This window comes from Talpa occidentalis, unplaced genomic scaffold (assembly GCF_014898055.3).
Source record: "Talpa occidentalis isolate TD23 unplaced genomic scaffold, MPIMG_talOcc4v2.1 talOcc4.6, whole genome shotgun sequence".
Taxonomy (NCBI): Eukaryota; Metazoa; Chordata; class Mammalia; order Eulipotyphla; family Talpidae; genus Talpa; species Talpa occidentalis.
This window is the reverse complement of record NW_023604972.1, coordinates 56,226,209-56,512,924: the sequence shown is the minus strand read 5'-3', so window position 1 is coordinate 56,512,924 and position 286,716 is coordinate 56,226,209. Positions and strand designations below refer to the sequence as shown.

The 286,716-nt window shown below is 37.7% G+C and overlaps 1 protein-coding gene, 1 non-coding gene and 1 pseudogene across 9 annotated transcripts; 2 read left to right on the top strand and 1 right to left on the bottom strand.

Moving 5' to 3' along the window:
* The first annotated feature begins 51,521 nt into the window (after positions 1–51,521).
* LOC119230250 (U1 spliceosomal RNA) lies at positions 51,522–51,683 on the top strand. Its single transcript, XR_005121709.1, has one exon. It is a non-coding gene; the product is annotated as a U1 spliceosomal RNA (small nuclear RNA).
* A 35,872-nt stretch (positions 51,684–87,555) lies between these two features.
* SNCA (synuclein alpha) lies at positions 87,556–211,660 on the top strand. Of its 8 annotated transcripts, none has more exons than XM_037529562.2 (6): positions 87,556–87,608; positions 89,071–89,216; positions 104,300–104,341; positions 105,396–105,538; positions 207,534–207,617; positions 211,301–211,660. In XM_037529562.2, the coding sequence occupies exons 2-6, from the start codon at positions 89,096–89,098 to the stop codon at positions 211,331–211,333; spliced, it is 423 nt and encodes a 140-aa protein (XP_037385459.2). In that variant the 5' UTR covers positions 87,556–87,608; positions 89,071–89,095; the 3' UTR covers positions 211,334–211,660. The 8 variants fall into 8 exon arrangements, with proteins under 8 accessions (XP_037385459.2, XP_054543967.1, XP_054543969.1 ...); XM_054687992.1 differs by having other exon boundaries at positions 87,556–87,628; XM_037529564.2 differs by lacking the exon at positions 87,556–87,608 and adding an exon at positions 87,758–87,984.
* On the bottom strand, positions 177,410–177,585 carry LOC119230260 (U2 spliceosomal RNA; annotated as a pseudogene).
* Positions 211,661–286,716: the final 75,056 nt, after the last annotated feature.

The following is a 286,716-nucleotide window of genomic DNA, read 5'->3' as shown; positions in this document are numbered from 1 at the left end:
CTTTCAGAATTGGAAAACTGGAAATCTTGAGCTGGTTTGGTTATGTATTACTTTTGTTCCTAATTTTACACACAGAACACCAGGATTTGAAACAAGGCCTAATTTTTTCATGAATTCTAAACTACTTGTTCTTAACACTTCCATTGCTCTTAATATTTGCCATTCATTTAGAATGTACTAAATGAAAGCACATTGTTGAAATATTAGATGATATATAATATGAAGTCATTTAAAATGGCACACAATCAGCAGCAGCAACACCAATTGACTCTGATATGGAGTACAAAGCAGCTATTTCTCAGATATACCACAGAAAACTCTTACAGTAAAACAATGCATTAGCGAAAAAGTCAAAAGTTCCACCACAGACAATCCAGACATCAATTAGCTACTAAAATAAACAATGAAACTGCATATTTTTCTCAGAACAAGCACAGTTTTTAGTACCAAGATAAAGATATTACAGTTTCTTCATCTGGAAAAAGACAGAAGGATAGAATCAGCTTTGGCTTAGATGTGATCAGTAATTCAAAATGCAAGTGAATTTTCTAGTTAGTGAACAATTTTAAATCTAAGGAGTTAGACTTAAGGAAAGTGGGTGAACAGATTGTCCTCAAAGATATGGCCAGAATAACGGTACATATAGATTTTTTTTGCTGCTATAGTTTTCAGGATCAGTGAACTACAGTGGTAAGGGGTCACTCATTGGATCGATAAGTGATAACAAATGCCTCGCGACTGGTAATTAAAACTGAACTGAGACAAGCAATTCATTTTACCCTGAAAGGTATTGACCAATAACGATTTTTGGTTACCCCACCCTAGCTTACCTTGTAACCAAAAGGCTAGAGATTCTTTATCTCATTATCAATCCACTAAGCCATGTGATGCTGTGAATCCCCAGAGAACTCCCAGGCTGTTGCATTGTTTTATGTTTATGCATCATTCTTTAATTGGAGGCATAGAATATATTGGTACTTTAGAAACTGTCAGAGGCCTAACTTCAAATCCTGCTTTCTGGGAATCATGAATATTCATCAAAAAACAATTAAGAAAAATTATATTTCTGTAATTCCTGCCTGAAGAATACTGAATTCATTCTTCTAGACACCTTAAATGCTGTGCTTGGATTAAACTATACCATCAGAATTTTGTATACCTGAGCCCTATCATTCTGTTCTACGCCTATTGCTCATAGATTGTTTCTATTAAATTTTGCTCCACCCTGTTGTCATTTATTTACTTTGAATAATTTAACAAGAAACTACGAAGCTCATTACATTATGTACTATCTGGAGGTTTTAATGTGATTTTTCATTGTATCATCAGCATAGCATTGACAATACATTGCAAAATGATTTCTTTAGGTGATGGAATAATGAATATACTTTCCTTCTCTTTTTTCACTTATAGAATATATATGAATTAATTTTCTAATTACAAGAAAAAACCAAAAACTTTAAGTTTAAACAATATATAAATGAGTTAAAAGAAAATATTAGATTGAGGAACCCATTGTTTATAGACTGTGCTATTATCATTTAAAATTATTTCTAATGCTACCAAATATACTCTTTGTAAACTTGTACTTAATAAAATGTATTAGCAGATTTTCTTTTACACATGAGAAATTCTTATTTTCTTCAAATAATTTAAACATTTAAAAGTTTCATCATAAAACTTCTCTATAAATTGAAATCATCCAAAAATAATTGCAGAAAGCAAAGTTTTAAGCTGCACTTTTACATTGATTTAAAATTATTAAACCAGGGCCTTCCCGGTGGCGCAGAGGTTGAGCGCTGGGCTGAGAAGCTGCTCATAGCCTCCGTGGTGCCAGTTCAATCCCCGGACACCGGTGAGGGTCCCACATGGCGTGCAGACCTCTCCTGCCGCACCCGCTGCTCCCCTTAGTAGTGTACTTCATCAGACTGCCTGTTCTGCTCTCCCCTCTGGCTCTGGTGGGTTCTCTCACCCTCGCATGCTTCTGACTCTACCCAGTGCTTGTGTAAATAAATAAATAAATCTTTAAAAAAAAAAAACTATAAATAAAAAAAAAAAAATTATTAAACCCGGGCCTCCCCCATGGCGCAGCAATTGAGCGCTGGGCTGTGAAGCTGCCAGCAGCCTCTGCAGTACCGGTTCAATCCCCGGCCACCACCGGGTGAGGGTCCCACATGGTGCACCGACCTCTCCTGCCACCCGCTGCTCCCCTCAGCAGTGTACTTGGGTCCTTCTGCCTGTTCTGTTCCCTGCTCTGGCTCTGGTGAATTCTCTCACCCTCCCGTGCTTCTGACTGTACCCAGTGCTTGTATAAATAAATAAATAAATCTTTAAAAAATAGAATAATAAAAAATAAAATTATTAAACCTTCTTAAATTTGTATGTGGGCAAATGAAATTTATAATAATATAGTACATGAGTGGGGTAAGGAAAGTAACAGACTTAAGTGTGATTTTGATGAGCTGAAAAATGTGCTATATAAGGCAAATATGTCAAACATGCTACGTATTAAACTCTCAATTTTATTGATAAAAATTAAGCTTAATGAAATTACAACCCAACAAAAAGAAAACAAATCACTCAATCATAAAATGGACAGAAGAGCCAAATAGACACTTCTCCAAAGAATACATATAGATGACCAACAGGCACATGAAAAAATTCTCATCATCATTTTCATCAGGGAAATGCAAATCGATCACAATGAGATTCCACTCTACACCTGTGAGAATGGTCCATATCAGAAAAACCAGAAACAGCAAGTTGGTGAGAATTTGGGAAACAATGAACCCTCATACACTACTGGTGGGGATGTAGACTGTCCCGGCCCCTATGAAAACCAGTGTGGAGATTTCTAAAAATATTAAAAGTAGATCTACCATATAATCCAGCAATTCCACTCTTAGCTGTATACATGAAGAATGTAAAAACACTAAATGAAAGGAATATCTGAATTCCTATGTTAATTGCAGTACTATTTACAGCAGCCAAGCTATGGAAGGCGCCTAAGGACAGAGGAGCAATAAAGATACACAATGGCATCTGCTCGCCTATTAAAAAAAAAAAATTAGATCTTGCTATTTGCAACAACATGATTGACATTAACCAATATTACCCCAATAAAAAAGTAATACAATAAAAAAGAAATAAATAACTCGCTATGATAACAAACTGGTAATGCATAGAACATATTTAGCTCAATTCTGATTCTTTCCAAAATCTAATAATGTTTTTGCTCACCTCCTTTTCACCTCACCGGTGAGGAAATAATTCCCACACTCAAATGAGATAGGCAACAGTTTACATGTGCATATACAACTCTGTGGAGAACTCCAGGTACTACACAGGGCCACAAAGGGACTGCAGTTTGGCTTAGAGGAAAAACCAGGGGCTGTAGGAGACAGGTTTTGTAATATCTGGAATGTGGGGCCACCCCTGCTCCTAAAGAAGAATGTGATTGACTTGTTTAAATAATTCTACAGGCTGGCTGGGAACTGTAACCTACTACTCAGGAGTAAGCAAGAATTGTGTCTGGCTCCCTTGATAAAGAGGATTTCTTTTTAGGGTTCCTTATCCAGTGGAGCAGTGTGGGGAAGGCAACTTGTGGTTAGACCATCTGAGGTCCTCCAAGTTTCTCATGTCAAGGCAGCACATAATATTGCATCTTAAGTTTACCTCTTAAACCTCACAAACTGGTATTAGTGAAAAGATAGAAAATATAACATTGGAAAAAACAGTGAGTCCAGAAACCAATCCATACTGATTTTGGAGAAAAGCACTTAGTCAATTCAATGATTAAAAAAAAAAAATCTTATTGATAGAAGATACTGGAGCAAATAATTACATAAATGCAAAAGTGTGCCTTCCTTTCTGATACATCCCTAACACAAAATTAATTTATGATGGATCATAAGCTAAATATAAAAAGTAAAACCATAACCTTCAAGAAGCAAACATAAAGTATCTTTCTGATCTTAGTATAGAGAAATGTTTACTTGATAGTGAACAGAAAGGATGAACCATAACAAATTTGATACATCGAACCTCTCCAAAATTAAACATTTTAGTTCATCAAAGGGCAAACTTTAAAAAATGACTAACAAGTCACACTCTAGCAAAAAAAAGAAAAAAAAAAGATATTTGAACAAATTGTCCATTCCAAATGTAAAATGAATTCCTCTTAATAACTAATTAAAAATCCAATTAAATTGACAAAATACTTGGACAGACACATAACAAAATATATACAAATAACCTCTGTAAAATTTGTTTAAAAGCATGTTAGTCATCAGAGCAAAGAAAGAAACAAAACAAAAAAAACAAACAAACAAACAAAAAAAAAAAACATATAATTACATACCAATATCTTTATTGCATTTTTCTACCCTTCATTGTATGTTTTCATTCCATTAGCATTGCCCAGACTTTTGCCCTGAATTCCCCTCCGTCATAATCAACATTTCCACTGAGTCATAACTCCTTTCAAGGTTTTTTGTTTGTTTGTTTGGCATTTGTACTGTGTTGCTTTGCCTCTCTTTTTTAAATTTTGTGTATGTCTTAATAAGAATTAATTTTCAATTGTTGGTTTTGGTAGTCATTGGCATAGTCAGGCTGCTGGTATCAGCAAGGGGTAGTAGGTTTAAAAGAAGGCTGGGGCAAGAAGCATGAAAGGATCACCTCTGGTAGACTCAGGAGTTTGATACTCCTGTAAAGACTATCTTCTTCTGGGCTGGCAAGCATTTCGATGTCTCAGCCTGGGGTGGGGAGTGGCAGGTGCTTCAGGTATCTCTCAGCCTGGACTTCAGTAATAGTCTTTTCCGTAGCAAAGTTCTGAAGTATTGACCCAATTCAGACAATACCTGTTCTGTGTAAAGAGCCCCAAACTCAGCCCAGTGGTTCTCATTCTGTTTTCACCTATGGAAATCTCCCAGAGGGCAGACTCCATCTTGGGTGATTTTTCATGTGCCTCATTATCTAGTACAATGCTGTATTTTGGTACCCCCATACTGGTGTATGTCCCAGGCAATAGCTGCAGGGAGCTCTGCCCCACAGTCACTCCTCCCTCTGGTAGGTTGTACTGCCTTGTTATTATTTTAAACAAAGTTCACTTGAAGTTTTTCCTACCTCTTTCAGTAGGTCTGATGCTCCTACTGTGTAGATGATAAACAGTTTTTCTCTTGGGGGTTATTGTCTTTCTTTTGCATCAGTTTGTTCTGTGTGTCTGGAGGAGTGAGCCAGCCATCTTTGCTATACCCCCATCTTTTTGAACTGTCAGAAAATTTTAGATTAACTAGATACTAACATACACTCCAATAAAATTAAGAATTTGCCTTCATGTATAGTTACATTTTGTTTTTTATCTGACTGTATGGAAATCTGTGTATCATTGTTTCAATAAAGGGAATGATACACTCAAAACATTCCTATGAATACAGGCAAAAGAATTTTCTAGGATTGAAATGAAACAGCAAACAATACTCTTCTGTTTTTGGGTTTGGGAGTTCTTAGATATTTTGGGGTTTGGGAGTTGCTCAATTCTTGACTATTTCCATGAAAGAATTTAAAGACACATCCAAGCAAAGCAAAGGTTTTTGGGATAGGACACCTGGGAAGAGTTTCAGGCAGGCCGAATCCAGGGAAGAACACATGAGAGTGATGGTAGATGACTCCTGAGTTAGGGCCTCCCTGGTGGCGTAAGGTGTTAAGATGCAGCACTATGAAGCTATCCACAGCCACCCACATGGCACAGCAGACCTCTCCTGTCTTGCCGGCTGCTCCCCTCAGCAGTGTATTTTTTTTCAAAGATTTATTTATTTGTGCATACAAGAGCTGGGGTACAGGCCAGAGATGTGGGGAGAGAGAGGATTCACTAGAGACAGAGTGGGGAACAGAACAGGCAGATTGACTGAAGTACACTGCTGAGGGGAACAGCGGGCAAGTCAGGAAAGGTCTGCTGCGCCATGTGGGTTGGTCCCTGGCCGGCCAGGGATCGAACTCATGCTGCAGAGGCTGCAGATTGCTTCATAGTGCGGTGCTTAACCCCTTCCGCCACCAGGGAGGTCCAGCAGTGTATTTTAGCCAATCCACCTGTTCTGTTCCCCACTGTCTCTGGTCAATCCTCCCACCCCCCACCCCCTCACACACACACCTCTGGCCTGTATCCCAGTTCTTGTCTGAACAAATAAAAACAAATCTTTAAAAAAGCAAGACTCCTGACTTAAACTTGGTGAGGAGACTCACTCTTACTTTCTGGGATTCATAGCATAGGCCCTCAGTGGGTGTTGGTTTATGGGTTTGGTCAGGTGGTTAGCATCTGGAACTGCCTTCTCACCTCCAGGCATTTCCTGGCTCTCTCCTGGCTTCACTGAGCCTGGCAAAAGTTTCCAGGGGTTCTGGATACGTGCGCTGTTAATTTTCTTTAGTCATCACCCTCCGTATTCTTGATGGAGGATAAGAATAGAAAAGTTAGAAAGGAGGTATCACAAGACCAGAAAACTGGCTCATACAATGCTGGGCGCTGTAAGTGGGGAAAGAAGGGATTAACATAACCATTCACCCAACTACAGAAACTAAAAATCCCCATAGGCACCAAGGCACAGACCCAAGCAAAGCATCATGGGGCACAGACCAGAGAGGTAAAGATGTGGAGATTGAGGGCCATTGTAGAATCTCTGGTCCCTTTCAAATTCTACATAGTTATCCAAAATCAACAGCAAACAGGCCACTCCACAAAGCGATACCATAATTTGAGGTTTTCAGGCCTAGTCTCCCAGCCAGGAACGGACCCCACGCTGCAGGGGTAGCGCTGAGTCCCAGCCACTAGACCACCATGGGTTGGTCTCTCACGAAGCCGCAGCAGGAACTTCACAGACACTCAGATAAGCAAGTGAGAAGAAGCCAGATTTGTTTAGAGGAAGAAAAAGTTTATTGAGGAGAAAGGGAACAGAAATAAAGTGGGACTCCGAGGCCATGGAACCAGGCCAGGGAGGGGCAAGGAAGTGGAGTCATGTCTCAGGGAATATAGACCTTCTTTCCCTGATTATTCTAAAGCCCCACCAGTCTCTTTGTGTTTGGTTAGTTCTCAGTGGTCTCACTTACTGCCTAAATGTCTCTGTGCCCAGAACTAAGTCTCTGTGTCCCAGCCCTTATCTTTTTTCCTTCATTGTCCTCAATTTGCACTGTCCTGATGACCCTAAGATCATAAAGTAAGTCCTTAATGTCATAAGTCCTGGGGTGTTTGATTAGTCCCCTTTGGAATTTGTTGCCCCTATCTCTGGAGCCTTCCTTAACTCTCCTGAAGTCCCTGCACAGTCCTTGATGCTGCCTAATTATCCCTAACTTGCCCTAGGACTCAAAAGGAATGAACTTCCCCCCAAAACAAGACTATCAATGCAATCTCTGCACTGACTCTGGGCAGCATTCCTTCTGCCCACCTGTGACTATACAGAGGCTCCTCACTGCCAACTCTCCCTCCTCATGGCAGCAGCCTTCCAGCCAACCTGTAACCTGTACCATGCCTGGTCTTTTCTTCACTGACCTTACTCAGTGGAGGCAGCTCTCAAGGCCGCCCGCCTGCAAACATGCAGGCCTCTCTCTAAGCAAACCTGTCCCTTTCCAGGCAGCTCTTTCTGCTCGCTTGTGTCTATGCAAGTATCCTTTATTCTTCTCTCCCTTTTCATAATAAACCAGCTCTTTTGGATATAACTAATGTCTCTGTCATAGAGAAATTTGCCTGGGAAACTCACTGCGTGCCACTGCAAGGGAAGCGCTAGTGAAACCTTTCCCAGAGTGAGTTGAAGGACCCCTCTATCTGAATCCAACAGCTACATAAATGACTGGATTCTCACTGATTAACACACTTTCCTTTGCATTCACTAATGCTTTTGTTGTCATTTTTGGAGTCTGTGGGTTTGGTGTGGGGGTCCTTGGGTTCACTCTGGGAAAGGTTTCACCAGAGCTCCCCTTTCAGAGGCACTCAGCGAGTTTCTCCACGAGACAGAGATGGTAGTTATATTGAAAGGGCAGGTTTATCAGGAAAAGGGTCAGAAAAATAAAGGACACTTGCATAGACACAAGCGGGCAGGAAGAGCTGTCCCAGAAGCGACAGGTTTGCTGAGAGGCCTTCATGGTTGCAGGTGGGCAGGAGGCTGCTGCCCTGCAGAGAGAGAATTGGTAAAAAGAGGCAGTTGCACAGTCACAGGTGGGCAGTGGGAGTGCGGCCCTGAGCCTGTGCAGAGACTGCACTGATACGGTCTTCTGTTTGGGAGGGGCCACTCCTTGTGAGTCATCAGTTGGTTGCTAATTTTGAATAACTACGTAGAATCTGAAAGGAACCTGAGATTCCACAATGGGCTCAATCTCTATATCTTTCCCCTTGGGCCTGTGCTCTAGACAGCAGTCTGATAACTGCTTGGATGTTATCCTTCGTAATCTAGGCGTCCCCAATTCAGATACTACCAAGCCTCCTCCGGATACTAGTTTCTGCAACTATGTGGATTGTTATACTAATCTCTTCTGCCCCCACCTCCTTGTGTGAGCCAGGTTTCTGGTCTTGTGGTGCCTCCTTTTTTTTTTTTTTTTTTTTTTTCTATCCTTGTCCTCCATCACTTTCATTCCCAAACCCTAATAGGTAATGTTAGCTCTCCTGAATACATCTATATACTAATAAAGCACAAAGTTTTTCTTATATTTTTATGGGCCCCTTCCCTATTAACCCTATATTTCTTTTTTTAAAAAAAGATTTATTTTATTTATTTATGCATATAAGAACTGGGGTATAGACCAGAGATATGGGGCATGAAAGGATTCACCAGAGACTGAGTGGAGAACAGAACAGATGGATCCACTGAAATTCACTACTGAGGAGACAGGAGAGGTCTGCTGCAATGTGTGGGTAGCTCCCTGGCCAGGGATCAAACTCAGGCCTCAGTGGCTGATGATAGTTTTATAGCACTGAGACTTTAACCTCTGCACCACCAGGGAAGCCCTAACCCTTTATTTCTTTTAGAAGCAGGCAGCATATGTTGGAAGAAGGCAGTATGACAGATAGACTAGATTTGACCCAAAAATCACTTTCTCATCCATAGTCAGGCATATACTGTAAGTATGACTTTAGACATACCCCTTAGTTTCCCAAGCTTCCGTTTCCTATTCTATAGTCTTCTGAAGATTATGTGAGTCAACACATACAGAGTGGTTTATACATGTAAAGTAATATATTGTGAAATATGGTATATTATTATATAAAGAAAGTAGATCTATGTTTTATCAACCCTATGCTTAATTTCCATTGTATTTTCTCTTTTCTTGCCATCACTTGAACATGGACCTGCCTATCCCTGTGTTTCTTAAATCAGTAAGGCTGAGTTATTCTAAACATTGGAAAGTCTTCTGTGCAACTCACATGTTCTACAATCTCATTGGACATACAAATATCTGAATTGTCCCTTCTTACGCCAATAGGACAGATTAGTAATGACTTCCCTTCTCCTGATAATTCAAAATTTGTTGGCTCCTTATCTGCTGCTTCTGGGCTAAGCATTATATTAAAGGGCATATAACTTACTTTTTTATGTTAATTTTACTGAGGTAATATTGGTTTACAATACCGTATATTAATCTGATGTATAGGTTCACACCTTTTCAGATTATGTTACTAAAACATAGCCTCCATTAAGGCACAACTTTACTGTAGGGTAGGTAAAAGGTATCAGGCTTTTCTGCCCTCCCACGATTAGGATACATGAGGGAACCCTATGGTCCTGAATACATGCCTGATGGAGGGCACCTGAAGTGGGTACACCTGGGCTGAGAGACTGGACTTTTAAGGGCGGTGTCACGGGGATGCCAGCAGCAGCAGAAGCAGAGAGAAGAGAGAGAGAGTGAGAGAGAGAGAGAGAGAGAGAGAGAGAGAGAGAGAGAGAGAGAGAGAGAGAGAGAGAAGGCCGGAGAGCCCAGATAGAGTGAAGACTTGCTGGGGGCTGGGAGGCCTGCCAGCCTCCCGGCCCCCCAATATCCCTGCCTGCTGTGTACCTGGTAAACCCCAATAAAAGCCTGCAAAAAGCCACTGAGGGCTCTGACTCCTCCTTTACCTGGTCTGCTGGATCATACAAAACCTGCACTGTGGTATTCCTGACCCTACAATTATCTTATTATCTTATTTCAGTATATTATCTTATATACTATATTATCTATAGTATCTTATAGATACTATAAGATATATATATTATCTTATTTCAGTACACTAACAACACACAACATTGTGACTCATAATCTCCATTTTATCAAGATGTCAAGTAACTGCCCAAGTTATGGCAGCTGACACTGACAGAACTGTGATTTGAACCCAGATTCTTTAACTTTAGAACATAAATAAATCCTGTCCCCCAGAAGAAACAGACATCACACATTAGATTCTAAGTTTTTGTTGACATATGGACGTCTATATCTGATTATAGAAAACTGGGTTAAAAAAAATAGTAAACATCACAGAGCTTGGTTTCAAAAGAAAAGAAAGCAGTAGTGCTTGCAAGTGCACCAATTGTCGTCCTCCATAGTCAGCTATCCAGAGAGTTTTTTTTTTTAAAAGATTAAAATTAAAGCTGCGACTTCCAGCATCCGAAAGATAATAATTTCACAGTACATTTGCTGATTGAGTACATGAGGTAGTCTATCAACTAAAAGAATAAGTTATTGTGTAAAAGCCATTTTAAAAAATGCATCCCACAGGCTATTTTGACGTAATATTATTAAATTCTGACAAGAGTTTATCTCTACACACACTCTTACAGTATTATGAAAAATGCCATTTTAAAGGAAAATTAATATTTGAAAAAATTCATAGTATGTTACAAACAAATGTATACAACTAGTAATAGACTCACGATCTCGTTAGAAGCAACTTTAGCAAACTTTTATTCTTAAAAAAAAAAAAGTTTCTTTCAAGTAGAATGCTAATTAAAAAAAGAAATCAGTGCTAGTTTCTTACCTTAATATTCTTTGACTGTGTATGTAAACTAGATGCACATGTGGAAACCTGTTTTCCTCTTGCTGTAGGCTTTCTCCAAATTCTCACCAGCAGAGACCAGAAGCTTAAAAGAGGAGTGAGAGCCAAATTTCCCTTTCAATGGCCCTACTTTATTCTCACTAAAATGCCTAGCAACAGAAACCAAGAGGCCAAGAATCCAAGATGCCTGGGGCCACTTGCTCCCAGGCCGCCATTTGCCCTTCATGAGATCCTCAAGCTCTTACACAAAAGTGTTATCCAACTTGAGGTTTAGTCACCACAGTGAACAAAGGGCTCTGAATAATGTAAGGCAAAGAGTTTTCCCCAGAATCTTCATTGCAATATATTTTTTTATAATTAACATTATTTAAGCCAATTTTGAAAGCAGATACAATATACAAATCCTATACATTAAGATTTAGAATTAATTCTACCTGACTTAAAATAAGACAAAAATAGGCTAGGGCAATCTGCTCCATTTTTTTGCTTGTTTTGTTTTTATTTTTTGTTTGTTTGTTTACACATTGTTGAAACCTAGGTTGCATTCCTAAAAGTATTTCTCAGACCATGATAAAATTGATTCCAGTTCTTTGCTGAAACTTCCTAGTGTCTTACACCTCCTCTAAGTGTATGGAAAATGAGTTCTTAGGAATGTACGTCTCTGACAGAATTTTTCTAAAGCAGAAAGAAAATTCAGTGAGCTGAATCTTATTTCACTTTATTTCAGCATTTGTTCCATTTCTTTTATTGAGTAACTCGGTTGCCTCTGTAACCTAAAAGGAGGACCTGGGCTTTGCTATCAGTTGAGCACATTGTTCACTGTTGACAGTCTTCAAATTTTAACCATTCAGATCACCTCCTGAAACACCACTGAAAGATTAACTATATATGGGTGGGAGTGTCATTGCAACTAAAATTCAGTTCATTTTCTTTTTCAAAAAATGATTTATTGATTCATGCATACAAGAACTGGGGTGTAGACCAGAGGTGCAGAGAGGTGGGAGGATTCACCAGAGACAGAGTGGGGAACAGAACAGGCAGATCTAGTGAAGTACATGGCTGAAGGAAGCAGTGGGTAAGACAGGTGACCTGTGGGTGACCTCCCTGGCTGGGGATCAAACTCATGGCACAGCGGCTTCCAATAGCTTCATGGTACTGAGATGTAACCCCTTGCACTACCAGGGAGGCCCCTCAGTTCATTTCAATGGTCTGCAGTTCAAAGAAAAAATGTCATATTTAGGGAAAAAAGCAGCCAGGAAAAAAAAAATAATATATATATTCCATTTGTTATCCTGTTTTTATGAAATGGATAGAAACCATAACATATTAGCATCAATATTTTATTACAGGATGTGTTGCTGGACCAGCGAGAAGAACACTCACTGCCACAGCAACAACAGTGCCATCTTCTGCATCTTACTTCTACTGGGAGATATTTCAGATATCTCACTTCTCAACTGAAGTTGAGGGCTGCTGGAAAGGAGGAAGGAGTGAGTCTGCAACATGTGAGGAATGGAGGACAGGTAGGCAGGCTGCTCCTGGTCTTTGCTCTTGGCAGCCTCAGCAGTTGGGGGGGAGATGTGCTCTCTAGAGGCAATGGCAGCCATCATCTTGATCTCATGGATAATCCTGTTTGAATGGCACATTGTGAATTTCAGCCCCTCCCTGCTTTCTGAACCCATTCAAACACCTTGCTGGGCCCCCCTGCTGTTATATACCTGGGGTTCATTCCTGCAGCTTTGCTTTCAGGCTCAGCTCACCACCCTGGACACAACCTGTTTGGCTGGGTGTTTGCACAAGTGGTTGCATGATTTCAGAGTTGGACAAAAGTCTGTATTCTGAAGTCATTATCTCCCTCTGCTTCTTTTCTCTCTCTATTAAAGTCTTAAGCATACTAGTGTCAGATATTTTTGCCTTTATGCACACAGGTAGTATTGTTAGGGGGAAAAGGATGTCCCAAAGCTATTTCCATATAGGCTTTGTGGGCTCCACCCCCACCCCATGTCAAAGCCAAAGACACTGGGAACTCCAAATCCCATCACCACCAAAGGGAAGGTGGCTGGGACCTGAGGGTGGGGTTAAGCAGCCAGGTGGCTAGAAAAGGCAGACATGTGGGCTTTGGGGGACCCCATTTTGGGCTCTCCACCAGCTTGCAGCGTCCGGCCAGCTCTGAGAGTGACTTTGGGTTTCCAGGTCGTCGGATCGGGTAGGACGCATTGAAGACTTTATTTCCCTATTTTCTCCCTGAGTTGTACATTTTCCTTATTTCCTTTCCTCTTGTAAATAAACCTTTTATTAACCTTTTTGTGTGTGTCTGTAGTAGAGTATTCATAAGTCCCTTTAAAGCGCGTGGGTGAGGACCCACAGCCAGGAACCCATTTAATATCAGGGTTGCTCTATAACAGTATGACCTGTAGAATGGGCAATCTGTGTTTTCCCCTTAATGGTTGGGATTCCTGGACACCTCTCAGTTTTTCCTAGTATCACTTTCACATGAAATAACCTAAAATTCTATCACAGGATCCTATGAAAAGACACTGTATAAAAGTCTTAAGAGTATTGCATGGAGTTCTCTATGCTCCTCTAGCTTAGCCTTTTTAGTCAAGGTAGAGAAACTTCTGAACTGCCGTATAAATGTATTACCTGATCACAAACAGAATAAAATAATAAGTTACAGGTAAATAAAAAACTTTTACTTAAATACTAAAGTTTGACCTGAACATTACATTTTAAAATAAGAAATTATGCTTAGATACGTATATTTCACATGAAATTCATAAAAGGCAGATCTATATTAAAATTGTTTATTAAAATAAAAATATAAAATTGACTAATAGAAATGTTTAAAAACAGCAATGTGAACATCAGCAGAGACTATTATGTGAGTATGATGCACAGTATTGAGATTATACCGCAAAGGCCATTCTAGATATGTTAGTATCATTTTTCAAATATTTTTAGACATGAAAACATCTAATATAAATGTATTACTTTGTATAAATTACATATTATTTCTGTAATATTATATATGCTTTATAGTGTACATGTATACTGTGCACACACATACATATTTATCACAAGATACATGAATAACATTGTGCATAGACTATATGCATAATTTTGTTTGTATAATGGGTATATGTACATTGACATATAACAAATAACTGGTACGTAGTAAATGAATAAACATTTTAAAAAGCAAAAAATAAGTAAATAGCTATGTGAATTATTCAGAGGTTACCTTTCATTTATTTATTTGTATGTCTGTGTGTTGTGTGTGCATGTGTGTGTTGTGTGTGTGCATGTGTGTGTTGTGTGTGTGTGCATGTGTAGATAAAGAGATAATTTCCTCATGGAAAATTAAGCTTCCTGACTCAAAAAATTTTGTCTTTTTCTGTCATAATAGTATCTCTAGAATGTGGTACATTTATGTGATTATTAAATAATTGTTGAAAATAGTTCTCAAGAGTCATATCAACTTTTTTGAAGCTTTTTCAATTCTCAAATATCAATTTTCTACTGCAACCAGAGGTAATTTATGTAAAATGGTAACTGGATTATGTATTTTTCTCTGTGTGTTAAATCATTGTCTTCCCCATTGCCCTTACAACACAAACCAAATTCTTGGGTACTGAATGATCTTACCCCTCCCAATTATTTCATATTGATGAAGGACAAGAATAGAAAAACTGGAAAGGAATCCTCACAAGACTAAATCCTGACTCACACAAGGAGGTGGGGGTTGAGGGGAATAACATGACCATTGTCCCAGCTGTAGAGGTCATGACCCTCAGGCACCAGTACCCTATCACAAGGCAGGAGACCCAAGCAGGATCAGACTGCTATAGGGAGTGGAGCACAGACCTGAGGGTAAAGATATAGCGATTAGGCCCACCCTGGAATCTCTGATTCCTTCCTGGTTTTGCCTAGTTATCCCAAACCAGCAACGAACAAGCCACTCCACAGAGGAGTGGCCCCTCCCAAACAGAAGGGCACTATATCAGTGCAGTCTCTGCACAGGCTCCAGGCAGCACTCCCACTGCCAGCCTGTGACTATGCAGGTGCCTCTTTTCACCAACTCTCTCCCTCTACAGGGCAGCAGCCTCCCTGCCCACTAGTGTCGATGCAAGTGTCTATCCCTTTTCTAATAAACCTGACTTTTGAAATCATTAACGTATCTGCCTCATGGAGAAACTTGCCTGGGAAACTCGCTGCATGCCACTGAAACAGGAACTCTGGTGAATCCTTTCCCAGGGTGAACCCAAGGACCCCGCAACTCCACAAAACCCCAACAATATTAGTCTCTTTTTTGCTTACAATGTCCTTGTTACACAATGGTGTTCTCCCAGTTTTCAAATTAGTCACTCTATCATTGAATATTTTGTGCCCATGTCTAGAAATGTTGTAGAGCAACCCCGATACAAAACGGGGTGCCTGACTGTGGGTCCTCACCCGCGCGCTTAAAAGGACTTATCAATGCTCTACTGCAGGCACACGTGAAAGGTTAATAAAAGGTTTATTTACAAGGGAAAGGGAAATGAGGAAATGTACAGCTCTGGGAGAAAAAGTGGGAGACAAAGTTTTAAATGAGTCCTACCCGATCCGCCGATCAGGAATCCCAAAATGGCACTCTCAGAGTTGGCCGCCAGCCAGGAGTGGTGAAGCCAGGAGGCGAGCAATCGCGAGCCAGAGAGGAAGCAAGGCCCACGTGTCTGGTTTTTATATCCAACCTGGCTGCCCAACTCCACCCTCAGGTCCCAGCCACCCTCCCCTTGGTGGTGATGGGATTTGTCTTTCCCAATGTCCTGATGGCTTTAGTCTGGAGTGGGGGTGGAGTCCACAAAGCCTGTATGAGATTATCTCAGGACATCCTTTCCCCCTAACAATTCCCCCCTTTCACTTTTTGCCACCATTTCCATGGTGATGAAGATCAAACATATGGATGCTGGGATACAGTCTCAGATGAAAATTTTCCAGGGTTCCAGTCTGAAAGAAAACGAATCCCTCCAGGTAGTGTCCATTGTGGAAAGCAAAAGTCCTCCATTCCTGGAAAAACAGTTCATCAGTCCCAGCCGAAAGAAAACATCTGGAGGCATTAGCCAGAACAAGACAGCAGATATGTCAAAAATCACAGGAAAAAAAAAAATCTTAAAATGGTTCAACTTATGTAAAGACAAATTCTCTCAACCTTGATCCCAAATTTTTTTAAACAGCATAGCAAAAGTTTGCAAACCAAATCTACTTTTAAACCATATTGCCTATTTTTGCATAAAATCACAGGGCAGAATAACTAAGCAGCAATTTTTAGCTGGCTCCGTTGGAATACTCCATATAGGATTCAGAGCGAACTGTTGACATCCGGTCCGTGTAGGCTTCTGGAAGAAGTTGGTCTCATCAGACTCCACCTGGGCTTTCCTCTTCTCGAGGGTACCAGGGACTTTTCGTTGGCCGGGTTGTCCAGTCCTGCCAATGGAGGCAAGCTTCCTCACCTTCTTTGGAGGTCTCTGGAACCCTACAAACAAGGCAAACAGGTTCTCCTCTTCTTGGTTCAGCTGTTTCAACTTTCTGGAAGAGCTCCACACAAAGCCACACAATGAAACTTATGTCCAATTTTTTCAGTTTAAACAAAATCCCTATGGAAGTTATGCAAAAACAGACTCTGAGATAAGTAGTAAAAGATTACTACCACTATTTTTATGCCATGTTGGTATCAAGGGGAGAGAAAATGCAAACACAAGTTAGCTTTGTTGGAAAAAAATTACAACCTTGCTGCAGATCCTGGTCACCAAAACAAGAAAACTTTGTGGATTTAGAGCAAAATGCAAAAAAATCATCAGTATTATTATGTCAAGGAAAACTTAGTAAATATGAGGTGTATTTCCAAGTCTATTCAGTCCTTAGTAGAAAAGTTTTACTCTCAACAGTTCCATCAACAGGAATCTGTTGAGACCTTTTCTCCCTATATTTTCAGAAACAATTTCTGTAGATGTGAAACAATTGAATTATATAATATTACAAGGTGACAATCACCATTGACAATGTACATACATACCAGATACTACTGTTAACATTTTGTACATACCAAAGTTTTACCATTTTCCCAAGTGACAATGCTTCCCTTCCAGTTTTACTTCATTAGGTAAAATCCAAATAGAACAAATTCATCTAATGCCTTTCCCAGGAGGAAAGGGAGAAACTTTGTGGAGTGTCTCAGGAGCTCTACTGAGGTTCCACAAAATTTCCTTGCATCAGCCAAATGACAGGCTACCAAATTTGTACTTGAATTTAGATTTCTGGGAAGCTTTGCCATAAATATCAGAAAAATAACAGAAACAACAATGTTCAATCTCTATGAAGGCACCGGCTTAGTTCAGTAGCACAATGTTGACAATCAAACCATAACCTTTAGTTTTTCTCATAACTGGAGACTCTTTTTTTTTTTTTCAACGTCTATGGGCACCATGTATACCAATTTGTCAATCACTTGAGGTCAAGACAAGGACACAAGGAAAGGACATACAGACATACAACATATAGACACAAAGAGCTCATTAGTTACCATTTATCACGCGTGGGATATCTCATGCAACTGCAGTTTCACTCATTGGCCAAAGTAACAAAAAGAAAGCAGAGAAAAAAAATCTCAAAGGTAAAAAAAAAAGCAGAAAGTTAAAAAAAAATAACAAAATCAAAATCAAGATTGAAAACCTTTCTGTGTAAAAAAAATAGTGGCACCATATGCATGATCCTAGATGTTATTTCACGTCTCCTAAACTTTGAAAAGAAGAAGATTGGTTAGAGCATGTTAGTTTTCTCAGGGTTTCTTCAGGAAAAAAAAATGAGTCCTTGGGTATCCTGCAACAATAACTGGAAAAGAAGTCAGTAACATTCAAGTTTTTGTCTGTTTCTTAAACAAATATCTCAAGTCCTCAATGGGTTCACAAGACCAATGGGACTTCGTCTCTGGGTCAGTTCCTCCTGGGGCTTTCTTAACTCTGGAATGATGTACCCAGGGTTTTATGCCTGCAAGTTTCAGAGAAGTATGTGTGCTCAACAAGACATCATAGGGACCAGTCCATTTTTCTGACAGCTGGTTTTGAGCATCCCCGCTCTGCCAAGTCTTCAGTAAGACCTGATCTCCAGGTTTGAAGGGATGCAATGGTTGATCAGGAGGCATAGAGATCCTTGAGGTTGCAAAGTTATGAATCACTGCCAGAACCTCCTGGATGTGTTTCACATATTGCGTGATCCGGCAATCTTGTGTTATTTCCTGACTGGCTTTCAGAACTGAGGCCTGAAAAGGTCTTCCAAACACAATCTCAAAGGGGCTTAATTGTAGCCCACTTCTAGGTGCCACTCTTATGCGGAGGAGGGCAAGGGATAGTACCTGGTCCCAACGAAGTTGTGTTTCTTGGCACAGTTTTGCCAAGGTTTTCTTCAAGGTGTGGTTCATCTTTTCTGTTTGCCCGGAAGACTGCGGTCTCCAAGCAGCATGCAATTTCCAGTTTATCTGTAACACACTGCTTACTGCACGGGTGACGTCAGAGACAAATGCCGGCCCATTATCACTCTGGATAGAGTCCGGCAACCCAAAGCGAGGGATTATCTCTTTCAGTAGCTGTTTGGCAACCTCGGAAGCTTTTTCCGTCTTTGTGGGAAATGCTTCCACCCATCCCGAAAACGTGTCGACAAAAACCAAGAGATATTTGAAATTGCCTGTTGTTCTAGGCATTTGTGTGAAGTCCACCTGCCAGTCCTCAAAAGGACACTTGCCCCGATATTGAACCCCAATGGCTTTAGGGTGGGAGTCAGTCTTGGGGTTATTCCTGGCACATAATTCACAACCTCTGGTGATCCGTTGTGCTATTTTGTGTAAATACGGGCCCTTCAAATATGGGCGCACTGTTTCTAATAAGGCATCTCTCCCATAGTGAGATCCCTCGTGAAGATGTTTTAGCACCGGATATACCAGGGCCTCCGGGAGGAGTATCATCCCATGAGAGTTTACTCTCCAAGTAGAGCTGGGATCAAACTCAGTAAATCCCCATGCACGAGCTCTCTCCTCATCCCGCTCGGTGTATTCAGGAGCATACTGAGTCAGGTCCACAAGAGGGATGAGTGCACCCTGGAGGGCAGAATGGGCAGAACGGGCAGCGACCTTAGCCACCCGATCGGCTGCCTTGTTGCCCTTTGCCATGTCAGACCCACCCTTTTGGTGGCCAGGACAATGCATCACGGCAACAGCTGATGGTAAAGCTACTGCCTTTAACAGGGCCAGGATTTCTAATGGATGTTTGACGTCCTTGTTACTGGCAGTAAGAAGTCCCCGCTCCTTCCAAATGGCCCCATGCATGTGGAGAATCATAAAAGAGTACTTGGAGTCGGTAAATATATTGACTCTTTTACCTTTCGAGAGTTCCAATGCACGGGTCAGGGCTATTAATTCGGCTTTCTGTGCTGATGTACCTGCCGGAAGAGCCTTGGCCTCCACGGTGTTCTGGAGCGTCACCACTGCATATCCAGCACATCGACGGCCTTGGTCCATGAAGCTGCTGCCATCTGTAAATAGCTCCCACTCTGGGTCTGGCAGAGGCTGGTCAGTTAGATCTGGTCGGCTGGCATACACTGTGTCTATGGTTTCTAAACAATTGTGGATTAAAGTGTCATCCTCAGGTCCATCTGCATTGCTTGGAAGCAGTGTGGCGGGATTCAGGGAGTTAGAAACCTGCAGCTTCACATTAGGATTGTCTAACAGAGCTGCTTGATATTTTCCCATTCGCCCGGAGTCAACCAAAGTCCACCCTTCTGCTCCAGCAATGTCAAGACCTGATGTGGCACACACACAGTGATGGGCTGACCCAATGTAAACTTCTCTGCCTCATGTAGGAGGTCACAAGTGGCAGCCACAGCACGCAAACATGGAGGCCATCCCTTAGTGGTGTGGTCCAATTGTTTGGACAGATATGCAACGGGCTGCATTTCTGGTCCCAACAATTGGATTAGTACTCCAAGGCCAACACCCTGTCTCTCATGTACATAAAGTTTGAATGGCTTCCTAAGATCTGGAAGCCCTAATGCTGGTGCTGAAATCAACTTTACTTTTATTTCTTCAAAGGCCTTTTGACATTCTGAGGTCCAAGACAAAGGTTCAGAGTCCAGGCCTTTGAGAGCATCGTACAAGGGTTTTGCTATTAATCCAAAGTTAGGAATCCAAATCCTGCAAAACCCAGCCATACCCAAAAATCCACGCAACTGTCGCCGGTTGCTGGGGACTTTAAGGGCTGAAATTACTTGTTTCCTTTCTGTCATCAAGCTCCGTCTGCCTTTCCTAATTTCAAACCCCAAATACGTCACCGTTTGTTTACAGATCTGTGCCTTTTGGGGTGACACCTTATAGCCACATTCTGCCAGGTGGTTCAGTACCACTATGGTATTTTCCAGACAAGATTTGTAGTCTGGACTTGCAATCAATAAATCATCTACGTATTGCAACAAGACGCCCTGGTTTAATTGAACCTTCCTGAGATCCCTGGCCAGTATTTCCCCAAAAATAGTTGGGGAGTTCTTAAACCCCTGTGGAAGCACAGTCCAGCAATACTGGAGAGTGCTCTTGGACTTAGGGTCTTGCCACTCGAAGGCAAAAAGCGGTTGATCCTGGACATCTATTGGGATACAGAAAAAGGCATCCTTCAGGTCTAATACCGAAAACCACCCAAAATCACCAGGTATGGCAGTTAATAAGGTGTAGGGATTAGGCACAGTGGGATGTAAATCCCGAACAATGTCATTAATGGCCCTTAAATCTTGGACAAAACGGTACTCGCCTGTATGGGGTTTCTTCACTGGCAGAATCGGAGTATTATACGGTGAGCGACAGGGCCGAATGAGTCCAGATTGAAGGAACCTTTTCAATACTGGCTCAATTCCCCTCAAGGCTTCCTCTTTTAAGGGGTATTGCTTCTTCCTCGGGGTTCTGCTCCCCTCTATCACTTCTATTTTTACAGGCTCCGCATTTTTCGCACGTCCTGGGGTTCCATCAGCCCATACCCATTTACTCACTCTTTCAACAATTTCTGGAGGTAAAATTTCACCTTTCGGTGGAACATCTTGAGTAAGTAACATCTGGAACCGCAGAGCATGCTCTGGAGACACCTGTAGGTGAAGCCTCTGATGTTTTGGTGAGAATATAATTTGTGCGTTGAGCTTACTTAAAAGGTCACGACCAAGGAGAGGGATTGGACACTCTTCCATGTATAGGAAGCTGTGCTGGAGCTGTGTGGTGCCTAGCCGGCACTCCAAAGGTTGCAGGAAGGGTGTCTGTTGTGACTTCCCTGTAACCCCAATGACTGCTGAAGTCTTTTTGCTCATTTTAGTTAATTTCGAATTCAAAACTGAGTATGTTGCTCCAGTGTCCACCAAGAAATCAATCAGACGATCCCCCACAGCGAGGGTTACCCGGGGCTCTGAGGGGGTTATTCTAATGGGCTTCTCTAGATCTAGTGGAGCCCCCGGGCACCCCTATTCTGCATCTGAACTTTCTCCATGAACTATCATCTGTCTCCTCTCCTCTGCACTTGGTTCTAGATTCCTTCTACTCTGTCTGTATTCCCTCCTATCTTCACCTGAGGCTCTACCCTGTGCTGTCATTTGTCTCCTGTCCTCTGTACTGGGCTCTCGATTCCTTCTCTGTCTGTATTCCCTGTGATCATCTGAGCCTCCACTCTGTGCTAACATTTGTCTTCTTTCCTCTCTCCTTGGTTCCTGGTTCTGTGTGCTCCTTCTATATTCCCTCCTGTAACCCCTACGTGAATCATCATGTCTTGGGGTTCTCTGTCTTCTATCCTGCCTTCTATAATTATTGCGTCTGCCGCTTCCCTGTAACCTGGGACAACTGTACTTCCAATGTCCCTCTTCCCTACAGAAAGCACACTGATTTCTTCCTAGGGGTTCACGTCTCTGTCCATTATTGTTTCCCTGAAACCCTGTTCTGTGTTCTCTTTGTAAAAAAACAGTCGCAGGTTTCGGTCTCCTGTGCTCTCTATTATTATAAACCCTGAATGCCAGGTCCACTACCTGGGACGGACTCATCTCAGTGACGCCGTCCACCTTAGCTAACTTTTTCTTTATGTCTGGGGCACTATGGGTAATGAAAGCCGTAGTGATCAGACGAGCATTTTCTGGGGCATCTGGGTTTATGTCCGTGTGGTTAGTGTAAGTTTGAATAATCCTCTCAAGGAACTCTGACGGATCCTCATTAGCTCCTTGCTCGAGTTGCAATATTTTGTTAAAGTTTTTTTGTTTGGGGATCCCCTGCTTCAGTCCTACCAATAAGCATTTTTTATAGAGATCCAACATCGCCGTTCCTCCATTGTTAGGGTCCCATCCAGGATCTCTCTCTGGGACAACAACCTCCGGCTCTGGGGACTGCCTATCCTGTTGGTGGAGACGGTCAGCCTCCTCCCTGGCTTTCCTGAATACCATCCTCTGCTCATCCAGCGTTAATAAAGTATGCAACATGGACTGTATATCTGCCCAGTTAGGGCGGTGGGAGACAAAGATAGAGGCAAACAAGTTCACCATCCTCTGAGGAGCCTGCCGGTACGAGGGAACAGAGCTCCTCCAATTTAGGAGGTCCGCAGTACTGAACGGATGGTGCGACCAAAAGTACCCAGCAGGTCTCCCATGTTCATTTAAGCCACCCATTGGCATCTGGCGAAGGGGAAACTGCCCTGCCTCAGGTTGATCCTTCCTGCCAAAATGGGTGCCGAGTCTAGTGTGGGGAGGGGACGCCATTTTAGTGTCCTCCCCAGAGGGCAGTGGAGGCTGTGCAGCCTCAGGGGTCTGCACGGGAGGGGCTTTGTCACGTGGAAGAGGATTTTGTCCTCGTGTAAAGTATTTAAAATATGATGCTCCTCCTCTTCTAACTCTGCTCGCTGGCTGTCCTCATGGAAAGGGGAAGGTCTATCCTTTCTCTGCACCATTAGCCTAGCCTTCGCCTCCGCCATATCTAATTTATGGAGGGCGGCCTGCATCTGGTCCTGCATACCTTTAAAAGCTGACTCAAAAGTCCGATTTTGTTGTTGCACTTGATACAGCATGCTTTGATAAGCTGACTCAAAAACGTTACGATTTTCATCCCTTATACTCTTAATAGTTAAATCAAAAACCTGATTTAGTTGTTGTATGGCCACGTTAAAAGCCTGAATTTGTTGTTGCACATTCTCAGTATGTGAAGTAGAACTTCCACCTCTCACAGAAACAAGAATGTAGCAAACTGCGCTTACACATATTACCAAAAAACCACCCAGAAGCACAGTCTGTAAAGGGATGACTTGTAAACCACCCATGTATGTATACAATAGTAAAATCACATGCCATACACCAGGCTTCATCAAATTATTTATATTAATGAAACTGGTGGTGATATTTAATGGAAGAAGGCTGCTCAAATTCAAGGCCGGAAGGAAACTGAAAGAACTCAGGCTAGGGATGAAACTGTATAGGCTCATGGTTGAGGCCATATTTGAGTCAAAACACACCCACAAGGGCTGTACGCACAGGGAAAAAAACAGACTTTTCAGGACTAGAGACAAATATTATACTGCTAGTCCTGCAGTACTAGTGCGCTTATGGTGACCAACGCAAGGAATGTTACTTTGGGCTGGTCAACCGCGGGTGTAACTTGGAAACCACGCTGGGCGCCAAACTGTTGTAGAGCAACCCCGATACAAAACGGGGTGCCTGACTGTGGGTCCTCACCCGCGCGCTTAAAAGGACTTATCAATGCTCTACTGCAGGCACACGTGAAAGGTTAATAAAAGGTTTATTTACAAGGGAAAGGGAAATGAGGAAATGTACAGCTCTGGGAGAAAAAGTGGGAGACAAAGTTTTAAATGAGTCCTACCCGATCCGCCGATCAGGAATCCCAAAATGGCGCTCTCAGAGTTGGCCGCCAGCCAGGAGCGGTGAAGCCAGGAGGCGAGCAATCGCGAGCCAGAGAGGGAGCAAGGCCCACGTGTCTGGTTTTTATATCCAACCTGGCTGCCCAACTCCACCCTCAGGTCCCAGCCACCCTCCCCTTGGTGGTGATGGGATTTGTCTTTCCCAATGTCCTGATGGCTTTAGTCTGGAGTGGGGGTGGAGTCCACAAAGCCTGTATGAGATTATCTCAGGACATCCTTTCCCCCTAACAGAAATATCTCTTCCCATACCTGTTGCCCTCTCATTAATTCTTGTTTATTTAGCTCCCTCTTCTGCATGAATATGTCTTTCAAATATGAATTTCACAATTATTCATTCATTGCAGTTTACTTTCTTCCTGTCACATATCACAATTGGATGGTAAATCATTTATTTACTTGTTTTAAACCATTCTCCCAAATGAGTTGCTAAATTCCATTATGGCGAAGGAGCTTGCCCATCACATTTATCTATCTTATTGCCTAAAATGATTGCTAACATATAGTGGATGCTTATCTATCATCTACCTGGCTGTCTGTCTGTAAACCTGGCTCACACAATGCCAAGAGCTGGAAGTGGGGTGGAAGGGATTAGCATAGCCATTGACCCAGCTATGGAAACCAAGATCCTTAGGTGCCAATGCTAGATTACAAAGCATAAGATTCAAGCAGGTATCAGACTGCTGTAGGGAGTGTCTAGAGCACAGGCCCAAAGGTAAAGATATGGAGATTGAGCCCATTGTGGAATCTCTGGTCCCTTTCAGATTCTACATAGTTATCCAAAATCAGCAACTAACTGAAGGCTTACAAGGAGTGATCCCTCCCAAACAGAAGACTATCAGTGCAGTCTGCACAGGCTCGGGATAGCACTCTTTCTGCCCACCTGTGACTATGCAGGTGCTTCTTTTCACCAACTCTCTCCCTCTGCAGGGCAGCAACCTCCTGCCTGGCCATGACTGGCACCATGCCTGACCTGTACCATGCTGGGACTTCTCTTTACTGTCTTCCCTCAGCAGAGGCAGCTCTCCTCAAGGCCACCCGCCTGCAACCATGCAGGCCTCTCAGCAAATCTGTCCCTTTCCGGGCAGCTATTCCTGCCCACTTGTGTCTTTTACTCACTTGTCCCTTTCCTTAATAAGCCTGCCCTTTAAGTATAACTAACATCTCTGCCTCGTGGAGAAACTCGCTTGGGAAACTTGTCACATGTCGCTAAAATGGGTGCTTTGGTGAAACCTTTCTCAGAGTGAACCTAAAGACCCTGCTCTCCAAACCCACAGACTCCGAAAACAACAACATACCTACCTATCCATATATATAGATATATAGATATATATATCTATATATCTATAGATATATAGATATATATATCTGGCATCTATCTATTTTTCAGATACAAGTTGCTAATCGTTAATTTTTATATTTTAAACTTTTTTGAAGTAATGAAACAATCAATCAACATAGTGTTCAAACAGTATTAAGTGACCTAGACCTAGACAGGGCACAATCACTATCAGTAAGTTCTCACTCATGCACGAAATTGCAAGACCAGTCAGGTTCAGGGTTCAACCAGAGTTCATTCAGTAAACAAGAGATTAGGAAAAGGAAAATATTCCTAAGGATGCAAGTGATGAGCTGTCTCATCCCAGATAGTGCACTTGGTGTCCAGAAGGCCCAAATACTTCCACTCGGGTCCTTTGTGCAATACTCTTTAAAGTCACCATTCTGATTGAGGTGCAGCGATCCTTCCTCACTGGTTCATTTTTTTTTTCAAGATTTATATTTATTTGTACAAGAACCGGGGTCCAGGCCAGATGTGCGGGAGGGTGAGAGAATTCACCAGAGACAGAGCAGGGAACAGAACAGGCAGACTGACTGAAATACACTGCTGAGGGGAGCAGCGAGACAAGACAGGAGAGGTCTGCCGCGCCATGAGGGTTTCTCCACGGCTGGTGGGGATTGCACCAGCACTGCAGAGGCTGTGGACAGCTTCACAGCGCTGTGCTTAACCACCTGCACCACCAGGTAGGCCCCACTGGTCCTTGATTGACCTCATTTTGCATCTTTTATATCCTAAATCCCTGTTATTTGCTTAAAGTTTCATTTTATACCTTTTCATAATTCTAGTTTTGAGCTCATTCATTTGTTTTCTCAATTTTTTGTATGGCTGATTAAATTTTCAAAGTTCTCTTCTATCACTTTGACTTGCTTTCTGGTTGTCCTTCTATTTGAATTTCTTTATTGTAGCATTTTTGATATTTCTAGAGGTGATATTGTAACAGGGTGGTCCCCAGGAAAGGGGGAAGTTCCAGGTTCCCTGCCCCACCCAAGGGAGGGTGGAGCTGAGCAGGGAGAGAAGCTCGAGAAGAGACTGAGAAAGGAAGGAGCAGGATGGAGCCAGGAGACCTGGAGGAGGCGCATGGAGCCTAGAGACACGTGAAGAAACTGCGCTTGTCTTTTGGTCGTGGACTTGTTATAGGACAGGGAGAGGAGCAGCCCAAACCCCGCAAACCTGCCTATTCTAAATGGGTTCTGCCATCCGCCGCATCAACACAAAACATATGAGACTTTAATGGGAAGGAACTTTAATAAAACTAGGAAACAATACAGTAAGGCAAAGAGTCTAGTTTCTAAGTGAAGCACCCAAAGTTACCCGTCCCCTCGTGGGTAAAAGTCCATCCATATGGGAATGGCCCAGAGCAAGGCCCCAAGGCCTGCCATGAGTCTAAAGCACCTTCCAGTGGGGACCCACAGCAAAGGGTCAGAAACAATCAGACAAGCCCAGAAGGAAAAGAGCAAAATCAACATCAAGATAAAAGCTGCCATTGTCACCTCCCCACTGGTCTCACCCACATCTGTGTCACCCAGTCCACGACCAAAAGACAAGCGCAGTTTCTTCACATGTCTCTAGGCTCCATGCGCCTCCTCCAGGTCTCCTGGCTCCATCCTGCTTCCTTCCTCAGTCTCTTCTGCAGCTTCTCCTCTTCCTGCTCAGCTCCACCCTCCCTTGGGTGGGGCAGGGAACCTCCCCCTTTCCTGGGGACCACCCTGGTGAGCGATTGCGAGCCAGAGAGAGCCCAAGGCCCACGTGTTTGGTTTTTTATATCCAACCTGGCTGCCCAACTCCACCCTCAGGTCCCAGCCATCCTCCCTTGGTGGTGATGGGATTTGTCTTTCCCAGAGTCTTGATGGCTTTAGTCTGGAGTGGGGGTGGAGTCCACAAAGTTAATCCTGTATGGGATTAACTCAGGGCATCACTTCCCCCTAACAGACTGGGTGACACAGATGTGGGTGAGACCCATGGGGAGGTGACAATGGCAGCTTTTATTTTGATGTTGATTTTGCTCTTTTCCTTCCGGGCTTGTCTGGTTGTTTCTGACCCTTTTCTGTGGGTCCCCACTGGAAGATGCTTTAGACTTGTGGCAGGCTTTGGGGCCTTGTTCTGGGCCGATCCCATATGGATGGACTTTTACCCACGAGGGGACGGGTGACTTTGGGTGCTTCATTTAGAAACTAGACTCTTTGCCTTACCTGTATTGTTTCCTAGTTTTATTAAAGTTCCTTCCCATTAAAGTCTCATATGTTTTGTGTTGATGCGACGGATGGCAGAACCCATTTAGAATAGGTAGGTTTGCGGGGTTTGGGCTGCCCCTCTCCCTACTCTATAACAATATAATCTTCCATGTCTTTGTGATTAAAATCTGGACAGTCACCTTATTTAGATTATTGATCTTTTTGTACAGTATATTATCTGCCACAAATCCCATCCAGTGTATTTTCAATTTTAGACATTGTTTATTTGGGTCTCACATTTTATGTCATTCATATATACACTTGTGGATTCCCCAGTCCCCCTTGTTCTCAGGATATTGCCTTGGCACCCAGAGTTCCTGCTGATCAAGCTAAAATGTGGAGTCAGGCAGGGGCCTCTCACCAGGACAAGAGTCTGGGTAAGAAGCTAGACCATCTTGTCAGAAAGTTAAATGTAAACAGGAAATAGAGATAGGATGTTTTGATCAGCAACAATGGAGGACCCCAGGCAACAGCCCCTATTCATTACCCCCAGCTTGTGCCAGTCTCTTAAGTATCCCCAATCTACATCCCCTCACACTCCTCCACACAGTCCTCCACATACTTGCCCACCTTCCCTAAACCTAATCCCCAATAAATGTGAGACAGCCCTGGAAATAGACAAATAGGCATTGCACTCCCTGAAGCCCCTCTAGGTCTCTGTCTATATATATCTCCTTGGACTTTGAATTGTCTTTTCTCGATCCTGTGTGGCTCCCAACCCTGCTGCCCCATGAGACAAAAAATTCTTGTCATTCCTAATATTACCTTGAGTTTACTAAACATGGATTAAAATTTAATCTGTTCACAATATTTGTCTGTTAAACTTATCCTGTGTCATTCTATGATAATTATTACTTGATTCAATTTTTTTCTCATTTTGCATGTCCTTTCTTTTTCATGTCTGGCAAATTTCAACAGCATTCAACTATTCATAGTGAATTGTTTCTTGTCTGAATGCTGGATATTTTTGTATTACATTAAATATTCTTAAGAGTTGTTAAGGAGTATGATTAGCTTACCTGTGAGCAGTATGCTCATTTCCTTTCTTGCTTTTAATCTTGTTAAGCAGAACAGAGAAGCATTTGGTAAGGGCTAATTTTTCTTGATTATTGAAGAAAGACAATTTCTGGTATTATGATAGATTGTAAAAAAAAAAGTAGTTTACCACCACTGGAATTATGAATAGACACAATTCCAGGACCTATGTGTTCTTAGAAATCTGTTCCTTTTAAATCTTCTGCATAATTATTTCCTTCCTTATGAATATGCTAAACATAATTTAACTAAATACTTGAGATTGGCACACTGCAGAATTTATAATTTTCTCTCTGTGCAACAGTTTTTTCTCCATACTATCCTCCAAACTCCATTCACATTTGCTGTCTCAGTTTCCCAATTCTACCTGCTAAACTCAAAGACAACCCTCAATTCAACTTAGATACCCCCTTCTCAACCAAGGCTTGCATATCTTCTCCAGTGTAGGCAAACATAATACTCACCTTATATGTTAGCAATCAATGTCGTTTGATGTTCAGTGTCAAAAAAGCATTTGTTCATATATTTTTCCTTTTTTTTTTTTTTTTTTTTCAGTTCTAGAGGCAAAGGAATAAAGCCAATCTATGATACTACACCTGGATAGAAGCGTCAGTCTGATTGAACAATTTCCTTTGCAGTTCATATCTATTTGACAGTTAAAACTGAAGATTTGCTTGAACAGGCTAACATTTAAATAGTCTAAAATCAATTCATTAGTGTAAGTTATTATTAATGAGTCTCTTATGGAGTTAAACATAAAAGAACAAATCTTGCATTATATATACTATCAGTAGTTACGAGGAGATGAGTGTGTTTCTTCATTCTGGAAAAAAAAATTGGAACTTTCTATATTTATCAGTTGAAAGCACTCAAAATAAATACAGAGATGAATCTAATTCAAGAAATTAGTTTTACTATTCCACTTGCAAATGTAATACCATTAGAAAAAAATTCTGCCTCGAGCTAAATGAAATGACCTACCATGAAATGTTAAACTATCTTTGTGAACAAGAATATGTGATTTGAAATGTAACTCAACGAATGATCTTTTTGTAATATCACAAACTTAAATTGTTCAGCACTTTCCTGAATTTCCTTTTATCTGTTAGTATATTAACAAATTTATTATACTGACAAGTCTTTTTGACAAATTATAAAGAAGTGACAGAGATGAAACAATAAATTATATATAAAAGAAAATGAAGTAGCTTAACACATTTCTTTGGAATTTTGATTTTTTAACCAAAATATTGAATTTGTTCTAGAAATGTTCTATATTTAATGTATTGAAATAAACTCTTAGAATACCATGTAATAAATACAGACAATAATCATAAGTAATTTTAATTATCTTTGTCCCCTTAAATAACACCATTTATTTAATAACTTGATTTTGTTATTTTAAATATTTAAGATCTTTGGACAAAGTGTAATAATTCAATGTAGTTCAATAGAAATATTTTTCTTGTATCACCCAAATAAAAAAGGATATACTTATGTATATTTGTAAAAAAAAAAGTTCAAAACAATTTTTTTTATTTTATATATTTTTTACATAATTTTTCATTTTTGTACAATGCATGCATTTTCATCTTGGTTATAGTCCCCATAAAATCCTACTTCCTTCTCCCCCCAACCCCCGTAGTATGTCTCTGGTTTATAGTTGCCTGTTGATTTTGATTTTTACTTTATTTTAATTAGTCTTTTTCCTGATCCATTATTTAGATTTTCTAAATCCCTGTTATGAGTGAGATCATCCGGTATTTTTCTTTTTCTATCTGGCCTATTTCACTGAGAATCATCCTTTCCAACTCCATCCAAGTTACTGCAAATGGCATGAGTTTATTTTTTTTTTGATAGTTGAGTAATATTCCATTGTGTATATGTATCACATCGTCTTGATCCAGTCATCTATTTTTGGGCATTTGGGTTGTTTCCATAGCTTACCTATTGTAAATAGTGCTGCTATAAACATAAGGGTGCAGGTGTCCTTTGAATTAATGTTTTTGTGTCCTTTGGGTAAATACCTAGGAGTGGTATTGCTGGATCATATAGAAGCTCCATTTTTAGTAGACTGAGGAATCTCAAACAGCTTTCCATCATGGTTGAACCAGTTTGCACTCCCACCAGCAGTGCAACAGAGTTCCTTTTTTCCCACATCCTCACCAACATTTATTGTTGCTAGTTTTTTTTAATATGTGTCATTCTCACTGGTGTAAGATGGTATTGCATTGTAGTTTTTATTTGTATTTCCCTGGTTAAAAGTGATGTTGAATATTTTTTCATATGCCTGTCAGCCAATTGCATTTCCTCCCAAACAAATATTTTTAATAAATCATTAAATGTTTCTTTCATTTTTGTCTGTAACGCTAATGCTAAGTACATAAATATTTGAGAATTTCTAAGGTCATTGATTGAAACAAATAGGAGAACATATAATTCACATTACTAAACAAGTTGAATGTTTAAAAAACTAATTCTATTCTTCCAACTCTTAGGTATGTATTTATATTTTTTCACAGTAACAAATTCATTCATAGTCTTCACTGTTCAGAACCAGAAGACAATCTTATCTTTAGCATTCTAAATAAGGTCATTTCAATAGTGGAAGTATTTTTATCTCGCATAACTTATATTTTACTTTTTATTTTAATATAATCTGAGGGCTTCCCTGGTGGCACAGTGGGTTGAACTCCATACTATGAAGCTGTCTGCAGCCTCTGCAGTGCGGGTTTGATGCCGGCTGGCTGGCAGGAATCCCACATGGAGCGGCAGACCGCTCCTGTGGCATCCACTGCTACCTTCAGCAGTGTATTTCTATCGTCTTCCTGTTCTGCTCCCCACTCTGCCTCTGGTGAATCCTCTCACCCTCCCTGTCTCTGGCCTGTACCCCAGCTCTTGTGTAAAAATAAATAAATCTTTAAAAAATATATAATCTGAAATAAACATTTCAGGAGTTGCTAACTTTTTTTTATTTTTAAAGATTTATTTATTTATACAAGCACTGGGGTACAGTCAGAAGCGTGGGAGGGTGAGAGAATTCACCAGAGCCAGAGTGGAGAGCAGAACAGGCAGACTGACGAAATACACTGCTGAGGGGAGCAGTGGGTGGCAGGAGAGGTCTGCGCGCCATGTGGGACCCTCGCCTGGCGGTTGGGGATCAAACCAGCGCTGCAAGAGGCTGCGGGCAGCTTCGCAACCCAGCGTTCAACTGCTGCGCCACGGGGGAGGCCCAGTTGCTAACTTTTAAGTAAATACTTATACAATATCTATAATTGTAACAATTTCAAAGCTATATATAATTTATGCAATATTTATAATACAACATATGCTATTGAATACAAATTTAGAACAGCATGAGTGGAGTACCATATTTTTCTCTCTTTAAAATGTATTGATAACCTGGGCTAAATTAATTTATACGACTTTTTGCCTAAAAATGACTACAGAAAGGACTTCTAGCTTTAAAACCCAGGCAATTTTATTTCTGAGCAATAGATGGCAGTATAAAATTCTAAATTCACTTTCATTTTCTTTTCTGTGATTCCCTTTTTTTCTTAATCTATTTTTACATTCACAGTGACTGCTGTAGCCTCAGAAATCCAATTAGCTTTAATTCAGGAAATGTGGTTTTTTTTGACATTCAGTTTTGAAGAGAAATGTTTACATTATCTTGAACAAAATACTGTTTTTTCACAATTAGTATCTGACAGCACTTGAAAAAAAGATTGAAAATTTTAGAGACATTTACATCAAAGCAAATGAAACAAAGCTCATAATCCAATTGATTTACACTAATAGAGCTAGAAAGCTCCACTTGAAAACGAGGATAATCGCCTCCACACATTAGTAGAAATTAGAATGACCTATGGGAGAAAAGTTCTTAGAACTAAATCGCCACAGGGAAGCCAAATGCCTGGCAGTCTAATTGCTTTTAAAAGATAATAATAAAATGTGTCAAATTAACCAATTTTTAAATAGCCATTCTTAATTTTATTTTACTTTTTTACATTTTATTTATTTATTTTTTAATCGAGGCATGGTGGCTTAAACTGTTGCTTTTATTTTAGGAGTTGCATGCCCACGTTCATAGCTACATTATTTACAATAGGCACGATGTGGAAATATGTCCCCTCACATGAGGGGAACAAATTGGCTTTTTCTTTCCTTCCAGAAGGCAGTGTGTTACAATATTTTGGAAAATGACTGAAGGGGGAAGATGAGAGGGAGAAAAGTCATTGTCAAAGGAGAGATAAAACTGGCTGGCGTACAGAGAACTGGTTCATTTTTCACAGAATTTTCGATGAACATGAGTTTTTGGGAGGACAGTTTAGAGTCAGCAACTTTGCCTAATTGACTCTTCTGTTATGGTTCACCCTGGAGCTGCCAGCTGTGTCAGAAAGTAGATTTACCTACTTTAAGGGCTTATCTATTTATGCTCTATTTTCAGCAGTCCTGCTTATGGCATTCTATTGTGCTAAGTGTTTTCTGAAAATGTTATAGGACAGGGAGAAGGGCAGCCCAAACCCCGCAAACCTGCCTATTCTAAATGGGTTCTGCCATCCGCCGCAGCAACACAAAACATATGAGACTTTAATGGGAAGGAACTTTAATTCAACTAGGAAACAAAACAGGTAAGGCAAAGAGTCTAGTTTCTAAATGAAGCACCCAAAGTTACCCATCCCCTCGTGGGTAAAACTCTATCCATATGGGATCGGCCCAGAACAAGGCCCCAAACCCTGCCACAAGTCTAAAGCATCTTCCAGTGGGGACCCACAGGAAAGAGTCAGAAACAACCAGACAAGCCCGGAAGGAAAAGAGCAAAATCAACATCAAGACAAAAGCTGCCATTGTCACCTCCCCACAGGTCTCACCCACATCTGTGTCACCCAGTCCACAACCAAAAGACAAGCGCAGTTTCTTCACGTGTCTCTAGGCTCCATGCGCCTCCTCCAGGTCTCCTGGCTCCATCCTGCTTCCTTCCTCAGTCTCTTCTGCAGCTTCTCCTCTTCCTGCTCAGCTCCACCCTCCCTTGGGTGGGGCAGGGAACCTCCCCCTTTCCTGGGGACCACCCTGTTACAAAAACATTTTGGAAACTTAAATTAAAATATTCTCTTGACCTATCATTATCCCATTTTTCTTGTTTATATACTTTTTCTTCAAAAAACATAATTTTTCTCTCTTCTGATATAGCATTCAAAATGATATATATCACTTAGCAAAATATTTACAATATATTCTTTTCCATTTTCTCTACCTCGTTCTTTTCAAATTCTTATTATAATTGACAAAATAGATTTTAAATTTACTAAACTATTTTAGTCCCATTTAATATAGTTTCATAATATCTCTGCATGTATAGAAGAGACTACCTTCACTGCAGTTTATCCATTTTTTTTTTTAAGATTTATTTATTTATTTATGTAAGCACTGGGTACAGTCAGAAGTGCAGGAAGGTGAGAGAATTCACCAAAGCCAGAGCGGGGAACAGAACAGGCAGACTGACAAAATACACTGCTGAGGGGAGCAGCTGGCACTGCAGGAGAGGCCTGCTGTACCGTGTGGGTAGCTCCCCAGCCAGCCGGGGATAGAACTCACGATACAGAGGCTGCGGACAGCTTCATAATGCTGTGTTCAACCAACTGCGCCCCCAGGGAGTCCCTCAACACTACCCTATAAAGAGTGCACATTTACTCTGCTTATTTAGTAGCATGAAAATTAAGTTTTTAACTCTATTTATTTTACAGGGATTGAAAAACAAAAAAGTAAATAAATCATGCTAAATCACTTCCCACTTCTGATTGTGTAAAATTTCAGAGTGTTATATGGGGATTGTCACAATGTTTTCAACAGACAAACAAACAAACCAAGACAAAACTCAATAGGTCTACCGGAATGAGTGCTCTGATGGGAATTCAGGCCAGAGTGGGGCTGATAATGCTGACCCAGGGGCTGGCAGCCAGTGAGTACTTAGAACCACCAAGAGAAAAGAGCTACCGCAGGAGTAGCAAGTCAAAGTGTTCACAGGTGGCTGAATGAAGGAAGGTCAATTTTTCTTGAAAAGTGTAGAGATCTAGTGCCTCTTCTTTTAGCCACAATTTTCATAGAGATGCAGTAAGTTGGGTTTATTTTCAGGTGTACACAACAGAAAAATGTAAAATGACAATGACTTAAATGAAATAGAAATTCAAACACAGTAAAAGGTTGAAATAGCAAGTTTGGGGCCTCCCCGGTGGCGCAGCACTTGAGCACTGGGTTGCAAAGCTGCCCGCGGCCTCTGCGGCGTCTGTTCGATTCCCAGCTGCTCCCGACCACCGGAGGAGGGTCCCACATGGCGCACAGACCTCTCCTGCCGCCCGCTGCTCCCCTCAGCAGTGTACTTCGGTCCTTCTGCCTGCTCTGCTCCCCGCTCTGGCTCTGGTGAATTCTCTCACCCTCCCGCGCTTCTGACTGTACCCAGTGCTGGAAGGAAGGAAGGGAGGAAGGAAGGAGAAATAGCAGCTCTGTTCCAGAAACTTCTCAAGGATCAAAAGTGCAACTAATCCTCTGCTCTGCCATCTCCAGTATATGACTCAAGACCTTGGTTTCCAAAATGGCAGGAAGAGCTCTCCCCAACATATTTGTGTTTTAAAAGTGAAATAAAGAAAAATATAAAGTGGAAAAAGAGGCAAAGAGTTGTGCAGGCACTGTCTTTTAAGGAAGATTCCAGAAGATTTCATATGGTAGTTATGCTAATATTTAATTGGCCAAAGTTAATCATGTATAACATTAAACAGTAAGAGACTATTGAAAATGTATTTTTTACCACTCTATCTGTACATTACTCCAGAGTATTTATCAATATAGTGACCTGTATAACAGAGTCAAAAAAGTCAGAGTGGACAGAAGCACTGAATTTTATTTTTGATCAGATATGCAAATGCAGTTTTAATTATCTCTCTTTTGGTTTTTGTAATCAAACCGATGGAAACTAAATTAAAGAAAAAATGTTATACCCTGTTGTTATGGTAACTGGATTGGTTGAAATGCATGCATTATTTTCATCAAATAAATGATACATTTCTAGCCATGCATTTTGAAAAAATGCTGCTGGATTTGTTTACTAATCAGAGTATTAACAAATGCTTATTTCTCAGTCAGAAAAAGAAAAAAAAAACAGTTTTGACAAATTTTAGCAACTCTGTGATTTATTTGATTTAATTAAATTTCCTTGTTGTTTTCAATATGAGTAATTAGAAATTAAATACAAAGACGTATACAGGAGAAATTGAAATGTGAATTTATGTATTGAAATGCCTATAATTTTCTTTTGCATTTTATAGAATGGATAAGTCTTGTCTCTGGATAGGAATGATCTGAAAAAGAACAAGGTAAATTGCAATGTCATCAGGCATTTTAAGTAACTTATAGATCAAGGTTATGTTCTTATTATGCACAAAATATTACAGTTCATGTATTGGAAAATGCCATGTTTAGGGTGTGCATGTAGAAGATGTGCATTTGGGTAAACCCACTTAAAATTGTAACATATGAGGCAACTTTAAAAAGTTTGATCATAGTTAAAAGTTTCACTTTCCAGAAAAATGTTTAAAATATTTGCTTTTTCCTGATAAATGTACCATGTTTACATAAGACCTTAATATCAAGGGAAAGAGACTGAAAGAGTATGGGACCTCTCCATATATCACATTATAGTGTACATTTTCATAATATTACAAAGTTTTCAATTTTTAGTCTCAAGATATATTAGAAATATTTATTCAAAGTTTATTGATGTTATAACTAATTAACGGCATTACATAAATAAAGACAGAACTGTGAAAATAGATTGAATATTACGATTGTTTTAATTCCATCTTACCAACTTTATCTCTGTTTGGTGCAAATCACTTCCCAGCATACACAGTTATATTCAGTATTTAAAGTAAATATCAGGAGCACCGAGACTTTGTCACTACGACAAAGTTCCACAAACTCTTAGCATCTGTGCCAGGCTGTTTTAAAGAAAGCGATCCTACACATAAGATGTGATCTATGGCCTCAAAAGTCAAGTATAGAAGGAAACATTCATCTCAATTCATTAAAATATTGAAAAAGAAAAATTGTGAGCTTTCTATATAATTCAAGATTTTTCTTATTTTCTTTTTCACAACTAAAGTTCCCATCATTATCACAGATGTCCAAGAGAAAAAACTGACTCAGAAATGTATGATTTTTGTTGCCCAGATACAGGTTTGTTTATATTCAACTCCTCCTTCCATCATACGCTCCAATTCAGCTTGCTTTCCATCTGGAATATTTGGCGTTTATTCTGCATCATCTCTACCTCTTACTGTTACTCACACAATTCTTTGCATAGAAAGCTATCAGCTTTTTTAAGTCATATCAATATCTCAGAGATTCTTTGATGCATGTTCACGCATACACACATATCACACACAAACATGCACACAAAAATGTGTACATACATACAAACATCCACATACATGAATACACAGTTACATACACACAGGTGCATATGTTTGTACACACACCTATTCATATATACATGCACAACAATTCACATAACACATTCATACATACACACATACACATGTACTCACATACACATATACAGACACACACAACACATTTACACACACAAAATCACACAAATGCATTTAAGGATTTTAAGGCTCAATAGTAAACTCCTGTATTCAGTTCTATGTGATTCAAGTGAATAAAAGCACTGAACACTTTTCATTATAAAAAATCCAGGCTAAATCCATGTAATTGATGGAAAAAGTAGGGGAATTGATCATCTAATATTAAACTCTTTCCTATTACCCAAATTATTCTATTTTAGTAAGAATGTACTATGACTTCTCTCTAGATCTTCTCTATAAACAGCTCCATTTTCCTTAAAGTATCTACCCCTATTCCATTATTTTCTCTCCAGTTATCCATAAAGAACAAAGATTTGAAAAATCTCTATAGTAAATTTTCCCAAAAATCCTATGATATTTCCTTTTTAAAGAAAGTTTATTTACTCAATTAGAAATCTTATTAACTCCCAAGATCCAAGCAACATTTAAAGAATGAACACATCTAATTATAAAGCAAGTTTAACAATAAATCAAAGATTCTAAATAAATTTCTTAACAGTACATTTGGAATTATTTCAATATGCAGAAAATCATTCCCAATACATGCTTAGCACATCCTACTCAATATTACAATCATGCTTGTATGTGCTTCACCCTCTACAGTTTATATGTTTATTGAAGGCAAGGCCATCCTTTAATTTTTTGTTCTAATACATCCCATGTATACTCCATAGAGCCATATGGTAAATCTTGTTTATTGAGTGCATCATAATTTTTTAAAGATTTATTTATTTACGTATATAAAAACTGGGGTACAGGCCAGAGAGAAGAGGTGAGGGAATTCACAAGAGGCAGAGTGGGGAACAGAAAAGGCAGATTTACTGAAATACACTGCTATGGGGAGCAGCATGCCAAACAGAAGAGGTCGGCTGCACCATGTGTGTCAACTCCCAGGGCAGGGACCAAACACATGCTGCAGTTGCTGTGGATAGCTTTATAGTGCTGTGACTTAATCTCTTGCGCACCAGGGAGGCCCCCCATCATAATTTAATTATCAATCCCAATAATAAAATTAAGATGGGCTGCATGTTAAAAGACAGGTCTGGGCCTCCATGGTGGCACAGTGGTTGAGCTCTGGGCTGTGAAGCTGCCCACAGCCTCTGCAACACCACATGGTACGCAGTCCTCTCCTGCCACACCCACTGCTCCCGTCAGCAGTGTATTTCGTCAGTCTGCTTGTTCTGCTCCCTGCTCTGGCTCTGGTGAATTCTCTCACCCTTCCGCGCTTCTGACTATACCCAGTGCTTGTATAAATAAATAAATAAATAAATATTTAAACAAATAAAATAAAAGACAGGTCTTCATAGTTCTCTTACCATTTCTGGATTCAATGTAGATGATTTTTCAGGAGTATATTTTCAGGAAGTTTTTTTAAGGTTTATTTATTTATGCGTACAAGAACTGAGGTACAGGCCAGAGGTGTGGGAGATGAGAGGATTCATCAGAGACAGAGTGGGGAACTCAACAGTTGGATCTGCTGAAATACACTGCTAAGGGGAGCAGCGGGCGAGGTAGGAGAAGTCTGCTGCGCCATGTGGGTAGCTCTCTTGCTGGAAACTCATGCAGCAGACACTCGTGTTGCAGAGGCTGCAGATAGCATCAACATGCACTGCTTAAACTCTTGCACCACCAGGGAGGCTCCTTCAGGAGTATTTGTTTTGGAAATGGTCCTTGAAAATGGTGATGTGTCTCCTTCCAGAGCAGAGGGAAGGTTTTATTTATAGCATTTGAAGATTGCCATAGTGTCTTATTCAAGGGCAAAGGGCATATTTGTATATTCTTCATTAGAGAGGATTTGTGATCCTTAATATAAGGATTCCTCTCCTGTATTAAACCTTTAAATGCAAGGCAATATTGTGCCATCCAGTTATATTATCTTGAAGAGTGGGAGCAAATGTTGATATGGTAGCCCTTGCCATTATTGTGAATATGAAGCTATCTTTCCATTCAGACCAAGGGATATTGTGTGTTTCATCAGCATTCATGCTAACTTGCTAGCATGCAAGTAGTATAAAATCTCAGACCCTTCACTGCTCTTTTTTTTTTTTTTAAGAATTATTTCTTTATTGTATGATTTTTTTAAAATTTATTTTTGCATAGAAGAACTGGGTTGTAGATCAGAAGTCTGGCTGGTAGGAGGATTTACCAGAGACAGAGTGAGGAGCAGAATAGGCAGATCTACTGAAATACACTTCTGAAGGGAGCAGCAGTTGAGACAGGAAAGGTCTGCTGTGCCCCACCTTCTATGTGGGTTAGCTCCTTGGCCAGGGATGGAACACAGGCTGCAGTGGTGGGCCATGGATGTGGTAGCGTTGAGACTTAACCCTTAGACCACCAAGGAGGCTGCTTCAAAGTTCTTGACTCAGCATTTTGATAAGCAAATATATTTGGACTTATGAGGACAAAGGTACACATTGGAGCACATTTTTCAGAATAAGTAAGTCAAAAATGACAAAAATAACAATTATTGACAATTCTCATATACTGCTGGCAGGAGTGCACATTGATATCATTACTTTGATAAACTAGCAATATCTATTAAAATCTGAATATATGGATATCTTATAGTCGGAAATTCCATTCCAGAAGAAAGGTTTCCTAGGGACATTTACTTTCTAAGCCATGGGACATGGAAATATGTTACCTTGTATGACAAAGGGAATTCATGTGTGTGGTTAAAATTAAAGACCTTGAGATAGGGAGATTATGTATGATTTTATTTGGGTTATCTGGATGGGTACAACCTAATCATGAGTTCGTAATAATGTAAAGCTTTTTGTAATTGGAATGAGGAGATGTAGCTATATGAAATAACGATCCAAATGATACATATTTCTAAGTTTGAATCTGGAGGAAGGGGGCAATAAACCAAAGACTTCAAGTGGCCATTAAGATGATAGAAGATTCTCCTCTAGGGCCTTCAGAACGAAATGAGTTTAGTTGATCCAATTTTAGCCCAGTGAGATCTGTCTCAGAATTCTCACCTGCAGAACTATAACATAAATTTATTTTGGTAGAATTTACTAAATTTGCAGTAATTTGTTACATCAGTAATAGAATGCACAAAGTAAATATGTATGAATATATATAGGTGTGTATGTGACTAAATGTATATAGAATTGAAAATGATAAAAGGTATCTATTCTCTTGGAAGGTAAGAAAGTGGTTACCTCTGGGGCTGATTACTAAGAGAACACATGGAGGGATTTAAGGTCATGATAACTATCTCTTAGTCTGGGTACATGGATGTGTTAGGTTTGTGAAGATAGAACAGATGATACATTTAGTGTATAGGCATTGCTTCTATGTTTGTATTGTGCTTCAAATAAAATCTTTAAATTTCAGCAATGCACAAAATAATGCTGAATTCCTTGCATTAACTAAGGTAATTTGAACAAACCACTTCACCTTTTCATCTTTTGAGACTCAGTTCCTCTAAATATGAAAAGATGATAAAAATAATAAATACAACACTGCATTGGATTGATAGTGCTCCCCCATTCATATCTTGCTAAAAACCTGAGAATATAACCTTTTTTTGTAAATAGGGTTTTTATAATCAAGTTAAAGTGAGTTCATCTTGAATTACAGAGGAACCTAAATCCAAAAATCAATATCTTTTAAAAAAGAAAGAACAGGAGATTTGGATTTAAAGACACTGCTATACACAGAGGGAAAACAACCTGTGAGAACAGAAGTAGAAACTGAAGTAATGGAGTGCCAAGGATTTCTGGCAGTCACAACAAACTAGAAGAACACAGAAGATTTTTTTTGCCCTTGCATCTTTCAAGGGAGCATGACCTTGTGGACACCATAATCTCAGATTTCTAGCCTCCAAAAATGCAAGATAATAAATTTATTTTGCTTTGATCCACCTATTTTGACATGCTTTGTTATGGAAGCCCTACCAGACTAATAAAAACTCTTAGATTTTTGAAATAGGTATGAATCTGAGGTAAAATTACCCTTAGACTCTTAGATTACACAAAACTTGCCTGATTCTCCCTCCTTTGAGAGTTGTTTTCATAGACATAGCAAAGTCGAACATTTATCCTTACATGATTCAATAAAAGGATGTACAAAAGTGATTTACCATGAGCTAACACCCAAGTCTTCAGAAACAGAAACTGCTTAAGCAGAAACAAAATTCACAGAAGAGAAGGCATCTAGAGGAGAAGAGACTATCAAGTCTATCAATAAGACACCTAAAATTCCAGTTATCTGAAAAAGCTTCTTTACAATTCTCCTAAATGGATCACTTTATGACTAACCAGCCAAACTTTATCAAGTCTCAGAGCTCTGGCTATGCCAAGCGATTGAGGCAGTGTCGAAGTTTTCCTCCTGTGTTCTTAGTTAGTCTTTCAATAAAACTCTTTATTTTCTCAAAAGTCAGTGTCTTGATATTGCCATCTATATGCATTGAGTTCACTGTTTGTGACAGGCAGAGGAGATGATATGACATTTCATAAAACATACTATGCATTGTTTCATCTCTACATCCTCAGTCTTGAGGTAAAACATATCTTTCTAAACCACATATCTAAATAAAAGATTAATTTTTTTCCTTTTGAGGTATAAAAAAGAATAGATGAGATAGAGGCAAAGAACATGGAAATATATTTAAAAATTCAATTAATTGGAAAGCTTTTGTATTTATTTGGTCTTCATAAATTTTTTAAAATTATTATTGTATAAATGAAAATATTGCACATCATGGTAGGTCCAACAAACATAGTAAGATTTTGCTATCTAAAGCTGGAAACAATTGGGAGTATGGGAAAAAAGAAGATCTTAGACAGGAAATAAAAATATGATCTATATTAATAATTAAAGCTAAGTTAGAAATTGGATATTAACAAAGAGGTTACTAATTGAATTGCAGACTGGTATTCAAACAATATGGAACATCTGGCCACAGCAGTTCCCTAATACCATTTATTTAATGTTTTTACAGAATTGTTCTTGAAACAATCTCATCTGCCATGATTTCTGTGAATACTAACTTCTAAAAATTCACAGAGGGCAATAATGTGTTGGTTGATAAGGACCATAACATAACAAGCAAAATCTTAAAGTATGCAAGAAACAGTGTGCAATTGTTTTCCCCATCATGTCAAATTAACTGTTTGGGATTTTATATTGTAAATGTAGAATAATACATTTTTCAGTCATGTTTTATTTTGAATTATTTAGCAATTTATTCAATTGCTTTATGCATTGACCCTTAAATAATTCAGGATACCGGGTACCAACCACTGCAGTCAAATTCATGTATAACTTTTGACCCTCCTCAAATTACCTAATAATATTGGCTGTTGACTGGACACCTTATCAATTACATTTGCTTACATTTCCCTTGGCAGCAATGCACTATGTACTATGTTTGTGTATACATCTTGTTAACTTAAATTTATGTAATAGATTTACATATATATGTACGTTACGGTAGTAAATTATAAACTAGATAATTTTCTACATATATTTTTTGCATTCATAACATACCTAATTTTTTTTCTTTTTTTTTTTGAATTTTGTATGGTATGTTGTTCACCTGCAAGTTTTTTACAATTGTCACAAATCTTCAAAAATTGTCCCAATATATTGATTTTTTTAATCCAAATATAGATGGACCTGCACTGTTAAAACCATGTTGTTTAGGGGTCAGATATCATCACCGAATTTCCAGAGTGAGGGCCCCTTTAATGTTAACACACTCTCCCTTTCACACATCTCCTCTAGTGGGGAGGAGGAGGGAGGTACCAGTGATGGAATGGGAATAGAAGTAACATTTCAACAAAATATATACTTCAGGGGTCTCTCTGCTGGCACAGGGGTTAAAGAGAATGCTATCAAGTTGTTGCCTGCCAGTGCAGCATGAGTTTGATCCCCGGCCAGGGAGCTGACCCACATGGCACAGCAGACCTCTCCTGTCTTGCCCACTGCTCCTCTCAGCAGTGTATTTCAGTCAATCCACCTATTCTGCTCCCCACTCTCTCTGGTGAATCCTCTCATCCCCCACACCTCTAGCTTATACCCCAGTTCTAGTATGCATAATTACATAAATCATATATATATATAGAGAGAGAGAGAGAAAGAGAGAGAGAGAGAGAGAGAGAAAGAGAGAGAGCGAGAGAGAGAGAGAGCCTCCCTGGTGGCACAGGCCATTGAAAGCCACACTGTGGAGCTGTTTGCAGCCTTTGCAGCATGGGTTCCACCCCAGCGGGCTGGGGAGAAGCCCACATGGCATGGCAGACCTCTTCCGTCTCGCCTACTGCTCCCCTCAGCAGTGTATTTCAGTCAGTCTGCCTGTTCTGTTCCCCACTGTCTCTGGTGAATCCTCTCACCCTCCCGCACATCAGGCCTGTACCCCAGTTCTTGTATCAATAAATAAATCTTAAAAACAATTATATATATATTTATTTCCCATTTCCAGCATGGTTTATATCTCTTTCCCAGTTATGAGAATACAACTTTCACACATTGAGGAGATGCAAGAGAGGTCATAGATCAGAAGGGCTCATAGATTATGATGGACTTCTCTTCAAAGTCCACAAAGGAGAGAGCTGCACTTACTCCTGAAGGTTTTCCTGGAAAGTGGCACAGACCCCACAGAGTGAGCAGCACCAGGGCACAGTGGCTATGGGGTACACAGGGCAAAGAGTGCTTTCCACCACTTGTGCCTCTTGCACTGCTGTGTGCCAGAGGTGGGGCTCTGAACAAAACAGGAGCTGGCATGATTACATGCAGGAGCCCCAAGTGTGGGAAATAGCTCAAAGCTATTCTGGGGACCTGAACTACATCCAACATGAGTGTATCACCTTTAATAGATATAGCATCATCATAATTCTGACTCCTCAATCCTGTAGACTCATTGAAGAAATAGTTTTCCAATTAGTGGATTGTGAATCACTGTCCAGCCCTCCCTCTTAGACCCCACTGCATCTCAGAAGGAATCTATAGACATTAGCTCTGGTGTTCTTTGGGGTATATAGTTAATTTTACGTGGAATGGGGTGAGAAGAGTTGAAGGTAGAAACTGGAAAGGAAAAAAATACTGGCCTGTGGAACCCTGATCTAGATTAGAAGTATCCATTCTGGAAAGCTTTGCTGAACTGGCAGATTCCAACCCTGGAGGTAGGAGATTTTGAGAATTTCGAGGAAAGTATTACAAAGTGTGGCCAGATCAGGTGTAAAGATTTCATTTATCAAGAAACAGAAAGCTAACAGCATTTTTCCAAGTGGTAACAAGAAGTTAAGCCAAGCATAAGAGTGTGTTCTTCTCAGTTTTACTCATTGTTTAAATTGCTTTATCTCCCCTGGGCAGAATAAATTTGGGGAAAGAATTCAGAATAAGTTAGGGAAAATCCCTACTTATGGAAACCAAAGAACTATTGGGAAAATGTCAGCAATAGTTAGCTACATTTTCCTTCAGTCACTAAAATGAAATTTAGAAAGTTCATACCCTTCTACTCTCACCTAACACCTTGACCCTTAATGTCCTTAGAGCATATATTTGATTTTTTTAAAAAGATTTATTTATTTATTTATGCATACAAGAATTGGGGTACAGGGCCTCCCCAGTGGCGCAGCGGTTGAGCGCTGTGTTGCGAAGCTGCCGGCAGCCTCTGCAACTCCAGTTCGATCCCAGGCCAGCAGGTGAGGGGTCCACATGGCACGCAGACCTCTCCTGATGCCCGCTGCTCCCCTCAGCAGTGTACTTCATCAGTCTGCCTGTTCTGCTCCCCACTCTGGCTCTGGTGAATTCTCTCACCCTCCCGCGCTTCTGACTGTACCCAGTGCTTGTATAAATAAATAAACAAATCTTTAAAAAAAAAAGAACTGGGGTACAGGCCAGAGGTATGGGGGGTGAGAATATTCACCAGAGACAAAGTGGGGAGCCGAACAGGCAGATCTACTAAAAATCACTGCTGAGGAGAGCAGCGGGTGTGACAGGAGAGGTCTGCTGCACCATATGGGTAGCTACCTGGCTGGGGTATAGAACTGGAGCTGCAGTGGCTGTGGCTTAACCTCTTGCACCACCCGAAGAGTATTTCTTTCATCCTCTCTGCTTTTCAATCCTTGTTGTCTTCTGATCATTTTATAAATACTGCCTAAGAAAATGGTTTATTTAAATTATATTGTTAGCTTTTTCACTACCTCTTTGAAGGTACTAAAGCCTAATTGTCCATGTTCACTTCTGATATCAGCAAAATATGGTGCCTGTGAAAATGTACTTAATAAAAAAAAAAACGTGGAAAAAGCTAAATCCTTCTCTCTTTTAAGTGAGCTTTGTTTTATATTGATTTCAGGCACAAAGGGAGCTTGAATTTTAACAGTAGCATTCAAACTGAAGTTTGGAATATTGCCATATATCCCTGAGTACAGCTCCCCTCTCCCTGTTTGGGATCTGTCCCACAGAATTCAAACACAAGGATTTTCACAGGCTTTATTATTGTCTAGGGAACAAACTGTGGATCATAAATGTGAAATGCCCAGTGTAGTGTGTGAGCATATATATATATATACACACACACACACACACATACACACAGCACTCCAATGTGCTTTTCAGTGGATTAACACCATGTGGCTATACTATGATGCTAACCAAAAGGACCTGGTATTCAAAACAGGAAACATTTGTGCTGGAAAAAAAAGAGAAGCAGTAGCTGTAGGTTTTGTCAGATCCTTTTGTGAATATGTTGTCTGCTTCATTGCCTAAAGGGGAGCAACAGGGCATGTTGAAAATAAAAATTCTGGATCAATGCAACCTGGGTCCTCAGTCCCAGGCTAGGACATCTGTGATTCTGCCTCTTTATTGGTAAAGTAAATGTCATTGTTTATAGCCAACACAACTTAAAGCACTATGTCAGAGGCCAAGCCATAATTGGCTATTCATAAATACTTATTGGTGTTAACAATCTTATGTTTATTTGGGTGTTAACAATCTTATTTTTATTTGGGTGGTATAATGATAGTATATTTATAACTGACACAGCATTGGTATAAGAAAACTATTTTTCATAAAATATTCTTAAGGTGCTAAAAGAAATGGGAATTTAAGTAGTGAAATTCTAATTTACTTCAACTTTTGTTAATTTGACACCAGCTGCATGGATATTACAGTCTGTTCAGTGCAGTGATTTTCCAAGTATGATTCCTGGGACAGTAACATGGGTATCCCCTAGGGAAGGAGTTAGAAATGTAGATTCTTAGGTTCCATCCCAGATAAAGATGTATCTTTTTTTTTTTTTTACAATGTATTACCTGTATTGTGTGGTATGTTTAGGGAAATGTTCATCCCCTATACCCAGGGTCAGTTTGTTTTCTACATACATGTGTCTTTCTCAACCCAGTCTCCCTGGACCTGTAGTGTCCTCTTCTGGCCTCACAGAAAATTCTTTCCTGGAGCCCTTCGCTCACCCTGCTTTACCCTTCCATCCAAATATGCTCACTAATACAGTTCTCTTTTCTTCCCCAATACAAATAGCTGGAGCCTGCTTGCTAGGAGGGAAAATTTTACTACCATTATCCTAAAGACAAAAATTGTAAGGAATGAAAGATTCTCTATCTTTCTATCTTCTTAATCTGGTAGCAGCAGTGACTTGGGGTTCGTGCTCTCCCTCCTGCCTAGAACAGTATTTCTTTCTATTTTCACCCTCACTCCACCTCTTTAGCAGAATCTGGTTAATATAACCTTCTCAGGAATAGTTCTTTGACCACTCCGTCAAAAATGGCCATTTCCCTCCCTCCGGAAATTTACTTTCTCATTCATCTCCTTTATTTAATTTTAAATCAATTACCTCTACCTTGATTATATAATGTTGTTATTGACTGCCTCTGCCAACAGATAGTAAGCAGGTTTTTGCTCTCAAACTATGCATGGCACACAACCAGCAGAAAATGAACACCAGTATTCCAACCTTAAACTTAGAAATATTTTTTTTTCTACAAAAATATTGAATAGGGCCTTCCCAGCGGCTCAGTGGGTTGAGCGCAGCACTGTGAAGCTGACCACAGCCTCTGCAGTGCGGGTTGGATTAACAGCTGAACAGGGAGATTCTCACATGGCGTGGCAGACCTCTCCTGTCGCACCCCTGCTCCCCTCAGCAGTGTATGTCGGTCATCTGCCGGTTCTGCTCCCCCTCTGTCTCTGGTGAATCTTCTCATCCTCCCCCCAGCTCTTGTATAAAAATAAATAAATCTTAAATTTAAAAAAAATTGAATAGATGGTACTTACTTTAGTTCAGAAATATTGAATGCCTAGTGTCTTCTTTGACAAAGCTCTAGGAAGAAAGAATAATAGGATATTCTCCCTGCACTAGAAGAGTGTGCATCCAAATTGAGAAGTCTTGTATAAACTAATTATTTGCACATGATGTCATAGGTACAGTAACAGAAGACTATACACATTGGTATGTAAATGTGAAGGCTGATTTCACTTATTTATAAGGTTTATAAGAGGAGTGATGAACAGCTGACTATTTTTAAGCTGCTAAATATGTTTTCATAAGGCAATAAACATTCCCATGTTCCATAAATATTATAAATAGAATATTTTATTCAAATGAGTTCATATCATGTTTTCAACAACGAGCTATATTTTCAACAACAAGCTCTATTTGTCTCATTATTCTTTTAAGTTAAATGTTCATTATATTAAAGATATTACAAAATATGCATTTGACTCATCTTACTGGATTTCCTTAATATCCTCGGGTACTTCCCACACAGAAGTCAGAAAGCCATTTGACATTTTCATTATTAGTTTAATCTCTGTAATTTCAGATACAAAATTTTCACTCATTATATGAGTCCTGCTTTTAAGATTGGCAAGATTTATCTCCCACCCTGATTCCCAAGCTGTAAAGCCTGAGTGCATTATAATCATGAAAATTATCTTAGACATATTTGTACCTCTATTATTAAACACCATGTCTGTTTTTTTTTAAGATTTATTTATTTATGCATACAAGAACTGAGGTACAGGCCAGAGGTGGTGTGTGAGGGGGTGAGAGGATTCACCAGAGACAGAGCCCAGAATGGGCAGATCGACTGAAGTACACTGCTGAGGGGAGCAGTGAGTGAGTCAGGAGAGGTCTGCTGCACCATGTGGATATCTCCCTGGCAGGCCAGGGATTGAACTTGTGCTGCAGAGGCTGCAGACAACTTCACAGGCTGAGTCTTTTTTTTTTTTTTTTATAGAGGCATGTTTATTTTATTTATTTATCTGTTTGTTTTGTTTTTGGTTATACATGCACTGGGTACAGTCAGAAGCGCGGGAGGGCGAGAGAATTCACCAGAGCCAGAGCGGGGAGCAGAGCAGGCAGAAGGACCGAAGTACACTGCTGAGGGGAGCAGCGGGAGGCAGGAGAGGTCTGCGCACCATGCGGGACCCTCCTCTGGTGGCGGGGAGCAGCCGGGGATCGAACCGGCGCCGCAGAGGCCACGGGCAGGTTCGCAACCCAGCGCTCAACCGCTGCGCCACCGGGGAGGCCCCACAGGCTGAGTCTTAACCCCTTGCACCACCAGAGAGGCCCCCCCCCATGTCTGGTTTTGAATAGATATTTTAATAATGGTTATAAAATTTTGAAAAGTTGCATTCAAAATTAAATCTTTTGTTTTTACTGATATTCTGTAAATTCTCCTTAGATAATTGGATATAGCCTTATAATCTTGACATTCTCTTTAAGATGTTCCATTGATCTTTCAACAAAATATTGTTGACTGTCTGTTTTTCTAGTTTAAAATTACCTGGTGATGCTTGGAACCAGAAAAACTGAGGAAAAATAAAACCAGAAAAAACTTGAAGCTGCGTAAGGACACAAGTGTTACAAGACACTGTAATGAGTTTCTAGGTACTGTTAAGGCACAGAGAGGAAGGGATCAAGACTCAGGGAAGGAGGAGAAAGAATATTGTTATGAAAGAAATAATTCCTGAGCTGAGTCCTGGAAGTGAATGGTTGTTTTTCTGACAATTTGAGACAAGGAGGTTATTCTAGGCTTTGGCATGAAGACATGAAATAGTTATGATGGGACCTCCTTGGTGGTGTAAGGGGTTATCTCAGTGCTATCATGCTTTCTCTGCTGTGGCCTGAGTTCAATCCCCCAGCCAGGGAGCTGACACACATGGCACAGCAGATCTATCCTGTCTCACTCACTGCTCCCCTTAGCAGTGCATTTCAATAGATCTGCCTGTTCTGCTACTCACTCTTTCTCTCGTGAATCCTCTCACCCCCAACACCTCTGGCCTACACCTCAGTTCTTCTATGCATTAATAAATAAATCTTAAAAAAATGAAATAGTTATGATGTTCAAGAAAGTCCAACTGTTCAGTGGACCATAATTAGTACATATGAGAAGTCATAGATTCAGCTGGATAGGAACATAAATGCCATTGCCTGGAGAAGATTATTGGCTAGCCCTTGTAAACAGTCTCTGATGGATGTCAGATGAGGGAAGGGTCTGAAAATTATAGAAATTCACAAAGATCAGCCTGGTTGCTGTTGGCAGACACACTGAAGGAGGGAGCTAACTTGCCCTCAAGGAGCAAAGATTATTTCAGATATGCAGAAAAGTGAACTAGTGTCAATTGAGATTCCACTATGGAAAATAAAATATTAAATTATGGGAAAAATATTAAGGGAGTTAATTTGAAAAAGTTACTAATTGGATAAAAATGGTGAAGAAATAGATGACCTCAGAATCAATGGCAGGTTTTACTGATGGGAAGTGAGTGTTTGTTGCTGCCATTCACCAAAATGAGAATATTGGATGAGCAATAAGTTCTAGAAGAGTAACAAATAATCAGGGAAGAGGAAAGGTAGGGCAGATTATGAAGAAACAGAGACAGGAAAAGAATCAGAAAAGAACCATGCTATAGAAATTTTGGTTTGGGAGATTTCAAACCTTAAAGGACTATCAACAGTAAAAACTGCTACAGATTAATCTAAGATTGTAAGGACTGAAAAGACTGGGAATATTAGATACAAGCATCTGAATTCAACAATGCCTTTGGAAAATCATTGCATAATGTGTAAGTTTACTTAGTTACAACCCACATTTATTGGAGTCAGTTTTTTTTAAGTTTTAGGTTCTGGGACAGGAACTGCAGAAACTGGGATGAATAGAACCATGGCTGATGCAGGACCCATGGTCCACAAAGTCAGATAAGACCTGCAGGAAAGTGTGGTCATCTTACCAAGCAGTCTCACCTTGATTGAAAACAAAAGTGAAGATTTTAAAGATTTTGTCTTTAGGGCCTCCCTGGTGGCTCAAGGGGTTAAGTCTCAGTACTATCAAGCTACCACCAGCCACTGCAACATGAGTTTGATCCTGCCAGGGAGGTAACCCACATGGCGAAGCAGATCTCTGTCTCGCCCACTGCCCCCCTCAGCAGTGTATTTCAGTAGATACACCTGTTTTGCTCCCCACTCTTGCTAGTGAATCCTCTCATCCCCATACGTCTGGCCTACACCCCAGTTCTTGTATGCATAAATAAAAATAAATCTTTAAAAAAAAAGATTTTTATCTTTAAGCATGCTGTGTTCACTTTCTCTTTTCGATTCTCTGCAGTAAAATATAAATTTATAAACATTAGCATTTTAGTGCCTGTAAGAATTTTGTGACAACTACAGTTGAATTTAACTGTATTACACCAGTGTAGGTATCCTAAGAATGTGTCTGTTTCTGTTGCCTGAAGTATAAGGCCTTCCAGTATTGTGTAAATTTTGAAGGAATATACTGGTCTGATTTAGTCCTAATCCTAAGAGCATAATATACTGGAGAGTGAATCAATTGAATGTGGTGCTTGGGGAAAAATATGTTTGGAGGTGGGTGAAGAGATACTTCATAACCTTAGATGATAACATCAACGTGAAGATGTGGAGTCAGGATGCCTAAGTCGTTTGACATGAAGCTATTTATTTGGGGAAAAAATACCTATTTCAAACACTTGAAATGTTATTCTTTCTTGCAAATAGTCTATTTTTATGAGATAGCTTGTGGAAGTAGCTCTTTATCATTTTGGTCACCTAATATCTAGCTTTAATCCCAACATTGTGAGTTCAATACTTTTGCTGTTAATTCCTCTGAATCTAACAGACTCTGGACAGAAACTGCCTGGCACACTGTCTTGTGGGAATTCATCAGATTTTAAGTAAACACTGAGTGTTAGAGCATATCAAATCTCCTGTCATTTTGAGATTTTTAACAACTTATAGTTTTGAAAGTTCAAAGAAACATAAGATTTAAATATTAATATAAATGACTGTTTTTGAAAAGGGCATGAATTAAAACTTTTCCCAACATTTTTACCCAGTAAGGGAGACATCATAATCATAAAGGTGGTTTTCCCAGGTTGGGGCTCAAACATGATACTCAGGATGTGCTGACCTCTGCAACATCTCTGAATGTGAGGAACTTGACTGCCTAATGTGTGGTAGCAGGGACTGCATTAGCACTTTCCCCTGGGTGAAAATTTCAGCACAAATACACAATTAGCAAAATGCTTGTTCAAATACAAATAAGAATTTTATTGACATTCTTAATTAAAATCATGTACTTTAATTTAAGCCTATGCCAATAAAAAATAAAATGGATTTCCTGTCAAAGTGGCCATTTTACAAATTAAGTCATGAAAATTATGGTTCTTGTTATGAATTCCTACTGAATCCTGAGTTGCCCACACACATGCATATATACATGTGCATAGTGCTGTGTGCTACACAAGTTCAAAAAGTATAACTATGCAATCATGAGGAAGAAACTCTTCAACTTTTCACTGATTTTGAGGGCATACATCTGCGATACGAATGAAGAGAAGCTCCAATTCCTCCAATAAGGAACTGGAGATGGAGAAGGAGAGGATATAGAGGTCTGAGATAAGACAAACACCTTGCATTAAAGAGTATGATTATTTGGCACATCCTGAAAAAAATATGTGACAGAATTGACTCAGGTTAAAAATTAGACATTTGATTCATTCATTCATGTAGTAATTGTAGTAAGTACTAACTGAACCAAGAATGGTTTAATAGAAAAAGCAGGGCTTGGAGACATGATGAGATCTTTTGCAAATCCTGGATCAACACTCAAAGTTCTTCAAGAACTCAATTTCCTCATGTTCCAAGTAAAAGGAGGAAAATGACTAATGATTCATACCTCAAAAATTAAAATAATTAAGTGCTATAAGACGCCATGAGCATACTGATTGCTAGGAGATAGTACTCAAGAAATATATCCTTTTATTCCCCTATAGGATATGATTCTTTTATTTTTTAAAATAAATTTTATTTTTATATTCCCCATACAATTGCAACCCCCTTATTTTGACCCCAATCCCTCCCCTCCCCCCCCCCCCCCCCCCTCATAGAGTGTCTATGGTTCATAGTTTTTTGTTGATTTTGATTTTCACTTTCTTATAGTTATTCATTTTCCTGGTCCCTTATTTAAGTTTTCTAGATTCCTGCTATGAGTGAGACCATCCGGTATTTTTCTTTTTCTTTCTGGCTTATTTCACTGAGCATGATCTCTTCCGGCACCATCCATGTTGCTGCAAATTGCATGTGTTTATCTTTTTTGAATGCTGAGTAATATTCCATGGTGTATATGTATCACAACTTCTTGATCCAGTCATCTATTTTTGGGCATTTGGGTTGTTTCCAAAGCTTAGCTATTGTAAATAGTGCTGTTATAAACATAGGGGTGCAGGTGCTCTTTGGAATTGATGTTTCTGTGTCCTTTGGGTAAATACCTAGGAGTGGAATTGCTGGATCATATGGAAGCTCTATGTTTAGTAGTTCAAGAAATCTCCACAAGGCTCTCCGTAGTGGTTGGACCAGTTTGCACTCCCACCAACACTGCAGGGGAGTTCCTTTTTCTCCACAACCTCGCCAACGTTTGTTGTTGCTAGTTTTTTTTTTTTTTTAATATGTGCCATTCTCACTGGTGTAAGATGGTATCTCATGGTAGTTTTGCTTTGCATTTCCCTGATTACAAGTGATGTTGAACATTTTTTCATATGCCTGTGGCCATTTGCATTTCCTCTTCAGAGAAGTTTCTTTTTAGCTCTTCTGCCCATTTTTTGACTGGATTATTTTCTTTGTTGTTGTTGAGTCTCATCAGCTCTTTGCAGATTTTTGTGATCAGTCCTTTATCATTAGTGTTGTATGCAAAAATGTTCTCCCAGTCGGTGGGGTTTCTCTTTGTTTTTGTTATTGTCGTTTTTGCTGTGCAGAAGCTCTTCAATTTGATGTAGTCCCAGCTGTTTATCTTTGCCTTCACTATCACTGCTTTGGGTGATGTGTCTGTAAAGATGTCTTTGATGTGTATATCACGTAGTGTTTCACCTGTTTCCTTCTATGTATTTTATGGTTTCAGGTCTTATGTCTAGTTCTTTAATCCATTTTGAGTTGATTTTTGTGTATGGTGTGAGGTAGTGGTCAAGCTTCATTCTTTTGCATGTAGCGACCCAGTTTTCCCAGCACCATTTACTGAACAAACTTTCTTTGCTCCAATGCATAGTATTTGCTCCTTTGTCAAAGATTAGTTGACCATAAATCTGTGGGTTTATTTCTGGATTTTCTATTTGATTCCATTGGTCTGTGTGTCTGTTCTTGTTCCAATACCATGCCATCTTGATGATTATGGCTTTGTAGTATAGTTTGAAGTCTGGGAGTGTGATGCCTCCATTCCCTTCTTTTTATTTTTTCAGGAGAGCTTTGGCTATTTGGGGTTTTTGGTGATTCCATATGAATTTCATCAATAATTGCTTTATTTCTTTGAAGAATGACATTGAAATTTTTATTGGAATAGCATTGAATCTGTATATAGCTTTTGGTAGGATGGCCATTTTAATAATGTTTATTCTTCTAATCTATGAGCAGGGGATGTCTTTCCATTTCTTTGTGTCTTCTTCTATTTCTTTTAACAGTGTTTTATAGTTTTCTTTGTATAGGCCCTTGACCTATTTTGTTAGATTTATTCCCAAGTATTTGATTTTTTTTTTTGTTTTGATAATAAAAGGGATGGTTTTTTTGATTTCTTCTTCTTCAGATTTATTGTTTGTGTATAGGAAGGCTACTGACTTTTTCATGTTGATTTTGTATCCTGCCACTTTACTGAACTGATTGATGAGTTGAATTAGTTTTTCTGTGGAGTTTTTGGGGTTCTCTATGTATATTATCATATCATCTGCAAATAGTGATAGTTTGACTTCTTCTTTTCCTATTTGGATTCCTTGTATGTCTTTCTCTTGTTTTATTGCTCTGGCTAGGACTTCTAGTATTATATTGAAAAGCAGTGGTGAGAGTGGACATCCTTGTCATGTTCCAGATCCTAATGGAGATGATTTCACCTTTTCACCATTGAGAATGATACTGGCTGTTGGCTTGTCATAGATGGCCTTTATGATGTTGAGTTATGTTTCTTCTAGCCCAAGAATTTCAAGGCTTTTATCATGAATGGGTGTTGCACTTTGTCGAAAGCTTTCTCAGCATCTATTGATATTATCATATGGTGTTTATATTTCTTTTTGTTGATGTGTTGGATAACATTGATGATTTTTGGATGTTGAACCATCTTTGTGTCCCTGGAATGAATCCTACTTGGTTGTGGTGAATTATCTTATGGATACATTGTTGGATTCTGGTAGCTAAAATTTTATTGAGGATTTTTGAATCAGTGTTCATTAGGGAGATTGGCCTGTAGTTTTCCTTTTTTATGTTGTCCTTATTCGGTTTTGGTATTAGTGTAATGTTGGCTTCATAGAACATGTTTGGTATTGTCCCTTCCTTCTCAATTTTTTGGAAGAGTTTGTGAAGGATTGGCACTAATTCGTCTCTGAATCTTTGGTAGAATTCATTTGTAAATACATCAGGTCCTGGGCTTTTGTTTTTGGGGAGGTTTTTGATTACCATTTCAATTTCGCTGCTTGTAATTGGTCTGTTTAGGTATTCTATTTCTTCTTTATCTAGCTTTGGGTGATTGTAGAGTTGTAGGAATTTGTCCATCTCCTCTAAATTGTTGAACTTGTTTCCATATAACTGTTCATAGTAGTTTCTGATTATTCTTTTGATTTCTGCTGTGTCCATTGTGATTTCTCCTCTTTCATTGATGATCCTGTTTATTTGTGCTTTCTCCCTTTTTCCTTTGTGAGCCTGGCTAGGGGTTTGTCTATTTTATTTATTTTTACAAAGAACCAGCTCTTGCTTTCATTGATCTTTTGGATTGTTTTTTTAGTTTCAATTTCATTTATTTCTGCTTTGGTTTTATTTCTTTTTTTCTACTGGCTTTGGGGTATTTTGTGGTTCTTTTTCTAGATCTTTGTGCTTTGAGATTAGGTTGTTTCTTTGAGTTCTTTCTTGTTTCTTGATGTGAGCATCTATTGCTATATATTTTCCTCTTATTACTGCTTTTGCTGCATCCCATACATTTAGGAAATTGGTTTCCTCATTGTCATTCAATTCAAAGAATTTTTTAATTTCTTCTTTGATCTCCTCATTAGTCCAGTGGTCTTTCAGTAGTGTGGTTTTCAATCTCCATGAGGTAGGAGAGTTCCTTGCCTTCTTTTTATAGTTTATTTCTAGTTTGATGCCTTCATGGTCAGAAAAGATGGTTGGTATGATTTTGATTTTGGTGTATCTGTTGATGTTTGTCTTGTGTCCCAATATGTGATCTATCCTGGAGAATGATCCGTGTGCACTTTGGAAAAATGTGTACTCTGTTTTTTTTGGGTTTAGTGTTCTATAGATGTCTGTTAAGCCCAAGAGCTCTAGATCCTTATTTAGAGCTTTAGTGTCTACTTATTTTTTGTCTCGTTGATCTATCCATTGTTAATAGTGGTGTGTTGAAATCTCCCACTACGTATGTGTTTTCTCTGATGTCTGTTCTCAGAGATGACAATAGTTGTCTGATATATTTTGGTGCTCCTTCGTTTGGTGAATAAATGTTAATGAGTATTATTTCTTCTTGAAGTATTGTCCCCTTGATCATAATGTAGTGACCGTTGGGGTCTCTTTTTATCTTTTTTGAGCTTGAAATCTGTTTTATCTGATATAAGTATAGCTGTTCCTGCATTCTTTTTTGGTCCATTTGCTTGTAGGATTGTTTTCCATCCTTTAACTATGAGTCTATTTTTATCTTTTGTAGCTAAATGTGTTTCCTGGAGACAGCAAAAGGTTGGGTTTTGTTTCTTAATCCAGCCTGCAACTCTGTGTCTTTTTATTGAAGAGTTTAGTCCATTTACATTTAGAGTTAATATTGATATGTTACCATCTGTATTTGCCATTTTGTTGTCTTTCCTTTGATTTATTTATTTATTTATTTATTTATTTATTTATTTATTTATTCTTTTAACAACTTTTTTTTTTGGCCTTCTTTCATTGTTATTCATCCCTCTGACGTTCTGGCTTTAGGACTCCTTGTAGTAATTTTTGGAGTGGGGGTTTAGTCGTAATGAAATTCCAGAGTTTCTGTTTGTCTGGGAAGGTCCTTATTCTTTCTTCATAGAGGAAGGAGAGCTTTGCGGGATAGAGTATATTTGGTTGGCATCTGTTTTCTTGGAGTCTATTGACTATGTCCCTCCACTCTCTTCTTGCCCGTAGTGTTTCTTCGGAGAAGTCTGATGTCAGCCTGATTGGTTTTCCTTTGAATGTTATCTGTTTCTTCCCTCTTGTCAGCTTCATTATTTTTTCCTTGTCTTGGATTCTTGGGAGCTTTACTATTATGTGTCTTGCTGCATTTTTCCTTTTGTCGTGGAAGTTTGGTGGTCTTCTTGCTTTTGTATATCAATTTTCAGCTCCTTCTTCAAGTTTGGGAAGTGCTCTTCAACTATCTCCTTGAATATTTTCTCTGCTCCTACATCTCTCTCCTCTCCTTCTGTTATTCCTGTAACTCTTACATTTCCTTTCATCATGGAGTCAGATAGTTCCCGAAGTCTTTCTTCGGTGTTTTTCCTTCGTACTTCTCTTTCCTTTTCTGTTTTGGTTCTTTTTATTTCTGTGTCTTCAAGAGTACTTATTCGTTCTTCCATTTCATCTATTCTGCTTTCATTGCTTTCCCCAGATTTCTTTAGTGCCTCCATTAATTCTTTGATCTCCTGCATTTCTTTACTTCCCTCTTCAGGGACTCAATTTCATTCTTCTGATCGTTGATTATTTTCCCTTATCATTGTTTTCCTTTATGACTTCTGTCATTTTTTTAATCATGGCAATTTTAAATTCTCTTTCTGGAAGGCTCAGAATTTCTTCCAAGTTACTGTCACTGCAATCTGTGGGGTGGTTTTCTTTTTGTGGTGTGCTTTTTTCCTGAGGAGTTGCTAGGTTGCGTGTGGTTCTTCTACTCCCTACTGTCTGTTTTCTAATTTGCCATATGCATTGGGACACTGTATTGCTAGGACTGGCCAACATCTTGGGTGAACTTCTCCACTCCCCTCTGGCTCCTCAGGGAGCCATCTGTAGTTTTCAAGCATTCTTTACTGAAGAAAGGTCCCTATTTTAAAATGTCGATGGGGGGACACGCTCCCCTGCGTACCCGGTCTGCCCTGGCGGTGGGTTCCCCCTCCCCCTCTGGGCTTTGACTGCAGGCCAGAAGGGGCCTGGCCTGGGCGAACTTCCCAGCTCACCTCTGGCTCCTCAGGGAGCCTTCTTCTGGTTTTAGAAAGTCTTTACTGAAGAAATGTCCCCGTTCTAAAATGGCGATGTGGGACGCTCTCCCTGCGCGCCCGGTCTGCCTGTTTTTCTGCTGTGCAGGACACACGGACTGGGTCCTCCAGACTATGAGAATGATGTCTCTGCAGACTGTGGGGCCTTTAGCTGTTGTGATCAGGGAAGGTTTTGCTCAGGGATATGGATAGAAGATAATGCAAGGCAGTAGCTCTTCCTTATTGGAGACCTGTCTTCTAAGACTGGAAACATCATTTTAATGAAAGATGATTTTCATAATGCTGGAAATCTTTTGGCCTAAGTTCCATGTCATCTTCCAGGAAAAGGGACAAACAAGTAAGCCAAGTTACTTCTCCTCATGTCACCGTAAGAGCTCTAGGATATGATTCTTAATCTTTGGTTTAGTTAAGCTTAAGAATCTTAAGTAAAGTTAAGAAAATTAACTTTTTTTCATTAAGACATTATCTTCAGTATTTTAAATCTGGGATTTGGATAAAACAGAGTTTTAATCAAATTATCCTTATCCATTAACCTTTTTATACTACATAATAAGAATATTAGCAAACTTGGGTGAAGCCATAGTTCAATAGAATTCTATACACTTACAAATCTGAGAAGAATTACCACTGCAGAAGTCTAAAAGAATTAAAGTTTTGGAAAAATTGGTATATTTTCCTAAGTCAAAGTTTTAAATCAATTCCTGAGTAAGAGGCTAAAATTTACTTTGCCTTACTAAAATATCCACAAAAATAACACTGACAGAAAATGTTGGAAGAATTATTGTACATTCAATTATTGAATATGTATTTATAATCATTTTGGGTATCAAAATAAGTCTAATCACCTAAAAATTTGTTCATTAAATGCTCTTTTTTCCTATCTACTTCTGTGTTCATAAGGTAAACTTTTTGTAAACTATTGAATAATTTTTCTTTCAATAGCTCAGAACGTTCTTAAGTATCTTTTATCCAAATCACAATATCATTTTTGTCAGGAAAATAGAAAAATAACTTTAAAACAGGGTTGATTTAATATAAGAACTGGGGCCTCCCCGGTGGCGCAGCAGCTGAGCGCTGGGTTGCGAAGCTGCCCACAGCCTCTGCAGCGCAGGTTCGATCCCCGGCTGCTCCTGGAGGAGGGTCCCACATGGCGCGCAGACCTCTCCTGTCGCCCGCTGCTCCCCTCAGCAGTGTACTTCGGTCCTTCTGCCTGCTCTGCTCCCTGCTCTGGCTCTGGTGAATTCTCTCACCCTCCCGCGCTTCTGACTGTACCCAGTGCTTGTATAAATAATAAATGAATAAATCTTTAAAAAAAATTAAGAAAATAATTTAAAAAAATATAAGAACTGGATAAATATAGTGATGGACTGAAAATTATACATAATAGGATAACACAAAGATAATAAGTGCATGAAACAGGTATTATCCCTCATGTTGGATCAACAAAGGCAAAAACTTGGACTTTTCAGAGCTAAGTCCTCTGTAGGAAAGTTTATGACAGGCTCCGTGGATACCTGGGCAGCTCAGGACTGACCAGACCACAAAGATGCCCACTGCCTGGGAGATGGGTGCTGTGAGCTCAGCTAACCCAGATGAAGGCTCTCATGTGGCTGGACCTCAGACATCTAAGGAGAGGATGTTGCCCTTCTGGTCCTGGAAATCTGTTTTTTTTTTTTTAATTAATAATGACACATAAACCAGCATGTTATTAAGAATTTTAGAGCAATAACCATTTTCCACAGCACTAGAAATATCAAATATTTTATTCATAAAATTGTATATTCAAAAAAAGTATACTGTGGTTTCTTAATCTGTAAAATTAATAGTCTACAGGGTAAAGGATAGAAGGCATGGTATCTAAAATCACTTTTCAGGATTTGTCTGTGTTTTAATAAACACTGCAAACTTTCAAATGAGAGTAATATACAAAACAACACTTGATCCCAAACACACAAGTCATGTCTTTCAAATTAATTGTTACTCATATAAAAAGCAATTATAGTCTGATTCTGGAAATTTAAGGGCAGCAAGGAAATTGTTTCTGGAAATGTAGAAAGAATCTAGGGACTGTAAACAATTGCCTATGCTTAACTGAGGGAAGATGGCTGCATTCGGGTGACACTGACAATCCCAGGCATCAAATAAAAGGATCAAGTCCTTCTCCCTTTGTCTTCCACTGCGCCTCTAACAAAATGTCAGCTGGCAAAGGAATGTGGTCTGTAAATCCGAGTTCCAATACCAGAGAAAACGGGGAGGAAAAATTGACTCGGACTTAAGAGCAGTAACTTTATGACTGGCACAGTGATGGTTTTTAAGTTTAGAAAAATCTTTCTTTTTAAAAAAAAAAAAAAAAGATTTATTTTATTTATACAAGAGCTGGGGTACAGGCCAGATGTGTGGAAGGGTGAGAGGATTCACCAGAGACAGAGCAGGGAACAAAACAGGCAGGCTGATGAAATACACTGCTAGGGGGAGCAGCGGGCGAGACAGGAGAGGTTTGCAGTGCCATGTGGGATTCTCGCCAGCTGACTCGGATCGAACCCGCACTGCAGAGGCTGTGGACAGCTTCACAGTGTAACACTCAACTGCCTGTGCCACCAGGGAGGCCCTAGAAAAATCATTATCATCAGTTTTGTTCAGCTAATTGACTTATTCAGATACTCAGTGTAAGTTATTTTGTGATAACCCAGCAACAAAGAAATGAGTGTCTAACATTCATGGAAATTAAATTAATATCTTAGCTTAATTTTCAACTCAATGTCTTCATTTAAATGCAATCACAGAACAACTGAATTCTCATTATTTGTTTAGTTCATTACCCAAATATGAGTTATTAATTTTAAAACTAGCATTAATTCTAGTAAATCATTCATTTTAATCAAAGCTTTGCATGGTCATTAATAAGATTTAGTTTCTAGATTATAACTGTAAAATAAATAACAAATGGATGATGATGATGATGATTAACATAACTACTACTCCTATCTACTATACAAATGCCCCACTGTGGTACTTATTCATACAGCAGTGTCTTGTATCCTGAATCTGTCCAATGTTGATGTAAAGCTCCTCTATCTATTGGGTTCAGTGGTAGAAAATGTGACAGATTTGACTGGGCACACAAGTATTTTTAGTATACAAAACATACTAATCCTTCATCTTACTAAAATTTTGCCTGCTTGCATAATGATCTCTATTCCTGGTGCTTCTTTTCAGCACCTTTGAAGCTGCCTATTTTTTTTTAAGAGTGCAACCACTTGAACATAATTTTGTCACTGAGCACACACTGCAGGACACAAAACACATTACACTGCAGTTGGAAGAGCAGGAAATTTGAAGAATATAGGATAAAACTAACATGATACTGAAATGTTTCCCAGAGGATCCATGAACTTACACCATACTGCACCACAGCTCTCAAGTTTTCATGTTCTTTACAGAGTCTATAATGGTCTGTCATTGAAAAATATTTCTGCCAGGACTGATGGTTTTAGATCTGAGTCTGGGAAGTAAGCGATCCAACATTCGCCCAGGTAAAAACAATGTAGACGATGAGTTCTTCAAAGTTCCTTTTATTCTGATAAGCTTTTTCACATTACTAAAATAAATAATTCTGGATTTATTTTGATTTATTTTAATAAAGTCTGGATAAACTTGTTTCTTTACTCGGAGAATACGAATAATAAAGTTAGCAAAAGTAGAAATTATAGGTTAAGGGTTAGAATTACAATGCCTGAAGTAGTACTGTTCTAATGAAAATACCCAATGTCAGACTATAATAATACAACATATTTTTATTATTTATTTATTTATTTATTTATTTTTAAAGATTTATTTATCTATTTATTTATATAAGCACTGGGTACAGTCAGAAGCGCAGGAGGGTGAGAGAATTCACCAGAGCCAGAGCGGGAGCAGAGCAGGCAGAAGGACTGAAGTACACTGCTGAGGGGAGCAGCGGGTGGCAGGAGAGGTCTGCGCGCCATGCGGGACCCTCCTCCAGTGGCCGGGGAGCAGCTGGGGATCGAACTGGTGCCGCAGAGGCTGCCGGCAGGCAGCTTCACAACCCAGCGCTCGACCACTGCACCACTGGGGAGGCCCTACAATATATTTTTATATATATATATATATATATATATATATATATTTTTTTTTTTTTTTAAAGAGGCATGTATTTTTATTTATGTATTTATTTATTTATTTGTTTGTTTGTTTGATTATACATGCACTGGGTACAGTCAGAAGCGCGGGAGGGTGAGAGAATTCACCAGAGCCAGAGCGGGGAGCAGAGCAGGCAGAAGGACCGAAGTACACTGCTGAGGGGAGCAGCGGGCGGCAGGAGAGGTCTGCGCGCCATGTGGGACCCTCCTCTGGTGGCCGGGGAGCAGCCGGGGATTGAACCGGCGCTGCAGAGGCCGCGGGCAGCTTCGCAACCCAGCGCTCAACCGCTGCGCCACCGGGGAGGCCCTACAATATATTTTTTAAAGATATATTTTTTTTAAAAGAATTTATTTTTGCTTTTTTTTTTTTCGGAAGATTTATTTATTTATTTATACAAGCACTGGTACAGTCAGAAACGTGGGAGGGCGAGAGAATTCACCAGAGCCAGAGTGGGGAGCAGAACAGGCAGAAGGACCGAACTACACTGCTGAGGGGAGCAGTGGGCGTGGCAGGAGAGGTCTGTGCACCATGTGGGACCCTCACCTGGCAGCCAGGGATCAAACGGGAGCTGCAGAGGCTGCTTGCAGCTTCACAGCCCAGCGCTCCACCGCTGCGCCACCGGGGGAGGCCCTAAAGATTTATTTTTATGCATATACTAACTGGGGTACAGGCCAGAGTGGGGGGTGAGAGGATTCACCAGAGACAGAGTGGGGAACAGAACAGGCAGATTGACTGAAATACACTGCTGAGGGGAGCAGCGGGCGAGTCATGAGAAGTCTTCTGTTCCATGTGGGTAGCTGCCTGGCTGGGGATCAAACTCATGCTGCAGTGGCTGTGGATAGATTCATAGTGCTGAAACTAACCCCTTGTGTCACGAGGGAGGCCCCATTACAATATTTTAAATAACACTTTGAATCAAAATCAAAATACCATTTGAATCTTATCATGCATACATCAGTTTGCTTTAGGATGCTTTAAATGTTTCCCAGGTCCTAAAGATGAGAATAAAAGGAAAAGACTGGAAACAATTTTAAAAAAGGATAAGGTGAAAGAGGGAAGGAAAAATCCTGGTGCAATTAGAGGCCTCCAAACTGTGAGAAACTTCTAAAACTATCCTTTGTATTCAGAGAGATTGCTGTATTACTCTTTCCTTTCATTAAAGGTGTCAATATGTCAACAGAATATAGAATTCATATATGAACAATGTCCGCATAATGACTTGCCTAAGTTGTAGAAAAAAATAATTTGCATATTTGGCAAGTGTACAAAAGCTCAACCCTATTCCAACACCAACAGAACAATTCAAAAGGATTTTAGACAAGCTCTGTCATATTATTGTTTCTAATTAGCACTGTAAAAGGTAGAATCTTGTTTCTAAGTAATCAAGTTCTACTTGGAAAATTATTAAATTCATTTTTTCCCATTAGGGGTGTAGAGTCCAGGAACAGGGCAGGTTTTCTGATCCAGCAGACCGGGTAAAGGAGGAGTCAGAGTCCTCAGTGGTTTTTTTGCAGTTCTTTTATTGGGACTTAGTGGGTACACAGCAGGCAGGAGTGCTGGGGGGCCGGGAGGCTGGCAGTCCTCCCAGCCCCCAGCAAATCTTGACTCTGTCTGGGCTCTCTGACGTTCTCTTCCTCTTTTGGCTTTCGTTCCTGACTTCTTCTGGCGTCCCGTGATGCCGCCCTTAAAAGCCCAGTCTCAGCCCAGGTGAATCCCATCTACCTATGCCCACACCCTACTCCAGGTGCCCGCCATCAGGCATGCATTCAGGACCACAAGGATCCATCATCTATCCTGATGGCGGGAGGGCAGAAAAGCCTGACATTTTTCCTTACCCTACAAGGGGATAACAGAAAGATGTGGAAGAAATCTTGAGAAGTAAGATTAAAGTGATCATGAGGATATTTCAATAATCAATTGAAAAAGAGGCAAATATTATGTAAAATAATTTCATGAATGTGCTAATATAAGCAAGAATTAATAAGAACACTTGATCTGCATGTTCTTTTGTTTGGGTAGGAATTAAAGATTATGGCCCCTTTTCTGATAGAGAAAGAAACATCCAGACATGACTTCTCCAAGTGCAGTCTCTGTGATGCCGACACTTGCCCTTTAAGGGAAGCATGCCCACATTTTTACCACTTTTGTCAATCGGCAGATTAATTTTAGGCCCTGGTAATACAAGACGTTTGTGAGTATCAGATTTGACTAAATATACATCTCTGTGAGATGCATCCTCAGCTTTGTGATAAAGATAGGGGAGCCTTATCACTTGGAATACTCTCACTCAAGTTTCAAAACTTTTTCAAGGAAACATATTGTAGAGCCTCATACTCATATGTGTGCCATCCCATCCTTGTCCCCAAGTGTCGGGCCTCAGCTATAAGCTTGCCTGGTTCTCGATGGCAGCAGACAAGGAAGCAGGTCAAGAAGCCCATACGTGGGGAACAGGACAAGTTTTTATTGCAGCAACAGGCGATACACAGTTAGCAACAGCACCATCTGGCTGGCCTGGTGGGAACAGCCCTGCCCACTGGCTCGGCAGCAGACCTGTGCTGGCCCAGTCATGGCAGATTCCTCAGACACTCTTGATCCCCCTTGGACAGAATTAGGCTCATGTGGGCCCTGAGCTCCTTTCCATCCCAGCCCCCGACTTGGGCCTATTGGCTCTGGCAGCAGTGGCAGCAGCAGTGGTGGCAGCAGCAGTAGCAACACTGGCAGCATCTAGCGGTTGCGGTGCCCCTGGGTTCTGGCAGCATCTGTGACCCCGATCCATGTGACTGGCCAGTGAGAGTCCCCCTAACCCCAGAAGTCCTATTAGCTTTTATATGATTTGATAGAATCAGCACAAGGCCAGGTTTGTTAAGGAAAATTGTATATATGAAGACTATATGGCAGAAAACCCTGAGGAGCTGGACTGTAGGGTAAGGAAAATTGTCAGGCTTTTCTGCCCTCCCGCCATCAGGATAGATAATGGATCCTTGCGGTCCTGAATGCATGCCTGATGGCGGGCACCTAGAGTAGGGTGTGGGCATAGGTAGATGGGATTCACCTGGGCTGAGACTGTGCTTTGAAGGGCGGCATCGCGGGTACACCAATAGAAGCCTAGAAGCCTAGAAGCTTCTGCAGAAGCCAAGAGAGAAGCAAGAGAAGCAGAAACTGAGAGAAGGCCAGAGAACCCAGACAGAGTGAAGACTTCCTGGGGGCTGGGAGGCCTGCCAGCCTCCTGGCCCCCCAGCACCCCTGCCTGCTATGTACCGGGTAAATCCCAATTAAAAAAAGACCTGCAAAAAGCCACTAAGGACTCTGACTCCTCCTTTACCTGGTCTGCGGGATCATAGAAAACCTGCACCGTGTCCGTTCCTGACCTTTCAATTGGCGTAAGTTGGCAAGATGATCCATGCAGACGGGTATTGGAGCCCTTTGAAGACCTGGAGGGACTAAGGAGTAACAGACTGTTTACCTGTGACAATGCTGTAGGCGCCATGACAGCACAGAATGGATACGGTCCGGGAGCTGCGGGATGAGGCCTCGCATGGAGGAGACGCCTGAGAGGACCAGCCAACGACACTTGAAAGGACCAGCCAACGACCCCTGAGGCAGCAGAATTGTCGGGGAGGAGAGGACCACGATTCGTAGCTTGCCAGTGCTGATTCAGGGAGAGGCAAACGGACTTGGACTGATGGACTTGGACTGATGGAGATGGACTGACAATACCACCAGAAGGCAGAGGACTTTGCAGGTTGATGTTTTGGGACCCTGGGGGTGGAACAGTTTTGTTTGTAAACCCCAGGAGATGGGAATCTGGGGGTAGCCAGTGGGCCTTGATGGACAAAAGCAGCCTGTGTATGCCCAGCAGCTAGGCGGAGGAGAAAAGCCAACTGAGAAGGCAAAAGCTGGTACTGATGCTAAGTTTGGGAAGCCTTGAGCGGCTGTTAAGCAGCTTAAGTAAGCTGAAGGCCAATGAGTCTCGTAAAATCACCTGTGGGTGATGCCCTGCTCATTCTCGAGTGAGGGTGAGGAGCTGAGGAACCCGTCCTTGGGGGACGGGTGGGGAACGTGGCTTGGGGTGGAGCCCAAGCCTAAGAGGTGACCCGAGAGAGGCCTCATGTAGAGTTTGGATGCCCGACCCATGTGCTTGTGCAGTGGGTTGGCCTGAGTGCAGGGGTCTGCGAGTCGCATTGGTGGCTATGAAAGCCAAATGTTGGAGCGACTGCAGACAGAAACCCTGAGGGTTGCCGATTACCCACAACAGAATAGAATCGCCAATCCCAGAGTGAGTGCATCCTGGGGGTGGATGCGGTGTGTGGCTTGTAGCTGAGACTACAGCCAGAGAAGGCCAGGAAGCCTGACGGCTCCTGGTGTGTTACAGTAGATGCCATGAGTAGTTCCCCTCCCTTGTATGAGCAGTGCCTTCGGCAGCAGATGTGGTGGCTCATCTGCTGGTACCAATAATTGTCTTTTGCCACTAGGTTGGGGCCCTGCCTGGACTTATTTGTGTTCTGTTGTATTTTGTTGTTATATTGTGATGTATTTGCTTTTGTGGGCCATGGCTGCATTGTGTATGTTTGTTAAGGAAAATTGTATATATGAAGACTATATGGCAGAAAACCCTGAGGAGGTGGACTGTAGGGTAAGGAAAAATGTCAGGCTTTTCTGCCCTCCCGCCATCAGGATAGATGATGGATCCTTGTCCTGAATGCATGCCTGATGGCGGGCACCTGGAATAGGGTGTGGGCCTATGCCCAGGTAAATGAGATTCACCTGGGCTGAGACTGGGCTTTTAAGGGCGGCGTCACGGGGTTACCAATAGAAGCCAAGAAGCCAAGAACGAGCAGAAGCCGAGAGAGAAGCAGAAGCTGAGAGAAGGCCGGAGAACCCAGATAGAGTGAAGACTTGCTGGGGGCCTGGGAGGCCTGCCAGCCTCCCGGCCCCCCAGCACCCCTGCCTGCTGTGTACCGGGTAAATCCCAATTAAAAAAAAGACCTGCAAAAAAGCCACTAAGGACTCTGACTCCTCCTTTACCCGGTCTGCGGGATCATAGAATACCTGCTCCGTGACCATTCCTGCCTTTACACTACAGAAGTATGTTTTGCACATGCCAACTATACATTGAGGTAACATGTTATTAACTGCTCTCCGCACATGTGGACTGATTCTCAAGGCTACATGTTATCTACTAGACCATCTGTGCTAGAAGGTTGTAGAGGGCAGGACCGGACACGGTGCAGGTTTTCTGATCCCATGCAGACCAGGTAAAGGAGTCAGTCCTCAGTAGTTTTGCAGGTTTTTTATTTGGGGTTCACCAGGCATATGGCAGGCAAGGGTGCTGGCTGGGGGGCTGGGAGGCTGGTAGGCCTCCCAGCCCCCAGCAAGTCTTCACTCTATCTGGGCTCTCTAGCGTTCGTTCTGCTGCTTCTCGGCTTTGGCTTCTACTGCTGCTGCTGCTGCTGCTGCTGCTTCTGCTGCTGGCGTCCCCCCGTGACGCCGCCCTTAAAAGCACAGTCTCAGCTCAGCTGAATCCCATCTACCTATGCCCATACCCTATTCCAGGTGTGGAATAGGGTGCCCGCCATCAGGCATGCATTCATGACAAGGATCCATCATCTATCCTGATGGCGGAAGGGCAGAAAAGCCTGATATTTTCTTTACCCTACAGTCCACCCCCTCAGGGTTTTCTGCCATACAGTCTATATATATACAATTTTCTTATCAAACAGACAATGCAGCCATGGCCCACAAAAGCAAATATATCACAACAAAATACAACAGAACACAAATAAGTCCAAGCAGGGCACCAACCTAGTGCAAAAGACAATTATTGGTACCAGCAGATAAGCCACCAAATCTGCTGCCGAAGGCACTGCTCATACAAGGGAGGGGAATCACTCACTCACGGCATCTACTATATCACACCAGGAGCCGTCAGGCTTCCTGGCCTTTTCTGGCTGTAGTCTCGGCTACAAGCCACACACCGCATCCACCCCCAGGATGCACTAGCTCTGGGATTGCCAATTTTATTCTGTTGGGGGTAATCGCCAACCCTCAGGGTTTCTGTCTGCAGTCGCTCCAACACTCGGCCTTCATGGCCACCCATGCGACTCACAGACCCCTGCACTCAGGCCAGCCCACTGCACAATCACATGGGTCGGGGATCCAAACTCTGCATTCGGCTTGGGCTCCACCCCAAGCCACGTTCCCCACCCGTCCCCCAAGGACAGGTTCCTCAGCTCCTCACCCTCACTCAAGAATGAGCAGGGCATCACCCACAGGTGATTTTACGAGACTCACAGGGCTTCAGCATACCCAGGCTGCTTAACAGCCACTCAGGGCTTCTCAACTTAGCATCAGTACCAGCTTTTGCCTTCTTATTTGGCTTTTCTCCTCCACCTGGCTGCTGGGCATACACAGGCTGCTTTTGTCCATCAAGGCCCACTGGCAACCCCCAGATTCCCATCTCCTGGGGTTTACAAACAAAACTGTTCCACCCCCAGGGTCCCAAAACATATCAACCTGCAAGTCCTTCCGCCTTCTGGCGGGATTGTCAGTCCTAGTCCATCAGTCCAAGTCCATTGGCCTCTCCCTGCGTCAGCAACGGCCTGCTGCCTCAGGGGTCATTGGCTGGTCCTTTCCGGAGTTGGTGGCTGGTCCTTTTGGGCGTTTCCTTCACGCCAGGTCTCGTCCTGTAGCTCGTGGACGTATCCATCTTCTATACTGCCATGGTGTCTCCAGCATCATCACAGGCAGTCTTTTACTCCTTAGTCCCTCCAGGTCTTCGGAGGGCTCCAATACCCGTCTGCATGGATCTTGCCGACTTACACCAATTGTAAGAGGCCGGACTGACCCCAGTGCAGGTTTTCTGATCCCATGCAGACCGGGTAAAGGAGTCAGAGTCCTCAGTAGTTTTGCAGGTTTTTTATTTGGGGTTCACCAGGCATATGGCAGGCAAGGGTCCTGGCCTACCAGCCTCCCAGCCCCCAGCAAGTCTTCACTCTATCTGGGTTCTCTAGCGTTCGTTCTGCTGCTTCTCGGCTTTGGCTTCTACTGCTGCTGCTGCTTCTGCTGCTGGCGTCCCCCCGTGACGCCGCCCTTAAAAAGCACAGTCTCAGCTCAGCTGAATCCCATCTACCTATGCCCACACCCTATTCCAGGTGCCCGCCATCAGGCATGCATTCATGACAAGGATCCATCATCTATCCTGATGGCGGAAGGGCAGAAAAGCCTGATATTTTCTTTACCCTACAAAGGTCATGGGGAAAAACACTGAAAAACTCCGAGAAACCTGTTTTTCCACAGGTGCTACGCATGTATTTTAAACACACTTACTCTAAATAACTCTTTCAGTGACATAAATTTATGATTGTAAATATTAAGTAACAGCAGAAACTTCAACTATCAGTGATGACTCCCAAGAGGCATTTGGCAGTACTAATGCAACAATAGATTGTTTTGTAGGTTTGCTGATCGAGCCCTCTTTAATGACAGACCAAAAGAGATTTCCTTAGAAAATTTTTAGCATATTTTTTAGAGAATTTTTAATGTTCTCAAATATGTCTCTATTAAACTTTTAATCTCTCTAACCTGTTTCAAAATTTCACACTTGCTTAGATTTCTAGTTTAAAATATGATGGTGTATACTGTATGTTCCAAATTGATGACGACTCCTGCAGCTTCACATTCTGATGCCAATCACTTCTTAAGGTGTAATTCTGCAGAAAATAAAATAGAATGTTTTTATGCATATTGCCTGGATAAATTAGCAATAAATACAGGGCACTCTTGGGTCAATTTTTCTTTGCTTGTAAATAGAATCTTTCTGATACTTGACTTTCATGTTGGTGGTATTCTGCCTAACTGAAAAAGTTTTTATAAACTTATTTTCTTTTCATCTAGGTAGTAGCTCTCCCATGAACAGAACTATATCACCATTTGCTTCAGAAAACATTGTTTCTTGAAAAGATCAGTAAGATGATTCTTGTTTTTTTTCCCCCTAAAATATTATTTATAAGCCAAGAAAGATCAGATCTTTCACATACCATCAAGATATTTATTGCATTAGCTCAGTCAATTTTTACACATTTAGGAGGTGGATATAGCTAACTTTTACCTCTTAAAGAGAAGAGAGCAATTGAAAATAAAGGTCAACTTCATGTATCTAGAGCTATATTGTATGCTGCTTAGGAAAGACTCTCGTAGGGTAAGTAAAGTATCAGGCTTTTCCGCCCTCCTGCCATTAGATTAAATGCATACCTGATGGCGGACACCTGAGTAGGGTGTGGGCGTGCCTAGATGGGATACACCTTTTAAGAGGGGGCTTAGAAGAGTGTAATCACAGGATGCCAGCAGAGGGAAAGAGAACAAAAGAAAGATAGAATGAGAGCAGCACCAGCAGAGAAGCAGAGGCCATGAGAGAACACCGGAGAGCCCAGAAAGAGTGAAGACTTGCTGGGGGCCAGGAGGCCTGCCAGCCTCCACTGCCCTCCCACCCCACACCCTTGCCTGCTGTGTACCTGATAAACCCAATAAAAGCCTGCAAAAGCCACCCAGGGCTCCGGGGACTCACCTGTCTTCTGGAATCATAGAGATCCTGCCCTGTCACTTTCCTGCCTATGCAATAACATACACTATGCAATAACATAGCTCATCATTTACTAGTGATGTCACTTGTCACATGAAGTGTCCGAGATAAATTCATAATAAGAAATTTAAATTGGACAATAGCCTTGAGAAAAATTTATAATGAAAAATGCAGGAACATTCTTACAATTATAATTTTTCCCTTTGTAACAGCATAAAACACATTTGTTTGGAAATACATTATTTTCTTAGATAATTTTCTAAAAGTGGAATTGCACATTCAAAAGTTATGGGCATGTTGAATAACATTGTTATTCATATTTTTAAATCTTTAGAAAAGCATTTTGGATAGGACCGTTAATAGTTGGTCTCATGTTGCTGAACATGCTGATATTTTATTTCCCCCCTTTCTTTGTCTTTTTTTTTTTAATATTTATTTATTTATTTATACAATGTAAGGGCCAGGAATGGGCCACTGAGCAGGTTTTCTGATCCAGCAGACCGGGCAATGGAGGAGTCAGAATCCTCAGTAGCTTTGCAGGTTTTTATTGGGGTTTACCCGGTACACAGCAGGCAGGGGTGCCTACCAGCCTCCCAGCCAGTCTTCACTCTATGTGGGCTCTCAGGCATTCTGCTTCTCTCTCAGCCTCTCTTTCAATTCTGCTGGCGCCCCCGTGACGCCGCCATTTAAAGCCCAGTCTCAGCCCAGGTGAATCCCATCTATCTATGCCCACACCCTATTTCAGGTGCCCGCCATCAGGCATGCATTCAGGACAAGGATCCATCATCTATCCTGATGGCAGGAAGGCAGAAAAGCCTGACATTTTTCCTTACCCTACAGTCCACCTCCTCAGGGTTTTCTGCCATATAGTCTTCACATATACAATTTTCTTAGCAAACGTAAACAATGCAGCCATGGCCCACAAAAGCAAATACATCACAATATAACAACAAAATACAACAGAACACAAATAAGTCCAGGCAGGGCCCCAACCTAGTGGCAAAAGACAATTATTGGTACCAGCAGATGAGCCACCACATCTGCTGCCGAAGGCACTGCTCATACGAGGGAGAGGAACCACTCATGGCATCTACTGTAACACACCAGGAGCCATCAGGCTTCCTGGCCTTCTCTGGCTGTAGTCTCGGCTACAAGCCACACACAGCATCCACCCCCAGGATGCACTCACTCTGGGATTGGCGATTCTATTCTGTTGTGGGTAATCACCAACCCTCAGGGTTTCTGTCTGCAGTCGCTCCAACACTCGGCCTTCATAGCCACCAACGCGACTCGCAGACCCCTGCACTCAGGCCAACCCACTGCACAAGCACATGGGTCGGGGATCCAAACTCTGCATTCGGCTTGGGCTCCACCCCAAGCCACGTTCCCCACCCATCCCCCAAGGATGGGTTCCTCAGCTCCTCACCCTCACTCGAGAATGAGCAGGGCATCACCCACAGGTGATTTTATGAGACTCACTGGACTTCAGCATACTCAGGCTGCTTAACAGCTGCTCAGGGCTTCTCAACTTAGCATCAGCACCAGCTTTTGCCTTCTCAGTTGGCTTTTCTCCTCTGCCTTGCTTCTGGGCATACACAGGCTGCTTTTGGCAATCCCACCGGCCACCCCCAGATTCTCAAAAAACATAACCTGCCAAGGTCCTTCACCTTCTGGCGGGATTGTCAGTCCAAGTCCATTAGTCCAAGTCCGTTAGCCTCTCCCTGCATCAGCACTGGCGAGCTCTGAATCGTGGCCCTCTCTTCCCGACGATTCTGCTGGCTGGTCCTCTCTGGTGTCTCCTCCACCAGCTGAGGTCTTGTGCCGCAGATCCTGGACAGTGTCCACCTTTTGTGCTGCCATAGCACCTCCAGCGTCATCACAGGCAAACACAGTCTGTTACTCCTTATCCCTCCAGGTCTTCAGAGGGCTCCATACCCGTCTCATGGATCATCCTGCCGACTATGCCAATTGTAAGGGCCAAGAATGGGCCACTGAGCAGGTTTTCTGATCCAGCAGACCGGGCAAAGGAGGAGTCAGAATCCTCAGTGGCTTTGCAGGTTTTTATTCGGGTTTACCCAGGACACAGCAGGCAGGGTATTGGGGGGCCAGGAAGCTGGCAGGCCTCCCAGCCCCCAGCAAGTCTTCACTCTATGTGGGCTTTCCGGCGTTCTGCTTCTCTCTAGGCTTCTGCTGCATCTCTCAGCTTCTCTTTCGGCTTCTGCTGGCGTTCCTGTGACACCGCCCTTAAAAGCCCAGTCTCAGCCCAGGTGAATCCCATCTACCTATGCCCACACCCTACTCCAGGTGCCCGCCATCAGGCATGCATTCAGGACCGCAAGGATCCATCATCTATCCTGATGGCGGGAGGGCAGAAAAGCCTGACATTTTTCCTTACCCTACATACAAGCGCTGGGTACAGTCAGAAGCGCGGGAGGGTGAGAGAATTCACCAGAGCCAAAGCAGGGAACAGAACATGCAGACCAAGGAAACACACTGCTGAGGGGAGCAGTTGGCGAGACAGGAGAGGTCTGCACGCAATGTGGGACCCTCACCAGTGCTGGGATCAAACCGGCGCTACAGAGGCTGTGGGCAGCTTCGCAGCCCAACACTCAACTACTGCACCACCAGGGGAGGCCCTCTTTATCTTTTTTTTTAAAGATTTATTTATGCATACAAGAATTGGAGTACAAGACAGAGGTGCTAAGGGTGACAGCATTCACCAGAGATAGAGTGGAGAATGGGACAGACTGACTGAAATAAACTGCTGAGGGGAACAACAGGTAAGACAGGAGAGGTCTGCTTCTCTAGGTGGGTTAGCTCCCTGACCCAGGATTGAACTCATGCTGCAGTGGCTGTGATAGCTTCACAGTGCTGTGCTTAACCCCTTGCACCACCAGGGAGGCCCTCCTCTTTTTCTTATATGCTTTTATTTGCTTCTCTTTAGAGAGCATATGCTATTTGCGCGACAACAAAAGATAAAAGAGGATTATATTAATCGAATGTCTGCATTTTTTCAGGATCCCTGGTACCTAAACCTGGTTTATTTTATTTGGTGAACCTGGTTCTTGTTTGTTACCCACCCATTGCTGAAAATTAATCAACTGGGATGAATTTCCCCATGTAGTTGTGGTGGTGGAGATAAACATGAGACCAGATAAAACACCTGTGGGTAATGATCCTTAAACCCTATTGTGTAAAAAAGGACTCTTAATGAAATATATTATTAGCACTTTTAAAATTTGTGTGAAATTAATTGGAAATAGCCAACATTTCATATAAAGTAATAATTTCTGTCTGTTCTGACATGGAAATACACTCTGATTGTTATCATATCTTGAAAGTATTATTGTAACTATTTAAATATTCCCAACAGATTAAGACTATAATCTGAGATGATTATAGAGATTGAATTCTATATCAGAGGAACAAGCAACAGCAAGTGTTGGCGAGGAAGTAGTGGAGGAGGAACTCTCCTACATTGCTAGTGGGTGTGCAGACTGGTCCAACCACTATAAAAGGCTGTCTGGAGATTTCTCAGTCTACTAAAAATGGAGCTGCCATATGACCTCGCAATTCCACTACGAGGATCTACCCAAAGGACAGAGATATACTAAGCCAATAAACACAGATTTCTTTTGCATTTGAAATATTTGAAAAATTCATTGCATTACAATTCTTTCTTTATTGTACAGAATATTATGTAGGAACAGGAGATTTTTATACTGAAGCATATCTACTTCTGTACTTTAAAATTTGATAATATACTTTTGAATCAATGTTTTTGTGTCCTTTAGGTAAATCCCTAATAGTGGAACTGCCGAGTTGTATGGCAGCTCCATTTTTAGTAGACTGAGGAACCTCCAGAAGCCTTCTATAGTGGTTGGACCAAGCCTGCACTCCCACCAGCAATGTAGGAGAGTTCCTCCCCCACCACCTCTTTGCCAACACTTGCTGTTGCTTTTTCCTCCAATATGTGCCATTCCCACTGATGTAAGGTGGTATCTGTCTTCAATTTGCATTTCCCTGATTACAAGGGAAGTTGAACATTTTTTCTTATGCCTGTTGGCTATTTGCATTTCCTCCCTTGAGAAATGTCTCTTAAGTTCTTCTGCCCATTTCCCGACTGGATTGTTTGTTTTGTTCTTGTTGAGTTGTGTGAGTTCTTTGTATATCTTCATGATCAGTCCCCCATCAGTTGACTAGAGTGCAAAGATTTTTTCCCAATCAATGGAGTGTCTCTCTGCAGCACTATTTACAATAGGTAAAACCTGGAAACAACCCAAATGCCCAAAAATAGATGACTGGATCAAGAAGATGTGGTACATGTACACAATGGATTATTACTCAGCAATCAAAAAAGATAAACTCATGCCATTCACAGCAATGTGGATGGAGCTAGAAGCAATTATGCTCAGTGAAATAAGCCAGAAGGAGAAAGAAAACCATTGCATGGTTTCACTTATAGCAGGAATACAGGGGAACCAAATAAGACATCAGTGTAAAAAAATAATAACAGTACAAAACACAACAAAGCAGAAACAGACAATTATAAATCAGAGTCATACTGCAGGGGAGGGGGGAGGAAGATGGATCAGAGGGAGGGGAGGGAGGGAGGGAGGAGCACAGGGGACTGAGGTGATGGTGCACGGGTGCATTGGTGAAGGAAACTCTATGGGGACTACACCTGAGGGGGTGGGGGGAAGCAAATATTGTTTAAAAATGAACAATGATGTAAAAAAATAAAAAATATATAAAAATAAAAATAAATAAAAATGAATAATGATGTAAAAATAAAAAATAAAACACATCAATAAAAAATAAAATTTGATAATATGAAAGTCCACAAATTTACTTTTTAACCATTCTGAAATATTTAGTAGTCACAACTATTACATTATCCTTCTTTGTAGTTAATCTATTTGAGTTTCTATTTATCTAAATAAAACAAACAAATAAAGCAGCTTTAATTCAATTTTTAATGAGGGCAATTAACAAAAATTTAAATGGAAATGGATTGAAAAATAATCAGTGAGACAAAAAAAACCATTGTTTACCATAAAGAAGTGAATTTTAAAGGAACTCATTAACAATACTTAAGCAGAAGAAAATAAGAGATTACAGATCCAGTATCCTTGAGTCATTGCTTCCTTCAGGGACTCCAGAGATAGGCTTCTGCAGGGAGCAGCCACTCTAGAAAGGATCTAGGGACAAGAGTCATAGCTAGGAGAAGAGCCAGAAACCATGGGAAAGGGTAGGAAAGCATGAAAAACAAAATGTCAGAATGGTGCCATGTTTTCCCCCTCCAGTTCTGTGCGCACTCCCTGGATCTGGCTGAAGAGTACATGCATCTGAGTGCCAGCATAGCCTCTTTGACTGTTCAATGAAGGGCACACACACACGGCTACTGACTAGTTTCCACAGTGAGATGAGCCATTCATCTGTCGCCTGCATAGTTTCTGGGCATTCAGGATTATCTCTGCCCACCCTGGGGAATCGGGGAGGCCAGTCAACCTTTCCCTCCTGTGCAACCACTGGCCTATGCCTTGAGTACATAAAAAGTGGCTACAATGAGCTCAGCCTGCCCTATGGGTTTTTTTTTGTGTCTGCCTTAGGGAGTCAACCAAAGTGCAAGTTTGGGCACCTGCTTCACCACTGAGTGAGAGAATGAATGCAGCACCCCTGAGCACAGAGCAGGAAGCCTTTTCAGCCGGGGAGTCCTACACCAGGGGCCTCAAAAAGCCTGTTCATACCCACCATTCTCCCTAGGTCACCCCTGGCCCAGGTCTAGAGTGCATAGAAAGAATCTGTGAATAGCCACCATGAACTCAGTCTGCTCAGTTAGGTTTTTTGTGCCTGCCTTTTTGTGCCTGCCTTAGAGAGTTAAAAAAAAATACATATGGGGCCATCCTTGTGATGCAAGGGGTTAAGACACAGCACTATGAAGCTACCCATAGCCTCTGTAGCAAGAGTTCAATCCCCATTCAGGGAGGTGTCACACATGGTGCAGCAGACCTCTCCTGACTCACCCGTTGCTCCCCTCAGCAGTGTATTTCAGTCAATCTGCCTGTTCTGTTCCCCACTCTGTCTCTGGTGAACCCTCTAACCACCTGTACTTCTGGCCTGTACCCCAGCTCTTGTATGCATTAATAAATAAATCTTAAAAAAGAAAAGCACAAACCTGTAACTGGCAGGATTTCTGGTACCTGCTTCCCAGTGCAGTGGGAGATTACAGGTCCTCCAGGCATATCACTTATAGGCCCATCTGCAGGGGATGACTGGACAGGTTTCGGAAGACCAAGTAATTCATCATCCCCTCCCCATTGTGTGAACTCTGGATCTGCCCCAAGTGTGTAGTCTGAATGAGTAAACACAGCCTGTGAATAATGGCCTGTGTGGGGAGTCAGCTGGTGGCCTGTGTGGGGAGTCAGTACTGTAAACCAAGGTTATCGCAATAAAAAAGTAAATAAGGAAAAAATGCAAAGAAAATGAATCATGATTAGTTCTTTAAACATAACAAAGGAAACTTTAGCCCTGGAGGTTTAGCGCTAAATAACATTGCTATGCTAAGTAACTAAGATGTAAAACAACATGAAGCAAAAGGCCATTTGTTGTCATTGCTGCTACTAAGATGTTATTCATATTGAAAGACTCAGTGTTGTGTCAGGATGGGCACAGAGCAGGTTTTCTTTTTTTTTAATATTTTATTATATATATATATTTTATATATATATATAATTCTTACATCATTTTTCATTTTTGCACAATGTATGCATTTTCATTTTGGTTATATTCCCCATACAATTGCATCCCCCCCTTATTTTGACCCTAATCCTTCTTCTTCCCCCACCCCGCCGCAGTGCGTCTCTGGCCTATAGTTGCTTGTTGATTTTGATTTTTACTTTGCATTAATTGGTCTTTTTCCTGGTCCCTTATTTAGTTTTTCTAAATTCCTGCTATGAGTGAGCCCATCCGGTATTTTTCTTTTTCTTTCTGACTTATTTTGCTGAGCATGATCCCTTCTAGCTCCATCCATGTTGCTGCAAACTGCATGTGTTTATCTTTTTTGATTGCTGAGTAATATTCCATTGTGTATATGTACCACATTTTCTTGATCCAGTCATGGATTTTTGGGCATTTGGGTTGTTTCCATAGCTTAGCTATTGTAAATAGTGCTGCAATTTACAGATTCAATGCTATTACAATAAAAATTTGAATGACATTCTTCAAAGAAATAGAACAATTATTGATGAAATTCATATGGAATCACCAAAAACCCCAAATAGCCAAAGCTCTCCTGAAAAAAAAAAAGAAGGGAAAGGAGGTATCACACTTCCAGACTTCAAACTATACTACAAAGCTGTAATCATCAAAACTGCATGGTATTGGAACAAGAACAGACACACAGACCAATGGAACCAAATAGAAAACCTAGAAATAAACCCACAGATTTATGGTCAACTAATCTTTGACAAAGGAGCAAAGATTATGCACTGGAACAAAGAAAGTGTGTTCAACAAATGGTGCTGGGAAAACTGGGAAAGTTTTGACTTGACTACTACCTCACATCATGCACAAAAACCAACTCATAATGGATTAAAGAACTAGGCATAAGACCTGAAACCATAAAATATATAGAAGGAAATATAAGCAAAACACTACTGAGCAGGTTTTCTATGATCTGAGCAGACCAGACCAAGTAAAGGAGGAGTCCTGGAGCCCTCGGTGGCTTTCTCAGGCTTTTATCTGAGTTTTACATGCATTGCAGCAACCAGGTATTAGGTAGGCAGGGACACTGGCCTACAGGCCCCCAGCAAGTCTTCACTCTGGGCTTTTCTGGCTTTCTTTCTCCCCTCTCTCCTGCCTCTCTCCTGCTTCTGCTTCTCTTGGTGACTAACTCAATACTCCTCTCATGGCCCACAGAAGTAAACAAGACAGCTTACAACAATGGAACAACTGCAGGTGCCTCATCAGGCAGGGCAATCCCAATCGTGGGAGGGCTGAAAAGCCTGAAAACCATTTACCCTACACTCAGTATCAATAATAGAAAGAAATGTCTTCAGTACTGAACTCTGGTCTCTGACACAACTGAATTTTTGCAACTAAAATAACATGGGAGAGAAATAACAGAGCAAGACTCTACCATGGGACTGTTAAAGAACAAATTATAAATGTGAGAAATTGAAGCTCATAGGCATAGGATTTTGTGATTTACAATCATGATGATTGATAATATACTTCTGATATCTGTCACTATGGTTTTCAATATTGGCAGTCCAATTTCATCAGTTGAGTGAGTTCAAGAAACACTTTTTCTTCTTATCTTTCTTGTATAGTCTATATCAAATGCACTTTTTTTTTTAAGATTTATTTGTTTATTTATTTATACAAGCACTGGGTCCAGTCAGAAGCACGGGAGGGTGAGAGAATTCACCAGAGCTAGAGCAGGGAGCAGAGCAGGCAGAAGGACCGAAGTACACTGCTGAGGGGAGCAGCGGGTGGCAGGAGAGGTCTGAGCACCATGTGGGACCCTCCTCCGGTGGCCGGGGAGCTTCCGGGGATCGAACCAGCGCCGCAGAGGCTGTGGGCAGCTTTGCAACCCAGCGCTCAACTGCTGCGCCACCGGGGAGGCCCTCTAATGCACTTTTATTGAGCATCTAGGATCCACAGGTGAGACTTATGTTAACTCTAGAATTAATGGATGCTCAAGTCATCATCATGTGGCTGCTAAATAATATTGCCCATGAGAGTGTTTTATTATTCTGAACAGCTGTGGGCTCTGGGTCTTTTGGAACAGTGATGGTACTTCTCATGTGCTATATATTTCTTTTTTTTTTAAAGATTTATTTATTTATGTATATAAGAACTGGGGTACAGACTAGAGGTGTGGGGGTTAGAGGACTCACAAGAGACAGAGTGGGGAACAGAACAGGCAGATTGATGGAAATACACTGCTGAGGTGAGCACCGGGTGAGACAGGAGAGGTCTGTTGCATCATGTGGGTAGCTCCTTGGCCAGGGATCAAACTAGTGCCACAGTGGCTGTGGATAGCTTCAGTGGCTGTGGATAGCTTCATGGGTTGTGTCTTGGCCACATGCTCCACGAGGAAGGCTCTCATGTGCTATATATTTCTTTCTTTCTTTCTTTCTTTTTTTTTTTTTTTTTTTTGTGGGACCCTCGCCAGTGGCCAGGAACGATCAGGCGCAGCAGAGGCTGCAGGCAGCCTCGCAGCCGAGCGCTCAACCATTGCGCCACCAGGGGAGGCCCATGTGGTATATATTTCTATGGTCAACAAATTTGTACCTTTCTTAGTACATCTTAAGTAAAGTTTGCATTATTTTGAGAAGACAGAGGAAACATCATCCTTGAAAAAATGTTTCTAACTATTAAAAAAATGTAAGTTTAAATGAGGAATTATAAGAGACTATATTAACAAGGTCTTGCCTACTATTAAAAGATTAAAGAAGAGGAACTGAACTAAACGATCTTTATAAAAATTAAAAGTAAAAATGAAATAAAAATGGACGATTAAATGCATGGCAGAGTAACACTCGAAAGTCAAAATGACATCATAAATTTGTATAGATTGACATGGATTTTTTTAATATTAGAGTATTTATCAAGTAACCATTAAGATGTATTTTTTCTGTGAATAATTTCCTTTTCTTAATCTTTTAATATTATAAATCAATAGCCATATGTGGTGTTGTAAACTTTCAAAATATTAACTATGTGATTTAGATACAGTGTTAAAGAAAAATCTTTAAATTCTCTCGTTATCAACAGAGGAAAATATACTTGGTGCCTGGATGATTTTAATGTTACAAGAAATAGGGGCCTCCTTGGTGGTGCAGGGATTAAGCGTTAGCACTGTGAAGCAGTCTGCAGCTACTGCAGTATGATTTCGATCCCCTGCCAGGGAGGTGACCCACGTGGCACAGCAGACCTCTCCTGTCTCACCCATGTTCCCCGCAGCAGTGTATTTCAGTCAATCTGCCTGTTTTCTCTCCACTGTGTCTCCGGTGACTCCTCTCACTCCTCTCCCCGATCCCTGCACCTCTGACCCACACCCCAGTTCTTGTATGCATAAATAAATCTTTAAAAATCTTACAAGAAATATGCTCATTTTATTAATTTACTGTAATTTTTCTGTTTACAAAGGTATTATAACTTTAGTTCAAACTACTACTCAAAACATGCAATTTTCTTGAAATGCTTTTTTATTTTTAAAGATTTACTCATTTTTATACAAGAACCTGGCACAGGCCAGGTGCGCGGGAGGGTGAGAGGATTCACGGGAGACAGAGCAGGAACAGAACAGGCATACTGATGAAATACACTGCTGAGGGGAGCAGCGGGCGAGACAGGAGACGTCTGCTTTGCCATGTGGGATTCTTGCCCGCCGGCCCGCGCTACAGAGGCTGAGGACATCTTCACGGTGAGGCGCTCAATCGCCTGTGCCACCAGGGAGGCCCCAAAATGCTTTTTTATTCCATTTGTATTCTCCCTTTATGAACACAAATGTGAAAAGTACAAATAGATCTGTCACTGTCTCATCGGCTTGTCCATTCTTTACTGAACTGGAACATTAGAAACTGAGTTGACCTCTGAATTGGGGAAAGTCATTCTGAAGCATTCCACAGCCACTAAATGAGGCTGGGAAACTTGGATACCATTTGGTGTATCAGTAATTTTTCCCACTTGGCTAATCAACATAATTAATACGGACCTCTGCCAATGATTCTTTCAAGAAAACAGTTTCCAGGAATTCAAATATATCAATAAAGTTAGCAATTGTTAATTCCATTTTTAAATTTCTTCAGAATGCAAATGTAAATTGACAATATTGCTATTGTATTTCACACATTAGGGAGAGCAAAGAAATATTTGATAGATTTTTAATTAATGACTCCTATCAATGCTCCTTAACTGCCCTACTCTATTCTATACCCAAAATTGTATTTGCCACAGTAAGCCAGAGTTAATTATGGGGAGCATCAGATCCTGAGCTATGTTGCAGATGGGATGGGAAGTTTGGGAGGACGGGAAATAAATTTGAAAACAACTACAATGAAAAAGTGTTCTCTAGATTACCCTGATAATGGCTAAGTTTAATAAAAAAATCCCACTGTGCTTGGTTCTTTGCTAAAAACCTTGTTATTTGTACCTTAAAAACAATCACACATGACAACCAAATATCATCCTCATTTTGTAGATAAGAAACACAGATATTGAAGCAATTTGATACTAGTTCTGAGTCACCACTATCAAATACTATAGCCTTGATATGTCTCTGTTTAAATCGTTCTCAGATCTCTACTCAGAAGTCTACCATGCCCACCAGGGTCAAGTGCATTTCTTTTGCTCACAAATATGTGTTTTTCTTTCTAATGCAAACTCACTTGAAATTTTTAGATCCTAAGCATTGAAATATTTACTCTAATAACTTTAAAGTCTAATGTTAGAATCTTGCCTATATTCATATTCTTAGTACCACAAAACTACAGAGATATTTAAGTGATATCCAATTATATTTTACATATTTCATGTCACTTTCTTGTCATCATAATTTTAATCATTCCACATTCTACAGTATTAAAAATATAATCAATTTTATTTTGTTGGAAGAAATGTGCATTATTTTTTGCTTGTATGGCACTGTAGAAAGAACATTAAGTTGTTCATGAGGTCAAATAAGAGGATCTTCTTTGGACACCATAATGCCTTTTCAATTGTCTTCATATGTCTTTGGAGTAAATTTCTTGTCCTGTGTCAAGTGCAACCCCTTTCCAAAATCAGACACAAATGTCATACAAATTGTATGCATTAGACTTGTCCTTCTGTACCTACTATGGAATTAGAAGAGAAACCTACTAAGATTTTACCTATGGCTGTCATGCACTTGCTGATGAAAGTATAGATGCAGAAAAAGAAACAAGTGACCCAAGAATCAATAAGCCTTTCCCACTGCTCCAGTTTTACAGCATATATGGAATATTATTCACAGAGTGAAATTGTTTTCCTAACTTCAAACTATTCAATCAATTCTTACTCTCCTTAATACTTGATTATGGGCATCTTCCTTATTTTTCCTATCATTCCACTCTATAGCATAAGCTTATCCATGGCCCAACTAAAATAACAAATCAAAATTGTTTTATGGGGAAGACAAAGAATATAAGTTAACCATCCATTACATAGAATGTTAATTTATAGTTGTTACTATATATTTCTCAGATAAAACAATCCTATTATATAGTAGAAATTATTCAGATTTCATTTATCAATAAGAAAGCAACATGTATGTAGTAATTAATACAAGTTGCACATCAGTAATGCTTCCATTATTCTTCTGTAATACATGTGTGTTACAGGCCCTTTTATTAGTTTAAATTTTAAAGTTATATTCAGAGAATTAAAAAGTTTACTTAAGGCTATGCTGTCAATGAAAGGAAAAAAATCATTATTAACTTACAATTCTCTGCTTTGTTCTAGCAGTTTCTACCCTTAAGAATACAGAGCTAATAGACAACAGGAAACGTATAAGAAATGTTACTATTGACAATACCACTAATCGAAAAAAAAATGAATATTTACTGTGTTCAAGACACTTTGAGGGGTATAAAAGAGGAGTAAAATATAAGAGTTACAATTTGAAAGGACAAAAATATTGTACAATTTTTCTTTCCTTTTTTGTGGTTGGTGAGAATTCTCTCCTCTTACTGAGAATTAACATTATATAAAAAGCAAAATGTCAAAATTGAATGCTCTGTTTTATAACATAAATGTCCCCCAATTTCCATTGTTGCATTCAAATTCAATGGCTAACACAACTAAGTCTCACTTTTTCTCTTCCATCATCCACTACACCCAATCTGAAGTTTCCAGAAAGTAACACTCAATTCACGGGAGAACTGCCTTTTAGAACAGTCCCTGACAGATTATCTCAGCTCTGCCACTTAAAAGCTAGAAAATCTTGGTCTGTTAACTGAATTTTTTTTTCCCTCACTCAGTTTCCCTGGCTACAAATGGTACGTACATAATAAAACTTAAAATATGTTATGATTAAATGGTGCAGAATATAAATCACCAAACATAATGTAGCACATAAAAATGTGGAATCATGCTCTGTCCTAAGAGGCAGCAAAAGTAACAACCTCTCCAAAATAATCCTCTCATTATTTTGCAGTTGAGTCAAAAATATCTGTTACTTTATTCACCCCTGTGATATAAGTAGGAGATTAAACTATTAAACATATATATATATATCACATGTTAATCTATATATGAAATAATATATCTAATACATATAATAGTATATCAGGGTATCTATCTATGTGATTGGTCATAGTGGGGCATTAATTATTGACAGTAATAAAAATAAACAATTAAAAGTAATTAAAAGAAACAAAGTACTGTTACATGAAACAACATGAGTGAACTCCAGAAATATGGTGATTGAAAGAAGCCAGATAAATACATAAAAAAGCTCATAACATATGATTCCATTTTTATGAAAATCTAGAATAACTAAGATGGCACAAGAGAACTTTCTGGGGTAATGAAATGTTCTCTCTTCAAAATGATATGGATTACACTAATGCTTGCATTGTTTAAAATTGATTTAAAGGAAAATATAAGATCTTAGCATTCCGTTGTATGTAAATTATATTTCAATTTATAAAAGAGTATCTAAATGTTACTATGAGTTTTTAGCATAAATAAAACAATCAGATATTGGCTTCAGCAATGTCTTTGGAGGCTGTGCTCCTATGGGCAAGGGAAACAAAAGCAAGAGTAAACATCAAACCAAAAAGTTTCTTCACAGAAAAAGAACTATCATTAAAATAAAAGATACACTTCCAAATGGGAGAAAATATCTGCTCATCATAATCCTACAAGTGGCTAATATACAAGATTTACAAAGAACTCAGACAACTCAACAGAAGAAAACCCAGTCAAAACATGGGCTGAAAAGCTAAATAGTCACTTCTTCAAAGAAGATATAAGATGATGGCCAACAAGCACATGAAAAAATGCTCATTACCACATATCATCAGGGAATATAAATTAAAACCACAATGAAATACAACCTCACAGTCTCATAATGGCCCCTATCAAAAAGATCAGAAACTACAAGTGTTGGTGAGGACTACAGAAAAAAGAACCTTCATACAAGTCATTCCCTATGGAAAATTAAAAGGAGGCTTCCCAAAATATTACAACCAGCAATTTCACTCCTAGATATATCTAAATAATTAAAAATCCCACATTTGAAGGGCTGTATGCTCTCCTATGTTCATTACAGTACTACTTAAAATAACAAAATCATAGAAACAATTTGCCCAAGGACAGAGGTGTGGATTAACATATGGTATATATACACAGTGGACTCCTATGCAGCTATAAAAACAATGAGCTCTTGTCGATGCCAGACAATGTGAATAGAACTGGAGAGTATGCTAAGTGAAATAAGTCAGAAGAAGAAGGACAAATACTGAATGGTGTCACTTACATGTGGAATATGGAGAAAAACATGGAATATGGAGAAAAAAAAAAAAACCAAAAGATCAGATAAAATCAAAACAGTACTAAAGCCTAGATATAGGACTATAGAATGGAGACAACCAGAAAGGGAGGTGGAAGGTGGAGAACAAAAGTGTGGAGGGAATTGATGGACTATTAATGGAGGATTGTGAGTTCCTCTGTTGTGTGTATAGTGTGTGATGTATATGGTGTGTGATGTATGTATTGTGATAATCTGAAGCGGTGTGAACCTTTCATTCATGGTTAAAACCAATGTTATCTCAAAAAATATAATGCAAAAAAATAAAGACCATTAATGACATCCTCTTCTCAAACAACATAGTGGGTTTAAAACAGTTCTTATGTGTAGTTTATAGATACATATTGAAATATGTACAGATAAAAGAATATATAATTCTTGGAATTTAATAAAAATATAGTAGTGATAAAAATCGGGAATGTACAGGCATATAGATGAAATATAATTAATTTTTCATTGAAAAATGGTGAAGGGCCTCCCTGGTGGTACAGGAGTTTAAGCACTGCACTATGAAGCAATCTGCAGCCTCTGCAGCATGAGTTCCATGCTGGGCCGGCAAGGGAGATACCCACACCGCGCAGCAGACCTCTCCTGTCTCTCCCGCTGCTCCCCTCAGCAGTGTATTTCCATCAATCTGCCTGTTCTGTTCCCCACTCTGTCTCTGATGGATCCCCTCAGCCCCCTGCATCTCTGGCCTATACCCCAGCACTTAGACGCATAAATAAATAAATATTAAAAAAAAGAAAAATGGTGAAATCTTTTTTCTCATGACGTTTGTATACATTTGAATATTTTCTGTAATGAAAAGATGAAAATAAGAGTTTTTTTTTTCCCAATAGAAAACTAGACATAATTTGTTCAAGGTCTCAAAGCCAGACAGCAAACCAGTTCCCAAGTTTAGTCTTTTCTGATTCCAAGTAAATAAAATAAAGGCTGTTGGAAGTCTGCTTTCAAGAAGAGCAGACCTGAAGTGTAAAGGTTTGTTTAAACACACACACACACACACACACACACACACACACGCACACACACACACTTGCTCCTTGTTTATAATGGTTGCTTTTTGTTAAATTGAATTTCATTTAAGTTTCAGAACCAAAAGTGAGGGTGGGAGATCACTAAAAACATTTTTTTTTCTTACAAAAAGTGGAAACAAAGCAAAGCTAAAAAGCATACAGCAAAGACTTGTTTTTTTCCCCCTCCAGAGCTATAACAATCCTCCTAACCCAGGCAAAGAAAGCAAAGGCATTCTGTTAGAGGGAGGAGCTTGTTTCTCCATTTCAGTGTGATCCTGGAACAGCTGTTTTCCCTCCAGCTCTGAAAGAAGTGAAAATGTTAAGTAATGCAAAAATTGTCTTGAAGGCTGTGATCCTGCCTATCCGTGTGTCTGTGAAAGCCATGGGGTGGGGTGTCAGCTCAGAGGGTAACGTAAATCAGAAGTCAGAAAGGTGAGTGGTGTTTAGAATGTACCTATCAGAGTTGCTAAAGAACAAATTGGATATGATGGTTCAGGAGCACAAAGTACGTTGGAATTGTCTCTTCTACCCAGGCTATTGAGTCTAGAAAGTAAATTCCATTTCGTGATCAAAAAAGCCTTATTACAGCTGGTTTAGACGGCTGGGGAATATTTATTTCTTGCTTGCAGATCTGAAAACTGGCGTCTGGCAGCCGCTGATTGGTGGAAAAGAAAATGGTGATAGTGGGGTGGGAAGAGGATTTGACCAGCCTCCTCCAGCCTCCTTAACCTGTAACTCTTATTTACTGGTCTCCTCTCCTCGCGCGGAACCTTTTAGGCTCATCCAAGGTTAGGAGCAAAGGAAAATCTGGTTGCTGTTTGAACAAAAGCTCCCTCAACATTGTGTCCTACGACCATAAATCACATTTCAGTGATCCGCGGAAAAACGTGCTCTCAGGGTCCCAGGGAGCCCCCTTCTGAGCCACCGCTCTCTTTCAGCGGCTCCTAAAGAGATCGGCTCTATCTTGGGCGGCCGATTCCCTTGGATCCCCAGTTTCTAGGTTGGCCTTGGCATGGGGGGCCCTGCGAAAAACCAGAGGGTACGGCAGAGACTGCGAGGCTGGGGGATGGGAAAGAGGAAGAGACATCAATCGGCCCCATCCTAACCACTCCCGATGGCCACAACAGCCCCTTCGCCCAGAACTTGAGGGCGAAGTGCAGAACACCTCCACCTCCCCGCCTCCGGGACCAGGCGGGGGGCAGGAAATAGCGGGTACAGCCTCCCCCTCCCCCAAGCGCATCCAAGAAGAGGAGTGAAGTGCACGCGGCGGGGAGAGCCGCGCGCGCCAGGAGAGGGGCGGGGAGAGGCGCTGACAAATCAGCTGCGGGGGTGGCCCGGGGGGAGCAGGCGGGGAAGAGCAGGAGGAGGAAGACCACGGAGGCGAGAAGGGCACCCGGCGAGGGGCGAACGACCAGGTGCGGCGGCGCGGGTTAAGGTGTGTGCGGGCTCTACCCCCCCGGGGCTGTCGCGCCTTTGGCATCCTTTGCCGTCTCTCCCTTCTCTTCCGAAGCTCTGTCTCTTTTTCTCGCATCTTCTTGTGAGGGGGACGGGGAGCGGCAATTCTACCACAGGTTCGTGGGTTTGCCTCCCACGCCCCCAGCTTCCCCTCGCCGCGCTGTGCTGACGGCAGCCCCCTCGGGGTACTATCCTCTCCCGGTGTCGCCTCCGCCCTTCCTGTGCGCTCCTGCCATTCCTCTTACCATTTGGAATATTTGGGAATTGTTTCAAAAAAAAAAAAAAAAATCTAAAGGGGGAGAAGGGATCGGAGTTCTGGAGACACAGGGGAACTCGGTAAGTACCTGCGGATCCCAATGTGCGGCTTTGGAAATCCTGGAGAAAACCTGGTCGGAGAGGGGTCGTGGACACCTGGGAGGGGGTGACGCTGCAGGGAGGACCCGGTGTCCAGTCTCTCGGAGGTGGTTACTTACTCCCGCGGAGAGCTTGAGTTAAGTAAGTTGTCCTTGCTTTTCCCTGCTTCCGACAATGCCCTCTTCTCTTCCCTAAGGCCAAGCGGCCAGATTGCTTCTCGGATACGCTTCTCCTTTGGGAAACGCGAGGGTGCTCCGTGGAGCGTGAACATCCAACTTTTATTACTCTCTCACCTTAAATTTCCCCCAGTCGGCCCTCTCGGTTTTCTCTGCAAAGTAAGCAGACTGCGTTTGGCAAGTAATTAAGTGGAAGTGCGGAGAGGGCAAGTCAACAGGTGGGAAGGGGTTAACAGGTGCGGCGCGAGAGCCCGGAGCGCGTCTGCTCCCCGGGAGAACGCCCCCTTGGGGCGACCTCGAGTCTGCAGACAGCACGCGGAGAGTGGGAACCCGGGCCTGCTGGGGCAGATAGCTGAAGGCTGAGGTAGATTGGGAGGTGCGAATGAGGGTGGGCTTGCCTACAGCAAGCCTTACAGTTCAGTCACACCCGGAGAGAGCAGCTCTCTCTCCTTCTCTCTCATAGAGCAACCTGTTAGCTCTCCTCTGGGATTCCTATGCAAGAGTGCCCCTGACCCCAGGCCTCCAGCTCCTTTCTTTTCTTGTGATCTTTCTTCTAAAGTAAGCTGTCACCATTTGGACCCTGGGAAGTTAAAAGAGGAGGTCCATCTTTCATGTAACTCCACTTCTTAATGTGATAAGAACAGCTCAGCTAATTCGTCCGAATCCATGTGTAGGAGGCTGGGCTTTACTGGTCAGGGTGATGGAGAATGCTAAGTTTTTAATGCAAAAGCTGAGCAAAAGTCTGCTTTGTTCAGTGGTTGCAATGAGGGTATACTTAAAAGAACCTCACGCTTTGGGGGGGGTTCTACTGATCTTTCAGTCGTTTTAACTTAGGTGTTACTAATTTTGTTTTACCTCTGAGTTCTCATTCAAAGTATTTTGTGCTCTCCAGTGTGCTGTAAAGGAGTTCATTAGCCATGGATGTATTCATGAAAGGACTTTCCAAGGCTAAGGAGGGAGTCGTGGCTGCTGCTGAAAAAACCAAACAGGGTGTGGCAGAAGCAGCAGGAAAGACAAAAGAGGGTGTTCTCTATGTAGGTAGGTAAACCCCCAAATGTCATTTTGATATTTATATATGACTTACTGGTTAGGATGATTGATACTCTAAATGCTGGCATTTCTCACTTGATTCAATTTTACATCATCACTTGCCATGAGGATGGACTGAGTCAGAGGCTTGTGTGTGTAGGTGAATGTGTATGTTTGAGCTAATAGTAAAAGTGGAACTAATCTTTTGCTTTTTCAGATTATTTAATTTTGCAAAAATGCTAAAGACATTTTGTTCTTTTAGAAATAAAAATTTCTGTGCATAAGTGACTATTTCAGAGAACAATTTTTAAAAGTTTCAAGGATGAACAAGGATATTTTTAAGGATCAAATCATTCATGGTCCTTTGGCTTCTTTTATTATATAGAATAACAGTTGCTAGCTTTTTTATATGCTGATTTAAAATAAGACTTGGCTATTACCCTGGAATAGAAGTAAAAATAGGCCTTCTCTAGCTCTAAAAGGAAAAGGACAGAAAAACCTTTTGTGAAGTTATCTTATTGTGACTACTTGGTAAGCTGTGGTGAGCTCTCAGGAAAGTATTTGAATACTCATACGAACATCTCAAAGACATTTATATAGTTCATTCATCAAATGGTCCACATAATAAGACTATTGATAGTTTTCACTTCTGCTTGTTCCTAAATTCCCACCTTGGAGTATTCATCCTACCTCTGACTCTTTTACCTTAACTTGTGCGGTTTGTTTGGGTATTATTTTACAAACTGCCTCAAATTCTTTTTGGGGGAGGAACAGGTGCATGCTCATCCACAGGGACATACAAATGCATGTACACCTACCCATCCCTGCCCACTCTGCCGCTCCCCTTTTCCTCTGCTGCTTGGAGTTCTTCCACTTTTGCTGGTGCCTCCACAAGATGGGCAGCAAAGTGAAGGATGACAAAGTAGGTGACAAAGACTATGCTTTTGTGTTGGGGGCCGGGGGAGTGAAAGAAAGCTACACTACTGTCTCTCCAACACAGATAAGCTGGGGAAGTGTATTATTTGGAATGATTTTTATGAATGCTTCTCATCAAAGTTTACATCATATATACGTGTATATTTTTCTTATTCTTCATAGACTTAAGTTACCACAGAGATCTTTCCACAAATCTTCAGCTCAATTACTCTTTATCCTAAAACACATTTGTAGAAAATCTAGAATTAAGAGTGTTACAAGAGGGGAAAAAAATGATGTGTTTGATATTGACCTTTGATATTTCAAAGGTCTTTTTTGTGAATTATATCTTTTGAGATGGAATTTGGAATACTGAATCAGTGACATGCAGATATTGTCTCTTTATGTTTGTCCTCAGTTTTCCAAATTTTGCAAGTGTGTACTTGAAGTGACTCTTCAAGCAAAATCAAACAAAATGATTTCATTTTTCAGAAATTATGTTATTGCTCTAAGATTGTATAAAATGGTAATTTGTTTACAGGCCACATTAAAAATGTATCTTCATTGTCTATGATGGTGTTTATCATGAAGTAATTTCTATAAGTTATTTATTGATTATGTTCTGAAGTCTAATTAAAAGTTGAACTCAAAGGAAGAACTTAAGATGAAAAGTGACCATATAAAGACATATTTGTATAGTTCAGGGGCTGTTATCTATAAGTCTCTAAGATACCAGCAAATGTTTTCTATAAAAGGTTAGATAGTAAATGTTTTAGGCCCTATGTCTCTGTCTCCACCACTTAACTCTGTGGTAGTATGATAGTGTCATAGACAATAATTCATGTAACTGTGTTCCAGTAAAAGTTAATTCACAAAAACATGGATGAGATGATTTGACTGATAAACTGTGGCTTAGTGAGTCCTAGTAAAGTAGAAAGAATGTAGATGTGATATCCTCAGACAGATTAGAGTGTGGAGTAGATCATTTATTACCTGTAAGATTCTGGGGAGATAATTTAACACTTCTGAGCAACACTAGTTTATAAAAATATGATTTAGATAATTGCAAATACCTTGCTGTTTATGCGAGAATGCCATAATAAAGTAATACATTGGTATCAAGTACACTTTTTTAAATTGAAGATTGTTTTATGTTTTTAAATTTTTTAAAATATTTATTTATGCTATAAGAGCTGGGGCATAGGCCAGAGGTGTGCGGGGTGAGAGGATTCACCAGAGAAAGAGTGGGAAACAGAACAAGCAGACTGACTGAAATCCACTGCTGAGGGGAACAGCGTGCGAGACAGGAGAGGTCTGCTGTGCCATGTAGGTAGTTCCCTGGCCTTACCCCTTGCGCCACCGGGGAGGCCCGGAGATTTGGTTTAGAAAGACAAATCCTGGTTTCAAAATTGAGGAAGTACAGAGCTTTTAAATGTACTCCTTGCTGCAATACATGCAAACTATTCCCCATTATCTACCCCCCCCCCCGCCACCAGAGTGGTACATCTGTTAAAATCAGTGAACTTACATTGTCAAGTCATATGTCCAAACTCCTTACTTTACATCCGGTCCAATCTTGCTGTTGTACGTTCTCTGAAGTTGGGCGAATCATAACACTTAAGTGTTACAGGGTACTTTCAGTCTCCCCAAAATCCTCTGTAATCCAAGTACTTATCCCCTCAGACCCTAGAAACCACTGAAACTTTTACTATTTCCATAGTTTTGTCTTCCAGAATATCATCTTTGGAATTATATAGTAGTTAATCTCTTTAGATTGGCTCCATTCACTAAGTAATATCATTTAAGGTTTCTCCAAGTTCTTTACATGACTTGACAGTTCATTCTCTTTAGTATTGATGGATATTCCATCATTTGGAGAAACCACCGTATGCTTATGTATTTACCTACTGAATGACACCTTACTTGCTTCTAAGTTATGGTAGTTGTAAATAAAACTAATATAAACATCTGTGTGCAGATTTTTGTGTGGACATAAGATTTCAACTCCTTTGGCTAAATAACAAGGAACATTGCTGGGTTGTATGTAAGAATATGTGTAGATTTTTATTTCATTGAAATAACATTTGTTTAACAGTCTTATGATTCAGAGCTGTCGGTTTATATCATTTCAAATATGTGTTAGCACAGCACAGCCTCGACTGTAGTCCACTGGGCTCCTCCTTGCGGTCTTCTCTCTCGTGCTCTTTCCCATCTAGCAGCCTCAATTCTAGTTATATATTTTTTTAAGATTTATTTATGCATACAAGAATTGGGGTACAGACCAAAGGGGTGAGGGGATTCACCAGAGGCAGAGTGGGGAGCAGAATAGGCAGACTGACTGAAACACACTGCTGAGGGAAGCAACGGGCAAATCAGGAGAGGTCTGCTGCACCATGTGGGTAGCTTCCTGGCCAGTCAGGGGGATTGAACTCATACTGCAGAGGCTGTGGATAGCTTCAAAGTGCTGTGTTTAACCCCTTGCACCACCAGGGTGGCCCCTACAGTTACATTTTTAGGGTTTGTTACTGGTTTTGTTTTGTCTAACCCTTTGTTTTGTTTCCATCATCATTCCAGTATTTGTCTTTCTTCTTCTGACTTGTTTCACTTAGCATTATCAGCTCCATTTCTGTTTATGTTGCTGTGCAATTGGCAAGAGTTCTTTTTTTTTTTTTTTTTTTTAATAGCTGCACAGGAGTCCATTGTGTATACATGCCATATCTTCTTAATCCACTCATCTCTCCTTGGACACTTAGGTTGTTTCTATAATTGGTATTGTAAATAGTACTTCAGTGAATATAAGTGTGTATTTATCCCTTCAAATGAGTGTTTTTTTCAGTTCCTCAGCTAGATGTGTAGGAGTGGAATTACTAGATCATATGGTAGATATATTTTTAATATTTTGAGAAACTTCCTTATTGTTTTCCATAGGACTGGATAAGCCCACATTCCACAGTGTATGAGGGTTCCTTTTCTTCCACATCCTCACCAACACATGTAATCTCTGGTCTTTGTTTTATGAACCATTCTCACAGGGTCAGTGGTATCTCTGTGATTTTGGCTTGCATTTCCCTGATGATAAGTGATAATGAACATTTTTGGCCATCTGTGTATTTGTGTATCTGCTGTGGAGAAGTGTCTATTTCACTCTTTGATCCGCTTTTTGATTGGATTGCTTGTTTTTAGTTTTGAATTGAGATTTTTTTAAATTGTGGATATTAGTCACTTAAGGGGTTTGGATGTGCAGATATATTCTCCCATTTGGATGGGGGTCTTTTCATTTTAAGGATAGTTTCTTTTCCTGTGCAGTAGTTTTATAGTCCCAGTTTGTTTAGATAACATTTGTTTGTTCCAATTGTTTATTTTTGTTTTACCCCCCCTTGATTTGAATCCCTAAAGATATCACTGGAAACACTTTTCTGGAGTATTTTGCTTAAGTTTTCCCCAATATATGTTATGGTTTCAGAACTTAATGTCCATGTCTTTTAATCTATTTAAAATTAATTTTTGTATAATGGCCAAGGTGGTCATCTAGTTTCATCCTTTTGTCTATGGTGTCCAGTTTTCCCAGTACCATTTGTTGAAGAGACTCTCCTTTCTCTATTGTATACTCTTGTGTTCTTTGTCATAGACTAACTATCCATATAAGTTTGGGTTTATTACTGGGCTCTCAATTCTATTCCATTGGTCTGTGTTTGTTTTTCTTCTAGACCTGTACTGTTTTTATCACTATAACATTGTAGTATAGCTTGAAATCTGGGGGTGTGATACTCCCTTTTTTCCTTTTGTTTGTTTTGTCAGGATTGGTTTGGCTATGTGGGTTCCATAAGAATTTCTGTAATGCATGTTCTATTTCTTTGAAGAATGACTTTCTTTAAAGAATGGCCTTGATAGGTATGGTGTTGAATGTTTATATTTCTTTGAATGAAAATTCTTCCAATCCACGAGCAAGATATATCTGTCCATTTGTGTCTTCTATTTCTTTTAACAGTGTCTTGTGCAATAGTTTTCATGTTCCTCTTTGGTGGTCTGCTCTTAGGCATTTAATCCTATTAGATGTGGTGATGGGATTATTTTCTTGATTTCTTTTTCTAATTTATTGTTTATATTAAGAAGCACAACTGATTTTTTGTAAATGATTTTGCAACCTACCACTTTATTGATTTATTGTTTCTATTCATATTTTAGTTGAAAACTTTAGGGTTTTCTAAGTATACTATCATGTCATCTGCAAATAGTGACAGTTATACCTCTTTCTCAATTTGGATTCCTTTTTATATCTTTCTTTTGTCTAATTGAACTAGCTAGGACTTAACAATTCTATGTTAAATAGTGATGAAAGTGAATATCCTTATATTTTACCTGATAAAGGAGGAAAGTCTTCAGTTTTTTCACCATTGAGTATGTTATCTTTGGATTTGTCATTTGTGTCATATGTTCGGGTATTATCCATTAATTTGTCCACATTTTGTGAGTGTTTTTTAAATTACATATGGGTAATAAATCTTATCAAATGATATTTCTGTATTAATTCATATGATTATATGACTATCTTTCCTTCGGTTGATGTGGTTTAATTTATTAATATTGATGGATGTTCAGATGCTGAACTATTGTTGTGACCCTGGAATAAATCCCATTTGGTTATGATGTATGATACTTTTAGTGCTTTGTTGAATTAAGTTTGCTTTGTAAAGAACTGCTGAACTGTTTTCCAAAGGGACCGTGCCATTTTGCATTCCACAAACAATGCATGACAACTCTTATTGCCTGTCAGATTTGGTTTTTGGTCAGTCCAGTAGTGTAAAATAATATTTCATTATTATATTAATCTGCATTTCTCTGATGAGATATGATGTAGAGCATCTTTACATATGTTTATTTTCTATTTGCATATAAGATTTAGATTCCCTGCTAAGGTATTTGACACATTTTAAATAGATTGTCTTCTTTTTGTTGGGTCTTAAGTTATTTGTATATTTTGATTAACAGTCAATTTTCAGTGATTCCTTTCAAATATAGGTGTTTTGTTTTAATGGGGTAAGTAACTAAATTTCCAAAGTTATGTGAGTCCATATGAGTCAATATCTTGCAGACATGTAATTGTTGATCTTGCCAATTCTGAGTTATTCAAGGCTTTTATTAAGTGTTTAATGATAAGTTTGCTCCCCACACCATTCTTATACAATTTTGAAATGCTTTTGATGTTTTAATTGCTTGATTTTATTTATTTTATTAAAATAACAGTGCATTACAACATTATATAAGTTTCAGGTACACATCTGGTGATCAACATGTGTGTATATTACATTAATTTCACCATTAAAAGTTCAATGATACCTTTTGCTGTATTGTCCATTTTCTTTTTTTTACAAATTTACCCACCACCTCCTCCTTCCCATCTGGTAACTAGTAATTGACAAACTCAGCCTTTTTTTCTTTTCTTTTTTTTTTCTGGGGATTTATTTCTTCCTTAAATCTGAAAGAGTTTTACAAGATATAGTATTTTTGGCTGGCAGAACATACACTTTGAATATACTATTCCATTCTCTTCTGTCTGGGAGCATTTCTGCTGAGAATTCTGATGAAAGTCTGATGAGAGAAAATTGTAAGGTACATGCTTTTTCCACCTAAGTGCTTCAATAGTTTGTCTTGGTATTTAACCTTTGATAATTCCACTCCTATGTATCTTGGTATATATTGCTTTGCATTTATATATATATAACCAGTTCTATTTACTTTGTTTACATGGAAATTCAGTCCTTTTTTTAGGTGTGGCAGGTTTTCAACTGTTATTATTATTTCCATAGTTTTGTCTTCCAGAATATCATCTTTGGAATTATATAGTAGTTAATCTCTTTAGATTGGCTCCATTCACTAAGTAATATCATTTAAGGTTTCTCCAAGTTCTTTACATGACTTGACAGTTCATTCTCTTTAGTATTGATGGATATTCCATCATTTGGAGAAACCACCGTATGCTTATGTATTTACCTACTGAATGACACCTTACTTGCTTCTAAGTTATGGTAGTTGTAAATAAAACTAATATAAACATCTGTGTGCAGATTTTTGTGTGGACATAAGATTTCAACTCCTTTGGCTAAATAACAAGGAACATTGCTGGGTTGTATGTAAGAATATGTGTAGATTTTTATTTCATTGAAATAACATTTGTTTAACAGTCTTATGATTCAGAGCTGTCGGTTTATATCATTTCAAATATGTGTTAGCACAGCACAGCCTCGACTGTTATTTCATTGAATTCATTCTCTGTTCATTTCTCTTTGTTCTACCTCTCTGAGATATCCATAACCCTATTTTAACCTATGCTAACAAATGGATCTCATAATTTCTTCATTTTGTTTTTTTTTAACATCTTACAGCTGTCTTCTTCCATCTGACTCATTGTATAATACTATCTTTTTTAAATGTTTTTATTCTGACTTTCTTCTTTGACACTCTGTTTTATTATGCCTTGTTCTTTTTTTTCTTCCCTAAAATTTATTTTTATTGATTTATGCAAACAAGAACTAGGGAGTAGGCCAAAGACAGATTGGGGAGCAGAACAGGCAGACTGGCTGAAATACACTGCTGAGGGGAGCAGCAGGGGAGACAGGAGAGGGGTCGGCTGTGCCATGTGGGCATCTCCCTGCTGGGGACAGAACTTGTGCTGCAGTGGCTGATGATGGCTTGATAGTACTGAGACTTAACCCCTTGTGACACCAGGAAGGCCCAGTTTTCTGTATCATTTTGATTTCCTTTATTGTGAAGTTATATTATATTTGCACTTAAAACTGCATTCTACCTTGTGACCTTTTATTTTGTTTCTGAGTTCATGAATTTGTTTTTCTGAGTTTCGTATCTCATTAGCTCTTCTGAGTTCCCTTACATCACTTTGACTTGACATTTTGAGTTTACTTCCACTTCTGAGTTTCTTTAGTATACCATTTTTGAAATCTCTATCTAATAGGAAGATATAATGTTCCCTGTCTTTTTGGTTGCAATCTGTAGCATTGTTCTTTTGATGCAGTACTCCTTCGAAGCCTCAAGTCATCACGCGTTATTTTTTTTTTTTTTTTTGGTCCATTTCGCTACTTTATATGTTGCTGGTTTTAATTTTGTTTTTAAATCTGGATTGGTAATTTAGAGAATCAATCTGCTTATCTTTTACTTTTCTAACAAGTGGTACAGACTATACTTTTTAAAATATTTTTTTAATTTCTGCTGGTTTCTGTACTTCGGTTGGTAATTGCAGTCGTGGCAGCAATATTATTTAACTTACAGGTTAGTAGGTATAGGTAGATTTCAAGTGAATCTCCAATCTGTTACTATTTTCTCTAATATATTTTAATTAAATAATTGGTATGAATAATACTGAAAAATAGATTAGACAGTTTATGGTAACACTGCTTTCCAATGTTGTTTTGTAAACATCTTAATAAATATTTCTACATAAGCTTAGTATTTGTTAAGATTTGGGGTGAATTCCTCTCTTGCCTCTTTGAAGCTAGCATTAGTATTACTTGACTGATATAATACTGCATTCTTTCTTGATATTTACCTGACATAATGGAAATAGTACGGACTTAAAGGTATAAAGACATTAATTTGAATGAGCGTGTTGACAAGTTATTATCTATGTAACTTTAAGCAAATCATGTAACTTTGATTTGCATTTTCTCTAATATGAAATGGGCATAATATACCAATACTTAATTAATGTTACAAAAATCAAATGAGATGAAATGACTTTCAACATTTCAGTGAAATTATCTGGTGAATGTCTTTTATTTTCTGATTTGTAGCACTCATCATTATCACTTCACTTCATGATGGATCCTGTGAAGGGCACAGGGCAGGTTTCCTATGATCTGAGCAGACCAGGCTAAGGAGGAGTCCTGGAGCCCTGGAGGTGGGGGAGCAGGAGGCTGGCTGGCCTCCAAACCCTGGTTAAGTCTTCACTCTGGGCTTCTCTGGTGTTCTTTCTCCCCTTCTCTCTTCTGCCTCTTCTGCTGCTTCTCTGAGTGACTATCTCAATACTCCTCCCCTGGCCCGCAGAAGTAAATAAGACACTTTGCAACACTGTAACAACTGCAGGTGCCCCATCAGGCAGGGCAATCCCAATGGTGGGAGGGCAGAAAAGCTTGAAAACCTTTTACCCTACAATCCATTTGGTACTAAACAGCTTTTTTAAATTGTTGTATGGTATTCCAATGAGTATATATTCCACAATTACTTTATACATTTGTCAGTTGAATGGCATGTAGTTTGGTTCCATGACTTGACTGAAGTGAAAAATGCTGCTATGAGCATAGAAGTCCATATATCATTTTGTATTATGGTTTTCATATTTTTTTGGTAAATATCTGAAAGTGGCATTGCTAGTCGTAATGGTATATTTATTTTCATTTTTTGAGCAATCTCTATACCATTTTCCATAGCGTTTATACCAAATTACATTTCCACCAACAGTGGTTGAGTGTTCCCATTTCTTCATGCAGTCACCAATATCGTTGTTTACAGGCTTTTTGATATATGTCTTTCTCAGTTGTGAGAAGTTATATATCTCATTGTGGTTTTGATTAGCATTCCCTTGTAAAAAGTGATGGAAATTGTTTCATGTACCTGTGGGCCTTATGAACATCTTGCTTGGAGAAAGGTCTGTTTAGGATTTCTGTCCATTATGTATTTTTTCTATTAAATTGTATAATTTTTAAAAATGTATTATTGAAATGAACCCCTTGTTGGACACAATTACATGTAAATATCTTCTCCAGTCCAGTCTGTTTTTTTGTAGTTTCATTTGTGGTATAAAAACTTTTTATTTGATATAACTCCATTTGTTAGTTATTTTGGTATTGTTTTTCTTTCTCCTGCTATTGGAGTTAAATCCTTAAGGACACCTCAGAGGTTAATTCTAGAACTGTTATCATCTGTGTTTTCTTTGATGTATTTTATGATTTCAGCTCTTATATACAAGTCCTTAATCCTCTTGAATTCAATTTTGTACATGAAATGTAAGTAATAATCTGATTTCTCCTCTACTCCACCTTCTCCTCCTTAGCTTCGTCATCCTCCTACAGCCTTTCATTTTTACATGTAGCTTTCCAAGTTTGCTAGCATCACATGTTAAAGACATTTTCTTTATTCTGTTGGTATAGCATATAATCTGTAAATTGCTTTAGATAATATGACCATTCTAGCAATATTTATCCTTACAATAAAATAACACTGGATATCTTTTTTTAATGTTTTCTTTCATTTACTCTAGCAATATCTTATAATTTTCAGTATATATATGCTTCCCCACCTTTGTTAAATTTACTCCCATTTAAATCATCCTTTTGTGGGCCTCCCCGGTGGCGCTGGGTTGCGCTGGGTTGCGAAGATGCCCGCGGCCTCTGCGGCACCGGTTCGATCCCCAGCTGCTCCCCGGCCACCGAAGGAGGGTCCCACATGGCGCGCAGACCTCTCCTGCCGCCCGCTGCTCCCCTCAGCAGTGTACTTCGGTCCTTCTGCCTGCTCTGCTCCCTGCTCTGGCTCTGGTGAATTCTCTCACCCTCCCGCGCTTCTGACTGTACCCAGTGCATGTATAAAACAAAACAACAAACAAACAAATAAATAAATAAAACATGCCTCTAATAAAAAAAAAAAAAAAATCATCCTTTTGTGGTTGTAAATGGGGTTATTTTCTTAATTTCTTTCTCTTCTAGTTATTGTTTACATGTAGAAACAATAGAATTTTGTATATTGATTTTGTATCCTGCCACTTAATTGAATTCATTTAGTATTTCTAGTAGTTTTATGTTAGTCTTTCAGATTTTTCTCTTGGTATCATCATTTCTTATGAAAATAGTGATAGTTTTATTTTTTCTTTTCCAGTTTGGATTATTTTTTGTCTTTCACTTCCCTAATTGCATGGCTAGGAATTTCAATACTGTGTTGAATAGTGGAGCTGCAGATGGACATTCTTACCTTGTTTCTGATCTTAGGAGAAATGTTTTAAGCTTTTCACCATTTAGTATGATGTTTGCTGTGGATTTGCTCTTTTCGCTATATGTTATGTTGATATAGGTTCCATTTATTGCTATGTTATTAACTTTTTTTGATCACAAATGTGTGTTGAATTTTGGCAAATACTTTTTCAGCTTTTGTTGAAATGATCATGGAATATTTATAAATATATATATATATATATATTTGTTGATATGATGAGTGGCATCAGTTGATTTTTGCATGTAGAATTATCCTTGCATCTCTGGGATGACTCCAACTTGGTCATGATGGGTGGTTTTCTTTTCTTTTCTTTTCTTTTTTAAAGATTTATTTATTTATATATACAAGCACTGGGTACAGTCAGAAGGGTGGGTGGGTGAGAGAATTCACCAGAGCCAGAGCGGGGAACAGAACAGGCAGACTGATGAAGTACACTGCTGAGGGGAGTAGCGGACGTGGCAGGTGAGGTCTGCGCGCCATATGGGACCCTCGCCCGGTGGCTGGGGATCGAATGGGTGCTGCAGAGGCAGTGGACAGCTTTGCAGCCCAGCGCTCAACCACTGCCCCACCGGGGAAGCACCGTGATGGGTGCTTTTCTTAAAGCACTGTTAAATCAGCATGTCAAAATTTTGTTGATTTTTTTCATTTTTTTGTATATAGGCATTGATACTATTCATTAATGATCTTTTTAATTTATTAATTATCTTTGTAATTTTGCCTCTTTCATTTCTGATTCTTTTTATTTGGATTTTTTCTCTTCTGTTCTTTGTTAACATGTTTATCAACTTTGTTTATCCTTGAATAGAAACAGTTCTTGGTTTTGTTGATCTTTTCGCTAATATTTCTGGTTTCTATTTAAGTAATTTCACTCTGTTTTTTAAAATTTCCTTCCTTCTACTGATTTCCGGTTTTGTTTCTCCTTTTTCTATACCTTTCAGATAGATGTAAAATTAGATTGTTTGCTTGAGATTTATCTTGTTTCTTGTATTGTTACATATTTCTTTCTTAATACTGCTTTTAGTGCATTCTACTAGTTCTATTGGATTTTATCATTTTCTTTAGATTCTAGATAACTTTTAATTTTTTCTCTGATTTCTTAATTGACCAAGTAGTTACTTGAAGGCATTTTTTAGTCTTCACATATCTGTATCTCTATATTTATTTTGTGGTTACCATGGGGGTTGTATCAAATGTCCTATATATAAAATAGTATTTTTTATGTGTTTGTAGCAACTCATTATAATTTGATTATACAGATTCTGAACTTTTCTTCTTTCCCTTAACATTTTGTTTTTGTCTCATATTATTCATGTGTGTACTTCTGATTTCATATTACTATTTATCACCTTGCTCAATATTTTATTATTTTCACGTGTAAGAACAATTTTCAACATTTATTTTAGGTCTGGGAGTGGAAAACTCTATTAGCTTGTATTTGTATAAGAAAGTTTTTTTCTTATTCATCTCTGAATGATAACTTTTGAAGAATAGAGTAGTCTTGTCTGGCAGTTTTTTGTTTTAGAATTATATATGTCATTCCACTTTTTTCTAGTCAAATGTATCTTTTGAGAAATCTGAGAAAAGTTTGATTTGAAGTGCTTTTGTATGCTGCACTCTTTTGTTCCTAGTAGTAAATAATATTTTTCTTTTCTTTTTTCTTTTTTTAATTATTTTTATTTATTTATGCGTACAAGTTGTGGGGTATGGGCCAGAGGTTGTGGGTGGGAGGTGGGGGGCGGAGAGAGGATTCACCAGAGACAGAGTGGGGAACAGAACAGGCAGATTGACTGAAACACACTTCTGAGGGGAGCAGTGGGGGAGTCAGGAGAGGTCTGCTGTGCCATGTGGGTTAGCTCCCTGGCTAGGGAGTGAATTGGTGCTGCAGTGGCTGCCAATAGCTTCGTAGCCCTGAGACTTTAACCCCTGCACCACCAGGAAGGCTCTTCTTTTATTTTTGACTTTTGATAAGGCAATATGTCTTGGTGAAGTTTGCTTTACATTTAGAAATCTGGGTATTCTTTTGTGTTGCTAGACACTGATGTTTAATTCTTTTCTTAGATTTAGGAAGTTCTCTAATTTATTTGTTTATATTTTGAATAAGTCTCAGCTCCCTTCTCTTCCTCACCTTTTGGAAGAATACCCATCATCTTTATGTTTTCTCCTCTTACAAATAATTCTTGCAGTTTCTTTGTGGTTTTTTTTGCTCTAAATCCTATTACTTTCACTTCTTCCACTTGAGTCATTTGTATATTTGTATTTTTCAATTAATGAAATTCTCTCTGAGATTAAGTAGACTTAATATGTTTTCCATTTTTGTTCTAATTCCATTCATTGTCTATTTTGTGTCTTTTTATTATCTTCAGTTTAGAGAACTATTTTTTGTTCCTGGATCTGTTTTCTTGGGTCTTGAACCTTCCTTTCTATGTTTGATTGTTCTTCTATGACTTATTTTAATTTTTTTTTAAGATTTATTTATTTATACAAGCACTGGGTGCAGTCAGAAACGCGGGAGGGTGAGAGAATTTGCCAGAGCCAGAGTGAGGAACAGAGCAGGCAGACAGACAAAGTACACTGCTGAAGGGAGCAGCAGGCAGCAAGAGAGGTCTGCGCGCCATATGGGACCCTCGCCCAGCGGCCGAGGATCAAACAGGTGCTGCAGAGGCTGTGGGCAGCTTTGCAACCCAGCGCTCAACCACTGCGCTACCAGGGGAGGCCCGACTTATTTTAATTTTTATGATTATGCTAAAATCTTTGTTAGACCCTTAAATTCTCTTTCCTTAATATAGTTTCAGACTTCTAGCACTGTCTTAAAGCTTTTCCATCTTGTGATCAGCTATTCCTTACTTTCTAGGTATGCATGTTGCCTTCTTTGCTTCTTTTTGGATTTGGGTGCTATCTCGTTAGTTTTGTTTGTCTCTTTGTTTAACTGGGCAGCGTGTGAGGGAGGAATGGGAAGTTGAAATCTATATGTTTGTTCTTAGTCTTGAAGGAAAGAAAAATGTATTCTATAGAGAGAGATTCACACTGCCTCTTCTTTCTTCAGAGAAAACTCTGTTCGCTTCTTCACAGAACCCATATTCCAGGGCCTAGCAAGTTCTCTCTGTGGTGTGCAAACTCCCTCTGTCTTTCTCTCCTCCCCTCCATCCAATCTCTCTCTCCCATTACCCATCAGAAAGATGGGAAGGGGCTCAGCCAACACGCTGCCAGTAACTGGATTATCCATGACTGGAAGAACATCTCAGGAGGGAATGTACATGTAGATCTTCACTCTGACCCCACTAAAAGGATTTATTGCATTTAGTCCATGTACCACACTGTATCTTGTTCCCACCTTGTTCAGTTGAGTGTAATCACTACCACCTTGGCCATGACTGTGTCTCTACCAAACTGGGGGAAATATATTTGGTTTAGTCCCCCTTATCCTCAATGACCTGATGAAATTTCCTGTTAGCAAAACTTAATTTTTCTTACTTACACTTATGAGAGAGGTTTGTGCAAACCTACCTAGCCACCATCTTGTGTTTGTACTCTGATAAAATTTCTATTGTTTTGAAACTGAAATTATCTTCCTATTCCACACCAATGTTATCTCAGCAATTTCCCCCCATATTTATGTTGCTATTTAAAGTGGAACACAAAAGGGTAAAATTGTATGATTAAATCTGAATTATAGAGAAACACCTGTTACTTTTGTTTCTTTTTCCTATTTGTTATAGTGATTACTATACTTCCATGGTTTATGTTGTTCACCTATGAGCATATTTTTTTTTTTTTTTTTTTTTTAAAGATTTATTTATTTATTTATTTATACATGCACTGGGTACAGTCAGAAGCGCGGGAGGGTGAGAGAATTCACCAGAGCCAGAACGGGGAGCAGAGCAGGCAGAAGGACCGAAGTACACTGCTGAGGGGAGCAGCGGGCGGCAGGAGAGGTCTGCGCGCCATGTGGGACCCTCCTTCGGTGGCCGGGGAGCAGCCGGGGATCGAACCGGCGCTGCAGAGGCCGCGGGCAGCTTCGCAACCCAGTGCTCCACCGCTGCGCCACCGGGGAGGCCCATATGAGCATATTTTTATATATAGGCTCAATGAATATTTTTTTTGATTCATTGTGTTAAAAATAACTATTTAGAAACATTAGGTCAATTTTGAGACTTATGTTTTCATTTTGTTTGTTTTTATAGGCTCAAAAACAAAGGAAGGAGTGGTTCATGGTGTGACAACAGGTAAGCTACATGGTGCTTCTATTCGGGGCTGACATTGAAAACAGCTGGTATTCATGAATAGTGCTCAGCACTATTCATTCAGAATGTAATTGTAAACAACCATTGCACCAGTTGAGGAGCTTCCAAATATGCCAAGGGAACATCAGCTTTGTTTAATTTTAATTATTTATAAAATAATTTCAATTTGGTGTTTACTGTAATTAAATAAAACACAATGTATTCAGCTATCCAAAATGATGACTCTGAATTGACTAGCCATGTTTAGTTTATGGTGCTATAGCATTTAAGTATTGTGACCAACTTAATAGTTTGTATAGAATACAATAAAATATTCTGACATTAAATTACAATGACTATTCCATATCTTTGATGATTCAGGGGACATTTTAAGAAACACTTGGGATAATCAGTAAATAGTTTATTGTATTTATTTCATTTGGCCAATTTTAACCAAGAATTTCAATAGTTAATTAAGAAGATTGCAGTAAATAAATAATAACATGATGAAAATTATGGTGGTAATGATGACTATGAGGAGGATAATAGTGATAGAAGTAGTAAAAGAAAATGAGAACCAAAATATAGCAATATTGTGAGCATATTATCTGTAGTTGAGTTTCATATTGTATGTGTTCCAATCTTTCTGACAGGTGCTGTAAAACAAGAGATGTAATCAGAAGTATAATTCATATGATTAGAAAGCAGGAATTATAATATGTCTTAGAAAAACAACATGTTCCTATTACTAAACTCTAACATAAAATGGGAAAAATCAAATGGAAGTATTAATACAGTATCAGGGTTAAGAGTATAAACAATGGAGTCAGACATGTTTCAAATTTCTGCTTACCCCTTACTGGCTTTGTGATTTTCTTGTAGATTCACAGCCTCAATATGATTTACTTTCCTATGTAGTTTTTATTTCTTTCCACCATTCCATTAACTGTGGTATGTGTAAGTATAGGTCTTTAGAAGTTGATGATTAATGGAAATGATATTAAAGCACTGTCCATCCACTGTCTTTTAATCTGTTGTTGTGTTTGTTTTATCCTAGTGGCTGAGAAGACCAAAGAACAAGTGACAAATGTTGGGGAGGCTGTGGTGACAGGGGTGACAGCAGTTGCACAAAAGACAGTGGAGGGAGCAGGAAGCATTGCAGCTGCCACTGGCTTTGGCAAAAAAGATCAATTTGGCAAGGTAGGTTACATTCAATTTACATTATGTTTGTAAACTTGTGAGATCACAGTGCTTTTTCATGCATGGTAAACAGAGATATGATGCTAACTTGCAGGAGGGCCAACTAACTCACTTCATACAAAAAGTACTACATTAATATGTGTATATTTTTTGAGAATTAACCCAGATAAATATCATGCAAATATCATGTTTCATTTTTCTGGAAGGAAGTTGACAAAATGAACCTTGTGATAAATTCCAAGAGGAAAAGGGACATTTCAGAAAGAAAGGGTGTTTTCAGGTTAGCTATTATGAGTCTTAGGATTTTTCTTCCTTGGTATATAACAAATCTCTTTAGTATTCTATCTTTTAATTTTCAAAGTGAATATCTTGCACTTGATTTCTGTCTAGTGACGTTGCCTATTAAATGGCATATTTGCTTGTCACATAACCATTTATTGCCAAATACATGTTTGTGAGAAATGAGTCTTAAAATGCTATCGTAACAACATGTGAGGGGTGAGGGGAACTTCTGCTCCAAATTACAATGTAAAACAACATTACCTCAATAAAAATTAAAAAAAAAAATGGATACCAACCAGAACCCATAGCTTTGGGGTGATTTTGGAATTCTCAGAATAATGTTGACTTTATATTTCTTTATGAGTGTGAGATGCTAGTAGGTTTATAGAAAGTATATTGTGACTATCATATAACATAGCAAAGTAATACAAAATGGAAGATGAAGTTTTAAAAATTCCATGACTACAGAAACAGAATGATGATTTTGTGCCCTGGACTCTTTTGATAATGTAATAAAAACTATGGAAACTTTTACCAGAAAAATATATTCTCTCAGACATATATTGAAGTACTTAGTGAGATCTTTAAAGTCTGTCGACAGATAGAATTCATGATTTAGACCAATACCCTGTTTGTGCAGGTGAGGAAAGTGAAATCTATAAATAGTATCTATAAATAAATAAATAGATTTATAATAGATTTATTGTATCTATAAATAAATAGTACAGTCATACAGCTCAATGTAGCAGGTTGGATAGTAGTAGCAGTTAAAGTAGTACTTAAAGTGTTTTTCAACCATAATATAATTTCTCTAACTACTTTCTCAAAATTTAATTTGTTAGGGGTTTTTAGAAGTTTAATTATGCAAAGATGTATTTAGATGGAGAAATATTGGGAAACCAAGAAAATATGTACCATCCCCATTTTGCCCCATTAAGGCATACAGTGTAAATTACAAATAAATCTTAAAAGTTCATTTCTTTAAAAAATGCTTTTTACCCTTCTAAAATATTACTATTTATTTTAATATTTTACAGTTGAAATTTATATTATATGACAAAATTAGTCATTTGGAGATACTTCTCTTATGGGTAAAGTTTCCTACAAATTTTTAAAATGAGAATAAAGCTATAAAACCTAGAAATTGCAGCTTTATTATAGAAGTAATGCATTGATCTGGGAGTTAGAATGGCTTATTTTCATCCCTGCTCTATCTCTGGCTGACTGGATGACTTTTTGTATATCTCTTGACTCTCCTAAAATGAGGGAATTATCCTGGAAAATTGTTAAAGACCAAAATAGCAATAAAGTTCTGAGTTTCTACAGTAACTCATGAAGAATAGTAAACATTCATGGTGGCCACATTTATGTATGGAATGCCAAAAATTTAAGAAACTTTAAATAAAATAATTGAATTTCTTCATTATAAAATTTGAAATTAATTACATCATTCAGACTGATAAAAATGATTATGGTGAATGTAAACTATTTTGGCTTTATCTGCTTTTCTAATAGAGATACTCATTCATCACTTAAAAAGGGATAATGTCTCATAGTGTGCCAGAAATTGCTAAAATACTGAAGTTAAGGTGATGAACAAATCTTACACTGTTTTTCACTTCATTGAGCTTGTTGTTACTAATTATAAAGTGTGGTAAATGCTATGGCATACATAAGCTAAGAATGTGTAAAAGGTGACTTGACCCATCTATTATGGGTAGGGGTAAGGGAAAGTATCGCAAACGCTCCTGTGAAGAAATGACTATTAGTAAGAACTTGGAGGTGAACAAAACACATACCAAGTAGAGGATATCTCATGACAAATCAGGAGAAAATGACTGACTGGAGCCAGAGAAAAAAGGAGAAAGATGCTGGAGTAGAATGCAGGATCCATGAAGTAGTTGGCTATGTTAAGAACATTAATTTTTATAATTCCCAAAGAAGGCAATGGAAAAAAATCCAAAAAATACATGGAAAATGTTTATCATCAATTTTGATAATGGAGATGGAAGTTATAACCACAATGAGATGTCACCTCCAACCAAAATAATGGTATATATTTAAAAAAAGTCCCAACAAGAAGTGCTGGAAGGTATGTGGGGAAAGTACCCTATTACACTGTTGGTGGGAATTTAAACTGGTGTGGGAATTTTGGAAAATGATCTGGATTCAACTTGAAAGACAAAAAATGCAAATACCATTTGACCTAGTAACCTCACTCTTGGGCAGCTAGGACATGGAAACCACCTAAATACTCACTGATAGAGAACTGGATCAAAAAGATGTGGTATATCCACACAACGGAATACTATTCAACCATAAAGAAAAAAAATAAAATGTCCTTTACAGCAAGCTGTAAGGTAATTAAGTGTAGTAGAACAAGTCAAAATGAAAAAGAAAACTATTGGATGTTTGCATAGACATAGACATGATTCAACAAAGCAAAATACTTATAAAACTAGTGAACACTAACAAATGAAGTGACACGTCTGAGAGGAGGGAGAAAGTTTCAAAGGGGTGTAACTGATGGTGGAAGGAAAAAAGAGTGTTAATTATTCTAATACAGAATTCTTTTAAAGCTTTTTCAGCAAAATGTCAGGTCATACATTTTTGTATTGAAAAGATGTTATGGCTCGAGTAGTGGGAAATATAAAAGTACTGAAGAGAGGAAACCAGCGACCAGCTAGTGATCTGTGATGGAAAGAATGTATGACTGTGTATACCAAGGTGTTGGTGGGGAAAGAGGAAATAAATGGGTTAATTCAAAGACTTTTAGGAGAAAATATCAATAAGATTTGGTAGTGTATTTCATAAGCATAGAGGATTGGTGGGGGAGGGATTAAAAAAAAAGCTACCAGCTCTTAGTTCATAGAAGTAGATGAATAGTGTCTTCTCTTTCTGGTTAGTGGCTCTCATGAAGGTCAGGAGTGCTTCAAGAGGAGTTACAGTGTTGGTTTTCAACCCCCAGAGTCCATTTGAGGGAATTTGACCCATCACTCCATGATTGATGAGAAGGCAGACCTCACTCCTCCCTCACTCCCTCCCTTCCTCCCCAACTGTTGTGTTTTCTTCTTTAAACCAAGAGTTCTAGTATCATATTTTTACTTTTTTCTTATTTGGTAAATTTATCCTTGGGACATGCTTTCTTTGCTATACTCTCTCTTGCCTATTGATGTTAAAAGAAAGATAGGACCAAAATTCCTAAGTATTTTTCGATTATATGAATGAAGTCATACTTAGTAATAACTTCTAGTTATAAGGCATTAAAGGACAAATAGGTTAAATTAAATTGTTTTACTAAATATTAGTGTATCTATTTAACACATCAGACTCATATATCTCCTGATCTGTATTTTTACTTGTGTGTTCACAAGAGGTTATGAGACATGCAATTCATTACCCAAAGATTATTAATTTGCTTGGCACAGTTGAAACAGGTTACAGATGCATTAACAGAGGTATTCCAGATTTAGCTTCACAATAGTTATATTGTTCAGATATAAGTTATGTTTCCCACTTCTATTGAGCACACATGATTTGCTGGTACCTATAATACTGTATAAAGAAATTAGTTTTAGTAAAATTTTCAGTAGAGCCACTATGGTTACAATGTACAGCCAGGCAGGTAGCAACTAGAAATTTGCTCTGTACCAGTGCTCAACAGCTCTTGCTTGTGGTTAATGCTCAAATAAATCCTTGCCGAACAAGCGAGCATCTCTCTAATGCTATGAATTCCATAAAAGTGTTGTATCTGTGGTGTCCCTGAGGTCTGTATTTTTAGTTTTCTGGATTTTATAGAAAGGGAAAGTCCTGAGTAAATTATGAAACTATTGCATGGTAATTAGTCCAGCAGTCAGCTTCATTACCACATCCCATTTAGATACTGATCTACATGGAGATTAATATTTTGTACAAGAAGTAAGCTTGAAATATTCATAGCCTCACATGCTTAAAATATTCGGTTCTTCTAATTTCTTTTATTTTTCCTTCAGAATATGAGTAAATTTCCTAAACATTGGCATTTTGGAAAAATTATATCATATTGTAAACAGTTTTTACTGTCCCCATCACAGCTATCCAGAAAATGCTTATATACAAAAGAAAGTATACTCAACAGTCCTTCCTTATTTCATGAAATAATAGGTGACCCCAGTGTGTACAAGATGAATAAAACTAAGCAGGAATGAAGTGTCAGGTTTGATATTATGATCTATAACATTTAAGCATCCTTCTACTTATTTCCTTCAATTTACCAGAGTTATCATGATTGGCTTGATGCAAATTAATTTTAAATACTTTTGATTGCTAATGGTCCTTCTGACTATAATTCATTAATCAGTTAACTCTAATATTGATTTCAGAAATAAGTCAAAAGTCATAGAGCAGTGACCTTTCAAATTTTTTTGAAGACAGATGCATGGACTGTAATCATAATATTGTTTTTCAGAGGATAATGATAAGGAATGTCAAGACTGAAATAATTTACAGCAAACTTTATTCTTAAATGTTTAAACACTGCATTTATATAATAATAATACTTGCAAGTTTGATTCTTGCTGTCATGCTTGGCCTCAGAAATAGCTAAACTAACTCTTAGTTATATTTAAAAATAAACTAAAAGCTTGGTGGCCTAATGAATTACTGGATTTGTATTTGTGGTAGAGGCAGCATAAAGTACTAATGGCATTGTAATCTTAGATAAAACCATAACATGGTAATAAAAAATGAATTGACTTATCTGACTTGTTTAAAAATATATATAATCTAACAGTTTGTAATTTGATATTTAAAAATCAATATTTTGTTCTGAGATGAGAGGCTGGTAATATGACATAAACTGTCTCCTCTTAGGAACAATTCTGTGCTGGTGAGCTTTGTACTGAACAATAAGTTCACTGGATTTGTGGTCAGTGAATCATGAATCCTAAAGACCATTTGTCTTGGAAAGTTGTAAAAGAGAAAGCATGCAGTTATTACATAGAGAATTACAAGAAACATAGACTTATGGTTGGTTATGTTTTCATTAAAATTCAATAGTCCAGTCATTAAATGCGTACTTTTATATGCTGACTCAGCTGGACATTAACAGGAATACCAGCTAAAGAACATATGTATGTCTCTTGCTTCAAGAAATATGAGGTACAGATGGGGTGACTGACATATTAACCTTGAGAAAAGGAAGCATCTCTGGATTATGAGAACGTGTATATATTTGTAACATATATTCATCATAGGAAACAAATGGATTTTGCTAGAAAGGAGGGAGATCTATCCTTTCAGTAAATATTATATTTTAAATTGTGCCCACATACTGTGAAATTACCTCACCCACATAAAGAATAGCTGTAATATATTAGCTGGTTAGACACAGAAACATAAAAAATACTTCTACCCGATTCCTAAGACCAGTGGTTAATAATCTGTAAGCTGTACAACCTCTCAATATGTACGTGACCACAAATCCAATTTCACTATTCCAAGAATGGATTGGGATGCTAATTTTGTTTGCTAGGGAAATGCATTATGAATGTGATAGGACTGCTTCAAGGCACAGCAGCAAACAGTTTTAAATCATATTGTGTAATTGACTTATACTTTAAAAAAATACTTAACAAAAATCTGCAGATACAGTTAAGGAACAATGACCATACTTTCACAAGCCCATATTCATTCTCATTGTGTTAAAATCTATTGTTAATATCCCTTGACATGCAAAGATAACATTTTTGATAATGGTCTCATTAGTCAGATACTACTCTATGTAGGATGTTTTAAGACTTAGGTGGTGTGTGTGTGTGTGTTTTTTAATCTCTATTACTATCTGAGCCAAATTTCCAATTTGTAATTCAGCAAATTACAGGAAAAACTGGAAAAATAATATACTTATGTGATAGACATAAAAGATATCTGGTGCATTTGTATATTATGACATACTCTAGTCTCACTCTGAAGTTTAAGTGATAATCAACTTATCTCTAAAAAGTAAGAAATTATTTGATTTTTATTTCTTCACATATAGACTTTTAGTTCTCCAATTTTTAATGAGACATTTGACAGTGTTTTTTGTTTGTTTTATCAAAAAAAATAGATCTTGTGGTTCTCAAAATATTCAGTCACACAAACGTCTAGGGAAAAATGTTTTTAAGTACTTAAAAGAAACAAATCAGATAAATGATATACCAGTTGTGTTTTGCATGTGAATACAAAATTATGGGAAAAAGTTGGCTGATTGATTTCATCAATCTAATTGTTCTTTTTGAGGGAAAAGTGAGTAGTTTGTCAACTCAAATATGAGGTAATTCTTTTATAAGAAACTTAAAAAAAAACTTTACCAAACATGTAAATATTTAAGTTACAATTTCAGTATCCCTCTCTACTGGGTGATTCTGGATCACTAAACATATCCTTTAAGATTTCTAAAGTAGTTTTTAATACCTATTAAAGCGATAGTGTATGTAAAGTACACTGTCAGAATTTTTTTTTGTTGAATAAAAATACAATTGAGTGAGCAAATAAAAAATGAAGACAAGGAATATATATTTTATCTTGATTAGAGGTGGAAACTATCACCTGTATTTTGTGTTCTTCACACTAATACAATGAGATACATATTTGGTACTCAGTTCACAAGAATGAATGTAGTTGCAGCTTTATCAATTGAGAAGAATAATGTGAACATTAAATTTAAAGAAATCTAAGAGTTTTTAACTAATCTTATAAGGAAATGATATAAATCTGACCAAAATATAATTAGCAAATCCTCTTTAATTCACATGTATATATACTTTATATTACTTGATTATTGAGAACACTAAAAAAAAAATGGAAAACTGCTCTTTTAGTATGAACTGTACCATCACACAGTTTCTCTGAGCATGTACATCTGTACTTTTTTCCAGAGACTGTACTTTTTGCTCATTGGATTGTATATAATTTGTTATCTTAAGGGATTTGGAGAAGAGATATGCTTCCTACTTAGGTCACTGAGTTTAGGGATGAATATCATTGTCATGAAAAGCATCTGTTATCATTACATCATGTCATCTTTAATTTCTAGTATGACATATATAAAGATGGCATCTTTAAAAGATAATCTGAAGACTGAACAATGATGTAAAATAAAAATAAAAAAAGCTAATCTGAAAACTAATAACTCACTATAGTAACAATTTCTTCCTGCAGGGAGATAGGCAGTTCACCAATGTTCTGATTAAAGGTGTTTCTTTTCTGGTGTTTGATTCACCATGATAGCCAGCTGACCTTTATCTTCATACTGTGTTCCTGGGCTACCTGCACCATCTGGTCATGTATTGGGGAAGCACGGCTCAGTGTGGAAGGCATGTGTTTTAAGTCTGGAAACATGGAGTCAGTCTTGTCTTGCTCTGTCTGCTGGATGATGTCATCACACCGCTCTGAGCCTGGATTTTCTCATCTTTGAAATGAAAGTGTTGTATTAAATGAATCCAAATTGTTTTGAGTCTGTGTTTAATGGCTTTAATTTTAGACTAGTTTGTTCAATCATGTGTTTGGAGACCTCTAATAACTCATTTAACCTTTCATAACCAAAGCTATTCATCTGTAACTGCTCAGTAACTGCACAAAGTCAGAGTGTGAAGGAAATGAGATAATATAGACAAAAAGATAAGCAGTCCACTGTAATGTTTTATTCTAACATTTTGCTAAGAAGAGCATGCAATTTCTTCAAGAGTTTTGTTGGGTATGTGTTTACAGAGAGTCTTTTCCATATTTGCACAGGTTGATGATATAGTAAGTAATCACAAACACACAGAGAAAAACTATTCACTGAAAATTCTACTCCCTTTAGCTAAATGAAGTCCCACTAGTATCATTGTTCTTAGAATTTCCAAAGTATTATTGATTCAACTGAATATTATACACTTATATTTAGAAAAATAATTTTGGGAAACACGGCAAGAAATAAAGTAAAAAAAGAATTTTATTAAATTTTTATTGCTTTACCATTCATTTACAGAGCTATATAATTTCAGAGGTACAACTTCATACCTTGGCCTATGTGTGCACACATTTTCCCACCCTCTGCCCTGGCACTGCCCTAGCACATCATCCTCTCTAACCCTGTTCCCTGCCCTCTGCCACTCCCCTCTGGAAACTACCATAGTTTTCACAAAGTCTAAGAGTTATTTCTGATAGGCTTTGTCAGTTTTTTTCCCCTTTGGTTATTTATATTCCATAAGTAAGTGATATTCCATAATTGTCTTGCACTTTCTGACTTATTTCACTTGGTATAATCACCTCAAATGCCCAAGACATAATTATATCTTTTTCAGTAGCTGAGTAGTACTCCATTGCATTTATATTCCACAACTTTTTAATCTAGTCATTCATCAATGACATTAGGTTATTTCAGGTGTTGGTTATTGTAAGTAAATCTGCTATGAACATAGGTTGCATGTATTTTTAATTTTTTAAAAAAGATTTATTTATGCATACAAGAGCTGGCGTATAGGCCAGAGGTGTATGAGTAGGGGTGAGAGGATTCACCAGAGACAGAGTGGGGAGCAGAACAGGCAGAGTAACTGAAATGCATTGCTGAGGGGATCAGCGGGTGAGACAGGAGAGGTCTGCTGTGCCATGTGGGTCAGCTCCCTGGCTGGGGATTGATCTCATGCTGCAGTGGCTGCAGATAGCTGAGACTTAATTTATTCATCCATTCATCTGATCCAAATTGATTAAAGTGATGCTATGTGTAAAATATTATGCTAGGTATAATCAGAAATATAATATGTAAGACTACTTTCTTAATGTCTTATGCATTAACATCTAGCATCATGCTAGTCTATTCATATTATGGAATGTCCCCGAAAGCGTCTTCCCCCACTTCCTTTTCTCCCTTCAAGGATGAAAGCTGTCTCTGAATGAGTTATAGAACTAATAGCTTCTTATTATTTTTCAAAGAATCTGGTTATAGTGTACTACTTTCACTTATTCCTCTTGAAATCAATTATTAAAGCAAATTAAAATACAACTTCAGCATTCTTTGTTTTGCTATCTAATAATAGTAGATACAATATCCAAATTTCAAGGTAAATTTTAACAAAGATTTTCAGAAGTAATGGATTTTACCATCTGAGCAAGTTGAATCATTTATTTGTTCTCTCGTTTTTGGTGAATATATTTAATTATTTAGGGTGTTACAATTCGACTTTCCAAAAATTTTTTGGACTCTAAGAAAATCATCATTATCATGTTTATTTATCCTTAAACTTTTCCCTCTCTCATTTTAAGGTTTTTTTTTTTTTTAAACTGCCTGATAATATATAGAAAGTTGAAAAGTATACTTTTTTTCCATAGACTTTTTTCCTAAGGTCTGTGTGTGTCTATTGGAGTTAAGCTTCCACAGTGTAAGGCTTATTTTATGTATAAATAAGGATCTTGTGCCTGATCTGTGGGAAAATGGGCTGTGTAGCTTTAACCTTCCCCTTTAGTCTTTGAATATCATTTTGCTTATGGGTACTAGTTTTGTCAATAGTAACTAGCAGGTCTGATGACCAAAAATGACTAAGGTCACATACTAAAAATTGTTATATTTGGGGGCCTAAGAGTCTATTGAAACAGCAAGAATTAAACCATTAATGTACATATTTGGAAGTAGAATTGTGTTGCAAATAGAAATTCGTTTTTCAGACTTAAAAAATATAGTCAACTTTAAATAAATAATGAAGACTTCAGGGAAAAACTTTCCCCAGAGTCCTGATTTTTCATGTAATAAATGTCATATAACTATTTCAGAGGGGAAAAAATGTGTATTTCTTATATTCAACAAATATTTCAAACTTATGGGAGAATGAAATTGTTCTCTTTCCTTAATATATTATCATTTTTATTAGAAATTAGTTGATGCCTTTATAAACATAGAATTCAAAAGACTGAATTTTATGGAGCTAAAGGTACTGGTTTATATTAGGATTGGTGGTTCAGTGTTGTAAGTATGTATATGCACATACATTAAATTTATGAAAACATTTTTTCTAGGAATCTGCTTGGTCTTTCCAGAATAATTATTCTCTATCTTTGGAGTCCAGGAAAAGATTTTGGCAGTACTTCTTTTAACGTACTATTTTGGATACTTGGAAGTTACTAGCCAGATAAATTCTGGAAAAGTAGCAGGTGACTATCCACTATCTATAGAATAAATTCCAAGGCCCAAATCCTGTTATTCAAGGTTTCCTTTTTTTCTCAGCCACGTAACTCAAAATGACTTAACAAAACTACTTAGGTAGACAGATATCTTCAGAATACCTCCCAGTACCTAATACAGGATACAAGTTTTAACTCTACCTTTGAAAAGGCTTTTTAATATGAATTTTACCAAAGCTAAAAAGTTCAGGTTGAGGCTCCAGAACTTGAAAATCTTTCCTTGACTGCAGAAATGCATAGTAATTTTATTCTTCAGCTCTCATATCATTTGTAGATATACCACGTATATTGGGTACTTAATTCAAAGCCTTGACAATATTCTGGATTATTCTTCTTTTGCTTCCTTCATTGTATTCTTGAACTCATCAGTTTACTTGCATCTCAGAATATATTCTTAACATTATGTCTTCCTTCTTCACTCCTACCACTCTGGGTCAAACCTTCATCATTTCTAACCTAGACTCCTTCTTTTCCTTCTCTTAACTCTAACCCTGCTTCTACTCCTGCATATAGTAATTCTATTCCCAACCAGTCAGAATAATTATATCAAAACTGAAACCAAATCATCCCTCCTTTGCTCTCAACCATCAAGTGGTCTTTGTCACACAAAGAATGAAATTCAAATCCTTCCTGCAGGTTAAAGATTCCACATTATCTGACTCTTGCTAGGTGTTAAGTACACGTCCCTATACCTTTCTCCTTGTACATTTCCCTCTAGCTACACTGGCCTCCCTGTTGTTCCTCAGAATGGCCATGTACATTCCCAACACTCAGTAACTATATGTAAAATGAGATTTATTCATTTAAATGTGGACTGTTTCCTTTGTCTGAAAGAAAATGTAAATGGTATAATCTTAAAAATAAAACTGCTTGGATTTCTGATCTTAATTTTAAAAAGATAAGCTCAGCAAACCTGTATCATGGCAAAGATATCATTTTCTACTTTAGACTTCCATCTCATTTCAGTGCACATTATTAATTTAGTATATTGTAGAATTTGATCTGTTTTAATGAAGTTACTTTTAGCTTTCATACTTATCACAAAAGTTCTTGCTTTTCCATATCAACTTTAGTTGATTGTACATGGTAGTATGAAGTTAGCTTTTGTCTTAGGAACAAAACAGCCATTTTACTCATGAGATTTAAAAACAGCATATATATCATTATTACCATTGTTATTCTATTATATATTATGTATAATTTATATTACATTAAATAATTTCATAGTAAACCATATAAATTGGATTGAACATTAGAGGGATGGGTAGAATTGCATACATCCAATATTAGGCAGTTGGGAGCAGAAGACGCCAAAAAGAAGATTTGAAATATCAAGGCAGAAAGCTTCCTTTTGCTCTTGAAAGGAATGATCCTTTGCTTTTGACTTTACACTATTTTCTGTTCCTTTGGAAATATTGTCTTCCAAAACAACTTTCTTTGCTTTATAACCAAACACATACTCAATGCTTTTCTGTGGTAATTGATATTTGAAATGAAATGCTTAGGCAGATTGAAATAAGAATCTCCCCCTCCTACCTTTTATGCAAGGTTGACAGTTATAAAATGTATGTTTCCTCTGCAAGAAATGTGAGTGTGCAGTTGCAAGAAGATGAGAGGGAGATAATAGCTGAAGACTGAGGAATAATGTGTCATTTGTCACTGCCGGGGATCATCATCTGTGTGAATCTCTGAAAAGCACTGACTGAGGCACCGGACTCTTTAATTTATTTCTACTGCAATATTTCAGCAATAATGATTTTATTGGGAGCAGAGAAAACTAGTTGCTTTTGTGATTTAAAAAATTATCTCTGAATATTGATAAAAACAAACAGTTCTTACAACTTCTTTTATTCAGAAGCTAAACGGATTTATCTAGGAAATTCAAATTTCAGGATTTATCTTTGAGTATGAAAAATTTACAATACATGAAGATTCATTCAAAATTACAGAAAAATCCTGCTTGCCATAATATTTGGTTAAGTTGAAACCATTTTAGCTGAACAGTTCTACCTCTGGAGAAGGGAAATCAATTGATCTTTTATAATAAAATTATGTACAAGAGTCACTTTTTTCATATCTGATATGTATTCAAGAGCAAATCATATATTTTCACTGTCTTTTTTAAAAAAGATTTATTTATTTATGCATACAAGAACTGGGGTACAGGCCAGAGGTGCAGGGGGTGATAGGATTCACCAGAAACAGAGTGGGGAATAGAACAGGCACATCACTGGAAATACACTGCTGAGGGGAGAAGTGGGCAGGCAAGTCAGGGAGGTCTGCTGCACCATGTGAGTAGCTCCCTGGCCGGGAATCAAACTCACGCTACAGTGGCTGCAGATAGCTTTATAGGTTGCATCCTAACCCCTTGTGCCACCAGGGAGGCCCCAATATTTTCTCTGTCTTAATCTAAAATATATATTAAAGATATACTTGTCAGTAAAAACAGTGTGAGCAAGATGCCTTGAAGGCCACAGCTCCTTTTAATCCCTAGTCTCAGACTCTTTTATCTGAAAGAATAAAATTGGAAGAGACCTGAGGCTGGCCATTGGCATGCTTTCCATTCTGCCTCACAAAGGTATGAAGGACCACAGTGATGGAGCTGGTCCTCACTGTTCTATGCCAAGAAAACTGGGGTATTGCCTGGAATTTAGTGTTTTCTGCCACATTAATACTATTTGGAAATTGGTTATATGAATCGACACACAAATCTTAATTGATTTATTCTTTCTATTTTGTGTGGAATTTAGCCCCAAATTTTAGAGATTCTTTACTCAAACTTCTAACTGAATGCAAATCTGCCAAACAGACAGATGGCTTTTGATGCCATCAAGTTTAATTATTCTTTTTAAATTATTTTTTAATCTGGCAAAATATATTTTTGAAAAATTTTATTCACGTTTTTCATGAAGTTTTAACCCCCCCTTTCCCTTGTTTATATGTATATATTCTGCATTGTTCAAATGGATTTTCAGACTGCTTTTTTTTTTATAATAAATTTTATTTTTATATTCCCCATACAATTGCAGCCCCCCATTCTGACCCCAATTCCTCCCCTCCCGCCCCCCACCCCCCAAAAAGTGTCTCTGGTTCATAGTTTTTTGTTGATTTTGATTTTCACTTTCTTATAGTTACTCATTTTCCTGGTCCCTTATTTAAGTTTTCTAGATTCCTGCTATGAGTGAGACCATCCGGTATTTTTCTTTTTCTTTTTGGCTTATTTCACTGAGCATGATCCCTTCCATCAGACTGCTTTTAATATCAATTCCTATGAGCTTCTCTCTCCGTTCTAAATACCCTTTTCTTAATTTGTTTTCTATGTTTCTTTTCAAATTACTGAAGGAAAATTTATTATGTATTCAGTGATATTTGTTAGTTTGGGAAATGTGTTTAAAAATATTTTAAAAGCAATCATCACTTGTTATAGCACTAGAGATTTTCCTTTTAGAGGCACATCCTCTGAGTCTCATAATATTGTTTTAATATACTTTACCACTATTAACATCTTATAGTGTTTTGAGAATACTGTTGTTTGGTGTTATGAAGACACATTTCATACAAATTGGTATAGTCAGCACAATCTTTCAGGACAAATATTGCATATATATTAAAATACCATATATTAATCTGCTCATTTCACATTTTTATATGACTGGAGGTAGACACACATATTTTTAGTTTTCATTCTATTTTCACATCATATTTTGAGTGAAGGTTGTAGGCGATTGCTTAAAAAGCAGCAAGTAATGATTCCAGCAGAAAAACTGTTTAAAAAGCAACCTTATAAGCAAATGTGGAACATAAATGAGCCCTCAAAAATTATATGAGGTCCTATTTCTATTTTACATCACTACCTTCTTTCACCTCTAATATTCAATTGATATTCAATGTACTTCTGGGTGGTGCCATACACTGTAATAAATTCTATGATACAACAATGAATAAGACATATTCTTAGATCTTAGGAAAAAGGAACATAGCATCTTTGTGTAACAGTTATTCTGGGAAATTCATATAAAGCTAAGTAAGAGTTTTCTAAGCTCAGTTTTAGACTCTAGACACTTAGTTCAATGTCTTTTTCTCCTTATCAGCCTGGAATTATTCCAAGTCTCTTCATTTCTGGGTAACCATGAAAATGAGACAGAGAGGATACTAAATCTGCCACAAATTTATCTTTATATTCTCCTCAGTCCCTGTTGGTACTGAAGGTCATGCATAGAGTGAGATTGTTGTTGTGTGTCTGAATTTATTTCCTTTTTGGCTGATAGGAGAAAAAATAAAAGAACAATATTATCACATGGCCAGTATCTAAACTGATTTGTAAGTATTTTACAGATTCTGTCCTTCAGAATCTCCATGTAAAGAGATCCCCCATTTTCCCATCATCAATAAGCAATCTGTTGTAAATGACTTAGACTTTCATAAATGACCCTGTTAAAGATATAGAATGTAGCCTCCTCTTATTTCCATAAATAATGGTTTAGCACTAATTTCGTTAGTTATGTGACCATGAACAAATTCCTCTGTTATTCAGTTATATCATCTATATGAAATAAGAATTATTTAAGATTCATATCACAGTGGGGTGGTGGAGATTACATGGGATAAATGTGGCCGCAGAGCCTGGTACAAAATAGCTTAGTATTTAGAGTTCTCTTCTAGTCTTTCTTATCTAAAGAATTTTCAGCATACCATATCTATAGCACCGATTGAAGTATACTGTAGTTAGTCGTGTGCTCCCCTGCCAAATCGTGAACTCTTTGGGACAAAAACCTTTATTGATAGTCTTATATTTTATGTAGTGCTTCATGATTTTCAACACTCTTGCACAGTGTCAAATACACAGCATAGTTATTGTTTGTTGTTACGACTGTATCACAGTAAGATAGGCAGAAAATTTCCTTCACCAATGCACCTGTGCAACATCACCACAGTCTCCTGTGCTCCTCCCTCCCTCCCTCTGATGCCTCTCCCTCCTCCTCCCCTGCAGTATGTCTCTGATTTGTAATTGTCTGTTTTTGCTTTGTTGTGTTTTGTACTGTTGTTTTTCTACACTGATGTCTTATTTGGTCCCCCTATATTCCTGCTATAAGTGAAGCCATGCAATAGTTTTCTTTTTCCTTCTGCTTGTTTCACTGAACATAATTCTTTCTATTTCCATCCACGTTGCTGTGAATGGCATGAGTTTATCTTTTTTGATTGCTGAATAATATTCCATGTGCATATATACCACATCTTCCTGATCCTGTCACCTATTTTTGGCATTTGGGTTGTTTCCAGATTTTACCTATTGTAAATGGTGCCACAGTAAACATAGGGGTACAGGTGTTCTTTTGGATCAATGTTTTTGTGTCCTTTGAGTAGATCCTGAGGCATTCATTGGTGAAGGAAATTCTATGGGGACTTCACCTGAGGGGGGTTGGGGAAGCAAATATTGTTTAAAAATGAACAATGATGTAAAAAATAAAAATAAAGTTAAAAAAGGCAGAAAAAAAGAATGCATTTTCTGTTTTGCAAATGTATGTTTAAGCCTCAGAGAAATCAAGTGAACCAAAGACATTTGATTACTAGTGGCTCAGATTGAATAAATTGAAATCCACTGATTCTAAGCTTGATTCTTGCCCCTGCTACCTCAGAGATTATTACACATTCAAAGACAGTTTCAAATGAATGTTATGTCATGTGATGCTCATCTCTCTGTATAGATCAAAAAATTGCTAACATTATTGCTTAACTCTTTACCAAATGATATATTGGTATCAATGTTAGAATGGAAAACAAAATGTTTTAATCTGTGTATGTTACAAGGCAGAGTTCTTTATATTAGCATACAACCTTCTTTTAATTTCAAAACAGTTCCTCATCACTTCACTAGAACTGCAGAATCTCTGGTTCTCTGATTATCTGTTCCTTGACCACTAGCCTGTACATAAAGTAGCTATCAAACTATAAAGCTACTATATACATGAGGATTAAAATCTAAAAATATCATTTCCTAATATGTGTGTGAAACAACAGACATGTCCATCCATTTCTGATTGGAATGCAAGATACAGCCACTTCAGAACCCAGTTTCTAGTGAAAGTGTTTCTTCTTTGTAATCCTAATAGTTCTTTCTTGGGAATAGTGCTGTCTTTCAGGTCACTGGATTGTCCCTCTTCATTATAAGTTCATATTCCCATTTCACTTTAGAGTAATAAGGACAAGGAAGTGTTTGTAATGCTTGACCTGTTTTATATACATTCATAGCTAGCCTTCATTGATCCAACTGAAGGATAAAAATTAATATCGGTATCAGTTACTGATTATTTTATTTATTTATTTTATCCTTGTCACACTAAATTCTTTTATATATATATTTTTATTTTTCACATCATTGTTCATTTTTAAACAATATTTGTTTCCCCCACCCCCTCAGGTGTAGTCCCCATAGAGTTTCCTACCCCAAGGCACCCGTGCACCATCACCTCAGTCCCCTGTGCTCCTCCCTCCCTCCCTCTGATCTCTCTTCCTCCTCCTCCCCTGCAGTATGTCTCTGATTTATAATTGTCTGTTTTTGCTTTGTTGTGCTTTGTACTGTTACTATTTTTTTACACTGATGTCTTACTTGGTTCCCCTATATTCCTGCTCTAAGTGAAACCATCCAATATTTTTCTTTTTCTTTCTGGCTTACCAGTTATTGATTATTTTAAGACCATGTGCATAGTACATTTTGAAGTAGGGGCTAAGATGGAGAAAACGCCTTCATAACTATTTAGTATTTTATTTTTGTGTGAATATGTTGATATGTATTTACCCTCTGTCAATCACAATTCCTGCAGGAACCAGATGATGCACACAATTTAGATAATTTGTGGAGCCTTTCATAATTTTGTGACTAATCATGAAAGTTTAGAAAACAAAGACTTAGTGTAATACTTTGGGATGGTCACACTGGCACTTTTACACCAGCAGGCATAAGTTAGCAGGACAGGAGCAAAGGTAACAGATGAGCACACTCCGAGAAGGGGCTTAGGTGGGATAGGTGGGAAGGATGAGAGAGAGAGAGAATATACAAGAAGCAAGGGCTGTGTGTGTGGAGGGGGCTTCCTGACAGGGGCTGTGATATCTTTGCAGCAATAAAGTCTGCCTGCAGTAACCTGGAACAGTGAACAATATTGGTGTGACAAATCACCTGATCTTACTTTCCTTCTTCCCTTTATTCTCCTGATACATTCATTGGTCAAACATAAGTGGTAACCAAAAACAAAGGAGTACACTGATGTAGCCAGTGATTCTTCACTTGGCCAATTTTGCTTCCAGGGGATGTTTTGATTGTCACTATGTTGGGGGTATGGGAGTGGTGCTACTGGCATCCAGATGAGGGATACCAGCAATTCAGCTAAATACCCTACAAAGCACTGGTCAACCTTCCACAACAACAACAAAAATATTCAGTTCAATTGTCTCAAGTGTCAAGGATGAGAAAATCTGAGTCCCTGGAGCTCATCTTCCCAGGGCACAGACTAAGACTAGGATGGAGAAAAGGGAAAAAAAGAAGAAACCACATTATTCTACAAAATAAATCAATAAAAATAGGTGTACGAAGAGATAGCACTGAAAATGCAAATCTCAAAGTTTATTTTATGGAATTTATTAAAATCAGGCTGAAGTACCTAATATTTAACTGGCTAGGTTTGTCTTTAGAGAGATCCTTATGAGATTTATATAAGGATTTATTAACAAAGGGCACACACAATATTCAGATACAGGCAGCCATGTTATACAAAATATGAATAAAAATTTAATAGAACAAAGGATTTCATCTGTACATGGGCAGTCCTCTATTGCTTTCATTTATGTACTGTTAAAGGCTATTGTGTACTTAGTAATATAATCACATAAGATAGTAACTTTGACATTTAGGCAACTGTATGTTTGTGTACACCAATATGCATGGCCTTTCAACCTAGTTGATATTTGATTATTTTGTTCACCTCTGGCTATTCCCTAGAGCATTCTGTGCAAAAGCCATTTCTAACACATTTACAACTTAAGCCTTTAATCAGCTTCATGGATTCCTGACTCACTCTCCAAGTTCTGCCCTTTTACCTTTACCAATGTCCTATATAGTCCTATTTATCCCTTTCTACATTTCTAGTGGGATCTCTTTCCCAATATATCCTCTCATATTTCTGTTTTCACACTGTATTACTGTATATTTTTAGTTAGATATTATACTACCACCTTGATTTCAACAAGTCTATAATTGAACGTGACCTTTCCTCCAAGCAGAGAGCCTCTCCAGGCCACTTATCACCATTGTCAACAGTACTTTACCTCTTAACACAACATGAACCTTTAGTGTATTTCCAAATTTCCATAATACATTTCACCTTTAAGTTATTCCAGGATCTTTACTCTTCCTGTTCTCTCTACCAATCTGTTTCCAATGGCGTCCATTGTGGTTTGGATAGAGAGCTCATCAGTTCATCCCTACATAAATGCAGTAGGCTCACAGCTCATCTAGTCTGGCCTTCCAATAAACTTTTAACTATCTTATGTACTATATTACACAGTATTTCTTTTTTTTTAAGATTTATTTATTATATACAAGAACTGGGGTACAGGTCAGATGCGCAGGAGGGTGAGAGAATTCACCAGAGCCCGAGTGGAGAACAGGCAGACAGACCAAGGACACTGCTGAGGGGAGCAGTGGGCGAGGCAGGAAAGGTCTGCTGCGCCATTTGGGGTTCTCCCTGGCCGGTGGGGAATCAAACTGTCGCTGAGAGACTGCGGACAGCTTCGCAGCGCGGCGCTCAACCGCTGCACCACAAGCGAGGCCCTATTACACAGTATTTCTTATTAAAATTTATTTAACTGACTCATAAGTTAGAAATCAAAGTTTATCTCATTAAATTATTTTATTTACATTTTTGTTCCCATGTTATATAATATTTTGCCATTTGTTCATTTATACACTTAAGAGCCATTTAACCTTGAACACCAAGGAATTTCAGTATCAGTCATATGAAATCTTTATTGCTGGTTCATCCATTGTCATCAAAATATATCAGATTGTCTCTTCATGTACATGTATAAATTTCATGGCTCAAATTCTTTATTAAATAGTCAAATATCTGAGCACGACCAGTTTCACCCAAGGTCTCAAAAAGCCCTACAATAATTTATTTTATTGAGGTAACATTGGTTTAGGGTATATGATTCAAAGCTCTGAGATCACACCTCTTCAGGTACATGTCACCACACTCACCACCCCCACCACCAAAGTACGTATAGTCCTCCATAGTCCATTGGGCCCCCTCCATACTCTGTTCTGCACTCTTCCTTTCCCCATCTGGTAGCCTCAATGCTATAGTAAGACCTTTAGGATATATTAGTCGTTTGGTTCTGTCTGACAATTTTATTTCTTTATATTCCACACATAAGTGACACTCTTTGATAATTATTATTTCTACTTCTGAAATAATTTCTATAAACATTTTCCCCTCCAGTTCCATCCCCTTGCCATAAGTTCTTTTTTTAAGATTTATTTATTTATGCATACAAGAACTGGGGTACAGGCCAGAGGTGTGGGGGGATGGGTGGTGAGAGGATTCACCGGAGACAGATTGGGGAACAAAACAGACAGATTGACTGAAATACACTGCTGAGGGGAGCAGCAGGGAGACAGGAGAGGTCTGCTGTGCCTGTGCTTGGCCAGGGATTGAATTCCTGCTGCAGAGTTCACAGTGCTGTGCTTAACCCCCTTGCACCACCAGGGACCCCCCCCACCATAAATTCTTACAGAATCTGTTGTTTATGCTACTCTTATTGAACTTCTCTGAGATGGTTACTGGTGTTATTTACTTTTCCAGTACAAAAAGTTATCCACAACTTCACTGTAACTACTTCAGTGATTTTTCCTCTTGGTTTCTCTACTATCTCGTACAATTTCTTGCATATAACAGGTAACGTTATGGTTCCTAATCAAGCAACCTGTTTAAATAATTGGCTGAAGGTCTGAATAAACCTTTCTCCAAAGTAGATATACAGATGGCAAATAGACTCACAAAAAGGTGATCATTTTCTCTTATTATTAGTGAAATACAAATCAAATCAACACTGGTATATCAATTCACACTTACAAGATTATCCAGTATCTAAAATTCAAGAAACAGCAAATGTTGGAGAGGATGTGGAGTAAAGAGATCACTTATATTGGTGCAGCTATTATGGAAAGCAGTAGGGAGAGTCCTCAAAACATTAAAAGCAGGAATTCCATGCAAACTTATATATATATGTATATATATATATATGTATATATGTATATATGTATATATGTATATGTATATATGTATATATGTATATGTATATGTATATATGTATATATATATATATATATGTGTTTGAATACTATTCAATCATAAAAAAATGAAATCCTATCATTTGGGAATTATGCTTAGTGAAATAAGCCTGATAGGAAAAGACAAACACTGCATGATTTCACTCATATGCAGTAAATAGTGAACACAAGCAATTGTATTAAATTAAACAAAAATAAACTTTTGACTCTAAAACCAATTAGAGGTTACCAGAAGGAATGGGATGAAGGGGATAGGGGTAAAATGAGTAAAAGGAAACAATGGTATTTTGAAGAATAGTATTGAACTTTTATTGGCAAACTTATTGTAGTATGTATAGTTTTATCCTCAATGACACACACCTGAAATTTATGTAAGTTAAAATGCAATGTAACTTCAGTACAAAAAAAAAAAATATTTCCTGTTCTCTACCCCTGTGCTATCTAACTTGGTAGGCACAAAGCTCATGTTGTTATAAAACACTTGAAATGTAGCTAGCCTGAACTGAGAAGTAGGTAGAAAAGGTTTTGAAGGAATTCTTATAAAAAATTAACATAATTTTTTCAATAATTTTATGTAGATTATGTGGAAACTATGTTTTGAATATTATGTTAAATAAATTCTAAAATTCACCTTTAAAACCTATGTCATTCGACAACTAGAAAATTTTGAATTATACACGTGTCTCAAACAATATAGTGAGCAGTGCCACTTTAGACAACAATGCACATAGGTTTTAATGTATAATGTAAACAGTGTGGTCAGAACAATGTTCAATATTGCTTAATGGTGCATTATTCTTAAAGTAGTTTCTTATGAATAGGTATACAGTTTAAAAATAGTAAAGGGAGAGAGTGGTTAATTACAGATTTTCATCTTTTGTCTGTTAATGTACACAAGAAGACCCAACATACATAAATGCTTAACTCATGTAATTTATACTGACTTGCAGAATTCCAAGGATGTTTATACATCTTTGTATTGCCTTTAATTTTCTGTTTTGGTAAAAATTTTCCTTAAAATCAGTATATAGTGTTCAAAATCTTCCTCGTTTTCTTAATTACTTTTTCAAAGCACTGTAATTTCCATTTAGGTTGTGTTGTCCATGTTGCACATATATTGCATATATTAGTGTTTTTTCTTATTTTTCAAATCCTTAAGATGTTTATTTGAGTTTCACACAGATCATATTCCAGATTTTGATGATTTTAAACTAAATATAAATACTGTGATTAAAAATTATAAAATCTCTTAAAGGCTTAACCTGAAAAAACTTTCCCATGAGCATGTGTTGTTGCCTGTGCAAAGTTAAGGATACGTTACTTCAGTTCTTCATCTGCAACATTGTGAGGATAACAGTAAATTCTAGAGTGTTGCTATGAAGAATAAATGAGGCTAAGCACTTAGGATATAAAAGACACACAGTAAGTTCTCCAAAAACCTTAGGCATTACTATTGTTTTTTTTTCCTTTCTTTATTAATGTTAGCTGCTTCTTTATCAATAAATCTAGAGTTACTATTTCATATAAAACTTGAGGATAAACAATACGAAGTTATCAAATGCATTGAAATGTTTATTTTTAAAAACATTTATTTAGAATTTAATAGAAAAAAAGAATATAGCATTTGACCTTCCATTTAGAGGCTATCCAATTATTTATGAGAAACTTTATGTGAAGGTACCTGAGGTAAAATTCTTATTTAAATTAAATTTTTCGGTCATTTACATGACTATATAACTTTGGGACTCCATTTTTATTCCTCCATATGCACACTTGCTTCACTCACCCTCCTCCAGACCTCTGTGCCAATTCCCCATCCCCTTTCTTCCCCTATCACCTCCTCTCTCTCTCCCCTCCTCTGGTAACTAATACAGTTTTTTACTAAGTTTAAGATTTGTTTTTTCTGTATTTTGTCAGTATATGTTTTCTGTTATTTATATTCCACAGAGAAGTGAAACCATCTGATATCATCTGATTTCTGCCTTTCAATTTCTGCCTTATCACCTTATCATTTATCACCTCAAGGTCCACCCGTGTTGTACCAAAAGGCACTATTTCATCTTTGTAAATAGCTGAGTACTAGTCCATTGAATATACGTGCCACAATTTCTTTATCTAGTACTCTGCTGATGGGCATTTTGGTTGGTTCCATTACTTGACAATTGTAGACAGCTGCTATGAACCTATGTTCGTAAGCCTTTTTTGTTTTAGTGTTTTCATATTCTTTGGGTAAATATCTAGTGCAAGTATCACTGGATCATATAGGATTTCCATTTTTATTTTCTTAAGAATTTCTATACTATTTTCCATAAATACTGCACCAGCATGTATTTCTAACAATATGTTTCCCTTTCCTGCACATTCTTGATAATATCTGTTCTTTCCATCCCATTGAAATGGACCATTCTAACAGGGATAAGATGAGGTCCCACTGTGGTTTTGATATTAATTGCCATTATAGTAACTGTTCAACAATTTTTTCATTATAGTAACTGTTCAACAATTTTTCAATTTTTCAACCATCTAAATGTTTTCTTTGAAAATGTCTAGGATTTTTGTCCACATTTTTGATGGGGTTGTTTATTTTGTTGTTGTTGTCATCAGATTGTATAGCTACTTTGTATATATTGGAAATTATCCCATTGTTAGATGTGTGTTGTGAAAATATCTTCTTCTGACTCAATAGGCTGCCTTTTTTTTTAATGTTGTACATATGAGGTACAAAAGCTTTTTAGTTTGTCGAAGTATCACCTGTTTACTTTTGCTTTTGTTGCCCTTGCCATTAGAGTTCATCTTTGCAATAGATGTTCAGTTATCTGAACTGTGCTTTCTTTCAAGTATTATATGGTTTCAGTTCTTATAACTGGTTTCAGTTCAGTTCTAATTATATGGTTCAGTTCTTATATATACATATAACCAAGTTGATAATCTGTTGTGAATTAATTTCTTTGTGTGGAGCTGAGTATTAATCCAGTTTCCTTTTTTTGCATGAGGCTTCCTTATTTCCCAGCACCATTTGTTAAAGCAGCTTTCCTTTCTGCATTGTATGGTCATGGCTCCTTTGTCAAAGATTAATTCCCCATATTTATTTTATTTTATCTCTTGGCTTTCTATTTTCTTCTGCTATCTGTGTTTCTGTTTTTGTTCCAATACCATATTGTTTTCTTTAGTGTTGTTGTATAGTAGTCTGAAGTCAAGGAGTGGGATACCTGTATTTTATTCTTTCAGGATTGTTTTAGTTATTTAAGGCCTTTTCTGTGTCTGTGAAACATTTTATTATCATTTCCTAAATGTGTTCTCACAGGGAACGTGATTATTTTATTATTAATTGTATTTTTTTATCCTCGTGTTAATATTATTAAAGTTCTTTGCTAATCTTTTTGCTTGCCTTCATTACTCGTCAATTAATTAAATATTTAAAAATATTAATTTTAAAACTAAAAGTTTGAAAAGAAAAATAGAAATCGAAATACCCAGGAAAGCTATATTTTGGAAATGTGTTGAATTCTGTCCTTTTAAAATTTTGCTTAAATACTTTACCAATCCTGGGCCTCCCCTGGTGGTGCAGTGGTTGAGTGCTGGGCTGCTGCAAAGCTGCCTGTGGCCTCTGCAGCACCGGTTCAATCCCCAGCCACCGGCGAGGGTCCAACATGGCTCGCAGACCTCTCCTGCCGCCCGCTGCTCCCCTCAGCAGTGTACTTTGTCATTCTGCCTTTTCTGTTCCCCGTTCTGGCTCTGGTGAATTCTCTCACCTTCCCGTGCTTCTGACTGTACCCAGTGTTTGTAAAAATATATTAATTAATTAAAAAAACTTTACCAATCCTTACATTATATGTCACATTCATTTTAATTCCTTCTACACAAAGCTGATATAATGAAAAAATTATAAGAATTTATAAAAATGTATACATATTTTCATTTGTAAGAAAATTGCATTGCAGAAAAGCAAGTATTCACCTGCTAAGTGCTGGGAATCTTCACACCCACTGGAAACAAATATTTGTTGAACAGTCCAAAACTAAAAATTCTTTTCAAGTGTATGTAGGTCAATGACCAATGGAGAACACATTCAGATCTTAAAGTAATTCTCAATTATCTAATAGTTCTGAACGTATACAAAGTATATTCTCTGATAATAACATTAAAGTAGAAATGAATAGGACAAAGATGTCTGTAAAGTCCCCAAATATTTTGCAATTAAACAATTCTTTTTTTTTTAAGATTTATTTATTTATGCATACAAGAACTGGGATACAGGCCAGAGGTGTGGGGTGTGGGGGGGAGGATTCACCAGAGACAGAGTGGGGAACAGAACAGGCAGACTGGTGAAATACACTGCTGAGGGGAGCAGCAGGTGAGACTGGAGAGGTCTGCTGCACCATGTGGGTAGCTCCCTGGCCAGAGGGGTCTCGAACTCGTGCTGCAGGAACTTCGGATAGCTTCACTGTGCTTAACCCCTTGCACCACCAGGGAGGCCCAACGATTAATTTCTTTCTTTTTTTTAAGATTTATTTATTTATACAAGCACTGGGGTATAGGCCAGAGGTGTGGGAGGGTGAGAGAATCCACCAGAGACAGAGCAGGGAGCAGAACAGGCCAAGGGACCAAAATACACTGCAGAGGGGAGCAGCGAGCAAGACAGGAGAGATCTGTCGCGCCATGTGGAAATCTCCTCAGCTGGGCCAAAATCTGACCGGCGCTACTATGGAGGCTGAGGACAGCCTCGCAGCGCTGTGCTCAACCCACTGCGGCATCAGGGAGGCCCAACAATTTTTTTTTTTTTTAAGATTTTATTTATTTATTTATATAAGCACTGGGTATAGTCAGAAGTGCGGGAGGGTGAGAGAATTCACCAGAGCCAGAGTGGGGAGCAGAACATACAGACTGATGAAATGCACTGCTGAGGGGAGCAGCGGGTACAGCAGGAGAGGTTTACACTCCATGTGGGCTGGGGATCGAACTGGTGCTGCAGAGGCTGCAGGCAGCTTCGCAGCCCAGCGTTCAACCACTGTGCCATCAGGGGAGGCCCCCAACAATTAATTTCTCAATAAGCAATGGCTCAAAGAAAAAATAAAAATGTCCATAAGAAATTATGTTTAACTGAATGAAAATATGTCATAGGATGCAGCCAAAACAATGCTTAGAGAAAATTTTTTTTTTTAAGATTGATTTATTTATACAAACACTGGGTACAATCAGAAGCACGGGAGGATGAGAGAATTCACCAGAGCCAGAGTGGGGAACAGAACAGGCAGATTGACAAAATACACTGCTCAGGGGCACAGCAGGAAAGGTCTGTGTGCCATGTGGGACCCTCGCTGGTGGCTGGTGATTGAACCAGCATTGCAGAGGCTCAGGGCAGCTTCGCAGCCCAGAGCTCAACCGCTGTACCACCAGGGGAGGCCCGAATATTTTTTAGTTTTAAAAAAATAGATGAGTCTCATCAGCTCTTTGTAGATTTTTGTGATCAGTAGTGTTGTGTGCAAAAATGTTCTCCCAGTTGGTGGGGTTTCTCTTTGTTTTTGTTATTGTCTCTCTTGCTGTACAGAAGCTCTTTAATTTGATGTAGTCCCAGCTGTTTATCTTTGCCTTCACTATCACTGCTTTGGGTGATGTGTCTGTAAAGATGTCTTTGATGTGCATATCATGTAGTGTTTCGCCTATATTTCCTTCTATGTATTTTTTGGTTTCAGGTCTTATGTCTAGTTCTTTAATCCATTTTGTGTTGGTTTTTGTGTATGGTGTGAGGCTGATGTAGTCAAACTTCATTCTTTTGCATGTAGCGACCCAGTTTTCCCAGCACCATTTATTGAACAAACTTTCTTTGCTCCAATGCATGTTCTTTGCTCCTTTGTCAAAGATTAGTTGACCATAAATATGTGGGTTTATTTCTGGATTTTCTATTCGATTCCATTGGTTTGTGTGTCTGTTCTTGTTCCAATACCATGCAGTTTTGATGATTATGGCTTTGATGAGACTCAACAAAAACAAAGAAAATAATCCAGTCAAAAAATGGGCAGAACTGCTAAAAAGAAACTTCTCTGAAGAGGAAATGCAAATGGCCAACAGGCATATGAAAAAATGTTCAACATCACTTGTAATCAGGGAAATGCAAATCAAAACTACCATGAGATACCATCTTACACCAGTGAGAATGGCACATATTAAAAAAAAACTAGCAACAACAAATGTTGGCAAGGTTGTGGAGAAAAAGGAACTCTCCTGCACTGTTGGTGGGAGTGCAAACTGGTTCAACCACTATGGAGAGCTGTGTGGAGATTTCTTGACCTACTAAACATAGAGCTTCCCTATGATCCAGCAGTTCCACTCCTAGGTATTTACCTAAAGGACACAGAAACATCAATTCCAAAGAGCACCTGCACCCCTATGTTTGTAGCAGCACTGTTTACAATAGCTAAGCTTTGGAAACAACCCAAATGCCCAAAAATAGATGACTGGATTAAGAAGATGTGGTACATATACACCATGGAATATTACTCAGCATTCACAAAAGATAAACACATGCAATTTGCAGCAACATGGATGGCACTGGAAGGGATCATGCTCAGCGAAATAAGCCAGAAAGAAAAAGAAAAATACCAGATGGCCTCACTCATAGCAGGAATCTAGAAAACTTAAATAAGGGACCAGGAAAATGAATAACTATAAGAAAGTAAAAATCAAAATCAACAAACAACTATGAACCAGAGGCACTCTATGGGGGGTGAGGGGTGGGGAGGGGAGGGATTGGGGTCAAAATAAGGGGGTTGGAATTGTATGGGGAATATAAAAATAAAATTTATAATAAAAAATAAAAACATAGATGAGATGAGAAGAAAGGCCCAAAATGATTTGTTCTACCTTAGTAAGCTATCAAAATGTAAAGCTTAAGCAAATACAAGGAAATAACAGCAGTAAGAACAGATAGATTAGTATAATAGAAAGACAAAATAAAACTAGAGAAAAATTTTAAAAGCTAAAATCTGGTTCTTTTGGAAAGATTAAAAGAATTGATGGGCCCAAAGTAGAATGATCAAGAAAAAGAGAAAAAGCACTAATTAACCAATATTAGAAATTTAAGAATAGATATTTTTAAAGCTGCTACAGATATTAAAGTGCTAATAATTGCTTAGCCACATCATATAAATAATTTCTACAACTTAGATTAACTAAGCACTTTTTAAAACATTCTAACAGCACAACTGGCAGAAGTTGAAATAGAAAATGTGATTAATCCTTATCTGTTGAAGAAATAGCTTACCCTAAACCTCCCATGAAAGAAATACCTGGCCTGATGATTTCATCTATAAATGATATGAAATATTTATAGAAGACAGTAACACTGATACCAATTAAGCTCTTGTAGAAAATGGAGGATCGGAAACATTTCCCAACTCACTCTATAAGGTTAGAATAACTTGATACCAAAACCTGACAAGCACAGTACAAAAGAAAGTTATAGACAAATATCTTCCATGAATTCTAACATTATTAGAAACAATTTTTAATATAAGTTTTGCAAATCAAATTCAGCAGCATTTTTAAAGGACACTATGTCATGACCAAATTGGGATTATTTCATGGAAAGCAAGTTTCATTTGATCAATTCAATAGATTTAGAAAAGCACTTGACAAATTAAAAAAACATCCTAATTTTGAAAACATGGACAGCAAGTTAAAAATAGAAACTTCCACTGTGTGATAAAGGAAAATTATCAAAACCCTAACATATTTAAACATGAAAATACTAAGTTCTCTCTAAGATGGAGAATAAGGCAAGAATACTTACAATCACCATTTATGTTTGAAGAGAATATCAAGAAAAATGATATGATCTTAACTAAAACACTGTTGTTCTAGGTACCTATTAAGGTAGGGAAGTAAAATTAAAGGTATAAAAATTGGAACAGAAAGATAAAAAGTGTCTATTTAAAAATCAAATGCTTATAAATGTAGGTGATCCTCATGGATAAATCAAACAAATAATAAGGAATATTCAAGATTACAAGATAAAAAATGCAAGATCAATATATTACAAAAACCAACTGAATATATATTTTTAAAGATTTATTTATTCATGTATACAAGAACTGGGGTACAGGCCAGATGTGTGGGAGGGTGAGAGGATTCGGCAGAGATACAGCAGGGAACAGAACAGGCAGACTGACTGAAATACACTGCTTAGGGAGCAGCAGGCAAGACAGGAGAGGTCTGCTGTGCCATGTGGGATTCTTGCTGGCTGGCCAGGATCGAACCCGCACTGCAGAGGCTGTGGACATCTTCCCAGTGCTGTGCTCAATAGCATGTGCCACCAGGGGAGGCTCCAACTGAATATTTTTTCAAGATTTATTTTATTTATTTATGCATACAAGAATTGGAGTGTAGGCTAAAGGTGGAGCGGGGGTGAGAGGCTTCATCAGAGACTGGGGAGCAGAACGGGAGGATCTACTGAAATACACTGCTGAGAGGAGTAATGGGTGAGAAAGGAGAGGATGAGACAAGAAAGTTCTGCTGCACCATGTGGGTTAGATCCATGGCCAGGAATGAACTCATGCCGCAGTGGCTGGCGATAGATTGATAGTGCTGAGACTTAGCCCCTGCAACTCTAGGGAGTCCTCACAAATCAACTGAATTTTAATGTACTAGGGGAATATCAGGAAATTATTTTTAATGTCACTTCCAATAATACCAAATAATAAATTACTTGAGGTAATTTTAATAAAAGATACTAAAACTGAAGAAAACTTCAGATTTTTTTAGATGATAATGAACTAAATTTAAAATTTATAAGGCTATCAAAAGAATCATGATAGTCAAAACAAGTTTTAAAGAACAAATTGCAGTGTTAGAAGAATTCCTTTAACAAATTTCAAGAGTTACTCTAAAGCTACAATAATCAAAAGCAGGTAGTATTCACTTCATTACAGACATATAGATCAATGAACCATTATAATACAAATATACACCCACTCATATATAGTCAATTTCTTTCTTTTTTTTAATCTTTTTTTTTTTTTAAGATTTATTTATTTGTTTATACAAGCTCTGGGTACAGTCAGAAGCGTGGAGGATGAGAGAATTCACCAGAGCCAGAGCAGGGAACAGAACAGGCAGAGTGACGAAATATACTGCTGAGGGGAGCAGCGGGCAGCAGGGGAGGTCTGCGCCATGTGGGACCCTCGCCCAGCAGCCGGGGATCAAACCTGCGCTGCAGAGGCTGCGGGCAGCTTTGCAACCCAGCGCTCAAACACTGAGCCACCGGGGAGGCCCTCAGTTTCTTTTTTGAAGAAAGCTGCCCAAACAATAAAATTGGAAAGGGGACATGTTTTTAACAAATAATGCTAGAGCAACTAGATACCCATGTGAAAGTAGAAATGTATCTTTACCTTTTCTTCATAGTAAAGGAAAAAAATTAACTGTATATGGATCACAGCCAACAAACAAACAAAAACAAAACTTATAAAAGAAAACACAAGCAATATTCCTGGTTAAACAAATATACCTTAGATAGGACATATGAAAAATTCATCTTCACCTCCACAAAAATACATCATCAAAAATCATGGCAGTAATCTTAAAAAGACCCCCATTATGAAATTTCAAATACAATATATAGTTAGGAAGAAAAAATTCATAATACTTACCTGTGAAGGCCTCCCTGGTATCACAGGGGATAACTCTCAATGCTCTCTGTAGGCCCGTCCCGCAGGTCAACGGGGTTCAGGAACACCGCGGAGGGGCTGGGGATGAAAAACGCTTCTACTCACATGGATGGCTGCAGGAACTCAGCTTTATTTCTGAGGGGGCAGGGATATATATATATATATATATATATATTTCATATATATATATATATATATATATATATATGAAAGTCTGCACATGCGCTTTGGTGTGCGCATGCGCTTTGGTTATTGACAGCTATCAAGCTATTGCCAGCCTCTGTGGCATGAGTTTGATCCCTGTCCAGGGATCTAACCCACATGGCACAGCAGACCTCTTCCATATCAGCAGTGTATTTCAGTAGACCTGCCTGTTCTGCTCCCCCCTCAGTCTCTGATGAATCCTCTCACCCCCACACACACCTCTGGCCTAAGACCTCAATTATTGTATGCATAAATAAATAAAAACAAATCTTAAAAAAATACTTACATATGACCAAAATCTTGTATATAGAACAAAGAACTCCTCCAACACAATTTGAAAAAAATGGGCTAAGATATATAGTGTTCAATTTCATTGGTCAATAAAGAGATGCAGGATAGTTATGATGAGATACCTTTATGTACACATTGCAATAGCTAAAATTAATAAGATCATTATCACCAGTATATTAAGGATGTGAAATGACTAGAGTTGTCAAATACTCTTGGTAGAATTTAAGGAAAAGAAACTTTAGTAAATAGAATGAGAAGTGAAAGAGGACAAGTCACAAAATATATCTTAGAATATATAGAGAATCATAAGAGACCACTATTGGTATCTATATTATAACAAATTGGATAACAAACTAGAAGAAATGAATAAATTCTCAGAAGCATCCAATTTTCTAAGACTGAGTCAGGAAGATATTGAAAACCTCAGCAGACCAATTACAAGGAAGGAAATTGAAACAGTAATAAAACGCCTCATGAAAAACAAAACCGTAGGACCACATGGCTTCACTATGGAGTTAATTCAAATCTTCAAAGCAAACTAATAACTTATTTTAAATAATTGAGGAATAAAGAATGCACCCAAACACAGTATGAGGGCAACATTATTCTGATAACACTGACAAGGATATAAAAAAAAAAAGGAAAAAAAAATATATAGACCAATATCCCTGATGGTTATAGATGCAAAAATTCTTAAAAAAAAATCTTAGCAAACTGATTTCAATAATACAGTATAATATTCATATATCCAGCCTCCCTGGTGGCACCCGGGGTTAAGGTGCAACTTACGAAGCTATCAGCAGCCACTTCAGCACAAATTCAATCCCTGCTGGCCAGGGAGCTACCCACATGGTACAGAAGACTTCTCCTTACTCTCCCACTGCTCCCCTCAGCAGTGTATTTCAGTAAGTCTGCCTGTTCTGTTCCCCACTCTGTCTCTGGTGAATCCTCTCACTCCCTACACCTCTGACATGTACCCCAGTTCTTGTGTACATGAATAAATAAATATTTTTATAAATATTTTATTTTATATAATTCTTAACATCATTTTTCATCTTTGCACAATGCATGCATTTTCATTATGGTTATAGTCCCCATAAAATTGCACCCCCTCCCTTATTTTGACTCCAGTCCTTCCTCTCCCCACCCCTCGTAGTGTGTCTCTGGTTTATAGGTACTTGTTGATTTTGATTTTTACTTTGTATTGATTAGTCTTTTTCCTGGTCTCTTATTTAAGTTTTCTAAGTTCCTGCTATGAGTGAGACCATCTGGTATTTTTCTTTTTCTTTCTGACTTATTTCGCTGAGCATGATCCCTTCTAGTTCCATCCATGTTGCTGCAAACTGCATGTGTTTATCTTTTTTGATTGCTAATATTCCATTGTGTATATGTACCACATCTTCTTGATCCAGTCATCTATTTTTTGGGCATTTGAGTTGTTTCCATAGCTTAGCTATTGTAAATAGTGCTGCTGTAAACATAGGGGTGCAGGTGCCCTTTGGAATCACTGTTTCTGTGTCCTTTGGGTAAATACCTAGGAGTGGAATTGCTGGATCATATGGGAGCTCTATGTTTAGTAGGTCAAGAAATCTCCACACAGCTCTCCATAGTGGTTGGACCAGTTTGCACTCCCACCAGCAGTGCAGGAGAGTTCCTTTTTCTCCACAACCTCGCCAACATTTGTTGTTGCTAGTTTTTTTAATATATGCCATTCTCACTGATGTGAGATGGTATCTCATGGTAGTTTTGATTTGCATTTCCCTGATTACAAGTGATGAACATTTTTTCATTTGCCTGTTGGCCATTGGCATTTCCTCTTCGGTGATGTTCCTTTTTAGCTCTTCTGCCCATAAATAAATAAATCTTTTTTAAAAAAGGATCATACATCAAAACCAAGTAGGATTTATTGCAGTTATGTAAATATTGTTCATTATCTACAAAATGATCAATGCATTACACCACACCAAGAAATGGAAAGATATATATATATATATATATATATATATATCTTTCTTTCTCTCTGTTTTTTTATTAGTAGATCTAGAGAAAGTATCTGATAAACTCTATATCCATTTATGATAAAAATTCACAAAATTGGGCATAGAAGGAACATATTTACATATAATAAAGCCATGTATAACAAACCCACAGGTAATATCATACTCAGTAATAAGAAACTAAAAGCTTTTGGGCCTCCCTGGTGGTACAAGGGGTTAAGCACGGCACTGTGAAGCTATCTGCAGCCTGTACAGCACACGTTCGATCCATGGCCATCCAGGGAGCTGCCCATATGGCACAGCGGGCTTCGAACTGTGTCGCCTGCTGCTCCCCTTAGCTGTGTATTTCAGTAGATCTGCCTGTTCTGCTCCTCACTCTCTGTGGTGAATCCTCTCACCCCCTGCACCTCTGGACTGTACCCCAGTTCTTGTATGCATAAATAAATAAATCTTAAAAAAAAGAAACTAAAAGCTTTTTCTCTGAGATCAGGTATAAAACTAGGATATCCACTTTTATGACTACTATTCAAAAAGAGTATTGGAATTCTATCAATAGCAGTAAGGAAAGAGAAGGATATAAAATGAATCCAAATTGGTAAAGATGTTAAACTACCACTATTTGAAGATGACATGAAAATGTAATAGAAAATGTAATAGAAAACTCTGAAGATTCCACTAAAAATGTTCCAGGATCAATTAAACAGTAAAGTGGCAGGATATAAAATCAATGTAAAAAATGATTGCATTACTATATATGTGAAAAATGATCTAGAGTAGAAAGAAATCAAGGAAATGCATTTATTATCACATGAAAAATAATACCTAGGATTAATTTTAGCAAAGGAGGTAAAGGACCTGTCCAGTAAGAACCATAAAAAAATTGCTAAAAGAAAAAAGAAGACACAAGGAAATTGAAAGATATTTCTTGCTCATGGATTGCAAGATTAACAATGTTTAACATGACAATCTTTCCAAAAGCTATATATATATATATATATATATATATATATATATAGCTTTTGAATGCCATTGAAATTTTGATAAGAATTACATTGAGTGTGTATATATACACACTCAATGTAATTCTTATCAAAATTTCAATGGCATTCATCAAAGAAAAAGAACAAACATTACTGAAATTCATACGGAACCACAAAATACTTCAAATTGCCAAAACAATCCAGACAAAAAGGAACATAGGTATTATGATCCCAGACTTCATACAATATTACAAATTTATAGTAAACCAAGCAGTGGTATATTAGGGCAAAAATATAAATTAAAAGAACAAGACAGACACACAGAACAATGGAACAGAATTTGAGCCCAGAAAGAAATGCATGCTTATGTGTACAGTTAATCTACCACCAGGCACAAAGAATGTACAATGGAGAAATGAAAGCCTTTTCAACAAATGATATTGGGAAAACTGAATCATCATATTCAAAGAAGGAAACTAGACCACTGTCTGACACCATGCACAAAACTTTCTCAAAATAGATTAAATACTTGTATGTAACTCCAGAATTCATCAGATACTTAGAAGAAATATAGGCAAAGCATTCTAAACCATCAGCTTCAGCAATATATTTAGGGGTTGAACTACAACAGTAAGGAAAACAAAAGCATAAATAAGACAAACTGGACTATATCAAACTAAACAGCTTTGTCCAGCAAAAGAAACTATCATTAAAATGAAAAGACATGCTGCCAAATGGAACAAACTATTAGCACACTATATAGCTAACAAGGGACTGTTATTCAAATCCCTGTCAAAGTTTCGATGGCTTTCTTCAACAAACAAAGCAAACTTTATTGGCATGTATGTGGAATTACAAAAGTCCCAAATAGCTAACACATTCTTGACAAAATGAAGAGGAGTGGAGGTATCACACTCCCTAACTTCAAGTTTCACAACAGGTTTATAGCAATCAAAACAGTATGGTATAAGAATAAAAATAGATGTATGGGCCAATGGACCAGAACTGACAGTCCAGAAATAGTCATATTATATGGGCAGTTGATCTATGACAAAAGAGTTAAGAATATACAATGGAGAAGGAAAAGTGTCTTCAACAAATGTTTCTGGGAAAACAAGACAACCATATGCATTAAAAATGAAGGTAGGCCATTATCTCACGCTCTGTACAAAAGCTAACTCAAAATGGATTTAAAGCCTGGATGTAACACTAAAAGCCATAAAATACATGGAAGAAATCATAGACAAAACACACCAAAGTGTTGACTTCAGTAATGTCTTTGGGGACTTGAATCTAACAGATAGGAAAAACAAAAGCAAAAATAAACAAGTGGGACTACATCAAACTAAAAACATCTGTGCAGAGAAAGAAACTATCATTAAAACAAAGACACCCTGCTGAATGGGAGAAAACATTTTCACATCAAACATCCAACAAGAAGTTAATATCCAAGATGTACAGAAAACTCATACAATGCAATGACAATAGAATAACAAAGAACCAAGTTTGAAAAATGGAGAAAAGAGCTAAATAGATAAAATGGAATGATCTATCAAGCCACCAAAAGAGTTAGGAGGATCTTTAGTTACATATTTCTAAGTGACAGAAGTCAATCTGCCAAGCCTACATAATGAATGATTCCAACTATATGACATTTTGGGAAAGACATGGTTAACAGAGGTTGGTTTGAGGAGGGTCACAGGGGAATTTTAGGGCAATGAAAGTATTGTTTCATATGACAGTGTACCTGTAGATACAAGTCATTGTACAGTTGTACAGAACTATAGAATGTACAACACAAAGAGTCAACCCTAATGTAAACTGTGGAATTTAGTTAATTATCATCTACCAACATTGGCTCATCAATTGTGACAAATCTATAGCATTAATGTGAGATATTAAAAACAGGGAATTGATGGGGGTGAAGGGGCGTATGGGAGATCTCTGTGTTTTAGCCCAATGTTTTTTCTGTTACACAGAAACTCTTCAAAAATTTAGTAAAGTCTATTAATTTAATGAAAGGGGCTAGTATTCAAGATACATAAACAACTCAGAAAACTCAACAAAATATAAACAAACAACCCAATCAAAAAATTAGCAGAGAGGTACATGGACATTATCCAAGGAAGACATACAGATGGTCAACAAACAGATGAAAAAGGGCTCATCATCATTTATCATCAAGATAATGTAATTCAAACCAGAATGAGTTGGCACCTCACACCTGTGAAACTGACCCATGGCAAAATGGCCAGAAACAAGTGTTGGTGTGGGTATGGATAAAAAGGAACCTTTGCACAATATTGATGGGAATATAGATTTGTCCAGCCCCTATGGAAGACAGTATGGAGGTTTCTAAAAATATTCATCTAGATCTACAATATGATCGAGCAATCACACTCTGAAGAATGTAAAATCACTAATTCAAATGCATACCTATGTTCCTTACAGCACTATTAACACTAGTAAAGTTATAGAAACAACCTAAGTCCCTGATAACAGATGAGTGGATTTAGAACAAGTGGTATATACACACGAGGGAATACAACTACTACTCAGGTATAATAAAAAGTATAAAAAATATTGTCATTGTTTAAATGTTTCTTTTTTTAATTTATTTTTTTACCTCATTCATTTTTGTACACTAATTGGTTTCTTCCTTCAGATGTAGTCCCCATAGTTCTCTCACCACCATATCACCTGTGAACCATCGCTGTATTCCCTTGTGTGCTCCTCTACCCTGTTTTGACCCTCCTCCCTCCCCTCCACTCACTTTATGGTCAGTTTGCAAATTTGGTCTTTTTCTCAACCTTTTGTTCAGATACTCTATATTCTGCATATAAGTGAAACCATCGATATTTATCTTTTTATTTTGGACTTATTTCTGTGAACATATCCCTTCCAGCTCCATCTATGCTGCTACAAATGGTGAGCTTCTCTATTTTGATCACTGAGTAGTAATCCATTGTGTTAATATATAACAACTTTTTGCCCATTGGTCTGTTTTGGTGCATTTGGGTTGGCTATTGTAAATAGTGCTGCAATACACACAGGACAAATATTGTTGAAATTCATATTGGACACACACACACACACACACACACACACCCAAATAGTGAAATCTCTCCTGGCTAAAAGGGGAAAGAATGGAGGTATTATGCTTCCAGACTTCAAACAATACTACAAAGCCATTAAGTAAAAACAGCATGGTATTGGGAAAAAAGCAGCCACAGAGACTAATGGAATCAAACTGATAGCCCAGAAATAAAACCACATGTATATCGTCAACTAATTTACAATAAAGAAGCAAATAATATACATTGGAACAAGGAAAACCTCTTCAATAAATAATGCTGGGAAAATTGGACTGCTACATGCGAAAGAATGAAACTAGACTATTGCATGTCATAACACAAAAATCAACTCAAACGGATAAAAGACTTGAATGTAAAACCTGAAATCATAAAATACATAGAAGAGAACATAGAACACTCCATGACATAAACCTCAAAAACATCTTTGAGGCTATCTTTGAGGACATGTCTCCAGAAACAAGGAAAACAAAGGAGAACATAAATAGCTGAATTACATCAATCTAAAAACCTCCTGTACAGGAAAAGATACAGTAATTAAAATGAAGAGACTTGCACACCATATAATGGATAAGGGACTGATATCAAAGATCTAAAAGAGCTTACACAACTCGACAAAAACAAATCCAACAGCCCAGAAAAATAATGGGCAGAAGAACTAAAAAGATATTTCTCCAAAGGAGAAATGCAAATGGCCAACAGGCATATGAAAAAATATTCAATTGCTACTGAAAACATACTTATATATGATGAACATATTCATACATATTCATATTTTATGAAGGCCCTCAAAAAATTGAGATAAAAGGGACTTATAACATGTTAAAAGCCCTATGTGACAAAATGACAGCTAACATCATTCTTAATGGTGAAAACTGAAATCCTTCCCATTAAGATCTGGAACTAGACAAGGTTATCCTCTCTCACCATTGCTTTTCAAAATAGTACTGGAAGTCCTACCTAGAACAGTTAGGCAAGAGAAAAACATAAAAGGAATCCAAATATGGAAAGAAGAAGTAAAACTATTATTATTTGCAGATGATATGATAATATAGAGGCTCCTGAATTAAAACAATAAACCAGTTTAGTAACGTAGCAGGTTATAAAGTCAATACACAAAAAATCAGTAGCCTTCTTATATGCAAATGATCATACTGAAAAGGATGGAATTAAGATGACCATCCCATCTACAGTTGTACAAAAAAATAAATAAATATCTGGGAATAAACCTAACAAAGTTTTATAGTTCTAATAAACCTAAAGAAGGAAAGCTACAAAACACTGTTAAAAGAAATAGAAAAAGACACAAGGAAAAGGGAAGATAGTCTCTGCTCATGGATCAGAATCATTAACTATCAAAATGGCCATCCTACGAAAGCAATTTACAGATTCAATGCATTCCAATAAAAATTTCAGTGGCATTCTTCAAAGAAATGGAAAATCTTGCCAATTTTGACAGCATGAACGAAACTGAGGGGATAGGTTAAGTGAAATAAGTCAGATGGAGAAATGCTGAATGATTTCACTTAAATGTGGAATATAGAAAACAAAACAAAGCATCAGACAAAATCAAAAGAGACCTAGAGATCTGACAATAGAATTGAGGCTACTATATGTGGAGGGAGAGTGTGGATAGGTGCCCCACTGGTTTATGTTGGAGAACTATGGTATGCCTTGGTAGTGCGTGTGGAAAGTGTGAACCTATTCTTCTGAATCATATATAGTGTTGTTTACTAAGGTCACTTCAAAATAAAAAAAATTAAAAAGAAGTCTGCTTTCATGAAATAACTAATAAAAAAACTAATAATAACTAATAAAAATAAAAGTAACTAATAAAAATCAGTAAAGAATTAAATAGGTAATTTGGAAAGCTGTTGATACTACAAAGAAAACAATTTTATTTTAATTAATAATATCATTTGTTCAAAATATGTGCCAGACATTATGCTAAGTATTCACAACATAACCTCAATTAATCCTCAAATCAATTCTTTACTACCTTAAATTTATATATGAAAAAATAAAGCCTTAAAACATGTATTTTCACCCAGATAACATATTTATTAATTGGCAGATCAATTTTTGTCACATTTATTTATTAACCCTTATTGCCTGAGTGATTATGTATTCAGCATTGTTATAAGACACTAGGGTATTTTTGTAAGCAGTAAAAACAATCCTACCTTCAAGGAGTTAATGTTTTTACAGAATTAGGTACAATAAAACAAAAAATAAGTAAGCTAGGGCCTCCCTGGTGGTGCAGCAGTTGAGTGCCGGGTTGCCAAGCTGCCCACAGCCTTTGCAGTGCCAGTTCGATCCCCGGCCACCCCCGAGGGTCCCACATGGTGTGCAGACCTCTCCTGCCGCCCACTGCTCCCCTCAGCAGTGTATCATCAGTCTGCCTGTTCTGCTCCCCACTCTGGCTCTGGTGAATTCTCTCACCTTCCCACGCTTCTGACTGTACCCAGTGCTTGTATAAATAAATAAATAAATCTTAAAAAAAGTAAGCTATATATAGGATGCTGTATTGTTATAGTAGTTATGAATGGTCTTAAGAAATTAGAAAAGGTTAATCCATATTGTGTGCTTCATTTCTTTTTATAGCCAAATTATCTCTACATTGTAGTTATCTAGTCATTAGTTGATGGAAATTCATGTTGATGGAAATTAGTTGATTTGTTCCACCTTTGAGCTAATATGAATAATACTAATATTAATATTCGTTTATGAGTTTTTATGTCACTATGTGTGTTTTTATTTTTTCATTTGCCTTGGGTCTATAACTGGGCTGGGTAATATGGTAACTTTGACTATCCTTGAAAACATTCTGTTAAGTGAAAGAAGTCAGTTACAAAAGACCACAGATTGTATGATCCATTTACATGAAATATCTGGAATAGCCAAATCTATAGAAACAAGAAGTAGATTAGTGGTTGCCAGGGATTTGAGGAGTTGTGTGTAAATAAGAATCATGGATAATGACATGGGACTTTCTTTTTGGAATAATGAGAATCTTCTAATATTGACTATAGTGATGGTTTTACAGCTCTGATATGCTAAAAACCACTGGATTATTATATATTCTAGATGGGCAAACTTTATGGTATATAAAAATTCTACCAATAAAGCTATTAAAAGTGAAAAAGGAACTAGAAAAGTTAAGGAAGCAGTTTTTCCTCTAGAGCTACAAAAAAGGAATATAGACCTACTGTCACCTTCAATTTAACACAGTGATTTTAATGTAATTAAACCTCTATCAGACTTAAAACATGTAGAACGCTAATAAATTTGTGTTGTTTTAAGCCAACAAATTTGTGGTAATTGATTGCAGTGGCAGTAGAATAATAGTACATCAAAATGTGTATATCATAGAACAATAATATGCAAATGTGACCACCTAAGAAAGTGCTATAGAAGTTAAAAAAAGATAATAGAGTAAGGATAGCGTGAACCCTGCTGAATGTGTAAGACTAGAGAGAGGATGGCTACATCAGGAAACCAGATTGACATACTTTATGTACTATTGACAGCATTATGACCAGGGAATTAATATGGAAATAATGAACCAAACCATAAGTAAACCAAGGGGGTTATATTAATATTTAGTGACCACAGAATGATTGGCTGCTGTGAAGGAATTTGGTGTGTCCTGAGTTACTAGGTTTCACACGGGAGATAGGGAGTCATTGGATGGTTTAATAACTTAGTTCTACCACTAGCTTATGGTGTAGGCAAGTCACTCAGACTCACACAATTGAAAAAGAAAGTGATGTATGTTACGGGACCTTTAGGGTTCATTTTAACTATGAAATACAAATACTCATTGCCTCCATTATGAACATTTCCTTTTTTTTTAAACTTTAATTTTTTTTTTTAATTTCTTTAAGAACCGGGGTATAGGCCAGATGTGCGGGAGGGTGAGCAGGGAACAGAACAGGCAGACTGACTGAAATACACTGCTGAGGGGAGCAGCGGGCAAGACAGGAGAGGTCTGCAGTGCCATGTGGGTTATCTCGTTGGCCGGCTGGAATCGAACTCATGCTGCAGAGGCTGCGGACAGCTTCACAGTGCTGCGGTCAACCGCCTGCACCACCAGGGGAAGTTCTGAACATTTACTTTTATATTACAAATATTTTAACTGTATGGAATGTCAAAGACACTCATTTGAAAACCAAAATACAAATAATAAGCATTTTAGAAATAAACACAAATATTGTTTAGATGAATAGGTCTTTATTTCTACTTAAACCACAATATAAACCATCCAGAGTTGAAAAAAATGTTATGATGTGATCAGTGCAAGTTGGAAAGATTTGATTTCCTCAAGTTGTACTGGCTTTTTTAATATAAAGGTTAATTTAATTTTTGAAGTGAAACAGTTTGAGGGGTCACATCAATGTTTTAAGGTAGTCAGGTCAGAATGATTTGTTTGCAAGACATTTTTACCCTTAGGAAACATTGCTATATAATGTAGAAACAAACATTTCAGTGTTAAATATATTTTAAAAAGCCTGGAAATTTGCAGTCAGCATGATATTGAGGAAACAGTATAAAAGTGGTTCTGATTAAGAACACACCAGGATATATATGATGAGTGGGAAGGGGATTTATATTGTGGTTTCCTTGTGTCAGTGAAACACATTCTTCACTTTTGTCATATTTTTGAATCACAGTTGTGCAGACTTTATAAATTATTCTTTTGAGACAAAAAAGGCACCAAAGGAAATCAACACCTTGTTCCCTCACCTGAAGAAGATGAGAAAGCTGATCATTGACTTTAGTTTTGACCTGTGGAGTAACTCCCCGTAAGAAAACAAACCAATGACTTTTCTTAATCTTTGACCTCTTGTTTAAAAAAAAAATGAGATTTTTCCATATGACAATGTTGAGTTGCTTCAGTTATGTATATATGTCTCTCTGAAGATAGATTAGATGAGAACACAAATATTACAAGGCACTAAATCTTTAATAGCAGTTGTGCTTGTAAATATTGTTAAATATGTATAGCACAAATAATCCTTATTAATAGCAGAAAGCATACTATAAAATACTAAATGAGGGCAGTTAGAAATATTGAGTTGTAACCATTACTTTGAATTAGTTTACAATGTTCCATTTAGTAGTTTTTTTTTTTTTAAGATCTATCTATTTATGCATACAAGAACTGGGGCACAGGCCAGAGGCATGGGGGGATAAGAGGATTCACCAGACACAGAATGGGAAACAGAACAGGCAGACTGACTAAAATACACTGTTGAGGGGAGCAGCAGGTGACACAGGAGAGGTCTGCGCCATATGGGCAGCTCCTTTGCCAGCTGGGGATCGAACTTAAGTTGTGCTATCTTCATAGGTTGTGTCCTAACCCCTTGCACCACCAGGGAGGCCCTCCAGTTAGTGTTTTAAATTGATATCCAAAGAGCGTGTGTGTGTGTGTGTGTGTGTGTGTATGTGTGTGTTGTGTGTGTGTGAGACACAGCAGCAATGGTCTCCTCTAGGCCAGGTTTCAGTTCCTCAAATTGGCTGCTGCTGGAATTATCCTTCCACTGTCCTTAGCTGTTGCTGACAATTCTTTTCATTGTTCTTCTGACATTACTTGTCCTCAAAGACGAAGTATCCTCCCTGCCAATTACTCTAGAGACCAGGAGCACAGAGCACAGTTCAAGGTGCACACACATTTAGCCCACATTCATAATCTGTCAAGAGCTGGAACACAAGTGCAGTGACTGCTCATGAGCAATCAGTTCTTTCTGTCACACCCCTACATTTAAATAGGGATCCATGTCCCCTACCGAGACCCTGGACACTCCCATCTTATTATTGAAATCTAGGATAACTAGTAAAAACATAACTAGTTGAAAAACTTGACCTGAGAATAGACTGTCCATATTTTTTTCTAGTATTTCAGTATACATAACACTGATAGTCTGATGACATAATGAGAAAGAGACACAGTATTGGATTTTGCCTTGAAACTAAAATCATCCATAATGTGCTTTCTATGGTGAAAATAAGGTCTTTTTTTCCAGCAACTGACTTACAAACACATTTTTTGGAGGACACACATTCATATTTGAGGAAACAGTGCTCTAATAACAATGTTCTCTTCCTATTATAATCATCTTAATTTATTTTCCAATGTATCTTCACGTTTTTTTAGTCTGATTTGCTAGTAATATTGTAGATTTTGAATAAAACATTTGTTTTTCTGTTAATTCATTAGGTACTTGATAATATTTCATATCTATATAATTAAAAAGATTTTTATATTATTTAACATAAGTGCTAAATTATTATATAAAATCTAAATTAGTATTGCATTAAGTAAGATACTGTTAATCATCCCTGTCTTTATTCATGTGAGAGAATTTTTGGCAACTATTGTGACTAGTCTAGGAAGGGAATGTATTTTTAGCAGGAATGTTATGCCTGCTACACAGAAGTGAAGCATTTACTGAAATATCTATGAAACAAAATGTGTCTTAATTTTTGCTACATGCTTCCCATAGACTTATTTTCTCCTGTATTTCAGAGAAAATCTTAGCTTTGACAAAAAAAAGTGTTTATTTACATTGTGTATATAAGCAATTTTTGAATGATGATAGAGGATATAAAAAAAGATTAAAAAAACTTGCTTAAGCACACGTAGATAAAGCCATGTAATCTCAGTTATTCTAGTAGACACTGAAAAGAATGTTCAGTGTTCTCACATGGCCTTTAGACTTTTGCAAAATGAGGAAAATATTTTACAACCAAGGAAATAAAAGAAGAAAGATGTAGATTTCAGTCTGAATAAGGAATTCAGCCTTTTGTGTGTGATCCTGCTATTTAAGAAGGGGCAAAAAGATGCTGGTCACCAAAGAGATTTATAAATTTGTGCAGTCAATTTTGATTTTTTTCAGCTTTCTCACATACTCTTTTTCAATTCAGACAGAATTTTAAGTGAAGTCTAAATGTCCACATTATATAGACTCCAGGGGATATTTTCAGTACTGATTTTCAAAATTGTTGGTTGCCGATATTTCCTTTCGTGTAGCAATAGTAAAAATTAAGTCATTTATCTTCCCCTTCCCTGCTCTTCCCATTTTCCCTTCCTCTATCTCCACCTCTTTTGACATACACACATTGGTGTCTGATTTCTGGGCAAGCCAGGTGTTGAGGGAACAATGGGCTACCAGCCAGAGATCAATGGCAGCTAAGAAGTAGGACATGAAAAAAGTGGCAGAAGGGGTGGGTGAGAGAGGCAGCCAGGGTGGTTATACTGTTTGTCACATTGGAAAAAAACAATTGGACAAATACATATACAATAATTTCAGCATCTTCTGGCTTAGAAGATAGCTTTGTATAAATGGCAATGTCATGATTATGGTAGTTGGATAGTGTCATTGTAGAAGAGTATTTTGGGGTGGTACATACTGAAGTATTTAGATTAACATAACATCATGACAGGAAAAATCTACATATATGATCCATTCCTTGTATACATGCATGTAAGCCATATGATAATGCTTCCAGCATAATTACATGTGTGTACATATGTATAATATACAATTATACGTACATTCATATATGCATGCTATACATGTATATATTCATAAGGAAGAGAGATGTACATGATGGGTAGGGAGAGTAAATAATGGGGATAAAATGATACACTTTGAATATATATAATTAGGGATTATTGAGATTTTTGACTTATTGACACTTTTCTATAGATTTGGACATATTTTATTTGTTTAAGCATATTTATGCCTGGAATTCTTGGATTCTTTTAGGAAAATCAAAGAGGAATGACAGAAATAATTACCCAAAGTTTAAGCTAACATCCACAGAAGCTTCAAATGCTACTGTGTTAGATTTAGTAAGAGTGGATTATTTTTAGGGAAGAGTGACTATTTTTAAAACCACATGTTAATAATGCAAATGCTAAGGTTTTTTTTTTTACAACCAACTAATCGTGCTGAATGCTTTTGAACTAAACTGACCATTAAGACTGACCTGACTATATGCAGAAGTGGCCAAAATGTGGAGAACCCACCTGTAATGCAATTTTCTTATTCACTCTGACCCAAATGATCCTTAGATTTTTTTTCAGTGAATGTATTTTGGAGGTTATGAACTCTCATGACTAGATTATCACCTTTATAAGAAATATGTTTGTTATTCTTGCTGAAATACATACTTGACAGGCTCCTGTGGGGAATTTTTCAATTAATAAACATACAATATTTTTACCAGCTTGAACTTGACTTCTTGAAAGTAATTCGCTATCAGTAGATCTAACATAGTAACATTTGAAGCTTCTGTGGATGTGTTAGCTTAAACTTTATAGTATTTATTATTGTTGAGTAATTCTCTGTCATTCCCCTTTGATTTTCCTGAAAGAATGCAAAATATTATTTTGGTGAATAAAGTTAATGTATGATACATACATTAATGCATGTGTATATACATATAATACACATATAATAATGTATACATATTCATAGACATCATATGTACATATAATATATATTATATGTATACAATATACATATATAATGCATATATCATATATGATATATACATTGATGTGTAATGTATGATATATACCAGTGAAATGTTGACTTCCTTTTATCCCTAACATTGTAGTAAAGTTAATTTTTTATGTTTCACTTCTACTTGTGTGGAGAAATATACTTTGATATGGTATCTTTGTTCTTCCATGGACCCAATTTGGCTTGTGGGGAGCACCCCAGCTCCTTCATACTAGTTTCCCTTCAGAGAAGAGCATGTCCTTCCACCCTGTTCAGTTTTTCTCTCCCCAGTGATCAATTTTCATTGAGTCAACAACCCCCACTCTTGTATCCCCTGTCCTTGATCACAGCCTTCTGGTGTTCTCTGTACCCATCCCCCATTGAATAAAGCGCGACTATCTTTACCTTCTCTGTTGTAGTCTTGATACATTTTATTTCTTTTTTATAAGATCTCTGACTAGAACTTCCAGTGATATATTAAATAGAATTGGTGAGAGTGGTCATGTTTGTCTTGCCCCTGATTTTAGTGAAAGCTAAGCCTTCAGCTATTCAACTCAATCTTTCACCATTGAGTTTGTGTAGGCTTTAGGCTTGTCATATATATCTTTTCTTATATTGAGATACATTTTTTCCTACACTTTGAATATATAGTTAATATAAAATATATTATCTAATACTTTGATATATATATATCAACAAAACAACCAACTGTGCAATAAATAATCTTTAAAACCCCCTTTTAAAAGAATAATTTAAATTTAATTAGATAAATAAATGCTTTTTAAATAAATAAATGATTTCAATAATTTAATTTAAAAGTATAGTAATTATACATAAGCCCATACTCATAATCAAAAAACAAGTGGACAAATTATAAATCTGCAGTCAGAGAATGGTGTGCAGTGCTCTTTATCTAGAGGTCATTAGCATGGCTGTGATTCCAAAAGCTGCCCCTAATTACTTCTGTGCCTATGATCAAATCATGAGACTTCTATTATTCTCAATTTGCTCATGCATTAAATTCCACTGTTATTTGAAATTTTAAATATTGTAGATAATGCTTGGATGAAAATCCTTGCATTTAATTCTTTTTTTATATATCTTCACCAACTTTTTAGGAAAAATTGGAGAAATACTGAAGATACATATCTACTATTAAAAATATAGAAATTTATGATAAATAATATATGTACTATAATAGTAAATACTTAATCATTTTGGAATTTATTCATCTTTTTGCTTTCAACATAGTTTCCTGAACAAATTCACATGATGCTAAAAATTCATTATTTTTTTATGTCAAAGGTGATAGTGATAACTGATGGTATGAAATAGTCTAAGAATTATAAACAGTATCACAAAATTTAAGAGCTCTATGACTTTGTTCATGCCATTTACACTCCCTGAATTTCAAGGATGGTAAGAGAGTTAAATGGATATATATGAGAGAGTCAAATGTAAATGTATATGAAAGAGATTTATAAGCAGTACAATTTATATATTTTTACTACTAGCATTAATTTTTGATGAGTAAAATGGTCAACTTCATAGGATGATCTTTAATTTTAAGTTAATGTTATATTAATGTCCCTATAAATTTTCTAAATATTTATATTTCTTTAAATAAATATTTTTATGATAGCTACTTTTTAATAGATATAGTGAATATAGTTTTAAAGTCAAGTCAGAACATGGTGAAATTTTGAAACTCTTTATAGAGGACAGATTTATGAACAAGATTAAAAACAATACAGTGAGGGCCTCCCCTGTGGCACAGCTGTTAAGTGCTGGGTTGCGAAGCTGCCTGCAGCCTCCACAGCGCTGGTTCGATCCCCGGCCGCAGGGCGAGGGTCCCGCATGGCGAACAGACCTCTCCTGCCGCCCGCTCCTCCCCTCAGCAGTGTCCTTCATCACTCTGCCTGTTCTGCTCTCCGCTCTGGCTCTGGTGAATTCTCTCACCCTCCCGTGCTTCTGACTGTACCCAGTGCTTCTATAAATAAATAATAAATAAATCTTAAAAATAAATAAATAAATAAAAGTCATTAAAAAAATACAACGAACAAATGGACTTATATGAAATATCTCCAAAATCAATCTCTAAAACGGGCCAAATGCAAGAAAATATGACTTGTTTTTCATGGACATTTCAAAATAAACCAAGCTCATATGGTGCAGTTTTAAAGAGGGGAAGGAAAAGCCATCTGAGAATCTCTGGAATCTTGCCAAAAGTATAATTTGGCATTTTATCCCTCCTTCTGGATGCAATTGATTGGCAGCAGTTACATCATGCCATAGGCCTAGTGGGGCTAGAAGGAGAAAACCAGAGAATTAAGTGTGTTTGGTTCTGAAGAACAGATTGTTTAATAATCATAAAATTTTGCTACCCCATCCTTTAAGCATATAATTTTAAATTTTATAACTTCCAGTGAGGTAACATTGGATTACAACATTGTATGTGATTCAGATGCCTAAAATTACACATCATCAGAAGCACGTTACCACACCACACTATCACCAATGCCCCCACAGCCCTCCACCATAGCCTATGGTGCTCCCTCCACACTGTGTTTTATTATGCAGCCTTTGTTATGTTGCTAGACTTTCACATTCTCTTTCCACAGTGTCTTAGAAGAGTACACATTGGTTGATAAATCTTGGCTAATAGTCTCATTCTGTGTTCCTAAAAGAGTTACTTTAAGGTCTAATTCAGGCATATGGATTAAATTGACTAGATATTGAGATATTTTGAATAGAAATACTGTTATTACCAAAGAAAAAATGGCTGGATTTTGAAGTTTTATTGTCAAGTTGAATTATCAATTTGAGATATTTTTCAAGCATTATTTCAGCTTCTACTACCTTGAGAAGAAACAAGAAAAGTGTTAATAAAGGCATTTTGTCACATACATAGCAGTATGTGTGATACTTGATATTCTTGGAAAACTTAAAAAATGCCAGGGACATTTCCAGATGTAACTAAAACTGCAGAATCCCCAGTCTTGGCATTGAGAAAGACCACAGCAGATGCTCATCTTCAGATTCGTTTTTAGACCCAGAGTAATTAAATGATTTCACCAAAGTCATAAAACTAGAAGCTGTTACAATGAACTCTAGACTAAGTACTGCTTTCCTTAGAATAGTATTGCGTCCCTAGTGCAACATTATGATTACTATGACTTCCATGCTCTGAAAACAGTGGAGATTGTCTCTCTGCACTGGTGATATCCTTTCCTCATATATTTTCTGTTTTTATGTAATGGGAATACAAGCTACTTGCCCACCATTCTTATTCCTTATCTCAGAAATAACTTTTTTTAAAAAAATTATAATCATCCTCCCCCTTTAATCTGCGTGATTGCTAGTGATGATATCCAATATAAATGTTTTTCTCCAAAGCAGGGATTATCTGCTTTATTAGTAGAAATATTGCATTTTATGAAGTGTGAAAATGTTTTGTTCAAAGAGCAATTTGCAACTTAATGTAGGAATCAGAGAGTATGGCCACATTTTCTTTTAGTGCCTGTGTTTTAAGTCTTTTTATTCGCAGGTGAAGGAAGCATAACAAGACATTTGTTGAAGAAATTTGTACTGTTTGTGCAAGTAGCAAAAAAAAAAAAAAAAAAAAAAAAAAAACAGGTGCAGGCCTCCATCCCTTCATTCATCTATCCTTAAGTTAGATCCTTTCATTTTGTCTATCCCTGATTCTGGTCTTTGTGTTGTACTTCAAGTTTCTAATCATTTAAAGTTATTTCTGTACCAGAGAACATTCTTTTGGTCACTTTCTTTCTTCATTATAAATTTAACTTAGAAAAATGGTCCAAAAATTATTATAAGTTACAGATCATAAACTATAATACTATATAAGTCAAATTTATAGTTCAAAGTGATTCAAATACAGATTTTTTAAACTATATGGGTCTCATATAGATACTATAAGCAGTCGTATTACCCTTCCTTCCCATTTCTTGAGCCAGTATGTTTTGAAAACTGTCTTAAAGAAATTTTACATGTTAGACATTTAAACTTTAATGATAAGTATTATTTTGCTTTTCAAAATAAATATTTATTATCTTTGGTAAAGACAGATACTGAAACTATAGATAATGAAGTATCTGAATCTTATTTTTCATCCTATATGCAAATGAAAAATTTTTCCCATAAGGTAACCTTAATTGAACTTAAATATGGATCCAAAAATATTTTCCTGCCATTCAAAAGTCATGTCTATAGTTTAATTCTAAAACTGGGCATGAAACCAAAATTTGTTTGATTGTTAATTGTCCCATTCACTTATCCAAGAATAGTTACTATAGGTAATATGATATCACCTACTTTAAGTAAAAGTATAGCATAGATCCATCAAAAACATGTATTTAAAGACTAGGAAAAAATTGCTATATATTTTCTCAATTAACTTTATCTAAAATTTTAAATAGGAAAATGTAAGCTTGATTTTAAAAATCCACTGCAAATTCAGTGTTTTTTTTTTCTTATTTACAGTGAAGTATATCAAATAACTGGAATTAGACTTACTATTCTTGTTCTTAAAAATCTTTCTTAACATTCCACTGATAACTGGAATAGGTATAATACTTATTTTACCTATTCTACAAAATTCAGAGCGATGGTAATTTGTCTTTGTTTAGAAGATAAATTATAATTTAACTATCACTGATCTCAATATTAGAATTAGGCTTGGGATTATAAAAATAAATTAGTTCTTGAAAAATTATATCAGAAGCACATTAATATGACACAGCATATTTACCTGAGAGTGCAGAAACAGTTATTTCTATATGGATGGAAAACCACATGAATCTCACTGTTGCCCAAAAAGAACCAATAGCAATAGTATTGTTCAAAAGGAATTAGGAAATTAAGGGGGGAAAAGACTTGTAAGTGTTGGTTCAGCTAAAGTAGGATATTTTCAGTTTGGTAATGGCTTTTAAAAATTGAAGCATGATCAGTATGTAGATCATTAACCTTGGGTATATTCTTTGCTTGTACAATTATTAAACATCTGTTCTCAAATCTGAAATTTTTATTCTTTCCTAGATCATACTCTTTCTCACATTATTGAAATGATTTTATTATATTTAAATGTGATAATACATTGAAGGAGATATCTGAATATGTCCATTCAGATCCTCTACCCACTTTTTAAATCACATGTTTTGTTTTTTTGCTGTTGAGTATTATATTAGCCCCTTGTCAGATATATAATGCACAAATATTTTCTCCCATTCAGTAGGATGTATTTTTGTTTTAATGTTCATTTCTTTTTCTGTTCAGAAACTTTTTAATTTAATGGAGTCCCATTTATTTGTTTATGCATTTACTTCCTCACCACAGGGGTTGTGAGTCCCCAAAGATATCTCTAAGTTTGATGACAGGAACATGTCACCTGTGTTTTTTCTATGTGTTTTATGGTTTTGGTCTTACATAAAAGTCCTTAATCCATTTTATTGTATTTATTATTATTTTTAAAGATTTATTTATTTATACAATCACTGGGGTACAGACCAGAGGCATGGGAGGGTGAGAGAATCAACCAGAGATAGAGCAGGGAGCAGAACAGGCAGAAGGACCAAAAGCACTGCTGAGGGGAGCAGCTGGTGAGACAGGAGAGGTCTGCTGCGCCATGTGGCAATCTCCCTGGCTGGGAATCGAACTGGCTCCACAGGGGCTACGGACAGCTCCATAGCGCTGTGCTCAACCTGCTGCGCCACCTGGGAGGCCCACCTTAACCTTTTTTAAATTGTTTTTGTGTGTGTGTGTGTGTGTGTGTGTGTGTGTGTGTGTGTGTGTGTGTGGTATTGGATAAAGGTCTAGTTTCATTCTTTTGCATGTGGCTGTCCAGTTCCCAACACTATTAATTGAAGAGACTTTCTTTGTTCATTGGCCAGAAGGTGATTCTGTAAGCCAGGTTTCTACCATCAGCCTATAAACAGATAAATATTACATGAGATTAGGTAAAAATATGGAGACCCAACTCTCAGTTCTCAGGCACTTCCATAATGAATTTAATGGAAAGGTTATATGGAGTTTGTTGTATACCAGTTCTGACTATAAAAGAAAGGTGAATTAAGTACATATTATGGAAAGAAAAGTAGGGGCAGAGACACTTTACAGTATATATTAGATAGACCTGTTAAACTGCTTAAGTATCTAGAGTTTTAAGTCATGCTGGCTCTGGAACATGAGAGTTAGCTAAGCCCCGTGGAAAATCAGGGCCAAACAATTTCAGAGATATGACATGGGTAGCTTGTTTTTTATTATATTACTGATTTCATAATAGTTGAGATCCAAGATATTAAATTGCTGGAAATATGATTTTTGGTTTTAGTCTTTTTGTCTTTAATTTTAAAACCAGTTTATAAAATCCAATGCACTCTACAAGTATCATTTTTGAGCACATGTGTTTTAATAGCTGGTTCTTCTCATATCTCAGATTCTCTGTGATTCCACATTAGGTGATAAAACTTCCAGACTGGAATATTATGCAATTCATATGTTTATAGAACATTTGAATTGTGTGGAGCACAAAGGTAATTGGTTGGAAAAATAATGAATAGAAGTTTTGGTTTTGTAGTCAAAGAACTACCTTGTGGTAGGTATAGTAATGGAAATAATAATAAAATGATATAAGAACATAGCATCAATAATTAAGCTCTGAATGAGAACATTGGAAAGGTTCACAGAAGTGTTACTTAACATCAGCAGCACCAAGCTGCTCTAGTCAGGCTTTTCTTTTATTAATTCCATGATTGTATTCCACTTTGCCTTTTTGCCCCTTCTCTTAGACTATTCTGTACTACACTTGACACTTACATTCTCCAGGAAGTCCTCTTTAACCCTCTCTTCCTCCCAGCCTGGCTTGTTATATATATTTCCTCTTTACTCCTATGGCACACATGCATGCTTCTGATACTGCACAAGCCAAATTATTTTATAATTATCTTCCTTCTGTCTTCTCAGCTAGCTCACTGAGAGTAGTGACTGTTGCATTAACCTTTATTTCACTTTTTTTTTTAATTTTGAGTAGTTTTTTTTTTGTTTGTTTGTTTTTTTTTTTAAAGATTTATCCATTCATACATATAAGAACCGGGATACAGGTCTGACGCGTGGGATGGCGAGAGGATTCACCAGAGACAGAGCAGGGAACAGCACAGGCAGACTGATGAAACACACTACTGAGGAGAGCAGTGGGCGCGACAGGAGAGGTCTGCTGCACCATGTGGGATTCTCGCTGGCCGGCCGGGATTGAACCCATGCTGCAGAGGCTTCAGACAGCCTCACAGCTCTGCGCTCAACCACCTTTGCCACCAGGGGAGGCCCACCTTTATTTCACTTTAATTAAACTTTTAAATTTTTCTTACATTGTTCATTTTTGTACAATATTTGATTTCTCCCCTCAGGTGTATTCCCCATAAATCTCCCACTCATGGAACCATCACTGTTGTCCCTTGTGCTGTTCCCTCCCCTGTTTTCACCTATCTCCCTCCCCTGCTGTATGCCTCAGATCTGTAGTTTGCCCCCAGGTTTTCTCTCTCTCTCTTCTTTTTATTTTTTTTTATTTTTTTTTTGCATAAGAAATTGATGTAATTTATTTGATACATGTATTATAACACAAATAAACATGATTTCTTTAAATAGGTGAGAATGACAGATGTTTTGAGAAGCAATATCCTGTACTAAATCATGTGTTTTTATAGATTAGTAACCATACTATGTTTCTTTTTTTTTTTAATCATTTTTTCTTTTTTTTTTAATTTTATTTTTATATTCCCCATACAATTGCAGCCCCCCCCCATTCTGACCCCAATCCCTCCCCTCCTGCCCCGCCCCCCTAAAAGTGTCTCTGGTTCATAGTTTTTTGTTGATTTTGATTTTCACTTTCTTATAGTTATTCGTTTTCCTGGTCCCTTATTTAAGTTTTCTAGATTCCTGCTATGAGTGAGACCATCCGGTATTTTTCTTTTTCTTTCTGGCTTATTTCGCTGAGCATGATCCCTTCCAGCGCCATCGGGAGTGCAAATTGGTCCAACCACTGTGGAGAGCTGTGTGGAGATTTCTGGACCTACTAAACATAGAGCTTCCATATGATCCAGCAATTCCACTCCTAGGTATTTACCCAAAGGACACAGAAACATCAATTCCAAAGAACACCTGCACCCCTATGTTTATAGCAGCACTGTTTACAATAGCTAAGCTTTGGAAACAATCTCTCTTCTTTTTAGACCCTTTGTTCAATTTCCCTATATTCTACCTATAGGTGAAACCATCTGATATTTTTCTTTTTCCTTCTAATTCATTTCACTTGGCATAATCCCTTCTAGCTCCATCTATTCACTTTATATCCTCAACACCACAGTGTGAGCCTGAGGGGGAAAACCCAGAGGTGAAGCTGGGAGGCAGGCTCACCCACGGGGTGAGTGGCCCTCCCCTGTAACATGAATTTGAACTCTAGTCAGTAGCAATATGGGACATTGACACTTTCAACAGGGGAGGTGGTAATACCACATTTGTGTTTTAAAAAGAAAGTTCTGATGGCATACACTGAGTCAAGAGAGGAGGTTAAACCAATTAAGTTCCAATTAAGAAGTTAAAGCACAAGTATAATGAGAGAGCACTGAAGGTCTCAACTGGATAGTGTGAATGTGAGAAAAGTTAACAATTTGGATGTGTGGGGGAGGGGAGAGGAGAGTTTGAGAAAGAGGTGTGAAAAATGGTCAAGGAAGGAAATGTTTTTAAAAAGTAAATAAAAATTTGAGAGTTTGAGCTAATCCGACCTACTACTTTTGAACTAAGAAAATGCTTGCAGTTTATCAGGTCAGCCAAGAACTGCACAAATATAGATATTCACAGTCTCATTCATGTGCAAGTTTTGACAAAGGAGTCTAGTCTCCCCATTACCACCAAATTCTATTGAGTCTTAAGCCAGCAAAACAAGTAAATTCTACTTTTCTGTATCCTTGTATGCTTATCTATATACTTTTTATATCCCATATAAAGGGCGTATTGATTTTATTATCTGAGCACATGTCTATGTCTGGGTAGAATTTTTACCTATGTTTTAATAGATTTTTACTATAGCCATTTATCTTCATAAGTATTTCAGGTAAATGGATTATTTTCCCAACATGCAAATTTACAATTGGGGAAAAGCATTTTTCCCGTAAAAAAACAAATGTTATAATAAAAAATTTCTAATTAAGTCATTAAATATTTTAAATATTATTATATAAAATATTTCAGGTCATTTTAAAAATGCTACAATTACAAAAATAGGTCAACTTTGCTAGTTACTTCTAATAATGTTATACATATCATTTCAAATTTTTAATGATATCCATTGATTTTTTTCCAAACCTGATTAAGACACAATTTTCTGAAACTTTAACCATTAGACTTATATCACCATTAACACAAGAATAAAACTATTAGTTTAAGACTATTGCAAATATAGTTATAAAAATATTCATGAATTTCACCTTCTAGTTAAATATTCTGTTTTGTATGATCATCATACAAACATAAAATTTGTTTTTAAGCCTATAAAACACTGATAATGGAAATGGTTAGAAGGCACTGGTTTGATTATTACAAATCTCATAAACTTGTCATTAGTTTCTTAGTGAGTGAATATTGTAAAGGGAGTCCACGAATAATAATTAAGATTGGCTTTGGCAATCAGAGGGTCACGGTTAACAAGGTACAAAAAAAGGTACTCAGTCTAGCAAAACATTCAATATCTGTGTTTTAATGTCATGTTTTCTTGAAACTTGAAAAGACAAGAAGCAAACTTGGCAAGCAGAAGATATTTATAGCTCTGTATCTTAAAGAGCAAAAATGTCAATGTTCAGAGTACTGGATCTTTGTGCAGGCGGAGCTAACTGGGGACACTCTGAAGCAAGACTGGCTGGTTTTAATTGATAGAGGGAAAAGACAGTGACACTTGCTTTATGTCCATTTTATTTCAGATGAGAGTTCTCTCCTCCCTAGGTATATATCTCAAGGTATAAAGTCTGAGAAAAGGTGCCCATATTTTTTTTCTTTCTTTCAACTTTTTTTTTAATTTCTTTCTTACAACTTATCAGAATTTACAGTGCAACAATATTACTTCTTCCATACTTTCCCTATTTCATTTTTTTGATGAGTTAGATCCCTCAGTTTTCTTTTATTCCACAAATAATTTTGAGCTGTCACTCAGTACTTTTAACTCTTACAAGTGTCTTTAATGGGTCTGCTTCCAAAAGCTCACAATTTAACAAGCAATTCACAGATGAGAATTATGAATTCATTTATTTGAATAACAAACATCAACTGAGCATCTGTATTTTGTCAGGGACTGTATTAACATATTAACACGAGAGAGTCAAAGATGAGTAAGAGCAACCTCAGACTTGATGATCAAGAAGATGAAACCTTGTCAAATCAGTAGGGGGGAAAAGACTGTTTATTCAAGACCTTGTTATGACCTCAGTCTGATGGACACAGATTCTACAGATTCCCTATATCCTGTTCCAGGTTGCCTGGAATATGACACTGGAATTGCCAGTCTTGGTTCTCCTTCACCATTGAGGACAGAGTGTTGAGGAGAAGGAAAGTAGTTTTGTTTATTTGTTCACAAATGAGGAGGGTAGCAAGGCTAGAGTCTGAAAGACAACTTACTAGCACAGTATAGGGTATTGAACTAGAGTTACAAGGACAAGAAAGAGGGGAGTGAGTTAGGGTCAACATTCCCATTTTTGTAACATAAGTGTTTGGTGACTTGGTGGACAGCAGCTTGTTTTCATCACTCCCTGGTGGTCAGCAGTTCTGACTTTGTCTTTGCAATGTTCTGTCCTTGGCTGTTTTGAAGTTGTTTTGCAGAAAACACTTTGTCCTCAGAATGCAAGAAAAAAGTATGATGTTAGCTAAACATATAAATCAGGGTTTGTTAAACTTAGAGAGGGAAGACAGTGACTATTTCCAAGGCAGGAGAGAGATTGCTGTATCAGATGGGCAGGGCTTATCTAAACAAGAAAAGGTGGATCCTCTAACCTTTACTATGAAAATAATAGTAGTAAAGTTCCTATTGGTACATAATATGCTCATTAGGTGAAAAGTTAGTCAAGTAGTTATTGACGAGAGTTTCAATACCACATGATCTGTGTGGGTCAGTTTTGTTTCTGTGCCTTCCTGGAGACTGATGTATCTGGACATGCCTGATCATGATTGGAATATGCCTGAAGACTTATTTTCAGTAGCCTTTTGGCCCCAGCCTTTTGCTAAGTTACTCAAACTCTAATGGCTCCATTTTGTTTTTTGTTTCATGTCATACTTAAAGAAATCTCTATGATATAATCCTATAATAGATGTAAGTTCGGGACCTGGACTTGTCCTTATTTGTTGAATTTCTCTGAAAGCAGAGAGTGAAATAAAGTGGAGAATGCAACAGTTTACTTAGGTGGTAATACCAAAAAATAGGATTGTGACAGGTAAGAGAAAAAGTCAATATATATGTTACACAGGGCAACAAGGCCTTTAATTCTTTGCAAACTCTCAAGAACCCAAAAGCCATTGTCTTTGAATCATCTGTTTGAAGGACAAGAAGGAGAAACATTCATCCATCAGCTTCTGTCTCCCAGTGACTGAGAGTCATCACTAAGATACTCCCTGCAGGGGCCTTAGCTTCTCTTGGCACTGGAGAAGCTTCTAGATAGTAAGAAAAAAAGCAAACTTAAGGCAAGGCACTGGTGTAAAATGAATCTAAGCCCACAACACTGACTGTAATCTAAGCAGTTGGCAACAGACTAGGAGTAGCAGCACTTTTGGTGCTTCTCTGATCTGACTGCTAGTTCTTCCTGCGCACAGGTGAATGAGGGCATGCTGCACAGATAGATTAACATTTGCAAAAGCATCACAGCAAGACTTCACAAGTTAAATTCAGAAAAGAGTATAACATGTTGTGTCTTTTGGACTTTGAGAATCAATTGAAAGGGAGATATGTAAAAAAGAGGCAGGAGTTGGGATTAGAAAGTTTAGGTAAACTGAGATCTCATGCACTAGAGAATTAGCTTTATCCTCTAGCTAATGAGAAACTCCTGAAGGATCTTAAGTTTTGTATTTCATTTTACTTTTTCAAATTTTTTTTCTTTATTGTGACAAATTGCATTTTAATACATTTCTTTATCCAGGATATTTTTAATATTTTATTTATTTATTCATTAATATATTTATAAAGATTTATTTTTATTTATGCATACAAGAACTGGGGTACAGGCCAGAGGTGCGGGGGGTGAGAGGATTCACCAGAGACAGAATGGGAAACAGAAAAGGGAGATAGACCAAAGTACACTGTTGAGGGGAGCAGCGGACTGCCTCATAGCAACGTCTTAACCCCTTACACCACCAGGGAGGCCCCTCCAGGAAATATTTTTTATTGACATCTTAACTATCATCTCTCATTAATACTTAGATGTACTTTTCTAGTGCTTAGTTTCTGATCTTAAGGTATCATCTGCTAAAGGTTTGAGAAGGATTTGTATTTAAAGATGATACCTTCTCACCAATATTGAGATCTGATGGAAGACGGTTGTGATGTTTAATGATGCAGTTTTTATTTTTTTTAAAAGGTTTATTTTTATTTATTTATACAAGCACCGGGTACAGTCAGAAGCGCGGGAGGGTGAGAGAATTCATCAGAGCCAGAGCAGGGAACAGAGAAGGCAGAAGGACCGAAGTACACTGCTGAGGGGAGCAGCAGGCGGCAGGAGAGGTCTGCGTGCCATCGCCGGGGAGCAGCCAGGAATCGAACCAGCGCTGCAGAGGCTGCGGGCAGTTTCGCAACCCAGCGCTCAACTGCTGCGCCACCAGGGAGGCCCCTAATGATGCAGTTTTTAATGGAGGCTGAATGATTAAATTGCCTGAAGACTTTAAAACACACACACACACACAATTATCTTTCTCTGAGACTTGTATTTACAGATGAGTAATAAGAGGACCTTTGAACTGAACTCCAGGGCCAGCTGGAAATTGAAAATACAGAGATAGAATTGGCTACACAGAAGTGGGCACCTTAAAGAAACTGAATTCTAGTCCTGGACTATTATAAACCAAGTCTTCTTTAATTAGTTTGAGTAAGTCTTCTCTAATTAGTTTGGGTATATTAATGGACTCATTTGGTGCTATGGCTATTGTTAGTAGAATATGCTTATTTCATTTGATCTTTGGTTCTTACTTCTTAAATTACTTAGTCCCCTTTGTCTGTAAAATCCAAAGGATGTCAAATCCGTGAGTCTGGCTTATAGAATGGTGATCTCAGTTTTCCTCACTCCTGACAATTACTCATATCCTTTTAATGGTGGGGTTTTGTCTGCTCAAACTTTTGGTGTCAACCATTATTACATGAGTTTTTACCTGTTCCAAAACTAGAATCCTAGAATCTGCCCCCCCCATTCCCCCTCTTTTCTCTCTCTCTCTCAAAGAGACAGTTTTCCAATTTTCTATAGAAGATCAACACTACCATCCCTTTTACCCCTTTAAAAATAAAGAGGATAACGGGGGCCTCCCTGGTGGAGCAAGAGGTTAAGCACCGCAGTATGAAGCAATCCGCAGCCTCTGCAGCATGAGTTTGAACCCCGGCTGGCCAGGGAGCAACCCACATGGCATAGCAGACCTCTCCTGACTCATCCGCTGCTCCCCTCAGCAGTGTACTTCGGTCGATCTGCCTGTTCTGTTCCCCACTCCGTCTCTGGTGAATCCTCTCACCACTACCCCCCACCCCCACATCTCTGGCCTGTACCTCAGCTCTTATATGCATAAACAAAGACTGTAAGACATCTTTCAAAGGGTATGAGACATGAAAGGTCCTGAGACAGAGACAGAGGGATAGGACTCAAAGACATAATTTTGCTGTTCCCATTGTTTTCATAGGGCTTGTAAACACGAGGTTAAATCAATATGGAAAGAGGTCTGAGGGGGGAATGAGGTAAACCTATAGTGCACCTCCTGCCTCCATTAGTAACTCTAGAGAATGTGCACATTCCAGAGCAAGATGAGTCAAAACCTACTTGTTTAAAACTCCCCCTATTTTGGCCAACCTCTGGGATCCTGCTGTGGCTCAACAGTCTTGTTAAAAAATAATTGGCCAGAAGCAGTTTAGGACCCCCTGTCTGAGCCCCCTCAAAGTAAACCTATAGGTCAGCAGCCTCAAGATCCAAGGCTGGACTCTCCCTTATATCTGCCTGAACTCGTTTTTTTAACTTTTGCCATCACTGGCAATAAAAACTTCACTTCAGACTCACTCCCTGACTCCCACAGGAATTCCTTGCTATGCTGAAGAACCTCACCTCTTGGTAGTGGGTCTTATGCCCCTAACTGAATTTGAGAAAAACAGTAATTTGAACCAAAACATGAAACTACTTCTGGTGTATAACTAAGGGGATTTAACAGATGCTTATGAAAGGAGAGAAAAAATGATGTGTTTTCATTTATCACTTTTTTCCCTCTTCGTTCTCTCCTTCTGAGTGGGAATGAACTTTATAGATACTTATACCAAAAATGTCTGGGTAGTTATACTTCTCTCTTTGAGGGAACAAATAAATCCTTATATATTTAGAAATACATAAAAATAATAGTAGGGAAACTTTTTTCAAATATAAAACAAATTTCCCAGGGGGTGGGACAGAAACCTAGTTCAGTTTTTTTTTTTTTTTTTTTATTGATGGCAAGATGCTTTTTATTTTTGTGCATGATATATAATATATCTAGACTCACATTTTGCTAGTTGGAAAATGTTTCTCTTTCTAAGTAGTGCTACCATTGTTACATGCTTTAATATTTATTTTTCTGCAGTCTTAGAAACCCGTGATCAATACAAATAATCTTCTCTGGAAATTTAAAAAAAAAAATTAAACATCTAATCTGCCTGAGCAGAAAATGCCATCAAATCTATAATTTATTAGACAAAGATAAAGTTTTGCTTTTACGTCATTTACCATTCTAGAAGGTTAATGTTTTGTTTAAATGTTTACACTCTGTCTTCTACAGGATCTACATTAAAAAAAAAACTACCCACTTGAACTTTAAAGTAGACAAAACTAATTAAGTGGGGTGAAAATGTCACACTTGCTTCCCTGTGTTTTTATTTTTAATGCAGAAACAGAAGTTACATGAATCTAGTTTGTCTTGGGATCTCACAAGTGCCACATTTTACTTTTTTTCCCATCTTGATAGCAACTTGAAATATTAGCTCAGTAGCTACATTAAATTTTTTTTAAGATTTATTTATTTATTTATACAAGCACTGGGTACAGTCAGAAGCGCGGGAGGGTGAGAGAATTCACCAGAGCCAGAGTAGGGAGCAGAGCAGGCAGAAGGACAGAAGTACACTGCTGAGGGGAGCAGCGGGCAGCAGGAGAGGTCTGCGCGCCATGCGGGACCCTCTCCCGGCAGCCGGGGATGGAACAAGCGCTGCAGAGGCTGCGGGCAGCTTCGCAACCCGGTGCTCAACTGTTGTGCCACCGGGTAGGCTCTAAAGTAAAATTTGACCCTAAAACTTGGTTAAAAATTATTTTGACTGAGAGGCTGTTACTGAGAAGTAACTTACTGGGGTATATTTTGTGTAGGGGCAGGATGGGCACTGAGCAGGTTATCTATGATCAGGCAGACAGGTAAAGGAGAGTCTTTGAGCCCTCAGAGGCTTTCTCAGGCTTTTATTGAGCTTTACATATAGTGTGGCAAACAGGTACATGGCAGGCAGGGATGCTGGGGGGCCAGGAGGCCCGCAGGCCCGCAGACCTCCAACCCCGCCCCCCTCCCCCAACAAGCCTTCACTCTGGGCTTTTCTGGCTTCTTTCTTCTCTCTCCTGCCTCTCCCTTGCTTCTTCTTGGTGACTATCTCTCAAAAATCCTCCCATGGCCCACATAAGTAAACAAGACAGTTAGCAACAATGGCACAACTATAGGTGCCCCATCAGACAGGGCAATCCTAATAGTGGGAGGGCAGAAAAGCCTGAAAAACCATTTACCCTACATTTTGGAAACCAAATGCCAAATTGTCTATGCTTAGTAGCACAGCACCAAGCTTGCCCTTCAAAATTATTCCAGACCAAATGCCAGAAATGTCTGGGTTCTGGTTACAGAATTTTATTCTCAAGTAACAGGAAGCAAGGGGCAGTCATCAGAGTTATGTGATCCTTCTTGTTTTTTTCAGAATTAAAGGTCCTTTGTGTTTGCAATCATTTTTCTTTTTGGTTTTCTTTATTATATTTTTGAGGTGATTACTTCAATAAGAAGCACTTTGAATATATTAAAAATTCAAAAAATTCTGAAAGGATTATAAATTTTGTAATGTAAATTAAATGTGGACTTAGAGTCTAAGCATTTATTTTTTAATTTACTTCCTTTGTTTGGCTTATCTATATACCATATATAAGGAAATCATGCAGTGCTTGTATTTATAGCTGATTTATTTCACAAAACATAGCTCTCTCTAGGTCTAGCTAGGCCTATCTGTGTTGCAAATGTCAGAATTTCATCTTTTTTTTAATGGTGTATATTTACCAGATAATTTTTTATTCAAACATCTGGCTATATACACTTAGCATGTTTTCATAGCTTAGCTATTGTGAATTATGCCACATGAATATAATGGTGTAAATCTCTTCATGGGTAAGTTGGTTATAAGTTTAATTTTATGGGAAAAGATAGAATTGGACTTAGAGCAGTGAACTTAATGTAATATAGACAGACATTGATTCATAGTGAAACACACCTGAAAATTTTTATGATGTTATAATGCAACATTATGTCAATAAAAATTTGCAATAGTTGATGTGGGAAGAACTTAAAATATTCTTTTCCTATAATAATTGGCAACGGTATTATAAACTTTTTCTATTTTTAACATTTAATTTGATGATAATAGCTGTTTTCAAGGTAACCCTGTAACTTCACCCAGAAAAAAATTGAATCTTGAATTTCTGTGCCTCTGAACACAGATTCAGGATACTTTCATATGATTAAGTACCAGCAGATTTAAAAAAAAATACAAAACAAAAATAAATATGAAAAGTAGAAGAGTTAAACAAATCTGAACTTTAACTTTGACAGGTTAATAGATATATACTTATAGATCATGTATTTTTTCTATTAACTTAGATAAATAACTTCATAAAAGAATTCTTATCCATATGGATATCAAGTATATTTTCAATATACTGAATGACTTTATAAGTTCACTTTTGTAGCTAGTCATTTGTTTACTTTATTTCTAAAACTTACTACCCAATATTTTTGTTTAAATCATTCAGCAAAGATTAAAATTCAATTTTATCCTTTGGAAATACTGAGATTGACAAGAATGTGCATTTCTGACTAAGGTAAAATAGGAACAAAATGTCAGTTCATAGAGAACCTATTTCTAGACTGAAAATAACTCCTTTTGTTCTATATTTTCAAATCTTTTCTTGCTTTTTCAATTGCAATAAGTTAGAATATAATAAAAATGCTAAACTAATACAAAAGCACTGACAATCAGAAAGGAAATATCTACAAATAACTAAATGAATTATTATAAGTTCTCATCACTTTTCAAGAACAGGTTTGTACTCATTTTTTTTTCCTTAGATTTTTTTTTTTTTGTTAGAGGAAAATCCAAAAATGTAGCTTAATGAACACTTCAAAATATTAAGATTCTTACCCTTAAGTTAAAGAAAATTTTATGTATAGATTGTTTCCCCTGGGCCCTGTGCCTGCCAGCACAGGGGTAACACTGTTCCTGAGTACAACCACTTCTTGGTATCTGCTTCTCTGACACTGGGCCACTCCTTCCCATATATTCATCTTGACTCATGGAGATTCTAACATGGAAAGAATTTGTGATTAGTAGTTCCTCTTTCATATAAAGAATTAATAATGTCATCATATTTCAGTGACAAAAACCCTCAATATCTTTAAGAGCAAGGTGATGACACAATTTGCAAAATTAGAAATTTGTCACCTGCCAGTGGTTAGGCACTTCAAATACACTCAAAGATATAAGGAGAATTTATCAAACAAATCCTTCCCTCTATATTATTGTCATTTCTTATATCCTCATCGGTTACTATAGACATAGGACTATAAGAATGACTTTATTTATTCCAGGCTTCACAGTCCTCTAGGTCAGTGGTAACACCTTACTCTTCCTGGAATTTTCAGCACCTACCACTGTGCTGGCTGTAAGACAGAAGCTTGTTGAAGAGTTGAATAAGAGTATCCTCAGGGACAGTATTGATGGGGGAGTTGGAACAAGATAGAAAGTAGCAGCTTTGGAAGGCTCTAGAGTGACCATATATCCTTATGTCTTGGTTGATTGCCCTTAGATTTCCACCATTGGACTAAACATGCGGTGTAGTACTATTTTCATACAGCTACCTAATAAGACATTATGTTTGATAAGTTTGGAAGAAATTGGGGAGACAGGCAGAGAGAATGGTATGTGCACTAAATAAAAAAAAAGTCTTAATATTAGAAACAGAAAAATACAGAAAATTCTTATTCATTAAATCAAAGGAAGAAGAATTTATGTAAGATATGCAAAGGCATTATTACAGTTGCATCTTCTTCTTGTGCTGCCTTACAGTGGTGAAACATACAAAATAAAACAAATTGCAGATACTCATACGTGGGTGGAGTCTAAATAGAAATAAACGCATCTACAACAGAGGGAGAAAGCATGTGAAGTATGCCAGTGAACAAAGGCCATTCAGTCACAGACTCAGGAAAACAGCAACCAAAACATGGTTAACATTTCTCATTCAAAGCTCATAAAATACCACTTTGTTTAATGAACTATGTTCTATGGCTACTTAGAATAATGTTCCTTTCAAATACTTGATTTTTTTTTCCTTAAGATTCCTTCTGTATGTTGCAAAGTAATAGGAGATGGCATATATTTAACTTGCTCTGATTTTCTTAGGTGACAAATTATAAATATATTAAAATAATAATCTCAGAGTTGGATTGCTGATGTTACAGATCTGCTCTAGTTTCAGTTCTGTTTTTGCATTTGTCTACTTTTCCATCTAAATCTAGTCATTTTTCTTTCCCTCAATTCTCCCGCATGGAGGAAAATAGGAATACTCAAAACAAACAACTATACATTGTTTGGGAAACTGTCCAGCACATACTCAAGGAGTACTGGGTTTTATTCTCTCTTGGGCAATGCAGAGTGAAATTCCCAGAGTAATATCTCTAACATCCTTCTTATACGTGACAGAGATGGGAAAATTAACAGCCTTAACTGGAGTATTGACATATATTTTTAGGGCAGGATAACACAATGCAGGCTTCAAATCAGAAAGCATATCTGGGTGGCAGGCTTCCCCCATTAGTCTTGAAATAAAGAAGCATTGATAGAGAACAGGTAGACTCATTTGACTGCAAGAAGTTTCCTGAAGGAGGCTGACTCACTCTACCCCTAACCCTAGTGCCTGAACCAGCTGAGGTGCTTATCTAAGTGAAATAATTGTCATTTCTAAGCAGTTTAAATTCATATAGAGATATTTTTAAACTTAGTGATTCTGTGTGTGGTGGATTTTTATTTTTGGCCTGCACATCATGGAAATAATATATTTAATATCAGGAGCCAGTCAAGGCCACTACATAGCTGTAGCACATTACCAAGACAATTTGTGTTTCACTGGCATAGAAGCTCTCATTTCTGCTACCCTGACTTTAATTCATCATCTACAGCTATTAACAAAGCAGCTACTCTGTGCCAGTCCCTGATCTAGTGCCTGACTTGATCTGCCTTTTCTTATATTTTTATCATTTTGCTTTCCTTACTTCCCACACTATAAACACATGAGGGAAAAAAAAAAGAGAGAGAGAAAATCTTGTTGTCCTCCTCACTCAAGATAGTTTTTTTAAGATTTATTTATTTATGCATACAAGAACTGGGTACAGGCCAGAGGTACAAGGGATGAGAGGATTCACCAGAGACAGAGTGGGAAACAACGGACATATCAACCGAAATACACTGCTGTGGGAGCAGTGGGCGAGACAGAAGAGGTCTGCTGTGCCATGTGGGTAGCTCCCTGGCCAGGGATGGAACTCGTGCTGCAGTGGCTGGAGATAGCTTCATAGTGCTGAGACTCAACCCCTTGTGCCACTGGGAGGCCCACCCAAGATATTTTTTTTAATAAACTATATTTCCATGCCAAACTACGTATTTAGTGTGGCTTTCCAGAAAAATTTTCTGTGTGAATACAGAGACACATATACTCATGTACCTTTTTGTATTTGTTTTCTTCTACTAACTATTGTGTTGCCCCTGACTTAGTTCAGGGGGCAACCTGATCCTTTAATGTTGTCTTAACCTAGTTGAGCATTAACTTTTATCACCCCAGAGCCTCTTAACCTGGTTAATCTGTGTGGAGTAGAGCTTGTCATAACATTTCAAAAGTAAATCTAAGAAAGAAACATTTCCAGTGAACTTTTCTGCTGAAATGGTAGAGCAAAAGAGTTTAGATATCTATTTTATTTTTAGGCAGAAATTATATTACTAATCATGAGTCCTTTTGGAATTTTCCATTTGATTTTACACATGGTATATTTAAAGTTGAATATGTTTGATACTTAATAAGTTTTATATTCATTTGTTTGGGTCTGCTCAGTTTTATAATCATAATTCCACTCTTATAGATTTCTTGCAACAGCAGTCCATTTGATTTATGTTGTACTAAATTTTGTTATGCTATGCATATTAATAGGCTTGTCCTAATAGAAAGTGAATTATTGATCTCAAGTCCCTTTAAAAGTAGTAAAAAATGTTCCAGGTTTAAATTTTGTAGACTATGTATTTTAAACGTTAACATGTCAGGAAATCTCATCCTCTCCGGGTATAGCTGACTGTACAGTTGAGGTTACCACAGGGTGATTGTGAGGGTGGGGACCAAAAAATGCCTATGGTGGGGAACTAGCATGCCTTGGTGGAGGGTGTGATGTGGTGATATATACCTGAAGAGGTGTCTACCTATATGTGTTTTAAATATTACCTCAATAAAAAATACAATTTAAAAGAGGCTATAAAAAATTCATCTGTCTGGGCCTCCCTGGTGGCACAAGGGGTTAAGATGCAGTCTATGAAGCTGTCCACAGCCTCTGCAGCATGAGTTCAATCCCCGGCCAGGGAGCTACCCACATGGTGCAGCAGACCTCTCCTGACTCGCCTGCTGCTTCCCTCAGCAGTGTATTTTTGTCAATCTGCTTGTTTTGTTCCCCACTCTGTCTCTGATGAATCCTCTCCCCCCCACATCTCTGGCCTGTACCCCTGTTCTTGTGTGCATGAATGAATAAATCTTTAAAAAAATTCATCTGTCAACTATACCATTTTCTAATACCTTCCCTTAATGAAACAGGAAACCTATTAATGAAAATATATCAGTTTGCTAACTTCATAATTTAGCTAATTTAGAGGTGAACTCTAAACCCACTTTAAATTCAGTGATATAATTCACCATTCTAATCCGCTTATTTATTATTTATCAGTTGAGTGCCTACAATAGTTAAGGCATTGCACTTAACATAGAGTTTACACTGTTATGTAGGGTTCCCCTTGATAGATTATTAAAGGTACTCAGAAGAGAAAGAAAAGTCTTGAGAAAAGACAGAACATCAGTTCATTTTTTTAAAAATGACATTTGAGGTCTTTTTTTTATTGCAAAACAGAGTTATTGCCTTTGCTAAAAATAGATATTTTAGATTTAGGATGTGAGGCTCACTTTCCACCAAATCTAACTCAAAACCTGCTACACTGATGACACGGTTATATGAACTCTGAACAATGCTATGTAGCAGGAGAAGGAGAAGAATTCTCTGGAACTCTCCATAGACTCTTCCCGGAGGATATTTATGCTTCGACCTGGTTGTCAGCTCAATGAGTGACTCCATTTTCATGGTCTGTCTCTATTTGACCTCATAGCTCCCTGTGCAAATATCTGTGGAATATTTGCCAAGAGAAATTAATAGCAGTTGTTTAATATGGTTGGTGACTTACTCAGTGTTACCAATTGGTGCTAGCAAGAGACTGACCAAAAACCATAAATAGGAGACTTGGGGAATGGGATGTCCACAGTCTTTGAAAAGCTCTAACATAGTTTCAGAATTTATGAATACATGTGTGTGTGCAGGGCTGTTCCTATGCCCTCAACTCTGCAGGCTTCCTACCCCAGTGAAATCTCAGGAAGCCCTAAACTCTCATCCCAAGCTAACCTTGAGCCTCTGCAAAGGTAGGAGGTCCAAAGAGCAATAAAACAGTTTGTTCTGCAATATTTCCACCTAAAAAAAAAAGATGTTTTATAGCAGTTAGTGCCTCTGCTGTTGTAATGGTTAATTCCTTTCATTCTCATTAGTGATTTTTCTGAGCCTTGGGATTTCCTATAGGATTTAGGGTATAAAGACCTACTTATCCAAATGAAAAACAAAGGATAATATGTAATATGTGCATGAAATGTCTGTGGTTTTGTCACTTTATTGTCATAGAAAATGAATATCGAGATGTTAAAACCGAATCTAGGAAAAAAAATACACACACACACACACACACACACTGCTCTTTTAGCTGGAAGAAGCCATGCTAAGTTTTATATACTTTGGGGTTGAGAAAGAAATAGAATTAATTTTTTATACAGTGTCATCTCTTTTCTTAGAAGAGCTTTGAGGGAAGTGAATGCAATGTAAATGGATTAGATAATGTAATTATAGGCTTTCTTGACCTAGTTCCTCAATAGCAGACATAATTTTAGGAGTACCGCTATTATTGTCCTTTTGCTTGAAACCATATCTAGACACACATCTAGCCTACTTCCCACTCTCATTCCTGCTGTGAGCATACTGTTCAGATAACACTTCTGGTCCTCAACTCACATAATTCATACCAAAATGGACCTTAGATTAGTGACTGGCTCTCCCTACTCAGGTTCATGGTACTTGTCTATTATGATGGCTTTATGTAGAAATGCAAAAATTCTAGGTCAAATGCCATGAAAAAGAATAACCCATCAGACAACTGACTCATTCAGTTGCCCTCTCTTTACTTCAAACACCCCTTTACTGGATCTCTCCAGAGCCCTCTCTTGAAGTCAGTACAGATCAAAGTTTAAAATCTTCTGATTCTTGCCAAACCACTCTCTTTCTTTACCAAAACAAAACAAAACAAAAAACCCACAACTCATATTTAATATTTCCTGTCCAGTGCTGGTAGATTGTATTTATATCTTTTATTAATGACAATAATTATAATTAAACCAGTAGCTTGGCAAATAAAATAGGATTAAAAGGATAAACTAAATAGGGGATGTATACACCTATAACAATGAAAGTGATGATATATATATGTATAAAAGCATACAGTTACAGAAGAGAGAGGGCTGTATTATATATGAAAGAAATTTCTGAGAGAATTAGTTCAGTTTCAGGTCTCAAAATGTGTGCATAAATGTGTTTGTAACATAGATCATTCTCTCTTTTTTTCAAAGATTTATTTATTTATACATAGAAAAACTGGGGTGTAGACCAGAGATGTGGAGATGAGAGGAATCACTAGAGACAGGGCGGAGCAGAAACAGGCTGATCTACTGTTGAGGGGGGCAACAGGCTAGAGAGGAGAGGTCTGCTGTGCCATGTGGGTTATCTCCCTAGCTGGGGGTCAGGGTTGGAACTCCTCAGGCCATAGTGGTGATAGTGCTGAGACTTAACCCTAGGCCACCATGGAGGCCCCATAAATTGTTCTCTTTATGTGGATATGACATTTATCTTCTACTTATAAACATAATGCATAAGTAAATATGTTTTTCTATAATCACTTCTAAATGGAGTCCTTAAAAAAATTACTGATTAGATTTTCTTACTCTGTGAGAATATATAAAGTTCCAGTTAATTCAACATTAACTATTTCCAGGCACCTAAATGGGAGAACCATCCTTAATATAAATCGCTCCAAAATTCACAAAATTTTGGACACGTAGGGAAATGCTGATATCACCCAGTGAAGTTGGTTTGATTACACAAGCACAATTAGAGAACTGTACAATGTATGTCTAAAAATTCTGTAACCATAAATAAGAGACATTCTGCAAGGGAGGGGGAGGTAGAGGGATCAAAACAGGGGAGAGAAGAACACAAGGGACTATAGTGAAGGTTTACGGGTAAACTTGTGGTAGGAATTTTATGGGGACTACATGATGATGTAAAAGATACAAATAAAAAAGAAAAAAAGACCTTAAAAAAATCTGTAAAGATGATTTCTTTCTCATGCTGTATTATAAATAGATTAGATGTCAAGTACAATTATGTGAGGGAAAAGAACTGAGTGAGAATCTTAGATTGCAATTAAGCATCATTTTTTTTATCAGAAATCTGTTTCATACACTGCTCATTTATGCTGAATCCTTTTTATGGAATATTTTAGTCCTCTAATATAGTGTTACAGCATTTGGACCATGGTTATTTTCTTAAACTTTCCAGAAATCTCTTTTGGGTATTGTAAAGAACATTCTTACAATATAGATAAAGACCTTCCATTGTAGGGCTCACAGAGATAAAATTTGAAAGGGGTTCAAACTGAAAGCCATTTTATAATCCTAGATAATGTTAATCAAATCAAAAACAAGCCTATCACTGGCAGAACTCAAAACACCACAGCCATTTGCCAAATGCAATCTTTTTAAATAGGAGTGCTGGCAATTTAAGGTGAGTGATCTGTCACACTTGTAGAAATTGGGTTCCTGAAAATTTGTACAAATGACTAGCTGTTAGCAAATCATCTCCTCATAGATGACTTAGTATCTGTTCTGAATCAGATAATAACCTTCAAGTTAATCTTTTGCTCCTCATATATAACCATGCACACATGCACCTTCTACTCAAATAGGTATAAGTAAAAAGAAAGACTTTGATTTCTGATTGTGTAATTTAATATCACACAGGCCACCTGCTTATAATCTGCTAGTCATACTGCCAGTTTACAGTTTCAAAGACACTGAGAACAGTGGATATATTAGGAAAGTAGCAATTCTGTGAAATAAGTTTCATTGAGGTTTTTAAATTACCAAACATCTACTTTTATGTATGAGTTATAATATTCAATAATGGACTTGACAAATTCCATTTTTGAATTCAAATGTTTAGAATGACCATCACAGCAAATCACTAATGCCTAAACTTCAAATCTTTCTTCCCTTCCATAAACATTTTGACTACAATGGATAACATGGTCAGTCCCATCAAATTCTACGCCAGAATTCATTGCAGTCAGACATTGTTTTAAATTTCAAGCCCAAGCTGTCAGTTGAGTCAAGTACAACTTAAAAAGTAACATGAAACAGTGAAATCTAATCTCTCAAAATGCAAAAATTTTATAATTTTATTGTCAAATATTTCATAAACCATTTCAGCATCTCTGAAATAAACATCTATGTTTTAATCTTTCTCATTCTATCAAAATGCCTTATGTAGAGATATTGCTATGTCTATGTGTGTTTAAGAAACTAGGAGTAAGGAAAATGAGTTAATCAGGCTATTTTTTGTCTTCCACACAACAGAGCGCCCAGACCTTGAAATGCTATGTTTTCCACTATTTCAGACATTTAGCAAAAAACAGATGGGTATCTGTCCCACATCCTCTTGATCCAGGTACATATACACAATGGAATATTACTCAGCAATTAAAAAAGATAAGCACATGCCATTTGCAGCAACATGGGTGGAGCTGGAAGGGATCATGCTCAGCGAAATAAGCCAGAAAGAAAAAGAAAAATACCAGATGGTCTCACTCATAGCAGGAATTTAGAAAATCTAAATAAGGAATCAGGAAAAAGACTAAGAAAGTAAAAATCAAAATCAACAGGCTACTCTAAACCAGAGACACACTACAGTGGGGGGAGAAGGGAGTAGAATCAAAACAAGGGTGGTGGAAATTTTATGGGGACTATAACCAAGATTAAAATGCATATATTGTGCAAAAATGAAAAATGATGTAAAAATATATATAAAACAAAAAATTAAAAAAATACAACACAATGAAAACTCAAAAAAAAAAAAAAACAGATGGGGCTTACATTTGCAGCCATGTACAGGTTGTGTGGCCAAGAGCATTTAATAGAGCAGAGGGGGCTGGGCAGGGCCCTTGCTCTTCTGCCTCTCTCAGTATTGGAGTCTTTCTTGCTCTGCTTGCCTGTATATGGTCCCCTGTCTCAGTGTGAAAGGACTGCAAAATCAATGAAAGGCCCCTCTTCCTGTCTGAGAACTGACAATGAACCCACCCTGCCTGGGATGGTTGCATAACACTAGGGGTGAAAGAAGTAATAAATCAAACCCACAGGGTAAAGGTGTGTAAAACGTGCAACTGAAATAATTCCAACAAAAATCCCTATTTGTTAAGTTCAGATTGCCTTGCCTCGATAAAAGTATTTTCCTCATATTACATAACAGATTTTACACTTGATCTTAGCCAAAAGGCCGAGAAGCGATACATAACAGATTTTAATGAATGAGTAGCTGGCTCTCTTTATTATGTATGTAGAATTTATATTATAGGTCATTTATAACTAGTGAATAAAAAGATATTTGGAGAATAAATGGACTAGCAATGAGAACAAATATCTATACAAAATCCACTATTTTGAGTTACTAAGGATGGTGGCCTCAATTAGTTGAATAAAGTATTATGTTTATTACCAGAACATCGGACAGTTTATGTCCAAATAATGCATAAAATCCCTATCTCACATTACTATTGTATAGGTTAGCATAACTATTAATTTGATTCTTTCAAATTAGCTCACTTATTTTTTGGCTTACGCATTTACCACACATTAAGATAAAACAGGACAAAAGGGGAGAAGGTATTAATTCTAGACAACCAGACATAGAATAAAAACAAATGCATTATTTGTAAATATTCTTATTTTTATATTGTATGACATTTAGGAATTTTAAAATGTAATTTTTTTAAGTCTAGATTTCCTAGACTTTAGAGTTGAATACTTTTAAAAAATTAGCTTTGCCGTTGAAATATTAAAATTAAAAAGTAGGGCACTTAACTCTGCATTCCACATTTATGTCTAAACATTAACTTTCAGCAATTTTGCAGGTTCTCTAACTCTTCAAAAATATAGGGAATATATATCAAAGTTCATTTTTTCAACTTTCCCTAAGCTCTGTAGACATCTTTACTCTTTTCCTATTTCCCTTTTACCAGGACATCTGAAGGAATATTCTTTATAATCTTAAATTTCACATAGCACTTAAGAGAATATGTAACCTTAAATTCATTTAAGACTGTTATACTTAAAATATACAATTAACATTGTATGTTTGGGGCCATTCATGTATTTAAGATTTCAATCTTTTGGTAAAATAAGAATCATTTTATAATTAAACATATTCACTTGCCACTCTAATACACTAGATCTGCAGGAGTCTAGGAGGATAAAAATTGGCTCATGATAGTCCTTCAATTTCACATGAAATAAAACAGATCTTGAAAGCACATGCTGTACTGTCATCCTATGCACTGGGAGGAAGACCATGTTCACATTGTCAAATCAGGTGCAATATATTCACATTGTCAAATCAGGTGCAATTTTTCATGGTTGAGATCAAATAAAATGCTTAAATATTTTGCATTATTGGAGTTAAAGACTAATTACAGCTAGATTTATGACTGTGCAGAAATAAAGCTAGTTAGAAAGCAGACTAAATTCCCTGACAATATCAGGTCTGACTGATGACTCACCTAAAATTGGGAAGCAACATTTATCCCCACTTCTTTGTCTATTTGACAGCATATCAGTGTCCATTAAGTAGCTGTGAAAAATGGAAACAGCACTATGTGAGTACTTAGCAAGATACTGGGATTGATTTGTGGCTTTAGATAATTCCTGGATGTTCTTGCCTAGTTAGGTATAGAGACAGATTTGACAATGCTGATACTTGCTGACTGTTACCATCCCGGGGGTTCTTTCACTTAACCAAAGTATCTCCGGCAGACTTTGACAGCCTAAGGATAAATGTAATTCCCATCCATTGTAGAACTCCATCTCCTAAGTCTTCCTACAAATCACCTTGTGATTTATTGAAATCTCCCCAGTGATTTATTGAAATCTCGAAGGGTATCTCACATGTGATCAAGAACAATTCAAAGCACCAAAACACATTAGACAATCATTATCAAATCTGAAAACAGACATTGGAGAAAATACATACGTCAGCATCCTATTCTCACCAATGGATAGGTCAACAAGTCAGCTCATTTGCATATGCTTTTACTTTCTTTTTTGAAATATGTGGCTCTCAAGTTACTAAGAGAATTGTGCCACTGCCACATTTGCAAATGACCTTGCTTCCTATGCCTTGAGTACTCCAATTACCACAGTCAAAACAATGCTGTCATCATCTGATGCTGTCTTCTCCTCCCCTTCCTCTAGCCCTCTTTTCCATCAGATCCCCAGAGTCAGACTGAGGAACAGACACCATTTCCCCTCTTATTCCTCAATACCAGTATTTCCATTCTCCTTAGACTATCTCCCTCACACATTTTTCCAAGCAAATCATCATCAAATAGATGCAGAGAGAGCACATAATGTGAATGAAAATTCATTGACCATGTGAATTTAGACAACCCAGATTATGGAACGTTTATACAGGAAAGTCACTTTGCATTGAGGTCAGAGAGTGAGCTGGGCCCACCATGTGATGAGAGGGAGTTAGGGGTGGGTGATTAAAACATGGAATGAAATTATCTAAGACAGAATCAGCTCATGGATGAAACACCTGGGGGTGGGAGAATTGGTGTTTTTAATGGTATGAAAGAGGTGAGAGTAGTTTAAATACAGGGTGTACATGTGAGAAAGGAAGCAAAGACTGCAGATACAAACTTGCACATCTTTTGAGTTTCTTATAAGTTAAAGAAGTTTGGGCTTTACAGACTTGTGAGAAGGCATTAAAGCTTTATATGAAGTAAATTAACTTTGTCCATTTTTGTTATTTATGCTCTTTAACCAAAAATGTGCAAAAAAAAAAAAAGCAAAGAAAAAATAACAATGGAATTGTGGTGGTGATTTTGGTGACAAAATGTATATATATTTCCATTATCATAGTGTAAAAATATTTTATTGTTAATCTAAAGTTGGACATACAGTTTATGAATATGAGGTTGTATTAATGGACATTGCTAAACATGGGATTTATTGCATGGTTACAGTTTACTAATGAGAAACTTCTCAATAACTATTGAGTTAGAGCATGCACATTTTTATCTTCCTTGAGTGCTGTGAGAAGAAGTTTGTAACACCCATGAAATACTTTCATTTATTTTGAAGAAAATAAATCCATAAATAGATAAATTGTAACTAATAGGTCCTGACAGTTTCCCAGTCACCATTAAAAATGAATGTGGATTTTTCTACTGCAGTGGGCTTTGGTTCAGCCAAGTTTTCAAAAGCATTTGCTTTCACCGATTTCTTCAAAAAAGCAAGAATTCTTGAATTTATCAGTGTCTATCTCAGAGTAGATATAGTTTAAATCTGACTGTATTTTGTTTTGAAAAGAGGAACTATTTATAACTATTTTATATAAAATGATATGCATTGTACTTAAAAGAGATCCCATTTCATTTGTGGTTTTAAAAGTGTGTCTCTGTGGCATCACCACCATGTATTCGTGAAGGCCCTGGGATCCTCAGAGCATGCTGTAATAGTAGACAATTTATGATTCCTCCTCAGATTATCAGTAGATAATCATCCATTTTATGTATAAGACTCATCAGATAATGAACCATAGCCACAATACAGTACGGCATAATAGAAATTTTATGTTATTTTCTTCATATTTCTTGTGTTTTTAAGTATGTTTTGTTCTTATTTTGACTTGAGGCAATAAAGTCCAATGCTTTTTTCCTTTCTCAAAATATCTCCCTCCTCCCTAAGTTTTATGCTTATTCACAAAGGCTATTCCGATATCGGATGCTATTGTCTGTGTTTCTTCCTGGAACAAGTGTTAATTAATCTCTTTGGGTTTATATGTAGAATAGAAGGGAGGGGAGAGAGGGAAGATGAGTCCTGTCCAGGGAGTTAACCTCATCTCTATAAGAGAACAGACAAATGCTTTATATGAAAAGCTTTTGAAAAAGAAAATGGAACAGGCACTTACCCCAGGGCCTCCTCAGTGATTAGAATCTCTCATTGCTTTAGATCCTTTGACTTGTCTTTCCAAGGTCACTTGATTGGATGGGTAAACAGTGTTCTTGTTCATATTTTTTGACGTAATTGTGTGTACTCTTTAGAAAGGATGCTAGAATAAGATACATGTTTTCTCTGAAATCACTAAATTATGCAGTTTGTTCCAAATACAAAGGGAAATGAAAGAGACAACATATAAAAATAATTCACAGCCACATCCCATGGGATATGTGTATTTACAACAATCCACCTAATTTTCTTGTTGAATTCCTGTTTAGGAGTCAATATATTGAATATGGTTTAGAGATCTGGAGCGTAGTTCTTATTTTTCTTATTTAATTACCTGTAAGTATGACAAATTTCAAGGAAGTTTACATACATAATTAGGTAACAGAGCATACTATTTAGGAAGACTATAAATAGGAACCTAAAATTTTTGAGTTTTCAAAAATTAAAATTCTCTAGTATACTAAATCAAAAAAAAAAAAAAAGGTAAGATGATTCAAGAATGTTTCAGTTGAACCTAGCAATGCATCTTTCTGTAGTGTGTTATAGTTTTCAACAAGTTAAAAAAATATATGGCTTTCGTACAAAAATAAGATGATTTCAGGTCAAAGATTATATTCATTTAATTACGGGTTCAGGGCCTCCCCTGGTGACACAGCAGTTGAGCGCTGGGCTGCAAAGCTGCCCGCAGCCTCTGCAGCACAGGTTCAATTCCTGGCCACTAGCGAGGGTCCCACATGGTGCGCAGACCTCTCCTGCCGCCCGCTGCTCCCCTCAGCAGTGTATTTCATCAGTCTGCCTGTTCTGCTCCCCGCTCTGGCTCTGGTGAATTCTCTCACCCTCCTGTGCTTCTGACTGTACCCAGTGCTTGTATAAATAAAATAAAAAAAAAATGCTTAATAAAAAAAATTATGGGTTCAATTGTTGGGTTCAATTGTATGGAAACTAGTCAGCCTATAAGATTAGTACAAAGGATAATCAGAGGAGGAATAAAGATTTACAGAAACAGTGGATCAAAGGAATTCTAAATTGCATCAGCTATAGGATACAAACTTGGTTAACACTTTAGTAGCTAAAGAACTATAACCTAAGTCTACAATTTAACCTGCAACTTCAAGTTGTTGGTGCTCATATCAAATAGCAAAGTCCAACTGAGATGTGTTCTCTCGGTTAATTTCATAGTCATTGATGAACCCGTTGAAAGCTACACTTTGGTGGTGGACTATGGGTTCTTTGATGCTGCGAATGCTACAGTGAGTACATCTGAGGGGGGAAATCCTGTACTTCCAAAATGCCAACAACAATATAAACTAGTGTTACCGCAATTAAAAAACAAAATCAAAATAAAAGAGGTTAGCAAGGCCAAAAGAAGGGATATGTAATTACAGCTGGACCACTGACTAGTAATGGCTTTTCTGTAGTAATTCTTTAAAGGGCGGTAATTAAATTCTCATGGTTAATTCTTATCTTTTCACAACAAGTCCATTTTCTTGAGGATTTATTTTATGTTAGTGTTGATGCTCAATAAGTTTAATATTGTAAAGCCAATGATATATATATTAGATGAGTATTTACATCTGATTAAAAACAACTATGGACTATGGTAGGAAAGTATGGCTACCTAGTTGTTGGTGTAGTGTGATAGCATATACCTGAAGGGTATAATTCTGTACCTCTAAATCGTATATGGTGCAGGTAACCAATGTTACCTCAAAGAATAAACCAAAAATTAAAAATGTAATCCTTTTTTATATTCCCAACATTTAAATATTTTTTTTTCATGATTGCTATGAAATTTTGAAATAACAGTAGAAATATCCCATAGGCCCTAGAAACTACCTCCAAAAAAAGCATGTTGTAGGGTAAATAAGTGTCAGGCTTTTCTGCCTGCCCACCATTAGAATTGATGATGGGACCCTGTGGTCCTGAATGCATGCCTGATGGCTGGCACCTGGAGTAGGGTGTGGGCATGTGTGGTTGGGTACACCTGGGCTGAGACTTGGCTTTTAAGGGTGGCATCACAGGGATGCCAAGAGAATAAAAGAGAGACCAGAGGAGAAGCAGAAGAGAGAAACAGAGACCACGAGAGAATGCTGGAGAGCCCAGAAAGAGTGAAGATTCGCTGGCGGCTAGGAGGCCTGCCAGCCTCCCGGCCCCCAGGCACACCTACCTGCTGTGTAGCTGGTAAAATCCCAATAAAAGCCTTGCAAAGCCACCGAGGGCTCCATAACTCTCCTTTACCCCATCTGCAGAGGATAATAGAGATCCTGCCCTGTGCCCTTCCTGTAGCTACATATGTCATATATTTGCACAGGCATTTGTAAATATGTGTAGGTTAAGTGATTATCAGACTTTTCTGTCCTCCCACTATTAGCATTAATGATGGATCCCTGGGATCCTAGATGCATTCCTGATGGCGGACACCTGGAGTAGGGTGTCGGAATGAATAGGTGGATGCACTTGAGCCAAGAGACTGGGCATACAAGGCCAGGGCAGCAGAGGACAGCGTGGCATGGTGTGGTGGTGGAGTACGGCAGAGTACAGTGGATATTGTGGCAGGAATACACAGGGCAGGTTGTCTGATCCAGCAGACAGGTGAAGGAGGAGTCCTGGAGCCCTCAGTAGCTTATCGGGCTTTTATTGGGATTTACTGGGTACGCCGCAGGCAGGGATGCTGGGGGGCTGGCAGGCTGGCAGGCCTCCCAGCTCCCAGCAAGCCTTCACTCTATCTGGGCTCTCCGGCATTCTCTGGTGGTCTCAGCTCTTCCGTTCATTTTTTTTCTTGGCTTCTCTCATGATTCTGCTGGCGTCCCCATGATGCCCCCATTATAATCCCAGTCTCAGCCCAGCTGAATCCCATCTATGCATGCCGACACTGTATTCCAGGTGCCCGCCATCAGGCATGCATTCAGGACCGCAAGGATCCATCATCAATCCTAATGGCGGGAGGGCAGAAAAGCCTAATACTTTAATTACCCTACAGCAAAGAACATGAAAACAGCTCAAACACCAAAGAGGCTGCTTGAACCAGTAATGAACCAACCTGGTTTGGAATGGTTGTATTATAATATGGGCTTATTTTAACTAAACAAAACATACTGAGTGACTGTTACTGGTTTCAGAGTAGGTGGCATGTTCTAGATATAGAATGGGAGAATGAAATGGTATTGTAAAAACACTAGAATTGTATTCAATATTTTTTTCTTTCTGGACCCTTAAGTATAAGTCAACTATGAGACCATAGTTTCTGGGAAATGTGGCAAAATTAACATCAAATCCAGAAGGACTCGGAGATTTATAAGCAGATTTGAATGTGAGAAAATTTTTTCTTCAATATTTCTTATGCCTGTGTTTAAATCATACAATTATAAAAGTTCCTCCTTAACTGTTTACCTACACTGCTAAAATAAACTGGGATACAGACTGTTGATGAATACCATTAAAATTTTATGAGTTTGGAAGGGACAAATATTTCCTCATTGGCCTGGAATTCTAGTCATTAAGTAAACCTTGGTAGGCAGTTTCAACATAAACAACACACTGGTGTGTGTATATGTCTAACACACTCTGTGCACACCCAGGCATGTTCTGGTCTGCTGGCTCAGGATGTACTTTTTGAATCAAGCTTCGTAGTTCCATTCCCTACAAGTAGAGTATTAGGATAAATTTGTGATGTCTGTAGAATGGGCTTCATCCTAGTGACTACTTCTAGTGAGTAACTTATAGGTAGGGAATCTTCAAAAAATAGTAACTACAGTTATCATTTAGTCTACAGTTTCATCATGGAGTAAAGATGCTTTTAATTTTAACATTGTTTATACTCAGTCATTTTTTTTTACTTTTGTATTGAGGTAACATTGTTTTATAACATGTAAGTTTCAAATCTGCATCAATTTGCATCAACACTCTTTATATTAAACTAAGTTCCTCACTAAAAATTCAACACTATTTTACCCAATTTATACAGCCACCCTTCCCTTATGGTAAATAGTAATTGGTCTTACGCTGTAAAATTTTGTTTTATTTAGTTCATTCATTTGGCTTTTTAAAAGATTTTATTTATTTATTCATTCATTTACTATAAAGATTTATTTATTTATTTATACAAGAACCAGGGTACAGGCCAGATGCACAGGAGGGTGAGACACAGAGCAGGGAACAGAACAGGCAGACTGACGGAATACACTGCTGAGGGGAGCAGCGGGTGCGACAGGAAAGGTCTGCCGGGCCATATGGGACCCTCGCCGGTTGGCTGGGATCAAACCTGCGCTGCAGAGGCTGCGAACAGCTTTACAGCACAGCGCTCAACTGCCTGCGCCACCAGGGGAGGCCCAAGATTTTATTTATTTATACAAGAACTGGGGTACAGATCAAAGGCACAGGAAGGTGAGACAATTCACCAGACAGAGCGGGGAGCAGAACACGCAGATGGACAAAAGACACTGCTGAGGGGAGCAGCGGGTGAAACAGGAGAGGTCTGCTGCGCCATGTGGGTTTCTCCCTGGTGGGCCGGGAATTGAACCTGCTCTGTAAAGTCTGTAGCCAGCTCACAGTGTGGGCGTTCAGCCTGCTCTGCCACTGGGGAGGCCCTGTTTGGCTTTCTATATACCAAATATGAATGAAATCACATGGTGTTTGTCCTTCCTAACCTGACATTCCACTAAGTATGATACCCTCTAGGTCCTTTCATGTTGTTGCAAATGGCAGGTTTTTATACCCATTCATTTATTATAATTCTGAAAGAGGGACTGTTTCCATTAAGTACTCTTAAGTTCTTTGCATTCCTTCTTTTTCCAGATTCCTCAGCTACTGTAAGAGTCCCAGTCATAGTAAATGGGCCACTTGTGATGGGGGTTGGGAAATACTTCAGCAACAAGTAAGGACTAGAGGTGGAAGACACCTTTATTGCCTTGATGAAAATCATAGGGGTCAGAGATTTTCTAGAAGTGTGTGCTCTAAGGAAAGCTGATTATCTTTCTATTTTCCCCAGAGAAAAAGTTATTTCTCAGAAAAAGGATACTTACCAACAAATGCATATGTATAATTTTGCAATAGTGAATAAAAAAGTTATTTCAATACTATAAATCTTTCAAAATGCTTATCTTTAGCATTCAAATTGCTGCTAGTTCACCTCCAGAGATTTCGATTCAGTAGTTAAGGAATGCAGTCTGGGAATCTGCATTTATAATGAGTACCGTGCGTGATGGTCATGTATGTGGGTATTATTGCTCTATAACTAGCTATACATGAAAAGTCAGTAAAATAATCCAAAATATAGGATAAAAATTAAATATCAAACAATTTTTTTTTAATTTACTATACAGCAAACTGTTGTCCTTATAGGGTGATAATATCTCTTTTTACTTGGATTTGAATCCTAATTTCTGCTATAAATTACTGAAGAATTCCTTTTGAAAAACTATTTAGTAACTTGATTTTCTGTTTTGTCTACTTATGTCTTGTACAAAACCATTCATTTTTCATTATTTCATAGGCATTACATTTGCTTGGCATTGGACAAAGACCTACAGAAGATAAGGATAAGATATATTTCCTACTTTTAGGAACTCACAGCCAATATATTTGCCTGTATGCCTAATCTTAGCAGTTTATATACCACACTAGATCCTTGGGGGAAAGTGGTTAGGACAGTATGTTGAGGAGATTAGCTCTGATAGTAAATATTATGGAAGAATTCATTTAAGAGCAGCAGTCATTTGATACATATTTACAAAACACTAGGTATAGCCACTTTCTAGGATCTAAGGATAGATGAAAATGATAAAGGCTGATGAAGGCATTTAGCTTACTGCTCTCAGATCCCTCCTCATCTGCTGGGCATGTGAGATGGCCTTTGAAAAATGTAATTAAGGAAATTGGTGAGGAAACTGAAACAACTCTTTTCACTCAGTCTGCTATTTGTATTTTTATTATAATACACACAATGCCATAAGACACCCTGATAAATCTAAGGGTTGATTGACTTTGGTTGGCATTCCTATAGCCAGGAGCTGCCTGCTCCCATGACAGTTACCCGGCAAGGTACCTTAAGGTAGATTTGTACCACTCTCAGGCTAATCAATTATTATTTTGCTTGTCTCACTCGGCTTTGACACCTTAAAAGTTGTGATATAGTATAAATATAACTTGATTACAGCAAGCACCTGATTTGTATTTATGAGCTCAATTAAAATCAGATCAGACACTTACATTAGAGGTTATAAAATATCTTCAAAACTCATAAGACCTCCTTTTAAAAAATATGTAGAAGTAAGACTAAGTTATATGCCAAACACCTGCATGAGGATTTCTGTACATTAGAAAATTTGACTGAAAAGCAGCCTTTTTCTTAACACGTTCTTTAAAAGAAAATTATATTTATCTTCTTACATCATTGTTAATTTTCAGACAGAATTGGATTTCTCCCCTCAGGTGTAGTACTTGGAGTTCTACCACCACCATAGCACCCATGATCCATTATTTTCACTTTGGAAAATGAAGAAATAAAACTATTTAAAGATGCAGAATGGCATCCTATCTCCAGTGTGCCTCTTTTAATTAATGTGGTGATCTAAGTAGAGAAAGGGGACAATTACAAGAGTCCCTTAATAATTAGCTAGCCAAGGGCTTCAGATAATTACAGCAGGAATATTTTGAAGACATAGACACCCTGCAAAATTTGACCTTATATTGATTCAGGCATTTTATTTTTAAAATCTTTTTATGTTGATATTTATGCCTTACAAAGTTATCTTTATGTCAGATAGATTCTAGAAATCTAAGTATTACTGAATAAATTGTTGGGAGATTTCAATGTAGTAAACCAAGCTTTTTAAAGCAAGAGTGAAAATAAAATTGCTTAATGAAAAGAAAATCAAGAAATGCTTGGACAGAAATAGAGAAATGTGGAATGGAATAAAAAAAAACCTATTCAAAAGAAAAATCATTAACTCTTGTCAAATACAATAGTAATAACAGACAGTATGTTCCATTTGTAAAGATGATTGTTAATTAGTGGTCTTAATGTGGGGCACATTGAAGAAAACACCGAACTATCACATCAGGATCATTTAAACCACCTATTAGCAAAACTTCCCATTTCTTAATTCACAAGTGATAGTCCAAATAATGTTTTCTCCCTCTGCACTCAATAAAAGGTTTAAGCCTTTTGGTGAATTTCTGGACTTTATAAATTGAGTCAGTCAGAAGCCACAAAATATATTTTGTTTTTATTAAAAGACAACTTGTCCTGTGAACTTTCTAAATCTTTTAAAAATCTCCCATCAGCCCTCTTGCTGACTTGAATAATGGCAGTGTTTTCTGAAAACAATAAACTCTGTCTTCTTCGTGTGATTCCAAATAAAGTGTGTAAGCCCTTCAAGATTGGATTGTCAATTCTAAATTGTCCTTTGTGATACCAAGCAAGAACACCACTCTGTATAAAGTAGACATGGCATTAAGTACAGCCTGAGGTGGTGCTATATTTTCTAAATAAGTTTTATTCCTTTTTAAAATGACTAACAGACTCTGAATACAGGAATAGATGTTACCGTTTGTCTCTTTTTCCAAGCTTTTTCCCAGTTTTGGCAGTCTTTCCTCTCAGGTGACTTGTGCCCCATGGTGGTGTGTATTCACACTAACCAAGGCAGTTGTCTTACCTGCCAGAAATAGCTGTGACATTTAAAGAGAGGTCCAGAGAAGAGAACAGTGCATAACACCCTGGTCTCAATAGCAAATAGTGAAATTGGGACATCACTTACAGGGACCTTTCATGGTAATAGATGTGCAGGGTCATTATTAAATATTTTATGGAAATGGTTTCTATTCTGTTAAAATTAACTCATGTCAATATTGTCAATTAAGTTCTTACTTGATATATACCATGCTAGACTAGAGGAAATAAAACTGAAGTTCTACACTTTCACATTTAGACATTCACTGAATGCTTGTACTATATCTGTATGTATGTAACTGGTGTTGAAATGTTCTGAAAGTTCTGTTTTGCATGTATGTAGATGACAGTTAATCTGTCAAATAATAATAATAATAATGTATTAGTGGTACATTGAAAGTGGCCTAAGGTTTCCTAACTAGACAGACACTATTGTATCATTCTGCTTATCATACAATATGTTTGTATCTTTCTTCTAATGGAAATATTTATTTAGTTGATCAAAGTGGTTTCACATTTGCTTCTTGCTTCAAGGAACTCTGAATTCCTTTGATGTGCTTAAGTCCCCTGTCCCAGGGAAAAAAAGATAATAATGCATAGGAACCATTGTTACTTATTTATGGAGATTAATTTTTTTCATGAGAAGAAATAGTTATTTTATACTTGGTAATGTTAATATGATAATGATACAAAGATTGAAAATGATTGTGCTGTCAAGTATGTACAGACATGGTTGCATTGTATTAACAATTAACCATAGGGAATCACTAATCTGCTTATTTTCTGAATAGAAGCACATGAGAATACCAGTATATATCAGTCCTATCAATAGGCTTGAGTTTTGTCTTGTTTGGGGTCAACAATGTCTTTCAAATTCTCCATTTGCCTAGGAAAATTCAGCAGAGGTAGACCTCCTCTCCAAATTAAATTTGCAGAGTCTGGTGAAAAGAAAGTTGTGTTTTCTGGCTCTTCTACTGAACTGGACTTTCTAGTGAAATCATTTGTAGGCTGCTTGCTTCTTTTTTCCATATGGCTGGTAGACATGGGTGCTCCACACCAGATTATGGATTGAGATGTATGTGGAAATCCATAGCTCAAAAGAATGTCAACATTGGGGCCTCCCCCGTGGCGCAGCAGTTGAGTGCTGGGTTGCGAAGCTGCCCACAGCCTCCGTGGTGCCGGTTCGATCCCCAGCTGCTCCCCGGTCACCAGAGGAGGGTCCCACATGGCGCGCAGACCTCTCCTGCCGCCCGCTGCTCCCCTCAGCAGTGTACTTCGGTCCTTCTGCCTGCTCTGCTCCCTGCTCTGGCTCTGGTGAATTCTCTCGCTCTCCCACGCCTCTGACTGTACCCAGTGCTTGTATAAATAACTAAATAAATCTTAAAAAAAAAAAAAAGAATGTCAACATTGGAAATTTGGTTTGAGGGAAGATTGAACTGTTCCCTAGACTAATCAGAGATATCAAAAGCAAACAAAAGTAAGAGGAATCTAAAATGAAAGTAAGCACATTTAAATTTGTATAAAATGAAGGTGAAAAATACACAGTATCTCATTCTGAATAATTAAATGCAGATTTGTAACATTTTACTTGGTTATATTCCATTTCTTTTTTTTTATTTTTATCAAATTTTGTTGACTAACCCTTTTTTTTAAACAAATCTATATTTTATGGGTGGGATGTAGCTTCACACCTCGACATAGGTACATGGTTCCCCTACCCTCTTCCAAAGTTCCAGTATTACTAGACTATCACTTTTACACCTGCTACTCCTTCTCTCACTCTCTCATCCTCCCCTCACCACTCTATTAAGCACTATATTTTTCAGACCTATGAGTTATTTTTGTTGTGTTTGCCAGCTTGTTTTCTTTGGTTATTTTTATCCCACAAATGAATGAAACCACTAGGTACCTTAGCTGCGTTGTAGGGATCCACAGTAACCTCCCTTTTGCCAACTCAGCCAAAATAGCTCAACAATCTCCTGCCAGCATCAACCTCAACTTTGTGTTGAGCAATTGATGTAGCTTTGGATGGGGATTAATGCTGATACAGGATCACAGTTGGGAATTGTTCTTTTTGCTTTTTAAATAGGATCCTTACCCTGGGACACTTGTTCAGATAAAGGTTTTCAAACACTGGCTAATGACACTTTTTGGTTGTTTCATTGGCTTTGGCCCTGGAGGCTATAACACAGATGTTTCACTTATAATAACTGCCAGCTGCAAATAGCAGCCACTGCTGTAAGGAGACACAGGTGGTGCAGTCTGGCTTTCCCTGCCAGCTGTGCCTCTTGTTCGGGCGTCATGGGTTCAAGCTTATCACTATTCTGTATTTTTACTGCTATAGTTCTCTAGTGCTGCACTCTCCTTCTACACATTGACTCTGCACCTTCTCCAAAATAGTCCCCAGGTTTTAAATCCTCCAAAGTAGACATGTGCTCAGGAGTTAACTACTGCAGAGAGCCTCTATATGGCATCTGCGTCTCTCTCTTTGTATGCTAACACAATTTAATTACAGTTCCACCCCCCAGACCCTCTCTGCATCCCATTGTTCCTGATGCATGCAATAAGCATTGTGTTCATTATTCATTCTCTTTGCTTAGTTGTAATTTGGTTGTAAATATGTAGAGGAGGTAAGTCCTGTATCTTGACTTTGTTGCCATTTTGGCTGTACTCCTCAGTCTTTGCTTTTTAGGGTATTTGGCAAACACAAAGGCCCATCTATCATTTAGTTCTAAAAGTTTTCAAATGCACTCCTAGGCAGATGAGTGAAAGAAAACAAGGAGGATCTCTGCATCAGTTTGAGAAAGACAAAACACTGAGGCTCACTGGACAGTCAAATGTAAATGGCCAATGAAATAGAGCAAAAGTTCCCATTGTTAAAAGTTTGTTGTTTCAACCATTTTCTAGAAAAGGTTGTTTTAAAATAAAATTAAAATAAGATGAAAATGCAACAGTGATTGATTGGTATTATGCTTTCAGACAGTATATACTTTATCGGGATACATAGATAACAAACTGCATAAGTGAATCTAACACACAACAGGTGCTCAGTAAATATTTGCTATTATGAGTTTACTGGTCTTATGTGTGTCTTTCTATGTATATATAATTCAGCAACAATATGAGAAAACTGTTTTGTTACTTTCCAATTTAGATATCTAAATTGCTCAAGATCTCATCGAGACCCCTGTCATCAGGTCAACCTGCCACCAAACACCTTAATGGCATATTTTCCCCTGGACTTCTAAACAAAAGATAGTATATAAAATAATTGTAGGTAAAGGCTATGACACAAAGTATTCAGATTCTGTCAACAGTGATAGAATTAGGAAGCATCCCCAAAATATAGTTACCCCGCCCCTATACGCATTTACACTCACAAGGCTCCCACTTACCCCACTACTTTTTGCAATCATAGACAGTTGCAGCAATTAAATGCAGAATATTTTCTAAGTTATCTGTTTTACTTCCTCTGATACAGTACCCAGGCATTTCCACTAAATGAACACCAAAAGGAGATATAGATAAAAAAATATATAAAGGGAGAATTGTTCAAAAAATTAAATACAGAACTCTATGTTGATTTATTAAGAGTCCAATAATGTAATCCAGGAATAATGGGGGCTTTAAAAGTAATTAAAATAACACAAATAGAACTTTTAGAGATTAAAGAAGATATTAGACAAAACAAAATATATTTATTGTGATAAGGAAATAATATTTTCAGTGTCTATAGGATAAGGTTGGCAGGATGAAAAAAAAAGTTATGAGTCAATATAATATCTGCCTCTGGGCCTCCCCTGGTGGTGCAGCAGTTGAGCACTGGGCTGCCAAGCTGCCCGCAGCCTCTGCAGCACCGGTTCCATTCACGGTCGCCGGCGAGGGTCCCACATGGCGTGCAGACCTCTCCTGTCATGCCTGCTGCTCCCCTCAGCAGTGTATTTCTTCAGTCTGCCTGTTCTGTTCCCCGCTCTGGCTCTCGTGAATTCTCAACCTCTGTGCTTCTGACTGTACCCAGTGCTTGTATAAATAAATAAATCTTTAAAAAATATATATATAATATCTGCTTCCAATCACTTAATGGATCATTATACTTTATTGTGATTAAAAAAATGAACTATTTCGGGACTGGGAGAGATGACCATTTCCAGTATAAAACTAAAGAAGATAAAAATGATGATACAGGCAAAAGCTTTATAGTTGGTCAAAAGGTATGAACAAAGAAACTCAGATGTTCAAATCATTTTAAAAAGCTGTAGTTTCTGTGCCACATACAGTGGGAAAAAATAAACACTTTAAACCTAGTAATTTTTTCATCTTTATCCTATCACAACACACTACTGCACACTCTACTGAAGATGTCTAAAATTAGCAGAAAAATGCCATGCATTGAATTCATAATAAGCATTAAAGAGTTAATCACTTAAAGTCTGGTCTGTATATTTAATAAATAAAATTCTGTTTTTACTTTTATAAATGTATTACATATAGGATATATCAATTCTTTCAGGTTTTTTTTTTTCTGATACAGTGACAAACTTCTTAGTAGCAGTTGAGTCAGACATTTAATCATAAGATATTTTAGGTAGCATTTTGAGATTGTTAATGTCTTGAAACTCAATTTCATCTTCAACAACAGCTCAACTTAATGCTTTAGTGAATAGGAATTTTTTTTTCCAAGAACTTTGACAAATAGCATTATATCATAGCTAAGAGTGTGAACTCTTTAGCCAGATTACTTATCTCTGTTCATTCTTAGATAAAATAGAAATAGTACTTTATCATTTTTTAACTCAAATAATTCTTGTGATCTCTTGGAAAAGTATGAACACAGAGTAAGCACTAAATAAAATTTGCTATTGTTATCCCAAGTCAGAGTAAGATGGAAAATTAAGCACTTTAATAATACTACATTTGGATAACCAAAGTATAAACCTCTGCATTATCTTTCTTGATAAATTTGTAAGTAGGTTCTCTTTTACCTCAGATCTGTTGAGACATACATAGAGGTTCTCAGAGGGAAATGTTTCTTAATAATCAAAAAAAAGTAACAACCACAGCCTATAGAATACACAGTGTGAAATAGTTTCCACTTGTTGAAATTGAAGGCAATGCTCTGTGGGGCACTGTTCCCCTATCTGTCATAGATGTCAATTATATTCCAACCTGAAGGCTGATCCACTTGGAGTTTTCCTTCCAGATGTTGAAAACCCTTCAAACTTGACTGGCATCTCTTATAGCAGATGGAAACTGCAGAACCTCAGGTTACCACACTGGTTTGTATCATTTTCCTGCCCTGACTTCCCTTATAGTCTTTCCTAGTGTTTTTTTTTTTTTTTTTTAAGATTTATTTTTTATTTATACAAGTGCTGGGTTATAGGCCAGATGCGCGGGAGGGTGAGAGGATTCACCAGAGACCAAGTGGGGAACAGAACAGACAGACCTACAAAATACACTGCTGAGGGGAGCAGCAGGCGAGACAGGAGAGGTCTGCTCACCATATGGGTGGCTCTGAGGCTGGCGGGGATTGAACCGGCATTGCAGAGGCTGCGGACAGCCTCACAGCGCTGTGCTCAACTGCCTACCCCACCAGGGAGGCTCTCTTTCCTAGTGTTTAATCTTGTGAATGATGACACAGCTGTATCTTGCTCTTGAAGTTTCATTTCCTTGGTTTCATACCCACTGATGTTGAAGCTATTGCCTTCACTGTGTGCTTTAGATCCCTGTAACTTCTAGCCACCCTTTTGAAGTATGAACAGTTTGTTTTGTCTAAGCGTTTTCTACTCATCAGATATTAAAACCACTTTCCTCACCCGTTTTTAAAGGATTTATTTTTTATTTATGCATACAAGAACTAGGGTGTAGGCCAGAGGTGCAGAGGGTGAGAGGATTCTCCAGAGACAAACTGGGGAGCAGAACAGCTGAATCTACTGAAATACAATGTTGAGGGATGCAGCAGGTGAAACAGGAGAGGTCTGCTGCACCATGTTGGTTAGCTACCTGGCCAGGGATCTAACTCAGTTCGCAGTATCTAGCAATATTTTGATAGTGCTGAGACCACCAGGCAGAGCACCTCACTCATTTTTGAAAGCAAACACCTGGACCTTGGCTCACTAAGATCTTAATAGCAGGTTTCCTCTTTCCAAGAAGCCTTTCAGCTTTCCCTAGCTTCCCTAAAATATAGAAGCAGACTTCCTATCTTTTTTTGTCAAAACCTATTCACTCCCAGCTGATTTCACTCCCAGCTGATTCCACTCCCAGCTGATTCCTCACCCAGTTGCTAGTTTAAGATTTGCCTCCAAATATAAATGCTTTTGCATTGAAATTAACTGCCTGCTTCTAAACTCAGCGTAGATTTTTCTCAGGCTGACCCACTTTCACTTTGATGATTTATTTCTCAATCACTATCCAACATGCTGTTCTTCAAAAATTATCCATGCAACTTAAAATGATAAACATATTTAAATATATATTTAAACATAGCATTTTTTCATTAGGGATTAATCTTTAAATATGGCAATTGAAAATAGTGTATTCACAGACTTCCAGTTTATATTAGTATTTAAAGCTAGGTCTATAAGTAACAGGGGAAGAAAACTGGCAATAGTTTCTCTGTTTTAAAGTCTTATTAGATGAGTCAGCTAATTACATGGCACTGTCATAAATACTGCAGTCACTGTGCTGCTTGTTATGTTTAACAAGGAAAATAAGGATTTAATATAGGATACTGCCTCTGCCATATAATGCAAATTTCTTCTGAAAATTATTTCACACTAATTCCTTATTTACAGACCAGCTATTTTGTTATTTAAAGTTGAATGTATTTAAAACTAGATTCAGGGTTATTACTAATAAATAGCACCCAAAATTAATCCCAAGGAAGATTTAATGTAATTAAATAGAAGCAGATTTTAATTTAACTTTACTCTTTCCTCCACTCCATTTAAAGAAGTCAGATAAACTAGTTTTCATTTTATATGTTCCTTTTGTCCTTCTGTCTGTAGAGGCAGGACAGGACACAGTGCAGGTTTTCTGATCTAGCGGACCAGGTAAAGGAGGAGTCAGAGTCCTCAGTGGCTTTTGCAGGTTTTTTATTTAGATTTACCAGGTACACAGCAGGCAGGGGCTCTGGGGCGCTGGGGAGCTGGCAGGCATCCCAGCCCCCAGCAAGTCTTCACTCTGGGCTCTCCGACCTTCTCTCACATACTCTCTCCTCTTCCTATGGCTCTGCATCTCCTGCTCTTGCTTCTCTTTCGGCTTCTTCTGGCGTCCCCGTGACGCCGCCCTAAAAAAGCAGTCTCAGCCTAGTTGAATCCCACCTACCTATGCCCACACCCTACTCCAGGTGCCCGCCATCAGGCATGCATTCAGGACCGCAAGGATCCATCATCTATCCTGATGGCGGGAGGGCAGAAAAGCCTGACATTTTTCCTTACCCTACACTGTCCTTCTCTGAATTACCAAGAATAACAAAATGGGCAAATAGCAAGAAAATTAATTATCTACTAATAGATTATCTAAAGTTGAGCATGAATGACTTCTAAATACAATTCATTTCCAGGTAAAACTGATTGCTCTAATAATATAATTTAATTAAAATATATTTGTAATTTTAATTTGAGATGATTCTCTAAAAAGTATGAACTATTTATAGTATGTTTGTAAATTGCTTTGTTCATTTGCCAGCCTCCCGCCCCCTGCTTCCCAGCTCCCCTGCTTGCCCTGCACCTGGTTGCCTCATTACAAATGGTGTAAAGATCATTAAAAGCCTGAAAAAGCTGCTGAGGGCTCCAGGACTCTCCTTTACCTGTCTGCCTGGATCCATGGAGAACCTGCTCTGTGCCTTGCTGGCATAACATGTGGCATATGCAATTTATAATGAAAATCATCTGCTATAGTTGCACTTTTTAAATAGGAGATTCAAAATGGTCCCAGAAGTAGGCCCAGAGATAACCTGTGTCCTATTTTATGTGTGTGTGTGTGTTCCCAAGTCCGAGAACATATCTTGGATAAGTGAATAGTAATTGTTGATAGAAAAATTATGGAGGAAGACATCTAAAGCACAAGAAGATGCTATCAGAATTTGAACTATTTTTTAATCTTATTAAAAAGTTAAGCAACTGAATCTAAAATACTGTACTACTAAAATAGCAGTGTAAAATATTTCAAAATAATGTAGTGATAGGGCCTCCCTGGTGGCTCAAGTGGTTAAGCACTGCACTATGAAGCATTCCACAGCCTCTGCATCATGAGTTCGATCCCTGGCCGGCCAGGGAGAAACCCACATGGCAAGGCAGACCTCTCCTGTCTCGCTGCTCCCCTCAGCAGTGTATTTCAGTCAGCCTGCCTGTTCTGTTCCCCACTCTGTCTCTGTTGGATCCTCTCACTCCCCTGCATCTCTGGCCTGTACCCCAGCTCTTGTATGCATGTAGGGACAGGAAGGGACATAGCAGGCTCTCTATGATTCGAGCAGATGGGTGAAGGAGGAGTCCTAGAGCCCTCGGTGGCTTCTGCAGGCTTTTATTAGGATTTAACAGGTACACAGCAGGCAGGGGTGCTGGGCTGGAAGGCCTCCCAGCCCCCAGCAAGTCTTCACACTTTCTGGGCTCTCCGGTGTTCTTTCGTGGTCTTTACTTCTCTGCTCCTTTTGCTGTTGTTCTGCTGGAAGCTGTCTTTCACTCTTTTTGCTCTGTTGGTGTCCCCGTGAGGCTGCCCTTATAAGACCAGTCTCTCAGCCCAGGTGAATTTCATTTACATATGCTCACACCCTATTCCAGGTGCCAGCCATCAGGCCTGCATTCAGGGCCACAAGGATCCATCATCTATCCTAATGGCAGGAGGGCAGAAAAGCTTGATTTCATTTACTTAGCCTACAATGCATAAATAAATAAATCTTTAAAAAAAATATAATGATAGCCTTATCTGTACTAGACCTATTGCCCTTTAACTCCTACTGATGCCTTCCCCTTCCATTTACCCTGTCTTTTTCACGTCTGTCTAATTACACAAATAATGTAAGCCTTTGTATTTCTTCACATAATTACCTTGAAAGAGTTTAGCCTGAAGAGTTTCAAACACAAGGCTTCTAGTAGCAGATTTCTGTGAATGCTGGCCTGCCAAATTTGATGCATTCTTAAAGGGATGGAGCATTGATTGCACCAAGTCCTTTTTTTTTAAGATTTATTTATTTATTTATTTTTATTTATACAATAGCTGGGGTATAGGCCAGAGGAATGGGAGGGTAAGAGGATTCACCAGAAACAGAGTGGGGAACAGAACAGGCCCATTGACCGAAGTACACTGCTGGGTAGAGCAGCAGGCAAGACAGGAGAGGTCTGCTGTGCCATGTGGGTAGCTCCCTGGCCGGCAAGGAATCGAACCCACACTGAGAGGCTGAGGACAGCTTCACAGCACTGTGCTCAACACTCTGCACCACCAGGGAGGCCCAAGGACCAAGTCTTTATGTCACTTTAATTCTGCCCTAGATCTAAATCATAACTGTAGTTTATTCGAAAATAAAAATGAATTTTAACTTATCCATTAATAGATGGAAACAGATATAGTCTTCACTAAATGTCTCTGATTTTCTTTCAGTGTTAGGTTACAGCAGAAGATGCCAGTTTCCTTGATGTCTCCTGTCATAACATATAATTACTTGAATGCATTTAAACACTGTTTACAGTCTTCCAGTGATAAATATAATCATTTATATTTTTAAATTTCTTGTAAATAATATTAAGACAAAATGTAGTGGTTTTCTTGTTTGTTTGTTTTTTTTTAAGATTTATTTATTTATACAAGAACCAAGGTACAGGCCAGATGTGCAGGATGGTGAGAGGATTCATCAGAGACAGAGCGGGGAATAGAACAGGCAGAGTGACTGAAATACACTGCTGAGGGGAGCAACGGACGAGTCTGCTTTGCCATGTGGGGTTCTCGCGGGCTGGCTGGGATCGAACCCGTGGTGCAGAAGCTGCGGACAGCTTCACAGTGCGGCGCTCAATCTCCTACACCCCCAGGGAGACCTTCTGTTTTGGTTTTAAAGATTAATGTTATGCAAAGTATTTTTTTAATTCAATTTGTTTCTGTAAAAATTTTTATTAAAGACAATTGAACTTAATCTGCTGTTGAATCAGATCCTCTTTAGTTCCTAAACCAAATAATATTATTAGAAATAATTGGCAATAAAAAATGAATATATGTAATATTTCTTTAACTTATTTTTAAACAAAATTCTCATTTCCCTACTTCATTTTTAAATTTTCCCAATAAAATGGAAGGCACTTCTCTTGGCAAAGTGCACTATTTATATATTCACATTATATACTCCCATTTTTGAGATGGGTGTATAGGTAATTTTTTTAAAAATGTGACATTTTTACTTTAACAGGCATTCTGAGCTTGATTTTATATCAGAATCACTGTATGTTTTATGATAAGTAGTGAGTTGAATCTATTTTCCCTCTTAAGTTAGAGCTCTTTCTTTAGTGTCTTCCTTTATCTTTTATGGTTACTAATTTCTCCAGCCCCATTGTTTGAATGGTTGAGTTATTTAGGGTTAATTAACATTATTCCAACATGCAGCAAAATAATGATTCGGTCCAAAATATCTTTCAGGATAAAAGCAGTGGGGAAGAGAGCTTCTGTAGCTTTGAGTATTTAAAGCATAGACACCAGGTAGTGGATAAAATCACTGTGTGTTGGTTCTCAGTCTCTTCAGAAAAACACTGATCTTTTGCCAAGAATCTTCCATAAATTTCAAAAGGAGACTTTTTTTTAATGTATTGACACTGGCAAGTACATTGGTATACTCTGTACCAAGTGATGCCACAAAGGTTATAAACAATTGGTTAGATAGTGGTTTCCAAAGAAAATAATCAGACAAATTCACAGGGACCTAGAAGCATTTTTAACAGGACCTCTTAGATAATTGTAGGTTTTGCTTGAAAGTGTGGTTTTAGGAAGCAGTTTTTATTGTATGTAAGATTAAATATATGACAAATTATATGTCATACAATTGAGCGTAACTAATTTTGTTTTAGAGTATTAATATATACCTAAATATAATATAGTTTAAAACACAAAATAATATGTATATAAGGTAACTACGTTGATAAAGATAATATTGCTAACAACAATATAAGACATTAATGACAAATCTAAATCTAAGCAAAGTTAATGAAATTTGAGTTAATTTTTAAAATGTTTGATCAAGGAAATAGGTTCCATTTTGTTTTCTAAATATGAAAGTTAAAAATACAGGCAATTGGGGCCTCCCCCGTGGTGCAAGGAGTTAAGTCACAGCACTATGAAGCAATCTGCAACCACTGCAGCAAAAGTTCAATCCCTGGCCAGGGAAGTGATACACATGGCACAGCAGACCTCTCCTGTTTCGCCCACTGCTCCCCTCAGCAGTGTATTTCAATAGATGTGCCTGTTCTGTTCCCCACCCTGTCTCTGTTGAATCCCACACCTCCAGCTCTTGTATGCATAAATAATATATTTTTTAAAATAAAGTAAAAATATAGGCAATTATCACCTCACACAGTCATAGCAAGGTTGTGGGTGGTATTGCCAGTCAGGGAAGTTGCCACCAACTTGCTCAGGATGTAACAACATGTTGGGTGACTGCCACCCCCTTCCCTAAAGCTTAGTGAGCACATGTGTCTCTGTCCACAGGATATTACTTCCCATCCCTCCTTGTCTTGCTTTCCTTTTCACTCACTTTCACTTCCATGCATTGTAATTCCCAATAAAGTATTAACATTAAGCCCCCTCTGGTGATTTGTTTTATGGAGAACATCCAGCTAAAAAATGTATACATTAGTATTGGGTTCAATATCGATTATTTGACATTACAGGTTCATTTTAAAACAACTGGAGTTTGATTTTTAGGATGAGAGAGGTCAGTCATAGCCATAGTGAAAATAAATAGAATCTGTACTTCATATTTTCAAATATGATTGTATTTTGAAAACAAGACCTTAATAGTCATAAAATACAGGTTTTAATGATCCTTTTTTGGTAGAATTCAATACATAATTAGGCAATGTTCTAAGATGGAATTAAAGTTTATTGAAATCACTGTAGAGAATCTTTATTTTAGAAATAGATGAATAAGAGTAAATATAAAGGCTTTGGGATAAAATTATACCTGGTAATTATGTAAAGTGTTTGTTATAGTCTCCCTTAAAATAGCTGCCAAATATTTTAGTATGTTTTAAGATATGTTAAGATTATGGAGCTGAAACATTATATCATATAGACGGTAACAACTGAAATGAAGCTATATAATTTTAAAAACTTGTTATGAAAAATTGCAAACATTTGTGTAGTTATGGAAAATTTTTCCATTTACTTCTGGGCCCTTTGGCCGGTCTAATAGTTAAAGTGACATAAGACAGATTAAAAGGAGAAAAAAATTTAAATTTGTACATATGGAAGCCACACAAAAACAGAGAACTCAAAAGCAGTCTGGCAATTAAGGCTAATTTCCTACTCTGAGCTAAGGGGGAACCCGGGCCTTCAAAGGGAACGAAGGAAATTCACAGGAAGATGAGAAGAACAGATGTTTGACAATCAGGTGTTTGCCATATCATATAGGTAAATATATATATACACACATATGTATATTTTAAACTTATTTAGTACAGCCCTCCTATAATAATGCTGCTTACATTGAACCTTCATTGTCCTCTGCTCAAAATAAACTACTTGCCAAAATAGCATATTTTTGGGTGGCATATTCTGCTCCCATTCGTATGAAACCAATCATCAACCTCCAAACTCTTGTTTCTTCTACACTTGTTTGTTCCACCCAAATCTGGATAAATTCAAAGCAAACACCTTGATATTTTATTTGACCTGAAAACACTTGATCATTTAATTGTTTGAAGTTAAGGAATCTTTTTAAATTCAAAACTCCATTATATTACCATACCTAAAAAAAGAATAACTTTAGTCAAATATGCAGTCAGTGTTCAAATTTCCCAACTATATATAATATTTACTTTCTATTTGCTTATATCAGGATCCAAATGAGAATAAGGTTTTTATGTTGCAATTTTTCTGATGTGTGGTTAAGTCTACTTTAATATATAAATTCCCCAAAACTTATGTTTCCCTTGTACTTTACTTGCTCAAGTCGCTATGTTGTTTGTCCTGCCTAATTTCCCACAATCATGAATTGCCTCACTGCATCCAATGATGTGAACTTGTTCTTTCAATCCCTTATATTAGTAATAAAACGTCAGATCTGGTGATAGATTTGAATCAAATCAAAATGTTTGGCAAAGATATTTTACATGTGGCCATATATTCTTCCATCAGAATCATATAATATGTGATTATATTTCTTCATATCATTTTAGAATTCATTGTTTTATTGCCTAAATTCTTTGTTAAGAATTGATACTGATTCTTAGAAAATGAAATTTATTTAAAAAAAAAAAAAACTTGCACTCATCAACTATTTGTTTACCTTAAGGTAAAATTTGTATAGAAAAGGTAAGATACATGTTCGTGGTTTTCCTGAGATTACATTTTTTCCTGGTCAATTCTATTTTATTGCCTCCATAATCTAACCCCTCACCTACCTTTGCTGTGCCTTTCTCATCCTGTAGTATCTTATTCTGATCACTGTGTAGCAAACCTCAAGTAAAAATTTAGGGACAATAGGATATAAGTGAAGGACAGGGTAGATGATGAAGTTATATTACAGTTCTGGGTAGAAAGTAGTAAATTGAATTTTACCTATTCCTGTTCTTAAAGATGTGGGGTGCTTATCTTTTATACTGCCATTTCATCCCCAAGAGTTCTCTGATCCTCACTGGTTTCCCTAGTCATGCCCTTCAGGTGTTTGTTTATTTTCCCCACACACATTAGGTTGCTCATCACAGAATTTTGATGAAGAAAATTGTCATTTTTGTTCTTTCCCTTCCTGATAAACTCTTATGGTATAAAATATGTAATAGCCCCATAAAATATGCAGTTCTGTGAATTAACTTCCTTTATGGGTTTCTGCAGTCAAACTGTGATAAATTCACTTACCAGGAAAAGACAGCATAGTCAATGATGTGATATAATACCCTATTTCTTGGTTACTGAAATCTATAGATAATTCAATTAAAGTACACATTTCAAATGTCAAAACTCTTGGGGATGAAACCAAGGATGGTGGTTAATGGAACAGAGTCTGAGTCACTGGCACCACTATAATTCTAAACCTAACACCAAATTACCTTGAGGAAATATCAGTAGCGTCTCCCTCACAGGAGTTCTGCGTGCTCTCTCCAGTTCATGTAATAGAATACAGTTAAAGATCATGATGATAATTTCTTACTAAAATAAGATTTTGTTTCAATGACATCAATAATTTCATTTTGTAAAGAAGAAACCATAAAAGTTTAGCAGTCAGATTTGTGAAAGCAACATATTTATTTCTGTAGTGAGTAAAGGTTTCTGGAAGTTTATGTCTCTTCTTGTGACACGGTGATAGTTGTTAAACATCCAGGAAATTATTGATTTCATTGAAACAAAAAGTGTTACCATTTTAAACCATTGTGCTTTCATCTCTCTTTGTTCAAACAGCTCCCTTCCCCCTCTTCCTCCTAGTGCTTCAGTACTGCAGTCAGCTATCAAGGGTTAGATTTTAAGCTCATCTTTATATGAGTATTGGTTTAGTTAGTTTATATTCCACATATCCCTGACACCATTCAGTATTTATCTTTCTCCTGACATATTTTACTTGGCATTTTCCCTTCCAGCTTCATCCACAAATGGCATGAATTTATCAATTTTTGATCAATAATATTACACATTTGATCACTGTATATTTTTTATACCACATCTTTTTGATCCACTCATCTTTTCTGTAGCACTTAGGTTGTTTCCATAATTTATAGTAAACAGTACTGCAATAAACGTGGGAGTGAAAATTTCCTTTCAAATTAGAGTTTTTGAATTTGGGGGTAGATGCCTAGGAGTGGAATTAATAGGTCAAAAGGCAGATCCATTTTTTATGTTTTGAGTGTTTAATGTTTTGAGATTTTAATATTCCGAGGTCCATACTGCTTTCCATATGGGCTGGACTAGTTTGGATTCCCCCAGTAGTGTTTGTGGGTTCCCTTTTCTCCACACCCTTGCCAGAACTTGCTGTTTCTGATCTTTTCTATATGGGTCATTCACGGGTGTGAAATATCTCATTGTGATCTCAATATGTATTTCTTTAAAACTAAGTGATTTTTTTTTTTTAAGATTTATTTTTTATCTATACAATAGCTGAGGTACAGGCCAGAGGCACAGGAGGGTGAGAGGATTTACCAGAGACAGAGTGGGAAGCAGAACAGGTAGACGCACTGAAAGCACTGCTGAGGGGAGCAGCGGGTGTGACAGGAGAGGTCTTTGCTGTGCCATCGGGGAGACCCCTAAAAATAAGTGATTTTGAACATTGTTTGGTAATATTCGGTTTATTCTCCATGTGTTTGTTATTTCCCCCTTTCTTTTTTCAGTTGATTTCTAGTTTACACCATCATGATTCAAAAAGAAGCTTGATATTTCAGTTTTCATAAATTCATTGTGACATGTTTTATGTTCCAACATATGGTTCATCCTTGAGAATTGAAAAGACTGTGTGTGCTTTTGCTTTAGAATGGAGTATTTGTTAAATATCTATTAAGACTATTTCATCTGATTTGTCAGTTAAGGCCATAACTTTCTTTACTTTGACTTCATTGATTCACTATTTAGTTAGTTGGTTATCACCCTTGCGTATTTTTTTGCAATATAGGATTTCTGCCTTTAGGTTTCACCATAGTTTTCCCACCATCAAAGGACCCATAGTCTTTCATCATAGTCCATTGTGCTCGACCCCCCCCCCCCTTTTCTACTCTCTCTCTCTCCCTCTTGCCTCCTGAGTCCCAGGACAAGTTAGGGTTAATTAGGCAGCTTCAGGGACAGTGCAGGCAGGGACTTCGGGAGTGTTAAGGAGAGTTCTGAGATAAAGAACAGTGTAAGCAGTGCTCACCAAAAACACACTCCAGAGATGAGGTCAGAAAGTCCAGGAGGACTAAACAAAGACAGTAAAACTTGAGAGAATAAGACCGTGGACAGGGGAGGTAAACTCTAAGAGCTGGGACGAGGTGAAAGAGCCTGTCACAATATAGGATGATGAGATTTTAGTAGGAAGAAAAAAAGTTTAAATATCCCCTAGACACAGGCCGATAATGGCATCTTTTGCCCCTCCTTGGCAGTGCTGCTTGGAGTCTTTGCCTTTGTTCTTTTTCCTCTAAATAAACTTTTCTCACTTCCTTGAATAAAGTTCACTTCTCTCTGTTTACTTATCTGAAAGTCTGTGAATTCCTTTTTACAGCTTAAATTAAGCACACACTGGCTTCACTCCCTTTCTTAATGTCTCAGGTCTATAGTCTGCATTTAAGGATCAGGCTTACAGTTTGTTGTTGTCTGATCCTTTGTTGATTTCTCTATATTTTTCATACCAGTGAAACTACCTTGCTAAGTTTCTCTCTGGATGATCTGTTTACTGCTGTCTACTGTAAGTGTGGTGTGAAGATCTCTATCCCCATTACTTCGCTGCTGACAGTGTCTCCCTTTTGGTCTGCCTATTCTGGGTGCATATGTATTATCTCCTCTTGTATTGATCTCTGTCTTTATCGATCTCTATCTTTATCGATCCCTTTATCGTGATATAATGTTCCATCTTTCTCTCTTTTTTTGGCTATAAGTCTCTTATCTGAGTTCCTGTCTTTTTAAATTACCCATTGACTTAGCGTATCAATTTACATCACTTTATTTTAAATACATGTTTGACTTTATTATTTTAACATCTCACCTGTTTTTGATGGGTGGTTTCAGTCCATTTATATCTAGGGTTGTTATTGATACATGAGGGCTTGCCACTATTGTTTTATCTTTTGTTTTATGTTTCTTAATTCAGTTGTTTTTGTGACCTTTCCCTTTTTCTTTTTCTTTTTTTTTTTAAGATTTATTTTATTTAGGGCCTCCCCCGGTGGCGCAGCGGTTGAGCGCTGGGCTGCGAGGCTTCCCGCAGCCTCTGCAGCGCTGGTTCGTTCCCCGGCCGCCGGCGAGGGTCCCACCAAAAAAATATATATATATATATATATATATTTATTTATTTATTTATTTATTTATTTATTTATTTTATTTATACAAGAACTGAGGTATAGGCCAGATGCGCGGGTGGGTGAGAGGATCCACCAGAGACAGAGTGGGGAACAGAACAGGAAGAATGACCAAAATACACTGCAGCGGGGAGCAGCGGGTGAGACAGGAGAGGTCTGCTTGCCATGTGGGTTGATCTGCGGCCGGTGGGGATCGAACCGGCACTACAGAGGCTGCGGACAGCTTCACAGCGCTATGTTCACCACTGCACCACCAGGGAGGCCCTCCCTTTTTGTTTTTCTATTCAACATTTTTTAAAGGGAGGTCAAGTTTTGATGAATAGTTTTCACTTGTCTTGGAAAGGTTATTTTTCCTAATATTTTAAAGAGTACTGTGGAATAGAGGATTCTTGGCTGGCTTTTTTTTTTTTTTAATATCTTTGCATATGTTACTTCACTCTTCCCTTGCCAGTAAGGTTTCTGCTAGGAAGTCTGATAATTTGATAGGATTCCTTCAGTGTATTTCCTGCTTTCCCCACCCCTCACCCCTACTGCCCCAAAAAACTGCCTTTAATGTTATTTCTTTTTCTTGGTCTCTTGCTATTCCCATTATATGTCTTAGTGTGGATCTATTTGTGTTTAGATAAGTGTTTTCTGTTAACTTCATGGAATTGTGTATTCGATTATTTCTTTGGGTTTGGGATGTTTTCAGTCATTGTTTGAATATCTATCTGTTCTCTTCTTGCTTTTTTCACTTTCTAGCTAACCATAATCTTTATGTTGCTTTTCCAAATAGAGACAGATAACACTCATAGTAGGGATTATATGTGTGTGTATGTGTATGTGTGTGTATATAGCATTTTGTGTGTGTGTGTATATATATGTGTGTATATATGTGTATATATATAGTATTTTGTTGTGTTTTCCTATCTTTTTACCTTCTCTGAATTCTAAACATGTTATGTATGTCCACGATATATGTAACACTTTATATCTTGCTAAACATTCCATCATAAATAGGTTCTCATTGTGTTGTATGTCATGGTAATACATGTCTACACAATAATCTGTTGAGTAGTTAAAGGATAATTAGTTCTTCATCATTCATTGAATATTTATGTGAACAAATTTTAACACTGTAATTGAATCTATGAAAAATATCTTTGGGTAATATATTTGGACTATTTTCTGGATAGTGAACTACTTGGGCAAAATATTTGTACATTTTGGGGGTTTAATACATGCTTCCAGCTTGCTTTTCCAAAGGCATTATAGAGTTTAGAATGCTGGCAGTAGTACTAAGTGCCATTTTTACAATCTTTCTGCCAGTATTGCATATAAGATGTTTTCAAGGTTTTGTTTCTAAAAAGTGAAAAATGGTACCTTGTCATATGCTTTTTGTGCTTCCCATTTAAATATTAGAATGAAGAGGGAGTCCCACAGGAAGGAATTCTGGAAGATATGCCTGTGGATCCTGACAGCGAGGCTTATGAAATGCCTTCTGAGGTAAAAGTTGCTATGCATAAGATTCAGAAAATAAAGTTACAGAGTTCAAGTTGGTTCTTCCTAATATGCATGCAAAATAGTTTTCAATGGTATATTTTCTTTCATGTTTTTCCTTAGTAAGAATGCTTTACTCTCTAGATATACAAATTGGCCAGATCCAGGACATATATTTTTACATTTGTAAAAAAAGGAAAAGCCAGGAGTAGCAGCAGCAACAGAGACCATATGTAGCCTACAGAGTATAAAAGATTTAGTAACTGGCACTTTCCAGAAAAAGGTTGCTGCATTAGAGAATAATATTACTAGAAACTTTATGTTCTAAATAAATTCCAAAATGGGAATTTAAAACAATCAACTAAATGCCAAAAGGTATGGCAAAACTTTTCAAGAAAAAAAATGGCATTGATATGGTTGGTAGACAGGACTAATGGAAGGGAGGACATACTAGCACAAGGGACTATACAAAGCCAAGGCTGCTGGTTTGAAAATGCATATGAATGTTTCTGAGGAGCAGTGAGAAATTACATATGATATGAGGGGGAGTCCAAGATGGGAGTATAGAGATATCCTGAGCTAAACTCCTCCCATGGAAATACCAAAAAGACATACAGAACAATTTCTTCTGAAGAAATTAAACAATCCCCTCTGAAAATTAGATAAACTATTCTCCACAACAAAGGATAAAAAGAGCACATCAGGATGGGTAGGAGAGGTATAGATGGGACTCACTATACAAAACAACTCCATTTAGTGTAGTGAACCACAATGGGGAAGAATCTCCTAAGTCTGGATCTTCTCCTGGAGTAGCAAAGGGTATATATGCTATATCAGAGGATATCCCAGCCCATGTATCTGCAACAAAGAGATGAACTTACAAAATACCTGGCTTAGAGAACCAATAGGATTATATCCATGGGGCCCAAAGAACTATAGGATACTGAGATTCTTCTTTTAAAATATGCTTGCATGTGGTCTCAGTCATACTGGAGCCCAGCACAAGAGAAGTAGTTTGAAAACTACCTAGATTGGGCCTCCCTGGTGGTGCAAGAGATTAAGACACAACCTATGAGGCTATCCGCAGCCACTGCGGCATGAGTTGGATCCCCAGCCATGGAGCAGCAGACCCTGGCCATATGGTGCCACAGACCTCTCCTGCCTCGCCCACTGCTCTCCTCAGCTGTGTATTTCCGTCGGTCTGCCTGTTCTGTTCCCCACTTTGCCTCTGGTGAATCCTCTCACCCACCACACCTCTGGCCTGTACCCCAGTTCTTATATGAATAAATAAATCTTTTAAAGAAAAGAAAACTACCTAGATTATCTGAAAGGAAAACACTTGATAGTCTTAAAGTATCTACTGGAGGGACAGGGAACAATTGGGACTTTCTCCAGATACAAAGGTGTGACAGATACCATTTTGTACTTTCCTTCTAGCTTGCTAGTACAGGCAGGTACATGTGGACATAGCACACTCACAGTGTCTTGCTAAGGCCTGCAGGTGCACCAAGGTCACAGCACTATCTTACTACCTTATTGAAGACTGCAATTATTCAATACAGGTAGTCACAGCACACTCCTGCTCCCTATCTTAGGCTGCTAATATGAATGGTCACGTAATTCCCCTGTTCCCTCCTGAAGTCAGTAGGCATTTGTACAAAAAGCACTCTCCTGCTGCTCTGCTGAAGCTGGCAAGCATGCCCCCAGGCTCTCCAGCTGATCTCCTAAAATCAAAGAATAGATGTAGTCCAGCAGGGAATGCCCCTTGATTGCCAGGCTCTGGGGGCCAGTGAGACTTGCACTCCTGGACTTCAACAAGACTGTAACAATTGGAAAGACAGTTTTTAGCAGATGATACTCCCAGGCATTGTGAAGACAGCCTACTAAATCACAGCCTTAGTCCTCAAGAGGCACAAACCTTAGATTTACCACACATCTAGAGATGGTGGAGGGAATTCAGGCAGGGGACACCATCTTTGCTTACTTCCTTCTATTGAAAAAGGCCTATTTACTTCCCCTAGAATTCAGAAGTCCTAGAAACCCACCTGTTCCTCACCCTCCCTCCTTCACTAATTATCTGGAAATTGCAACTCAAAATCACAATGAGATATCACCTTACACCTGTTAGGATGGCAGTTATTAAAAAGGCACAGGAAGTGTTGTTGAGGCTGTGAAGAAAAAGGCACTTCAAGCACTGTTGGTTGGAATACAATTTGGTGCATTCACTGTGGAAAACAGTATGGAGACTCCTCAAACAAAAATAAAATACCGTATGACCCATCAATTCTCCTGGATATTATATGAAGGAATTTAAAATACAAATGAAAAGTGGTGTTAATTGCCACTTTACTTACAGTAGCCAAGACTGAAAACAACCTGAGTATCCCTTTATGGATAAAAATGAAGGTATAATTCACATTCACACACACATACACACACACACACACTATTATACACAATGAAATACTACTCAGCCTTCACAAAGAATGAAAACCTGTCATTTGCAACAACATGGGTAGATATTGAGGTTATTATAATGACTATTCAGATAATGACAAATACCATATGATTTCACTTATAGGATCTTAAAAAGGCAAAAAAAAAAAGAACAATAAACAACAAACTAAACTCATAGCAAAATGGTGGTTGTCAGAGGAGGGGAGTTTTTGAAGTGGGTGAAATGACTGAAGGTGGGTCAAGAAAAACTTCTGTAATCAAATAAATGGCATGGAATGTTACATATAATATGGTGACTATTATCAATAATATTGTAAAGCTTGCTTGAAAATTGCCAGGAAAGTAAATTCTAAAAAGCATTTTGTATTGTAACAGATAGTAACTAGACTTGTTGTGATTTCTAATGCACACAAATATCATATAATTATGCTGTACACCTAAGTCCAATATAATGTTATATCTAGTATACCTCATAAAAGTGAAAAAAATAAATATGAATAAAGCTTAGGAAACTGAGAAAATTGTGAAAGAGATTGGTAAAATACAAATTCTGGAGTACTACAACTTTGCTATTGAAGTTTGTCTTTTCTTCATCAACAAACTTGAATTACTGAAGCTACGCTTGTTTTTCACCAGGATTCTGATACTACTGAAGCTGTTATTTAGATGAGCTAATCTTATTATGTTTTTAAGATCATATTTTCATATTAAATGTTATCCACATATTGTATGGGGATGTGCAGGTTTTAGAATAGAAGAAATAATAGAAGCCGTTGGTGAAGGTGAAATTTCCAATTAAGAGGATAAAAGGAAGGAAAACATAACAACCTTTTAATCATCTTAGTTTCTCTCTAGAATCATAGCATCTTAGCCCTGGATTACATTTTCTAGGCCACTTGATTTGGTTTCGCAGTTCAGTCATTACCCACTCTCCACATAGGCCAATTAATTTGATCTATAGATCTAGATTATATGATTGTTAAAAGGCACATCTGAAACAGAATAGAGACTCTTACCCTGACCACCAACATTATTACTTTTATGTTTGATAGCAAGAAAAAAACTTTAAAAATATAAAATTATCTCAGAGTAGCAGAAGAGTTCCAGAACAGCTATGAGGTAACATTTATTCAGAGTGGTGAGCCACAGCCTATCTCATTTGCAGTAAAGCCCTGTATGCTGATCACTTCCACTAATGCTGCATGTTGTCTTTTTGACTTTCCTAATATTAGGAAGGATACCAAGACTACGAACCTGAGGCCTAAGAAATATCTTTGCTCTCAATTTCCTGAGATCTGCTGACAGATGTTCCATCCTGTACAAGTACCTAGTTCCAATGCGCCCAGTCATGATATTTTCTCAAAGTTTTTATAGTGTATTTTGAAGTCTTCCATCAGCAGTGATTGAAGAATCTGTACCTGCCCTCACTCAGCATTTCGGTGCTTCCCCATCACTGAAGTGAATATATGGTAGCAGGATCCTTTGTGTGCTGTGGCTATTGTGGCATCAAATCTAAAATGTTAAAACAAATTAAAAACACCTAAGTGACTACCACTTATTTCTAAATCCTCACTATATTTTTGTTGCTGTTGTTGAGAAGTTGTGATTTATGATCCTGTAAGATTTTTAGGTGCCCTTTAATGAGTCTTTCTGTCTAAGAATAAGTATTGTGAAATTTGTTAATATATACAATAATATTTAAGGACATGTGAGCATGAAACTATGCACCTATAAATAGTAACTATGAAATCTTACTGTTTTGTGATGTGTTTTATTAAATTGTGCTTGTATATAAATGGTGGCAAATAAAATGTTCTAATATAAAAATATTTTATGGTATCCCATCTCATGTTAATAATAAAATCATGCTTATAAAGCACATGAAATAAGAATTGACACAATGAACTTAGATATAAAGTTCTTGACAACCATTGGAAGAAGTTAAAATTTACAGAACTTAAACAGAAGGAGATGGAATATTAACCCCATACTCTGGAATTGCCTGAAGCAACCCTGCCCAAAGCATATTCTGTTGTGCCTGATGCTGTTCCACTACAGGGCTCTCACCCAGTCCCCCCACCCCCTCCAGGGGAGCACAGCTGCATTTCTGCCATCCCACACTCGAGCTGTGGCTCTCTGTTTCAAGGACAAGATCAGGTCTGGGAGGCTTGAGAGGAATCTTTTAGCTACAGTTCCCACTCATCTACACACACTCAAAAAGGAGGAGGGAAGGACAGTTCCAATTAGTCCCTAATTGGAAAATTGGCAGGAGTGATGAGAGCAAGGTAGGCATAATTCAGAGGGACCCTTCCCCAGCCACCAAGGAAAAACCTTAAAAGCCCTACTGCTTTAGTACTGAGTGCTGCCATCCCGCCTTCTGAAACAGTCCATTGCTTCTGCACTGTTCGGTCGGCCGCTTCCTAATAAACTTTGTCACTGGCTTCATTCTGGTGCTTCATGAGATTCTTGAAAGACTCCAAGGACCCTCGAGTGTCCAGGTCCTGAACAGTATGTTAAAAGGCTGTTCTGAAAAAGTGGGTCCCAGAGAAGAAAGCTAAGATATGAGCTTGTTTAGTTATTCATAAGACCCATTAGCACATTGAAGATTCCGAAGGAATCTGGTGAACTTTGTTTACTTCAACATTTCCTTTTCAAAATAAAGATCAGAAATCATTTCCCCCCAGGAAATACCTTTAAACATCTCAGGAACTACCAGAGACTCATCTTAAGAAACGCCAAGTGTTTAGATTTATAAAAAACCTCATGAATGCTTTTAAAATATGCCAAGTATATTAATTCTAGGATACTTCTTTAGGAAAGGTTTTTCTATTCAGGGGAGATCCATGAACTCTTCATAAGCTCGACTCTGAAAACCCCTATATAAATTAATTGAAAATTATTTTATTTCTTTAATAATTCATGAGGAAAATGGCATTTTAAAAAGTCACCAGTAGAAAGTATAGTTTTAAGAGATATTCTAGAAGTGCTAGGCAGCTTTTATGTAATTATGAGTAATTTGATGTATATTGGGCCTTGGCAAGGAAGGAAGGAGGAATGAACATAAGCATGGTCACCATAGAAACTTCCTTTTTGTCTAGTTGGAAAGAGACTACTAAAGGGTGGTAAAGTGCCTATGTGGTCTGAAACTGAAGAGAAGTGGTCCCTTGTTTGATTTAGGTAAAACAGGTGTTCCTAGTGAAAAAAACATGAGAAATTGAAATTTTCTTTGTACAAATATTTTTGTATTAATATGTGCATAGAAACTACCGTGGGATGATAAACATTTTGACTGCTGAGGTTGGCCAAGCACTTACAAACTTATACAAAGGGCCCAAGGCTGGTTGTCCCACATCTACTCGGAGTCAATTCCCTGACAAGTGGCCTGAACATTAGTCTGGGACTAGCTCTATTTGCAGATAGTATTCATCCAAGTCTCAGTTATTCAATCTCACATGCTTCATGGTCTCACATGCACATGTTTCACATGCAAAACGGGTCAACACAACAATCTAATACGTGGTTTGATGTTACACTTGGATATTTTTCAAAAGCTCCCCACAAGTATGAGATGCAAATATATTCATACTCTGACTTCTCCAGTTGAACTATTAGATGAAACACATACACACACCCCACACCTTCAAGGATAACCATTATTTCTCAGAGACAGGGCTGTCTGTATCCATGCTAAGAAAGAAAAACATCTAACTGAAAATGTGGACTACTCCTCTGTCCCCATACAGATGACGTTCAGCTTTTATCTGGAAGGAGCTCATCCTACTCTTCCTTTTTTCCGTTTTGGGAAAAAGTGCACCAGTCCTGCATGTCCTTGTTTGCACTGCCTTTCCAATTGGAATTGCAGATCTTTGTTGACTGCCATGTTTCAATATGGATATTATGTTATTTATCTATATTAACTCATTTAATTCTCCAAACAGCCCTACAATTTCCTTGATTACCCTCACTTTGCAAATGAGCAAACTAAAGCATTCCCAGGCTAGTAGATTTCTCCCACACCCCTAGTAAGTGGCAGAGCCAAGAATTCTATATCAGTATCAATCTGGAGTCTTTCTGATCTTAGCCCCTTGGCCACACTGTCTCTCAGAGTGAGGGCATCCAGCTATGTAAGAGGACCACCCAGAAGTCTAAGGCATGGGGTAGTAACCTCACTTTCCTACATATAATTATTAGTATACTTCTAGTTTTCTTCAGGTGTCTATGCCTAGAATAAGTGATTTATAGAGATAAATATTCCTAAGTCCAGGAGAAATTAGTATAATTTTGCCTGATAATTCCTTTTAACTAAATGATGCATAGCCTAATGATTAAGTTATTTATATTTTTGGAAGAGAAAATGCTAATATAATAACAGCAGTCTAAAGTAAAGATAGCTGTCATTTTATCTGTTGAATAATGGGTACATGACATAATTTAAATGGCTCAAAAATATAAAGTATAACTAAGATGTTTATATACATATTTAGTAATCTAGTGACTGAATTTATAAATGAATTAAACAGGTAAGAGCATAAATTGAGACATTTATATTTGTAAGTAATATTAATGCCTTAATGTTTTATAACAAGCTTTCATTTTATGGGTTTATATTTTTATATGGTAATGTTATATGTTATTCTCGAGTAAGTCTAGATTTGAAGACTCCAAACGCAAGAGAATAGACGTATCACTAAAAGTAATATGATTTTAGTTCCAATATCTCTTGTATATTTTTCTAAGATTTCTTTCAATGTTTCTTTAGTGCTACAACAGTATATCTAATTATTTTAAATTCAATAACACAGATGTCATATGGGAAGCAGTTTTAAAAAACCTTTCAGAAAATGTCCTACTGAAAACCTCCAGTAAGTTTTGCTGATATACTTTTAATGTCAAATAGGATTGCATAAAGAATTTCCAAAACTCCTCTTAGGAACCTTATGAAAATGTATCCTCATATTCCCTCAAAGGTCAGTGACCAGAAATTCCCACCGTTTCTATGGAAACACAGCAAGACATGGTGTCTTGGAAATGTGCTGCATTTTAATTAGGTTCCTCTAGAGAGCCCTAAATGCCTTTTGTAGGTAAACTGAATACCAGGTTGCCTTATATCTTGCAGTGAGGTAAAAGTTAACCCATGTCTGCAAATGTCAAAGCTAATCTGGACTCAAGAAAGTTAAATCTAAACAAATATAGTAGCGAGTTCATGTATTTATTTTAGAAGAGAATGTGATACTATTTACCTACTATAGACAAGGATACTTGCTTAAGTAGGGTGGCAGGAGTGATAGTAAAAATCCTGGATTCTAAAATTAGACTAGTATGATTGACACTAAGATTTATTACTTACTAAGTGTGTCCCTTTAAGCAAATTGCTTGATCTCTCGGCTCCTGTTTCTAGTCTATAAAAATGAAGGCAGTAATAATAAACAATATCATTGTGAAGTGATTAGTAAATGGGTGATAATATTGTTAGTAGTAATAACTATGACTGGTTGTAGTAGTAGTAATAATAGTACATCTTATTTACACTTAAACTACAGTGTGATTTTAACTTATTTTCAGTGTAAATGGAAAATAAATAATATGCAGTATATATTTAATTATTTATATCAACTCCATATAAAGTAGTAATCAAGGTGATGGTGTACACATTTTGAAAACTTAAAAAGAAGTTATTTAGTAATAGCCATGGGAGTATATTGATGATTCAATTTTAAAAATATGGATATTAATAGACTATCAACTAGTGCCAAAAAAAATTAGGGAAGCATTAAAGTAAGGGGTTAATACACAGCCAATTTATAAATACTGTCTTTGTGGAGCACATCTCTCTTTAGATTCAGCTATATTCATCATGTCATACATATTTGCATCAAAGTGAGATATGTTTGGCATTTACACAATATAAATATCAACTGTATTCACTATTATGGATCTAGTCACTGGACTAGAGAACAAGTGCACATGTAAGTAAAACTCGCTGTTTTAAAACATGATATACAAAAGTGTAAAGGTAGGTAAAGACTGTTCCACAATTAATTTCATCAAAACCAAAAGAAGACATATAACTTAAAGCAATTGTGAATTAAATATGGTGAGTAATGATCATCTCAGATTATCACAGCAATGTTTGGAGATGAAATATTGGTGAATACTTGGTGCCATTCTCAACTCAAAGTCATGTCTAAAAGTAGCTCTGCAAATCAATAGTAAGAATTCTTGAGCTGTGGGTTTTTTTTTTTTTTTGGCACTCTCTGTGGTGATAATAGACATTCAAATGCAGCACTGTATGTTTTTCACTATCAGATCTAGTTCCAGACCATCAGACATACCTTTTAGTCATCATTTTCATGCCAAAAATTCCTGGAAGTACTAGAAACAGCTCAAAGTAATTCTTTCTGGAATAACAATGATTTTCACATAAAAGTACTTTTTACAGATGATAATTCAAAGTAACAGTTTATAATTTACTTGAATTCCTGGTGCAGTTTCTGCACTAACAAACCTCTTCATCCCTATTTCCACATATATTCAGCTTAAAGGAAACCAATCTTGTATTCTTACATATTTTATTGTAGAATATGTTAATATAAAAGTGTTGGTAATTTGATATTTAACACAAAATTTATTCTTTGATTCTGAATGTGTTTTTTGTTTATGTCCAATTTACCTCCAAACAATTCAAACAAGTGAGCAACCCAAAAGTGAATAAACAAAGTACTCATTACATTGCATGTGATATAAATCTGATTTTTTTTTAGTGAGAAATCATTTATAGAGAATATGAACTGAGAATATGGTGTGGATAATACATTTAAAACCTAAATTTAGTTTGAGTTTCTTGGTAGCCACAATTGAATGAGGAACACAAATTATATGATTTTAAATGTCTGTGTGAAGAAGATATTATGCTTTGTTTGTGATGATGATGATGATGATTTTGTAGAGCAGAAGAGCCATTTATTTTTCCCTGTTTTTATATCTGATAGAAATGTATTACTAAAGAGTATTTTAAAAATATAACACAGTACAAACTATGGAATATTATATTGCCATAAGAAAGCATGAAATATAATTTCCAATAAATAGAGGGAATTTGAGAGAAATGTGTGTAGCAAATTAAGTCAGAACAATGATAAAGACATATTTGAAAATGTAAAACACCTTCAAAAACTAGTGGGACTTTAATATACATCCTAAGGACTCAGGGTTTAAGAAGGAGAAGGGAGGGAAAAGAACAAGGTGGCACAAGGGATAGTGGTGGGAAAATAAGAAGAACTCTTTGAGATCTTTTGTTCTAATATTTCCTTTGACCATGGTTTTTGATACAACCCTCCTAAATTCCTTGTAATTTCCAAGATCCCTTGGAGCATGTTTTGTTGTAATGTGGCAACTCTTGGAGTCCTGGAAAACTATAGATTGGGGGCTGGTAACCAGAAAGACCAAGTCAATGATTAGTAGCCTGGAACTTTCCACCTCACATGCTCCCATCTTCCAAGAAGGGGAGAGGGACTAGAGACTGAGTTAACAGTCATTCCTACATGATCCACCTGTTTATTTATTCCACAAAAATCAAGATTCAGAGAGATTCTGGTTAGTGAAAACATCTACATGCCAGGAGATTGGTATATCCTAACTCCACGGGAAGAAAAGCTCCTACGTTTGGACCCTTCTAGATTTCACCCTATACACTTGTCCATCTTGCTACTCATCTGTTTCCCTGAATTCTATGAACAATTCTAACAAATTACTGAACCCAAGAAAGAGGTCATGTTCAACAAAGCATGGTGGTCAATAATTCTTTATGTAAATAAATATTCCAAATGGAATTCTTCATGTGTAGATGTACTTATACATTTGTATACATATAATATATATATATAGCATGCATACTACAAATAAATGTCTAGTAGTGAAAAAATATATAACAGCATCAAATGAAACCCTTCCAAATCATAACTCACTAATGTCAAAGTCATACTCATAACCAGCATCTTTACTGAAGAAGAAATAGTGAAATTTCTGGGCCATCCTGAGGATGGATAACTGGGCAAATTGCACTGTTTTTTCTTTTTGTGCAATCCCACATTTTGACCAGAGACATACCTGTTACTATGTCTATGATTTTAGATCCAAATGGTTCCTACTGGATAGCAGAATCAAAAGCATTACTATTCCTTAAGTAAAGGGACAAGTGGAGTGTGTTTTACAAATTTTTACTGAATCTCTCAACCTTCAGGTGTAGGAAGAACAGATACCTGTGGTATAGGGCATATTGCAACAAAAACATTACTAAATTTACCCATCTATGGGAAGAAGTAAATGATGGGATATAAGTCTAAATGTATACGTAATAGGGAGAAAAGCAACCAAAAATTGATAGTGCCCTAAAAGTCAACAAGTAGGTAGAAGCATGCTGGTAAAATGCAAAGGTCTAAGTAAATAGTAACAAGTACTATTCATATTCACTGAGGAAGAGCACTTGTCTACCCTAAATCAGGGATTCCATAGTGGGATTCTACATAAAAAAACAAACAAACAATCACCATACTACAACATACACTGGAAGTATAATAGAGCTCCCAAACAATGACAATTCTCCTATACAATAGATTAAGGATTCACTATTACCTGTTCCTTTCAGCCATTGTATTCACTCTTACTCCCATAATTTTCTTATTACTTATAGGAAAATTGTGTTTTTTACTTAATTTGAGAAAAATTTATATACATGTGAATTTACATATATGTGACTAAGAAAATAAACAAAAATATTGATGTCTAAATTTAACACACAAAATAAGAACTTAATGTTTGAGTTAATAATGACCCATTTACCTATACAAATGTAATTTCATCAAGTTCCCAACTGAACACATATTGAGTTTCAAGTAGAATCTTACTTAGAGAAATTAACTGTATGAATTAATCAAGTTATAAGATCTTATTGCTAATTATAAAGTATACTGTATATATCGATATTGAGATAGAAAGAAACCCACTTATAGATTTGCTAATTATGAAAACATGAATAATTGTATTTTATCATTCAGGTAGATAATTAATATCATATAAATACAACAACAGAGATAAACTTTCAAGAGTTTACCACCAAGCAGAATGGAATATACTTTTGAAATGCCATTTTTCTGTTCTTTAAACCATGACCAAACTGTCTTGAAATTTTAAATAAAAAGACACTAGGTCAATTGAAGAAAAAGAGGTGACTACTAATATTTAGGAAAACAAAAATTCCTCAGTCATTTAAGGACAACATAAGCTTAAAAGAAGACAGCACTTTTTTTGGACTATGTTTGACATTTTCCACATATTTCAAGAAGGTCTTACTGATCTAAAATTGTACCAGATGGAGAAGCAGCAGGTGTAAGCTCAGCAAGTTTCCAAACTAGGCCAGCAACTTAAGGCTTTTCATATTTGAGGTAAGGAAATGGGTATATATTAGAAAAGATATAAAATAGTTTGTGTTTTGTGATATATTAAAATTATGAGTGTATTTTCCATATGACATGTCAGAATCTAGACCCTAGGACAGGGGAAATAAGCAAAGAAAAACAAAATAAGGGACACACACACACACAAAAAGGGAAGAAACTTATTGCTATGTCCTGTGCAAATTAACTTGTTATGCATTCAACCTCAGGAATCTGCTTACCTAGAGGCAAATTCATCCAAAATACTTGCCTTACCAGTTATATTGAAATTACTTTAAAAAATGCAAACAGGGTGACCAGCAAGATGGCAGCAGAGTAAAGACACTGGGCTTACCTACACTACATATTTATAACCAATTACATCTAAACAAACAATGATCCTTGAATGATGAATGGATGTCTGTTATATGCATCAAAAGCAAATGAACTGCAGAAAGGGGTAGGAAAAATCTATATCAAACTCTGTGTAGTGCCATACTTGGGTAGTAAAACTCATAACCAGGAGGGACAGCTGCTATATAAAGCCTCTCTGCTGCTGTTAATTTAAGGGCACATGCCTATATAAGGTACTTTAAAATCTGGGAACTATATTGTAGAGATTGCACTGAGTATGCAGTAGAGAGGGTGCACCATTGAAAGACTATGGGGGTAAGGGTATAAAATGTTGATTATCAACAAAAACCTATGGCTCCCAAATAAGAAAGTTGAATGTTGAACTGGCAGGGAAAACCAGACTGCTTTATCAGTATCTCCCTATAGAAATGGCTATTATTTGCAAACAGTAGCTATGATGTGTGAAATACCTGTCATATGCCTACTCAGTACTAATGTCAATATAAGAACTAAATACTGTCATTAACTAGAGTTTAAAGAACCTGGATCTTAACAATAGAAGGAAGAGTCCCAGGGTAATTTTCCTGACTCCTAAGGCAAGTAGAACAATTCCCAATTTGTGAACTTGTCTCAACTATAATCCCCACTCATTGCCAAATCTATTGCCCAAATACAGCTTATCCATTGAGGCAGGCATGAGCTTGATTGAAGGTTTTGGATGAGGAGGCCTATACAACTGCTAGGCAAATAAGGCATCAACAGAATCATAAGATATTTGAACTCTTGGTGATCAGTTTGGGTGACCTTTTGTTCCAGTTCCAACCTAGTACCCTTGGCCATTACAAGTGCCCAGTCCATCTGAACAGATGAGAGGTATTGTTCTGTGAAATAATAGACAGCAAAAGGTTCTGGGATTTAAAAAAAAAAAAAAAAAAAACTAAACTAAACCAAACTAAATGATTTAACTCTCAAATCCATGAAAAGTAAATGGAACAGACAGAAGAACATGCCATGCTGGAGCTGATAGGTTGAAACAAACAAAAAAACCCAAAGACGTCTCAATCCAGCAGAACTACAGAATGTACCTGATGAGTAGTTTAAGGTAGTAAGTATAAACAAGTTTATTGAATTAGGAAAAAACAATAAATGATCAAAAACAGGAAAAAGTGAAAATAGAGAAAATATTTGACAGCTATAAAAAGAAGTAATGGAATTAATCTGAATTTAAAAATACAATAGAGGGCCTCAACAGTAGACAAATGAAGTAATGGAGAGAATCAGTGAATTTTAATTCTTGTGGCAGAAAACACACAAATAGAACAAAAAAGAGAAAATAGAACCAACAACAATGAAAACAGTGTAAGAGCACTTTGGGATAAGCTAAAGAGAAATCAATATTTATATCATAAGGGCTCCAAATAATACAAGAAAGAGAAAGGCACAGAAACTTTATAGAAATAATTACTGAAAATCATCTTAATCTGGAAAATGTAGCATATCCTGTCCAAGTAACCTAAATAGTTCCAAACAAAATAATACTAAATGACATATAGCAAGACACATTATAATTAAACATTTAAAAGCCAATAACATGAAAAGAATATTAAAAGCATTAAGAGAAAGAAGAGCAACCTCTCAGGGAACACTTATCAGACTGTTCATGGACTTCAATGGAAATCTTACAGGCAAGAAGGGAATGGCAGTATATGCTTAAAGTACTCAAAGAAAAATATCCCCTGGAATAATTTATCTTGCAAGAGTATTATTCAAGACAGAAGAAAGAATAGAGATCTTCACTGAAAAGCAAAAATTAAAAGAATATATCAAAAGAATATATCAGTACTAAATCATACTTAAAAGAAGCACTGAAAGTGCTATTAAGCAACAAAAAAATCTAGACATAATCAACATCTAAATTATGCAATCAGATGAGAGTAAAATTATGACCCTATCAGAATGAGATTGCCATCAGATCATACAACAGGCCACACATGTGGTCCATCATAAAACTAACAAACAAGCCTCAGTATAATCTTAAAGTAAAAATTGGGCTTCCCCGGTGGCACTGTGGATGAGCGCTGCGCTGTGAAGCTCTGCAGTGCAGGTTTGATTCCCAGCTGGCCAGGGAGATGTCTACATGGTGAGATAGATCTCTCCTGTTGTGCCTGCTGCTCCCCTCATCAGTGTCTTAGGTCTGCCTGCCTGTTCTGCACCCCACCCTCTCTGGTGAATTCTCTCATCCTCCCACACCTCTGACCTGTACCCCAGTTCTTGTATAAATAAAAAAATCTTTAAAAAATTAATAGAAGTAACATATAAGGCAATGGAAATGGAAACTAACCCTAAAAATGAATATGTCAAAAATTATAGACAAAGTAAAGCTAATAAGCTTTAAAAAATAAAGATATGCATTAGGAAGAGGAAATGGAAAGACATTTTACACTCACGGATGGCAAGACTCAATATAACCAAAGCAACTATTTTACCAAAAGAGCTATATAAATTTAACATAATCCCCATCAGAATACCAATAATATCCTTCAAAGAAATCACACAAAAATGCTAAAGTTAATATGGAGCTGTAAAAAGCCTCCAACAACTAAAACAGTACTGAGAATAAAGGAGAGAAATGGAAGTATAATTTCCCTGATTTCAAAATAAAACAACAGTAGTTAAAACTATATGGTATTGGAATAAAAATAGGCACATGGTTCAATGGAACAGAACTGAAAGTTCCAGAAATAAATTCAGGCATACATAAGCACTTCCTGATAAAAGGACCATGACCACACAACAGCGAAAAGAGAGTATCCTTAAGAAATGGTGCTGGGAAAACTGGACAGCCACATGTAAAAGAATGAAATAGGTGAGCTATGGAAACAACCCAAATGCCCAAAAATAGACAACTGGATCAAGGAGATGTGGTAAATATACACAGTGGAATGCTATTCAGCAATCAAAAAGATAAACTCATGCAATTTGCAGCAACATGGATGGAGCAATAAGGGATCCTGCTCAGTGAAATAAGCAAGAAGGAAAAAGAAAAATATTGAATGGTTTCACTTATAGGAGGAATATAGGGAAACCAAATAAGAGATCAGGAAAAAAAATAATGATGATGATGATGATGATAATAATAATAATGATGATGATGATAAATAAAATTAGTGTCAGCTATAAATCAGAGACATTCTGTAAGGGAGGGGAGGAGAAAGGATCGAAGCAGGGGAGACAAGAGCACAAGGGACCATGGTGATGGTTCACGGGTGAATTGGTGGTGGGAATTTTACAGGGAATACACAATGATGCAAAAGATATAAATAAAAAAAAATTAATAGGGCCTCCCCGGTGGCGCAGAGGGTTGAGCACAGTGCTGTGAAGCTGTCCGAAGCCTCCTCATCACCAGTTCGATTCCTGGCCAGCCAGGGAGATTCCCACATGGCGAGGCAGACCTCTCCTGTCTCACCCGCTGCTCTCCTCAGCAGTGTACTTTGGTCCTTCTGACTGTTCTGCTCCCAGCTCTGTCTCTGGTGAATCCTTTCACCCTCCCGCGCCTCTGGCCTGTACCCCAGTGCTTGTATAAATAAATAAATCTTAAAAAAAACTAATTAATTTTAAAAACCCTGTAAAAACAAGCAACAAAAAGAATGAAGTCATATCACTCTCTAACTCCATGCACAAAAATAAATTCTAAATGAATTGTAGAATTAGATATAAAACTTCAACAATATAAAATATAAAAAAAAAATCATTGGTGAATGTTTCATTACAACAATGATAAAGATGTCCTTGTAGTCTTGATCCCTGAAGCAAAGGAAATAATAGCATAAAGAAACAATTGGAATTACCTCAAGTTGAAAAACTTTCACACAACAAAAGAATATACAAGGGGCCTCCCCGGTGGCGCAGCGGTTGAGCGCTGGGTTGCGAAGCTGCCTGCAGCCTCTGCAGCCGGTTCGATCCCCGGCTGCTCCCCGGCCACCGGAGGAGGGTCCCACATGGCGCGCAGACCTCTCCTGCCGCCCGCTGCTCCCCTCAGCAGTGTACTTCGGTCCTTCTGCCTGCTCTGCTCCCTGCTCTGGCTCTGGTGAATTCTCTCACCCTCCCGCGCTTCTGACTGTACCCAGTGCATGTATAAACCAAAACAAAAACAAATAATAAATAAATAAATAAATAAGACATGCCTCTAGAAAATTAAAAAAAAAAAAAAAAGAATATACAAGTAAATTTAAAAAACACCCTACTGTATGGGAAAAAATACTCATACACATTACACAAGGTTTTTTGTATATAAGGTACAAAAAATCATTTTCAATTTAACAATCAAAAAACCCCAAATAAACCAATTAATTAGTAGGCAACATATATGCATAGAAAACTCATTAAAGAAGTTATCTAGAAGCTCAATAAATACACAGAAAATTGTTCAGCCTCATAATTAATAAGAGAGATGCAGGTAAAAAAAAAATGAAATCGTCTCACACCCATGAGAATTACACATATTAAAAAGTTCCTCAACAACAAGTGTTGGAAAGGCTATGGAAATAGAGGAACCACACATTGGTACAGCTGCTTTGTAAAGTAATTTAAATTTATCTTAAAAACTTAAATGTGGATGGTTTATGGAAGAACTACTTTCAAAATATTTTATGAAATGTTACTTTGAATGACTCTGAGACTTAGAAAAGCTTTTGTCTAGTTCTTGAGTTAAAATGTACCCTTAAAACTCTGTTCTTTGTAGGTGATTAACATGTATATTATCTAGATTGTGATGATGGATTCACAGGTTGATGAACATGTCCAGATTCATAAAATGGTGTACTTAAGTGTGTGATTTTTTATATTTCAATTATAACTCAATAAAGCTGTGAATATTAAAAAAAAAAACCTAAATGTGGAAATACTGGATGACCCTGATATTCCACTTTTAAACATCCATCCAAAGAACTTGAAATCACCAATTCAAAAAATTATTTGTTCTACAATATTTATTTTGGTAATATTTACAAAGCTACAATGGAAACAACCTAAGTGCCCAGTGAAGGGATATTAGATCAAGGAGCTATGACATATCCACACAATGGAATACTAGTTAGTTACAGGAGAGGCAAAACAACACTACTTATAGTAAAATGAATTTGAAGGAACAAGGTGTAGTAAAGCAAGTCAGACTGACGAAGACAAATACTGGACTTTATCAGCAAAGCAAAAAATTCATAAAAACCAACACACACTAATAAAGGAAGTGAGGATTCTGAGGTTAACAGGAAAGGGGCAAGGGAGAAAAGGTATGAGGGATGATGATGAGTTAAATAAAATTAAAGAAATAAAAATGTAATGACTGATCAGAAGCCCCATTTTAGTTATGTGAACCTAGGAAATATCTTAGTCTTTCTGAAAATGAGATGTAATTTGGAAATATTGGTATTCACTATGCTTAGTTATAAGATTAAATGAACTCTACTATAATTAAGTTCTTAACATATATAATATCCCTTAATATCCTTTTCTCATTCAAAGATATAAGAAAAAGATTATTTTTTTTAAAGTTAGGTGTAATGGAATCAAAGTGATATATTATTCAAATAAATAGGCTGTCAAAATAAACACCTTTTTGAGTTTAATATGTAGTAATTCCAGATATTACTTTAGTGAATATTATCGGAAGTGGAAAAAAAAAACTTATTTTTGCAGAGGGAAAAAAAACACAAAACCTAAGAAACTAAAGAAAAACATTTGTAATAAAGACACAACTGTATTGTCAATTCAGAAATATCTTCTTATACATTAGTTGGAAAAAAATTGATAATTTCCAAAAAATATTCTGTTTCAGTGAGATGTACATAGATCAAGAAATTCAAAATAACTTGCCAACAAAGCTTGTTTATTTACATCATCCTAACTTGTATAGAATAAAAAGGAAAATAATAGAAATGTTGTAAGTACTCTATCTTTAGACCCACATCTGTAAAGTCCTGTACAAAAACCAAATATATTGTGCATTTTATACCTTGGCTACACCAGAGCACAGCAATGTTTTACAGACTTGCTCTGACTTAATAATATGATTCTGAATTTATGTAATATAAATATAGTAATGAAATTCTATCTTTGAAATTTATCCACTAGAGAAATGCATTAAAAATTTTGTATTCCAAACAGTGTATTTCAGAATACTCACAATAGGGAAATATCAACCTTGACTTCCTTGTTCATGGTTCTCTGATATATCTATATTTTTATATTTGCAGCTGATTTAAAAAGGTCATTTAAAGACAAAAGACATGGGTTGCATTAAAAAAGATTATAGTAAAACTCTACAAAACTTAAGTATCAATAGCTTAAATATGCTCCATAGAGGCAGTATGAAAAACAAAGCTTGAATTGTGAGTGAATCAAAATACTCACATTCCCTTAACATGGTGCCAATGGTAAATCTTATGTATCATCCTTAAATAATATGCAAATTTTTAAACTTTATATAAAATTTAATTTTAATGTCCATATGTCTAGATAACTTTTTCTGGCTAAAACATTTATAGTCTTCATACATTTCTAAAGTGGATGTGACTCAGAAGACTAAGAAATTAAAGAATAATAATATGTGTAATTACTATATGCATTTCAGAATCACTGACTAAAATCTTATTTTCATAAAATTACTCTATAAAACACTAGTTTTTGGGGAGATTAATAGATATAAAAGTATTTGATAGATAAATTAAACTCCCATATGCAGTATTTTTCAGTCATTCATATTTTAATATATATATAGCTAATCTTCAAAAGTGTGATGGAACAGACAATGTTTCAAAAACTCACCACAGCAGGGTAAATTATTTATCTAGGGAGCATTGCCTTATTCCAGTATTCTAAGGAAAAAACTTAGGGAAAATGATGATTTAAGACTGTATTTCCTGACCATTATTCAGTGATAACCATGTGACAATTTTATAATTCAATTCAAATCAATTTTTAGTGAGTAAAATAGCTACTATGCCTTTGACACCATACTATCATCTCATGAGCAATAACCATACTTTTGCACCATTAGGTAAGTGGACTGCAAGGTCCCAATTAGATGAGCAATTCTTCACATGGCTTTTGGTCAAATCACATTAATCTGGTTAAATCACATTTGAAAAAATGGCAACTGGATCTTTGGTACCAGGATCCTTACTCCTTGCTCTGTAAAGTCAGCACACAAATACACACGCTCACACACTCACACACACACGCTCACACACTCACACACACACACCCAACACACACACACCACAATCAGAACCGTAAAAGACAGGGAAGGAAAGAAAAAAGAGAATGTTTTACTGGTAAACTCGAGGATCTATAGAGCCATTGCTGAAAATATGTAAAATGTTCTAAGTATATTTAAGAGCCATATTATATAAGTAGGATACAAATAGTAGTAGTTTAATGCATTATAAATCTGTTAAAACAAACAAATTAAAATGAATCAAACACTAATAATTAAACATTAATAATAAATGGATGCAAATTTTCATATATATCACATAGAATTCAAGCATCATAAGCAATTGCCTCTAGTTTATAGAAAATCATAGCATTGATGTTCCTTATGAATGAATCAGAAACACATTTTATTTCTACAAGAGTCAGAGCTGTAACTAAATAAAGATTATAAGATTGCAGGTCATCTTTTTCCTTCCTGTGTATTTTATCAGCTGTGCTGGACTCCATTTAAGCTGACAGCTGGTATTTTTCTTCTATTCCCTCTACTCACACTTAAGTTTTTTAGCTTCTGTGTTCTCCCCCAGCTGTACCATCTTGTTTGTGCCTGCATCTGTTCTTCATTAGCCTCCTAGAGAGGTAAGTTTTCATTCAACAATTATTTTTGGAGTACCCATGAAGAGTATGACACTGAATATATGCATTTGGGAAATGTGTTCCAAGATCGGAGAAGCTGATAATCTATCTTACAAGAGAGTTGGAGACAAAAATAGCTACTACTTTACCCACAAAGAATAAGATGAATTTTTTGATAAGTTACTTTAAAAAGATAGGATAAAGAATCACTTTCTTGATTCCTCATTTATAAAATGTTATTTTTAGATTAATTAAGGATTTCTTAGGAAGTTGCTATTATTCTACATTTGTAAAATGTCAAAAGGTTGTACATTTAAAAAGTATTTATGGATATTTTTATAGACTACATGTTGTTAAAAAGCTCTCTGTAAAATATATAACAATATTAAAATTTTGAGTTGATTTTATTATACTGCATTCTGTAACTATTACACTGCTGTCATTAAATAAAATGTTGATTTAATATTAGCTACCAAAGTGTAGAAATGAGATCTCTAAGAATAGAGTTGTTTAAATATATAATTGAATATAAATACATTGAAATTTGACTAAATGTTTTCTGTAAATAGATTATAGGCATATTCTGTCAACAATATTATTTCAGTAAACCAATATCAAACATGAATTTTCTAGTATGGATATTCTTGAACTTTTGTGTCATTACGGTAGAAGCAAACATTGTAATTTGCATACACATTTTCAAAGAAAATTGTATCTGTTACTATGCAGGGGAAATATAAAATTACATTAATGTTTACAAGGTGAAAACAAATGTATATTCATGATAAAAATAGATGTAATATATTAGTTACATGTCATTTGGCTGCAAGTAAATTAGATGTGATCTAAGAGCTATTTTCTAGCTATATCCAAGAAGAAAAGAGCATGGTATTTTACCAAATTTAATTTTAATGATTATCAAAGTTGATGATTATACCTTTAAATATATTTGCTCACAGGTGTAGGTAGGTTATTCCGCAATTCCATAATACAACTAAAATCTGTGTTCAATCTTCCTTTGTAGTCACAAGCAAGAATTACAAAATACATTTGTAGGGTAAATGGTTTTCAGGCTTTTCTGCCCTCCCACTATTAGGATTGCCCTGCCTGATGGGGCACCTGCAATTGTTACATTGTTGCAAGCTGCCTTACTTACTTCTGTGGGCCATGGGAAGGGTAGTAGTCACCAAGCAGAGCAGAAGCAGGAGAGAGGCAGGAGAGAGAAGCTAGAGAAACCCAGGGTGAAGACTTGCCCACACTTCCCCTGCCACCCCCCCACCCCCGCACCCCTGGGTGCCACTATAATTGGCTTAAGTCGACAGGACGTTCAGATGCAGATGGGTATGGAGCCCTCTGAAGACCTCAGGAGGGACTGAGGAGTAGCAGACTATGTTTGCCTGTGACAACACTGGACGTGCCATGGCAGCACTGGTGGTGACCAGAGTCCAGGAGCTGTGGGAAGATCTGGAGACACTGCAGGAGCACAGGACAAGGTCCAGGAGCTGCTGGATGAGACCTCAAGTGGAGGAGGAGACAGACCGCGAGGACAGCCCTGAGTCTGGACCACAATTAGGAGCTCGCCAGTGCTGATGCAGGAAGAGACTAATGGACTTGGACTTACAATCCCACCAGAAGGTGGAGGAACTTTGGCAGTGTAATGTTATGTCTTGGGGACCCTGGGGGAGGATGGTGTAGGGTAAGGTAAAAGTATCAGACTTTTCTGCCCTCCCGCCATTAGGACAGATGAGGGAATCCTGTGGTCCTGAATGCATGCCTGATGCGCGCAGGCACCTGAAGCGGATGAGAGACTGAGTTTATAAGGGCGGCGTCGCGGGGAAGCCAGCAGAAGCCAAGAATGAACAGAAGCCGAGAGAAGAGAAGTAGAGATAATGCCAGAGAGCCCAGATAGAGTGAAGATTTGCTGGGGGCTGGGAGGACTGCTAGCCTCCCGGCCCCCCAGCACCCCTGCCTGCCATATGCCTGGTAAATCCCAATAAAAGCCTGCAAAACCTACTGAGGGCTCCAGGACTCCTCCTTTACCCAGTCTGCTAGATCAGGAAAACCTGCCCAGTGTCTGTTCCTGGCCTTAAAATTGGTGTAGTAGGCAGGATGATCCATGCAGACGGGTATGGAGCCCTCCGAAGACCGGGAGGGACTAAGGAGTAGCAGATTGTGTTTTCCTATGATGACACTGGAGGCGCCATGGAGGCACAAGAGATGCACAAGATCCAGGAGCTGCGGGCAGAGACCAGGCCTGGAGGAGGAGATGCCCGAGAGGACCAACCAATGACCCCCAAGACAGCAAGAATCGTCGGGGAAGAGAGGACCACGATTTTGAGCTCGCCAGTGCTGATGGCAGGGAGAGGCCTTAAGGACTGGGACTGATGGACTTGGACTGATGAATTTGGACTGACAATCCCGCCAGAAGGCGGAGGAACTTTGGCAAGTTAAGTTTGTGGGACCCTGGGGGAGGATGCTATTGTTTGTATACACCCCAGGAGATGGGAATCTGGGGGTGGCCAGTGGGTCTTGATGGCCAAAAGCAGCCTGTGTATGCCCAGCAGCTAGGCGGAGGAGAAAAGCAAACTGAGAAGGCAAAAGCTGGTACTGATGCTAAGTTTGGGAAGCCCTGAGTGGCTGTTAAGCAGCTTGAATATGATGAAGGCCAGTGAATCTCTTAAAATCACCTGTGGGTGATGCCCTGCTCCCTGTTGAATGAGGGTGAGGAGCTGAGGAACCCGTCCTTGGGGGACAGGTGGGGAACGTGGCTTGGGGTGGAGCCTAAGCCGAAGAGGGGACCCAAGAGAGGCTGCATGTAGAGTTTGGATACCCGACCCATGTGCTTGTGCAGTGGGCTGGCCTGAGTGCAGGGGTCTGCGAGTTGCATTGGTGGCTATGAAAGCTGAGTGTTGGAGCGACTGCAGACAGAAACCCTGAGGGTTGGTGATTACCCCCAACAGAATAGAACCGCCAATCCCAGAGTGAGTGCATCCTGGGGGTGGATGCTGTGTGTGGCTTGTAGCCGAGACTACAGCCAGAGAAGGCCAGAGAGCCTGATGGCTCCTGGTGTGTTACAGGAGATGCCATGAGTGGTTCCCCTCCCTTGTATGAGCAGTGCCTTCGGCAGCAGATTTGGTGGCTCATCTGCTGGTGCTAAGAATTGTCTTTTGCCACTAGGTTGGTGCCCTGCCTGGAATTATTTGTGTTCTGTGTATTTTATGTATTCTGTTGTTCTATTGTGATGTATATTATTTGTTTTTGTGGGCCATGGCTGCAGTGTTCTACTGCCAAGAAAAACTTATATGACTTGTATAGACTGTGTAAAGGGCAGGAAGGACAAAGTGCAGGTTTTCTGATCCCATGCAGACCGGGTAAAGGAGGAGTCAGAGTCCTCAGTGGCTTTTTTGCAGGTATTTTATTGGGGTTCACCAGGCATATGTCAGGCAGGGGTGCTGGCTGGGGGGCTGGGAAGCTGGCAGGCCTCCCAGCCCCCAGCAAGTCTTCACTCTATCTGAGCTCTCTGGCGTTCGTTCTGCTGCCTCTGGCTTCTCTTTCGGCTTCTGCTTCGGCTTCTGCTGCTGCTACTGGTGTCCCCGTGACACCGCCCTTAAAAGCACAGTCTTTGCTCAGCTGAATCCCATCTACCTATGCCCACACCCTATTCCAGGTGCCCGCCATCAGGCATGCGTTCAGGACAAGGATCCATTATCTATCCTGATGGCGGAAGGGCAGAAAAGCCTGACATTTTCTTTACCCTACAGACTGTCTGGCAGAAAACCCTGAGGGGGTGGCTTGTAGGGTAAGGTAAAAGTATTAGGCTTTACTGCCCTCCCGCCATTAGGATAGAGGAGGGAACCCTGTGGTCCTGAATGCATGCCTGATGGCGGGCACCTGAAGAGGATATACCTGGGCTGAGAGACTGAGTTTATAAGGGCGGCGTCACAGGGAAGCCAGCAGAAGCCAAGAACGAACAGAAGCCGAGAGAATAGAAGTAGAGATAATGCCAGAGAGAGCCCAGATAGAGTGAAGATTTGTTGGGGGCTGGGAGGACTGCCAGACTCCCGGCCCCCCAGCACCCCTGCCTGCCATATGCCTGATAAATCCCAATAAAAGCCTGCAAAACCTACTGAGGGCTCCAGGACTCCTCCTTTACCTGGTCTGCTGGATCAGAAAAACCTGCCCAGTGTCCGTTCCTGCCCTTACAGATGGTATTGTTTGTACACCCCAGGAGATGGGAATCTGGGGGTGACCAGTGGGCCTTGGTGGCCAAAAGCAGCCTGTGTAATGCCCAGCAGCTAAGCAGAGGAAAAAAGCCAACTTGGAAAGGCAAAAGCTGGTGCTAAGATTGGGAAGCCCTGAGCAGCTGTTAAGCAGCCTGAGTATGCTAAAGAAGGCCAGTGAGTCTCTTAAATCACCTGTGGGTGATGCCCTGTTCTCTATCGAGTGAGGGTGAGGAGCTGAGGAACCCATGCTTGGGGGACAGTTGGGGAACATGGCTTGTGGTGGAGCCCACAGCCAAAGAAATGACCCAAGAGAGGCCGCATGTGGAGCTTGTATTCACGGATCCCCGACCCATGTGCTTGTGCAATGGGTTGGCCTGAGTGCGGGGGTCTGCGTGTTGCATTGGTGGCTATGAAAGCTGAGTGTTGGAATGACTGCAGACAGAAAACTCTGAGGATTAGGTGATTACCCCCAAAGAGTACAGAATTGCCAACCCATCCATCCTAGGGGTGGATGCCATGTGCAGTGTGCAGCTTGTGGCTAAGACCACAGCCAGAGAAGGCCAGGAAGCCAGATGTTCCTGGTGTGTGAAGGCAGATGCTGAGTGGTTCCCCCCTTGAATGAGCAGTGCCTTCAGCAGAAGAAGTGGTGGATCATCTGCTGGTGCCAATAATTATCTTTTGCCACTAGGTTGGTGCCCTGCCTGGAATTATTTGTGTTCTGCTGCATTTTCTTTTGTGAGCCATGGCTGCAGTGTATATATTTGCTAAGGGAAAATTGTATATATGTAGATTGTATGGCCGAAAACCCTGAGGGGGTGGATTGTGGGGTAAATGGTTTGGTAAGTGGTTTTCAGGCCTTTCTGCCCTCCCACTATTAGGATTGCCCTGCCTGTTGAGGCACCTGCAGTTGTTCCATTGTTGTAAGCTGTCTTGTTTACTTCTGTGGGCCATGGGAGGGGTATTGAGATAGTCACCAAGAGAAGCAGAAGTAGGAGAGAGGCAGGAGAAGCTAAAGAAGCCCAGGGTGAAGACCTGCTGGGGGCTTGGAGGCCTATTGGCCTGCTGGACCCCGGACACCCCCGCCTGCTGTGTATCTGTTTGCCACACTACATGTAAACCTCAATAAAAGCCTGAGGAAACCCACCGAGGGCTCCAGGACTCTCCTTTACCCATTTGCTCAGATCATGAAAAACCTGCTCTGTTACCATCCTGCCCCTACAACATTCAATTTTATTTATGTAAGTAAATATTCTAGTAAGAAAAAAGTTCAGTAGTTGTTGAACAAAAGTTCAATGGTTTCCTTTTACCTTTTGTGATTTTGCAAACACTTGCATGTGAAATCTAATCATCTAATTCTTAAATTTTATAGAAAGTTAAAAACTTAATTGTTTGTTGAAAGAATATTTTTTTATGTGTACTAATGCCTGTATCAAAAATGTATGGGTTTTGTACCTTTTCAGCAATAAGCTAGGCTCTTCTTTTGTGCATTATAAAATGTTAGAGATTCTGGTTTCTCTTTGATGAAAGAAATTTAATCTACTATTGACTGCATTTGATGGAATTAGTAAAGAATTTTGTTTTTTACTTCCTCTTCATGAGAGTGTAATCATATCACAAAGTTAATAAACATTCAGAACCTACCAATAAATCCAGTCATGAGATAATTGGCACAAAAAAGTAGCAAAGAACATACTGAGTTTTTCAAACAGTTACATAATCCGTGTTTGATTTTATTTTATTTTTTTTAAATAATAAATTTTATTTTTATATTCCCCCATACAACTGCACATGCCCCATTCTGACCCCAATCCCTACCCTCCCGGCCCCCAACCCCCAAAAAGTGTCTCTGGTTCATAGTTTTTTGTTGATTTTGATTTTCACTTTCTTATAGTTATTCATTTTCCTGATCCCTTATTTAAGTTTTCTAGATTCCTGCTATGAGTGAGACCATCCGGTATTTTTCTTTTTCTTTTTGGCTTATTTCGCTGAGCATGATCCCTTCCAGCTCCATCCATGTTGCTGCAAATTGCATGTGTTTATCTTTTTTGAATGCTGAGTAATATTCCATGGTATATATATGTACCACATCTTCTTGATCCAGTCATCTATTTTTGGGCATTTGGGCTGTTTCCAAAGCTTAGCTATTGTAAATAGTGCTGCTATAAACATAGGGGTGCAGGTGCTCTTTGGAATTGATGTTTCTGTGTCCTTTGGGTAAATACCTAGGAGTGGAATTGCTGGATCATATGGAAGCTCTATGTTTAGTAGGTCCAGAAATCTCCACACAGCTCTCCATAGTGGTTGGACCAGTTTGCATTCCCACCAACAGTGCAGGAGAGTTCCTTTTTCTCCACACCCTCGCCAACATTTGTTGTTGCTAGTTTTTTTAATATGTGCCATTCTCACTGGTGTAAGATGGTATCTAACCACTACCTCACACCATACACAAAAATCAACTCAAAATGGATTAAAGAACTAGACATAAGACCTGAAACCATAAAATACATAGAAGGAAATATAGGCGAAACACTACGGGATTTGCACATCAAAGACATCTTTACAGACACATCACCCAAAGCAGTGATAGTGAAGGCAAAGATAAACAGCTGGGACTACATCAAATTAAAGAGCTTCTGCACAGCAAAAGAGACAATAACAAAAACAAAGAGAAACCCCACCAACTGGGAGAACATTTTTGCACCCAACACTAATGATAAAGGACTGATCACAAAAATCTGCAAAGAGCTGATGAGACTCAACAACAACAAAGAAAATAACCCAGTCAAAAAATGGGCAGAAGAGCTAAAAAGAAACTTCTCTGAAGAGGAAATGCAAATGGCCAACAGACATATGAAAAAATGTTCAACATCACTTGTAATCGTGTTTGATTTTAAACAACACAAATCACTTTTACCCATCTGCCCATTCTATGGTGGCATAATAAGGAACCCAGAAAAAATTGTGGGTGATTCTACTGTTAGTGAAGAGATAGCTGACTTCAGTGGCTGTGGTAAAAGATCTCTGTGGTCAAAAATAGTTACATTTGTTTCCCCCCACCCCTCTGATAATAACCAAGCACTTAACTCCTTTAATGAATTCCTTTTGTTGGATCATAGAAGTGGAGAATGGAAAGCAGGAAATTGCAAGGGGAGAAGAGACAGGCTCTCATTGTCTGAACAGCTGACTGCTGAGCTGGAGAAACATCAGTGAGAATGGAGCAAGAACAGAAATGGCTAAAAAAAAAAAAATACAGCAGATTCCTTTGTACATTCAGTGGTGCTATTAGATTTGGGGCCAGATACCAGCAGTGCACAGAAGTCAGGAAATAGGCATGAATGTCTATGAGAGATGAAAGCCTTGCTGTTTTGCACACTAGCACATGAACTATGTGGAAACACCAGGGAATTTCCACAAGCTCCATGTATCTTGTTCTTTATTTCTTCAGAAAAGAGAAATCAATTAAACTCAGAGCCATTGACCTTCAACTTTAAGGATGCAAGGCAACATGGAAGCATACCATGTTGCCTTGAAAGGAATTGCCTAAGGAAAAAAATTAGATATTTCTGTGAGTATAGGTAAGGGAGGCTGTGAAAACTGATTCAATTATGTTCCACAGGGTAGGGTAGCATTATCAGAATTTTGCTGGTATTCATTGTGAGTCATAGTCAATTCAATTTTAATAGGAAATATGTCTGTATGTGTGTCACATGTATATAAAGGCGGTAATTTGTCCATATGAGTAGTTGATGCAACTCATGTTGACAGAGTTGATTCTATACTTAACCTAAAACTATGATTAACTGGAACTTCTTTATATGAAAAAAGGGTTCTGTCAAGAATCCGCATGTTTACTTATAACAATTTTGAGAAAATCTATGGCCCTCACACTGCTGTCAGACCCCAAACCATCAGGTTGACCTTACCAGGCCAGTATTGGATCAATGATAACTATTGGTTTTGCTGCAATATGTTTCATGTTGCGAAGTAGATATATTACAGAAATCAGAACACCATTTCAGTATGTGTTATTAAAACATCAATATTGGATTCATCTCCAATAGCAAAGAGAAAACTAGAGACTATAACAATTGAGACTACATCAAACTAAAAAGATTCTGCACAGTGCAAGAAACTACCACAACACAAAGACATCCTACTGAATGGGAGAAAATATGTGCACACCATACATCTTATAAGGAGCTGATGTCCAAAAGAATTCATACAATTCAACAAAAAACAAGTAACTCAGTCAAAATATAGGCAGAAGAGCTAAATAGGCACATCTCCAAAGAAGACATACTGATGAAATTATCAATGAAAAAAATTTCATCACTTATCATCAGGGAAATGCAAATCAAAGCCATAATGAGATACCATTTTGATATGGCTCATATCAAAACAACCAAAACCAGCAAGTGTTGGTAAGGCTGTGAAGAAAAATGAATCCTCTTACACAGTTGGGAATGTAGATTAGTCCAGCCCCCATGGAAAACAGTACAAATATTTCTGAAAATATCAAAAATAGATCTACTATATGACCAAGCAAATCTACTCCTTGGTGTCTACCTGAAGAATGCAAAAACACTCATGTGAAAGGTATATGCACTCCCATGTTCATTCTGTTACGGAGCAGCCCCAATATAAAATGGGTTGCCTGGCTGTGGGGTCTCACTTGCGCGCTTAAAATGGACTTATTTTGACCCCAATACCTTCCCTCCCTGCTCCTCACCCCCCATAGAGTGTCTCTGGTTCATAGTTGTTTGTTGATTTTGATTTTTTACTTTCTTATAGTTATTCTTTTTCCTGGTCCCTTATTTAAGTTTTCTAGATTCCTGCTATGAGTGAGACTATCCGGTATTTTTCTTTTTCTTTCTGGCTTATTTCGCTGAGCATGATCCCTTCCAGCGCCATCCATGTTGCTGCAACTAGTACCTACACTGGAGCTTAAAATAATTAAAATAAAATAATTTAATTTAAAAAAATGGACTTATTAATACTCTACTACAGGCACACACAAAAGGTTAATAAAAGGTTTATTTACAAGGGAAAGGGAATTGAGGAAATGTACAACTCAGGGAGAAAATAGGGAAATAAAGTCTTTAATGCGTCCTACCGGAACTGCCGACCTAGAAACCCAAAAGGCACTCTCAGAGCTGGCCAAGCGAGCTGGCGGAGAGCCAAAAAGGGAATCCCTCCCAAACCCATGTTTCTGGTTTTATACCAAACCTGGCTGCTTAACCCCACCCTCAGGTTCCAGCAACCTTCCCTTTGGTGGTGATGGGATTTGGAGTTCCCAGTGTCTTTTGGCTTTGGTCTGGAGTGGGGGTGGAGTCCACAAAGCCTGTATGGAATTAGCTTTAGGACATCCTTTTTCCCCTAACAATTCCAGAAACTATTTATATAACCAAGATATGGAAATAACCTAAGTGCTCAAATATAGATGAGGAGATCATGACATGCTGCATATATTCACAATAGAATACTACTCAACTATACAAATATAAACTCTTGTCCTTTGTGACACTATGAATGCAACTGAGGGGATTATTCTAACTGAAACAAGTTAAAAGGAGAAACACAAGTAACCAATAGTGTCACTGTCATGAAATACAGAGTAACAAAACAAAGGGAAGACAAAACCAGACCAATCTCACTATAGAATCAAAGCTACCACAGCAGGAGGAGGGGAGAACAAAGTGGGAAGGGGTCCAAAGGACTATGGTAGCAGACTATGGGTGCCTTGGTGATGGGTGTGAACGATAACTTACATCTGAAGGAGGGGGGTGATCCTATACCTGTAAATCCTATACAATGTCATAAACTGATGTTACCTAAAAATAAATGAATCAAAATATACTCCTAATAATAAATTAGCCATTTTCTACTTGTACTATATTATAAAGGAATAACTTGTTGGAATTAGTGAAAAATCATTACATCTTACCCCCAAACTGAATATTTGTATATTTAATAAATAGAGGACTAAACACCAAAGCATTGGTTTGCAAATTAGTTTGAATTTTGTCTACTAGGAGGGAAATATCAAACAAGAAGATAGAATGAAGTTTAATGCAAATCATCATTATTTAACTCTCTCCAGTTGAAATGGATGAAACACCAGAAGAGGGAACTACAAAAAGCTCGTATAAAAGATCAGACTTTTGTAAGGCTTAGTGGAAGTGCTAATTATAAGGACAATGGATTAGATGGTTCTCGCTGAGCATAATTGATGCTCTAGAGGAAGATACTGAGAGGCTGAGGGCAATTTCACAGATCAAAATCAAAATGTGAAAGTCAGATGTCCTCCTGGGCAACATATAAAGCAACACTCATCTTTTACAGCTTATGACAAAAAAGACAGAAGCTCTGTATCAGTAGCATATCTCCAAACAAAATTAAAGTCTCAGTTACGACAAATCAAAACTCTATTTACATAGCAGTGGGACCCTGAGATATGGAATGAGATCACGTGGTAAAAATTATTTTTAATTAAAATTATTAAAAAATTAGTTTTTAAATTAAAATTTTTTTAAATTATTGAAAGTTCAGATCCCCATGAAACTTCTGGATGCCATAGAACCTTACATTCCTCCATGTTACAGGAGGAATCGAATGGTCTCAGTTTTCCCTGCTGAAACAGAAAGCAGTAACCTCTAGATTGTATCAACTACCACACCAAAAGTTCCAATTGCCCTCCTAGCTACCAGATCAAGATGTAGCATCAAACCCCTGGAGAACTTGGGCAGGGAACTGTAAGGACAGGAAGAGAGGAAATGGACTATACTCCCCCAAAAGCAACTTGATTTAGCCAACACATAGCAGCAGGAGCCTAGAAATAATGTCTGAAACAGAATCTTAAGGGTGCAAAACTGGGAACTAGATAGGTGTGTGGTAGAACAGAAGTCTGGACAATGAAGAGTTTATTGACATGGTAATACTCTCCCATAAGTCAAGATCTAATAATGTGGTAAGGATTTCAGCAGATGGTGTTAATACATTGATTCTTAATATGCTAATTAGATAGTTTTATTTCTAATATGGATACATTCAGAAATTTGGAAAGAGCAGTTGGCCCACAGTCAGTGAAACGAATGGAATACCTGCAGCAGCAGATAGAGGAAGGAGACGTGCTAAATGGAATCTATGTAAAGTTAGAAAATCTACCAACTCACCATGTTCTATAGGGAGAGTTGGAGGACACTTGTACCAAAATGATAAATTAAGCTCCGATGACAGTTTACCAACATTTTGAAATGTTCAGTAGTGACATTTCCTCTGTAAATGAGCAAGAGCTACAGGAGATTGCTACTACTGGGCTGAATGATAGAATTGAAAATGACAGAAGCCCAACAATAGAGGTCAAATGGCATCACTTCGTTAGAATTACAATGTGTATAATTAATTGCAAGATTGGAGTGACAGACAGGGACCTGAGCCACAGGGCACCATGGTTAATAAAAGCATAATGGCTCGGCCTCCCCTGGTGGCGCAGGTGGTTGAGTGCAGCGCTGTGAAGCTGTCCGCAGGCTCTTCAGCGCGGGTTGGATCCAGGCCAACGGCAAGGATCCACAGGGCGTGGCAGACCTTTCCTGCCTCACCCACTGCTCCCCTCAGCAGTGTATTTCATTCAGTCTGCCTGTTCTGTTCCCCTCTCTGCCTCTGGTGAATCCTCTCACACTCCCACACGTCTGAACTGTATCCCAGTTCTTGTATGTATGAATAAATAAATCTTAAAAAAAATAAAATAAAAGCATAATGGTTAATCAGGCATAGCTTCTCTGAAGCTACCTAGATGGGTAAGCAACAAGGGCATTGCACATCCATTTTATAAAAAATAAAAAGAGGCTGAGGGCAGCAAACCCAATAATTCTTTTTTTTTTAAGATTTATGTATGCACAGAAGAACTGGTGTAGGCAAGAGGTGGAGTGGGGGGAGTGAGAGGATTCACCAGAGACAGAGTGGGAAGCAGAACAGGCAGATCTACTGAAATACACTGCTGAGGGGAGCAGCAGGTGAGACAGAAGAGGTCTGCTGCGCCATGTGGGTTAGCTCCCTGGCTAGGGATCAAACTCAGGCCACAGTGGTGATAGTGCTGAGACTTAACCCCTAGGCCACCAGGGAGGCCCCCAACAAAATTTTTGAAATGCTTGTAGAGTTTCTGGAACTGAGTCATTTTGCAAATCTGAAACATAGTGACTAAAGTTCTTAAGAGAAATGACCCTGCCAGACTATGTAGAGTAGGTGAGAGAATGTTTGCAAAGTACTTATACAAGAGACTTAGCATTTTACTCAGTAACCACATACTAAGAAAGGGGAATACAAAAATCTTTCAGAGAATGTTGAACAGTAGATCTGAGCTAAGTTGAAGCTCAGGAATGTGAAGGATAAGAAATGAAATACTTCCCACACTGGCTCAACCATCACTCAAGTGTAGACTCTTGGGATAAATGTTGTTTTTCTTATTCTCATATCAATACTACTTTGTTTCTGATTCCTAACCCATCCACTCTTCCTTCTATTCTTCCTGAATTCCCCTAAGTCTACTACTCCATTATTAATGGATGTTAGAAACCTTAAAACTCTTAAAGAATTTTGTATACTTTGGATTTAAATGCAATCTTGTTTTTTCATAGAACACACTGGTTAGCGATTGTCTTTCAATATTCAATCTAGATCTGTAACTGTAATGCTGGATAAGCAAAATTTTCCTGATGGGAGCAGAAACACCTATATTTCCAGATATTGGTGGTGCAACATATTGCCATGTAAAGCTATGATAAAGATCTCATTGATTTTTTTTTAAGGGCAGCATATTATTGTAGAATGAATAAATACTGCACATCAGAAGGACCTTGAATTTACTCTTTCTATTATATCTGGGCCTCATGTGTAAAGCAGCTTTCAATTAGGATCAAATGAAAAAAAGCATATGAAAGATATTATACATTTAGGGCCTCACCAGTAGCGCAGCGGTTCAGCACTGGGCTGTGAAGCTCCCCAGAGCGCAGCCTCTGCAGCGCCGGTTCTGAGACAGATTGACTTTGGGTTTCAAAGATAAGTTCATGTTCATGAATGACAGGTCAATTTAATATTTAATTTTATGTGTCAACTTCACTGATCTAAGGAGTAGCCAAATAGTTAGTAAAGCATTATTTTTGACTGTCTAGGAGGGTATTTCTAGAGTAGAATAGCATTTGCATTTGTAAGCTGAGTAAAGTAGATCCACCCTCACCGAAGTGGGCCAAACCTTTGAAGTCCTAAATAGAATAAAAGACATGGAAACCTCTAAATCACAGATAATCTTGTAAACTCTGTAAACTCTGTTACCTCAATTAAAAAAGATGAAAAGGAAGTGTGAATTCTTGTTCTTTCTTTTTGAACTAAGCATCCATCCTGTATGCTTGGCTATTGGAACCCTGGTGCTCCTGCCTTTAGACTCCAGGAGTTACATCAACAGCTTCCTGGTTCTAAGGCCTCCAGCCTCAGAAAGAGAATTGAATTCCCTGATTCTCAGACCTGTGAGCTCAGACTGAAGTATACTACTGACTTTCCTGGTCCTCCAGCTTGCAAGTAGCAATTGTGAGATTTTTCAGCTTTGTTAGGCACCTGAGCTGAATAGTTTTTATAGTTTTTAAAATGACTGTTGTTCATTTTTTATTTTGCATTTATATATTTGTATTGAAATAATATTGTATTGTAACATCATATAAATTTCAGGTTGTTCATTTTTGAGAATCAACACCTGTATATACCACATTCAGTTTACTGCTAAAAACCCAAGGCTTCCTACACCAATTCATTGCCTCCTTTTCCCCAATTTCTCCACCCCCTCTCTGCCTTCTCTTCTGCTAACCACTAACTGGTCCTATAGATCAAAAGTTTATTTTTTATTTAGTTCATGGTTTTCTCTATATATCACTTATGAATGAAATCATAACGATGTTTGTCTTTCTCTGACATATTTACCTAAGTATAATATTCTCTATGTAATTATGTTGTTAAAAATGGCCAGATTTTGTCTTTCTTTTTAACAGTTCAATACATTACATTATGTGTGTGTGCCACATTTTCTTTATCCATTCAGCGATTGATAGGCACTTAGGTTGCTTTCGGTTCTGGACTATGGTAAATAGCACTGCCATAAAAATAAGGGGTGCATATATTTCTTCAAGTGAGTCTTACCAAATCCTTATAATGATCTCATCTTAGATTATCTCTATATATCCAACCGATCCCTTTCCTCTGGAGAAACTAGACATATTCAAATTGCCACTGCTGTCACCAGAATGCTGGATTAAAGCAACAGCTGTTATAGGAGAGAGTGGGGCAATCTTGGAATGACCAGGGACTGACAGCAGTGATGAGGACATTGGGGGGAACAGTTTCTCATCTTCCTGAGATGGACAGAAATTAAGACGTATATTTTTTTCCCCAAACATCCTATTTTCAGAGAGAATTTATGACATAGAAGAAGCCTGTCAGCCCACAGTTTTCTTTTAAACACATGACCCTGTCTACAACAAAAGGAAACAAATCTCAAAGGATTAGATACAGAGCTAGTTTAACTATGTCTAGTGAAAATGCAGAGATGGTTGTGGATGATAATGAAGCTAACAGAAACAGATTCTCAGGAAGGCATGAGAGCTCTAGGTAGGTAGAGATGTTGCTTGAGCTCAGACTATTTTCCTAACCATAAAAAGCTGCTCCCCCAGGTCTACATGAAGAAATTGATTGGGCTGGAATATATGCCTCAGGATATACCCTATGGGAACACACATGTGCTCACATGATTCCCTTATTGGATCAATTAATATCTGCTATTTTTCTTATTAATCAAAATAATATGGCCGATGAGTTAATATTTTCCCAAGGCTTAAAAGATGCCAAGCACTGGGCTGTGTTTTATAAGCTTTATCTTGTTCATACATAAACATCTTTATTTGGTCCTACTATTAATCTTATGGCACAGAAAGGAAACAGATACAAAGAGATTAGGTAAGCATGTCACAAATGGTAAATAGTGGAACTTGACTTCAAACTCCGGTAGCTGACCTCAGAGCCTGCACTCTCTTCTACTGTATTTCTCCTATCAATGATTGCTCCCATCTTCTCTTGGGAATCTTTTATTTAGCATTGTTGTATACATATGTGGCAGCCATATAATATTATGATTGCTCACCCAGGAATAAGTTAAGTGACAAGACAGAATTAACCAAGAGAAAATAAATGACATTGGCTAATGTGAATGGAGATGATTCATTTAGAAGGCAAATAATATTTTGTTCAAAGAGGCAGAAAATGCACAATTATCATAGTCAAACCAACAAAATAAAGCACAGTTCAGCTACTACTAAACCCTTTAGCTAAAGAGTAAAAATTATAAATCCTTTCTAATTTTTAATTCTAGACTTTGTATCATGTAAAAAATAGAATATTTGTCACATAAACTTTTCATATATTAATTTCCATTTGAAATAATTATTAATTGTGTTTAGATCTCTAGCAATCAGGTAAATGAGGATCAGATCTACAAATAAATTTTATCACAAATTTTCTTCCTCTAGTTCCTTTTCCTTTGAAACCCAGTCACCATGCTAAGAGGAAGCCCAGGCTGCATGAGGCCAAGGGCAAGTGTTTCTACTAATCACCCCAGTGAAGGACTTAGTGGACAGCAGGATTGATGGTAAATGAATGGACAAGCCTACAATTAACAGCTGTCTCCAGGCCACAAAGCTTCCTTCTGAGCAGGGAATCTATTTTCTCATTCTTCAGTTCTCAAATTTCTCAGAGGTCATCTCTGAACCACCAGCCCTGCCTCATTTTTATTTATTTTATTTTTTAAAAGGATTTATTTAGTTATACAAGAACCAGGGTACAGGCCAGATTCGAGGGAGGGTGAGAGGATTCACCAGAGAGAGTGGGGAACAGAACAGGCAGAGTGACTGAAATACACTGCTGAGGAGAGAAGCGGGCATGACAGGAGGGGTCTGCTGCACCATGAGGAACCCTCACCGGCCGGCCGGGATCGAACTGGCACTGCAGAGGCTGCGGACATCTTCACACCATAGTGCTTAACCACCTGTGCCACCAGGAGAAGCCCCCCGTTTTTTAAAATTGAGGTAAAGTTGGCTTACAACATTTTTATTTGTTTTAGGGATTATAGGTTCAAAATTCTATAAATGTCTGTTTTCACACCATGCCCACCACCAAAGTCCCACCAATTCTCCACCCTGCTCCATTGGGTCCTCCCTCCTTCTCCACTCCTATCTTACCACACTCTAGTTCTACTGCCTCAGTTTTGCATATTTGATTAAAAAGTCCTTTAAAATATTATCATTATGCCCATGGATTCCCTCCATAATGCATATGGAATATAAATACATACGCGTATATAATTATTCATTAAAATTCTATTCCCCCAACAAAGGGGTAAATGTAATTTCTTTCTAGTCCACCATGTCTCCCTCACAATTCTGACACTCAGTAGACTCTCAACATGTATTTGTTGTGGAAATTGTTACTCCAATGGTATAAGAATCCCAACCCAGAAAAATGCACTGTTCACTACCCTTCGAGATTGGAAGGGTGATGATAAAGACTGTCAGAGTAGTATGATTTTCAGTTTTGTATTTATGTTTTTACAGAGTGTGTGTGTTTAGATAAGTAACTCATCTGAGCAGACTGTATTGTAAAGATAGGTCCTTGGAATATACAAATGGGTCCTTTCAAAGGCGCCTTGCTTTCTTCTCTGCTGTGCTGTCATCATTTACCATTCAGAGAATGAGACTATGGTTTCTAAGGTGAAAAGAGAAGGAGGGAGTCTAGAGGACAGACACTACAAATTTGATCCTGACTGAATGGATGATGGACTAAGTGACCTAGACCTGAATGCTTTCAATATTCAATCTAGATCTGTAACTGTAATGCTGGATAAGCAAAATTTTCCTGATGGGAGCAGAAACACCTATATTTCCAGATATTGGTGGTGCAACATATTGCCATGTAAAGCTATGATAAAGATCTCATTGATTTTTTTTTAAGGGCAGCATATTATTGTAGAATGAATAAATACTGCACATCAGAAGGACCTTGAATTTACTCTTTCTATTATATCTGGGCCTCATGTGTAAAGCAGCTTTCAATTAGGATCAAATGAAAAAAAGCATATGAAAGATATTATACATTTAGGGCCTCATCAGTAGCGCAGCGGTTCAGCACTGGGCTGTGAAGCTCCCCAGAGCGCAGCCTCTGCAGTGCCGGTTCTATCCTTCGCCACCGGCGAGGGTCCCACATGGAGCACAGACCTCTCCTACCGCGCCTGCTGCTCCCCTCAGCAGTGTACTTCGTCAGTCTGCCTGTTCTGTTCCCCACTCATTCAGAATGCACTGGTGAATTCTCTCACCTCCCGTGCTTCTGATTGTACCCAGTGCTTGTATAAATAAATAAATCTTTAAAAAAAAAGATATTATACATTGAGCTCTAAAATAATTTTAATTCATTTCCCTGTTAAAAAATAAGGACTAAAATCTATAGAACTTTTACAACTCATTATAATTGAAACAATTGAAATATATTGTACTGTATTTTTTCAATATTTAACCTCTGGAGGAAACTGGGTAAAGGATACTAGGTCTCTCTGTCACTTCCTACAACTTCATGTAAATCCATATGATCTCAAAACATAAAAAAGTTAATTTAAAAAAATTTTAGTGAGAAGGAAGAGAGCCTCAATTCAGTGGCACAGCATGGGAAACTAGAAATGTAATTTTTAATTCCCCATCATTTGATTAAAGTCCTAATTGGATTAATATATGTACATTCACACACACATTTATTAAAAATTATTTCCCTTTCTCTCATCTGTGCACTAGAATACCTCTATATAAGTGAGTGTGCCACCCTCAACCCTCAAGAGATGAATCAGGTTTAAAACTAATACTACACACAAAAGTCAGAGATGAAGAACTATGTAGTATTTCTTTGGTTACTACTTTTGCATAGCTACAATCAACTCACTGGTTGACTTATATTTGAATTCATTGTTTTGTACTTCAATAGAAAACATGAAAATATTATTTTATGTTTCTTTCCCTCAAATATGTGCAATTCCTTTGTTTTGAGAGTTCAATAACTACATGCAACAATTTTGAGGTCAAAGGAGGTGTGACAATCACAATTTTCTCAGTATATATGTTAAAATTTACCAAACACCATTTCCCTGTTATGGATGAAATCTCTGCAATATTAGAAAAAATACTTAGGTCATTGCTTCCACCATTACCTTGTTTCTAGAACTTTTTATTTTTAATCATAAAAGAAACAAAACTAACATCACAGAAAAAAAGCAAAACATGGGAGTTATTTTTAAACTCCAGCTCTATGTAAAATTGACCATTATAGCATTAAAGGAATGTTCTGTGTATACTTAAAAGTCTATTTCATTTCTATTGCAGATACCTAGCGATCTTATAAACACACACATATGCCCATGTATAATACAGCATCAGGCTATTTATATTGATTTTGTCTTGCGTTTTTTACCTAATAGGTTATATAGTTTTTTTTTTCATTAACATTCTAATATATTTCCAATTACTGTTACAAACATAATTCCATGGGTATCCTTTTACTATATTTTTGTACCAATATAAAAATATGATTGCAGCATATTTTTCTTAAAAAATAGGGTCCTTAGTCCATTATAATTTGATAGATGTTTTTATATTTACAAAAAGACTCCACACATTTATATTCCCACCAGTAGTAAAATGGGGTCTGTTTCCTAACTCCTCAATTTCAATCTTATTGATTAGTTCTGCCTGGTAGAATTTTCTGAAGTTATGAAAATGGCCTCTATCTGTGCTAATGCAACAGCCAGGAGCCATCGATAACTATGTATCACTTGGAATCTGGTTAGTACAATTAAAGAATTGAATCTTAAATTTTATTTAAATTATTTTAAATTGAAATAGCCACAGGTGAGTAATGTCTATGAAATTGCTATTTCTAGCTATTGATATTCTCTATTTAAGGTATCATTCTTTTTCTTTTATTTATTTGGACATGGTTTCTTTAGTTTATGAAGATATTTATAGAAGCTGATTTAAAATCACACCAATTCTCAGGCTGTTTCTATTGATTATTTCACTTGTAATAGATGGGATATTGTTCTGTTCTATTTCTTTGTGTGTCTTGTAATTTTTGATCAAAAATTAGATATTTATTTAACATACTGTGACAATTATAGGAATCTGATTAGTTTTGTCGGTATTATTTGTTGTTATTTCTGTTTATTACCTTTTTGTTTGTGAGTTTTCTGAAATAATGTTCCCAATTCATGTCCTCTGCAGTGTGTGATTACCCACATAAGTCTCTGTTCCATTAGGTTGGTCATTAGCTAATAAGTGCACAGAGATATTCCTAAATGTCCTGGACCAACGTGTTTTATAACCTTGGTGAGGGGCTCTGTGTTTATGTTTGGCACATTTGCAGGAGGCAAATTACAACTGTGCCTCAGCTGTTAATTCTTGATTGTACAGACCAAAGGTCAGCAACACTGAGATATTTGAACCCTTTCATGTGTTTTCAAGATAAATTCAAATTGCTGCACATGCTCTTGGCCTTATAGGCTACCAAGAATATGTGGAATTTTTTTTAAAGATATATTTATTTATGCACACAAGAACTAGAGTACAGACCAGAGATGTGGGGGGGTGAGAGGATTCACCAGAGACAGAGTGGGGAACAGAACAGGCAGACTGACTGAAATACACTGCTGAGGGGAGCAGTGGGTTAGTCAGGAGAGGTCTGCTGCGCCATGTGGGTTGCTCCCTGGCCAGGGATTTAACTCATGCTGGATAGCCTCATAGGCTGTGCCCCAACCCTTTGTGCCACCAGGGAGGCCCCTGAATATGTAGAATTTTTAAAAGCCCTCTAAAATCCTCTTATTTCCAAGTTTTTCCTTTTAAGTTTCTTTGTCAGTATCTTATAATCCCCAATCTGTATTTTCACTTTAAGAAGCTGTGATTTTAAATAATTAATGACAGTTTTAGAGACATGTCCTGGGAAATGTGGCTATCCTCAAAGAAAGAGTTCTAAATCAGGGCAAATGAACATGTTATGTGACTGAAGTTTTCCAGGAAGCTTCCATGGAGGTCATGTGGGAACAACATGAGTGGGATTTGAGGGGAGTTCTAAGCCCCTTGTTCCTTTTCTACTGACTTCTATTCTCTGTGCTGGTGGTTTTCACAGCTACTTTGGTTGTGGTTTCAAGTCTGATGGTTTTCAATAGTACCATGGAGCTGGTGAGGAATAGCAATAGGCAAGCTAAGGCATCATAGTGCTCACATTTTTTTTTTAAACAAGATTTAGTTAATTTTCTAAAATAAAATATCAGGAAATAGTTGAAAGCTTTTGGTTAGTTTCCAGAGTTCTAAAAATGTTTATTTTGATCATTTTTGCTAGTGTTCTTGCTTTCCTTATGAAGTGGTTGGATGGTGTGAGTTTACCATCCTGTAAGAACTTCTCTACCCTCCTTTCTTATCCTTAAAAACTTGTCCAATAAGTGATACATATACACCATATATCATAAAGCATTTTTAAAAAGTTTTGTTTATACCAATAAGGAAAATGTCTCCATGATAAAAAAAAAAACCACCCTAGACAAAAGCAATGTACGAAATAGTATACAAAATATGCTACCTTTGTAAACAAATGAAGAAAATAAGAATATAGACTTACTTTTGCTTGTATATACTTGGAGAAATTATGGAAATATACGTATAAAATTAAGAACTGTGGTTATAAATAGTAGGGATTCACAATGCTGCATGTGCATTGGTCAGGTGAGGACAAAATGGAAGAAGAGTGACTTTTTTGTATTAAACTATTTGGGCAAGGTTGTAGGGTGGGGGGCAATGAAAAGGGAGGAACACAATGGAATAAATTGGAAAATTATTGGTGTTTTGGTGGTGGATGAGTTGTGGTAACATTTGAAGAGGTTTGAATCTACACTCTCTATTTTTAAAGAAATATAGATTAGGAAAATGTAACTAGCAATTGATCATGATAAAAGGATGCCTAATTGACAGTATTTGTATTCAGTAAAATAAAACTCAAGGGGAAACATTGGACACAACTGATCACCCATTTACAAAAAAAAAAAAGAAAAGAATAGAATACAAGATATATAGACACAGACCTTTATAGTTTTTTATAATTTATAAAAATTTACTTAAAATGAGTCATGTCCTTAAATGTAAAACAAGACTACAAAGATACATAGAAAATAACATAGGAGAAAGCCTAGATGACTTTGGGTATGGCATTTAGGTACACCAAACACCAAAATCACTGAAAACTGAACTTCATTAAAATTAATAATTTCTACACTGCAAAAAATACTGTTAAGAGAAAGAGAAGACAAATCACACTGAAAGAAAATATTTGCAAAAGACATATCTGATAGGAGAATGTTATACAACATATACAAAGAATAATTAAAACTTAACAATAACAAAACAAGCACTCTGATTAAAAAATGGGTCAAAACTTAAACATATACTACACCAAAGAAGAGATACAGATGGCAAGTTAATACCTAAAAGACGGTCCACTTCATCAGGGAATGCAAATTAAAACAAGGAGCTACCACTATATCCTTACTAGAATAGTCAAAATTCAGAACACTGGCAATACCAATGCTGACAAAGATGTGGAGCAACAGGAAATCTTATACATTCCGGATGGGAATGCAAATTGGTTCAGCCACTTTGCAATCTAGTTTGACTATTTCTTAGAAAATGTAATACTTCTACCAATAATCATGCTCCTTTGTATTTATTAAATGAGTTGAAAATTTGTTTCGCTACAAAAATTTGCACATGGTTATTTATAGAAGATTTATTCAAAATTTCCCAAACTTGCAAGTAACCAAGGTGCTTTTCAACTGTGGTACATTCAGACAATGTAATACTATCAGCACTAAAAATAAATGAACTACACAAAACCATGAAAAGACGTGGAAAATCTTAAGTGCACATTACCAAGTGAAAGAACCCAATCTTAAAAGTCTACATTTTGATGATTCTTGCAGATGTAAAACTATGAAAATAGTATAAAGGTTATTTGGTTGCCAGAAATTGGAGAAGGAAGGGATCAATAGGTAGAATAGAGACTTTTAGGGAAGTAAAGCTGTGATACATAACAGATTCAAATCACTTTATATTTGTCCAAACTCATACAAGATGCAACATCAAAAGTGAACTCTGATATAATATCAATATAGGTTGATTATGTTTCATTGCAGTTTCATCAACTGTAACCGAAATAACATTCTGTTGGAGAAAAGTAGATAATGTGAAATTTTATAATTTATAAAAATTTACTTAAAATGGGTCATGGCCTTAAATGTAAAACACAAAACTCTAAAAATGCCTAGAAGGGGCATTCCTGGTGGCACAAGGGGTTAAATTTCAGCACTATGAAGCTATCCACAGCCACTCCAGCACGAGTTTGATCCCTGGCAGGGAGCTACCCACATGGCTCAGCAGACCTCTCCTATCTTGCCTGCTACTCCCCTCAGCAGTGTATTTCAGTTGCTCTGCCTGTTCTGTTCCCCACTCTGTCTCTGGTGAATCTTCTCACTTGTCTGTACCCCAGTCCTTGTATACATAAATAAATAAATCTCTTTTAAAATTGCCTGGAAAATAACATAGGAGAAAGCCAGCGTGACTTTGGGTATGGTGAGGGCACTTACATCAAACACCAACATCACTGAAAAACTGAACTTTGCTGTATGGCAGCAGAGTTGGTGGGTGTGGGAAAGCTTTGTACCTTGCTCTTAATTTTGCTGTTAATCTAAAACTTCTTCAAAGTACAGCATTTTGTTTTGTTGCAAATACCTTGCTTTTCAAATATAAAGGTGTAGAGGGAGAATTAGAAAAAACCAAAATGGCAAGATTTAATACACCACCATTGGAAAGAAATAAAACCTAAAACAATACCGTGTTGGGCCTCCCCTGGTGGTGCAGTGGTTGAGTGCTGGTCTGCGAGGCTGCCCACAGCTTCTGCAGCGCTGGTTTGTTCCCCCGCTGCCGGCGAGGGCCCCACCAAAAAAAAAAGAAAAAAGAAAAAAACCCACAAAAACAATACAGTGTTACAGTGCAATACAATATTATTATTTTTGGGGGTAAAATGTCCAGGGGTCATTTCCCCCCTTTATTATAAATGAACAATTACTTTTCTTAACAATGGTATTGGCACAGGTTCTCTTAGCTGTATGTACATATGTTTCTTTTTTTCTTCATTCTTAAAAGGAAATAAAGCAATTTCTGGGTACTTGAGAAAGGCATGTGAATTTTCAGGTTTTATTTTTTTTTAAGATTTATTTATTTATGCATACCAGAACTAGGGTACAGGCCAGAGGTGTGGGGGGTAAGAGGATTCACCAGAGACAGAATGGGGAACAGAACAGGCAGACTAATTGAAATACGCTGCTGAGGGGAGCAGCAGGAGAGTCAGGAGAGGTCTGCTTTGCCATGTGGGTAGCTCCCTGGCTGGGGATCAAACTCGTGCCGCAGTGACTGCAGATAGCATCATAGGTTGCATCTTAACCCCTTGCACCACCAGGGAGGCCCTCAGATTTTATTTTTGAAGACTCATGGGCAGGTAGCAGTCAGGTACAATGTCTCCCACCTCAAAAAAAAAAAAATCGATTTGCATTTGCTTCTGCCAGACATCTTGTGAACCACATCCCATTCACAACAATGGACAGATCATCAAGACAAAAAATAAAAAAAAGGACACAATTGCTGCAACCAAACAGCTAGATTGTGTGGTTTTAATAGACATATATAGGGCACTACACTCCCCAAAAACTGAATACACATTTTTCTGAAGTGCATATGGGACATTCTCCAGGAAGGACCACATTCAGTGACACAAAATAATTATCAATAAATTCATAAAGATTGGAATCATAGCTAGTATTTTCTCTGACAATAAAGGTATACAACTAGAAATTAACTACAAAATGAAAATAAAGAAATCCTATGATACAGAGAAACTGAACATCACATTACTGAAAGCCCAGTGGATTAATGAGGAAATAAAAAATATACCTTGAGACAAATGATAATGAGGGTACAACCTTCCAAAATGTATGGAATACAGCAAAAATAATACTAAGAGGGAAGTATGTAGCATTACAGGTTCAGAGCAAGAAATAAGGAACAGCTCAAATTGACAACCTTGTCTCTCATCTCAAGGAAATTAAAAAAAGTGAAAAAAGCCCAAAAGTCAATAGAAAGAAGGAAATGATAAAAATAAGACCAGAAATAAATCAAATATAAATAAGACAGTTCAAAAGATCAATGAAAGCTAAAGCTGGTTCTTTGCAAAAATAAAATAGACAAACCTCTAGTTAGTTTCACTAAGAAAAAGGACAGAACTAAAATAAATAGGACCAAAAATGAAATAGGAGAAATTACAAAAGATTTTGTAGAAATTCAGAGGATAATCTGAGATTACTATAAACATTTACATGCAAACAAGTGTGACAAGCTAGATGAGATGTAACAATTTTTAAAATTATACAGTCATCCATGACTGAAGAGGAAAGAAATAGAAATGTTAAACAAACCAGTCACAATCAAGGAAATTGGAATGGTAATCAAAACTCTCCCCAAAAAGCAATAGTACAGAACCAAATGGCTTCCAGAGTTACTTCTATCATGCACAGACTCTTTTAAAAAATTGACAAAGAAGAAATATTTCTAAATACATTTTTGAGGCCAATATCACATTAATGCCAAAACCCAAAGAAAACACAAAGAAAGAAAACTGCAGATCAAATCTCCCTAATGAACACAGATGCAGAAATCCTTAAAATCTGAGCAAAACAAATCCAATAATGCATTAAAATGATCACACATAATAACCAAATGGAATTAATACCAGGAACACAAGGATGGTAAAGCAACTAAAAATCAATCAATGTAATGCACCACATTAACAAAAAGGAAAGTGAAAACACTTGATCATATCCATAGATGCTCAGAAAGCATTTGATAAGATTCAGCATCCATTTATGATGAAAATCCTTGAACAACTGGATATATGATAATCCTTGCACCACTAGCATCTGGTACAGTGATGTTCATACTCATCACTATTTTCAACATAGTATTGTAAGTCCTAGCTAGACGGAATAGGCAAAAGAAAGGATCAAGAGGTAAGAAGAAGTGAAGGTATCATTATTTGTATAAGATATGATAATATACATAGTGAACCCAAAAAATCCTTGGAAAACTAATCAAGACAACCAAATTAATTCAGCCATGTGGCAGGATATATCAACACGCAAAAATCAGCTGTATTATTATATTCAAACAATGAGCTAGGAGAAAATAATAAGAAAGCCATCCTATTTACAATCTTAAAAAAAAAATAGACACCCAGGAATAAATTTAAAGGAGGTGAAGGGCCTATACAATTAAAACTATAAAACATAGTTAAAAGAAATAGAAGATGACACAAAGTTCAAAGGGTATTCCCAGGCTAATGGATAGAAAGTATCAAAATTGTTAAAATGGCCATTCTGCCCAAAGCAATTTACAGATTCAATGCAATCCCATTAAAATCCCAGTAGCATTATTTAAAGAAACAGAAATTCATCTGGAACCACCAAAGACCTAGACCAACCCAAAAAATCCTTACAAAAATGAGTAAGAATGGTGGCATCACCCTCCAATACTTCAAACATTATAACTAAAATGCTATAATAAATCAGAACAAACAGTTAATAATCAAAGCAGTTAATAATTGGGCCTCCCCTGGTCGCGCAGCGGTTTAGCCCTCTGGGCTGCGAGGCTGCCCTCAGCCTCTGCAGCACCAGTTCGTTCCCCGGCCGCCAGCGAGGGTCCCACCAAAAAAAAAAAAAAAAAAAAAGCAGTTCATAATCAAAACAGTATAGTATTGGAACAAATACAAACACACAGACCAATGAAATAGCATTGAGATACCAGAAATAAATACAGTTATGGACTACTAATCTAAAATAAAGGAGTGAAACATATACACTGGAACAGGAAGGCATCTTCAATAAATGTGTTAGGAAAACAGGACTGCCACATGCAGAAGAATTGAACTAGGTTATGATCTCACAACATACATGAAAATTAACTCAAAGTGAATAAAAGATTTGGATGTAAGACCTAAAACCATAAAATATATAGAAGAAAACAGGGAAAATGCTACATGACATAAAACCCAGAAACCTATTTGAAAACTCATCACAAGCAGCAAGTAAAACAAAATATATAAGCAATTGGGACTACATCAAAGTAAAAAGTTTATGTACAGTGAAAGAGACAGTAACCAAAATGAAAACACATCCTACTGAATAGTAGAAAATATTTGCACATCACACATCTCTCAAGGGACTGATATTGAAGCTCTGCAAGTAGCATTTTATTTTATTTTATTTAAAGATTTATTTTTATACGAGAGCTGGGGTACAGGCCAGAGGTGTGGGAGGGTGAGAGGATTCACCAGAGACAGAGCGGGGAGCAGAACAGGCAGAAGAACTTATATACACTGCTGAGGGGAGAACGGATGAGACAGGGAACGTCTGCCTTGCCATGTGGTTTGCTCCCTGGCCGGCTGGGGATTGAACTCGTGCCGCAGAGGCTGCGGATTGCTTCATAGTGCAGTGCAGTGCTTAACCCCTTGTGCCACCAGGGAGGCCCAAATAAATAAATCTTTAAAAAAGAAGAAATTAAGAAATTAAATGGTATTGGTAAAACTGGGTCGCCACATGCAAGAGTGAAGCTAGACCACTATCTCACAATATACATGAAAATAAATTCAAAATAAATGAAAGACTTAGATGTAAGACTTGAAACCATGAAAAATACAGAAGAAAACAAATAAAGCACTCCATGACATAAAGCTCTGAAACATACTTGAAAACTCATCTCAAGCAAAAAGGAAAACAAGGGAGAATATAAACAAGTGGCACTACTTCAAACTAAAAGGTTTCTATACAGTAAAGAGACAGTAACCAAAATGCAATTTGCAGTTGCTGAATGGCAGCTGGTCCAAGAAATGTAGTTGTCCACAGAAGCTAGAACAGGTGAAATTTTCACTAGAGTTTCCAGAATAAAATGTATTTCTACCAACACCTTGGTTTTAGCCTCATGAGATCGCGAGACTTCTGATTTATAAATGGTAAAGTAATAAAATTTGCATTGTTAAAGCCACCACATTTGAGATGATTTGTTAAGTGGAAATATAAAACTGATATAGCCACTCTATCAGCTAGTGAATATATAAAACATTTTCATAATCTAAGTAAGTTTTATTGTATAACACTGATTTATGAAATTTAAAGTAACTGAAGGTGTGGTAAGTAGAACCAGATTCAATTGTGGTAGTCTACATTTATCTGTATGCTCATTTTCTGGATGATATCCTCTATCTAGTCTCATAAATTTGAAAAGACAAATATTAAAGCTGATGGTTTCCATATTTCTATTTCCAGTCTAGACCCTTCTTCTGAATACCAGACCTGTGTGTGTATACACATCCATGCACATCTACATATGTACATATATGTTTATATAGACATATTCAATATAGGAAAATGTTCAATATAACTCAAAACATTTGATATCCCCAATGAGATTTGTGATATCACAAACATAACATTTCCAAACTGATTCCTGTTTTCTACTGTGCTCTGATTTTAACTTTACATCTTTCTCATATTAGTTAATGGTAAGAAAAAAATTACTACTTTTAATTTCTGAGAAAAAAACACTACAGCCACATTCAAGTCATTTCTGTCACAAAACTCATTGGATCTATTCAAAATCTTTCTGATTCGACAGATAAAATATATCAATATCTTGAATCTGATTTCTCATCAATTCCTTTGCTACCACTCTATTCCAGATTATTGTAATAATCCACTCTATTACTTAAGGTTTAGTAAAATTAATACAAGCCAATTAATTAAAAATATTAGAATTCAGGCCTCCGTGGTGGTGCAGGGGTGAAGTCTCAGTGCTATCAAGCTAATGCCTGCCGCTGCGTGAGTAATTTGATCTCTGACCAGGGAGCTACTCATATGGTGCAACAGACCTCTCCTGTTTGGCCTGCTGCTCCCCTCAGCAGTATATTTCAGTAGATCTGCCAGCTCTGCTCCCCATTCTGTCTCTGGTGACTCCTCTTAACCGCCCCCCACTCCCCACACCTCTGGCTTACACGCCAGGTCTTTTATTCATAAATAAATAAATCTTTAAAAAATATATTAGAATTTATGAAAGAAGAAACAGAAGATTTATGGTCATATCAGGAGTGAATAGGGTGGTATGGTTGTAGACAGAAGAGTTAAGGTAATCCAGACATTAATCATTATAAGCAGCTTCTATCATACCCCAAGAGGAAGTATTACTGGGCCAAGGGCCAAGAGCCAAGATTACCCAACAGAAATGGCAAACAGAGAATGCACCTTGGAGACCATGGAGCATGTGCAGCATCTACTAGAGGCACACACGGGCGTGCACACACACACACCAAAAAAAACAAATAGGGAGCAAAACCCTGGCTTCTCTTTTTCTGCCTTTTATTTCATGACAGTGTTTCTTCTTGAATAAATTCAGCTTCATACCTATTATCAAGGAAAACATACTTGACAAGCATTAGATCTCTAACATATATAATCTGAGAAAAGAAAGGGAATGGATTTGGGAAACAGGAGTATACTTCCTAATTTGTCCCTGGCTCTATTACATGGCTCTCTACCCACCACTGTTCCCTCGCACACACATGCTCTCTTCCATCACAGCCGGCAAAATGATCTTTTTATAAATAAAAACAAATTACTTCAGTCTTTTGCTTAAAATCCTATAATTGTTTTCCCATATATTAGAGTAAAAGTCAAACTCATTACATTATCCTACAACATCTACACGATCTGCTCCTCTTTGGCCTTTTTGACATAATCTCCTTCCCCCTCCCAACTCAATTTTCTCCATCACAGGGATCAAATTGCTGTTACTGGAGGACACAAAGAACCTGCCTAACTTGATATTTCCAGTTGCCATAAATCTCTGCTGATATTTGCTTTGTTTACTCCCTTGTCTATTTCAAAATCATGCTCAAATTTGATGTTTCAGACCAGAGATGATCATTGTCTCTCACAGCAACATGCTGAGAACAATTAGCAAGGATGGCCTAGTAAAAGAGTGTCATTGGGAGATTGTGTAGTGCCCAACACTTTTACCGAAGTTATTAATTCATTGATTATATTAAACTATGCTAATTTATATATTTTTGTTGTCCTCATCTATGATTTGAAATCTAATTAAAAAAAACATTTTTATCAAAGTAGCAATGCAAAGAATAGAACAGAAATAAAATTCGCATGACACCCCAGAATATTTTTGTTGTTGATGCTGCTCAATATAATTCATTTCACGGTTCAATTTGACACAGTAGCCTACTGGGACAAAATAATAATACAGGAGAAAGCAGTAGTCTAAAGCAACAATTTCATTATTATACCTGAAACAAGTGCTATCTGAATGAAATAGACTTGACAGATTTTCAACATGAAGAAGTCAATCTAATAGAATGGTCTCGATTGTTTCTTTCTAATTACAAAAAGATTTTTATTATATGCTGACCAAAGCATAGAATTATGTGCTGATACATCTTAGACATATTTTATGTTCTCAGTAAAACGGTAACAAAATAATGTGAATTAAAAGTAGTTTTTTTAAAATTTGAAAACATTTTCACAAAGCAGAAGTCAATGTATAGGCAGTTCTCTGCCTCAAATCTGTACCACCATGAAAATCATCTCTTACCTGAATGTAATATTAAATAGGTCACCGCCCTCTATCAAGAGCAGTTTTTCCAGTATAAATCTGCAATAATCTTCCTGGCAATGGCAAGTAAGGTAATTTGCAAAAGTAATCACAATCCTCACTCCTTACATTATCAATATGTGATTTTCAGCTCCTCCCAGCTCCTCCCATCAAAAGGTGGAGGCTATTTCCTCATCTCTGTATCGAGGTTGACTTAGTGAAAAGAATGTGGTGACAGTATGTCATTTCCAAGGTCAAGATATCAAGTCTCGATCTTCCATGTAAATTTCAGATTTTTGCAACAAGCATGTATACCAGACTGGCTAGCCTGAAAATAAGTGAAAATAAGAGAAGCTTGCCTGAAAGAGAGGGGTGTCACAACTGAGTCTATGCTAGACCAACAACCCCCAAACAGCCCAGCAGCAGACCATTCGCACATGATTAGACCAGGAAAACCGACCAGCTGAGCATAGTTCAAATCTAACTGCTCGGCCTCTTGTAGCTGTACCCCTGTAGCCATCCTGTAGTTGTTACTTGAGTGTCTCCACTCTTATATACTTGACCTCTAGGCTCAGGTGAGCCCACTTTTGCATGCCCACACCATGCTCCAGCTGTTCATAATCAGGCACGTGTGCCCTGTGCTCACTCTCCCAAGCACTATCTGCAGGTGATAGCCACAGAGGCTAGTGATGTAAAAAGCCGGATGAACTCACTTGCCCTATGTACCCCAGGATCATCTCACTAGACAACTATTATAGAAGGTGGCTGGTATGGAGACATCAGTTAGCAAGATGGGGAGTTCATCCCCCTTAGAGCAGAAGTACTGCTCTTTGGCATTGCACTTGTGCTGCCAAAGCTGCTCTTGTGCCAGTAGAAAAACTCCAAATTGAATCATTGTTACACAAATGTCTTGCTTTGATTTCTAACATTTTCTATAATAATGAGTCACTTTTTTGTGTGAAAAGGGAGGCTAAAATTTTTGACACAATATTGACATATAAAGTGAAGAAAAAATTCATAAATCAAACACTATAACTCATCTATTTTGACAATAATAAATATGGAGAGAAATCCCTTTAATACAGTCTTCAGACTGCAATATAGTTATTGCTGGACTACAACCTTGGGAAGGGTAGGTAGGAGATAATGTCCAATTACACTGTGAAAACAAATGGACTATCCTAATTCAAACATCATGAAGAAAATCCAGTTTAAGGCCACATAAAACTGAAAAAAAAAAATTGAATAAAATTTGAGAAATGAAAAACACAATTAACTATCTTTATATGAATCCTTTGCCTTAGTAAGTGTTCACATATCCACCAATTGACATTCGTCACCCAAGCATTTTTCTTTTTCTTTTCAATTTATCTTTAGATATTGAAGGGTAAGTGATTTTCAGGCTGTTTCTACCCTCTCACCATTAGGATTGATGATGGATCCTTGTGGTCCTGAATGCATGCCTGATGGCGGACACTTGGAGTAGGGTGTGGGCATGCGTAAGTGTACACCTGGGCTAAGGCTTGGCTTATAAGGGCGGCATCATGGAGATACCAGTAGAGCAGAGAAGCAGAGAGAACGAGAGCGAAAGACCATGAAAGAGAGGCAGAGACCACCAGAGAATGCCGGAGAGCCCAGAAAGAGTGAAGACTTGCACCCCTTGCTAGCCGTGTACCTGGTAAATCCCAATAAAAGCCTGAAAAGCCACCGAGGGCTCCAGGACACCTCCTTTACCCAGTCTGCTCAGATTATAGAAATCCTGCTCTGGCCCTTTGTAGGGTCAGGAAGGCCACAGTGCAGGTTTTCTATGATCCAGCAGACCGGGTGTAAAGGCCAGGAACGGGCACAGTGCAGGTTTTCTGATCCCATGCAGACTGGGTAAAGGAGGAGTCAGAGTCCTCAGTGGTTTTTTGCAGGTCTTTTATTGGGGCTCACCAGGCACATGGCAGGCAGGGGTGCTGGGAGGCCGGGAGGCTGGCAGTCCTCCCAGCCCCCAGCAAATCTTCACTCTATCTGGGCTCTCTGGCGTTCTCTGCTTCTGCTTCGAGCTTCTTCTCTTTCGGCTTCTGCTGCTGCTTTCTCGGCTTGGCTTCTACTGGCGTCCCCGTGACACCACCCTTAAAAGCACAGTCTTAGCACAGGTGTACCCACTTCAGGTGCCCGCCATCAGGCATTCAGGATCACAGGGTTCCCTCATCTATCCTGATGGCGGGAGGGCAGAAAAGCCTGATTTTTTACCTTACCCTACACCGGGTAAAGGAGGAGTCAGAGTCCTCAGTGGCTTTTCAGGTTTTTATTGGGATTTATCCGATACACAGCAGGCAGGGATGCTGGGGGCCGGGAGGCTGGCAGTCCTCCCAGCTCCAGCAAATCCTCACTCTATCTGGGCTCTCCAGCCTTCTCTCGGCTTCTGCTTCTCTTGATTCTCTCTCGGCTTCTCTTTTGGCTCCTACTGGCGTCCTCATGATGTCGCACTTAAAAGCCCAGTCTCAGCCCAGGTGAATCCTATCTACATCTGCCCACACCCTACTCCAGGTGCCCACCATCAGGCATGCATTCAGGACCGCAAGGATCCGTCATCTATCCTGATGGCGGGAGGGCAGGAAAGCCTGACATTTTTCCTTACCCTACAGTCTACCCCCTCAGGGTTTTCTGCCATATAATCTACATATATACAATTTTCTTAGCAAACATAAACAATGCAGCCATAGCCCACAAAAGCAAATACATCACAATATAACAAAATACAACAGAACACAAATAAGTCCAGGCAGGGCCCCAACCTAGTGCAAAAGATAATTATTTGTACCAGCAGATGAGCCACCACATCTGCTGCCGAAGGCACTGCTCATACGAGGGACAGGAACCACTCACGGCATCTACTGTAACACACCAGCAGCCGTCAGGCTTCCTGGCCTTCTCTGGCTGTAGTCTCGGCTACAAGCCACACACAGCATCCACCCCCAGGATGCACTCACTCTGGGATTGGTGATTCTATACTGTTGGGGGTAATCGCCAACCCTCAGGGTTTCTGTCTGCAGTCGCTCCAACATTCAGTTTTCATAGCCACCAATGCGACTCGCAGACCCCGGCCCTCAGGCCAACCCATTGCACAAGCCCATGGGTCGGGGATCCTTGGATACAATCTCTACATTCAGCTTGGGCTCCACCCCAAGCCACATTCCCCACCCGTCCCCCAAGGACAGGTTCCTCAGCTCCTCACCCTCACTCGAGAATGAGTAGGGCATCACCCACAGGTGATTTTACGAGACTCACTGTCCTTTAGCTTACTTAGTGCTAACAACACTCGGCTTCCTAAACTTAGCATCAGCACCAGCTTTTGTCTTCTCAGTTGGCTTTTCTCTGCCTAGCTGCTGGACATACACAGGCTGCTTTTGGCCATTAAGGTCCACTGGCCACCCCCAGATTCCCATCTCCTGGGGTGTACAAACAATAGCATCCTCCCCCAGTGTCCCAAAAACTTAGTTGCCAAAGTTCCTCCGCCTTCTGGTGGGATTGTGTAGGGTAAAGAAAATATCAGGCTTTTCTGCCCTTCCGCCATCAGGATAGATGATGGATCCTTGTCCTGAATGCATGCCTGATGGCGGGCACCTGGAATAGGGTGTGGGCATAGGTAGATGGGATTCAGCTGAGCTAAGACTGTGCTTTTAAGGGCGGCGTCACGGGGGGACGCCAGCAGCCCCAGCCAGCAGCAGCAGAACCTGAAGGAGAAGCCGACGCAGAAGCAGAGAACGCCAGATAGCCCAGATAGAGTAAAGACTTGCTGGGGGCTGGGAGGCTGGCAGGCCTCCCAGTCCCCCAGCCAGCACCCCTGCCTGCCATATGCCTGGTGAACCCCAATAAAAGACCTGCAAAACCACTGAGGACTCTGACTCCTCCTTTACCCGGTCTGCATGGGATCAGAAAACATGCACCTGTGCCCAGTCCGGACCTTACAGATTGTCAGTTCAAGTCCATCAGTCCAAGTCCATCAGGCCTCTCCCTGCCTTAGCACTAGCGAGCTCCGAATCATGGTCCTCTTTCCCTAATGATTCTGCTGCTTCAGGGGTCATTGGCTGTCCTGCAGGCCATCTCCTCCTCCAGGTGAGGTCTTGTCCTGTAGCTCCCGAACCGTGTCCCTCTCCTGTGCCACCATGACGCCTCCAGTGTTGTCACAGGTAAACAGTCTGTTACTCCTCGGTCCCTCCAGGTCTTCGGAGGGCTCAATACCCGTCTGCATGGATCATCCTGCTGACTACACCAATTGTAGGGTCAAGAAGACCACAGTGCAGGTTTTCTATGATCTAGCAGACCGGGTAAAGGAGGAGTCAGAGTCCTCAGTGGCTTTTCAGGTTTTTATTGGGATTTACCCGGTACACAGCAGGCAGGGGTGCTGGGGGCCAGGAGACTGGCAGTCCTCCCACCCCGCAGCGAATCCTCACTCTATCTGGGCTCTCCAGCCTTCTCTCGGCTTCTGCTTCTCTTGATTCTCTCTCGGCTTCTCTTTTGGCTCCTACTGGCACCCTCATGATGCCTCCCTTAAAAGCCCAGTCTCAGCCCAGGTGAATCCTATCTACATCTGCCCACACCCTACTCCAGGTGCCCGCCATCAGGCATGCATTCAGGACCGCAAGGATCCATCATCTATCCTGATGGCAGGAGGGCAGAAAAGCCTGACATTTTTTCTTACCCTATACCCTTCCTGCCACTACAGATATTTATTTTAAAAGCAGATCTTTTTATTAAGGAGAGTGTTCTGACTTATTCAATTAATATTGATTTTTGTAATTATTTTCCTCACAGTCTACATGAACAAACTAAATCAGATTCTTTAAAAATACTTTGAGAAAGCCCCACCCACTAATTTCCACTTATGAATCAATACCAGTCTGTATCGCCTCATCTCTTCTAACTGAAAGGACAATTGATTTTCTGTGCTAAGGAAGTACAAATCTACTTTGTATTATAAAATGACAAAATGTATCATTAAACTATAGGAAAATAAAATAAAAAATCAAATAAGTGTGTATAAATTTACCTTTCCCAAATTTGGGCAACCTGTAGTTTGTTATTTGAAAGCATCAAAGTGACAGAAATTGAATTAGAACATGAAATTTTTCTTGAGAAAATACCAAAAGGGAGGAAAGTGGTTGAAATCATGACAAAAAGAAATTATATTTATTTACTTATTTACTTTATTGAGGTAACATCAGTTTGTTTACATGTGTGTGACTCAGAGGTATAAGATACTTCAGAAGTATCTTACCATACCACACTTACCATCAAGGCACAATATAATTTAAAGCAATCTCTTAATTAACTGCACAAACCTAGCTACCTGCAAACACAGCCAATACTTATCTTTCCATTATTTCAGTTCTGCCCACAGTCCTGCTTCCTAACAACATTCTTTTTATTAATATAAAATTACCTATCCTTTAAGATTTCTGTAAAAATTTTCCTGACTCTTAATATTCATTATATTTATCAAGCTTTACCAAAGATAAAAAGACCTTCATGTTAATATGGATGACACAGAATCTCTATCTTTGCCTCACTTTTAAAATCATACACATAGTTGAATAAACAATGTAAACTTAAGATAAACTTAGAGACTGGTGCATTCATTCTCCAAAGTCTTTTTATTCAACATCATGCTTAACTTTCAAAAATAGACATATCCTTAGCTTTGTGACCCACGATTTTATAAATACATTTACTTTTTAAGAAACATGGTTGAAATCATCTAAAATTGGATAAAATTATTGTGAAGCCAAGTATCAAAAAACAGATGCCCTTATTCTAAGCATAAGACTCACTCAGTTGAATCATGCTAACCTTAATCTCCACTGACTCCTTTGAGCTGACAGTCATCTCAGCTTATGTCTCATCATGTCAAATTTAGGCACTTACAAACCACATTTATATTCATGTGTAAAGTGCAAAAATGTTCTTCATAAAACCATATTATCTCCCACGTCTTTCTATTTTTATATTATGTTAAATTGGATTCTTGCCTCTTAAATTAATCTAACTCACATTAAGAATTAGAATCTAATAGTGAGACTTAGACTTTTATAAGGGATTTGGTAAATATGAAATCAACCTAAGTCAGGAAACTGGACGTCTAAGATCAAGGTGCTGTCAGGTTGAATTCTGGTGATGACCTTCTGGGTTATAGACAACTGAATATTTATTGTATAATCTGTTGGCAGAAGAGAGAACCTAAGCAAATACTAAATCTCATAAAGACACACTAATCTCATTCATTAAGGCTCCACCTTTCTGATCCAACTGCCTCTCAAAGTTCCCCCTCCAAGTACCATCACAATGGGAACTAGGATTTCAATAAATTAATTTGAGGGGGACATAAATACTTTGTCTATAACAAAATTTATGGTGTTTCTTTGAACATTGCTAACACTTGGAATACTCTTAAAAGGTCTTTGTTCTTGCCTTGCTTTAACAACTCTAGTCATTTTTTGTGCCTCCTTTGCTTGGAATCCAAAATTGTTTCACTATTATTATAACTCATGTATTCTTCCAGAATCTGTGAAAATGTGACAGAATAACTTACTAGTTTCAAGGATGATAAAATCATATTCTCTTCACAGTTCTTAACACAGAAATCAGAAAGTGGCTGCCTTTGAGAGGAAAAATCTTTTACTGAGAAGGAACACAAGGAAATTTACTATATGAAAAAAAAAAATTCTGGGGCCTCCCTAGTGGTGCAAGGGGTTAAGTCACCTCAGCATGAGTTCAATCCCCAGCCAGGGTGGTGACCACATGGCTCAGCAGACCTCTCTTGTCTTGCCTGCTGCCCCCCTCAGCAATGTATTTCAGTAGATCTGCCTGTTCTGTTCCCCACTCTGTCTCTGGTGAATCCTCTCACCCACCCCCCACTGCACCACTGGCTTGCATCCCAGCTCTTGTATGCATAAATAAATACATCTTTTCTAAAAATTCTATTTTTTAAAGTAGTACACTCAATAGTTAAATGTAAACACTTAGAATTAGACATTTACTGAGTATAAATTATAAATTTTAAACAATTATTTTTAAAATAAACTGAAAAAATTATAAAATCAAAGTTTTTTTTTAAAGATCGAACTCATGTTGCAGTGGGTGCGGATAGCTTTGTTGGTTTCATCTTAACCCCTTGCACCACCAGCGAGGCCCATAAAATCAAAGTTTTATAAATGATGCATTTGTCTTAAAAATAAATACAAATAAATAGATAAGATTTGAGCATTCTTTAAAATCCAGAAGAATGTTATACTAGCAGTCTCCTGGATGGCCCAGGGGTTAATCCCAGCGCTGCCACCACTATGGCCTGAGTTTGATTCCCCAGCCAGGGAGCTAGCACACATATGGCGCAGCAGACCTCTCCTGTCTCACCCACTGCTCCCCTTAGCAGTGTGTTTCAGTAAAATCTGCCTGTTCTGCTCCTCACTATGTCTCTGGTGACTCCTTTCACCTGCCCAGCACCCTGTACCTCTGGTCTACATCTCAGTTCTTCTATACAAAATAAATAAATATTTTTTTAAATGCTGTAATAAAGATGTTTTACTTCTGAGAATTTTCTAATTTATTTTGGATATTATAATTAATATGTTAAGTGACAAAAATTAATGAATATTTATGAATAATGAAAAAGCAGTAGTTACCATAGGAACCGCATGAATGACAATTCTGGAAAAAAAATGAGTTTTATAAAGTAATTTTAAATAATTGATAACTCTTTATAAACTATTATTTTTTTAAAGATTTATTTATTTTTATACAAGATCTGGGGTACAGGCCAGAGGTGCAGAAGGGTGAGAGGACCCACCAGAGGTAGAGCAGGAGCAGAACAGGCAGACAACAGAAATACATTGCTGAGGGGAGCAGTAGGCATGACAGGAGAGGTCTGCCATGCCATGTGGAATCCTCACCAGCTGGTATTGAACCTGCACTGCAGAGGCTGCAGACAGCTTCACAGCGCAGCTCAACCAGCTGCACCACTGGTGAGGCCCTATTATTTTTATTGTTATGTGAAAATAAAATTTTACAAATTTATTAACTGTATTAAATTAGGAGGAAGGTTCTATTGAGAATTCTTAACTTATGACCAATGAGGGAAGTCAGAAAAAGATGTAGGGTTATTTGCAAAATACTCCAAATTTGTCAGTGACAAATTGAAATAAAAATATTTTAAGTTTGGAAATATCAGCGTTGAATTCACAATAGAAAGAACAGAAAGACGTCTTAATAGAAATTTTAGACTTCCAATTTCCAGTCCACATGTAAAAAACTTAAACATTGCCACTCTGTCCTAACATTCTTAAACTTCTTTAACTTAAATGAATAAAAAGATGAGCAAACTGAAAGTCAAATTTTCTTAGATCTGCAATAGAACCGATGTCACAGAGAAAACCACTCCCAAATTAGAGACAATGACAGGTTAATTCAGAAAATTATAGAACAAGTGTTGACATAGAGAAAACTGAATGGTTATTGATCAGTTTTGGGAATCTCAGTGCAGAAAACAACAGGAAGCCATTTCAGGGGTAGGGGATATTCCCCACAATTTGTGAATTTTTACCTCTTGCAGTGTACCAGATTCTCACATTGAAATCAAGGAAAATCTCATGATTTCTGTAGGGTGAGGGGAAAAGAAAGTAATCTGAAATATGCTGGAACATTCTGTTATTAAATGACCTGTCCTCAGGATAAATTATGTCGTAAGAACTTAACATACTCGGTGTAGGGTAAGGAAAAATGTCAGGCTTTTCTGCCCTCCCACCCTTAGGATGGATGACGGAACCCTGCGGTCCTGAGTGCATGCCTGATGGTGGGCACCTTGAGTAGGGTGTGGGCATGCGTAGGTGGGTACACCTGAGCTAAGAGACTGATTTATAAGGGTAGTGCAGCAGAGTGCGGGGTGGTGGTAGTGCGGTGGTAAGGGTGGAGGAGTGGAGTGTATGGAGTCGTGCGGCGACTACAAACAATGGCGAAGAGCATGTGGCTGTTAGAATCGTTCATAAACTGCCCAGAATGGGTTGGTTACTTTACACTGGGGTATTAGTAGCACTCAACTGAATACTGAAATATGTAAAGAAATACTCAACTATAACTCAATCTACCCACCCTACATCACTTAAGGTGGGGAGCAGGGGTGATAATACTGTGTGAATTTAATGGACTGAGGGACAGGCTCGTGAAAGATAGCAATCTCTTCATAGTTCTACAGAATGCTTCCTATCTCTCCAAACCTACCACCACATTACTAAAGGTCTTTTTACAGCAGTTTCTTTTAAATAGTGTAACAGGTGTGGTTATAAGGAAAAATTTACATGGAATACTAAGAGGCAAAAAAAATCAGGCTTAAAGGACAGCAGAAGAGAAGTAGATTCAGTTATGGTTGGTTGGCTAGAAACGGAAAATTTCACTATGAATTCTACCAAGTCTTTGAAAGATGAGATAATATCTATAATATTTAAACTGTTTGTAGGGTAAATGGTTTCAGGCTTTTCTGCCCTCCCACCATTAGGATTGCCCTGCCTGATGGGGCACCTACATTTGTTACATTGTTGCAAACTGACTTATTTACTTCCGTAGGCCATGGGAGGAGTGTTGAAATAGTCACCAAGCAGGAGCAGGAGAGAGGAAGGAGAAAGAGGCAGGAGAGAGAAAGGGAGAAAGAAGGCCAGAGAAGGTCCAGAGTGAACTTGGAGGTGGGGCTTGGCGGCTTCGAGGCCTTCTGGTGTCTTGCCCCTCCCCCCACCTCAGCCTGCTATAGTAACAGCTCAATAAAAGCCTGAGAAACCTACTGAGGGTTCCAAGACTCTCCTTTGCCCTGTGTGCTGGATCAGAAAACCTGCTCAGTGGCCATCCTGCCACTATGCATTTGTAAAAAACTGAGAAAAGAGAAATTTTCCAAACACATTTTATGAGACCATCATCAACCTGATAGCTTAACAAGACAAAAACACTACAAAATAGAAATACAGACCAATTTTCCAGATGAACATATGTGCAAATGCTTAATAATTTCTTACCAAACTAATTTCAACAATGTATTAAAAGATCATATATCATAAACATGTGGGATTTATTCCAGGTACAATGATTATTCAATATCTGAAAATCAGGGCAGCCTCTGCAGCACCAGTTTGATCCCCGGCTGCCGGTGAGGGTCCCACAAGGCACACAGACCTCTCCTGCCATGCCCACTGCTCCCCTCAGCAGTGTATCTTGTCAGTCTGCTTATTCTGTTCCTTGCTCTGGCTCTCATGAATTCTCTCACCCTCCCATGCTTCTGACTGTACCCAGTGCTGTATAAATAAATAAATAAATCTTTAAAAAATAAATCTGAAAATCAGTTAACATAATTCACCACATCAATAAGAAGAAAGATGAAATTCATAATTATATAAATAGATGTCAAGAAAACATTTGCTATGATTCAGTATCCATTTATGATAACAATCATCAAAAACTTGGACTAAATGGAGCATACCTGAACAAAACAAAGTCCAGTATGACAAACCCAAAACCACCATCATTCTCAATTTTGATAAATTTAAAACCTTTCCACTAATATCTTGTATAAGACAAGACAAGGATGTCTGCTTTCACCAGTAGTAGTCAAGAAAGTATTAAAAATTCTAGATAAAGTAATTAGGCAAAATTAGGATATAAAAGGAGATCAAATTGGGAAAGAATAAAGACTATTATTATACATGGGAAACCCTGAAGACTTCTCTAAAATACTAATTGAAATAATAAGTCAGTAAAATGTCAGGTTACAAATTCAATACACAAAAATTGGGCCTGCCCTAGTGGCGCAGGCGGTTGAGCGCAGCGATGTGAAGCTGTTCACAGCCTCTGCAGTGTGGGTTCGATCCTGGCTGGCCAGCGAGAGTCCCACATGGCGCTACAGACCTCTCCTGTTGCACCCGCTGCTCCCCTCAGCAGTATACTTCGTCAGTCTGCCTATTCTGTTCCCTGCTCTGTCTCTGGTGAATCCTCTCACCCTATCGCACATTTGGCCTCTACCCTGGTTCTTGTGTAAATGAATAAATAAATCTTAAAAAAAAAAGTCAATACACAAAAATCAATTGTCTATCTATATACAAACAATACACTAGAAGATATATAAATTAAGAAAATATCCACATTTACAATTACTTTGAAAGAGTTAAATACCTATGAGTAAATTAAATAAAGGAGGTGAAGACCTATACAAGGAAAATTATAAAACATCGTTAAAAGTAATTGAAGAATACACACACAAAAATGGGAAGATATCCCCTGCTCATGGATTGGAAGAATTAACATTGTCAAAAAATAAATAAATAAAATGGCTATCTGGACTGGATCAACAAGATGTGGTACATATATACCATGGAATATTACTCAGCATTCAAAAAAGATAAACACATGCAATTTGCAGCAACATGGATGGCGCTGGAAGGGATCATGCTCAGCGAAATAAGCCAAAAAAAGAAAAAGAAAAATACCGGATGGTCTCACTCATAGCAGGAATCTAGAAAACTTAAATAAGGGACCAGGAAAATGAATAACTATAAAAAAGTGAAAATCAAAATCAACAAAAAACTATGAATCAGAGACACTTTTTGGGGGGTGGGGGGCGGGAGGGGAGGGATTGGGGTCAGAATGGGGGGTTTGCAATTGTATGGGGGAATATAAAAATAAAATTTATTATTAAAAAAAATAATAATAAAATGGCCGTCTGACCCAAAGCAATACTCACATTCAAAACAGTTCCTAAGAAAGTTTCAATGTCATTCTTCAAAGTTACGGAAAAATAGGGCCTCCCCTGTTGGTGCAGGTGGTTGAGCGCAGCGCTGTGAAGCTGTCCGCAACCTCTGCAGTGCTGGTTCGATCCCAGGTGGCCTGCCAGAGTCCCACATGGCGCGGCAGACCTCTCCTGTCATGCCCGCTGCTCCCCTCAGCAGTGTATTACTCTAGTCTGCCTGTTCTGCTCCCTGCTCTGTCTCTGGTGAGTCCTCTCACCCTTCCCACACCTCTGGCCTGTACCCCAGCTCTTGTATAAAAATAAATAAATCTTTTTTATTTAAGTTTTATTTATTCATTTACATAAGAACCGGGGTACAGGCCAGATGTGTGGGAGGGTGAGAGGAATCACCAGAGACAGAGAGGGGGAATAGAATAGGCAGACTGATGAAATACACTGCTAAGGGGAGCAGTGGGTGAGACAGGAGAGGTCTGCTGCACCATGTAGGACCCTTGCCTGCCGGCTGGGATCAAACCAGCACTGAAGAGGCCGCGGACAGCTTCACAGTGCAGCGCTCAACTGACTGTGCCATTAGGGGAGGTCCAAAAATAAATAAATCTTAAAAAAAAAAAGTTATGGGAAAATATTACTGAAATTCATATTGAAGCATGAAATCTCAAACAGCCAAAGCAATCTTTACAAAAAAAGAGGAAGACTGATGGTATCAACCTTCCAGACTTCAAACTTTATATAAAGTTTTAATAATCAAAACCGTATAGTAGTGGCACAAATACAAATACACAGATCAATGGAATAGTATTGAGAACCCTGAAATAAACACACCCTTCAATGAACAGTTAACCTATGACAAAGGGGCCAAGAGTATACTTAGCAGAAAGGAAAGTTTCTTTGATAAATGATGTTGGGAGGGTCTCCCCTGGTGGCGTGGGCGGTTGAGCACCACACTGTGAAGCTGTCCACAGCCTCTACAATGCCAGTCAATCCCGGCTGGCTGGTGAGGGTACCACATGGCACTACAGATCTCTCCTGTCGCACCCGCTGCTCCCTCAGCAGTGTATTTTGTCAGTCTGCCTGTTCTGTTCCCCACTCTGTCTCTGGTGAATTCTCTCACCCTCCGGCGCATCTGGCCTGTACCCTGGTTCTTGTATAAATAAATAAATATTTTTAAAAAATAAATAAATAAATGATGTTGGGAAAAATGAATAGCCTGATGCAAAATAATGACACCAGATCACTATCTTACACCATACTTAAAATTTAACTCAATATGTAAAAAAGACTTAGATGTAAGACCTGAATTCCTAATACATAGACAAAAACATAGGTAAACAGTACAGGCATGGGCTTCAGAGATATTTTGTAAATTTGTTTCCAACAGCAAGAAAAACAATAGAGAATATAAACAATTGTGACTATAAACATACTACAATAAAAAGCTACTGCATTGTGAAAGAAAGTATCACTAAAATAACAACAACAAAAACCAAACACTCTAGTGAATATGAGAAAATATTTGAATAACATATATTCAAGAAAGGGCTGATATCCAAGACTTATAAAGAACTCACGGAATGCAACATAAAGAAAACAGATAACCCAAACCAAACATAAGCAGAAGAGCTAATAGAAGCTTCCCCAAAGAAGTCATACAGCTATAAATGGCCAACAGGCACATAAATAAGTGCTCGTCATACTTATTATGAAAGAAATTCAAATCAAAACACAATGAGGTAACACCTCACACCTGTAAGAATGATCCATATCAAAATGATCAGAAACTACATGTGTTGGTGAGGATGTGGAGAAAAAGGAATCTTACACTGTTTGTGGGAATGTAGAGTAGTTCATTCAGCCCCTATGTAAAACAGTATGGAGATTTTCAAAATGTTAAAAATAGATTTACCATATGACCCAGCATTTCCACTCCTAAGTATCTACATTAAGGATACAAAAACAATAGTGCTAAGATATATGTTCACTCCTATGTTCATTGCAATACTATTTACAATAGCCACACTATGGAAACAACCTTAAATTCCTAAAATCAATTGCTTGGATCAGGAAGATGTGCTATGTAAACACAATGGGATACCAGTCAGCTATAATAAAATATAAATTCTGGCTGTTTGTTGCACTATGGGTGGAATTTGATGGAATTAAACTAAGTGAAATAAAGTCAGAAGAAGGAAGACAAAATACTGGATGGTATCACTTACATGTGGAATATAGAGACACAATGGTTTAAATAAATTCAAATTAATTAATAAATTCAATAAATTCATTTTGGTTTTAATTTGCATTTCCCTGATGATTAGCATTGGTTTCATACAAACTATACTTTTATCCTATGATCCCACAATTGATATTCATCCAAAAGAACTGAACACATGTCCACACAAAAATCTGTACAAGGATGTTTCCAAGGATTTTACTCACAAGTGTAAAACAGGGGAGCAACCAAGTTGCTCTTCACCAGGTAATGGATACATAAACTGTGGCACCTCCAGACAATGGAATATTATTCAGAGCTAAAAAATAAATGGACATCAAGTCACAAGGTAGCAAGGCTAAACTTCAAATGCACATTACTAAGTGAAGAAGATAATCCAAAAAATCTACATACTGGGGCCTCCCTGGTGGTGCAAGGGGTTAAGCACTAACTATGAAGTAATCCACCACCTTTGCAGCAACCGTTCGATCCCCAGCCAGCCAAGGTGCAACACATATGGCGCAACGGACCTCTGCTGTCTCGCCCACTGCTCCCCTCAGCAGTGTATTTCAGAAGATCTGCTTGTTCTGCTCTCCACTCTGTCTCTAGTGAACCTTTGACCCCACGCATCTCTGGCCTGTACCCCACTTCTTGTGTGAATTAAAAAAATCTACATACTGTATAATTTCAATTATATGATGATCTATAAAAGGCAAAACTATGGAGACAAGAAAACGGTCAGTGTTGGCCATGGGTTGAGGGGTGCAAGGAATGAATAGGCAAAATACAGAACATATTTAGGGAACTGAGAAACTTTTTGCTATGCTAAATTTGTGGCTTTATGCCATTACTCTTTGTCTAAATCCACAGGATGTGTAATAACAAGAGTGATCTCTGATGTCAATTCTGGACTTTGATAACTATTTGTCAATGTAGTTTGATCAGTTTTAACAAATATACCCACAATTTGAATGAGACAAAGTCTAGATACATAGATAAAATAGGGCATCAAGAAACATGAGAAATTATAATAGAAACAGTAAAATTTGAAGAAATATATGAACATAAAATATTTTCTTTAATGGACTAAGGAAAACAATTATTATCTAACTATAGGTTCCAGTTGATTTAACCAGCATTTTTAAAATTTTTAAAAATTTTTTACAGGGCCTCCCTGGTGGCGCAGCTGTTGAGCGCTGGGTTGCGAAGCTGCTCGCAGCCTCTGCAGTGCCGGTTCGATCCCTGGCTGCTCCCCGGCCACCTGAGGAGGGTCACACATGGCCCGCTGCTCCCCTCAGCAGTGTACTTCGGTCCTTCTGCCTGCTCTGCTCCCCGCTATGGCTCTGGTGAATTCTCTCACCCTTCCTCACTTCTGACTGTACCCAGTGCTTGTATAAAATAAAATTAATAAATCTTTAAAAAAATAAAGAAAGAAAAAAATTTACATCATTGTTCATTTGTAAACAATATTTGCTTCCCCCCACCCCCTCAGGTGTAGTCCGCATAGAGTTTCCTTCACCAATGCACCTGTGCACCAACACCTCAGTCCCCTGTGTTCTTCCTTCTCTCCCTCTGATCCCTCTTCCTCCTCCTCCCCTAGTATGTCTCTGATTTATAATTGTCTGTTTTTGCTTTGTTGTGTTTTGTACTGTTACTATTTTTTTAACACTTTTGTCTTATTTGGTTCTGCTATATTCCTGCTACAAGGGAAACCATTCGATATTTTTCTTTTTCCTTCTGGCTTATTTCACTGAGCATAATTCCTTCTAGTTCCGTCCACGTTGCTGCGTTGATTGCTGAGTAATATTCCATTGTGTACTTGTACCACATCTTCTTTATCCAGTCATCTATTTTTGGGCATTTGGGTTTCCAGGTTTTGCCTATTATAAATAGTGCCGCAATAAACATAGGTGTACAGGTGTTCTTTTGAATCAATGTTTTTGTGTCCTTTGGGTAGATCCCAGGTAGTGGAATTGCTGGGTCGTATGGTAGCTCCATTTTTAGTAAACTGAGGAACCTCCAGACAGCTTTCCATAGTGGCTGGACCAGTCTGCACTCCCACCAGCAATGCAGGAGAGTTCCTTCTTCACCACATCCTCACCAACATTTGTTGTTGCTTTTTTTTTTTTATATGTGCCATTCTTACTGCTGTAAGGTGGTATCTCAATGTGTTAACCAGCATTTTTTAAAAATAAAAGAACAAGAAATAATAACGCATACTACACATAATCAAGTATTATTTAGTGAAGTTTTTATTTCCACTTTATATGTTTGCATAATTTTTCTGCTTCACAGTACCAGATATATTTAGAATTTTAGGGTCAAGCTCAGAATTATTTGAAAGCTAATATTCTAGTCATGTTTATGTATAGTGCTTGAATGGGAAAACTGACAGACTGGTGCTAGAGAAATGTACATATGATGAGTAACTTCTTTAACCTATCCTCCTGGGATAAAAACTCATGTTTAATATATAAAAACTAAATTACTCTGCGTCTACAACCAATAAAAGTGATGTCTGGGCCTCCCCGGTGGCGCAGCGGTTGAGCGCTGGGTTGCGAAGCTGCCCACAGCCTCTGCAGCCCCGGTTCGATCCCGCGCCTGGTGAGGGTCCCACATGGCACGCAGACCTCTCCTGCCGTCCGCTGCTCCCCTCAGCAGTGTACTTCATCACTCTGCCTGTTCTGCTCTCCGCTCTGGCTCTGGTGAATTCTCTCACCCTCCCGTGACTCTGACTGTACCCAGTGCTTGTATAAATAAATAAATTAAAAAAAAGTGATGTCTAATCCATTTTGTCTATGTTTCGTGATAAATAACAGGGTCCAGCATTTACTTATTTACTTTGTTCCAAGTATTTGTTCTTGTTAGCATCATGCAACTAACAGAACAGCAGATAATTTCATCAGCCCTTTGCCTGGAGGGAAGGACAAAGGTGGTTGACCAGCCTTTTGCAGTGACTGAGTTATAAATTATCACTGCTGGTCTAGCAGTAGTTTCTCAGGAACTAGGTATACAGAAAAGATGCCTCTTCTCTGCAGAGTATGATAAGCTCTTGTTACTCCATACAATTCAATGCCTGGATCCCCTGTGTTAGAGCATTTCACAGAAACATTTTTCGTTGTCCTCTTCTACAAAAACAATATTTTCTCCACACTTATGGAAAGGGATGGAGAGATTGGGTATCTATGTTAATCATATGTTGTGCTCAGAGACAGCCCTCTGTTTCTGCCTTCAGGAAAGAGTTCTGCTATTCTAGTGTCCAAAGTATAAATCTTGCTGATTACATTGTGATGATGGAGGTTAGACAAAACTGTAAGCCTAGGGTTATCATGGGAAGTGGGTCAGTAAGGGACATCCTGAGATTTGGTGACAGTATTGATCACTCATGGCTTGTATTCTGTTTTGAAATCACTTCAGCTACAAAACTGAAGCCATTGTTGCAGCAACAAACTTCTCCAAGCTCCAGCACCCAGAATCCAGATCCATAGGAGTGATCTTTCTGCTTTTTGCTTTCAGAAGATCAAGGGACACCACAGGGCCTCCCTGGTGGCACAAGGGTTTAAGTCTCAGCACTATAAAGCTATCCACAGCAACTACAGCACAAGTTCAATCCCCAACCAGGGAGCTAACACACATGGCACAGCAGACCTCTCCTGTCTTGCCCGCTGCTCCCCTCACAATGATTATCAGTAAATCCACCTGTTCTGCTCCCACTCTGTCTCTGGTGAATCCTCTCAACCCCTGAAACTCTTTCCTACACCTGAGCTCTTGTATACATAAATAAATTAAATAAATCTTTAAAAAAAGTGGATACCACATTTCCTATACATAATTATTGGCAGTTATCATATCCTCCTTCTTTTATCCAGTCACCTGAAGTTTTTTGTTGTTGTTGTTGCCAATATATTCTCTATGCTCTTCAATTTACCCCTAGATTTCTATAGTTTGAAAAACCTTTTTATGCTTGGAAGCACATGTTTTGCTGACTCATCTCAAATGTCAAATATGTAGTTTTGAAATTCAGTCCTCAATCTATTACTTCAAAGTTATTTATCCATGTAACTTTGGAAGCTTGAGTAGTTTCTTTGAACTTCAAGTGAGGTTATTTAAACTAAATGCTAAAAATAAGAAGGCACTCAAAAACTATTAATTTCTTTCATTTTTATATTTTGTTACCCAAGTAAATACTCAATAACTAGTGAATTTTGCCTAATTTTTGTTAGAAGAAAAATAACCCCATAATTAATAATTGACAGTAGGTTAGGTACCATCTGTCATTGAGAAATTAACATTTCGTTTAGACATATGTCATTTAGGGAATTATCTTTAATTGGTTAACAGTAGTGAGAGAATCGGGTAATTTCCAGAATGGAAATGATAGGCCCTTGGATAGAAATGTATAATGCTTTAGAAAGGTCCAGTGAGAATGTATGTGCTTATAAAATAGAGGATGGAATGTACTTCAAGTATACTTTTTGAGATAAAAAAGGAAGTTATTCTAGTAAGATAATTACTAAAAATGGCAATGTGGTTGTGATTGTTGTATTTCTGCCTAATCCTCTGAAAGAAGCTCTCATTTTTTTCTGAAACAGATGGCTATTTTAGTTTACCAGGTGAGTTGTCATAGCTATCACCTTTCTGGACTGTCTCTTAATATTAAGAAAAGCTATTTTAATAAATGACTCTGTTAAATTATGTTCTCATGTCTCTCTTGAAAACTCTGTAATGGAGGATCATATGGCTCCTCTTGATCTAAAAAAGAATAGTAAAATTAGTTGTTGGCACTGTTTGCCTTATTATATCTGATGGCAGTAACTAGAATTAGCATTATTAACAGATGAAGTATGCAGCTTTGTAGTAATCCTTTGTATTAGATTTAGGGACACATCTATAGGGAATGTATTTTCCCAACATCTCATAAGGCAGAACAAAATAATGTTAAGCCCTATAGGATCTAGAAAGAAACCCTGGTATATCTCTCTAAATTTTTGTAGAATAAAAATTTTAAAACTACATAGAAACATACCTAAGGTCCAAGGATAAATATAGACTAAATGTAAAGGGATGGAAAACTATCCTGCAAGTAAATGGCACTCAGAGGAAGGCAGGAATAGCCATCCTTATATCAGACAAAATTGACTCCCAGCTTAAAATAGTAATAAGAGATAGGAAAGGACACTATGTAATGATCAAGGAAAATTTATAACAAGAAGACATAACACTCATCAATACATATTTCCAAAACAAAGGAGTACCAAAATATATCAGACAACTACTATCAAATTTGAAAACAGACACTGAAGAAAATACATACATGGTTGGAGACTTTAATACCTCACACTCATCAAAGGACATATCAAAGGGACAGAAAATAAATAAGGACATATTTGCCTTAAACAAGGAAGTAGACCACATGATCTAATAGATCTAACAGACATTTATAAGCTCTGCACTCACCAAAAATCTGAATACACAGTTTTCTCAAGCACACATGAGGCATTTTCTACTATTGACCACATACTGGGTCATAAGACAAACATCAACAAACTAAAAAAGATAGAAATCATACCAAGTATTTTCTCTTGCCATAAAGGTGTTGAACTACCAGTTAACTGTAAAAATCAAACAACGAAATACTTTAATATGTGGATACTGAATAATACACTACTAAATACCACTGGGTTAATGAAAAAATCATAAAACAACTTGACGCAAATAACAATCAGGATGCAAACTTTCAGAATACATGTTACACAGCAAAAGCAGTCCAAAGAGGGAAGTATATAGCAATGCACAACCACATTAAGAAACTAAAGTGTCCTAAAAATAACTTGTCTCAGGAACATATCTCAACATCATAAAGGCCATATATGACAAGCCCATAGCCAATATCATTCTCAATGGTGAAAAGTTGAAAGTATTTCCATTAAGATCTGGAACAAGACAAGGATGTCCACTCTCACCACTGCTTTTCAATATAATACTGGAAGTGTTAACCAGAGCAATAAGACAAGAAAAGATATACAAGGAATCCAAATATGGAAGGAAGACGTCAAACTATCACTATTCGTAGCTGATATGATAACATACATAGAGAACCCCAAAAACTCCACAGAAAAACTAATCAAACTAATCAACCAGGTTAGTAAAGTAGCAGGATACAAAATCAACATGCAAAAATCGTAGCCTTCCTATACCCAAACAATCAATCTCAAGAAGAAGAAATCAAGAAAACCATCCTTTTTATTTTTGAAACAAAAAAAAAATCAAATATTTGAGAATAAACCCAACAAAAGAGGTAAAGGACCTATACAAAGAAAACTATAAAACAATGTTAAAAGAAATAAAAGAAGACACAAAGAAATAGAAAGACATATCCTGCTCATGGATTGGAAGAATTAACATTATCAAAATGGCCATCTTACCAAAAGAAATTTACAGATTCAATGCCATTCCAATAAAAATTTCAATGACATTCTTCAAAGAAATAGAACAAATATTGATGAAATTCATATGGAGCCACCAAAAACACCAAATAGCAAAAGCTCTCCTGGAAAAAAAAAAAGGGAATGGAGGTATTACACACCCAGACTTCAAACTATACTACAAAGCCATAATACTCAAAACTGCATGAGAACAAGAACAGACATACAGACCAATGAAATCAAATAGAAAATCCAGAAATAAACTCAGATTTAGGGTCAACTAATCTTTGACAAAGGAAAAAAGAATATCCAATGGAGCAAAGAAAGTTCAATAAATGGTGCTGGGAAAACTGGGACTCTGCATGCAAAAGAATGAAGCTTGACTACTACCTCACACCATGCGCAGAAAACAACTCAAAATGGATTAAAGAACTAGACATAAGACCTGAATCCATAAAATATATAGAAGGAAATATAGACGAAATACTACATGACATACACCTCAGTAACATCTTTAAAGACATATCACCCAAAGCAGTGATAGTGAAGGCAAAGATAAACAGCTGGGACTACATCAAATTAAAGAGCTTCTGTACAGCAAAAGAGACAGTAACCGAAACAAAGAGACACCCCACCGACTGGTAGAAAATTTTTGCACACAACACTAACGATAAAGGACTGATAACAAAAATCTACAAAGAAGCTGAAGAGATTCAACAAAAACAAAGTAAATAATCCAGTCAAAAAATGGGCAGAAGAGCAAAAAAGGAAATTTTCCAAAGAGGAAATGCAAATGGCCAATAGGAATGTGAAAAAAATGTTCAACATCACTTGTAATGAGGAAAACGCAAATGAGATACCAAAAGTACAATGAGATACCATCTTACACCAGTGAGAATGGCACATATTAAAAAAAAAAAAAAAAACTAGCAACAACAAATGTTGGAGAGGATGTGGAGAAAAAGGAACTCTCTTACATGGCTGGTGGGAATGCAAACTAATCCAACCACTATGGAAAGCTGTGTGAAGATTCCTCAATCTGCTAAAAATGGAGATTCCATATGATCCAGCAATCCCACTCCTAGGTATTTACCCAGAGGACACAAAAACATTAATTCAAAAGGACACCTGCACCCCTATGTTTATAGCAGCACTATTTACAATAGGTAAAACCTGGAAACAACCCAAATGCCCAACAATAGATGACTGGATCAAGAAGATGTTGTACATATACATAATGGAATAGTATGCAGCAATCAAAAAAGATAAACTCATTCAATTTGCAGCAACATGGATGGAGTTGGAAGGGATCATGCTCAGTGAAATAAGCCAGAAAGAAAATGAAAAATACTGGATGGTCTCACTCATAGCAGGAATTTAGAAAACCTAAATAAGGGATGAGAGAAAAGACTAGTTATAATAAAGTAAAAATCAAAATCAATAGGCAACTATAAACCAGAGACATACTGCAGCGGGGAGAAGGGAGTAGGATCAAAACCAGGGGGCTGGGAATTGTATGGGGAGGAAAACCAAGATGAAAATGTATACATTGTGCAAAAATGAAAAATGATGTAAAATATATAAAATAAAAATTAAAAAAAAGAATGAATACAACTTTGAAAGATTTAAGGCACAAAAAAATAACATTAATATGTGTAAAAAAAAAAAAACTTGTCTTTCATCTCAAACTAAAAAAAGAACAAAAGATCCAAAGGTCAGTAGACAGAATGAAATAATTAAACTTAGAGTAGAAATAAATGGTGAAGAATGACTTGTTAAAATAGGTTAAAATGTGTATCTCATAACTGTGGTGGAGATCAATGCAGTAACATATGTAGAGTAACTGCTGTTAAACAGTTGACAGGTCAGTCGTCACTAAAAATTAGTTCTAACAACGAAATTTTTAAAAAAATTACTATTTCTAGTCACTGGTTTTCATCAGTGGCAGTTTGTGCATCATTGAGGATGTTCTGGTATACATTTTCATTTTTATATATTTTTCAGTTTCTCTGATCATGTCTTAATATCATTCTGTTATTTTGCCTAGAATTAAGTTGATGCTTACAAAATCATTTTTTTTCCTATTTCAACACACAGTAATTTCTTTGTAAATTTACTAAACTTTGTTCACATCATAATTGCTGATTTTACTATTATATTCTATTAAAGGATGAGTATAAAAATATAAATTACCCTTTTTTATGGAATACTGTTCAGTGATCAAAAAAGATACATTCACGCCATTTGTGGCAACATGGGTGTAACTGGAAGTGATAGCTAAGCAAAATAAATCTGAAGGAGAAAGATAAATATTGGATGGTTTCACTAATATGTGGAATATAGTGAAACCAAACAAAAGGTCAAGAAAAAGAAATGTGCAAGTTAATTATAGGAGAGGAAGAGGAGGTTAAAACACCGGAGGGAAGAAAACAAGGGACTATGGTGATGGATAATTGGTGCTATGGAGGTGGGAGAACTACAAGGAATACATCTGAGGGGAGAAATCATATACTGTATCAAAACGAACAATGATGTAAGAAAATAAATAAATAAATGTAATAAAATAAAAAAATAAGAAATTAACTTTGTTTTAAAGGGAGTGTTCTTAAAGACAAGGATTATGATTTAATCACCACTAAATATCCAGGGATCATTTTCCCTGATGAGTACGCAGATGTTTAACAAATGCTTGTTGAATTGATGAATGAATTGTTTATCTGTAACACCTTGTGGAACATTGAAGGGAAAGAATTCATAATATTATGGCAATTATATTATGCTTGTACATAGACATAAACATACACATATATGTATATAAGATATAGGGAAATGTCTTATGTTATAGCACAAAATTTATTCATGGCAGAAATGAAAAGAAAAATTTATTTTTATTTTATTTTATTATTTGAATAGCATAATACACTGGTTAATATAATGAATTTGTAGATAAACTTTTCCGTTTTAATAGCTATGTTTCCTAAGCAAGTTACTTAACTTCTTTGTGTATTAAGAGACTAATATTCAAAAATGGAAACAATTTCAATGTTACATTGCTATTATGATGATACTAATAACACCTAACTCATAAAACTGTTGCCTATATTTATATATAAGTAAGACTTTCTATCTTGTTATGTCATATGTTTTCTTTAAATTTTATCTATTTTGGGCCTCCCCGGTGACACAGTGTTTTGAGCACAGTGCTGTGAAGCTGTTCGCAGCCTCTGCAGAGCAGATTTGATTCCCAGCTGGCCAGGGAGCTACCCACATGGCACTGCAGACCTCTTCTGTCTCGCCCTCTGCTCACCTCAGCTGTGTTTTTGGCCATCTGCCTGTTCTGCTCCCTGCTCTGTCTGGTGAATTCTCTCACCCTCCTGCACCTCTGGCCTGTACCTCGGTTCTTGATAAATAAATAAATCTTTAAAAAAATAAATTTTCTCTATTTCATTTAGATTGTCAAACTTCATCAAAATTATATAAAATCCAATTATATTAAAAATTATATCTTACTAATAGTTATGTCCTTTCTCATCCTTAATGTTTGATCAAATTTCCTTTTTTCCCATCATATTATCCAATTATTGTGTATTTTCTTCCTTTTAATTTTCTAGTATTGATTTTAATTGCTCAAACCATTTTTAGTTTTTATTTTTTAAGTTTTCCTGGTATATTTATTAATTTTATCAACTTATGTGAGCTTAATGTAATTTCTGAACTTCTTGGATAAATGCCAATGCATTTTGGCCTGAATTTGCAATTTAATGGTATTGAGAGTTCCAATATCTGTGCATGATAAAGCCTTCCATTTACTTACATCTTTCATCTCTTTCAGAAGTACATATTTTTTTAAAGATTTATTTATTTATTTATACAAGCACTGGGTACAGTCAGAAGTGCAGGAGGGTGAGAGAATTCACCAAAGCCAGAGTGGGGAATGGAACAGGCAGACTGACGAAATACACTGCTGAGGGGAGCAGCAGGCGTTGCAGGAGAGGTCTGTCGTGCCATGTGGGACCCTTGCCGGTGGCCGGGGATCGAACTGGCGCTGCAGAGGCTGCGGGCAGCTTCGCAGCCCAGCGTTCAACTGCTGCGCCACCAGGGGAGGCTCTCTTTCAGAAATATTTTAAGTCAATTTTTATAAATATTCTATGGGGATTTTATAAAAAAAGGATTATCTTAACTGACTTGATATACAGTTATAATTTATGGCTATAAAATAACCTTGTAATTGTTTTTTTCATCTTTTATTTGCAAATTTATGTTTGGTCTATTGAATTCTAAGAAAAATGATTTTTTCTCCATTAAAATTGAGAATTTATTAAATTATTATTATATTTACAGAAAATTTTACTTAATTCATTTATGTAATATTTGATGACAAAAATTTTCTGCTATTAAACATTCTTTTGTATTACCTCTTTTGCTTTCTTATTGCCAGTTGTCTAAAATTTCTACTATCACCTCTTTATTCTCAGTCCTTTAATCAATTTTTTATTAGTATATCTTCTGCAAAGAGATTGTGGTTATATATTATATCCACTACCAAATGCAACAAACCTTTCTTTTAAAATATTTTGCCATGTTAGAATATTATTTCTTTGGTTTGAACACTACATAAAACTTGTAGTGCGTTGGTTTAGAGACCACACTGCAGAATAAATAACTACTTTTATATTCTAGACTTCATGAAGCACAGGATTCCTGTATTCCTAAGATCTGTTTGAAATTCTGAACTCCATCTTAAATTGAGTCCATGAAATACAGAGTAAAATCCTCACTTTTCAAATTACTTTTATTTTTTCCCTTTTAGTTGAGTGTATATTTCTGCTCTTCAGTTTAAGTATGTTTGCTCATATTCATAATATGAAAGCAAATGAATTTTTAGGTAAAGAGACATTTATTAGGTTATACTCTCATTAATTTTTAAGTTTGGGCAAATTTTTTATGTATGTTTATACTAGAACTAGTCTTTCAAAAAATATTCCTCAAGCTCATATACCATTTTCTCCATACATTTATATTCCAGAATACAGCAGAGACTGCAGAGCTGCAGAGGTGGTTAACAGAGAGGAGAACACCGATCAGAGAGAACAGATATAAAACAAGAGTAACTCGGGTCAACATGTTAACTTACTTCTACATTATTTTGATTAAATTAAAGAAATTATTGAACTTACCATACATCTTATGATACAATGAAAACTAACCATCAAATTTCAAAATAAAGATTAACAAAGCAAAAAAATACGAAAACCTTTAGGGATGCAATATTTTGCAAACACATTCAAAGAAGAAGCTATGCCAGCGTAGCAGTTTCTAATTGATGGTATATATGTCTGTTCCACAAAGGCCCCTTTAAAAGAATGACTTGAGTTCTGACTCTAGAATTTTACCTCTAAGTAAGATTCAAAACCACTGTTGCTTTTTTTTTTACAAAATAAATCTCAATGTATTTGATGTGCGTTTACGTTCTTAACAAAATTATTAACAAAATGCCATAATTTCTGGTAAATCTATAAAAAAAGAATTAAGTTCCTAACTAAATTATAAATAAGAAAACTAAGGCTTAAGGAACAAAACTGACTAGCCTAAAATATTTTGAAAAACAGTAAGATTAAGTTAATATTTATAGTAGATTATTATATAACAAATTTGTATTTATAGAACATGCCTCTTGATCTGTGTGCGGTTTATATACCAATGTGATTCTGTTGGTGCAATAGTGATTACATATAATCTGTTTTGGTATAAACTTTCAATAAAGGTTTTTCCTTCAGTAAATATGTATGATGTAAAAAGTAGAAAATAAAGTATGATAAAAATCAAAAAAAAAAAAATTTTGCCAAACATTTATTATGAGAAGTTACATGTTTCAACTTGTTTCTGCTCTTTATTCTATTCACCTCGCCAGTTGTTTTTTTACTATCTAAGTTTCATTGGAATATTGTGTTTATTTCACTGTGTTTTCTTAATGTATTGGTTTCAAAGTCAAATGATCTATTTTTAATTTGTTTGGTGAATACATTAGACCTTAATAAAAAATTAAATATATCATTTTACATATGTAAAAGTAATGTTGATTCTCCAGATATGTTAAGAACCATTTCTCATCTGTACTCTCCTTTACTGCTCTCCCAATTTAGTATTAGAAAAAATATTGGATTTAAAGTTTTAAATGCAATGAGTTTATTCATAAATTCATCACCATTTATATAGTGTTAACAATAAATGTACTTCCTTTGCACTTTATCCTCTCTGAGAGTCTCTTTTCTTTTTGGTGGAATGAACTCTCAAATGATCATTTAAAAAATGATCTAATGAGGGGCCTCCCCGGTGGCGCAGCGGTTGAGCGCTGGGTTGTGAAGCTGCCCGCGGCCTCTGCGGCGCCGGTTCAATCCCTGGCTGCTCCCCGGCCATCAGAGGAGGGTCCCACATGGTGCGCAAACCTCTCCTGCCGCCCGCTGCTCCCCTCAGCAGTGTACTTCGGTCCTTCTGCCTGCTCTGCTCCCCGCTCTGGCTCTGGTAAATTCTCTCACCCTCCCGCGCTTCTGACTGTACCCAGTGCATGTATAAACAAAACAAACAAATAAATAAAACATGCCTCTATAAAAAAAAAAATTAAAAAAAAAATAAAAAATAAATAAAAAATGATCTAATGATAATGCATTAATGAGGAATGATTTTTGCCTGCAAGTAAGACATAGACTCAACAGCAGCTTAGAGAAATAATGATTTATTTGTGACTTATAAGTAGAAGACTGGATGTAGAAGGCTATAAGATTTGATTCATAGTTGTATAATGTTAAGCCAACATCTCTGCAATTTTCTTTATAGTTGTAAAATAGTTACTGCTGCAGGTCTCATGCAAAACTACTGGTAAGAAAAAAGGGAGGGAAAGAGAATCTGCATCAAATAATAAAAATATTTCTCAGGATTTCTGCCACAAAATTCCACTTTTTATTGATCAGAATTGTATAATGTAGGCGATCTCAACTATAATGTAGCAATGGGAAAAGAGAATAGAAATGAGTGCTGGGCCTCCAAGAAGCAGTATTTTGTTATAGTATTTTATAGTTGAATTTTAGAAGAATTACATGATTGAAATACTGTGTTGCTATCAACTTAAAAGTGTTTTGGGACATTGTATCTTGCTTGAAACTATGCCTGTTCAATACTTAGAAGGCATTAGTATATTTTATTTCCCCAGTACCACTGATGAGTAAATATTGTTAATTTTACCTTTCTTTATAAATAACCGGTTTTATTTTTTTGTTTATGGTGATGAACATTCTGGAGGATTTTGATTGTGGACTATATCCCCCCCAAAGATATGTTCAAGTCCTAACTTCTGATACCTGCAAATGGGACCTTATTTGGAAATAGGTTCTTTGCAGGTCCAATCAAGTTAAAATAAGATTAGGGTGGGTCCTAATCCAAAGACTGGTTTTCTTATGAGAAGAGAAAAGTTTGGACATATGCATACAAAAGGAGAACACCATGTGATGACAGAGACAGAGATTGAAATGGTGTGTCTATAAGCCAAGAAATATCAAAGTTTACCAGTAAACACCTGAAATTATAGTAGAAATAGACAAGTAAGATATTCCTCTAAAAACATTAAAGAGAAGCCTGACCAATACTTTGATTTAAGACTTCCAGTTTTCAGAATTATGAGTGAATAAATTTCTATTGTTTTATGTCACATAACTCTTGGAAATTTGTTAATATGCCCTTAGGAAATTAATGCTTTAAGGTTCTAAATTTTCTCTAGGCTATATCTAAGTATGAATCTTCTTTTATTAATCCTGTTTGGTACTAGGTAAACCCATAAATCTAAAAAGATATGGTTTCTTATGTCTGAAAATGTTTTCTGACTATTTCTGTGATTAATTTCTTCCTTCCATTTTTTGCTGTTCTTTCCTGGAACACGCGATAAATGTAGGGAACCTTTTATCACTGTATTGACTATGGTCATTTCATATTCATGAACAGGAAAACAGCCTAACTACAGAACCTGTTGTGATTGTAGCCTTTACCGAATGATTTTCATAATTGTTCTAAGGCTTGTTTTTTGCCTTATATTTTTGTTTATTCTGAATATGGATTTTCTCTGAATTTTATAAGAATAACCGCCCTTTCTAATCCAATATCATATCTGCATATTTTTTGTTGCAGTTTTCTTTATTCTTATTTAGCACCATTTGGTTCTATATTCTATCTCCTAGATTTGTTTATAATATCTAGCCTATTGTCAAAATCCATTCTTACTATACAGGTTTATGCTTCATAAATATATTTCCTTCATATTAGATCAATAGCCTTTCTTGCATGATAGAAAGTGAATGTCTACACACAGTCTGTAATTTTGAGCCAAGCCTCTAATAGTTTTAATCTACTTATTTACCCAAGTTCATAATTTTTTTTTCAGTCAGTCGTTTCAAACCATATTACTATCAAAAGCTTTTCTGTAATCTTTTTAATCTTGTCATCTGGTTTTGTGTTTAATTGCATCATATTTTATTG

Excerpts from the sequence above, each read along its gene's own strand:
- SNCA (XM_037529562.2), top strand. The coding sequence starts at position 89,096 with ATGGATGTATTCATGAAAGGACTTTCCAAGGCTAAGGAGGGAGTCGTG. Across the intron at positions 104,342-105,395 it reads GGTTCATGGTGTGACAACAG|TGGCTGAGAAGACCAAAGAA; the intron begins GTAAGCTACATG and ends GTTTTATCCTAG. Across the intron at positions 105,539-207,533 it reads AAAAAGATCAATTTGGCAAG|AATGAAGAGGGAGTCCCACA; the intron begins GTAGGTTACATT and ends TTTAAATATTAG.